The sequence below is a fragment of the Thermobia domestica genome, chromosome 18, assembly GCF_964235325.1.
Source record: "Thermobia domestica chromosome 18, izTheDome1.hap1.1, whole genome shotgun sequence".
In the NCBI taxonomy this organism is placed as follows: Eukaryota; Metazoa; Arthropoda; class Insecta; order Zygentoma; family Lepismatidae; genus Thermobia; species Thermobia domestica.
The window spans coordinates 142,878,099-143,107,752 of record NC_137471.1 but is presented as its reverse complement, the minus strand read 5'-3'; the positions used below and the strand labels follow the sequence as shown (position 1 = coordinate 143,107,752).

At 36.0% G+C, this 229,654-nt stretch overlaps 2 protein-coding genes across 6 annotated transcripts; both read left to right on the top strand.

Moving 5' to 3' along the window:
- Positions 1-34,648: 34,648 nt before the first annotated feature.
- Positions 34,649-55,593, top strand: LOC145675919 (uncharacterized). The gene is made up of 3 exons (XM_081746719.1): positions 34,649-35,184; positions 46,197-47,711; positions 49,898-55,593. Exons 2-3 carry the CDS (start codon positions 46,369-46,371, stop codon positions 51,723-51,725), a joined length of 3,171 nt encoding a protein of 1,056 aa, XP_081602845.1. The 5' UTR covers positions 34,649-35,184; positions 46,197-46,368; the 3' UTR covers positions 51,726-55,593.
- A 46,351-nt stretch (positions 55,594-101,944) lies between these two features.
- Positions 101,945-222,405, top strand: LOC145674891 (uncharacterized). Of its 5 annotated transcripts, XM_081745144.1 has the most exons (7): positions 101,945-102,052; positions 164,766-165,949; positions 171,234-171,403; positions 183,527-183,737; positions 195,038-196,753; positions 213,892-213,945; positions 216,616-222,405. In XM_081745144.1, exons 2-6 carry the CDS (start codon positions 164,791-164,793, stop codon positions 213,924-213,926), a joined length of 3,291 nt encoding a protein of 1,096 aa, XP_081601270.1. In that variant the 5' UTR covers positions 101,945-102,052; positions 164,766-164,790; the 3' UTR covers positions 213,927-213,945; positions 216,616-222,405. The 5 variants fall into 5 exon arrangements, with proteins under 5 accessions (XP_081601270.1, XP_081601272.1, XP_081601269.1 ...); XM_081745146.1 differs by lacking the exon at positions 213,892-213,945; XM_081745143.1 differs by having other exon boundaries at positions 213,892-222,405.
- Positions 222,406-229,654: the final 7,249 nt, after the last annotated feature.

The window sequence follows — 229,654 nt, the reverse complement described above, 5'->3', positions numbered from 1 at the left end:
TAGCCTTCTTCCTCACGGAGCACCACCAGACACGGGACACCCACTACAACAGCCACTGCCGAACTCCCCTAATAAGGTGTCGATAACACGTACAACATCAGAATCATACAAGTTTTTCAGGTATGCTACTATAGCCATATCAGCATTGTAAACTATTATATACATATAAATTCATGTGCGCACATTTTCTTTTCTTCTTCTCCAAAAACTTACAGTTAAACAAATAAGTGGCTCAGAGAAACATCCTGTAGGTAACTAGTACACAATTGTTTTATGTATATCTCAAAGGAGAATTTTTGAAATTAAAACCAAATTTTTGTTTGATTGTTTGTAGAAGCGACACATGTTATAGAGACGCAAAAGAACGGTGCCACTGTCTTGAGAAAGACTTATCGGCAATTTACAAAGGTAATTAAACGTCTAAAATGTAATGATATGGCTAGTGAAAAATGAAAAAAAGTAATAAGATGAGTACAAAGGTATATGACATGCATGGGCAGTGATTAGAGGGGCAAGGGGGCAGTTGCCCCCACGTTTTTGAAATTACCCATTAATGTATATAGTTCCATTTGGAAATATAAAGTTTTGTAGGTATTATTGCTTCATAGAATCAAAATGATGCAACATAATATTAGTCGTTCCATGAGTACGTATTGGTTGTCTTCCCGTGGAATTAAGAAAGCTACAGGAATTGCGTTTGAACTGCCACTAAAAATGGCCCAAAAATTAACCTACTGGAGCACCTCGATTCGAGCGTACTTTAATTTCTTCTTGCAAGGACTCGATATGTTAGCCGCTCTGGAACTAATTGAGATAACATTTCGCAAGAAAAGAAGTCCTTCACAAGTTATTCTTTAATTCTACAAAAATCAACAGTTCCTAAAATGTATTTTCTTCTTTCTCATAATAAGGAATATTTTGATTTGATTTTTTTCAGTTTAACATCCTGTTCAGCAGCGTAGTTATATCAGACGTGGACTTAATGATCGACGTGGAGTCCAAACCACGTGAGCTTCCCCCGGGAATCGAGCCCGGGTCTCCCAGGTCAAAGGCGTGTACGCTAACCTCTTAGCCACAAAGGAGCTCAGTAATGAATATTAATTTTGCAGTGTAATATAAAAGTTTAGGGGTGTACATATACAGTTTTGTATATACAATTAAATTTAGTAAATTTAGAATAATTCTAGGATTTAGGATTATTTTGTATAACTGAAATGTGGAGTGGCTCTAAGTATTGCTGAGTTTTGATATATTCCAAGAAAGTGAAAACTGTACTTAATGGCAGCGAACATGTTTCGGAAACCTGCAAAAGTATTTCTTTAAATGTCGTAGCATATGCTTGTAGTATTCACTGTCATTCTAAGAGTAATAGCACATATAACAGCATGCGTGGAATTAAAAGTTCATTAATTCCCAGTTATTCATTAATTCCCAGTTTCAATATAACTTCTGCAAAACAAGCCTCATTATTCATTACTATGATTATTTGATTAATATTATCCTTTCTGATTATTTGTTTTTCAAATTTGTTATTAAATAGGCCCCTAATCTGATCACACAATTTTCGAGACAGGTATTCATGAGCAAGAAATCAAATCTCTTCTTACACCTTCGTTGTTTAAGAGTACAAGGTAGGGTATCTACTTGAGTTGCTCTTGTCAATTTACTTAATAGAATATGAAACAAGATATACGGTATTTTAACTGAAAAAGACAGTATCCTAATAGTTATACAACCTCTCGTCAAACAAAGTGTTATAAGCAATCAGTAAAACTACCATTTATATCAAATATTCAGATCATGTCTTGTCCCCCCACTTTTAACGTCCAACCACCGCCACTGATGACATGTATAAAGTAATAAGCGTGATAAAGTAAAAAATACGTGAAAAAAAAATAATGTCACAATCGGGAAAAAGACAAATCAGGAGAGAAGTATGACACAATAGGGTAATGGTCAAAATCGCGATTGAAGTTCGAACAGTTAAAGAAGGCTGAAGGCCAAGATGGACAGGGCAAAAGGTAGAGAAAAGTGGGAGTGTAAAATGAATGGAAAAAAGTGTTGAAAAAAGAAGGAAATGTATGAACGTGTAAATAGAAAAAAAAGTGAAAGTGTAATGTATATGTGTAGAAAGGCTCACTCAACTCTCGTCCTTACAGAGCACACAAAACACGATGCACCCGCCGTAACGACCACTGACGAACTCCAACCAAATTCTTCAATTCGAACAATGTTCTTCACAAACAATCTCTGAGGAAACGGGGTCCAGCGTTGCAGACACACCTCGGAATTATTCCAAACCCTGATCGAAATTATGCTAGATTCGGTGAAATTATGCTAGATCCTCATAATTACTAATTCAGGAGTTTTTTAAAAAAGCAAATCTCTAAAATTAAAAATAGCAACTCAAAATGTAGAAAAGCCTTTCTATTTTCCCCGTTCTTGTTAACTGCTAAGAAAAATAAAGAAGGAAAAATTAATGAATGCAAAATGTTTGTTTACATGTTTTTTAATAAAAAATGACCTCCCAGTCAAAGCTTTAGAAAACCCTGGGTGGAGATTTAAAAAATGCATCTCTTGGGTTGACTGGGTTAAACACGTGGCGAAAGGCCTTTGGTTCACCTGCATTTGCGTGCTATATCTGCCAAAAACTCATTTTCTAATTCGGGGTGCATGGTGGCTCACTGGTAGAGCGATCATCTCCGGTGATTGGGGTCTCAGGTTCGATCCCAGCTCGCTCCGTATGGATTTTGTGGTGGAAAAACACCGTTCTCGTGGGTTTTTCTCGGGGTTTTCCCGTTCCTCCCACTTCTTCATTCCACCATTTTCACCCATATCTCATCATCACCGTCTCCTTTAGCCTAACCGGCATAACCATGGGACGTAAAACTTAAAACATTTCATTTCATTTTTTTTTTATCATTTTCAGAAACACTAAATTGTTTTTACTCTCCGCCCTTCTCTAAATGCATCGGTAAAGGGATGACCTCCAACCGCTTCAAACTTGCTTCGAACAATAAGACTCCCTGTATGGTTTACCGATTGTACCGTATAAATCAGTGGGAGAGGATACATTTCTGCCGTTCTTTTTCTTCCCGCAACCAACTTCTCTCTCATCTCCAGGTTTTGCGACTTTTTGATAAACTTGCTGAAATTATGCTAGATTTGAGCAGGATGCTAAAAGCAAGATGCTATATGCTAAAGAATGCAAGTTATGCTAGATCTAGCATCATTATGATAGATCTGGCACCGCCGACGGGGTCCTAAACAGTCATACTAGGACATTGTTAAAATTTCCCAAAGGAATGCTCACAAATTCCCTTTTTACGACTAAATTTCCCTAATTTTCGTTCAATATAAATCATTGTTTACATAGAGAATTTTTGTGTATCTATGGATTATTATACTGTGCTCATAACTCCACAATATACATACGTTTTATTTGCTCTTCTGTTATTACTTCAATGTTATCTTGTATGATGACATTCTCAAGCCAAGCCACGTAAGGCTTGTTGGAAGAAAAAGGTTTGTTACTTTGTGTGTGGAATTCTTCAAAGAATGCCGCCGTCCTTCCTCATATTGCCGCAGTATTTACTAACACAACAATAATTGTTGGAAAGATAAATTTCCCTACATTTTATCTCATATTCGTAAAATCTCAGTTTTTCACTCCTTAAATAATTTTCGCTAAATTTCCCTAAGTCGCGTGAAATTTTACTCAAACTAGCATTGGCCCTACACCATACAAATGCTTGGTTCTCAATAGAATATTCTCTCAAATGACAGCGGGGACGGTTAGAGTGAACACTCTTACCATAATCAGCATAGTAGTTATAATCACATTTTTCTTTCAGTGTGTGTGTGTGTGTGTGTGTAGTGATGGGCAAATTCCTTCGGATATATTTTACGGGAATGTTCCATGGAAATCTGCCCGGGAATATTCCCTGGAAATCTCCCCGGTAAGATTCCCAAAAATGGGAATTACGTTCTATTACTATATTATGATTACAAAATAAAATTCGCTTTTTATCAGAGTATACTTATTACTGTTGTCTCCAGAAGATTCTTTAAAATGTATATTTTGAACGGTATTATGTAATTTTATTATATTTAAAGAGTACGCATATCCTAAATATATATTTATTTATAATGTTATATGGGAGTAAATATGTTGGAAAAACATTTAGTATAAAAGTCCACATATTTTTATACCGCTAAACACTTTGGGCCTTTTGCAGAGTCGTTCTCAAGCGTGATTAATGCCTTACTACTGAGTTTGACCAACATATGTTTCATACAGTTGTAGGTCCTTTAATATGACTGTAATTATAGATCAAAACGACTGCGTGATGCGGTTGAAATTGATATGTTAGTGAATTTTCTAAACTTGACCCTAGTACTGATATCATAAACCTATAAATTATTTAAATGTAATAAAGAAATTAGGTTAGATAAATGCCAGAAAATAAAACGTGGGAGAACTTATCAATAAGGTCACTAGGAAAGGCTCTGAGACGCAGAGTGACAGTACGCTTTCAATTAATTGGTCTCGATAGGAGATACTGTGGAATGACAGTGGGGACATTCAATAATCATTTGCATGAAGTCAACGCTAATCTTCCGATAATGAGCACAACAGTTATAATAACATTTACGTCGCCTAAAATAAAAACATGTTTTCATAAATACCATGCTCTATTTAAACTTTAATTTCTCCGTATAAATTTTTCGTTGTCACTAGAAGATTTTTCCAAAGACAGAAGGCACGTTCAGTAACGGTTTGTGTAAAAGCAAAGATTATGTTGCGATAATCAGAATAGTATTTACAATGACATTTGTGTGAATGTGTGTTGCGTTACTGTACGCAGAATTTTTGAAGACTGGTACGGAATGAGTCCAAGCATGAATTAGTATCACACGATTAGCTTTTTCACCTGATTATGTCGTATGCAGAGTAGTTTTGACGTATGATTAGAGTCATACTAACGATCTGACTACTGCAGGGAACATATGTTAGTCGAACGCTTTTATATTGCACTAATCACGCCACAGAACGACTCTGTATAATGCCCATGGTTTTTAATTGTCATGAATATTTCTTATTACTATCGCGAAACCCCCAATGGCATAAGCGTCGGTGGACCACTGATGGACAACTAGCAATATCTCGCCAAATATTGGCGGCCCCGCAGCGACGATCCGCGGTGACCCCTCTTCCGTTCCGAACATTATACAACCAGCCCACCTGCAGCCGAGACGGGAAAAAACGCCAATGAACCATAAAGTTACTCCACAAAAATATGTTAAATCGCCTATATGTATGATTTGTTTACATTAAGGTGAATCTAAAAACACATTAGAAAAGTACCAAAAAAAGCTGCCCGTAGGAGGCTCGAACCAGTAACCTTATGAATATTATGCGGGTGTTTTCCGACTTCGCCTCGGAGGCGATAAAAGAAACGTCGTTTGTAAAGATATAAATCTTTGAGATCTTTTTAATTGGTAAATCAGAGTGTTATTTAACCATGTATATTAAACTATAATTGTTTGGAATAAGATAAAATGCATTCGATATGTAATTTTATAACAAACTGACGCGTGTCTATTTACTTTATTTCATAGTTCTCCCATACTCACTTTCTAATGATCGACGACAGTTGCCATCTAAATTCATACAATTATCCCACTTATCTCAAGATTTTTCACTTCAAGATGTTGAGACAGAAGTTATTCTTGTTCCCCGGAGCTCACTTTAGGAAAAAATTAAATATAATAATAACCGCATGCACATCACTCGCGATAGTTCGTGTTGGTCACTTCGCGATTCTTCGCGACGAATCGAAGTTGGCTGGGAAAAAACGAAGTCCTCGTTGCTACGCTGTTGTGACTTCAACACTCCGATTCGAGATATCTGATTCGACTCAACGAAACCCTGCCGCCAGTGGGACGCTAGCGGCAATCCTTCGACACGTCGCTATATCGATGATCGACGTTTACCCGTAAGTAGGCCACTATACAAAAGTTCAGGTTAGGAACAGAACGGAAGTGACGACAGTTAGCAGGTTTGCCAGTACGTCACATAGAAAATGTTGTTTATTCTAGTGTGTGAGCGTATATATATTTCTGTACAGTAGTATGATTTTACATTAGTTCCACATAACATCCATTTAGGTTTTCTTTTTCAATTTCGTCACAATGATCTTTAGATGTGTCAAAGTATGCGTAAATATTTGAAAGAAAAATAAACAAAACAACTGCAACGGTAGTTTTCTTTGTATGATCTGTCAGGAAAGTAAATGTACACCTATTTTTCGAGTCTGGCATTCCTGCGCTCCATCCGTGGAGAGTATGAGAATTAAATCAATCAAATGTTTACTGAGGGGCAAAAAGAAAGTTCTAATCTGAATAAGACATTGCAGAGGGACACAAGCTGTGAATACGAATAGTACATAGTGTAAATAAAGGACGACAACGAAAGAGAAAGCCAGAAACAGCTGATAGACGGAGAAAAAAAGACTAAAAATTGTCGAAGTGGGAACAAAAAACACAAATACAACAAATACGCCGACAATAGGGTGGAGTGAAAAGAGGCCAAAATTTTTTTTTTCCGAAATTCGATTTTGGATAGGGGGCAAAAGTTGCATCATATCGTAGTACTTTACCATGCAAAATTTCAATCTTCTAAAATAATTTTTAGCCGGGGCGCAATGGGCCTTAAGTTTGATAAATTTTATAAATGAGTGAAAAGAGCCCAACATTTATTTTTTTTTAATTTGTATTCAAGTATAGGGCAAAAGTTGCATCATATTGTAGTACTTTACCACCGGAAATTTCAATTCTCTAAAATATTCTTTAGCAGGGGCGCAATGGGTAGAAGTTTGGTAGGTTTTGATAATAAATACGTTTATTATTCATTTATGTAATTATTAGGTAGCTCTTCGCTTGAAGGAGACTGTAATTTGAAGGTGTTAAGATTCGTTGTCGTGTCCAGGTGGATTTCATATTCTCTTACAGGCTACATCAACACAGAAGTCACCACATGGAGGTGGCTACCATCGAGTTCCATCCCACTTACCCACCATTATTAGATTGAATGTTTCATAAATTTCATTCGCGTCTTCAAGCAAAATACTGCTACTTTATCTGAAAAGTAGTCATGTATTTTCTTAAGTCAAATTTGGAACGAATAAAGAAATCTCTCGTGGCAAACATACTGACGAAGAACCTTCACTAAGTATTATCACTAATCTTCCACTGCTTGCGTATAACATGTAAACTCAGGGATATCAACACTTGTACTTTCTCAAGAACAAATTTCTTGCAATTTATCGTCTATGATATGACTCAGTATTGGCGGTTCTGTTGTTACACCCATTTTAATTTATCATTTCTGTATAATTACTAGCCTCGAATTTTAACACTGGCACTTGGAAGGAACGAGTTTCACAACGTTTACATTGTTTTCTGGATTTGAGGACTTTATCGGCAGCAAGGAGTCGCGTAGCTGATCTGTAGTCACCGATCATAGCAATATTTTCAGAAATCGCATAGAATGCATTTCTGGAAATTACTCTGTTGACAAAAGTCTTGTATGGTTCTTGCAAACATCTCGAAAGTATTAAGGCGGATTTTCATGCCCGCGTTAGAACGGAAGCATCACATGTAGCGTATTCACCGTAAATTATTTTCGTTTTCATACATCCGTGCGTGTATTGCGCCAAATTACTACTCCCTAGCTAATGCGCATGCGTAAAATAGAAAGTTTGCGACTTTCGCCATGTTAGTCAGTGAATACCATAGTGTACGCGCGCTACTTCCGTCAGAATTGAACAAATTTCTACTCTGACGCGAGTGTAGCGCGCCATCTCCGATGCGTGATTTCATTGGCTGTTTAGCACAATCGCTCGCAACTCACGGAGGTAAAGGACACATGAAGATCCGCCTTTATGGTCAAGAACAAATGTTTAGCTCCGTATTTGGCAAGAGGTTTCAGTTTTATGCCGAACCACACTGGTGCATATACTTTTACTACGAATTTTACGAGAGTTTAGAGCTGCTCTCAAGAATTTGGCGTATATAGATATATATAGATGCAAAAGTCTGCAAGCCATTGTTAACCAGCGAGTATGCGCAAGTTTCCTAGGTTTCTTATCTGCTACGTTTTTATCACAGCCTACTCTTATGACAGATTGACATATTTCATACAAATATCTTTGATCATAACTGAGATGACGCACGTTTAGGTATGTAGGGAATTCTGAATAAAACTTTCCGAAGCTGCACACTGGATTCGTCTCATTCACCAATGATATATCAATAAGACCAGACAAAGTACCAGTAGTTACATCATCGATCTCTTTCAATAAATGTTGTGGGGGACAAACACGGTGCTCGTGGGTTTTCTCGGGGTACTCCCGTTTCCTCCCACTTTCATCATTCCACCATTTCACTCATCTCTCATTATCACCGTCTCCTTTAGCCTAACTGGCATAACCGTGGGACGTAAAACTCAAAGATTTCATTTCATTTCATTTTCTTTCAGTAAATGATGATGTAGTAGTTCAATGATGTGCAATAAACGTATGCATTACTGCAAGGGCCTCTCTAAATGGTTTTTGAGCACTCTAATCATCCTCCTTTTGACCCAACATTAGTATTAGTAAAATCGCAGTCGATAGCTACCATATCTCATAGGTCCACCATTATTTTCTAGTAATTCCCAGCAGATGGAACTAGCAGTATTCTTTGCAATGCTGACACGGTCAAAGAAGCATGGCTGAGAAATTTATTACCCGGTTCTTCAAGGGCACTCCATATCTCTTTCTCTTCTTTCCTCTTCATATCTCTATGACTTCCGGAGCCGGACATTATGAATGTTTGGTCTTTCTTCTTATGAAAATAGATAGTACGAGGTTTCTCTTTATTAACAATCACTTTAGTTCTTACACTTTTACGATTTTTCGCAATCTCTCTTTGTATTTTACTTCTATCAATTATGTTTTGCAGCTGCTCTGGGCTCACAATATTAAAATCTTCCAAAACTTCAGTAGCAACAGCTGCAATTTTTCTTCCAGTCATGCCGGTTTTCTCCTTCACTTTTGCTAATGTCGAGAGGAATTTTCTCATTTCCGTGCATCTAATCTGTGATTGCTTTCTTGTCTTTAAAGGATACTTCGAACTAAAATAAGAATCTCCTCCAGCTTTAGCGTGTTCTTTATTGCCTTCGTTTCTTGTTTCCAAAGATGACGAGGAGTGTAAAGATTCAATAATGTAACTGGTACTGTTTTGGTTGAAAGTTTGACCGCAAGTTGCTTTTTGGCTTTCCTTTCTTCTCTTTTCTTTGTCCAAGTAACATCAATACCACCGATTACCATATTTCTACTTATCCTTTGGTCTTTAAAAAAAAGACACTGCGATTCAGGCATTTTGAGTGTTCTGTACAACGACACACTGTGAAATCTAAACACTTGCAAGCTGCTATATCAAATTGTCTGCTTCTTCAATTCTTGTAATTTATTTCTTCTTTCATGCTCCCTCTTACTGTCAATTTTAAAAAAATTCAGTTTCCTGTGGTAACTGTTGTTCACTATTGATACACGGCCGAGCGAAACAGGAATTGAAACACGTTACCAAATGTCTTCCACCTTTTCTGCTACCTTCTTGGAAACCAAATTCTCTGCTGGTTCTTTACTTTCGCCCCTTTCAGCTGCTGACGGGTAAATAAATAACATGCCATAACGTCTTCATAAGTTGGAAGCGTTCTCCAGTCGCGACCTTTGGCACTACGAAACATCTCTTATGCTCTTGACATATTCTACCTGGTTGATTTTGCAATCTTCCTTCTTTATAGCACAAAACAAAAACACCAGATGTTAGGTTGTAATACAGTGGTAGATAATAAACCCATCACTAACTATTATACTAGTGACTTAATACTGCTAACAAGTTCATTATACCAGAAAAAACCTGTTACTAAATAGCAAAAAAAAAAGCTTCTTTATGGCAAACTAGCAAATTGCTTATAGTTGATCACTTTTCGTCAATTATTCCCAAATTTCAGGGCCACTGCGCCCCGGCTGAAAATAATTTTACTGAATTAAAAGTTCTTGTTGTTATGTACTGATACAGGATACATCTTTTGTACTCTATCTACACTAAAACTTACAGTCTGCTTCCAGTGAAGATCTGCCAAATAGTTACGTAGTAAATGGAAATTTATTTACAAAATCTCAAACTTAAGGCCCTTTGCGCCCCGGCTAAAAATTATTTCAGAGAGCTGAAATTTTCTATGGTAAAGTATTATGATATGATGCAACTTTTGCCCCCTATCCAAATTCGCATTTCGAAAAAAAATTTTTTCGCTCCACCCTAATGTATATTGTTATATAATTCAATCCGTATTTGTTGGAGATACAGTAGCGCCATCATTATGTATCATAAATAAATATGAATCCTGTGAATCATACATATGGAAGTAGTGCTATAGAAATTTTTATCCTCCATATTAAGTGCCTATAAAAAAGATGCATTTTGAACACATCAAAATAGAGATAGAGATAAGAGATAGTACAGGCTCTCCACTGGAATTCACTTTCGGAACTGTATGCGTTACACTACATTTTCAACCAGTGCGCCATCATCAACAAAAATTAATAATTTAGATTTAAAATGTTATAGAAAAGAACCTCTTTCTGGTACTAGACATGTTTATGTTGGATCACCTTATCAAGTTGGACATGGTATTGGAAGTTTCCTTGGAGGATTATTTCGTTCTGTCATGCCATTAGTAAAACAATGATATAAACAATAGGAAAGAAATTATTAAAATCTGGAGCAAACGTTATTAATGATGTCATCATCGATAAACAACCTATTAACGAATCCTTTCATCAACGAATGGGTGAAGCGGGATCCAATTTACAAGAAAAAGTTAAAATAAACTGAAACCTGTGCTAGGATCTGGATATCAGCCAAGGAAAAAAAAAAGAATTACACATCATTCCATCTTTAATCCTTCATCATTACACATCATCAAGCTGAAGAAGAAGAGAAAGGGCAAGAGGAAACGTACATAGAAAACAAGGAAAAATCAGTCTTATAAAGAGAGAAAATTATCAGACGATATCTTTGATTAAATCCTCATCATCATGGCTTTCTTTCATTATCAATCCTACGAGTGTATAAAAAGTGAACTAGATATTTTTCTGCAAAACAAACGCAAACCAGCATATTAGTTAATCATGTTGTTACATATAAACCAATCAGTTCACTAGCTGATAATGCACCTATAGAATTTGTCATCCCAGGAACAAGTGGTGAATTCTTAGACCTACCACATACTCTTGAAGCTCAAATCGTTAAGCCTTATGGATCAGCATTTGGTGAAAGTGATAAACCTGTGGCTCCTATTAATAACTTTTTAAATTCTATTTTCATTGAAATGGAAGTGTATTTAAATATCAAATTTCATTTCCATCTAATAATCATACATATCAATCATACACCGAAAAACTGATAACTTATGATTATTCTGCTAAAATCACTCATCTTCACTCTGCATTATGGTTTCTAGATACTGTTGGAGATATGGGTGCAGCATCTAGGGTAATAGGGGATTTCAACAACGTTATGAATTAACAAATAACAGTGCAAACTTCGACATACTTGGACATCTTCATTGTGATATTTTTAATCAGGATAAATTTTTAATCCAAGAAGTAAAATTACGTATCAAGTTATTTCCTGCAAAACCAAACTCTTGTCTCATTGCTAGTGATTCGTCTGTTGACACTAAAGTGAATATTTTAGATGGTGCTTTACAAAATTAAAAAGGTTTATGTTAGTCCTACAATAAAACTAGCACATAACAAACTTCTACCATCAACAATCGCCAAATATCCTCTTACAAGAGTGCAAATTAAATTATTCGTTATTCCAAAGGATCTTCAATCAAAAACAAATTATAATTTATTTATGGAAGTATTACGAACTCGAGTGATTGTGGCGTCATATGGTGGTACATTTGCAAAAGATTGTAACGTGAAAGTATTTCGTTTTGTGTTCTGAGGTCCACAAGAAAAAAGTCATAAAAGCAAACGTGTGAAGATTTCAGCCTTTTTTAAGTTTTGTCCAGTAGATTGATTTATCTTATATTTAGTCATTGGAACAGAATATTGTGTTCATTACTCCTCATGACATATAAACATTCATTATCAAAGGACATAATGAATCAATAGTGGAGTGCTCACCTCTAATGTGAGGGGTACAAGGTACGAATTCAAGCCATATGAATTTGTGGGGGTCCACATCGTGTCCGTGGGTTTTCTTGCGATTCAGAAGTTTCCTCCCACATGACCATTCCACCGATTATTTTATAATCATTCACTCATTAATCATCCCTCTCCTTTTACCTATAGGACATATTCGTGGAACATAAAGGTAGAAATTTCATTTTATTTTATTCAGTCATAAGCCACTGTAGCTAATTTTTATCATTACTGTAAGACCTCATCTGTTTATTTGTTGGTTTAAATGTTAACTCATGTCCTCAAAAAAACTTCAGCCAATGTTCACATGGACTAACATAAATAATCTACGGGTATGTTTCATGGGCTAAAGAAAACGGCAGTAAGTGCGAAGATATTATGATGGGATAATATTGCCAATGTGTAAAGTAGTTCGATAATAGCACTTGTAAATTATCAGAATGCTCATGAATCGTAAGTTTGTGTGTCCTTGTGTTGAACACAATAAAGAATTTAGATTATTTTTGCTTGGAGAAAAGCTTTTTCGTATATTAATTTCCTTCGGCTTCCCCCTCAGCGCATAACTATCGAATCCACGATGAACTTGCATATAAGAAATTAGAACTCTACTATCAAATAACCACGCTTTTATATTGTTGATTTTTCTTAAGAATGAATAAAATTTGCTTCGTAATGTCGGTCGGTGACCGAAACATTGCGATATGAATTAGTTTCTTACCTCGGGCAGCAATGTCAATAATACAGTAAATTAGTACACTTCAAATTTGTCCTAAGGTATTCAAATAATTGGTAATAGATAAATAAATAAATATCTTGCTTTTTAAATAAACCTTAAATTCCGTTATTTTTCTTATTCTTTGTGTTATTAGCAGCGTCGTACACATTTGAGAAACATGCATCGTATCTCTCGATAAGTTGCTTCCGTAGTGAGCGGCTCAGAGCTTTTTCCCTGTACCGGCCTGTGACGTACAAACATGGTGGTCGCTGTTTTAAGTGCACGAGTAGCAGACCGAAATTCAATCGCAAATCGTCGCATGAGCGAATCAGCTAGCTCTGAAAATTTTTAAAGCAATAAGCAAAATCAGTGCAAATGTCCATTGTGCTAAATTTAGAGTGCATTTTATACGTTTTGTTACTTATTATTTTCCCGGTAAAAATTGTTTAGAATTAAAAATTTTCAATTTTGTGCAATTTTGCATGCAAGGCTCGCACCCCCATGCCGTAAACGTCGCCAACACCTTGTGGCTCTATTACCGGTAAATGTCGACCGTCGCTATAGCGACTCGTCGAAGGACTTTCGGTAGCATGCTACTGGCGGCATAGTTTCGTCGAGTCAAAAGAGATATCTAGAGTCGGAGTATTGAACTACCACCGCGTAGCAGTGAGGACTTTATTTTGTTCCGCGCTTCTTCGATTCGTCGCCTAGAATCGCGAAGGGACAAACACGAACTATCGCCAGTCATGTGCATGCGGTTATTGTTATTTATTATTTTTCCTGACGAATTGTTCCTAAAGTGAGCTACGGGGGTCAAGAATATCCCCTTGCTTCTACATCATGAAGTGAAAAATCTTGAGATGAGTTTAAATGATTGTATAATTGATAATTGTATGAATTTAGGTGATAACTGCAGCCGATCATTTGAAACTGAATATGGGAGAACCATGAAGTAAAATAAATAGACACTCGTCATTTTGTTATAAAATTACATGGACAACGGATTTTATCTAATCTCAAGCGGTTATCGTCGAATATACACGGTTACAGGAGCACTCTCATTAGCTAAATTAGAAATATCTCAACGATTTCTGCCTCTACAAGGGATGTTCTCTCCATTGTCTCCATGGCTAAGTCAGAAGAGAACTCGCCTAGTAATCCAAAGGTCGGGGTTCGCGCTTCCCTAGGGCACGTATTTTTTTAATTACTTTTTGAATGTATTTTTAGACTCTCCTTAATGTAACAAATTACACATAAAAGCTATTTAACATTCTTTAAAGGAGTAATTTTGTTTTTCGTTGGCGTTTCATCGCGTCTCTGCCGCCGGTGGGCCGTTTGGTGGTATAATTTTCAAGACGGAAGTGGGGCCACCGTGGATCGTCGCTGCGGGGCCGCCAATTTTTGGCGAAATATCTCTACTTGCACATCGGTGGTCCTCCAACGCCTACGGTATGGGGACATTACCTAGATATGCAATTTATTGTTCTGTATTCTGAGCCTGTAGTGTGTCTGTTTGTGAATCTCAAATGAAACAATATTTTTATTACTCAAGAATTGTGAATTTTCAAATATTTAGTTTCATTATTTTCCTAACGCTTAGAAGTTTTGGAGATTGTATCTCCGCATTTTTCTCTCCAGCTGTCTTCTCGTTCATTTCATTCCGTTTAGCCCTAATCCAAATATTATACTTAGTCAAGTTCTGTGTGTTATTAACAATAATAATATCATTTTTATGAAGGGTAACAGGATTAGTGGTACTCACATCGATATTTGTGGTGATACTGGTCTCGACTTGTAACGTCTAATTGTTGTGTACGTTTATTATCAGATCAGTTTCTTTACATGTCACCAGAAAAGTGTGGGACTTCCGTTGTGGTAACACACTTAGACCCAGAGATAGCACGAAACTTCCCATGTTTTAGGTATAGAAATTCATAATCAACAGTGAGCGCGCAATTGAGGGAGAAAAAAGCTTTTCCTTATTGGTCAGACAGGACATTTAATGCAAACATGTAATGACTTTTCATCCTATATTCTATAAAGAGCTTTGCCTTATGATATATGACCTAGGTTGTGGCATTGCATGCGACAATTGTAGTTGAACTCTACAGTAACAAGAGAAAATAATTTGATGCATCTACGAGTAAAACCTGCAACCTTTTTTGCGAAGTTTGACCAAAATTTATATAAAGAATGTACGAACCAATCCAACGCTAAAATGCGTAAAAGTTCATCAGTAATTTGCATTATGTCAACAATGAAGAAAAAGTCAATTGAATGTATGATTGAATGCAGGATAATAGACGTCTTCTAAATCTATCTTCCATTACTGTTTCATTTGTTATATACTACCTGGATTCCACGGTTTTAGTGGGAGTAATTACGCATCATCTTTCACACGAAAGGAACGAGTATATCATTGAAAAGCTAAGACTAAAGAATTTTAACATTTCAGGAGGGGCGGATCAAGGACGGACTTCTGGGGGGGCGGGTTGTAATACTGGTACTTAGAGCTACTTTTAAGAGCGACGAACTCAGGGATGGGTTTTATTTATATATAAAATATAAAAGTTTCCTATTTTGGGGAGCGATCGCTCTGATCGCCACCCCTCTGGATCCGCCCCTGCATTTCAGAAGCATTTCTTTAGAAAATTATTTCCGAGAAGGTCAGAAATGGTTTCTAGGTAATCCTATGTTTAATTTGTGAACAAAATAAATGTGATTCTGTCGCCAATCACGTTACAACACTCCTTGAGTATACGTGCCTGGATTTCCATACTGCTTTTAGTCCCATTCTCCTATATCTTTTCCGACATTAGGCAGAACCTCAAGCTCCTTACTACTCACAGAGAAATAAATGGAGTCTGTTAATTTATATTACTTAGCGACATTGGTTTCTGTTAAATAAAATTAGTACAAAAATGTATGAAAAGAATGCTACAAATTGTTAAGTAATCTTCTGTTTCTTGATTTTGGATACCACGAACACAACTGTTAAAGAAGGCAATTTGAATTTACGTGATAAAAGTGGTATAAAGTTACGTTCTTTGTAGCTATATACTATAACTAGTATATGTATCTGATAAAAATGACTATATATTAATTTTCCTTTCAGTTCCTTGTAACAACTATATTAATAAATTAGCAAAGTGAGTGTATTATCCTAATTCCGTATGCCCATAATTCCTAATAACATCTTTGCATTAGCAATAACCATTTTCTTTACTGTTACTGGTTACGGATGAATGTATTATTTATATATGCTTAAGAATAGCAAACATCAGCGTTCCTGTCAAACACCAAAAAAATGTATTTTAAACATATATGTATTTTAAATATATTTTAAATGCATTTTATACAGCTCTTTATCTTCTGCTAACTGTAAACTGAGGAGATACATTCATGAATTTTTAATACAGTAGGATACTAATTTATTGTTGTATGCTAATGCAAATTTTCGGAGTAAATTATTTTCAAATATGTTGATGGAACTCGTTTACGTTATTTTTTCTACGTTCCTAATTAGCACCTTTCGATGTATTTTGTCTTATTAAAAACAATATTTTCATAAATGACTTAAACCAAAAATAGAAATCACTGAGCAAAGCAACGTTTATTTATAAAATATTAAATGTGTTACAATTTCGCCAACTAACTGAACATATTAGCTTCATCAAAAACTGGCATCCTGGTTGTATGGCATCTAACATATATTTAAATATATATTTAAAAATTGTAATTAGTTTAAATTTAGTAAAACATTCTGAGGGTAGAAAGACCACTAGTATAGAGATGGGCATATCGTTTAAAATGACGTATTGCGAAATTTTAAAAATTATTAAGCCTTTCTTTATACTTTCATGATTATAGTAACAATTTCTCTTAGTTGTAATTCTAATAAATTCTCGTAATTACTAAACAGTTTGCCAGACAAAATATGCTATAATGCACAAACGTCATCCATGACTCCCATTTTCAGCTAAAATAAGAAATGTTTATTTCGTGGTGTAAAATACGTAGCTGGTAAATACTTGAGTTAAGTCTGGTAGCGCATATATATATAAAAATTAAATGAGAACCTCTTGACAGTTCTCTGCTCCATATTTCTATAAATTCTCATGTAATAGCACAATAGGATGTCACTTCAGTTGTACAAGAAATATATTGTATAATTACTTGGGAAAACCTCACATTTAGGAACCATTAACAAATAAATAGAAAAAGGTATCTCCCATTTTTGCTTTATTTCCATGCAAGAGTTTACATTGGTGTGTTGTTTCGTATTACTTTCCTCGATTTCGCTCTCCTTTTTTATTGAATTTTTCACTGATTCCCTGAACATATGGTTTCCAGAGAAAAGTATACATTTTCCACATGGGAGGAAATAATTTCTCGTTCAAATCATACATCTCATAGTTACAGGGAGAGCTACAAAGGATTTAGTCGATCATATTTGGAAACACAGAAGTTAATACATAAAAATGGAAGACATCATACATGTCGACAGTGTGGAAGGGAATTTAATAAAGTTCAAAATTGGTAAGACGTATGTTAATTCATACCGGTGAAAAACGTCTTACTTGTCACAACTGTGGAAAGCGATTTAGGAATAAATCAAGTTTAGCAAGAAATCAAGTTTAGCAAGACGCATATTAATACATAAAAGCCACAAACCTTAAAGCTGCAAAGTTTGTGGGGAGAGATCTAGTTTACGTTCTAGTTTGACAAGACAAGTGTTTATACATACAGGTGAAAAACATCACACTTCTCAGCACTGTGGTAAGGGATTTAATGAGAAAAGGTATTTGGCAATACACATGTTTACACACATTGGCGAAAAATCTCGCACGCTCCAAAAGTGTGGAAAAGGATACTATGATAAATCAAGTTTGGTGAAACATGTTAATTCATTCAGCTGAGAAATATTGTTTATGCCAAGTGTGTGGAAAAGGATATAGTACAAATTCAAGTCTTAAACAACATGTTAATACATGGAGGTGAAATATGTTACACGTATCAATACTGCGAAAAGAGATTTAGTCATAAATCATATTTGGAAACACACATGTAAAAACATACAGGTGAAAAGTGAAACCTGTGTCATCACTGCGGAATTGGATTTATTCAGAAATACGTTTTAGCGAGGCACATGTTAAGCCATACAGGAGAAATACAAAATGTGCGTCAAGACTGAGGTAAGGAATTTATTTGTAAATCACATTTGGAAGCTCACATGTTAATTCATAACGGCGGGAAACTCATATATGCCAAGAGTGCGGAAAGGCATTTTCTCGCAATTCACATTTGACAACACATATATTACTACAGACAAGTAAAAGACTTACCTGTGCCAAAAATGTTCGAAAAGATTTTGTCGTAGCTGAAAGTCGGCAAGACAGATGTTAAAAAATTCAAGTGAGAAATCTCAAAAACGTAAAATGAGACTTAGCTCAATTTCACATTTTCCAAGCGAACATTTTAGTACATATACAAGAAATGCGTTACATTAACGAAGAATGTGCGAAAAAATTTAGTCGAATTTTAAGAGCGCTAAAACATTCTAATAACTAAGGTTGAATAACATCATAGCTACCAAACATGTGTAAAGCAATATAACCGAAGTTCACATTTTACAAACAAAGACACTTTTTGAAACATGCTGAGGAGTATAACAACAGATTTATTTAAAGATTACGTTTAAGAGCACACTTGTTAATACATACAGGTGAAAAGTCGTGTGTGCCAACCGTGTGAGTATAGATTTACCGAAGTTCTGGCTTTGGCAAAGCACATGTTTACATATACATCTGAGAAACAACGTAGGCATCAAGAGAGTACAAATTGATGTATTCGAGCTTCAAATGTAGCAATATAGTGATGAATTATATCTCTCAAGAATGTGAGAAAGGATATACTCACAAATAAACTTTCCAATATATATTGTTGAATCACGTTGAAAATATCGTACTTGCCAACACCTGAGGAAAGGAAATTCACCAAAAATGAAATTTGGCTGCATAGTGTTAAAACGCAGAGTTGTCCAACTTTGCATATGCGAAGATTGTGAAAAAGGATTTACTGCAAAAATAAATTTGACAATACATGGGTTAAGAAATGCACCTAATACACAAAGCTTATGTCAAGAGTGTAGGAACAAAATTATCGTATGCTCACGAGTGAGAACACACATCCCATACAGGTAGAAGTTCTTTTAGTGTGAAGAATGAGGAGAGAGACTTATTGAAAAATCAGATGGTCAAGATCCATGTTAACAAATACTGGTGAGGATACTGGGAAGCAATATGTATATATAAATCAAAATAAGAGACCACGTGCTTACATTTATAGGCGAAACCTCTTAGCGTCCTACATATGTGAAGAAATTTAGTTGAAAGTAATATTTCACAGAAATAAGCGTAGCTCACCTTGTGTCTCCATTTATATGCCTACTTTATTTTTATTTACCATTTTCTGGATGTCAGTGAAATTTAGTGTATACGATACATTTAAAAGGTCTTTGCGCATGGTTAGCCCCAGCTCTGTTTATATATGATATTTTACTCCAGGGTAACTACTAGCGGGATCTCAACGAAATTCAGTGGAAAACAAGCCTATTGTCTGGGGGATGGAGTTCACTTTATTTGGTGTCCGACCCAGTATCAGGCTCCGTTCTCAAACAAAAGTTGTGTACCACAGCTTTATATACTAGGAGCTTCTGAGTTCGATTCACTGGCTATGTTCCACTTGTAATTTATCACACACATATCTACTAGAAACGATGCATAATCATGCTAAATTAAAACTTTACTGAACATCTATATTTAACTATATGCTGTATACTTCGTTTTTTATTTCTTTCGATGTGTCATTATCTATCTATCTATACATACATATATATATATATATATACATATACATATGACAATTTCCTAGCTGCATTGTGCACACACAAGGTAGCAAGCAAGAATATGTAAGTAAACTGTATAATACTAGTTCTTGCTTAACAGAATTCTTAATGTGCACTTACTGTCATTGGGACCACTTAATTGGTGCTGATTCTCCATCATGAGGCATGGTGGACAAACACCGTGCTTGTGAGTTTTTTCGGGGTTCTCCCGTCTCCTCCCGCTTTCTTCATTCCACCATTTCACTCATCTCTCATCACCACCGTCTCCTTTAGCCTAACCGGCATATCCTTGGGACGTAAAGCTTAAAGATTTCATTTCATTTTCCATCATGAGGCAATTTAGGAGCTATCTGAATTAAGAGATATTGCACTACAACGTAGAAAGCCAGACATACTAGCACCTGATGGGCGATAGATTAACAACACATCTCCCAGGTTAACGAACGTTAATTTACCGATCATCTGCATGAACAGCGAAAAAGCATTTAGTACTTATTTATATCTGTTAGCAAATTCCATCATTGCTTCATACATATTATACAGGAACAGGGCGTCTGGCGAAGTGTAGAAGGCAATTGCCTCCTGAATCTCAGGCACGCAAAAATTAAGTTTTGTACATAAATAGGCCTACTAACGAAGAACGTGAGACATCAGTGAACAATCGTGCTGTCTTTGGCAAAACTTGAAATTATGCTACTGTTCTGTACCCTAAGGCAACACAATTAAATGGGCTATTTAGATATTACAGAATAAGTTGATACAGTGTGCTTCAATCTACTATAGGGGCGTATCTGTATTATATATTTACAATTTTCTCTTTGCAGGTGATCGTACTTATTAACGGGCATTCGGCAATGATATTTAGTGTAGTCGTGGTTGAATACCGAATCCAATGTCGACTAAAATTTGATCATTGTAATTTATATTTTCTTTGAGAGATTAGGGACCTGGAGTATAGGTTTTGGCGCCAGAGTATGTCGAGTTGGAATATGCATGGTCAACTTATAGTTCCAGACGTTATACTTCTGATTTTCCTAGGCTATATGTGTAAAAATTTCCATATAATTCTTTGCTATATATTATGGAAAAAACTAGCGATTTTAGATCTGAGCCAGTAGCCAGATCACAGAGCTTGATAGCCATTATATCTCGCAGTTGTCATTTACACAAAAGCTTTTCACCAAACTAGATTATTAAATTAATATTGGCAATAGAGAAGTTCCGATCTCCGACCAATTCCATAAATAGTACATGTTTCAGGCTTAAATGAACTACGTACCAGACTCGTATTTCCAGTCGTTAATTATCGAGCCCTGTACATATAATGTTATATATTATATATACTTGCGCATGTAAACCCTTTGATAATAAGGTTTTGTATACACCACTAATAGCAGATATTCTACTCTTGCACTTTACATCAATGTGCAGTGCTCTTTCTAATTTAGAATGAAACTATATCTACAATACAAGCTATTGTCTGCTTTGTGATGAAAATGGAGGATGAGCCACCGCTTCAACGCTCTGATGTTATTAACAATTTAAGTATCCTATCATTTAATTACAATTATACGTTTATATCGCCTTACTGTTTCCTGTTACCATTTCAACAACCAAAAGTAATAGTGTAACATACGTTTTACTTTGTGAAACGGGGTGTTATAACCTTATCAGCAAGGCATTTGCATAGTAACTGTACAACACATGTTTGATACTTGCTGCGGGTAGTTTTTTTTCTTTTTTTTTTTTTTTTGTAATTCCAGGTTCGCTTCATTGTACCTGTGAGGCTCACCCAGCTGCTTTAAAAGGAATACGTTAGATAATCTATGGAAGTAAAGATGACCGGAAGAGTTTGACTACATAAGTCAATGCAGATTCGGGAATTTTGTAAATTCTAATATTCGCAATGCTTGTCAAGAGCAAATTTTGCATTATACCAACTGAATTCCTTGGTCAGTGAAAATCCAAAGAAATTCTTAGCACAAAGTTTTGGTGGTTCTTCGGTTATGAATGGATGCACAAATAGGGTACAAAAATAAAAATAAAAAATAAATATTCCAATGCAAACTACATCCACTATTATGTTCATCATTTTAATCTCGTAATGTCTCAAATAGCATCCATAACGCGACCTCTTCGTATCTCCTTCACACATTTGCCTGGGATATGAGCATTTTTCGCAGTCAACCAAAAGAACAAAAGTCCTCGGTTCTGTTGTAAGGAAAAGATTGCCTCGTGCATCACAAATCAAATGGAACTTTCATTGGCGTACAAGAAATGTAGTTTGTGAGTACAGAAAGGAACTGATTGAGGTAATTTAAACAACTGAAAACAGTGAAGATATTAAGTTACACAGTACCATTGAAGAAGCTAGAGCATATAAACTGAGGGTTAACGATCGTACATTTGTATTCTGGCTAACATTTTTAAATAGAATAATGCCTCATGCTGAGATTATTTTTTCCTATGCAGAAGGAAATCACAGATGAAGTTAAGTCAGGGAACAAATTCACCATTTCGAAATAGGCATTCAGAAAATAGGAGGGAAATTGATCTTATAAACGAGGACGTTCAGAGTGAGTTCGAATTTGATAACATTTCTCAAAAATGCCATCTACTAATAATAAAGAGCAAATAACATGTAAAGAGATGCGATGGAAGTGTGTGGCACAATAGTAGTAGAATTAAAATTAGATTTCAACTCTCTGGTCATCTCATGGGTACTAACCTATTCATGGTTGAAGGATTTGACAAATATCACATAAGACTCTATGCGGAAAACCGTAGTGAAATGCTAAGCAAGTATAATACCTTAGTAAAGAATAGACTCAAGAGTGAATCTACAGTGCTGTATGAAAAAGAAGATCTCAAAACTGCTTCTGGGGCTCTTCAAGTTTTGTCACTACTCATTGAAGATGGTTTCTGTAAATCATTTGGTGAAACCATAAAGCTGTTAAAATTGCCAGTCACAACGCCAACGTCTACGTCTGAGGTTGAAACGTGTTTATCGGCCTTGAAAAGTATAAAGACTTTCCTCAGGCACAGTATGGAAGAGGAAAGACTCAGTGCTGTAGGAACATTATTGAATGAGATAAGTTTTGTGAACAATATAAGTGATTTCAATGGGAAGGTCATTGACCTATTTGCCAAAAAGAAGAATCGTCGGATGGACTTTATTTACTGCTCCCATTAGGACTCTCCCATCTTCTATTTAGAAGAGATAACCACATGCTATGTAAGTTAAAAACTATTTTTTATGTTTATGTTTAGGTAGGTAGAACAACTTCATTCTAAGTATATATATATATATATATATATATATATATATATATATATATATTACTGTGTTATCAAATTATTCTAAAATGATATTATTTGTGCATATGCATGCATTTACTTCTTTTAACGGATATGCACTCTTTTATAATGTACGTTTTGGCACTACCGTATCATATACTCACAAGTCGCCACAGTAAAAGCCCAACAAAACATGTGTAAAAATCATGACATCTCCAGTAACTTAAAATATCCATAACCAAACAATGATAACAATTTGAAGCTTTCTAGAAAATGAAACTCGAAGTTTGGGTGTCATATGTTCTCTCTGAAAAATATTTAATAGATCGAATCTATATTTATGAATGTCTACTTGAACAAATTGCACTAAAATGCACACTGAATCTACTGTGCTCAAACACAGTAGTATCTGAAATCGTTATTCGGAAGTGATCCCAGGTTAAAATTCTTGCTAGAACCAGCAAGAATATCTCGCTGGAACTAGCTGCATATTGGAAACCACTCGTTATCTTGAAGAAATCTGTGGACCAATAGCAGATGCTGGTTTTAGCCGGACAGAATCCAAAGTATATTGCTGGTTTCTAGCATATGATGCTGGTCTGCTCGAAAACCATCTCCGTTAAAATATGCTAAAGCCTTTCTAGTATTTCAACTGTGCCCCTTCTGGTGGTGCTGTCGATATGTGATTTCCCGTACCTCCCTCGAAAGAGGACGGATAAGTTGCTATGACCGACATCTTTCAATTGTTAGATGCGGAAGCGTTGCCCCCAGGGCCGGATTTAGCATTTTGGCGCCCCTAGGCCCAATAATTTTTTCCGCCCTCTAGTCTGGTTAAAGTTACTTTCCTAAAATCCTTTATTAACAAATTATATCAGGCCTATATGTTAATTGCTTAAACACCACTCCACGATGCAATTTTATGATTGCAAGTTTTTTTAGGAATTTACTTGGTTCTGGGCTTAACAAAATACCGTTAATGTATTAACAAAAGATTGGTGAACTTTACCAACAATTATTTGTTCCAATGAACTTCAAAATCAGAATGCTTTATTAGCCTGATTTATTAATCAATTCAAAAAATATGTTAAGTTATGGCTAATTATTTTTATGGCTGTTATGTCTAAGACGCCAGATTAAAAATCCAAAGGACGTAAGTTCGAATCCACTCCATGTAGAATGATTTTTTTTAATAATGCATACAGCACGTGAAAGGTGGTAAAAGAGAGCGTATTATCTGTTTGAGATGTTAAGTGAAAACGAAGTAAAAGTTCCAGTGACATTTATTAGAGAAGTGAAACAATGAAAACGAGGAGGCAGATATATCTAATCAGGGGTATGCATCAGAGGGCGGTGATCGAAAAAACGATTTTTTTTTCGAATTTCATACATGTGAGTCTCTACAATAGGCAAACTTCTTCAGAAATGTGCCTATTGCACAGACCAACATACTCCACCGATTGCACCAGCCAAAGTTTGTTTAACATATCGTGTAGTGTTTTTTTTTCTTTGAACGATCAATTAAAAAGTGTATACTGCAGATGAACGAAGTGTTTCGAATGTTGAGGTAATTCCCTTGCCCATTCGCAATTAACATGCGTAATTTCGTAAATATATTGATATCACTACCTATATTATGGTTACCATAGTCGTTAAGTAAAAATATTCTTGACGCTTCGTGTCTATATATGTGGACAGTGTGCGAATTGCAAGGGGGATAATTCAGAAATCCCCTTTGGCTACAGCATACATTCAGTATTACCAAACGAATTTCCCCCTCATCCCCCTTGCAATTCGCACATTGTCCACAGATATAGACACGAAATGTCAGACATAACGACTGTGGTAACCGTAATATAGCTAGTGATATCAATATATTAACGAAATAGGTTACATTTATTATATAGGGTATATTTTGTATCTAGTTCACATGAAACATTGAGAAGTTTTACAACTGATTTGAAAATTCCTATTGTTTAGAATATTTGAACATATGGTGAATACATTTTTTACTTGTAGTTATAAATGACTACTTTATTGGTAAAAAGATACCAGTTGACTCAAGCGGGAATAGAACCCGGGACCCTTTACGCGTGAGTCGTGAATGCTCCTCACTGTCCCAAATGGTCAGTTGATAACCTTGGGCGGTGTATCATGTATACGGCGAGTCGAAACTTTAAGACGCTTTTTCTAGGCTACTTCTGGCTATTGCGCTCTCCCAGTTTGTAATATTAACACTTTAAATGTGCACTACTACCTCGTGAAAGTTGCCCCGAAGTTCATTTACCACAGTGGCAGTGCGTTCAGCTCTGCAGCATGGGTTTATTGGTTCAATTCCAGCTAACGTCAAGTGAGCTTTGTGGTGGACAAATACCGTGTACGTGGGTTCTCCCGTTTGCTCCACTTTGTTCATTCCGTAATTTCATTCACTTCTTATCTCACCGTTTCCTTTAGCCTAGCAGGCATAGTGATGGGCAGTGGGAATATTCCCGGTGGGAAGGAATTTAAAAATGGGAATATTCCCGGGTTTTTTCCCTGGCCTATAAATTCCCGGGAAGGAATTTATTTCCATTTCTTTACTTTATCTTCCAAATTATAAGAACCATATGTCTAGTTACTTTATTTTAATATATTATGACTTACTTCTAGGTTTTAAAGAATTTTGAGGTTAAAAATTTAAAATTATTTGACGGTACTTTATATAACTAATAATATGATTTTTTAAGTTACATTTCAATTTGATTTAAAAAGTAAGGCAATTGTTTAGAATTAGGGAGCCAAAACTAGCAAAAAGTAGGATGATTTACGGAAGAAATAAATTGATAGTGATGTTCAAGTAGTCAAGAAAGTATTTAACACATTTATTTTAATGCAGTAGGGGATTTATACAAAACGGAAAGGTAAGTGGAAGTGATATATGTGAGAAAGGAAAGTGAATTGTTGGTAATGAAGATAGAAAGCAACGTGCCATGCGGGGCTCTAACCCGCCTTCATTCGCTAACGCTCGCTCTGCAACGCTGTCTGAATTTAATGTTGGTAACGTAATTTAACGTATGAAACCATAAAACAACTGCATCAGAATAGAATATCGCAAATAAAGTAGGTGCAAAAGCTGGCCGCCAAAGCTAAAAAACAGCCAAAATTAGCAAAGTACTAATTTACAAATGACGAAAAGGAACCATTTTGTAAAGTAATTTAGAATTATGTAGAAATAGAGATGAAATACTATTAATAAACCCTGAACCACCATTAGTAATAGACTTCAGTCTGTCTCCTCTCTCTGACTCGAATTTCTGAAGAAGTACTCGGACTTCTTTTACGTTTGAATTAACGTATAAAATTTCGAGAAATAGGTAGAATGAAAGGTCGTGTATAGCAATGTTACGTGCTAAAATATAAAGATAAGTAAGTATGTTGCAAATTTTGTGAACATAAATATGTAGACGCAAATGTTGATAAATTGGTGAGACATGTATCTTCTAGCATTTACCCAATCTAATTGGTTTATAACATTTATAAATTTAATGCGTTTATTGGTTTATAACATACGTCGTGGAATTCATTTATTGACCAAGCCAGAAATTCTGATAAAGATAACGACTATGATTTTATTATTAATAAAATAAATCCACACGAATATTCGAGTTTTAACCCGACTAGAGATCGATAATTAACACGATAATATTTACTTCATTACTTCTATAATTCTTTATTCGTGTACATATTATAATTCTCTATAAGTTACGATTTTGCCATTTTAAACGTGGAACGAGAAGTGAATGTAATATTCTACTTGTTAAGAAAACCTTTAAACAGTGATGATTTCAGGGAGTGACCTGAGGGAGAATTTGAGACACTGTCGACATAAAAAAAATTACCCCCTTCGAAGCCATATCTTCGATCATGCTCAAAATGGACGAATAGATATTTGAGATGTTTTCCATCCTACATTTATTGACAATTCCCCGGGAAGAATCTTCTGAAATCATCAATGCTTATAAATAGCTTTTCATTACAAAGCAAAGGATAATAATGAAATATTGAACATACTTAATATTTTGTTTTCAGTCATGGATTTTATATTTGCAATTCATATTATGTTCCGTTCTAATCGAATTTGAAAGAGAAGTAGTTGCCAAAGACTTATTCAAAGAAATGTTCTCAGTCCTCTGATGAAAATAGGAACACACTTTAAAAAAAAGACGAATTCTACTTACAGGGGTTGAACACATAAACTTCTGATTGACAGATTATTTATTCAACCCGCTCGACCATTTCACATGCCTTCACAGTGTCTCTTTTGACTTTTGTATGAAGTGCTTTTCTGCTCCACACTCGCTTTTGTTTACGTCGGCACGACTACGAGTTTGTGAAGCATATTTTGACGTTACAGGTCTTGCAATGTATAAAAGTCTTTTACGTATAAATTACATTCGACTTTACGTCCTAATAACTTATATACAACAGGTTGAATCTGTGAAATGATTGGTGTTGGAGTGACATTAAATGTTTTAATAGTTATGAGTCTGGATATGCAAACCCACTTAACGTTGGGACTTACTTATATGAAATTTGGTACGAGTATCACAGACCGTATTTAATACAAAATAAAGGAGTTCTATATTTTGTTGTTAAAAAATCTGTAATGTTGATAATTTAGTGAATACCCTCTGAGTTCTCAATGGACATTTCAACTGATTTGTTTTATTGCCCTAAACACAACGTCAGAGCTAGTTGAGAACGTGGAACATTTCCTTTCGTTCATGCGATTATTCTAACTAGTCGAAATTTGCATTTGAAATCCGCCCGTTATCCTTTGCAGACACTGCTAAATTTCCTCCTCCAATTTTTACTCTTGGTTCTACTTTTCCTGACACAACCCGAAAGAAATGATCTTTTGCTCACGTCTCTACCCATTCTTCTAAGGATCAGCTTCAATCTGTTTAACGGCCTTCGTCGCCCACCATTGGCGTCTCTGGCATGTAAAATTTGGGGGGGACATCAAAGGAAATGATCTAACTGCTAGTATCTCAGTGGAATTTTAGATTGTGTCACTTCAAAATATTGGGGGGGACGCGTCCCCCCGTCCCCCCCCCGCCAGACACGCCCATGTCGCCCACGCACACTTCTCTTAACTAAGATTCTACTTTTCATTCACCTTTTCTTTCTCCTTCTCTTCTACTACCAAACTGCTTGGAATTCAAAACCATTTCTGCAGTACTCTTGAAACAATCCTTCAAGTTCTGGAAACACGTCCGACACAGTTTACCTCTCAAGAATTGAATACCTGTTTACAAGTACTGAAATCCTTACCTTACCTTCCATTATGCAACTGTCAACCATATCCCTTCCATCCATACTCCAATGGAACATGCGCAGTCACACCCACAAGGTAACTGCCACGTCCACCCAGGAACATGAGCAGTTACACCCTCTCTTCAATAACTTTGTACCTACTTTCATCCCGATATTATATTCTTACAGGAAACTTGGCTCAAAACTCCTCCTCCCCGTTTCCTTTCTACATATAATTGGCGTCATGAATTTCGTGCTTATGGCTACGGTGGTAGTTCCGTCGGACTCGTCGTAAATCTCTTACGTATTTTCTTCCTCCCATCACCTTGCCCATGCCAAGATACATTGTCAGGCCATTCCAGTTGGAAATGAAATTAAATATTTGAGTTTTACGTCCCACGATTATGCCGGTTAGGCTAAAGCAGACGTTGATTATTAGTAATGAATGAAATGGTGGAATGAAGAAAGTGGGAGGAAACGGGAGAACCCCGAGAAAACCCACGCACACTGTGTTTGTCCACCACAAAGTTCACTTGGCGGAGGCTGGGATCGAATCCGGGACTCCAAGCACCAGAGGTGAACGCTCTACCACTGAGCCACTGCGGTCCCCGCCATTCAAGTTGGATCTGTTATCTTCATTAATATGCATGTACCTCCTCATCTTCATCTGCTAGCCTCTGACTGGATCTCTCTTTCCCAAACTTTACCCTCTCCGTGGTTTCTTCCACGCTTATGCCGGTTAGGCTAAAGCAGACGTTGATGATGAGTAATGAATGAAATGGTGGAATGAAGAAAGTGGGAGGAAACGGGAGAACCCCGAGAAAACCTACGCACACTGTGTTTGTCCACCACAAAGTTCACTTGGCGGAGGCTGGGATCGAATCCGGGACCCCAAGCACCAGAGGTGAACGCTCTACCACTGAGCCACTGCGGTCCCCGCCATTCAAGTTATCTTCATTAGTATGCATGTACCTCCTCATCTTCATCTGCTAGCCTCTGACTGGATCTCTCTTTTCCAAACTTTACCCTCTCCGTGGTTTCTTGGTGGTGACCTTAATTGCAATCATCCTTTCTGGAGAAGTGCTTTCTCTAATACGGTCGGTAATGAATTCTATCATGCCTAACTTCATTACTCTTGTTATGTTCTAAATGATGGCACCCCCACTCGAATTCCCTGTCCTTCGGAGTATCCTTCTGCTCCGGATCTCAGTCGACCCCAACGTTGGGAAGTCTTCGCTAATGCTTTTCGCTGTGATCATTTCCCACTTGTTATCCACGCCTCCTCCCGTCACCCTCTTTCTCGGTCCTAGTCCTCGGCTTTACCTCCCTCTCTTCCCTCACGTACTCGCCTTTCTGCCTCCTTAGTCTGGGCTTACTATCGCACTATCCTCCAACATTTAACTTCAGCTCCGTCTTCGAACTCTTCCCACGACCAAGCAATTCATTTTCACCATAAAATTGCAATCAGTACCCGTCAATCACGCTTACAAACTTCTGTTTCTTCTTTTACTACTCGCCGTCCTGCTCCTCCATGGTGGACCTCTGAATGTCAAAAATGGATAAATTGACGTTTCCATGCCCAGCAAACCTATGTCCGAATCCGCTCCACAGCTAATTTTCTTCTTTATCAACGAGCACAAGCTCTTGCAAAACGCCATATCCGCTTCCCTCGTCGTTTAACCTGGGGACGATTCAGTTCTACTCTTTCTTCCGGTACTAAACCTTTCAAACTTTGGCCCTTTTACCGCTCCCTCAATCGTCCGGTTCGTTCCCTTACTCCTGGGATACATATTTCTTTCTCATGGGTTTAACAATTTCATGCTCAACTAGCCCCGGCTACAACTATGTTATCCCCATTTGGTTGTCCCCTTTCTTTCAACATCCTACTCTTACTCCACTGGATCTCCATTTTCTCTCCGTGAATTAACCATAGCCCTTTTTAAACCCAAACCTACAACTCCCAGTAAAGACAGCGTCTCGTTTACCTACCTTCAACACCTACCTCCTTCCCTTATATCGGAACTTTTACACATATATAACATCGCCTGGACCACTGAATATATTCCTCTAGTTTCGAAGAGTATGTTTTTCTTTTTGTCGTTAAACCTAACTAACCCCCCGAGGTAGACAACCATTAGCGACCTATTGCTCTTTCTTCCTGTTTTTTTTTTTTTTTAATCTTTGGGCATCTTCTCAAAAACCGATGGTTTGTGGAACATCATAATCTTTTGTCTCAATATCAATTTGGATTTCGTGTGGGGCGATAAACTTATGATTGTCTTACTACTTTGGTTTCTGATGTCTGGTTAACCTTCACTCAACGTAAATCTCTGTACGCAGTGTTTTTGGATCTCGAACGAGCCTATGACACTGTTTCTTTCTATTGTATCTTAGACGAACTCTGGCAACTTGGTCTTCCTCTCAAATTTATTCATGTCAATCCAAATTTACTCATTAATCGTAACGTCTACATCCACATTGGTCACCAGTATACTTACCAAAGACTTACTTCCCAAGGACTTCCCTAAGGTTCTGTTTTAGAAAAACCTTTCACTCAATTTGTATCTTTCTCGCCAAATCTGTCATCTTGGTAATACTGTTCGTGTTTTATGTTTTGCAGATGATATTGTCGTGCATACTCCTGACTCTTCCCCTTCCCTAGCATCAAATCTTCTTACTATGGCTCTCACACCCTTTGCCCTTTGGTGTGGTAAATATAATTTTTCAGTTAACTGGAATAAAACACATCTTGTGGAATTTACCCAGAAACGTTCTCCTTCTCCTCTACAATTAGTCATCCGTGGTGTTTCCATACCTCAAGTCTCACCTGTTAAATATTTAGGCATGTAGTTATATTCCTCTGCGTTGGACGCCTCACTTTCGATTTCTTCCAAATAAAACTGACCGCTATCTCCATCTTCTCCGTACAATCAGTAACCTATGTTGGAGTGTTGACATTTGTAACCTCCTTACCCTATTCCGTCAAGTTTACCTCCTTATGATTACCTATGGCCTTTTCGCCCTTTCCTCGAAACCTGTCAAAAATACCATCCAATCTCTTCAATACCGCACCCTTTGTCGTACACTCTTACTCCCTTCCACTACTGCCGCCACTACGCTATTTACGGAAGCACCTGTTCCTCCCCTGAAAATTTATGTTCAATTCCTCAGTGATACCTTTTGCCTTTCCCGCTTCACCAGTACCTTCACTGTTTTCCTACCCGAACTTCAATTGTTATCATGCCTACATAAATCATCTCGTCATCGTCCCTATCATTCCTCCCTTCTCCTCCCTTCAGCATGGCCGAGAAATAACAAATAAACAACATATTGCAAACCTACTTAATGATTTTTTTGCCAACGTTGCGAAAAAATACTCAAATTCTGAGTCTGAAAAGACTAACAACATAAAATTATCTAGTAATTCTGTATCTATATACTTAATACCTACCACAGAGTTAGAAATAAGATCGATTATTAAAAAAATGAAGACGAAAAAATCTTCTGGGCCCGACGATATTCCTTATTACTTGCTTAAAATGTGTGCCGAATATTTTCTTATACCGTTGACTGATATATGCAATTCCTCTCTTGAAACGGGAACATTTCCAGAAGATCTTAAACTTGCAAAAATAAGACCTATACACAAAAAAGGATCAACTACTGACCCAGGAAATTATCGTCCTATCTCTATTCTATCTGTTTTCTCCAAAATTTTAGAAAAAGTTATGTATAACAGATTGGTGCCCTTTTTGGAAAAGAATAATATCTTCACGAAGAGCCAATTCGGGTTTAGAAAGTGCAAATCAATTAACAATGCTGTAGTTGCTTTTCTAAGTGATATATATAAAGCGAGAGAGAGAAGAAATAAAATATATGGAATTTTTCTGGATCTCACAAAAGCCTTTGACCTTGTTAATCACAAAATTTTATTGAATAAATTGCGTAATTATGGTATTAGAGGTCATGCTAATTTATGGTTCCACTCCTATTTGACTAACCGCATGCAATATGTAGAAATAGGTCCAACCAAGTCAGAGGTAAGACACATTAGGCACGGAGTTCCACAAGGATCAATATTAGGTCCTATACTTTTCCTTATCTACATTAACGATCTTCCTGATTATATAGTTCCAAACAAAAGCGTACTTTTTGCGGATGATACAAATATTTTAGTTGAAATTCCAAATAACATTTGCTCCGAGGAAATCATATTTAAGAACACGACAGATAAAATTACAGAATGGATAAAAGCAAACCAACTTAACTTAAATGCAGCGAAAACAACTATAATGAGTTTTAATGAAGGAAAACTGAACTCTCTAAATATACATCAAATACGTATAGACGGGGAACTCATACAGGTATCTGACTCTTGTAAATTTTTAGGGATAAAATTGGACTCTAAGTTAACATGGGACGATCACGTGAATGATTTGTTGAGGAAACTAAGCGCGAAAATATATCTTATACGTAAAGTTAGTAAGATTCTAACTACAGAAACATTGAAAACAATTTATTTCGGATTGATTCAGTCAATTCTATCGTATGGAATCATTTTTTGGGGTAATACCTGTTATGCAAAGAAAGTGTTTACTATGCAGAAGAAAATGTTACGAATAATGTTATCAGTCCCGTTTCATACACCAAGTAGACCACTGTTTCAGAAACTTAAAATATTACCATTGCCGTGTATATACATTCTAGAAACAACATCATTTATACATATGAATAAAAGAAACTTTCAACTCAACTCGGACCTACACGAATACAACACAAGAACAACCAATCATATTCATATCCAAAATTTCCGTCTAACAAGAACTCAAAATTCGTTACACCACATAGGAATAAAACTTTATAATAAATTACCAGATCGTGTCAAACGAATGCCAAAATTGCAGTTTAAAAGACACCTCAAGTTACTGTTACTCAAACATCTTTTCTATGGTTTAGATGAATATCTTCACTGTGATCTTTCTTTATAATGTAAATATCAAAATTTATTTGAATTTTAAAATATATAAAACAAGGTAAATTTATATTTTCTCTAAAAGTACACTTAGTTTGTTTTATTGTTACGTATATATTTTATATTATTACTTTATATATTGTATTATTATATATTATTTTTTAATAATTGTAATACTAATTGTAGCGTATCTCTTGCAATTATTATTATTATAACTTGTAATAGTAACTGTATCTCTTGACGAAGCCATGAACGCTAAGTTCTTACGGCGGAAAATGAAATAAATAAATAAATAAATAAATAAATATCTATTACAGTAATACCACCTTTTCCCCTTCCCTTCCCCTCCTTTCTCGATCTCGGCCTCCTTTGCCTTATTTATATGATTATTTTCTTTCACCATTAGATCTCAATATCGAACTTTCCGTTACCCTCCCTCCTCGATCGGTCTCCATTATCCCAGCATCTATGTTTCGTTTTTCCACTTCTGGCTTTCCTCCTTCCCTTCCACCACGCGCTATTTATATACAGATGGATCTAAATCACGTGACTGTCGGTTAGGGTTTCTACGATTCCTTTCTCAATCAATATTTCAGTTACAAATTGCCCTTTTCTACTACTATCTTTCAAGCAGAACCTTACTCTGTAGTTGCTGGCGTCCGTCACTCTCTTCAACATTCATATGTTATAGTATGTGTTGTTACAGATTCCAAATCCCTCCTTTCAGCATTACAATCATACCCTTGGACTTCTACTACTGACCGTACTATTATAGTGATTAAATAGTTGGTAGCACAACGTACCACTCGTTGCTTTTCTACTTTTTTTATTAGTGTAAAGTCACGTGGGTATCTTGGACAATGACTCAGCAGACCGCGCTGCACGTGTTGGCAGTTTGTATAGTCACCCGATTTCTTTCAAACTCGCTCCCTCCTCTTACCGCTCTCATTCCCCCTCTCGTCATCTACATCGTTGGGAACACTATAACTGTCAAAGTCGTACTGCTAATTTGCACTGGCATCACCCTTCCCTTCTCCCCAACCCTCCTTGCTTTCTTTCCACCTCCCTTTCAAATTCATATCTTACTCCTATTCCACCTTCATGTCGCACCTACTCCAGTTCCCCTTTATCGCCTCCGTCAACGTCCCTCTACACGCTACGATTTTGATGCGGATCTCACTACAGGTAATCATTTTTTTTTCAGTCCCCTCTACTCCCTCTATCATTCACAGTTCTACTCTCTCCTGTATGCAACTTATAGCTCTGTACCTTTCAACTTGAATTCCATTCTTTTCACGGCACCGATTTCTTTCCTTATTTTTTTCTCTTTTATCTTTCTAAAATTCACATGTTTTCCTGCAGTTCACAGTGCTCTATCTTCTCTGACGCTTTTCTCTTAATTTACAAAGAGTTTATTTCCTACCCGACTTGATCTTTCTTACATTTTTGTTGTTACCTCTGTAAATTGCCGATACGTCTGGTTCAAGACAGTGGAACATTCCTGTTGTTTTAGGCGCAACAGAAGTGAAGTGAAGTGATATTGAGGGAAATGTTATGAGGAAATGTGCATTCTTGCGATTCTACGGTCAACTGGAGCTTTGAAGGGAAATTAATACATTGCTTCCTCAACGTTTTTCTTTCTCGTTCCAGCTGTCAAGACTCATTTAATTCAATAACTAAACACTTTAATTGACCATTGTGATTCTGTAGTATTGTGGAGAGCAAACAATATAAGGTAAGAGAACAAAAACACATAAGATTGTATTACTATTAATAGTACAATTCGTGCATGCTAACTTTAAATACACTCCTGGAAAAAAATTTAAAAAAATATTTATTTGTGCTTCTTCAAGGAAGGTTCTAGGATGCTGGTCCATACATATATGTAAGTGTGGTTTAATAGCTAGGTGGGATCTTTTCTTCAAAGCCCAATACTCAGTTTACATAGTAATGCTGAGCGAGCGGTAGCGAGTAAAAATGGAATAGTAGGCAGCGTGATGCTTTGGTACAGATTTACTGTACGGATCCACATATTTCTAAAATTTACAGGACAAATTTGTAATAATATTTTAATACACCAGTATGTAAATAAACCAAATATGTTGTGTTCTTACTTGTAATGTGTATATCTACATAGATATACATCAATGAAATTCTAACCTGTTAATCACGGATCCGCTCATAATGAATTAATCACTATTACGAAGTAAAGTATCGGAAGTTAATGTGCTAACCTATGACGTGTACCATAGAAGCATCCGGGAGTTCAGGGATCCACATACATGTGAAATTTTCGTTCGTAATGTTTTTTTTTTTTAACCCACATGTGGAAGCAATAAAAAAAACATATCCGAATATTACGTATAACGTCCTTAGTAATGCACAATGAGATAAGGTAAGTGTTCGCTATTTGGAGTGTTTTCCTCTATCCTCGTTTATATCCACCGTCGCTAACGCGTTTACTCCCTACACTCGCATCCCCATACTGTCTTTCGGACCATATTGCGCTTCTCCCCGACTCGGTTAGATAGCAATCGTGCTTTTTTAGTAAGCACCTACCGCAAGTTGATTAATGTTTTTCCACAATAGTTCTTATCATGTATGTACGCTGAATAGTTCTAATGTGAATCTCCACAGAGGAATGCATGTCCTCATCCCAAAAGTGATTGTTTATGACAGAAAATCCATTTGCTTTACAAGAAGGAACGGTATTTAGTGTCTCCTCCACGGCTCCGGAGCTGATACCGCGACTTATAGGGAGCCATTGTAATCAGCTTCGTTTATGCATATACCCCCATCGTTAACGTGCCTGGTCCATACAGACAAACTTCCTCCCTGCCGTTCGGGCACACCTGCTACGGCCATTTTTTTATTAGGTTAGATAGCATTCGTGCTTTTTAGAGGCCACCTAGCACAATTTGATTCGTGTTTTATGCACTGTCGTTTTTATGGCATATGTCCACTCTATATTTACACACATCACAGTAATAAGTAATGAACCGTAATCGCTACTGAGCCGGAGTCACTACCAAACCCAAGCGAAATACATACGCAATAAGAAGCAGTTTTCTAGAACCTTGTCCTCCAAAATGTTGCTCTTCATTATATAGCTCTACCCTACTTGGCACAGACAAAGTTTAGGGGGAACCATAAATTGGCTAATTGTTGACGAATTAGAAATCTTTCACGAAAAATCTACTTACGTTTCTGCAAAATGTTTGCTGTAAACTAGAAGAAAATATCCCACTTGGTACTGGTGAAGTTGGGAGATAAAGCTGGCAATGATGGCATTCGCGAAAAACTAAGAAGTGCGGGTATCACGCGCCAATATATGCTAGTTGGTCACTACATACTATTTTCGAATATACTAAAAATTGTTTAATTTTTAATGCAAAGCAAGGCTTGGAGGCCTTCGTTGAAAAAGGCGCGTTAGCAACAGTAGTATAGTGTCATAGGTTGTCCCGCTCGATTTACGTGCTAAGTTTGATTTTGTTTTTCCAATATAGTATTGAGTATGTAAATTTGGAAAATTATAGGTGCCATTTTCAGGGCTCATAGCGAGTCACTTCCTAAACTATAAGTTACTTATTTTCAAGCTGGTCACTAAAAGTTACTTTTAGAAGTTTGTCACTAATAGTTACTTTTTTGAGGGTAAAGTAATTTTTTCATGTGATTTAAGTCTTGCATTTGTAGGGTTCTAAGGAAAATATTATACAAATAAATGGAAAAATGCAGAAACCTTTTACTTATTACTCTTCTGAAAACTTTAATACTTGCTGCCAGTTTCATTTTCACTTCAGCCTTTATTCTTTCTAAAGAAAAGTAGGAGATTGGTGGACTTGAGAGCTCTTCTTTGTCTACTCTTTCTTCTATCGTAATAGTCTTTTAGTTTTCTCTCTAATACCTAACACTCCGCTCCACGTTGTGTTTGTGTAGTTCATCGCGTTCGTCTTGTATTATGCTTCTTGTATGATGATGAATTTGAATATTCCAAAACATTCTGTTATGCATTTCCGCGGTTCTACTTTAACTACTGATCTCTGTTTGACTACTTATGATTGCAGAAAATGACGGATAAGAAAACTTCTCCTTAATAACTCACTTCTTTATAAAGAAGGATTAAATTATGTTAAAATATAAAAATCTGTTAGCATACGTTCTTGTTCCTACTCTATATTTCATTTTGTATGTAACCGCATTTTTAGCTAATATTGGAATTGTATTTTAAAGTTCTTAATGAGGGTAAACATAATGCACATTATCTGGTTTCATCTTATTGTGTTCAAGGAGAATGACATATTACCTGTTTACAGTTTACTTTTCATTGTATGCGGAATGTTAGAAGCCACATCTATGTTTACCAATCATATAATACCAAGACAAAATTTGCAACAAGCCAATTGTACATGATAAAATTTCATTACCAGTTAGTGGTAATCTAGATGCTATGTATTAATTAACTAACTCTAACTAACTAACCCGCAGGTTCAATGCCGAGTTCGCAAAAGCTCCCCATTGACTTCTATTCTTAGCCAACTGGATCCAGTTTCTACTTTGTATTCCTATCTCTGCAAGATTCATCCTAATATTGTAATCTCTCTCCGCCTAGGTCTTGCTAATGGTCGTCTTTCCCATTCGTCTTCCAGTCAAGACTTTCAAGTTTGCACTTTCTTCCATTCTAGCTGCATGACCTGCTCACCTAAGCCTCTTAGACTTGATGACCTTAAGAATGTTCGGTAAACCGTATAAATTATGGATTTCCTCGTTGTGAAGTTTCTGCCATTCCCCTTTCCCGTTTCTCTTGGGTCTGAATATTAGTCTCACGATCTTGTTCTCGAGTACTTTCAGTCTATGTTCTTCCCTCAAAGTGAGCGACCATGTTTCGCAACTATACAGAACAACAGGCATGAATATCGATTTATATAGTTTATTTTAAGCTTCAAATTCCTCGACAGAATTCGTGACGACAAGAGATTTTGAACTAAATAATAACACGAATTCCGTACTTTTAGTCGATATTTAATTTCTTCGTGAATATGATTTTCGTCTGAATACGATATTAATCTTGATCCTAGATATTTGAAAGTATCCACTTTATCAAAAGTATTATTTAATATTTTAACACATCCATAATTTGACGTATTACGGACCCGACGCACTTCCATGTATTTACTTTTCTCTGCATTTACTTCTAGACCCATGTCCCTGCAAGCGTTTAATAACATCTCTGCATTTCTATTTTTCTGCTATTGTCCCTTATTAAATTTACATCATCAGCATATGGCATAACCTGGTGAATATCATAATATTCTAGGCCCTGGTTGGTATCTGATTTTCCTTATAGCGTATTCCAGAACAAAGTTGAATAATAACGGAGACAACCTGGCCATTTCCTTGTTCCTGGCCATTTTCGTCATGAAAGCTTGAGGACAAAAATTTTCCTATCCGGACTTTACTTTAGGATTCATTTAAACATATATTAATTAATCTGATTAGCTTTCTCGGCATTCCAAGTTCTGTAAGAACGTTGTATAATGTTTCTCTCCTAACCGAGTCGTAAGCCTTTCTAAAAATCAATAAATAGTTGATGTACCGAGATATTGTATTCCCACTACTTTTCGAGTATTTGGCAAAAATATTTGGTCGATAGTTGATCGATTTCATCTAAATCCGTACTGGTAATCTCCAATAATTTCATTTGCGTATGTAGTCAATCTTGCTAATCGAATATTTGTAAGGATTTTATAGGATGTTGACAGAAGAGAAATGCCTCGATAATTATTAGTCAGTTTTGTCACCTTTCTTGTGACTTCGAACAATGATTGATTCTTTCCACTCTTGTGGCAATTCTTCCTTGTTCCAGATAAGGAGGAGGAGTTTGTGTATCTTGTTCCACAATTTCTCGGCTTCAGCTAAATATAACTCAGCCGGAATCTCGTCTACACCCGAAGATTTGTGTTTCTTTAATTTCTGTATAGCTGTTTCTACTTCTATTCGTTTGGGTTCTATTGGGAATATACGGTTCTGCAGTGCGTATCTTCTTTTCTCCACGCAGATTAGTTTTTGGCTGCGCGTTCAGCAAATCTTCAAGAAAAAATATTTCCATCTATTTAAGATGGTATCCGTATCAGTGAGTAATGTTCTATTAGCTTTCTTTAATAAGCACAAGCTTGATAGCCTTTCTTAAATTCGTTGATCCCCTCATACATATCCCGAATGTTTTTATTTTTACTATTATCTTCAAGTTTGTAACAGCTTTCCGGGGTCTGCCCTCCGTTGTCCTGCCAATGAGAATTTCAGGAGACCTGGACTTACCTCGGTAAGACGTTGAAGGACATCTCTAAAATGGGATTAGAGAATCTTCCGCATATTGCCCGCCAGTCTCAATAACGAGATGAATATTAGGCACCGAGAGGTCCAGATGTCTCGTCTCGGAAACCTCATGGACGCTCAGACAGTCACTCAGACCACAACGCACACAAACATTATCCATACATACAATAAAAACTAACTAGACAAAACGACACTATGCTTACTTATTAAAATACAAAAAGAAAAATTACGTAGTAGAAAAACAATCACAACACTCAACACTGAATATATAGACCTTTATATTTATTTTCATTAATAAAATCACACTTCGCTTTTTCACTACACTATAGCCCTTTATCACTTTTATATATCTGTATGGAAGATTATGATTAGGATTCCACTATAGATACTTTTCTCAAACCGTTAATGCGCATGGGGAATTAGCACTGTGGGAATAATATTGGGATGATTCCACGAAGTAATATGATTGCTGCTTCCAAAATTCTTGAAGGTCGACGTTAGTCTTCAACAAAAGTATATAGACAGTCACCAAAATGGATTGAGAATGTTGGAATGCGCGTTTATAACAAATACGCACTAGGTATGTGAACCTGCGGTCTCACTGATTGGGGCTAGCCATAACTAATAACGTATACCCCTTAGCATAACATTATACTTGATGCCCGATGCAACGTACGTGGTTGCTGCCTGGATGTACGGAGTAACATCCCTCGAACTCAGAGGTTCGAGATACGAGCTGCACTGATCGCCTGACCAATGTTGGCAGTTCATTCTCAAAAGCACTCAGGTTAAATCACTTGTATGTACATGCAATTCGAATATAAAAAAGAATTAACCTTAATTTTAGTCCACTGCCACGACGTACAAGACATTGTGATAACTTGGATGAATGAACGTTAGATAACAAACTGGTTAAGTGATGTGGCTGTCGTCGTTCAGGCGCTCAGATACCTGCTGTGCTCTAAGTTGCAGTATTTCCATAAATGATTGAAAGATACACTTAATTCAGTTCCAAATAACCATACAACATACTCTACGATGAAAGACGACTTTGTCCTATTGCCTCGGAGAAAAACAGTTCCCAGCGAAGAAAGAAGTTATTGCGTGGCAGAATATAGTATAAATCAAAAAAATAATTACTGTCTTTACGAAATATACAGAGCGTCCACAAAAATTTCTTCTATAACCTGGTGACTGTTATAAGCTCCTTAATTTTAGCTTTCAAAAATCGCGTTTCTTTGTTCTAAAAGTTTTGGAAGTTTCCTGTCTGATGTCTAAGAAATTTAGTGTAGCTATTTAATTCGGATTTTGTAGCCAAAGTAATTTTGTCTGTTTTCTCTTCTCTGTTAGTTTAATGCATTCCTGGTCGAACCATGGTTTGTTCCTACGTATTTCCGCGTGTCCCAGTTTTTTTAACTGAAATTTTAATACTTAATTTCAATCCAAGTTTCCTCAACACTAGTGCACTCCGAATCTTCTAAAGCCGAGAATCTATTTGAAACTTCAATCTAGTATTCCTCTCTTACCTGGCTCTCTTATAATTTCTTTAAATTAAATCTCTCCGTTTTCGGACATTGAATATTTCCTTTATACATCGATAATATCTCTCTTCCCCATCAGGAAGTCACGGTCGCCAAGAGGGATTGCCGCCGTCGACGGTGGCAGGCCGCCGGTAGGCAGGCGGCGCCCGTCCGCGGCGGCACGACGATCTACTTGTTCAAAGTTGCTGACCTTTTACCGAAGCGGCAAGCGCTCGAAAATTGTTAAAAAAAAATGCCCTTTGCCGAAAGTTGCCGACCGTCAGAGTAGGCAAAACAGTCGGAAAGGCCTCTTTCCGATCCTCTGCCGACCCCTTATACCCCTTACGCCGTCCTATTTTCGACGGCGGCGCCGGCGCATTTACTGAGCCTTTACGCGTGTTTGCCGACTGCTCAGCAAGGCATCTATCCGACGACGGCGCATTTAATGCTTATTTCCGGCTATTTGTCGACTGCTCGGAAAGGCTACTTTCCAGCGGCGGAGCCGGCGTATTTGATGCGCCTTTCCGGATGTTTCCCGACTGTCTCTTTTCGATGTCGGTTTCCCAGTTTTCCCCTAGGCGGCATCCGACCTCTTGCCGCCGTCGATAAGTGGCCCTTTGCCGACTGGAAATCAACCCTTCAGGTAGGCAAAATTTTCATCACCTTTTACATTAGTCTTGCCTAAGTCTTCCCCCATGCTGTGATTTCTCGACAAGGAGCACCCTTCCAAGTTCTCGAAGTATAATACTTGCGTTTTGTGTGTGTGTCCAAGTATAAAATTTCTTCCTTTTTGCTTTTTTGCAGCACTTTAAGCCAAAAAAGAAGAAATTGAATGGGATATGCAAGTATTATATACTTTCAGAACTAGCAATTGTGCCCTTGCCGATAAATCATAGAACGGAGGCGGACTTAGGCAAAGCTACTGTAAAAGGTTGAAACTTTTTGCCTTTCTGAAGGGTTGATTTCCAGTCGGCGAAGGGCCACTCTTCGATGGCGGCAAAAGGTCGGATGCCTCCTGTGAGAGAATCGGGAAGCTGACATTGAAAAGATGTTCTTTCGAGCAGTCGGAAAACAGCCGAAAAGGCACATACAATTCGCAGGCGGTGGCGCTGGAAACTAGCCTTTCCGAGCAGTCGGCAAACAGCACAAAAGGAGCGTAGCAATGCAATAAAAATCATGGCGGATTCCCACCAGTAATGTTTCACTCGGTACATACGCAGTACATTTCTACAATTCTCAGTACGATTTAAGTGCCATATAGAGTGAAAATATCTTGGAATGACTTACAAATGCTTGAAAGCGACTAAAAATAAGAGGTCAACAGCTAATAATGCAAGTTAACAATAATTCTATTAAAACGTTTGTGGGCCTAATGTGAAAATCTTGTAACAGTCAGTGCATTTTTCCCCTGAAAGCACATCTTTCACTATTAGGACCAGTAGGAATACCACTGTTCTATGCATTCAAAATTTGCTCGTTGCAAACGCTTTCTCCGGAGAAAGAACCGCAGCAATCCGTCGGAATACGACAACCAAGCATCGCTTCACGCAAACCTTACCACTTTCAGAGCTGCTTTTTACAACATATTTAACTTTATAAGAATACATATTAAAAAGTGTTGTTTTACTATCTTCGAAAACAAAAAAGATGACATTTTCTTGGCATTTTTCAACGTCCATTTAAATGCAATTTAACTATCTTTATTTTCTTTCACGTTATTTTTCATTTCGTTTCTTTCGATTACATTAAGACAGTAACATTCCTGTGTTTCATTTTCCTTTTAAAAAAAATTGGAACGTGTACATGTCTCAAACAGCCAAACGTTCAAAAATATAAAAATTCACAAAAAATATTCTATATTACCTTTCTTTAAATTCTTTTAGAAAGAAGTTTCCAAACCATATATAGATGTTATTGGCCGCAGCTCTATTCTATTTAAATCATCTCAATTTCTCCTTGATTACAACAGCGTTATCCATTACATAACAGCTTCTTACTCAGTTTTTCAAGTTGATCAATTTTCAGAAAAGATAAACCCCTAGTGGAACCTGAATTATACAAGAACTATCACATCTTATATAAGAAAACTTTTTCCTGAAGTGAGGAGTCCAATTTTGATTTTTCCATTGCATAATTGAATTTCAGGATTCCTTACAACAAAACGATAATGTTACAATCACGATAAAATGAACATGATAATTAAGCTTAAAATTTAACCTACCTTAACCTATTAGTAACTAATTCTAATTCTAAACTAAATCTTGCATTCATCTACTCTTTAATTATATGGATTTGGAGAATTCAAATTTAGATTCACATTAAGATTGGATACATTGAATTTTAACGACTTACACATTACTATGCTACCAATATTTCTAAATGTCTATTACATTAGCTCTTTTTCACATTTCGCTCATTTCCTCCCTTCTCCGAAAGAAGTGAATTATACGTTAGAAATTTAATTACAGTGAATGGTCCTATCCACGTTCAACAAACCTTCACTTATTTTAAATGATGATTTTTCGTGATATTTAACCAAGATCTTATCTCTTTGTAAATTTACTCCCATTTCAAGTATTTTTTCTTTTCTCACAATAGCCTTTTATCTTAAACATAGCTCTTTTCCACAACTCTTCACATTTTCCTTTTAGTAAATTGGCATTACAAATCTGCCACTTAATTTCCAAATGACTATTTAAAGATATACTTAAATATAATTCTAATGGAAGTTCTCGTACCCTCATATTGGCATAGATTCAAATTAATTTGCAACACACATAACTGAACTCTACTTACTTTGCTTTCTCCAAATTAAGATTTAAGCGCATGTTTGAAAGTTTAAATATATCTTTCAGCCACATTGACTTCAAGAAGGAATGTTCTTAATTTAGTATGCTTAGCCACAACAGTAAACAAAAATTTCTTGAAATGGTGTGAGGAGAATACAGAAACGTTGTCACTCGACAAACTTTCAAGAAATCGAAATTTAGTAAACAGATCATATAATTCATCACAAACATTCTTATAAGACAAGCGTCTCTGCTTGTCGAGAATACGGAAACAAGTTACATTATCTACAACTATTAATACATATGACAAACCATCACTTTCAGGCATGAACCCTATGATATCAATAATTTCAGTTAGCATTAAATCTTTCCGCCACCTGAAACCCTACTCATTTTTCTCTCGTTTAATCACGCCTTTTGTCACTCGAAACAACTTTGAACATATTCTTCCACGTAGTCAGTATTATTTTCTCAAGTGAACATACCTGAAAGAGAAAATTTGTTTCAATGTAAGCGTCAACCTACTCACATCGAATTGCGCTTATAATACAAGTAAACTCAGTTTTCTATCGTGAAAGTAAAACCTTTCAGTTTATCGTCTCACGATTATACCTTTTAGGCTAATAGATACGGATGGTTAAGACAAGTGAATAGGTTTGGAAGATTCAGTGGAATGAGATGGTGTGTGAAAACGAGTACCCGAGAAAATTTACGGACCCGATATTCTAACACAAAATTATTGTCAAGGGTTCGAACCACGGGCCGTGAGCAGCTGAAGTAAGCGCTCTACCGCTGAGCCACGGTTCCCCAGTTTTCTATCATGTTCCATTTCATTATGTTCTAAGTTTTCAAAGGGAGTCAATGACTGAAATTAAACAAAATTCAGATATGTAAATAAAATGTAAACTCGAATTGTTATTAAAATATTGGGCCATTTGCAATGCTTCTATTCCTTCCAGTTTAAATCACAAACATTAAAAGATCCAATTCTCAGGCGATATAAGTCATTCTTCATTTATATAAACGAGAATTAGCTGGGGGAAGCTCAAATTTTATTTTAAATACATATTTCATTCTTTCGTCGTTTGATGTAAAATGAATGAAAATATTCAATAAAAAGTAATAATGAAGACATTTTCTTATTAATTTGTCAAAAGTTCAAACTCAGCGAGCTGGATAACCCATCAATACTTTTATTGTTAAAAAGTCATATCAAATCTGCCAGTTTGTTTTCAAGAGGTAACATAAGATTTGAAATAATCCACCTCGAAAACTTCTAAAACAATTTTTTGAAATCAAATTATTTTCATTACTATTCCACCACATACGTTCCACTTTTATATGAAATCGGTATATATCAGGTTCGACACCAGCAAAAGTCCTATGCACTGAGTTTTAGAGAAAGAATTAATACGTTTTCGACTTCCGGCCACGTTTCTAGGAATTGGGACCATTGTGTGCCGATAAAACGACAAAAACTACCGCCCCACTGAGAATGAAACCCGAGCAGCCCAAGGTACATGGATGCCTTATTGATCGTACTTTCGAGGTTCTTCTAAAACAATACCTAACGAAACACAAGTAATTTTTGTAAATTTCGAATTTCCAGTTAAATTGAATATAAGATACTCGGGCAAAATGTAAAGTTGTTCCCCAACTTTTCTTGGAGAATATTTATTTGATCCTTCACTCTGGCTCACTAGAGAATAGGAGCTGTAGCTTCTGGGATCGGTGTCTACGGTTGAAAAATAACACCAGAGAAATGGAATAGAAAATGCAACTTTTCTTGGGCTATGCAGTCGTGAAGCATACTAAAAGTAAACTTCTGTATTATTAATCACAATCCCTTGCCTCCACTAGATCAATCATGTACAGATTCAAGGGAATTGGTAAGATGTGGTGACCAGCTGAAATCTGTAATGAAATATGACATATTTACTCGAAATATTCCCGTCTGTTTTAATTTCATTCCAATAACTGCGTTTTAACAATTTCCTAATATACAAATTCTCGGTGTACTTTCGCATCTCTACATTAATGTCAGGATTGCAACTAACATATCTATCATCGTTTTAAAATATAGATTAATTGATTTTTTCTTTCAGAAACATACACGTCATGCAGGAATACAGTACTCTTCTTGGGTTACTACAAACACTGGATCAGAAAATAAAGAAAAAACATCAGAGGGACTTCTTCAACTTGCTAAATGATAGTTAAACGAACTAAACAAAACATTAAACAATAGATGATGGTATTGTACTTTGCGATATCGATATGTCACTTAAATGGGATACTTTAAAATACTTCGAAGGAGAAGCGCCAGTAGTACAGGGAGAGAATACATCCTGTAACCATACATTATCCATAAGCAATTCAAAATGCACTGCGTTTGAAACTGAAATGTCAAAGAAACAGTGTAACCATAATTCTTGTAATAGTAATGAGGATAGCAGTTGTCCCAAAAACAAAAACCACGAAGTGTTTAGTAAATCTATTTTACAACCGGAACAACGTGAAAATTATGATTTACCTACGGAGAAATTTACTTTGAAATTACGTGAAGAAGAAATACAAAGCTCAGAATATCAACCGTACGATGAAATGACCGTAGATCGAACCAGTGAAGAACAATTTCCGTTGCCTTTTCAAAAAGATGAATTACTTGGACGTAACCGAAAGGATATAAGGAAAGCAAGTTCTTCCAAAAAATATTTGAAACGTAAGAAAGATTGTACAAAATCTGCTAATGAAAAAGAAACATTACATTTAAAAGAAGTACCATTTTCTCAGAGATACACAAATATACAAAGAGATCCTTTACCTACAGTTAATAATATTAAAATGGAAGTTGAAAGTACTTTAGTTAAACATTATTCTTTCAATACCTCAGAACAAATGAATAAATGTGGTAACGATAATGGATTTTTTAACTTCAATGGAAAAGAGGAAAATGAACGTGGATTTGACATTTTAGACGATAAAAAATGCCATGTTAAGAATGACACGGATCAAATTTCAACACCAGACTTCAAAGAAATTAATAATGTATGTTCTAAAATTGAACTATATACTGCATTATTTGTTCAGAACAAAACGCATAACAATGTCAAACACCAAAATGCCGAAGCTAAGCACGACTCGCAAGAGTGTGATTTGATACCAACTAATAATTTTCGTGATAATAAGATTGGAAATAATATTAAAACTGGGAACTGCGTTAGAGTGGTTATTGAAAAGCTAAAATTGCCTACAGAGTATCTGAAGGAAACTGCTGATTACTATTATTATTCAAATAAGTTTCATAACAGTCGTCATAATGCCTCTAAAATTAACAGATCAAAAAGTTGTAATAAGACAGTCTATGGTAAATGTTATACTGCTTCAAACGATGGGGAATTAAAAAATATGCAAAAGTTTATTGGTATCAATTTGAATGCCCATGTACTAGTAGAAGATTGTTTAGAAAATAGAGACTTTAAGATGAAATACCAAGTTTCAAGAATAAAACATCACATCGAAACTAAACAATCTAGCTTAATGCGTTCTGTGAAAACTCTTAATGAACCAGAGGCAAGCGCAAGTTCGGATGTTAACTCGAGCACTTTGGAGGATAATGGGTAAGTGTCTTGAAAAATCATTATTTCTAATCATTAAGACTTTTGTTACATCCTCATGTTTTTCACTAAGTGAAGAAAGAAAAGTAACGTTAGGTTTACATTACAAAGTATTTTTAAAAATTTAAAAAAAAAAGGCTTTTTGGCTAGGAAATTAGCACTTTTGTGAAATTAACGTACTTTGTTTGTTATGAAATATGCATTCACTTTCTGGGGTTGCGACATGCTTATTCCAACTTGTTGAGGGTATTAAGAATTCAGCACTTAACACAAAACTCCATGTGGACGCATTCTGAGGTTATGCACTTATTGTACTCGTCATGAAATAGTAGATGCATGTACCTACGCATGTAGCCTTTTCCCATTATGTTTATCAGTGCATGAACTTACACTATTACTTTTGTAGGGTAGTTGGCATTGATACGTGTAAACGAATTCAATGAGAATTATATAGCAGTTTTTTTTTACAGGTAAAGGATTCATAAGTTAATTACAATTTAGTTTTCAAATATCCTCTCACTGTTCTTTGTAAGTCTTATGAAGAGTAATGAACTACAAATACACTCACGTGCTGAAGTGTAATAAATTAGTTTAACGTAGTCCATGACTATATTCCAGAAAAAACCTGCGAAACATTCGTTACGCTCATTAGTTAATCAGGATACGAAGACCTGCAACGCCAAACTTTGCAGGTATATCGTTGCCATCTCATCAAGGTGCTCATTAGAGAGATATGCATATTAATTCCGTGAGTGTACAAGGACATATTCTATTCTATTGGAGCAAAATTAGATTGTTTTGGTCCCGAATGACCTGTTTCTACTCTAAAATACAAAAGAGCAAAAGGAAAACGCCGTGACTTCCATTATTTCTCTTTTTATAAATAACGTACAATAAATATATTTAATTAAAAGTCTGCACCTTTTGAAAAACATGCTCACTTGCTTTGTTTAAGCTTCACGAAATAGCATCAGGTGGCAGATAAATCGAGAGGGTAGCCAATACTTCTAGTTCCGTTTGCTGTAACGAAAAGCTCCGTAACGTTTACATTAATTTGCGATGGAAAAACTGGTTCTAAGACAGAATAAGTACATTGATAAATATTGGGGAATGATCACATTATTATTATAAAGTACTTCTTTAATTCCGTTCAGATAGAAATCTTTTGGCTAAAACGAAAAGAGTTCGAGGTCCTCTACGTGTTGGACCGTTTCCTGTTTCGCAGTCGGTGTTTGGAGGCCTATGTCACTAAATGCGGCTTCGTCTTCACCATACACTCCCATGGGATTCCTGTAATAATACTCGTACATAGAAATTGCCAACCATTACTACCAAATTTTGTTTGATTCCGACAAACTAGTTTCTAGTTCTATGTGATTTGCACAGTATGCTTCACCTTATGTCTGCCAGTTTCTTTTTCTTTTTTCATTATTAGATTTGCTGACGATTGGAGAAATATAGCACACCCATCATCATTGCATAGCCATCTCAGTTTTATATACATAAGGGATAAAGTTTCTTGAGCATTACTTTCACAGTAGCGCTATAACTACTAATAGTGTCGTGTACTGTAGGAGGGAACTAAATATGTTTAAATTCAGATTTAACACTTTGCCTTTAAAACTTTTATAACAAACCAATTAACTAATGGCATAGGGATTATTCTTCAGCATAAATTTAGAGGAATAAGAAGAGTATTTTTAATGATCTGTTTCAGTTTGTTTCTTGCTTGCGAGAATATGAGTTCTGTTTCCTAACCACACACACATTATATATATATATATATATATATATATATATATATAATTTCGATGTTTGTCCTACATTATTCAGTTTATAAGAACATGCCTAAATGGCCTGAATCACTGACATCCTCAAAGAGGATGCAATATTAAAATTGATGAATGACTAAAACTATCAATAAGAAAATTTAATATTAACTTACTATACGATTTACTGAGCAGTTCTAATAAAGTTAATGTCTTTTTTTAGTTCACTTTTATGCTTGTCCTGCTGCGTGACATTAGTTTTTGTTTCCACGCTTATTTACATACATAACATTTGCTCTTCTTATCATTCATCATTGACGATTCTGACACAAACCCACTTGGAATTAGCCAATATATCTTAAAAGCATACTGTCCTGCTCTAATTAATATACAAATACAGTATTTTTTCTTCTTTTAAAGGTTCAGTTTCTCATTGGAAGATGGAACAACCATGCAAGTTAATGATCGTTTGTGCCATGGAGAGAATGATTCTGAAAATAGTAACAAAGACCAGAAAAATGTGATGATGACCGCCATCGTCGAGTACAATAGTGTGAAGACAACTTCAAAATCATTCCGCGCTGAAAGTAAAAACAATGTTTTTTGTTGTGACGTATGCTCCTACTCTTTCAGTTGTGAGGATGACCTCATGCGTCACTTGAGAACACACACAGAATGCAAATACAAATGTACTCAATGTCTAAAATCATACAAGGTAAAAGGTTCGCTTATGACTCATAAACGTTACCATAACCTTCGCTTCTTATGTAGTGTGTGTGGAAAGTCATTTCCAACCAATTCAGCCCTAGAGGGTCACACTAGAGTGCACACTGGAGAAAAACCATTTCGGTGTATACTATGCAAAATTTGTTATTCATCAAAAAATTCTTTACGGAGGCATGAGTTACGTCATACTGAAAAACAATACCCTTGCCCATATTGTAAAATTCGATTTTGGGATGAAACTACTCTTAAACTCCATGTAAGAAAGCATTCTCAAGACAAAATAATATGCTCAATATGCAAAGAAATTTTCTATGACAAGTTACGGTTTGATAGACACTTCCGACAACATAAAGAATGCACCTTCTTATGTAATGAATGCGGAAAATCGTTTAGATATAAGGGAGGTCTGACATCACACAAACGTGTACACGATTTCAGTATCACATGTTCAATTTGTAACAAGCCATTCACAAATAAGCAAGATCTTGAGCTTCACAGTAATACACATACTGGTAACAAACCATTTAGTTGTGAGAAGTGTGGGAAAAGTTTTACTCAAAAATCTAATCTTAAAACTCACATGAAAGGTAAACACAATGAAATAAACGTATTCAATTGCACTTTCTGTCCACAATCCTTTAAACTAAAACAAAGTTATAAAAATCACATTAAATCTGTTCATTTGAAAGCAACAGTAGTCAAATGTTTGTTATGTGATAAAATTTTCTCCTCTAAAGGTGTTTTACATTCACATATGAAGAACTTACACATGGGGATAAAATACGTTCCATGTAAAATCTGTGGGAAATCCATGAAAGAAAGAAATTTGAAAGATCATGAAGACATTCATTCCCAGAATAGGATAAAATATAGTTGTGATAAGTGTGGTAAAGGTTTCGTGAGTAAGCAATATTTAGAAACTCATTTAAATTTACATGCTGGTTTGAGACCCTTTGTTTGTAAAATTTGTAATGCTAAATTCACTCAGAGGGCACATCTGCGTCGTCACATAAAAGGAATCCATTCTGATAAGAGCGAGTTCTCTTGCAACGAATGTGGAAAGAAGTTTAAATTTAAATCATATATAGCTGAACATTACATGCAGCACCATTTTAAGGAAAACTTATTCGTTTGTCACATATGTGGGAAAAAATATAATATTCGTAGTTGTCTGAGAGCACATATGCTATCAGCTCATACTGATAAGGAAACTTGGTCCCATACTTGTAAATATTGTGGAAAAAAATTTTGCTTTCGCTTTGAACTGAAAAGACATATAGATACGGTACATACAAAAATCGAGAAACCTAGAGTTTCCTGTGAAATTTGTGGTAAGACAGTAACCAAGAAACACTCCAAACTGCATATGGCTACACACTTTCCCCAGGATAGGAAGAAATTCAGTTGCGATATTTGTGGAAATAATTTTACAACTAAACAACATCTACTTAAGCATACTCGACTACATTTCCAGAAGAAATCTGAAGAATTTGAAATTTCTGACAACGTTAATATTAAGTAAATATCATGCATGGAGTGAAGAATATTATATATTTAATTGGGTGTTATATTTGGGATATAGAACCTTACAATTTAGTTTTGTTCTGTGATAGCAGTATTCATATATTTACTTTAATGAGGAACTTTAAATTTTAGTATTTTGTTTCATCTGAATGATAATAATAAAATTTATAACTTCGTCTTTATTATATTAATAATTGACTGATTTACTATTATGTTGAGATGTAGTTCTAAAAAGTAACAAGAAAGCTTTAAAGCACTCTAACAAGTAAAGGGTCCAAATGGATGAATCGAGTTGCAGGATGAGACATAGTGCGTCTTATAGAGGATGTAAAAATATGCAAAGTTATAGCAGCTGAACGCCATAAGAAACGGTAGGGGAGGGGGTCAAAATTGGTGGGAGAAGACCTATGTTATGTTATAGAAATACATCAAATAAAGTGTTTAGACGTAAAAATAGTGAAAAATGAACGACGCAAACAGTAGTAGTTGCACATATTGGCAAAAGAAGAATGGGCAGAGTAGATCATGAACCTGCGAGTCATCTTGAAATCTGTTATTTTTTGAAATGGAAAGGTAGTCATGTGATATATCAATTAGGGCCAGCATGTTCTCAAAAAGTCAATTATGAACTCTAGTGGTCGTTATCTGTACTTATTTGGAAGATTTTGTATCATCTTTACAGTTATTTACGAAAATTTAGGAGATTGATACTCGTATGTTGAAACTTTGGATTATTACGAAAATACATCCAGATATCACATGCTACTTTTCATCCAGATATCACATGCTACGCTCGTCCCAAGTTACTTTCGCTTACGAAGCTGGACAAAGAAAGTTGAGTGAAAATATAGCAAGTTGTGAATAAAATGGTGGTCTACATATAGTACGTTATAATTGCCTTTCAATCTATCAGATTTTATTGCGTTATGGTCTATACTAGTAAGTATATCATTTAACAAAAGTAGCTTTATAAACTCCACATTGCTTTCAACCAAAAGCGAAAAACAAAGCAGAAACGGTTCTTCCAGACCGGAACAGTTCTCTTCGGCACTATATGAAGCAAATCAGAAGTAATGTCATAAATAATAATGTTTCAATATACACCTTGGATATCAAATTTCACTGTTAGTATTCTTGGCTTGTAGATATGTTTAACTTAAATGTGTTTTCGTGATAATGCAAACTTTCATCATACTAGTATCAGGCTCCTAGATTTTCGTAAATAGGCATAACTATAATATGGATCCTAAATTTTCAAAATAAGTATACATAATGATCACTAAAGTTCATAATTGACTTTTTGAGAACCTGCTAGCCCTAATTGATATATCACATGACTACCTTTCCATTTCAAAAAATACCACAGACTTCAAAAAAGCGGATTTCAAGGTGGTGCCGGAGGTTCATGATCTATTCTGCGCATTCCTCTTTTGCCAATATGTGAAACTATTACTGTTTGTGTTGTCTATCTTTCACTATTTTTACGTCTCAATACTTGATTTGATGCATTTCTATAACATAGCATAGACCTTCCCCACCAACTTTGACCCCCTCCGTTTCTTATGGCGCTCAGCCGCTACAACTTTGCATACACACATATTTTCACATCCTCTATCAAACGCACTATGTCTCATCCCGCAACTCGATTCATCCATTTGGACCCTTTACTTGTAAGAAACGTGGAAGTCTTAACGGTAATTTACACCTAGCTTTGTTAATAACTTACGCGTGCTGATAAATGAAGATTTAATTTTGAAATTTGGCAAAGCCCAGCGACGATTAAGACACTACAGCGATTTTATTTTATTCTTTAGATAAAAAGTGAAAATGTGTTATTTTTTCTTAGAGTTAAAATCAGAAAACTGCTTGCGAATAGATAATTACAGTAGAAGATTTATGGTATTTGAAAACAGCTGAGTGAACTAAATCAAAACTAGGATTATGTTTGTAATTATGTCACTGGAGCAGCTACCATTATCTGGATGAAGAATGTTTTATTGCGTTCTACATTCCTCATATTTAGTGTTCATCGTACAATCATACCACGAAGGAGTGCTGAAAATATGTACTATGCTCAAAATAAAGGGTACTTTATTTGGAAAATAATTTGTTGTAAAGTTTCAACATAGCAATTTTCTTACTCATGTTCGTTTTGATATTTACCTTATATACACTGCTTATCAGTTGCTCGGGAAGAAACTCATATTAGCCCATAATTTTTGGGATTGTGATCTGGGTACATCAAGTGTCCAATATATGAATACCGGTATTAATCTTAGTTTGTTGTCAAAAGGTCGTAGGTCTCCTAGCCATTAAAGGAAAGAGGTCATGATAAACCATTCTTCTCTCCTCTCCTGAAAAAATGCAGGTGCACAGCAATGTGGAGCGAGGGCAAGTTACCATGATTACAGAGAATTCTGATAACAGTAAGGTCACTTCATTGGCGCAGGAGACCCTTGTTCAAATCCCTGTTGGGCCTTTTGTGGATCGGAATGTAGTTAAGCTGTAGGCCCATGTCTTGTATTGCCTCGTTTCAGAAATGGGCGCTAAACTTCAACCACTGTAAAAGTAAGACCATCTTGAGCATCAGCATCCTGCATATGGTTGGAACTCTCTAGATAAGTGTTAACGAGAGCCTAGGATATAGTATCCCATTTTTCCTTATGCCCGCCTATACCTTAACTCCATGGTCCTTTTACTATCATATTTCCATATGTCATATAAATTATATCATTCTCCAAATTATGTGGTGCCTAGAATCATGTGTCACACAGAAATCGTAATTCATCTAAGAACCTTACATTATACCTTCCGGGATTCCAGCCACAATGTTCCCTACACCACTGTAATATGACGTGACGCCGGGCAGGGAATAGTCCAGTACACTTTGTTGGCATCTGGACATAAACTCAGCAATATTCAGTCATCGTGAAATGAATTTTGGGAACACGTACAGACCAGAAGCAACGGAAAACACTTGAGCAATTTGAACTGTAGTGACAGATAGATTCATTTTTGCCCACTGGCCTATGTACCGATCCTGTCAAACTGTTCTACACATTTCGCAACCTCCACTATACACACGCAGTTATTCCTCATATAATATTGTCTTCCTGCAATCGAGAAGAGACACTCATTGATACGACCATTACTGTTTAATCTCTGTGATACTTTGATCTACCTCAAGCCGACCAACTGTTTTGCCATTATCGGAATCACTCAAATAAATCCTTCCCACTACCTTCCAATGGATTATTCACATTGCAGAACTGCGTTGCACTGATAACAACCATTACTATATTTGACTTATTTTGTGGATACCGCTTTATCACTCAGTCTTGCATTGTTTTCGTAATACTGAAGTTCACAAAGCACACTTGCTTCTATTAATGGGCACAGTGATTCACTAGTGCCCTCTACTGGAATATTAATAACTGGTATATTAATACAAGTCATGTAAACAAAAGTTTTTTTCAATATGTGTTTTTCCCGTAGTAGTTGCGAAGCAGTGCATAATATCCATTCTCATAATTGTAGCATAATTGCTTAGGAAAAAACTACATTTCTTGTATACAGGAGTATCGTTATTTTTATATTAAAACTACATTAAGAAGACTCCTTTTTTTTCAATAGTAGGCTATTGAAATTAGTTGAAAGACAGAAAGTGTTGTAATTTCAGTGTTTGACAAAGACCCTAATTTCGTAGTTAAGATACTTTTATCTTAAAATTATGTTTTGTGATATTCATTACTCAGTGTATTCATTAAATTCGCAATGTAACCATATATTCCATGAATCTTATTTCTTTTTTATAATTTTTATTTTATTATCTTTTGTTGTATGAAATTTGAAATAAATCAATTTAATTCTTGTTATTTATTCTGTTATTTGGCTGAAAACTTATTAACAATTTGAGTTCATAGAATAGCTGGTGTGTGTTATTAACAACGCTGTTGATCAGTTGGTGTGAATTATCCTTCTTGGTGCAAAGTAAGAAGAATAATTCGATTCTTTATACTTGTACCACATCAAGTTTCAGTTTTGGATGAGACGTACATTTTTTTTTTTTTTTTTTTTAATCTCCAGTTGCTCTTCTATTTCAGATGGTCTTATTAAATGACAGACGCTTCTGCCTCTTATTTGTAAATCTCTCTCTACCATTTTTCAGAAAAGTTTGTACGATTTTATCATATTGTTTTAAAATTGGTCTCAGCTAGGGAGAGAAAAGGCGTACTCTTTTTTTTTCTAATGTTATCGGGGTTTTTAATGGGAGAGGAGTATCTAATTCGAGATTTCAACTGATTTATATATTTCATGGCTCTTAAAAACCTCCTACTCGAGCGATTTTCTTTGTATTTTGTAAATCAATGTTTCATTAATAACATCAATATATGTCATTTGTCATAAGTTCAAACGCTTTTCCGTGATACTGAAGGGAGATAACATTGATATCGTTTCTATATACTAAGAAAAAAAAATAGAAATTGTCCTCTCTCTGTTGGAAGTGGAATTTTTTGAAACACTCGGTACCTGTATTTATATAAGGACTTTGTGTTTCAAGATTTTTTAAGTTTCAAATCTCTTGTTCTGTAAGTCTTGTAAAGTACTGTCAAATATCACGACGTACAATTATTAGTTTTAGTTAAGTGAAATGAGATGAGAAGAAAAGTTTGCTGTCGGAAGATTAATTATAAAGTTTACGCATTTTATACCTTTTTAAAGTAATAAATGCTGATATTGATTTCAAGTCACGTAGCTGTTTCTAAGCGAATATTTTCTTGGAAGTAATTTTAAAATTATCCAAAGATTTTTGAGACGTCTAATTGTGAAACCAAAAATATATTGAATGTCCTCTGAAAACTTAGAAAACAATAATTCATTTATAGTAATTTCAGTGTGTCATTAAGTTTGAATATTATAAGTAAAGTAATCTCAATGACGACCTTATATCAGGACGCACATATATTGCAGCCTTCAATTTAAGAATGAAAGGGGAGGGAATTTGGAAAACCCTATTCCGAACAATGTATTAGCATATAAATCGTTACCTACCAATGTTACAAAAATTGAACTTAGAAAAGGAAAAAGACCGAGCAAATCACGATGTAAATTAAAGCCGAGAAAATCATCCTCAGTATTTAACAGCCCTACTATAACTCACAAATGCGTAAACTTTTAGATTTTTCAGAAAGATATAGAGTATCCATTTAAAGAAAATAAAAGAATTGAAAAGGAAAAAAGAAGAAAATCTCAGTTTCAAATTACATAGATCACCCTTAAATGACAAAAAACGAAAGTTTCGAAGATAGCTGACTCAACTGATATATTTCGAACATGAAGGAATATTTCTTTCCTTTAGCTACATAATAAAAAATAAAAATGCTTAAAAAATGGAAAATTGACATGCAAAAGATTTACTTCTAAATATCTTTCGAGGGAGATTTTGTCACTACCTTTGCTCATGAATGGCGGTAGACTGAATAGTTCGAAGAAGAGTGTGCCACATGGAAAACAAAGAGAAAACCGAGTAGCGTATTGTTCAAACGAAATCCAAGCAATCTACGTATTTGAATATTTACCCGTATAATGTAATAGTGGAATGTTGTTTATGCTGTGTGTGTTGTTTTATTGTTGAAATGAAAGAAATTTTTAAGTTTTACGTCCCACGCTAATGCCGATTAGGCTAAAGGAGACGGTGATGAGAGATAAATGAAATGGTGACGTGAAGAAAGTGGGAGGAAACGGGAAAATTCCGAGAAAGCCTACGAGAACTGTGTTTGTCCACCACAAAGTCCACACGGCGCGAGCTAGGATCGAACCAGGGACCCCAAGCACCGAAGGTGAACGCTCTACCACTGAGCCACCGCGCCCCCGTATTGTTTCCTGTTCCTGTATAATCTTGATATTGTTGTAGTTAGACAATGTGTGCATTGTTTGTTGGTGTTTCAGCTAAATTACAACGTATGTTAGCATGTAGGCTACATTTCCAAGTTTGTTCTGCTTTGTAAGTATCTAACCTGTAGCTTGCATTGCGGTTTGATGTACAACGAATAACTTCTGTTTTGGAACCCTGACTCGTGGACAAGAGCAAGAAAGTCAAGAATTTGGATATATTACCTTCATAAAACCGTTATGTTCCAGAATTCGTGCTAATGGCAAAGGGCCAAAGTCGACTTGCGAAATTCTTGCTTTTTGCAGTGCCATCCATGTTAACACCTGGTTGCGTTAGAAGGACAGCGTTTTACTACTATGATGTAATACAGAGACGTCGCGGCGAAGTGTGCCCACAGCGATACGGGACGCCTTCAAACGGTACAGGGCGAATATTAACGAAATATTCAATAAAGAATTCGCTAACTTCATGAATAAGTTTGCTTTTCCAGATTTTGTTTGGTCGTTTTATAAACAAAAAATTGTTCAGAATTCAAGGAAAAGAGACTTTTAAGCAGGGCCGGATTTAGCATTTTGGCGCCCCTAGGCCCAATAATTTTTTCCGCCCCCTAGTCTGGTTAAAATTACTTTCCTAAAAACCTTTATTAAAAAATTATATCAGGCCTATATGTTAATTGCTTAAACACCACTCTACGATGCAATTTTATCATTGCAAGTTTTTTGAGGAATTTACTTGGTTCTGGGCTTAACAAAATACCGTTAATGTATTAACAAAAGATTGGTGAATAACTTTGGTTTTGTTCAGTTTAGGCATTTGGGCAAATAAATAAGTAAAAAAACAGCCAGTTCTCCCGTGTTTGAGATCAATGTTGTAACGAAGTTGATGCATAATGTTGAAAAATAGTTTAACTTTACCAATAATTATTTGTCCCAATGAACTTCAAAATCAGAATGCTTTATTAGCCTGATTTTTTAAAATCAATTCAAAAAATATTTTAAGTTATGGCTATTTATTTTTATTTCTAGATATTTTTTCTAAAAAATTCTCTCGGCCGTGCGCCCCCTGGGAGCTTGCGCCCATAGGCCCGGGCCTACTGGGAAATCCGGCTTTGCTTTTAAGGATAATTGTAAACACATCATGAGAAATTTTAATTGCTGATCATCACAGACACTCCCAACCAAAAACCAAAATATTAGTTGACAATTTAAAAAATCGACTAGAAATTCACAATTGTTGTTGTCTGATAAATGTATTTGTTTGCTGAGCCTCCCTGGAACTTTCAATCCTTTGTTCGTAAGCGTGTAAATTAAACTCAAGTTAGCTCCCCTTGAAAATGTTTTTAATGTTCTGTCTATGGGCTTCTTTTTCGATGTAAATAAATATGAAGAAAAAATATTTTTTTAAAGGCAGTAACTCCGATTATGTGGTTAATTTCAATCAAACTACCTGACATCGTTAAGGGAGTTAACATCTAATTGGAAGAGATTAGAAGAATCATGGCTTATTGATATTATTGATAAAACATCAGATTTTAATGCCTAAACTTTACCTCTGGTTTTCCTAAGTTATATAAATAAGGGGTGCTACTAAGATCCAGGCCCGTAGCCAGCCCAAAAATTTAGGGGGGGTGGCGGTAGAAGTTAGGGGGCCCGACCCAATAATATTATACTTCATCACCATATTATAGTTCATTTCCAAGCCTACCGTGAAACTTTTAGGCGGCCCGCCCCCTTGCCCCCCGTGGATACGGGCCTACTAAGATCTATAGTGTCAGGCAAATACCACCCAACTTATCTCTTTACTAAATGATTAACCAAATATAAATAATACAAGTTTAAATATACAATCGACAGTACCAAAATTTACATACACATGCATAGTCCTCAGTGAATAATTATGTAGTAAAATTAGCATCCATTGGTGAAGTCGAAATGATCGGTTCGATCTCTTACACAGGGTCTTCGCGGGATGCCAATGGACTACTGACAATTAGCTCGTTGGTATCATACTGATTATCACATCCAAAAAGTTAAACATTTTATACGCACATTTTTCAGAAAATTAATTTTAAGTTTCGGGGAAGAATTGGTATAATGCCTAATCTCACAACGCAGAAAAATGTCGCTGTTGGATCAAGGATTGCACAGAAAATCCTGTCTGGTAAATTCAATGGCATGCAGAATGTAGTAGAATAGTAGCCGCCCAATGGGGAGCCCCAAACGTAAAAAAGATACCAGGCACGAAAGAAACAAGAAAAGGCGACACAACGCGTGGCGAGATCCAGGAATAGCGACGAAGTAGACACACAAAGAGGGATTCCCTGAGCCAACTGTCACTGAGGCAGAAAGAGGGGTCGGTAATGTTACCATGACACAACGTTTACCTTCCATGAACAATCAAAATATCATACGGATAATACAAATGTGTCATATCACGAGGAACGTTTAGTCAATACTGGCAACAGCACAGCCAAGTACATAACTCCCATGCGAGGTACCCTAACACATGCACGTAACGAACAATAAAATAATACTTTGTATCGTCAACTGAATGATAGGAACGTTGGATGCTGTGGCTCTAAATTGAGGACGACCACCTGTAGCACCAACACCTGCAATCACGGAAGGTATTTTCCAAGATGTTCAAACGATCGGCCCTTCTAGGAAGATTCTAGGCAAGATTGCAATAAGTTTTAACAGGTATTGTCTCCATTCTCTCTACACCATTGCGATCAGTGTAGTGCTGACTTGAGGGCCTTGTGGTCTTTCACCCGGCATTCAATTCATCTTAGAGATAGTCAACAGTATAGGCGATGAGTTGAGTTGAATTTAGTTTAGCGTCCCTTTCAGCAGCAAAGCTATATGAGACGTGGACCGACTGATTAACGTGGAATCCGAACCACATGAGCTTCCGCCGGGAATCAAACTCGGGTCTCCCACGACAACAAAATAGGCGTTGGGACATTGGGCGGCCAGCACAGCCCTTGCACCTCGTTTTCCTCAAAGCACTCTGTGATGGATGTTTTATGGAGCCAGACATTTTCATGTCAAGACACAAAGGATCCAATATCGAGCTATGGTTAAAGAGTACGTAGTAGAAAATTGTCTAGGATTCCTTGATGCAAGCATCGTTCCGGCACTAATACTAGATATCGCAGCGCTTCTAAGAGAAACAAGCCCCTTTATTAAGACAAATACTAATGGCACTTCCTGCGCTGAAAATTGTATCACTTGGGCTGCATATAACGCTCTGCTCGCACGAGTTCGGAGGAATAATCCCAATATGTTGAGACTATTCATATATGCAACGTTTCGCAGTTCGTTCTTTTGGATACACTCCAATTCATTTATACTTGCCCGAAAGTTTGCATTCGGATACAATGGTGAGGCGACCTTTCTGTAAATGTACTGCAACCAAAGCACAGGTAGGCAGAAACACAAGTCGGGTGCATTTTAGCGGTAGTATTCGCAGCTTAGAAATTTTAAAATTTCGTTACAAAATTTAAATCCAAATTAATAACCAACTCTGTCTCTGTTTGCTTATAAATTCAGAAACACACGTATCGACCAACTGCTTGCTTCTAGTATTCATTCCAACTCACCACCATCCTCCCCCTCTCTTTGTCTAAACCAGTGTGTGACATAATATACTCTTTCCATTCAGAGAAAAACAGGAACAAAGTTTACAAGGTTTATGGTTCTAAAACCATCCCTTCCATTCGTCTGTCCTAAAATGCCTTTTTAGAGCCTGAATAAAAAATGTCCCCAAATATTCCAATAACTTCATAAACGCCTTTATTTGTATTCATGCCCTTCTTCAAAGACTGAAAAGTAGGAAGATGCTTCTTGTAAAATCTATGGTAATCGTGAATCACGGCAGTAGATTTTGTGCTTCCCAGCCTGTAATGTGGGCGCAGAGCACTCAAATTTACTGATAGAAATGAATATTATTCAATGATTAATTTTATTTCTTGTTAGTAATTGCAAGGCAATGTTCTAGGAGAGTCATTTGGGTAGGATAGAAATGTACAGTTCCCCCTCTCTTGAGCTTGATAAATACATATAGTTTAATCATATGTGTAGTAATGCACTATTAAAAAATAAGGGAAACTCGTATGTCGGCGGAGAATCTTTAGCAAAATCTAAAATGACACTGCTTTTAATAACAAACGTATATAGTTAACCATAGCACATTGATAGAGCCGCTTCCATTTTGTTTCAAGAGCCGAAGGTTTGTTCCCAAGCCATATGAATTAATGGACGACATTGAGAGGGATATATTCAAATGTGAAAACAGAGAGGGGTGATTTACATATTCAAGTTTAGAATTGGAGAAGAAAATGATCGGATGGCATCCGTATTATGACGAAAATTGATTTTGTGAAGCAGAAGAATGAAAGGTTCCGAACTGCAAGGATTATAGTCGAATTAAGACGGAGAACTCTTTTTAGAGTATCAGATGATTGCGAAGGAAGAAAAAGATCTTAAAATCTGAGGAATTAAGAATTTAAATAGTCTTCAGCTTCAGAGACGGGTTTCGAATCACGGAACTTTAAGCTATCGAAGCATGGCTATTCACTCAGCCACAAAGAACTCTATTCAGTGATGCACATACTTTTCTTTTAGTTACGCTGAAAGCTAATAAAATGGGATATTTCAAAAGTTGACTTGGTTGATGCGCCGTTCAGACGGGACGTAGACCTCTTGTAGCTTAGATACAGGGGGCGCAATGAACTTCCTCTTGTTCAGGAACACCTTTAAGACAGTAAATCATATCTCATAGATAAGGATGCGATACCAGTATTTGTGCGTTACAACTTTTCACTCTCAGTGTGTTACAACTTTTCACTCATGTGAAAAGAACTCTTAGGAAATCTTTACTACTCCCCTCTGATCCCAATGGCAAAAAGAACCGACCTTGGATATATATCACATCTGGAATATCACAATTTAAGTCAGTGATCTCGAAAACTGCATTCGACATAAATATAGGATGTCTTCGATTCCTTTTCCCTGTTACTCTCCCACTCTGACCTCCATGCCAACCGAGGCTTAACTTGGACTGAAGCAGCATCGACAGTGTCAGTATTCATCTTTGCAACCCCGAAAACCACAAATTAGACATTAATGTCGTTCATATTTGACTACTTTTACATGACAGATGGAAGCACAAAATCTACTACCGTGATGGTTTTAGGGATGGTTTTAGTGTCTCGTTCCTACAACTATGGAGGAATTTCAATATATATCTGCCATCTGAGAAACAACTGTGTCGGTTGTCTTTTTCGGAGAGGAATTCGTTAACTACTTTTTCAATATCAATGTGGTGGCTCTTTTCGCTTTCCATGCTAGAGATTGCCAAAGAGCTCAACTTCATTTGCACCATTGTGCTTTGATTATAGGTTTTTTATGGCATTTAGTTCACTGAATACTTGCTTAGGTGTTGCTCACGTCACATGAAAACTGAGAGACAGTTATAAACGAGTAGTAATCTAAACAAATACGAAATACTACTAGCGATAATAGTTATATGAGATTAGCTAATTCATTCTAAGTTGAAATTTCATTCAATCTTTTTCTTCATTACTGCCCGTTAAAGTTGTTGCAGCAAAGAGGTAATGATAGACTTGCTAGTCTATAGCTCCTTCACAACTTCCTTTTCATCTAAGGCTAAAGTAGTGTACATTTTAGACATTGACGAAAAAGTGTGAAATTATGTAAAAACCTGCAAACTGGAATAACGAAACTTAAATGGCCCTCTTTCGCCGTGAATCTCCCTCACCGCACTCCCGTTAATTATGCCACCGTTCAGGGTGCATGAAAAGAGTTCTCCATCTTGATTCGACAACTGCCTAATGTGATCATCCCAGTTCGGAACCTTCTGCTATTTCACAAAACCACAATTTCTGATATATTTAAAATGCTGTCCGATCATTTTTCTCCAATACTGAACTTGAATATGTAAATTATCAATCTCTGTCTCCATTTTCAAATATCTCTGTCAATGACGTCCATGAACTCATATGGCTTGGGAACAAACCTTTCACTCTTAAAACAAAATGTAAGCGTCTCTATCAATGTGCTATCGTAACTGTATACGTTTGTTGTTGGAAGCATCGTCATTTAAATTTTGCCCGGGGGAGGCGGAGGTTCTCCGCCAACATAAGAGTTTCACTTTTTTATTAGTGTATTAGTATATATTTGATTAAACAATATGTATTTATCAAGCTCAAGAAAGGGGAAATAACACCCTTCTGTCCTGCCCAAATGACTCCCCTAGAACATTTCTTTGCAATTACTAACAAGAAATGAAATTAACCATTGAATAACACTCATTTCTTTAGTAGTTTTGAGAGCTCCGTGCCCGCATTGTAGACTTCGGGATGCAAAAAACATACTGCCGTGATTCACAATTTCCATAGATTTCACAAGGAAAATCTTTCTATCTTGCATTCTTTCCTGAAGGGAAAGAGTGCAAATAAAGGTGTTTATGAAGCTATGGGAATATTTGATGACATTTTTTATTCAGGCTCTAAAAAGGCATTTCAGAACAAACGAATGGAAGAGACGGTTTTAGAGACATAAAACTTGTAAACTTCGTTCGTGTTTTTTCCTCTGAATGGAAAGAGTATATTACGTCACACACTGCTTTAGACAAGGAGAGGTAGAGCAAGGTGGTGAGTTGGATTGTATACCAGAAGCAAGTAGTCGGTCGATACGTGTGTTTCTGAATGTATAAGCAAACGGAGCAAGAGTTGGTTATTAATTTGGACCTAAATTTTGTAACGAAATTTTAAAATTTCAAAGTTGCGAATAGTACCGCTGAAATATACCCTACTTGTGTTTCCGCCTACCTGTGCTTTGGTTACAGTACACTTACAGATTTGTAAGATTTGTAAAATTTTGTAACATTTTCGAAGCCGCAAATAGTACCGGCCATTTGTATGACAAGAGTTCGGACTTTGTGTTCGAGTGAAGCAGCAGTGGTTAGAAGCCATTTGATCTCAAGTTTACCAGATTCCACTGAAATTTGGCATGTTTCTTTCTCGTTTCACGAACATTTTATTCCATGCTTACAATCAGTAGGCCATAAAAGGAAACATTAATATGCTATCTACATTTTTTGCTCATCTTCAAACGAAAAGTGTAATGAGCGAGTGCATAGCTACCATGCGAAAATGCAACAGAATATTAAAGAATTCTAGATCTAGAATGAAATACATGGGTAGGGTAGTAGGTATAACTGCAAGTAGATTCTAGAAAAATAATATAGCAATTTTCATACTTATAATTTTTCATGAATGGCGCCAATTCTTTTATCGTCTTTGATTACTATTTATTTCCTGTCTTATTTAGTTTAAAGCGCATAACTTAAACACTTAACTAAAATTTAATTTAATTTACAAGGAGCCAAAGATCTCAACAAAACGTTCAAACGATCCATTGGCCTGTTTATGACGCAATAGAACTGAAATTAGCACTTGTTCTTTGTAATTTGAAAGTAAAATTTTAGAAAACTGTCATTTGAAATAAAAAAAAAACACTACTACAAAGCCTTCACTAATTATTAAATATTTTTTGTTTTTTTTAGAAATAGGCCCCTGGGGTCCAAGTGTAAAAATGCCTAACAAGGGAGGGTCACCCAGTGACTCCGCTGATATCCGAACAAGGCAATTGAGTTTGTATTTGAAATGTTTATAACTAGACGAATCCCAAAGTTATACGTGCCACCGGGCAGAATATCGTGAGTTACAACATATTTTGTCATGTAAAAGCTACAAAGTTCGCAGAATAGTTTAAACCGAGTCATTTGTTCCGAAACGGGTAAATGGAAAACTCGGTCAGTACGTATTCCGTCATTTTCAAGGACACACTTTTTCGGATAAAAATGTTTGCCCCAGGGTTTCCCGCAATGTCCCAGACGGGGTCCAACTCAAAATTTTCAAATGTCAATTGAGGTTAAGTAGCACATTGTTGGAAGTTCTTGTAAAATGAAAGAAAATGGAGCACCAACCCTGTGCAAAATGGCGACGGGTCAAAATATATGCAAAAACTTAATTGCAAAGTCCATGGTCACCTCTATAAATCGGAAACGGTGAGACAAATGTGAAAATACAAAAGGGAGTGTTTCATTATTCTCAAAGTACAACAATTTAAGTTAAAACGTCTTGTCCCAGAGTCTCCACAGGTTCCCACTTGGGGTCCAACTAAAAAGTTTCAAATGGCAACAGGGGTTAAGTGGCACATTGTTTGAAATCTCTTGTTAAATGAAAGTAGATGGAGCAAGTCTCTAGTTTCTACGACAACCCTGTCCAAAATCGCGGCGGGTCAAAATGTAATCAAAAGCTTAATTGAAAATCTATGGCCACCTTGAATCCAAGAAAGCCGCTTAAAACCTATGTCATTCATAACAGTACAAATCTAAATCTCTATTTTTCTCTATTATGTATTTAGAAACAATAGGAAGACTAAAGATCAATTGAATTTCTATTCACTTGAACTATTTTTAAAGATCACATATATGTTTTGTTCTTAATGCACGTTCGTCAAGGTTCACTCGGCATCATTTACGTGAATGTAGCGAATATGTTATGAACACAGAACTCTGACTTCCTTCTCATACTGCTAAACAAAAGTTGAATACCTTCGGGTATTTTTCTAATTTTGTCATACGTATTTCATAAATAAAGGACTTGCTGCACCAGTAAGGTTGGGGGCTTTATTGTAACATATTCGTGATGGTAACATTTGTATGGCATTCGTTGGTTTGATCGCAATATTTCAAGCAATACCAAATATACAAAAAAATAAATAAATAAAACATTCATTTGCAATATTGGCAAGCATTACCAGGCCACGTGTAAGTCATTTCAGTACATCGAGCTGCGTCAAGCTTTGTTGGTTTGGTCAGAGTATTCCAAGAAATAACATATTTATATACAAACTCATTTTTCACGCTGGTAGCCATATTCGATTACAGATGATACTCTGATAGTTTCTGGATATCTACTATAAACCATAAACATAAATATCACAATTCGCTTCTCCAACACCAGTGGTTTGAGTGAACATGCCTTCGATACATAGTGCTTCATTTAAAACTCAGTTGTCGCGTTTGTGAATATTTCGCATATTTTAGGGAACCGGTCAAAACCCCCACAGCCAAAACCCCCACACTCAAGAAATGTCAAAACGCCCACACAAACGGTCATAACCCCCACACAAATGGACAAATCTCCCAAACGCACGAACGGTCAAAACCCCCACAGCCAAAACCCCCACACTGGTAGTCGGTCATAACCTCCAACGGTCATAACTCCCACACAAATGGACAAAACAGCCACACATAGCAACGGTCACAATCCCCACATAAATGGACAAAACCCCCACACAAATGGACAAAACTCCCACATGCAGAAATAGTCACAACTGCCACACAAATTGACAAAACCCCCATACTCATGTATTGCCCTTGTACTTTTTAATAACATTTTTTATTCCACTTAAACTGATTTTGCAACTATTCTTCTTGGGCGTCATAAAGAGCCGCAACAAAGACGTGAAATGACGATCATTTCAGAGTGTGGGGGATTTGTCCGATTTTGTGGGAGTTTTGTCCATTTATGTGGGGATTATGACCGTTGCTATGTGTGGCTGTTTTGTCCATTTGTGTGGGGGTTTTGACATTTCTTGAGTGTGGGGGTTTGGGCTGTGGGGGCTTTGACCGTTCGTGCATTTGGGAGATTTGTACATTTGTGTGGGGGTTATGACCGATCGTGTGGGCGTTTTGACATTTCTTGAGTGTGGGGGTTTTGGCTGTGGGGGTTTTGACTGTTCGTGCATTTGGGAGATTTGTCCATTTGTGCGGGGGTTATGACCGTTTGTGTGGGTGTTTTGACATTTCTTGAGTGTGGGGGTTTTGACCTAGACCCATTACGGGACACCTGGGTCATATTTGCTTAAAAACGAGATATTTAGGCGTCCCGTTTGAGAATCAGAAAAAAATGGGACAACGGTTGAAAATAAGGGACTGTCCCGGCTAAAACGAGACGTCTGGTCACCTTGTACTAGTGCAAATTCAGTAATTTCGTGTAAAATCTTATTTGTATTTGTTTTGGACAGTCAGACCAAGGGTAATACAAATAATGTTTGACGGAGTATTAGCACTGTGTATTGAAATGTATTGTTATTTCTTCTTCTCCGTAGTAGTATTCGAGGTCTTCTCACGTAGTTGCTTTTGATTGGTATAGACAGTGGCGTATTTAGGGGGGGCTTCCGGGCTTAAGCCCCTTCCCCCCGAAATCTTACTTACTATAGTAAAGTATATGAAATATCTTGCAGAATTTTCATATTTTCAGGCAAAGCCCCCCCCCCCCCCCCGAAAGTTAGCAAAGCCCCTCCCGAAACAAAATCGTAAATATGCCACTGGGTATAGAGTAAATATTTCCTCATTCATACGACTATTGCAAGTTGAAACTGTAACCACCGAAATATTAAAGTACGTATTTCGGAGTCTTCTCTTCCACCTTAAATTTATAATATTTATCTTACTCAAGTATTGCTTTACCTTTTTATATAACTTCTGGCTTCATAAGCAATTATCATTTTAAAGAAAAAAGTACTTACCTTGCATTATGAACATAAAACTTGATAATTGAGTGTTTGGTGTGTGTATGTCTGTATGTGTGTATGTGTGTATGTTTCAAACGAGATAGATAAAATTAGTTTCATGGACCAAACCTTACCATTTGGTGTTACTGTTGTTTCAAGTCCCTGAAACACAGTAGGGAAAGACAGTAGGGAAAGACACAACAAGAAAGAGTACAACAAATTAACTCGGCCAGAAGTTGTGAATCTGTACAATAGAAATAACAGGGGGAGTTGACAAGATTGATCAGCTTATGTCCTATTACAAAACATTTGAAATTTAAAAAATGGTACCTAAGTGTCATTTTCCTTTTTATTAGAGGTAGAAAATAGTTCCAACATCGATATTAGGAAACAATTTTTGAATAAAGTGTACAGAAACTACAGAAATGTGTTTATTTACTTACGAATATGCAACTCTAAAGATACTATCAAAAAAAAAATGCAATGAAAAGAATTTTCTTAGATGTAATAGACATTTGTGTACTGTAAGTGGCTACCCTCAGAAATGTGAGGGCATGGTTCAGTGGCGTATTTACGATTTTGTTTCGGGGGGCTTTGCTAACTTTCGGGGGGCTTTGCCTGACAATGCGAAAATACTGCAAGATATTTCATATACTTTACTATAATAAATAATATTTCGGGGGGCTTAAGCCCAGAAGCTCCCCTAAATACGCCACTGGTATGGTTTCTTACGCAAAATGTAAATTTTTTTAGGATTTTTTCCACTTTATGTTAATATGATTAACACACTCCAGAAACAGCAATAATTTTTTTTGTCCCAAAAACAGGTTTAGCAGTGAAAGGGTTAAGGCAGAATAAAGAGATCAACGTCGTTTCACCTTCTCTTGTAAATAATTTTATATTTCCAAGGTGCGCTGTATCAGTGATCCGAACTCGTGGGAAAAAAGTGTATGTTTAGCAGAACAGGTCCAGCTCTTTTTTCTAACAAAAAAAAAAAAAAGTGTTACAATTTTGGTAATTTCTGTTCACATTAGGTTAGTTTAGGTAAGTTGAGGTTAGCTAGGTTAGTTTATGTTATATTATGTTAGTGTAGGAGTCCAGCATAATTTTCCAATAAACTACTAATATTAAGTTAGTTTAGGTTAGGTTAGGTTAGATTTGATCACGTTATGTTACGTCTAAGTACTTGCATCATCCATTTCTCCTGTAAATTTTCTGATTTTTACATGCTTCTGGACCCCTTCTGCTAAACATACTCCGGGAAAAATTCCATTTTGTGGGATTTGTTAACATTAATTTCTCGAAAAGTGATTAACTCTTGTGTACTACCAAGAAAATTGTGACACAGGAATTACCATGGGGTCTTCAAAGACCCCATATAAATTATGTTCTTTATGCAGATTCATCAAACAGACAACTGAAATTTTTAGTAGGCATCTTTAGCATACACTCGAGATAGAATGCAAGAAAAGACTGAATAGTAATCTCACTTGTTTAAAAGATATATCATGATAAACACCTCTGGGCATAGAGTAATAATATAGTATATAGCCTCTGGGCAATATAGCCTCTCATGGTAGTAGACAAGGGTTAATGGAATTTGCATTGCAATTGGGACCAAATATGGAATTTTTCATCCATAGTAACATTCTCTATGTACAGGAAGTAGACAAATAACTCCTTAATAATCTTGAAGTCAATGTTGTTACATTTTGTTACCGGAAAATGTATGCTACTGCAGAAGTAACTCGTGATTCTCAAAACGACAAGCTCCGAGAAATGTAAACTGTGCTCTGGTATTATTTAAATAATAATAAAAAAAAATATAATTAATGGAAAATAGTAAAATGAACAAGCAATTTCGAAAATGTTCTACACAAAACAAGTGGAAAATAAAATTGATCTAGTATCTATACGTTCATTACATTATGATGGCACAAAGATAGGGTTGCCATATTACCCGATTTTAGCGGGTACCACCCGATTCTCGAGTTCTATATTCGTCCCCTGCTTAATCATCTCTTAATCACGAGAAACCACCCTCCCTTTTGGATTGGAGAACAGTGGCGGCGTAAGGCAAACTGGGGCCCGGGGCCAGTGAAGTAGATCGGGGCCCCTTTTCGAACAATCATGATTTATACACTTCTATTTTTGACATTCATTTACATAATCATTCTTTCTGTTTACTACTCCCCCCTTTCCCGTTGGTTTGTGTCTGTTTAAACCAGCGTTTCCCAATCTTTTTCAACTTGCGGAACACTACGGGTGTTATTTGGATTCTCGCGGCACACTTAAAGATATTATTTGTAAATATAAAACACGGTGGAATTTTTTCTGTGATTATTTATCTCCTGCTCACAAAGAAGAAAGCTCGAATACTGTTTTTTCCCCGTGGTAAATCATTATGCTTATTTTTCATTTTAATTTAAAAATAGAAAACAATCGCAATGAAATATTGTACAAGTTTTTTTTAAAAAATACGTTTTCTTTTTAAAAACTGTATCCAACCAGTGCTTAAAGTGAGCCGGTATGAGCCGGTTATGCATCCGAAAGTTGTAAAATTGGCCGGTATGGCATACCAGTAAAAATAACTGATTTAAATTGTAATTTGTGTGTAGAGAAAAACAGATTTTACACATAGAAATAACTACGACGTTAGTATTGAGTCAACAAATATGTTTGTATTATCAAAGATTTCGTTGCTGCTGTTTCGAAAGAAATAATAGTTCCCTATCATCCCATTCAATGGCAGAATTTATGCTCTTGATTTTTTTTTCAACATTTGTGCAAGCAATTCCACCCCCATCCCCTCAAAAAATTTTAACTACTGTATCGCCTGCCTAAGATGTTTAACCTGGATCCGCCCGTGGCATTGACAAGATTTTTTTAAAAATTCGCAATTATTCTTTTCACATTGTCTGGGCTTATGTGTCTACAATATTAGAAAATTAATGTTGACCACGAGACGAGAGGAGACCAGAATAAGCTTTTGAAAATGGAAATGAGATTGGAAAGAATCGTTAAATACTAGATACTAGAGACGAGACGAGAGTATGCCTACAAAGCCTTGAGAACGAGACGAAAAAGCATATGGGCATTGTGTTTTCTTGTTTTAATCCACTTGAAGGCCGTTGGATCCTGTTATTGCAAATAGGATGTTTAAGTAAACGTACCATCTGTGTTCTTCCATATTTATTTCGCCGATAGCCTTAAGTAAAATCTTAGGAAAGCAAAATCATTTTATAAATATTTATTTCTGATGGTAGTGGGGAGTAAAACTTCTACTATGTTAGTCCTTACATACTATAGATTTTTCACTCTTTCTATAGATTTTTCACGTCAAAAATGGTGCAGAAATGTCAGGATTAGAGATTCTCTTTAGGGTTCTGTCAAAATTACTGCTCTAAGTAGTCATATTTGTTCCATACCGTCACCTTACCTGATGTCACTTTAAGCACTGTATCCAACCTTTTACTAAGAAGAAAAATCACTAAATAACGAACGAACAAACAAACCTCATTTACTTTTAGAACACAAATGTAGGTAATTTGTCGAAAGGATTGAATGATATTTTAAATTTTCAAGCTACGAAATAGTCTGCAACAACAAAGAAGCAATAATGGTCATAACAATGACAACAAATACTTTTCTCAACATTAGAAATGTACAGAACAGTAACACGGTATGAAACTTAAAATTGTAGATTCATAGTAGAGGTTCATAGTAATGTGAAATACAAATATACATTTTCCCCTACTTTTTACAATTTGATTGCTATAAAATTAATAATTTTGTTTCAATTCCTTGCGGCACACCAGCGGCCCATTCACGGCATACCGGTTGGGAAACGCTGGTTTAAACCATCTTAGTTTGGGATATATTAAATAAATTTGGGTGACATTCAGCATCCCTGTTTATTTTATTAACGCTAAGAACCGCCTTCAGGCTAGTATCTAAAAATGAAACCGGATCAAGCTATCGTTGCATATATTTTTTATTCATTTTTAAACAAGGAACACGATAGAAAAAGGGTCAGAGATACAAGTTTAATGGAAGCTACAAAAAATCCAAAATTTATCCTACATCTAAGTTATCCTAGTTTAAACGTATACTGTAATTAGATAGAATAGTAGAAGTAATGCTCCTAATAATACATTTAGAGACAAATTTATGTGCAAAATGTAACAATGAGCTGATATAGAAAAAATCGACGCGATTTTTAAATGTAAGCTCTATATTTTCCAGAATTTTATTGTTCGGTTCTCGCCTTTGTGTTTTTCCTGTACAATTTCTCATATGGTTAAGTTTATTCATGGTTTCTCGCCTGTCTGCGTTTACACTACATGGGTTTTGTTTGATTAGATTTTTTCCCCTACAATTAGTCCCATTCACTTTAACATTCGGTTTCTCTCCAGTGATCATACACGATACTCAAACATTTTTTTTTTTTTTTTTTTACCGAAGTGTCAGTAAATAATGACTAGAATAGATATGTCTCCTGCCTGTCTTCTTCATTTATCTTTTACTAAGTTTCTCTTCAGTGATAATATACGATCTACTTAGTCTCACTGCTTTTGCCGAAATATCAGTGAATAGTGAAGCACTAGTGTTTCTCTCGTGCTTGTCTTTTTTACTATTGTTTCCATATTTCACACTTGTATTATGATTACATCATTTTGTGTATAATAATTCACTCATATATATATTCTGTCACTTATGACTTTCCATTACCATTTACTAACATCCTTAGTATTAGAATATATTATAACAAAAAATCCTGAATATATTGAATAATTTGGAATATACCATAGATTAAATATGTGAACACAGAATTCTACTATGGGTTGTACCACCCTACTTTTCATTACCACCCATCACCAGTCAATTGATAGAACTTTACTGCTTTTTATTATTATTCTTCTGGTACTGTCTATTGTCTTAAGTTGAAACATGAAACTCCTTTCAATGCTATTTCCATTACCTTAGTAGCCTGTGTTCCACCAGCATTCAGAATGTTACCTTTCTTGCTTTGGTTGCTGCAGAAATCTCAATTATGTTATCAAAATCCAAAGTAGATGTTATTTCATTTTCAATAGAAAGAATGGCCAGATTCGTGAGTCTTTCTTCACATATTGTGAAGTGCAAGTATGAGTTTATCAGCTTAATTTGGTGAAAGACCGTTCACATGATGCGACAGATACGGGCAGTGTTATCAAAATCTGAAGAGCGGTTTCCAAACTTTTGTAGCTTCAATCCCCATTGAAGATACATATTTCAGTATGCCTTGTGGGGAAAAGTCAAGTTGTTCTTTAGCTTTCTGAGCACACCTTAGAGAACGGATTATATCCTTACAACCCTGAAATAATTCTACGTCATCCAGGTCATTCGGGTAGAACAAAGCCAAGCCAGAGTAACATGCTTTTAGCCTTTCCTCGCTCTCATCATCTAGCTCTGCACAAAATTGGCAAAGTGAAAAAAAAAAGTTCTATTTTATTTCCATTTAAATATAGAAGGACGTAATATAACATATAATTCACATATTTTTTATTCTGAATATTTGAACAATTTTTTTCTTGAACATTTCCTTCATTCTATATTTGTGGAGTGAAGTGTAAATTCATATGTCATAAAACAAGGGCAAGAAATGGGAAACTAGCTAAGCAAAAGGGTTCCGTTCTCTGAAAATTCGACTTGTAAAGGATAAAAGTAAAAAGACAAAAGGAAAACAAGTGAATCAGCGACTATAACGACTGCATCAAAGAGCTTTTAGTTAGCAACAGAATGCTAGTACCCTAATAAAGCATTATGCGTGTTGATCCCTTCTTTGTGCCCTTCCCTTGAACTGATAAATAAATAAATGAACAGTGGTATTTTAGGAAGCAGGCTAGCAGACAGGGCCCCATTACTTGCATCATAAGACCTTAGAATGTAAACAACACAATATACTTCGACTTTTATTATATTTTAATCTACACTGGCTTTTTCCCTTTTTAATCTACATTTTCCTTTATTTTATTCATATTTTAATCCACATACATTTTTCCCTTTAAGTTCCTTTGGGGCCCCAAGAGAGTAAAACGCTTGTATTATATTTTTTCACCTACATTCAGCCTCTTACTTTAAATTTCTTTGCCCCCCCCCCTCCCCAAAAGCGTGGAACGTTTATTTTATTTACTTTTAATCTACATTCAGTTTTTTCTTTAACTTTATTTCCAGGTTCCCAAGAGAGTGAGGCCCTAAGCTATAGCTTGTTTAGCTTACACGTAATCCGGCACTGATTAGTTTTATTAGACAGACATTTCTGTTGTTTCATCAGTTATTTGGTGTAATATCGATCGACAATTAATTGCGTTTACTTTTAGGGAAGGTGTGGATTATAAACCTTGACGGCCTTTGTACGGCTCATACTAACAAGGTTCTTTAGTAATTTTTTTACCTACCGTCCGGGGCACCGCTCGCCCCGCCCTTACGCCGTCACTGTTGGAGAAAAATTTAAGACGACTTTCTTAATAAAGTGTTGTTTATTCAACGCAAACTGTTACATCTCTGTGTCAATCTCTATTGCGATTAAGTTAAATTTGGACTCAAGCTCAGGCTGAACAAGACTGTGTTTTTACCTAGTCTATGTGTTCACCTAGTCTTTATATATTGAGAAATGATTCCAAATTGAATTACGGTACCCTTTGTTTAGATTAGATTCATTATTAATACTTTTTCATTTAAAATGTTCAAGCTGTATTTCATATATTGTGAAGCCGTGTTAATGTTGTATGTTAGTACGATTTCAAGTAGCAATCTTCAAAACTGATTAGAAATTTTATCAGAGATGGACGAAGACTCCTAAATATACTTTACCTTTCTTATGAAAAAAATTTATAAATTATTTTGTGTTTCTTAGAGAGAAAACCGTATGAATAATATCTGTCATATATCTTTTTTTTTTTTTTGAAAACTTGCCTAACAGATATCTTACTGTAATATTTACTTTACAATTCTAGACTCACATTTGTTGAACTTTATAAAACATTAAAGGCAAAATCTAAATTTATTTTACTTTAGTTTCGTTAGAAAAGTACATCGGAAGTGTCACTTAACAAAAAAAAAAAAAATCATTAAAAAAATGGTCCGAAGGATCCCAGGTCAGTATTTCTAATACACAAGTTCACACCAGTACTTATGGTTTAGAACCCCCCGCTTTTCTAATTTTAAAATATGGCAACCCTTCACAAAGAAATTATGTAAATATTAAATTCAAAATGTGTTTGTTTTCGCCAGTATTTTCAGCTGTCTCTTTCAACTAGAAAAGAAGTTGTTTATCAACTACTTGATAATAGCAGATAGAAATTTACGGGTAGTTTACTTATGTGTTGAAGAAAATGTCCGAAATTTATTATATTTTTTTTTTTTTTTTTAAATGTTGATTTTGTAATTAGCATAACGTGGGAACTTCAGGAGCAAAATGGGAATTTCTGGCTCTCGAGATGAGGTTTTATGAAGTTTCAGGTGGCATCATTGTGCTATATATGTCGAAAGTCATAGATCGGCTTTGCTCGTACATGTATCGACAGGTGTCAGAGTGAAAACGGAAAGAAATATCGGGAATAGGGTTGCGCACGAGACGAGTCGAGACAGGATTTTCCTGACAAAATTCGATTCGAGACACAGCTCTTCAAATAGAGAAATATACATTTTTCGAGTCGAGACTTTTACAGCACATTTTCGAGTCGAGACAGCCTCAAATCTTGTCTCGTGTGCATCCCTAATGCATTTTTGCCGATCCCAAACGTTTCAGCATTCTTGCCAATTTGATGTCGAGAACAGAACCCAAACAACACCTGCGGGGCTTCTAACCCGTTCCTACTACTACTACATTAGCTGTGGATCTATATAGTACAAGGGCAACATACTACTACTACATTTGCTGTGGATCTATATAGTACAAGGGCAAACTTATTTTAATGAAAGAAGTTTAATGAAAATTAAAAAAAAAAAAAGATCGTTAAATCACTTTTTGAATATTATTTTTAATCTTATTTTAACGAAAGAAGTGTTATAAAAATTTTTAAAAGTAGTAAAAAAAACTCCGTAGGCAGGATTTGAACCCACCCCAAAAACATCTTCTTTACTAGCAAGTTGCGCTAGCCCACTCGGCTACCAGAGCCGACACCGTTTACCGTTTACTTTGTCCTATATGTAGATTATGTCTTGTGATATCTTATCTGTATCGACCAACCAGATCAGAGGATATCTGAAACGTTTGGGATCCGCAAATATGCATCCCTAATTGGGAATTTCTTTTTTCTTTTCTTTTCTTTTCTTTCTTTTTTGTAATAGACCTAGCGTTTGGAGAATAGGATCTATCTCCTCCGTTAACCCTCTTCTCAACTTATTCCCGGAACAGGCTCAAATTATCCATTTTCGCCGTAGAACAAAACAGTAATAGATAGTGAGGAGTGATTTCTTGTAAAGGATTCAACGTCTCAAGGCAACACACTAGGAACATCTCCAACACTCTACTTAAACAGGAAATGGTTCAAATTTACGATTATTTCCGGTTTCAGTACTGATTTTCACACCGCATTAAACGGTAAGAGATATCGAGGTGCGTTTTTTTTATCCATTCATTGTCCCAATAATAGATTCTATCTTAGCTATTGAAGCTCTCTGGAAGTTGTTAAATTAACCATTTCTGGTTTAAACGTTTATCACCATACAACAAAAACGATAACAGATTACGAGAAGACCTTTTCTGGAAACGATTCAGCGTCTCAAGGAAAATATATCAGAACTATCTAAAACCCTACTAAAACCGGAAGTGGTACGTATTTACTATTACTCCTGGTTTCAACACTGATTTTCACAGAACAAGAGGGTAAGATATATCAATATGTATCTTTTAGCAATCGCGTCATTGCCTCAAGAATATGTTCCACCTTCTACGTTAACTTCTATTCAAACCGGAAGTGTTTCAAACGAAGAATTTCCGGTTTCAATACTTATGGTCATAGAACGAAATGATAATAGATAGTCACAAGCTATTTCAATCGACGCAAGTCTCAAAAGAGAATATAATCACAACTCGCAACAATCTACTGAAACCAGAAGTGGTTGAAATTTAATTGTACTTCTGGTTTCAATAATCATTTCTACAGATCACAAACGGTAAGATATATCGAGATGCGGTTTTCCGCAATCGATTAATTGCCCCAATAATAGGTTCCATCTTCGTTATTCAAATTGAAAGTGGTTAAACTTAGCAATTTCTAGTTTCAAAATTTGTCGTCAGTGAACGAAAACAGTAACAGCAACAAGTGTTTTTCTCCAAACGATTTAGAGTCTCAAGACAACATATCATGGCTATTCGCAACACTCTACTAAAACCGACGCGGTTCAAATTTACTATTACTTCCTGTTTCAGTGCTGATTTCCGTAAAGCAAAACCGATAAATGCTATGAAGATGCTGTTTTCTGAAATCGATTGAATGTTCCAAGAAATGTTTCCATATCCTTTATTGAAGCTCTATTAAAAAATTAGCTATTTCCAATTTCAACGAGAATTAAAACGGTCAGATATATCGAGAGGCGATTGTGCAATCGATTCAACTTGCCAAGAATAGATCCATCCTTTCTGTTAACGTTCTTTCCAAACCGGAAGAGTTTCAAATTAACCATTTACGGTTTCAGAATTTATCATCATAGAACATAAATGGTAATAGATAGCGACAAAAGGTTCTTGTAATCTCCAGCGTCTCAAATACAGTGAAACCTGTCTTTAGCGGAATCGAGCGGGACTTGCAAAAATTTCCGTTAAAGTCAGGTTTCCGCTTAGTGGAGGTAGACCTTACTTTCTTTTTTTTTTAAAAAAAATACATGCTTAAAAGGGGCATACTGAGAAAATATATTGCTGTACGTACATTGTTCGATTACAATACTTCTTTCTTCTACGAATAAATACACAAAAAAATTAAAATGAATACAAAATATGCTATGCACACGTTTTCTTTATTTTTCTAATAGCCAAGCAGGGTCTTTTGTGTATATTGCTGCTTAGCTGCTTGACTTTCCGCATACACTTTAGCCTGAAAAATTAAACTAAGTGAATCAGAATCATTTTTTCGTAAGGCAAATTTTTGCAGTTCCTTTAAACTTCTGAGAGAATCTTGATATGTATTTATTCTACACTCTTCTTGGAACTCGGTATCGTATTCCTCTTCTTCCTCTATCTCGTTTTCTTCTTTCCGACATTCCGTTTGATTCTTGATGTAGTTGCGGGAATTAAGGACAATTTGTGCGGTTGAATATGAGTAGTGGTTGGGGAAGGTCAACACTGTCCAGAAATATTTAACAAAAGAACGAACATTTTATCGCAGATAGTGTAATGTATATGTCTCACAGAATGTCTAAACATCTTCTAAACGCTGTAGTCCGAAACTCAGAATTTTCCGTTAAATGTTTATTTTTCTTTCCGTTGTCCGCGTAACAGTTTCCGCTTAATGAAGGGAGTTTTACATGTTTTGTTCTCCAAAATTCATGGGACCGTGAAACATTTCCGTTTAAGACAGTTTTCCGTTTAATAAAGGGTCCGTTGAAGACAGGTTTTACTGTATATCGAAAATTTAAATGGTTGAAAATCTTTAAGTTTTATGCCCCACGGTTATGCCGGCTAGGCTAAAGCAGACGCTGATGATGAGAAATGAACAAAATGATGGGAATGAAGAAAGTGGGAGGAAACGGGACAAGCCCGACCCCCCCACGGTGTTTGTCCACCACAAAGCTCACTTGGCGCGAGCACCAGAGGTGAACGCTGTACCACTGAGCCACCGCGGCCCCTGGAAATGGTTGAGTTTACTAGTATTTCTGTTTTTTAGATATTCATGGAGCAAAAAATGTAAGAGATATCGAGAATCAGCGTCCTAAAGTGCTTTCAAAACTAGAAACAAATTGACAGCTCAAAACCACGTGTAGATTTGTTTTGAAGAAGGGAATCTACGTCACATAGTTATTGCGGTTACTCAGTGAGGGTCGCCATTTTAGCAACAGTAGGTGGAGGGTTTCTTTGGCAACAAACCTCGACATTCCAATGCCGCTAAATATTAAACACGTATTTTCAGAATGAAAGAAGCGTCTTTCGTATCTTTGTATGCGGAAGTGATTTTGAAGGAAAAGCATCCCCTCCTTCCCAACATGCACAAACTGGGAATCCTTTCATCCATTCCAAATAAACCAATATTTAGAAAGTTTCTTTTCCGTTAAGACTCACAGGACAATTCCAACTGATGAATCACGATGCGCACGAAGTGGCAGCAGCGTACCACGTGCTTCTCCAAACGTCAATTTGTTTTGCAGTTTTGAAAACACTTTGAGAATTGGTTCTATCTTCTCCCATAACCCTCTATTTAAATTGGAAGTGGTTCAAATAAACGATTTTTGGTTCCAATCTTTGGTTCCAATATATATATATATATATATATATGGATTCAGCATACGATGAGCAGGTTCTATCTTTCATCTTATTAAGCTGCATAGATGCACTGCTTCAATTTTGTGTATTGAATTCACATAGTTTGAAAATCTTAGTTTCACACTATGGCAGGGTTGGACTGACCAGGGCAGAAGGGCAGGTATTCCTGCCTAATGAATGGAAACATGGAAAGTAAGATAAAACATGTCTGCTGAGTTGGAGCATAGTTACTCGTTCTAGTTCGTTCTGTTCCCAGAGTTCGGTGGCCCCATGCATTGGATGTAGTCTTGTGATACTATTATTGGGATGAAATTAACAGTATTGTAAACTCCTGTTTGGGACCCTTTGTTTGTGGTCTAGTAAGAATTTTGGTCCTCATGTTGTTCAACTCTACCACTTCTTTCCTCTTCATCCTTGTAAGTGTTAACTTTTGGTGTAGATTAAGAATATGGAGACACTATTTTGAAGGTTTACGGGTAAAATCTACAGATTCATAAAGGAAGACTACATATAAGGAACTTCAACATTAGTACAATATGGTAGAAATAGCCTAATCAGTATGTATGTAACTGAAGCAATACAGTAGAACGACGACAATTATAGTGTCATTGTTATGTATCTACCGTACATAAAGAAATTATATTCAATATGAACTCTCTTCCAGAGTAGTTTTGAGCCACATTATTGTAAATATACAGAACTCGGTACCTTCGGTGTCCTAAAACTCTTGCAAATTGCCTACTTTCACCTGCAATAAAATTCCTAATCTACTTCGCAACAGTGTCATCAGCTTCCTAACCACCAGTGCTACTTTTCTTCTGGGGGATTAATAAATATTCCCTCGTGCAAGCATGCCGAATAAAATAGAACATTGCCAATAGTTTAGTGGTTTTTATGCTGATAAATATTTGCAGATACGGCAAAGCTGAAGCTCTTGGCATACACGAAAGAAACTCTTAAGTCATTTTATGGTTACCCCATATTGTCAATCTGTACGATATATTTATCTTTAATATAACTGGAGAGTCATTTATCTAAAAAAAAAAGAAGAAGAAGAAGAAGAAGAAAAAGCATGTTAATTTTTTCTAGTAGTCGAAATTCTCCCTTCTTTTGTTATTAATGTCCCATATTCCACCACGATGAGGCTAGGGATGGTATCGAGACGAGACTTTGTACAGTCTCGGTCTCGTCTCGGTTGATAAGTAGAGGCCTTGGTCTCGATCTCGTCTCGAGTCAAAAATCTCGGTCTCGGTCTCGTCTCGGTCAACAGATGCTTGTCTCGATCTCGGTCTCGAAGGCCAAGTCTCGGTCTCGTCTCGGGTCTCGTCTCGAAAGTCTCGAAATAAATAGCATGAAATTTAAATTGTGAAAGTATTATTATCGTACAGCCTAGTCTGTCGCATCCGGTTCTTACTTTTTGCCTTCATTCTTGACATAATTATGGTATGATGTACTTCTTCGTAGCTAATTTGCTAGCGCTAATGCTTTCCATGCGTGTGTTCCGAGTTCAATCATCAGTGGGTATAACATACCTGGGATAAAACCCTAATACTAACCCATATTTCACTTTCAGCAATAGACTGTCTCAAATAACCTCAGTACTGCCTATACAATTAAACTCTATCAAATTAACCCTCCTTTATAACACTTCATAAATTGTCACGTAAATATAACACTGGGGTCTGAGGAACCCCATTACTATTTTTATTCTCATGAGCATGTTTATACATATTTATGTAATCGAAAAATTTTATATATATAATTGTTTCATTGTAAATGTATATTAATGACATTACTCGAAAATGTGAACTATCTTTGAGCAAGAAATTTGATTATATGTAGATAATGCTATTCTACTGTTTTAAAAGCCCAAAATCTAAAACTATTTCTGTTACATTCAGAATTCTTTATAAAATTACAGCACACGACACAAAAATGAAAGGGTAATACATTAACTTTCTTCCAAATATGTCCCAACCCAAAACTCTTGAGCTACATAACTTGTGCTAAACCTTGCTATGCGCTTCGCATTTTGCATTCTCTACTCTTATAAGCAAAGAATACTTATAAACTTTTTAAACAAATCTAATAAACGCAAGGCAAATCAAACCGAAACTAGAAGTTCCTTTTTTAGGGGGGGTTGAGAGTCATCTGTTCTTACTGAGAACAATCAATACACAACACACTACGGTGCTCATCACAGATAGGAGTAAGGCAACTGGTACATTGCATTTTTGTCTTGCGGCTCTTCGAACGTGGGCACAGACCACATCTCTGCTTCCTTTGGAGTGTTCCTTGATTCACTACTGGCAAAGGTAGATTTAGAATATCTTGTATTGCTAAGCGAATATTTCTTCGAAGTGTAGACGTCTCCAGTCTTTTGTGTAGCCAAGGTTTGATCAAAGCCATAGCCAAGTCCTCAAGGTACTTCCTACGTGACAGTCGCGGATTCTGCATGTTCAAACTATATAAGACCATAGAGTTTATACCACATTGATCCACCATTGCAAACAAAATTCTCATTGGCCACCTGTTTGTCTTACGCGAAACACTAAATGTCTTACAAAGCTCATCAAATTTGTCTGTTCCTCCCTTTGTGGCGTTATAGTAAAGAACAATGTCTGGCTTTCCAGTAGTTTCGTCAATATCTGCAGAATAGTGCATGGATGACAGCAAAAGAACATTTTTCTTCTCTCTTGGGCTGTAAGATACCAGTGTCTTATTTTGGTCAAATGCAAAAAGACATTCCCCTTGCCGCTTTTTAGCTAAGAACTTAGGTGGGATTTCTGGTTTGTTGTGTCTCAGTGTGCCTACCATTGTCAATTTATGTTCAGTTAGCATTTCTTGGAAGAGAGGAACAGATCCGAACCAATTGTCAACAGTTAGGTTTCTGTTTGTTCCATGAATAGGCTCAGAAAGCTTTTTGGTATAGAATGACGGTACACTTTCCCCCTTTTCAGTATGAACACGACCAACATAAGGGATAGCATTTAGCATGTAATAAGTCTTTGAGTCATTTATCATTACAATCTTGATACCATATTTGTCCGGTTTTGATCGCATATATACTTTAAACGGACATCTTCCTCTGAAACTAACAAGTTGTTCATCTACAGTACAGTTCTCATAAGGCGTGTACAAACTCTTACAATTGTCAATAAATTGCTCCCAAATGTTTCTAATAGGCGCAAATTTGTCAGTTTCTTTCCTTTGCTCTCGGGTAGATTTATCATCAAATCTCAAACACACACTCAACCATCTAAATCGTGGTAAAGACATAGTAGTAGGGACCCCCGTATGGCCGAATGACTCATCCTCACTCTCTTTTACGACCGGGGTGAAAGGTCAATGACCTTGGCCCGGGGTCAATGACCTAGGGGTACCTAGGACCACCCCCTCTAAAATTTGACAGGGGTACCTTGGCCCACCCCTAAATTTTGGCAGGGGTACATAGGACCACCCCCCTTAAATTTTGGAAATTGCCAAATCTAAAAATTTGGTATGGTAGCCTAGGACCACAGTATGTACCCCTATTAGTATTGGGTGTCTATATCGTTCCCTTTCATGGGTAAAAAATTGCCAAAAATTCAAATTTCGGGGGTTTTTGACCTAATTTATCCCCTTTGATGAGGTATTATTACCTTATATAGTTATATGGGCGTATACAGGGGTCCATTACCTTTCATAAGACATGGGTATATTGGTGCACCCCTTGAAAAATTTGGGAGGGGTACCTTGGCCCACCCCTTCAATTTTGGAAATTGCCCAATTTAAACATTGGGTATTATAGTACAGGACCCTAATATGCATTAGGTTAAATTTGGGCGGTCCACCTCGTTTCCTTCTAGGGGTACAAAATTGCCAAAAATATAAACGTAAGCAATACGTAGTACCACGTGCTTGGTTTTTGGTCGATTTTATCCCCTTTGATGACGTGTTATTATCCTATATAGTTATATGGTCATGTATAGGGGTCCATTACCTTTCACAAGATATGGGTATATTTGTGCACTCCTTTAAAAATTTGGGAGGGGGTACTTTGGCCCACCCCTTAAATTTTGGAAATTGCCCAATTTCAACATTTGGCATTATAGTACCGGACCCTAACATGTATTATGATAAATTTGGGTGGTCCACCTTATTCCCTTTTAGGGGTACAAAATTGTCAAAATATAAACGTAAGCAATACGTTATACCACGTGTTTGGTCTTTTGGCCCAATTTATCCTCTTGGATGAGGTTCTATTACCTTATATGGTTATATGGTTATGTATAGGGGTCTATTCCCTATCATAAGACATAGGTACATTTGTGCACTCCTTTAAAAATTTGGGAGGGGTACTTTGGCTCACCCCTTAAATTTTAGAAATTGCTCATTTTATATATTTGGTATTATAGTACTGGACCCTAACATGTATTATGATAAATTTGGGTGGTCCACCTCGTTCCCTTTTAGGGGTACAAAATTGCCAAAAATATAAATGTAAGCAATACGTTATACCACGTGTTTGGTTTTTGGTCGATTTTATTCCATTTGATGAGGTGTTATTACCTTATATGTTTACATGAGCGTATACAGGAGTCTATTACCTTTCATAGGACATGGGTATATTGATGCACCCCAGGAGGGGTACCTTGGCCCAACCCTTTAATTTTGGAAATTGCTTAATTTCAACATGTGATGTCATAGTACTGGATCCTAATATGTATCATGATAAATTTGGGTGGTCCACCTCGTTCCCTTTTAGGGGTACAAAATTGCCAAAATATAAACGTAAGCAATACGTTATACCACGTGTTTGATTTTGACCTAATTTATTTCCTTGATCAGGTCCTATTACATCATATAGTTATATGGTCACGTATGGGGATTCATTTCCTATCATAAGACATAGGTACATTTGTGCACCCCTTTAATTTTGGAAATTGTCCCTTTTATATGTTTGGTATTATAGTATAGGACCCTAATATAAATTACTATAAATTTTGGTGGTTCACCTCGTTTCCTTTCATGGGTACGAAATTGCCAAATTTTAGTACAACCACGTGTTTGGTTTTGGCTCAATTTATCCCCTTGGATGAGGTCCTATTACCTTATATGGTTATATGGTCATGTATATATTGGTCCATTTCCTATTATAAGACATGGGTACATTGATGCACCCTTTAAATTTTTGGAAGGGGTACCATGGCCAACCCCCTTAAATTTTGGAAATTTTCCAATTTGAGCATTTGGTATCATAGTACATGCCTCAACATGTATCATGATAAATTTGGGTGGTCCATCTTGTTCCCTTTCATGGATAAAAATTGCCAAAATATAAACGTAAGCAATATGTTGTACCATGTGTTTGGTTTTTGGCCCAATTTCTTCCCTTTGATGAGGTTCTATTACCTTATATGATTATATGGTAATGTATATGGGTTCATTTCCTATCATAAGACATGGGTACATTGACACACCCTTTAAAAATTTGGGAGGGGTATCTTGGCTCATCCACTCGGTTTTAGAAATTGTTTAATATAAGCATTTGGTATTATAGTACAGGACTCCAATATGTACCACTATAAATTTGGATGGTCCACATCGTTACCTTTTCATAGGTAAAGAACTACCAAAAAAAAAAATCAAATTTCGGAGGTTATTGACCCTATTTAGCACGTTATATGGTTTATTACCTCTATATGTTTATGTTCCCTTTTAAATTTGGGAATTATCAAATAACAAAATTCGGTAAACGTTTTCTAGGACCCATTGGTGTTCCTCTTATGGCCAAATATTCAAAATTTAAAGGTTATTGACCGGCTTTATTATTGAATAAGTACAGGATTTATTACTTTTTCATAAGACACATGTGTATTTGTGTACCAATCTTAAATTTTGGAAGGGGTACATTTCTTATTGTCATATCAATAATTGGTAATTGTTCTTTGGGTAAATCATTAGGATCACGTGATCAGTTATTAACCTATGATGGGATTAGGAGTCCAGGACATTGGTACATTGAAACTTTGTAGGATAATTTGAGAATGTGTCATTGGTTTTGATTATTCCCGCCAAATATAAACGTAAGCAAGACGTTGTACCACGTGATTGTCCTTGATGAGGTAGTGTACAGGGATTCATTTCCTTTGTTGTGGTACTTCTTAAGTTTGAGTACACACTTAAACAGTTGGTTCTACTCAGGTAAACAATTGACGGACCTTATTGACCTTATTGAACATATAATGATATGATTAACTCTAAGACTTAGGTATATCAAGAGAAGTATTCTTTCAATTTGGGAATGGTGATAAACAGAATTTTAACATAAGGTGCGAAATTTGAAACAATACATTGAACTTTAGTCACAGCTCATAGTCTAAGATCATTGGTGGTGATTGATTTGAAATCTGATAGCTAACCTTATTGAATCTTATGACTCATAGACGAAAGGCAATACATGCTACAACAGTTTGAAATTTAATCATAAGGTGATGTAATCTGACACTAGCAAAGTTATTGTTAATGCAATTTGATTGGATGATCACTATCTTTCCTGCAATCTGATTGGTTGATCACTATCTTTCGTGCAATCTGATTGGTTGATGATTTTCAAATCTTTGCTGTATTCAGTTTTAAGTTTTGTTTAACATTTAAAAATCTTGGTTTCGTTCAACATTTTGCACTCACTGAAACCGTTTATTTGTTAATCGAATAGTTAAAAACCGGATAAAGTTTGACGGTTAACCGTGAAACGTAAAATTTTTTTAGTTTGAAATTTTTTTGTTTGAAACTTTTTGTTTCGAAATTTTGTTTGAAATTTTTTTTGGACAACTTTTGTTTCAAAATTTTTTTGTTTAAAAATTTTTCGTTTCAAAATTTTGTTTAAAATTTTTGTTTGAAATTTTTCGTTTCCAAATTTTTTTGTTTGAAATTTTTTTGTTTCAAAATTTTGTTTGAATTTTTTTTCGTTTCAAAATTTTGTTTGAATTTTTTCGTTTGAAATTTTTTGTTTGAATTTTTTTCGTTTCAAAATTTTGTTTCAAAGATTTTTGTTTGAAATGTTTGTTTCAAAATTTTGGTTTGACATTTTTAAAAGTTTGTGCACTCATTGGTAAAGAACCGAAACTGTTTAGAAGTAAAACCTCTGGCAACATTGTGGTGCAATAGTACACGTCAGAGCATGATAATGCAACGTCATCAGTTTTGCATCATATATAAGTATCGTTCGAGTTAGTATTCATGATAACATCATCATGGCTACTTGTCTGCAGTTTCTAAACACACGTGATGTGATGAAATCATTTACCAAGATTACTGATTTACAACAGAATGTACCTTATAGAATCTTAGCTAGCCAAATGATCCCTACAAAGTTTGGATTAAGAATCGTAGTGAAGCTTGAAAATGATAAGAATATAATTTTACCAGCAAGATATTTACCCATGGAAGCATCAAAACAAGAAGAACTACTGTGTTTCTTAAATACTGGATCTGTATCTTTATGTTACAAAGGATTCTTGGGTCGAAGTCATCAACTTGAATTTAGTACACAGCAATTGTGATGAAATCATGAATCAGCACATTTCTTTCCAATGACGTCAGCCGTAGTTGTATGAATTTGGTTGGTCGACATGACGTCAGCAACTGTGATGAAATCATGAATTCAAACGTCAGCACATTCCTTTCCAATGACGTCAGCAATAACTATAAACCAGCAAATACAGTGTCATCCCACGAAATCATTTGAGCAAGTGCTTTTCAGGAGGAAAGATGTGTACTTCTAACGATAAAGAGTTCATCTTCGCAAGCTATTATCCAATAAATATATTTCAAACAAAACATGTGATGATTGGTATCAGTGGTAGAACATTTGAACCTGTGATTCGATTGGGCAAAGCAGAACAATTTGGTGTACAACTGACCTGTGAAGAATGGCAAATATTATGTTCACGAATCGACCAAATGAACGATTATTTTCATGATGAGCTAAATGTGACCATAGTCAAATCATTAGGCTCAAATCATGAAGTGGTGATGCGTACAGTCCTCGAAGAGAAGATGGTGCTGTTACGTAAAAAGAGTACATTTCATGTCCCTCGCAATATGGTGTATCTAACACAAACAGAATGGAACAAATTTATCAGCGTATTCCAGTGTGTGAAACATGCAGTGGAAGTGTGCAACAAAACTAGTATATTCCTGAAAAAGTACTATTTTGAAAAATGTGTTATGCATATTGTACAACATGTATCTAGATATTGTGATGGTTGTCAACATCGTTCGTGGGTGCATACCTGTATTGATAAACAGTTTATTTGTGATCAAATGGACATTGAGTTTCCACCAATTGATATCGCAATAGATCTTAAAAGACTTCAACTGGAATTAAAATTATATGCTAAAGACAAACTAGTGCAAGAAGTTCAAAATACATTGTATCGACAATATCCAGAACCACTATCTGGTATGGATGTATGTGGAGTGTAATAAAATGATCCATTTCAATGATTTGTGTTTTTTCATTTCAAGTACAACCCCATGCTCTGACGTGTACTATTGCACCACAATGTTGCCAGAGGTTTTACTTCTAAACAGTTTCGGTTCTTTACCAATGAGTGCACAAACTTTTAAAAATGTCAAACCAAAATTTTGAAACAAACATTTCAAACAAAAATCTTTGAAACAAAATTTTGAAACGAAAAAAATTCAAACAAAAAATTTCAAACGAAAAAATTCAAACAAAATTTTGAAACGAAAAAAAATTCAAACAAAATTTTGAAACAAAAAAATTTCAAACAAAAAAATTTGGAAACGAAAAATTTCAAACAAAAATTTTAAACAAAATTTTGAAACGAAAAATTTTTAAACAAAAAAATTTTGAAACAAAAGTTGTCCAAAAAAAATTTCAAACAAAATTTCGAAACAAAAAGTTTCAAACAAAAAAATTTCAAACTAAAAAAATTTTACGTTTCACGGTTAACCGTCAAACTTTATCCGGTTTTTAACTATTCGATTAACAAATAAACGGTTTCAGTGAGTGCAAAATGTTGAACGAAACCAAGATTTTTAAATGTTAAACAAAACTTAAAACTGAATACAGCAAAGATTTGAAAATCATCAACCAATCAGATTGCACGAAAGATAGTGATCAACCAATCAGATTGCAGGAAAGATAGTGATCATCCAATCAAATTGCATTAACAATAACTTTGCTAGTGTCAGATTACATCACCTTATGATTAAATTTCAAACTGTTGTAGCATGTATTGCCTTTCGTCTATGAGTCATAAGATTCAATAAGGTTAGCTATCAGATTTCAAATCAATCACCACCAATGATCTTAGACTATGAGCTGTGACTAAAGTTCAATGTATTGTTTCAAATTTCGCACCTTATGTTAAAATTCTGTTTATCACCATTCCCAAATTGAAAGAATACTTCTCTTGATATACCTAAGTCTTAGAGTTAATCATATCATTATATGTTCAATAAGGTCAATAAGGTCCGTCAATTGTTTACCTGAGTAGAACCAACTGTTTAAGTGTGTACTTAAACTTAAGAAGTACCACAACAAAGGAAATGAATCCCTGTACACTACCTCATCAAGGACAATCACGTGGTACAACGTCTTGCTTACGTTTATATTTGGCGGGAATAATCAAAACCAATGACACATTCTCAAATTATCCTACAAAGTTTCAATGTACCAATGTCCTGGACTCCTAATCCCATCATAGGTTAATAACTGATCACGTGATCCTAATGATTTACCCAAAGAACAATTACCAATTATTGATATGACAATAAGAAATGTACCCCTTCCAAAATTTAAGATTGGTACACAAATACACATGTGTCTTATGAAAAAGTAATAAATCCTGTACTTATTCAATAATAAAGCCGGTCAATAACCTTTAAATTTTGAATATTTGGCCATAAGAGGAACACCAATGGGTCCTAGAAAACGTTTACCGAATTTTGTTATTTGATAATTCCCAAATTTAAAAGGGAACATAAACATATAGAGGTAATAAACCATATAACGTGCTAAATAGGGTCAATAACCTCCGAAATTTGATTTTTTTTTTTTGGTAGTTCTTTACCTATGAAAAGGTAACGATGTGGACCATCCAAATTTATAGTGGTACATATTGGAGTCCTGTACTATAATACCAAATGCTTATATTAAACAATTTCTAAAACCGAGTGGATGAGCCAAGATACCCCTCCCAAATTTTTAAAGGGTGTGTCAATGTACCCATGTCTTATGATAGGAAATGAACCCATATACATTACCATATAATCATATAAGGTAATAGAACCTCATCAAAGGGAAGAAATTGGGCCAAAAACCAAACACATGGTACAACATATTGCTTATGTTTATATTTTGGCAATTTTTATCCATGAAAGGGAACAAGATGGACCACCCAAATTTATCATGATACATGTTGAGGCATGTACTATGATACCAAATGCTCAAATTGGAAAATTTCCAAAATTTTAGGGGGTTGGCCATGGTACCCCTTCCAAAAATTTAAAGGGTGCATCAATGTACCCATGTCTTATAATAGGAAATGGACCAATATATACATGACCATATAACCATATAAGGTAATAGGACCTCATCCAAGGGGATAAATTGAGCCAAAACCAAACACGTGGTTGTACTAAAATTTGGCAATTTCGTACCCATGAAAGGAAACGAGGTGAACCACCAAAATTTATAGTAATTTATATTAGGGTCCTATACTATAATACCAAACATATAAAAGGGACAATTTCCAAAATTAAAGGGGTGCACAAATGTACCTATGTCTTATGATAGGAAATGAATCCCCATACGTGACCATATAACTATATGATGTAATAGGACCTGATCAAGGAAATAAATTAGGTCAAAATCAAACACGTGGTATAACGTATTGCTTACGTTTATATTTTGGCAATTTTGTACCCCTAAAAGGGAACGAGGTGGACCACCCAAATTTATCATGATACATATTAGGATCCAGTACTATGACATCACATGTTGAAATTAAGCAATTTCCAAAATTAAAGGGTTGGGCCAAGGTACCCCTCCTGGGGTGCATCAATATACCCATGTCCTATGAAAGGTAATAGACTCCTGTATACGCTCATGTAAACATATAAGGTAATAACACCTCATCAAATGGAATAAAATCGACCAAAAACCAAACACGTGGTATAACGTATTGCTTACATTTATATTTTTGGCAATTTTGTACCCCTAAAAGGGAACGAGGTGGACCACCCAAATTTATCATAATACATGTTAGGGTCCAGTACTATAATACCAAATATATAAAATGAGCAATTTCTAAAATTTAAGGGGTGGGCCAAAGTACCCCTCCCAAATTTTTAAAGGAGTGCACAAATGTACCTATGTCTTATGATAGGGAATAGACCCCTATACATAACCATATAACCATATAAGGTAATAGAACCTCATCCAAGAGGATAAATTGGGCCAAAAGACCAAACACGTGGTATAACGTATTGCTTACGTTTATATTTTGACAATTTTGTACCCCTAAAAGGGAATAAGGTGGACCACCCAAATTTATCATAATACATGTTAGGGTCCGGTACTATAATGCCAAATGTTGAAATTGGGCAATTTCCAAAATTTAAGGGGTGGGCCAAAGTACCCCTCCCAAATTTTTAAAGGAGTGCACAAATATACCCATATCTTGTGAAAGGTAATGGACCCCTATACATGACCATATAACTATATAGGATAATAACACGTCATCAAAGGGGATAAAATCGACCAAAAACCAAGCACGTGGTACTACGTATTGCTTACGTTTATATTTTTGGCAATTTTGTACCCCTAGAAGGAAACGAGGTGGACCGCCCAAATTTAACCTAATGCATATTAGGGTCCTGTACTATAATACCCAATGTTTAAATTGGGCAATTTCCAAAATTGAAGGGGTGGGCCAAGGTACCCCTCCCAAATTTTTCAAGGGGTGCACCAATATACCCATGTCTTATGAAAGGTAATGGACCCCTGTATACGCCCATATAACTATATAAGGTAATAATACCTCATCAAAGGGGATAAATTAGGTCAAAAACCCCCGAAATTTGAATTTTTGGCAATTTTTTACCCATGAAAGGGAACGATATAGACACCCAATACTAATAGGGGTACATACTGTGGTCCTAGGCTACCATACCAAATTTTTAGATTTGGCAATTTCCAAAATTTAAGGGGGGTGGTCCTATGTACCCCTGCCAAAATTTAGGGGTGGGCCAAGGTACCCCTGTCAAATTTTAGAGGGGGTGGTCCTAGGTACCCCTAGGTCATTGACCCCGGGCCAAGGTCATTGACCTTTCACCCCGGTCGTAAAAGAGAGTGAGGATGAGTCATTCGGCCATACGGGGGTCCCTACTACTGACATAGTCACTCTGTAAAGGGAAACTCCAAATTTTGTATCCCACAAATCTGCCAAATGCCTTCGACTGTTTTTCTCTACACCAGAGAAATAAAGAAGACCAAAAAAGGCCAAAATCTCAGTTTCATTTGTATTGTTGTGGTATGACTGCCTTTCTAACTTCTGCCGCTTTCTTTCCATTTCTTCATTAGTTCTCAAAGTAATTTCTTTCATGATGTTTTCGTCAAACAACAATCGCCAAGCTTCAGCTGGAGTACTTACGGTTTTTGCAGGACCCTTTGCACCTGGAAAATGAGAAAGCAAATTTCTTTGAAGTCGCCGACCTCTGCGACCCGGTTCCTGGCATGACCAACGGTAACCATTCTTTCCTTTCAACGAAGCACTTTGTTCTTGCGAAGCACTCGACACAACGTTATCTTCGTCTTGTGCACTTGATTCATCATCTTGTTCACTTTCTTCTAAAACATAGTCAGAATCCAAGTCTGAATCATCATTACCAAAAACACTTTCATTGCCGGATGAACTGACATCAGATTCTTCTATTAGCTGTCTTATGGCATCAACGTTATTTGCAATATTTTTTTTTCATTTTTGAGGAAAAACTAAAATCACACTCAACGAAACTAGTTCAGTAAACGCAACCGCAAATATAACACTGGGGTAAGGGAGACCCCAAACACACTTCCGCTGTTCACTGCAAGTTTCTCGGCGCAAACTCAAATGAGTTTTGCCATGCATTGATAACCTAGTGTTGCCAAGTAAATTTACGTGGAAAAAGGAACTAAATAATAAATAAAGAAGTTACTAAAATAAGTGATTCTTGGTGGGGTCCTGTGGACCCCAGTGTTATAATTAGGGGTTAACTGCATTACTATACAGTAGTTTATTTACTTTCTTTGAATCAGAATTGTTCAATACCTCCTAACGGATAACGCAACACATAGAACACATAGCTGCACGAATGTATTTAATCGTACCGAAATTGAAATTTTACTATTTCTCAGTTATATCCAAAACACTCTGCTTTGATTGTCATTTTAAAAACAGAATATAACGTAACAAATAGAGTAAATTATTACTACCATATATTTTGTTTCAAATTGATCAATTGCTTTATTACCGTTTCACATCTCAGTGTTTAATTGACACTTTAAAACAGGCACTTCCTTAACCTTATGGTGGGAGCTACGGCACTCATCTTTGCTATCTGTGGTCTCGGGTTGGATCACCAAACAAGTTAGATTCAAAGTCTTATGTTTCGTATATTTCGCGTCTCACTTTAAGCACATTCTGTTTCTTATACAAGTTTATAATGTAATGTATTGTCGTATAAGCATATACCCAGTGCCGTAACATAGATTAAGCTTATTCCTGAGTTCTCAGCGGTGGATGGGGCTACGTTGGCCCAGTGGTAGAGCGTTCACCTCTGGTGCTTGGGGTCACGGGTTCTATCCCAATCGCCTCCAAGTGAACTTTGTGGTGGATAAACACCATGTGCGTGGGTTTCCTTGGAGTTCTCCCGTTTCCTCCCACTTTCTTCATTCCACCATTTCATTCATAACTCATCATCACCGTCTCCTTTAGCCTAACCGGCATTACCGTGGAACGTAAAACTCAAAGATTTCATTTCATTTTTCTCAGCGGTGCATGTGATCTTTATTCGAGAAAACTAATCATGCGTTCATTACGCTGAAATTTTACGCTTGAAAATTACTTGCGAAACATGGATATACATATTATGTAAGTATATAGGTAATTCGAGCTGAGCTATATGTATCTATTTTCTCTGTCCCGGCAAAACAAGTGATTCTTAACTTTCTAGTTTCCTTTAGTATTAATTTTCGTAGTTTTGCTGCAATATGAAGGATCAAATTTGTTTTTCGCTGTACGAATTTCGTTAAATTTTGGATCTGTTTTTACCCTACCTTGCTTAGTAAAAGTTATATATATACATTAGGGTGGTCCTTAATTACATGGCGAAATTTTTTTCCCGAATTTCTTTCCTCCCAACCTCTAAATTGGTTCCATGTCGGACCCAATTTATCCATGAAAAAAAATGGACTCAATCGAAGAATATTTAACCGACCCCCAAGCGACCTAAAGTTTGAATGCATATCCAATATGTTAATATACAGGAAAAGTCTGGAATAAATCCTTCTTTCTTTAAAGCGGCTGAAGGGAAAGGGACCAAATCTTGGATACAGGGATTGGAAGTAATCCACATTTTACCCTGAGAAATAGCATGATAGCGGCCATTTTGAAGTCCGCAATTTTGTATTCAGACCCAAAATTTTAAATGATGTTTTGTGACATCGTTTTTGGGTAATTTTTCATTGTAAAAACATTTCTTCCTATATTTTCAACTTATCTCTGGTCATTTAATTCTTTTTAGCTTTGAAATAATAGTTTATTATCTTTCAATATTGTTTTTTTTATAGGTTACTGAAATATTAATAAACTATTACATACATGTAACAAGAAAATAATTATATATGTTGTTATATAATTACATCCCGTCGAAATACACACCAGCCTATATTAAAATTATTTATATGAAATGAAATTACATAAATAATATAATGAATGTTTAAAATGATAATAAAAGAAAGCTGAAGGCTGTGGATAACTAGCCAAATTCTACTGCATCATTAAGCCAATTTTTGTAGTATCTGGATACTTTTTTCTGTGTTCACTGACTATCTGCAATATGTATTGTTTCTCTTTTTCGTCCTTTGCTAAAATGTTCCCGTATTCTTGTATCAGTTTCACACCTTTCTCTGCAACATCATTCACCACCACAATGTTTTTCAATATATTCAACCCACGTTGAAAGTTCACATCTTCTTTCCAAGTAGATGGGCATGTGCATTTCTTTCTTTACTTTATGGTTTAATTCAAATCAGGGAAACTATTCAACAATCTTATAAATCTGCAGCCCGTATAGAGATATAAACTCACAGAATATCAAGTTTTAGTACTTCGGAGCTTTTATTTTCCGTAGTTGATAATTATTACATGTTCAGAGATAAGTGGAAAATAAAGGCAGACGTCTGTTCGTCGTCAAAACTACCTCAAAATGATATATCATACGAGGTCGTTTCTATTTAAAATTTTGTGCCCGAATCCAAGGTGGTAGACGTAAAGATATGCCTCATCTCGGTCACTACTCAGTATCAAGTATGGATCTACTTCTACAACCTCTATACGAGATATGATTCCTTTCCCTTAGCCATTTTTAAGTTACAAGAGTTTATTACAAACTTTTGCCATATATTAGTTATACATTGTAAATGCATTCAGATGTTTAGGTCGTTTGGGGGTCGGTTAAATATTCTTCGATTGAGCCCATTTTTTTCACAGATTAATTTGGTCCGACATGGAACCAATTTAGGGGTTGGGAGCAAAGAAATTCGGAAATCGAAAATTAAGGACCACCCTAATATACATGAACTTTAGAGATAGACTATGCTAAGTCATTTTTTGGTCGAAATTAAGTTAAGAATACTTTTTTTAATAGACTATGTTCTTTCTAAATAGTGGTGTAACAATGTAAGCATCCAATTATTTTGTAACTACTTAGTACAGTTTGAAAACAGTACTATAGATCTTACTTAAGGAACTGGTTTTTCGCTTCTCTTGCAAAATTACGAAATTATGACGGTTTAGTTTACCTCTGAGATTAGATATAATAAAATCATAGCCATGATTATAATCAACCATTGTCAATCCACTGCTGGATGAAGGTCTTTTCAAGTCTTCTCCACAACTATCTGTCTTGAGCAATTCTTTTTCAGGTTGCTCCCCAGTTGTTCTTGATTTCGTCAAACCTTCTTGTATAAGGACGTTTCCTAGGCGGTTTTTATCTCGTGATACCCTGTCTAGAATTGTTTTGTTCATCGATCATAATTTCTTGCAATATGTCCAGCACATTTTCCAGCCCATGTTAAAAATTATTCAATTAGTACCAGTCATTAGTTGCCAAATAATTCATTTCTACTGTACATATTTGGCCTACAAATAGTTCAAATCCGCTACTTTTGGAGCACAGACACGCTACTTTTTGATCTTCGAATCTGGTAACACTGACTCAATGATTTAAATCAACACAATGTGAGGACTTCCATTTGGTCTAGCGACTAGCACGCTTGACTTCGGTTCGCGTGGTCCCGAATTCGATTTCCGGTGGGGGTACAGTTGAACGACCGAAGTGGTTCAGTTTCCATTATAATCATTAGCTCCATGTATCCTTTAGACGCCTTAGCATAATCATGGGACGTTAAACTAAAACAAACCAAACCAAAAATCAACACAATGTGTATTACTAACTGTAAGTCATTGAATAATTGCATATAGCTAATAGTATGGATCGAGTTTGAGGTGGTCGGTGGTCAAACTAAAACAAGTAAAATGTAACTAAGATGTATTTAGAACTTTTAATTAAGCATTGTTTGTGTATATCAGGCCTAAGGCTTAGGGGAACAACTAATGTTACTGAAAAGTTATCAGTTACAATTTGCATTTACATTTATTGCTGGAACGAAAGCTCTGACATTAACATTATAAATAGCCCAAACACTATGAAGAACGTCGTCTTCTGAAACCATTCTTGCAGCATAAAACAAATTACGAGTTATTAAAATATTTTGCAATGTAGTTACGTTGTTTGCTCTATATTTAGAATAATATTTAGCAATTTAAGTTGGCAACACTGCTTAAAGTAATGGAACTGCAACTTGTTTTAATTAAAACAGATAAAAGCTATTGTTGTTATGTAATAGAAGCAAACTAAAACAACAATCATTATAAAAACAATACAAATGCGTTATTTTAAGCAATAAAACAATCACTATCCATGTGTTTGGTATCACTGAAACGGTTTGAAATAACAATTCTTGTAAATGACATAATGATCACTTAAGTCTTTTGGAAGCATCTACATGATGAGACGTGATATGTCAGCACGTTTTCGAAGTAAAGTCTTTAGGAAAATTAAATTTTTCATTTCTTGTAACTCTGTTCCTTCCTTCATCCGAAATACAATATATTATACCATGATTATAGTACAGTAGAGCGTCGTACAGTAGTAATTGGGGGACATGGGTGTTCGGAAAACTGGTTTGTTCGGATAATCGAACTGTACATGTTTATTTGCCAAAAAGAAGTACTGTACAGTAAATTTATTCATAAAAACATGCATCTCTATAAGTATTACAAAGTAACGTACAAAGGCAACTTTAGTAGGAATATATAGTATGTGGTACAGTTTATTAGACAAAAATATGTACATATTACATACGCATTTTGCATGAACATATGTACATATAACATACGCATTTTGATGAACCGACAGAAGTGTACTGATTGTTGAAACACAGCGACTGGCGGCTTGGCCGGTCAGCAGCGCCTTATGAAGGCCCCATTAGAAGCAATGTTCCGCCAGCGGTGGCTCAGTGCGGCGACTACTGTGGGAAACTTGGTTTGGGAGGGAGGAGGATGATGGACGGTAGGGTGGGAGAGTAACAGGTGCGAGCGAGTACACAGTTCGGTTAAGCGGTCGTTCGGTTGACCGACGTTCGGATAATCGACGCTCTAGTGTATTTGACGCTAAGATACCAATGATGCGCATTGCACCGTCTATGCTATTTGAGTTATTAGAGACCTCCAAAATGTTGATGTTAGTGATACTGCATTGTCCTTTATTACACTGAATAATGTATGTGGTATTGTGGTTTTATTTAATATCTAAATTAGAAATAGGTAATACCTTACATAGTGCAATTTGAGAGAATATAACTTTATTTTGTGTTGGTAACACTGCTTGTTTATATATAGGCGCGGATCCAAGGGAAGTGCTTACGGTTCAAAGTATGGTTTAGCCCCTCCCTTGATCATATCGTGGATCCGCGCCTGTATATATATATATATATATATATATATATATACAGGGTGGGCCATTTTAATCTTTCCACGGAAATATCTCGTAAACGATTGAACATAAATAAACTGAACAAAAACTCAAATAGGATATACTATGGGACAAATCGAATGGTGATGTCATGGTGTCCCCCAGGGCCGCTCTTCAAGGGCGCCCGGGACCCAACTTTAAAATTTTAAATGGAAACATGGGGCGAGTGACACCTCGTTCGATAGATCTTTAAAAACTGAAAAGGAATGTGGCAAAAGATTTTTTTCATATCGGTCACCGTTTTCAAAATGGCAGCCAAGATAATTATGTTACCTGTATCAGTTAATTGTCCAGTAGCACTAATATGAAAACGGTTGAGCATAAATGAACCAAACAAAAGTTCAAATAGGAAAGCCATGGGGGAATATCGAATGGTGTTGTCTCTGTATCCCCAAGGGTCGCCCTTCATGGGGGCCCAAGGGCCAACTTTAAAATTTTAAATGGAAACATGGGGCAAGTGATACCTCGTTCGATAGACCTTCAAACACTAAACAGAGTTGTGGCAATTAACAGAACAAAAAGTGAAACAGGAAAATGACATAAAGCACGTCAGATGATGTCGTGGTGACCCCCAGTGCCGCCTTTCATGGGAACCCAGGACCCAACTTCAAAATTGTCAATGGAAAAAACATAGGTCAAGTGATATCTCGGTCGATAGATCTTTAAAAACTGAAAAGCATTGTGGTAAAAGATTTTTCATATCGGTTACCGTATTCAAAATCTTAGCCAATACATAGTGCCTGTATTAGATAAAACGTCCAGTACCACTAATATAAAAACTGTTGGAGATAAATGAACAGGATAAAACTCGTAAAGGAAATCGCAAAAGGTATTTATTATTCCAACGGAGAAAAGATTATTAAAGTATAAGTGAGATGATGCTAAAGAGGAAATCTAATTCTTAGAAAATTATCTTTCCGATCTCCCTCCGTATGTGGGTGAAGCGGAAATGAATGGTAAAATCTCAAATGAGAACCCCACTTTTACTTGCAATAGGTATGGTTTGTCTGAAACACTTGGGTTTACAAGTGACTGGTACTGTAATGAAGTAATGAACCAATATTATGCAGATGACTTTTGAGCAAAACCAACATTTGTACACGCTGTTCTAAAATTGCACTGTTCGACAAATTGGTTTCGCATTTCAGTTGATTCATTTTTGCACAAATCATTACCTGCAATCAAAATGGAAAGTAATATTTAACAAGAATTTTACCTACCTTTTTTTAAAAGACACCTATCTGTTATAAAATAACATTTAAGATAATTTTATTGTGTAGATACAATTTGCAAAAACTAAGGTTCTTATTTGCAATTTCACCGTTTCTTCCCGTCCCGCTTCACCCACTTACGGAGTACGTTGGAACGATGATTTTCTAGGAACGATTTCCTCCTTTTCATTATGGCACTTTTACTCTAGGCGGCATCTCCTCTGTTGCAACATTTTCGGGTCCTGGAATGATAAATACCCTCTGTGATTTCCTATAGGAGTTTTATTGTGTTCATCCGTCATTATCTTCAACCGTTTTCATATTAGTGGTACTGGACGTTTTATCTGATACAGGCACCATGGCATTGCCATTCGATTTGCCCCATGGTATTTCTTATTTTAGTTTTTGTTCAGTTCATTTATGCTCAATCGTTTTCGAGATATTTCCGTGGAAAAGTTAAAATGGGCCACCCTATATATATATATATATATATATATATATATATATATATATGATCAGAAAAATGGAAACACCTGAACGAAATAGCAACTTACCAGATTAATATGGTGTCGGGCCACCTTTCGCCTTCAGAACAGCCTTGATGCGACGTGGGATGGAGGCATAGAGGTCGTGAATGGTAGCAAGTGGAATTTTACACCATTCCTCGTGCAGGGCATCGGCCAGTTCTGTGAGAGAGGATGGAGGTGGAAATCGTCGCCGGAGTCGTGTTTCCAAGACGGACCACAGATGTTCAATTACGTTGAGATCTGGGGATTGGGCAGGCCAGGGGAGGTGTTGAACTTCATCCCGATGTTCCTCAAACCACGCTGCAAAAACGCCAGCTGTGTGAATGGGTGCATTATTGTCCTGGAAGATGGCGTCATTGTCCGGGAACAACATCCGCACCATAGGATGCAAGTGGTCTCCTAAAATTGCGACTTAATCGTTGGCAGTGATTCGTCCGCTAAGTGTGACCACAGGACCCAATGAAAGCTATGATATGGCGGCCCACAGTATCACCGAGCCGCCGCCATGTTTCACAGTTGGGCGGAGACACTGCAGATCATAAGCTTCTTTGGGCGTTCTCCACACATAAACACGGCCCGTGGTTGGGAATAGGGTGAAGGATGACTCATCCGACTGGCGTGACCTGTCACTCATGATTTTCTTCCGCCCACTGTTCCGCTTCCCCGATGTGGTTTTCCCGTGTGTTGTGTAGGCCGTCATTACCTTCGACACTGTCCCACGCGACACACCTAACACAGTAGCCAATGCCGTCACACTCACTCTACATAACCGCGCACCAACAATTTGCCCTCTTTGAAAATCTGAGAGGTCTCCCATTTTGCACTACCTTCGTCTGCTGCAGCCACTGGACACTGCTGCTCCACTGCGCCTGACGTAGTATGGAGACCGACCTAACACACCACCACCAGCGGTCCAGCGCTGCGGGCGCCACGACACCACTGCCAACCCAAACATCTGACGTGTTGCCAACTACAGGTGTTTCCATTTTTCTGATCACCATCTGTATATATATATATATATATATATATATATATATATATATATATATATATATATATATATATATATAGGTAGATAGATAGATAGATAGATAGATAGAGAGAGAGAGAGAGAGAGAGAAGATTGTATACAACAGCAGTGATTTTGTTTCGGGAGAGACTTGAGGAACGGGTAACAAACATTTGTGTTGTACTTGCAATGCAAAAAATGATTACAAATTTATTTCGGGATGGGCTTGAGCCCGATACCTACCCCCTAAATACGCCACTGTGCAGGTACATCAGTCAACCGTTCCCATATTATCTCATACAGCAATGAAACAAATTTTGAGTAAAGACAAAATTACTATCAATATTCGAGACGAGACCGAGACTTTGGAGACTGACCATGGTCTCGTCTCGATTTATAGAGGTCTGTCTCGGTCTCAGTCTCGTCTTGGTATGTAAAAGTCCGTCTCGGTTTCGGTCTCGTCTCGGTATATAAAAGTCCGTCTCGGTATCGGTCTCGGTACCATCCCTAGATGAGGTGCTGTAAACAATTGTGGATCAAAAGCTAATTTGACGAAGTGTACACTATTTAGCACAGATAAAGGATATAAAGGATATATATATATATATATATATATATATATATATATATATATATATATATATATATATATATATATATATATATATCCTTTGTCTGTGCTATTTAGTGTGCACTCCATTTGTAGACTTCGAGTGTACATTCTCGAAGTGTGCACTCTGCACTTTTGGACACGGCCTAAATTTCAACACTGTGAAGAATGGGACCCCAGCATCATATTGTCTAAATGTGTATTGAGGTCCCATGAATGCCAAAATGAGACTAACTTTTATAAAGTCTTGCTAGGGCCCTTTGTTAGTCGTATAGTTTAAGTCAATTTTCTGAAGGTTGAAGGGTAAGAATTCATCGAGAGCAGACACACAACATTTCCAAAGGAATTCCTCATTCACATCACAGATGCCTAAAGGCATTTAAAAATCTCAAATTTAATTCAAATGTACTTGTAGTTATTGGTGCACACCTCAGAGAACCCTGGATCCGGCCCTGGCTACCACTTTATATGTCTACTGCTTTCTCCTGTTTTTTTTTTTTTTTTTTTTTTATGTTCACTGCTTTTCCAACTGATCGATCTGGCAACATTGACACAACGTTCGAAACGGGAAATTCCGGAGGTTCCAAACGGGATGGGTACTGGATAGGTAATCAGTAGTTTAATAAAAGGTAATTAATTTCTTAAGTTTTTAGTGTTAGATAACCATGTATCATGTATGTTACGAGTCAAATTCACAACAGTGGATAATGACATCAGCAGTTGTTAAAACTTTTTACTGATGAGAGAATCGTATTTGCGATATATCTAATGATAAAAGATTTTTTTTTTTTTTAATTTTCGTATTCTAATATTTAAACTTAAACCATGTAAACGATGTATGAAAATACAAAATATTCAGATAAATATTCTTTGCTCCCTCGTATTTTGGCGCCGGCGCAGGACACTCAATTCGAATATGACATAATATTGTTAGTAAAGTATCCCATATGAAACCGCGTGACAAGTTCAGTAACTAAGGATTCAATTCGCCCTTGCACTAACTTGACTTTTTTTTTTTTTTTAATTTTTGCCCTCTGAGAATTAAAAATTTTACGCAATTTCATTCATGATGATAATATATTAACACATGTATTGAATGGGAAGTAATGATAAAGAACGATAGAAATTAAAGTAATTCCAAATAGGCTGGTACCGGAAAAGTACGCAAGCTTGTGTCGCAAGCCGTGTGCCGGAAAACATTTTCTTTTTTGCTACATTAATTAACACTAACGACTGTGTAGGAGATGAGGGAATGGATCTACTTCCGTAATAGGTATAGGTGGTTTAAATGTTTGTAAGTTACTGTCATCATTTTATTGGCGTTAGTTTCCGATAAGCTCTACCGTGCCAAACCATATAAGGTAGCGAACCAAACCTAACCCATACAGTAATCATTATTGTCATGTTTAAAAGCTAGTGGGGATTAACTGAATAAGTGTCCTTTGTTGAGAGAAGTTCATGATTTTGAGGGTTTTTTTTTTTTCGTTCACTCGAGCAGATAGTTTTTCCAAGTAGAAAGTTTATAGATAGTATACGATGTGAAACATTTTTCGGAAAGAAATGGGTGTGCGAATATAAATACTGTCAGTGCACAACATATTAAAATCAATGTTGAGTGCTAGTGAAAATATTGTATGTGTAAGTATGCTCTTTCACTATCCTCATTTATGCATATAGGGCTACCCCCGTGATTGACTCGCCAGTTACCTACGGACGCACCTCTCGGTTCAGCCTGGTCTCCCTGCTGCGCTTGTGCTCTGACTCGGTTAGATAGCAGTCGTGTTTTTATGGGACACCTACACAAGTTGGTTCGTATATTATGCATTGTGCTTACACGTTCACACTGTATTTATACTGAGCCCTTGTGAAGTCAATCTGCAAGTAGTAATTAGGCTCCACATTTAGTCCATGCTCTGCTAAAAAATGAAATACAAAGATCTAACGTATCCTGAAAATTTAAGAAATTTCAAAATTTGGTAGAAGTGCCTGCTCGAGTAACGCCGTCCCATTTTTTGTGAAAAAATGAGAGTGTGAATATAAGTAATTACTGTCAGTACACAGCATATTGAAATGAATTTTGGGTGATAGTGAAAGTATTGTATGGGTGTGTTCTTCGACTATCCTTGTTTATATTTAGTGTGCGTGGGTTTCCTCGGGGTTCTCCCGTTTCTTCCCACTTTCTTCATTCCATCATTTCATTCATTTCTCATCATCACCGTCTCCTTTAGCTACCCGGCATAAATGTGGGACGTAAAACTAAAATATTTTATTTATTTTTTTCGTTTATACTTAGTTATACCTCCCGATGTTGACGCGCCTGACACGTGCTGCGTTCCTGCCATGACTCGCTTAGTTAGCATTCGTGCTTTTTAGTGGCCACTTAACACAAGTCGATTCGTTTTATGCACTGTAGATTTTATACCATACGTCCACACTTTTATACTAAGTCGTCCTGAAGCAAATAGTAATGGAGCTCCTCATTTAGTGCATCCTCTGTTTAAAGAAATTTAAAGCTAACCTAACCTGAAAATGTAATAAATATGTCAATGGTAGAATCATCTACTCGAGTAATATTGCTCTTTTTATTGTTGTCTATCAAAAACAGCTGAACAAATTATTAAATTAAAGAGCAGCATGGTGGATCAGTGGCAGAGCGCCCACATCAGTGACCCTTGTTGGGTATTCCGCCTGGCGAGTTCGTAGTGAACATCATTGTGACCGTGGGTTTTTCCGTGATCCTTCCATATTATCCTTGTACAATTATTTCGTAGTAACTCGTTTTCTCGTAAAAGATCCAAGCGTGAGATATAAAGCCAGAAATTTCACTTCACTTTATGTATTTATATTGTGATTAAGTTTCGAAAAAAAAAAAAAAAAGAACAGGCGGTGCCCACAGTTACTTATATAAATTACTGAATTTGAAATTATTTAAGTTTATGTGTGAGGTTAAGAAGTGTGCACTCATCAATTATCCAAATTAACAGGTTTACGTTATATGCTTCAGTTCGACTTTGTGTACGTCGAAAACCAGATTGGCGGTAGAAATATTTTGCGACAAGTGCTGATGCAATTTGGTCTAAATACAATTAAAATAAGCTAAGCACCAACTTCTAATAGTGATCGAGTTCCATCGTGAGTAAGCAGCTAGCATACGGTGCCTTCCATTTCAACTCAGGCAATAATAATAAATAAAATTATATCATCACCATCTCAGGTATTGTTGAAACTTTTTTTTTACAGCAACTAGACATGTTTTTAAGAGACCCCTAATTTTTGTTTTATCGAGAAAAAAATCCCGCCAAGTAATGGGGCATCAAAGACGCCGACTACAATTTCTGAATAGTAGAAAACCTGGAAAATGGTCAATTTGGGAGCCCCACCATTCAGCTATGGAGACAGGTAGAGTTACAATTCTTGTTGTGGTATCTAGATAGTGATATAAATAAACTATATTTTATTATAGTTTGGTTTGTGCATGCGTATCTTTTTGTACATAAATTAACAAATGAACGTGTTTATCTGAAAAGTCGAAGTTTGCGATTTTGTCGAGCACTTCCGGTTCGAATTTAAAATTCTGTTTTTACGGAAAGATCTAGTTACCTGCTTTCTCAAAAAAAAAAAAAAAATCGAGAAATTGTCAAATTTTCAAAAATTGCCGTTTTTGGGCAACATTTTCTTGAAATCACCATATTTTGAAATTCTGAGATTTTGTCAGATGGTTCGACTTTACATGAATAATAAACACACCAAATACCATTCTCGATCAATGCTTCATGATTTAACTACAGCCTTATGAAGTTAGCGAAGTTTCGTTAACTTTCATGTCACAGTTGGCAACATTGGAAACAATAAAAGTGTAACAATTTGATGATGTTTGTGGTTGACATTCATTAAATATCGAACAAAAGATTTTTCTTGGCTGTTTTTTTATCATTTTGATAAAGAAAAAGCCCCTCTAAAATAGTCAAATGATCCTCCGTTTTCTTAAACCGAAGTAATCAGAGATGGAAATTACGATTACGAATCACACAAATTTTAAGTTCACTTACTTAAAAATGGTCTTCGGAAACAAAATTTCATTTTTTTTTTTTCCTCACATGAAGCAATCATTTCCTTCCTTTGTCTTCTTCGCTAACAGCATGTAACCGTGCAGATGCTCCAATAGGCGTTGGTGCATTCACAACTCGTAGCACGTTGTCGATAGTCACAAAACACTTATCTTCACTTCTCTTATGCTCTTCTGCAAATCTGTACCCTGCTGAAAGTCCATGTGGAAGCGTAAACAGCACTTCAACTTCACGTAATTCATGATTTATTCATAATGTTTCTGCTACCCACCACTGGTTATCATGCATGTAACAAAAGTTCCTTTTTGCAGACTCCTTAAAACTCACTTTGAATTGTAGAAGCTCGATTTTGGGGGAAGCGTGAAGTTAGTTCATGGTGACGTTACTGCCCAGGGTTAAAAACCGCTTCTCGAGTTACATCCGAGAGAAATTGCCCTCCATTTGGAATCTGAACCAGGACTAATTGGCAACAAATGCGATACGTCTGCCGACTCACTCACGAAAAACTCCTGATAAAAATACGTTGAACTAATCTTTACATACTTGTTAATAAAATTGTCAAGAGTCATTTCAGAAGGACAAAAAGATAAACAGTTGCACAAGTGAAACCATTATACAGAATTACATATGGACATTTTCAAAGTACTACGGAGTACAGGAGAACTAATTTAGTTCAAGTTAGTTAACAACGACTTTTATTGGTCCAAATTAAAGGAATACAACGACTTAATTTGCATATCAGTAAGAAAAGTGAATAAAGATACGAATTATTTGAGTCCACTTTGGCTCAGACTCATTTATACATAAATAGATACCAAAGATACTTCTCATTTTACTAAATGCTTTTCGTGGGGTTTGTATGACCCCCTACCCCACACAAAAAGTACGGCGTTTCGATGTATTTTATCAATAGTAAACATTATTGAAACGAAATAATATTTAGAATGTTTTTGATTGCAATTACATGACAATAATAACTACAAAAAATCACAAAACAAACATTTATAAACTTATAAAAAAACAAAAGTTGCCTTTGTAGTATAATCTTTTTGAGTAATGAATGGGGAATTTAGGTCTGAATATAATACGAATAATATACGGGAGTGAAACGTGATAACCCACAAATGTGTGTTCATCAATATTTTACAAACACTTACACTTTTACGAACATTTTCCGTTTTTTGGTTTAAACCAGCCAACCCTGTTACTGCCATAAAAACTTCACCATTTTCCGAAAGTCAAAGGTGACTTCGTTAAATACCAGTTACCGGTCGCATACTTTCCCATTCTTGCATATATATATATATATATATATATATTCCTCGAAAATTGTCGAATTCAGTTCCTGGCAACAAAACGAGTAATACTCGGAGTTTGTACTTACACTATACACAGGAATTTTTCTACAGTTTTAGTACTGTGTATCTGTTTTTGCCTAAGGTTATGCCTCGTTGTCACATCCTTTACAACCCCCCTTCAATAACGTCGCAGAGACCTTTGCAAGGCCGGTTTCACTGAAAACCACTGCTTTATCGGACCTGTCTACATCTCGGACATCTGAAAGCGATTTTTACAGTGGGATGCAGTATCATCAGAAATCACTGACACGGTTTGGGACATTGTAGACACTTACTTTCACGTATTCGAACCTTTTTCTATAAAATATATTTTCGCTTTTCTTGGAGAATTTCTAGAATGTTTATGGCTATGAGTACATGAGCCGAATCGTGTGTTTGTCGTCATTTATTACAACGAAACTGTCAATTGTTTCATAATAATATACCACTGCTGTAAATATGGAATTTTTCTCGTTTTTCCGGTGATAAATCTAAATTTCACTTTGCAGAATAACAGTCCAGTGTTCAGCGAAGTCCACATGAAGTAAAATAGAATTTGTATCTTGAAATTTTATACGATTCTTTTCGGTAGCAATTAATTGTCTTCGGATTTTCTGGATGTGGTCATGAATTACAATTCTTACAGTTAAACCAGCAACGTACAATAAGGAAACAGAAAGTGCCACAGTTTTTTTTTTTTTTTTTTTAACGAGATCATTGTTTTCTCATATGGCATACGTAACACTTTCATTTTCATCAGGATCAATAATTAAAGACTCAACACTTACTCCTTCCACTCCATGACATTCGCTATATTCTTGAAGAAGACGGCTGTCATTTTCTACGAATCATATTACAGAAGAAAATAGGTCACTCATGACAGCTTCAATACAGGCTGCATCTTTGATTTGTTGCAACGCAGTGGCAGCTAACTTAAAATTTGCACGATGCACACACATACTTCTCTCGCAGGTTGCACTTCGGTCGAATACTATAAAATTTCGAGTGACCCATTCTTATGCTGGAATTGTTCTGCCTAAAAAGTCAGTAAATTTCTTTGATTGAACGCGTAAGAAAACGTTTTGATTTTTTTAACTTTTTGTCCATTTTCGATCATGTAATCACATCGCATTTATTGAGACTTTGTCTGGAGCATTCCAAATCATCACTGAGGTAATAGTTCAGGCTTTTTATAGATCATCAGGATTTACTGGTTGCCCGTTTCAAGAAAACTTAAAATTTGTGTGTCTCGTAATTGTAATTTCCATCTCAGATTACTTCGGTTTAAGAAAACGGAGGAATAGGGAGGAGGCTCATTTTACTATTCAGAGAGCCTTTTTAATCAAAATAATAAAAGCAGTGAGGAGAAACTTCTATTCTTCACTTAATGAATGTGAGCCAAAAACATCATAAAATCGTTGCACTTTCATTGTTTCCAGTGTTGCCAACTGTGACATCAAAGTTAACGAAACTTCGCTAACTTCAAAAGGCTGTAGTTAATTCATGAAGCATTCGTCGAAAATGGTATTTGTTGTGTTTATTATTCATGTAAAGTTGAACCATCTGACAAAATTCCAGAATTTAAAAAAAATTGTGTTTCCGAGAAAAGGGCAATTTTTGAAAATTTGAGAATTTCTCGAATTTTTTGCGGCGAAACGGTTGCACACAGAAGCGATAGATTTTTGAGAAACCGGGTAACTAGGTCTTATCAACCGTAAAAACAGAATTTTGAAATTCGAACCGGAAGTGCTCGAAAAAATTCACAAACTTCTACTTTTCACATAAACCGAGCGAAGTAGCTCAAGTGGTAGAGCGTTGGCTTCGCATTCGGGAGGTCGCGGATTCGATTCCCGCTGCCGACCATCCTGACTGAGGTTTTCCAGGGTTTTCCTCAGTCCTACCAGGTAAATGTCAGGATGGTATCTACTAAACAGGCCGTGGCCGATACCTCCCCAAATTTTTTCCATTGTTAAATATCCTGTATAAAATGGCCTTTGAGCAGTATCTGGTGATTGTTAAATAAATTGGCGTTCATTTGGTATTTTATGTACAAAAAGATACGCATGCGCAAACCAAACTATAATAAAATACCGGTATAGTTTATTCATATCCTTTATATCCTCACCTACATACCACATCAAGAATTACAGCTCTGTTTCCATAGCTAAATGGTGGGGCTGCGAAGTTGACCATTTTCCATGTCTTTTACAATTCATAAATTGTACTCCCCGTCTTTGATGACCCATTACTTGGCGGAAAAATTTTTTTCGACGAAACAATAAAGTATGGTTCCTTTAAAAACATGTCTAGTTGCTATAAAAAAAAAAAAAAAAAGTTTCAATAATATTTGAGATGGTGATGGTATATGCTCTGCCTGAATTGAAATGGAAGACACCGTACACACCTTTGGTGTGGGTCTCCCGGGTTCAATTCCCGGCGGGATCTCATTATTCAGATTCCCCATTAAGCTATAGGTCCACGTCTCATATAGCCTTGCTGCTGAAAGAAGCGCTAAACTAAAAATGTAATCAAGCTAGTATTGCATATATCTATGCCAGATCAGGGCAGAGCAAGAATCCCGTACAAGGATGCATTCAAAATGAGCAGGCGCGTTACCGAGGTTGGGTGTAGGACTAAAGGAAAAGTGTTTCTTGGGTCATTTCTCAATATGACTATTCTCATGGTTGAAAGTAGGAGTATTTTTTTAGTTTTTCATCTAAATCACTTGGTATTGACTGTGGCTCATTTCTTTAATGATTACGGTTCGTTATTTGTAACTGTCATGAGTATGAATATAGTGTGGACATACGGCATAAAAACTGCAGTACATGAAAAACGAACTAACTTGAACTAGGTGGAGTCAAAGTAGGAGCATAGCGAGGGGCGTGAGTGGTAACGAGGTGGGTGTCCGTAGGTAGCAGGCGCATTAACGACTGTGGGTATACTCTTAAACGAGGTCGTTTACAACGACTCACTATAAGTCAAAGTACCGCCTCCGGAGTCGTCGATGGATTTGGAGGAGATACTAAATGCCATCCGAAATAGTATCATTGTCCGTGTCTGTTTAAGAACACCAACTGGAGAGGGCAAATTGATTTCATTACTGTATATATTAGTTTAAGGTATATATAGTTTTGGTGTTCATAAAGGTCAACTACGATATAATAAAAAAAAAAAAAATCACGGTCAGTTGCTTCTGCGAAAGATAATTGTGTATAAACGAGAACTGCTCGTTTAATTCTCGTACTAATGCTGTAAAAAAAAAACGTAGGGATGACTTAACGACGTATTGATGTTTATTCCTTTCCAAGTACTTTTCTGTTGAATGAGCACATATTCCAGCATTGTTAATAAAGTTGAGGAAGCCCTAGATGGTGTCAGATGGTCTACCTTCTAAGGTGCATTTCAGTGTAGGAAACGGGAAAAAGTCACACGGAGTTAGATCTGGTGCATAAGGAGCATGATGTACGATTTAAATATTTGATCGTCGGACACCATACCTGACGTGTGTCCAGCCGTTTTCTATGATCAAAATTGAATAAAGCAGGGGTTTTCAATCTGTGCGGCGCGCCACCCTGGGGAGGCGCCAAATGTAAGGGGTGGCGCGAGGAGTTTTAGAAAAAGAGCATATTTATAATGGTTCACGCATACTTGAGTCTGCACCCTTCTTCTTTAGTAATACATAGTAGACTAAGCCTTTGTATCACCTCTGTTCCACATACGATCAGGGATGACCCTTCCACCTTTGGCTTAAACCTATATAACGCTTGTTAGATGGCCACTATTTATCTGTCTGAAATAATATGTCTTCTTAACACAACTTTATGTCCAATTTGAGAAGTACTTTCCAGAGAACACACAGCACAACTGGGTCGTGAACCCACTCAACGCAGAGAATCCACGAAATTTCATCACCAGAGAAAAAGAACAGCTCATTGATCTCTCTTCAGAGAGCACATTGAAGACCAAATTTCTCTCTACATAGCTGCGTGAATTTCGGAGATCAGTGAGGAATGAGTATCCGGAATTGCAAGAAGGCCTTATGAGTGCTCCTTCCTTGTGTAACTTCCTATCTCTACGAAAGCGGATTTTCAGTTATGGCGGTGATCAAATCCAAATATCTCCAGATAACCAAAAGTAAATCTCCAGAAATATTGAAATATCCAAAACTAAATCTCCAGAAAGAGATGCGTCTTGTCATTTGAAAATATCTGCCGAGATTTAATAAATTGTGACTGAAAACAAGGTCATACATTCCATTGACTTTGATCAACATTTAAATGTGTCGGTTTCTATGATGTAAATTCCCTATCTGCTCGTGTTTTCCAATTTTAACATAAGTATCCGACTTACCACAATTTATAATTAATAACACCGACTAATAACATTAAAAAGTGTGTAGTCAGTGTGTACAATGTAGATCACCTGCCATTAGTGATTAATAAGTGAAACAAAGTTTATCATAGTGGTAGTCTTTCTTTTAAGGACACATGTCATTTTTGAGAGGGGAGGCGCGTTCAGACTTCGGTGGTTGAGGGGAGCCTCAACTGCAAAAAGTTTGAAAACTCCTGGCATAAGCAGTTGTGAAACAGTTGTGAACGTTTCTATTGGCAGTTTGCGCACGTGAAACAAATTCCGAACATATTGAAACTCAAACCAAGCCACTTGGCGTGACAGCCCTTTTGTGGGCCTGAGCCGCTCCAACGCCATCTGTTAGCAACCGACTGAACTACGCCCAGCCTAGGCACGATCACGTGGTCAATGTCTTTAACAGGCGTATAAGGAACTTTCTAGACCTAGAGGCCTATCACTCTCCAGTTTGCCTCACGACGCCGGAAATTTTAGAGCACCAGCCGGGAATCAAACCCAGGACCACACGGACGTGAGTCCTATGCACTAACCACTAGACGACGATTGTCCGGAAATGTCGGATTGTTTGAGAGTATTCCTGTTGGTTCTGACATGAATGCCATATTGCTGGGTGAGAATCATCTACAGGAATTCCGCTAATAAACACCGTATCTTTTGGTCTTCGTGTAAAATTTGCTGACATGAGCCGATGGAATTATTAAGGAATTTCTGTACTCAGTCAATCGATGATCTAAACTCAAAAGAACACTGACCTGAGCGGCTTTTTTCCTCATTTCCACTCAGATGTCGGATCAGCATGGAGTTCATCCCTCACGAACAGTCTACCAGCTTGGAAACCACTGAAAGGTCATTGTAGAACTCGTTGGTGTATTATCGAATGTTACTTGCAACATTCATAGAACTCTGTAGCTAATTTTGCAAGTGTGAAACAAAATGTAATACAGATTGCCTGTTCCCTTCGATCACCGACTTCCCAACTGAACTCTGATGAGACAACACAGCGCACGGAATTACGTTTTACTAAGCATTGTTTGGGCTCAGGTGAGGGATAACGCTGTGACGTCATAATGAGACGTTGCCACACGTACGTGCGATGAGGTTTCTGAGCTATAAGTAATATACTTTTTGAGAAGAAAAAAGTGGGAGAATTGAATGGACCAGCCGTGCCAGAGTTGATAGATTTAAATTAAAGTGATGTAAATCGATTTATAAATCTATGAGTCAAATCCATTTTTTAAAATCAGATTTATTTTTGGTTGTTGAGCGTATGCAATACATTATGATATTAGTTATTAATTCACCGTAATAATGTGCCTTTTATGTGTTTTATGGCCGATATTTCAGGTGCTTCCTATGGACAATTATCTTCAGGGCTTACGTGTAGAATTTCGTATATGCGTATCTTTATGTAGTGTCTGTAACGACAGCAGTGTGTGTATATAAAATGTATTTTAGATGGCATTTAACATCTTTCACAAGTCCATCGACGGCTCCGGAGCCGGTTTTGCGACTTAGAGTGAGCTGCTGTAAACGACCTCATTCATGTGTATGCTCACCATCGCTGACGCGCCTGCTCCCTACGGACGCACCCTCGCTACTCCTCAGACCTCCCTTCTGCGCTTCTGTTCTGAATCAGTTAGATAGTGTTAGTGCTTTTTAGTGGCTATCTAGCACAACTTGATTCGTGTTTTATGCACTGTAATTATTACGTATGTCCACATTGTACTTAAAGTGATGACCACATCACAGTTACTACGAAGGGCTCAGTGGTAGAGCGTGCACCACTTCTGCATGGAGTCCTTGGTTCGATCTCAGATCACGCCGAGTGAGCTTTGTGCTGGGAAATCAGCGTGTTCGTTGGTTTTCTTGGGGTTCTCCCGTTTCCTCCCACTTTTTTCATTCCTCCATTTCATTCATTCCTCATCATCGCCGTCTCCTTTAGCTTAGCCAGCATATTCGTGGAACGTAAAACTTAGAGATGTCATTTCATTTCACAGTTACCACGAACCATAATCACTACCAAGTAATCTGGTGGAGATACTAAATAATGTCCAGTATTTTTGTAAAATATTATGCCGTAATTTAATTAGTGCACTAAACAAAATTATAGTATTCTATATTGTAAACATTATACGTATAGCACTGTTGTTACGGAGACTATATGTAAACCAGCATATAAGAAATTCTAACACCTGAAGATAAGAATCGGCGGAAATCACTTAAAGTATCGGCTATAAAGCACAAAGTAGGAACATGATTTAGGTGAGTTATTTGCAAATTTATTTTGCTTAAAACAAATAAAATGCAAATTTCTGACTATTCTGGCACAGTAATCGAATGTAAATCTAAAACTCGTATCTTAATCCGCATGATGATAGGATCTTAACAATGCAAGGTTAAACAAAGTATATCGATTTTAGACTAGAGATTCAGTCATTTCAGATTGCAAAGGAGACTTGAGGAAGAAAGCTTGGGTGCATTTGACAGTCAATGGTAATTTTAGTTCAAAATTGTACGTATCTTGATAATACATATAACTTTTTTTTTTTTTCTTTTTATCATTTCGTTTATATACCTAAAATAGGCTGAACTGTTTGAAATGAATTTTTGAACATAGTAAGTACCTACCTCAATCTGATTTTTATCATGTCATTTTGATTGAAACGCGTATCCTAAAAAATAGAAGAGAAGTCAAAATTTATCAGAGCCAAAAATCGTCTCTGTGTGTGGAGCAACTCAAGTTAGGAATATGAAATTTGGGACATTAATTTCTCATTAAAAGAAATTGAGCATATGTCCCAGTATTCCAAAAATTCCACTTCTAAGGGAAATAGACAGATTATTATAATTTTTCGTTTCTTATTCAGAGGGTCTACAGTAGCTCAGTGGTAGAGCGCCTGCCTCTAGTGCATGGGGTTCCTGATTCGATCCTCGACCAAGTAAGTTTGTGTTGGACAACATCGTCTCCATGGGTTTTCTCAAAGTACTCCCGTTTCCTCCTACTTAACTCATTCCAACAATTCTTTCATCAACATTTACTTGTCTTGATCATCTGTCTCCTTTTAACCCAAAGGGCATAAACGTGGGACGTTAAACTGAAATATTTCATTTCATTTTCCCTCCATGTTCAAATCGACGTTGTCTGTCTCATCACGAGAAAATGGCATCACCATTTGAAATGAGTTTTTGAACGTAATTAGCAGGATTGGCAAAAACCATTGTTTTTATTTTTTAAAAAAAAAAGTTTTTTTTGGTTTCAACCTTCTTTTAGGTTTAAACCATGTTTTTTGATCTAAATAATTTGCTCTCTGTATTTATATCACAAATGGACAGAAATAAGTTTGTTTCGCCTTGGTGTTATTATGCAACACCCGGGTTATGCTGAAAGGGGTCACATAAGCTTAAGGCGGAATCCAAACCGCTTCTCAGCTTATATTCGAGAGAAATTGTCCTCTATTTGAACTCGAAACCAGGACTGATTGGCCACAAATGCGATACGTCTGCCGATTCACTCACCAAGAACTCCTGATAAAAATACGTTGTACTGATCTTTACATACTTGTTAATATAATTGTCAAGTTATTTTAGAAGGACGAAAAGATAAACAGTTGCACAAGTGAAACCATTATACAGAATTACATATGGACAATTTCAAAATACTGCATAGTACAGAAGAACTTATACTTTTAGTCCAAGTTAGCTTACTAAGACTTTTATTAGTCCAAGTTAAAGAAATACGACGACTTAATTTGCATAAAGTGAATAAAGATACGAATTATTTGAGTCCACTTTGGCTCTGACCCATTTATACGTAAATAGATAACGAAGATACTTCTCATTTTAATAAGTGCCTCTCGTGGGGTTTGTATGACCCCTCCAAAAGTATGGCATTCCGATGTATTTTATCAATAGTAAACATTATTCAAACGACACAATATTTAGAATTTTTCTTTGATTGCAATTACATAACAATAATAATAAATTATAAAAAAAAATCACAGCAGAAACATTCGTAAACTTATATGTAAAAAGAGTTGCTTTTGTAGTATAATCTCTTTGAGTAAAGAATGAAGAATTTAGGTCTGAATATAACACGAATAATATACGGGAGTAAAACGTGATGACCCACAACTGTGTGTTTATCAAAAGTTTACGAACACTTACACTTTTCGGAACATTTTTTGTTTTTTGGTTTAAACCACCTTCGTTTAAACCAGCCAACCCTGATAATTAGTACTTACATGCATCCAATTTTCGTCCACTTTCAACAAAATATGTATCCTAAAGGAGGTGGAAGAAGAGATTTAAAATGTATTCTCAAAATCAAGTATCTAAAGGGCCGCTCATATTCGGAAGATGAAACTTAGAATATAATATTCTCATTATAAGGGCATATCCTAAAATACAGAGTGTGTAGGGGGCGGGGTGGGGGGTGTGTTCAAGATCTGTGACAAAAGTAGGTATATCTCAACTCCTCCTATTCAAGGAGATGAGACTTTGAATCCTTATTGAAAGTAATTGAGATATGTACCAGGGTTTTCTAAACTTTCTCGCACAAAGGGGAAGCATTTCTATAATATTTTAATTTCCCATTTTGCGTTCATAAAATGGTGAAAGTGGGAACACGTTTAAAATGAATTTTTAATTTGAATACGTATTTTAAGGAACGTTGGTTTTTGTAAACAGCAAGAGTCTCGCCGTTTGAAAGGATGTTTTTAAAACATATCTGGCACTTGGGCATAAAGGAAAATTGTTTCTATCTTCTGATTTTGATTTAACATGAATTTTAAGCAGGGTTTGAAAAATACAACTCACCCGGGCGGGGGGTATCTTAAGTAAGTATCTTTGGAGCAGAATTGTTCAGTGTGAATAATATATAAAAATAACGTTATTGTCATAATTTAGAACAATTTTCTGTTCATTGATAGATAAAAGACTCCTTCAGAATTTTTTAATTTCTCTATTCTACCGGTTGAATTTCGTGCTTCTCTTGCGTGCAGCATTTGCTTGGTTATTGAAGTTCAGTGTTCCTTTTCAGCACCAAGCTATACGACACGCGGACCTACAGTTTAAGGTGGAATCCTAACCATTGCAATGCGTTCAGATTTCAGTGCGTTTCAACCGGAAATCGATCCCATGACTACGTGCTCGGCCAATATGTAACCTATAAATAATATTGGGAGGCGGTATAAATCGTAATGCTCCAGATGCCGTTTAAGTCCAAATTCATCTCTCAATAGCATGGGAGGTGAGCGGTGGGAAGGGGTTTTCATGTAAAAATAAAAGAAAAACTAGTTATATTATTGTCCAGTCCGTACTTTTTGGTGTCGCTGAGATGAATTGTGATACTCGTAATGCCGTTTAAATCCAAATTTATACTTCATCGGCATGGAAAGGCATCATGTGTAAAAATGATGGAAAGCGGTCGATACTTGTGTCCAGTCCATAGTTTTCTGGCTCGCTGAGATAAATAGTGACGTTTACGATGCGTTGAAGTGCAAGTTTAGGGATGGTTGAGAGGCTGGAGGGTCATAAAAGTGCAGTGAAAAGTTGGGGGGGGGGGATCAGTGGAGAGGGGTGACCTGTTAAAATTATTTTAAAAAATGACCGATATTATTATCCATTATTATTATTCATGGTTTTCGGGATCGCTAAGATGAATAGTGGCATTCCCAGTGCTGTTTATATCCAAATTCATTCCCCATACATATCCTAAGGGGGAACGGATTCATATACTTTCCATACGCCTGTTCTTGTTCGAAAAACGGGCATTTCAGCTAGTAGCCTTATATGTATATTTTGTACGTTCTTACCCTGAGCCAAACTCTATATACCAATAAACTTAAAACTTCCATAGGTAAAGACCAGACTGCGTTCTGAAACGATAAAATGAGCTGTTTTCATTTGATAATGTACTAAACTGTCGATATTGGTCATAATCGATTCCATTGAAAAGTAACTAACTTACAGAAAATAGATGTATCTGGGTACTACGAAGCAATAACTATGTATTGTACATCATAATATACACATTTATTATGCAATATGTATTTATTACCTAGGTATCAGTTTATAAACATTATGTCAGAGCTTCCTTCGAGCTATATGATTAACGTACGCAATCTCGGCGCGGGAGATCTGAGTTCGATCGCTGGTGACACCTCATATGGTTCTGATTCCATATTAAGCTATAGGTACGTGTCTCATACTATAGCCTAGGTTCTGTAAGAGGTGCACCGAATCAGCTTATCAATTAATATGTAGTAAAAATTATTTCTGCTATACAAAAACGTTACATTTATTAAATATCTAAGTTTGCCATTCACACTTGATGATTTAAGTATTGTAATTTCAACATGCTAATTGCAAGTATCCCCAGTTATACGCGATCACTTTACGGATTTTCATTAGAACGCAAGAAGAGAGTGAGAAAATTAAACAGTAATTTTGCAGCTACTTGTACGATTCACTTTAAACGTTTTCGTTTCGTGCAATAAAATCTGGGAATGAGTTAATCGCGTAATACAAGAGAGAAGTGTACGTACAGAATGCTGCGGCACATTCTTTATTCTTTCCACGTATGACAATAGATGCAGGTAAGCTTCTCGGTTCCAGATGAAAATCAAGGATCCTTGCTGTCTCATCCATATTGGCACGCAGTTCTAGATTCCCAGATTCATCCTGGGCTTTGATCATCAAGAAATGGGAACAAGTTCTTAGTCATTCCTTACCCTTTTGAGACAAGAAAGTGCCAAATACCACAGTTCCCACTTATTTGGCGAGAACGAATTACCTGACTTTTCCAATTGTTGCAATTCACGATTTACAAATTTCCAGATCTAGAATGTAAGAAATGTAAGAAAGCAACATATTTTCCGTCACCAGGATGATCCTGATCTTCTATGCATGGACATATATATAGTGTATGTGTAAGTAAAGAAGTTTTACAAAACAAACAGATTTATTTTATAAAATATCCCCTACCAAGTATATGGGTAAGGCAAAAAGAGAAGTGGGTTCTGAGAAGTAAAAAGTCGAATTTAAAATTCCGTGACGTTTTCAGGTCGGTGGGAACCGTGTTAGACTGTTATTCCTCGGTGCTAAGTTCGAATTTCGCCATCCGCCTTTTTCATCGCGCCAAAATAAGTACATATAAAGGAATATTTCCAGATCTAGCCTTGTACCAAGAATGTTCAAACCCATAATTCCTACATTGCAAGACATGTTTCCAGAATCTTATTATTACCTTTTGCTTTATTTATTATTATTATTTTCAATGTAAAATTTGAAACGCACTTGTTCTTTAATGATGTTGAGCTAAGGTAGATAAGCCAGAATTCACTCTCTCCTCTAGTCTAATGGCTAGCGCTTGCGCCTTTGGTGCAGTAGGTCCTTGGTTCGATTCCCGGTGAAAAAGTATTCGAAAATGACTTTCACAATCATTTACTTCCATGAGTCGTTAGTCTTCGTTAGCCTAAAGGGCGGAACGTGGGATATTAAAGAAAGTTAAAAAATAAAAGATAGCATTCATTCAGAATTTCAGTTATATATATATATATATATATATATATATATATATATATATATATATATATCACTGAAATCCGAAGTAGTTTGTTTCAATAACCCAAGTTGGAATATTAAGAGAGAAATGTTATATATAGACAGGGTGGATTGATTTAGATCAGTCTGATTTAAATCACGATTTAAATCAAGATTTAAATCACTTGATTTTTTTTAATAAAAATCGTTGTTTAAATCAAATTCCGAAATAATTTAAAGTGAAAATAAGTCCCGTTTCTGTCTTGTTATTTCGATTATGGAAGATGATAATCATAATACTGTACAATGAGATTCAAATGTACAGTATGTACAGCATAGTATGAAAACAAGTGTCATGCAGAGGATGGTTAGGGAAAATTCCGCTTTGAACGGGTAACAGGGCAATCCTATTTTCTTCTGTTCGTAACACAGGGCTTATATTGTAAATCGTTAACTATTCCAACGGGGAAATCATCATCGACATTTAAGACTAAGATTCTTTTGTGTGCGCGTCTATATATTTGTTCCCTGATAATAGGGCGTATTTAGAAATGTCCTATCCCCTCTCCGAATTTTTTTTAGATTTTATAACTTTAGGCAAAATTTATGTATTTCGTGCCTCAAGCTAGTTACAATTTCCTTAAAAATATGCCTCTGCCAAATATCAGTAACTTTTGTGGAAAAAAAAGTGTCACTTTGATAAGCGTTGCTGTACTTTTTCCTTACCGCTTAACCTTTTAATTAAAAAATATATATATATATATATATATATATTTTCAGGTGATAGGATAAAATCTTATAAAGCTTTTTTACTTCGTTTTTTCAGGACTGAAGGCATTGTAGAACACGTTACATATGCTTTCACGCCTCTCTGCGTCGAGACAGGATGTGATGATGTCATAAATTTAAAAAATATTTTTTTTTTGTTGTGCCTATTTTTATTTTTTGGCGGGCCTACATTTTGCGTTCAGAAGAATGAAATTCTGCACACTCGTTCAGTGCACCTTTAATATTTTTCAAATGATTTCAGATCTCTGCGTGAAAACAGGGGGGTCCAGAGGGGCAAAAATGTAAAAAAAAAAAAAAAAAAAAATGGATATTCTTTAACAAAAAATAGCTTTCTTCGCGACTTTTCCGCCTACGATGGAGACGTATGAATGGTACAACCTGAAAGACTGTTCTATTCTGAAGAGAATGATGTACGAACCATGATCTTAGGATAAATAGGGATGCCTCAGGAAACTGTTACCTCCTGTTGTATACGGGAATCTGGGATATTTGGGGATATTATTTTTCGCGGGCTTACTTTTGCATCAAGAAGTGTGAAATTTTGGACACTCATTCACTGCACCCCGTAGTATTTTTCAGATTTGTTTCAGATCTTTGCCTTTAAACAGAGGCGATACAGAGGGGTAAAAAGTAAAAAAGGGGATATTTCTTAACAGAAAATCCCTTTTTTCGTGATTTTCCAGCCCCATATAACCTACACGATGGAGACATTTGAATGGTACCGTTTGAAACTGTTTTATTCTGAAGAGAATAATGTACAGATCATGATTCTAGGATTAATAGGGATGTCTGAGGAAATTTTTATATTACATCCGGGTCATCTGGGGTATTCTGGGGATGTTCTTAGCTCATTGTTAAATATTTTTCCCGCCCTTACTATTCAAGATAGAAGATTGAAATTTTGTACACACATTTAGTACACCCTTAGTGTTTCCCACTTGATTTTCAGATCTGTGCGTTAACACAGGGGAGTCCAGAGGAGCTCAAAATTTGAAAAAAATATCAGAAAAAAATCCCGACTTCTCTCAAAATTTTCCACTTCAGGGACATGATAGGGAAAATGTGAATGTTACCGTTTTAAAAGCTGTTCTATTCTGAAGAGAATGAGGTATGAATCATGATCCTAGGATAAATAGGTGTGATGCTTGACTGAAAATTAAAAAAAAAAGCCATAATTTAAAATTGTTCAGAAACATTGTTTGGGATTGCTATAGGTTAACGATTGGGGATTAATTCAAAATTCAACCCCAATACTTGCACTTAAATGACATAATTGGCATTTAATACTAATTCGTAATGCTTTTTCTTCAATTCGCGACTTGTATTATGCGAGGGAAAGATTTGATTTAAATCAAAAAAATCGATTTAAATCAAAAAATTCATCAAAAATGATTTTTTTAAAACAAATCATGATTTTTTCCCACCCTGTATATAGATATATATAATATGTATAATGAGTTTCTTGTTCGAAGAATAGTTTCAGGCTCGGCTCTGCTCCCCCTTTTGTAACTGAAGTGGAAGAATTCTTCCATCATTTTCGTCTCAGTATTGAGGAACACAGGTGAAGATTGATAAGAAATAGCAACTAGATATAACTTTTCTTTTTTTAGTATATGAACCAAGTATTCCAAGAACAGTTACTGTCTCCGCCCATATTTCGCTGCTTGAATGATAGAAATTTACTATAGCGTCCGATTCCAACATTTATCCACAAAAGAGAAAAGTTTGTAATTGAAAGCCTTTTTTTTTTTTTTTTTTTTTTTTTTTAATATTGTGATCTAAGAATTGGTTTCATTTCAGCTTTAATCCTTCTGTTGATACCGGAAGCAGTGAAACTCATCTTCAGCTTTTCGTTTGGATTTGTTCGCCGTAGAGCGAAAATAATCATAGAGAGTGAAAAGGGGTTTCTGAGATTGACATAGTGCCCTACAAATATGCCGATCTGTATCTTAATCTCCCTTTTAGCTTAAGTTGTAGAAATATATCGCTGCCTGTTCTAATATTGTATTTTTATGCAGCAAAATGGCACGAAATAGCGAAAAATCAATTTTTCAATATCTAGGTAGATCAGTGTTATAAGAGTAGTTCTATCGCCCCATTATCAGAAAGTAGAACTGATAAAATATGATTTCTGTTTAGAATATTCGACCCTTACTGTTTGAAAATCTAATAAAGTTTCATAGTATAAAGTGAAGTTGACCTGTTTATTTTATTATGGGAAATATAACAATGCATGAAAACTCTTCATTTTTAAAACGTTTATATGAACCATGGAAATTCTGCTCCGCAATTAAACAACGTTTCATACGTCATTCAGTAGGATTTTTTTTAAAAAATAGATACAGGATAGAATTCAGATAGGATTTCTTTCCTAAATTGCGACGGAGACCCGCGTTCGATTCCCGGCGAGAGTTCATGTGCTACGGATTCTACATTCAGCTGTTTGTCCAGGTCTTATATAGCCTCGCTGCTGGAAGACACATTAAACAAAATCAAATCAAATCAATCTAATTATCTGTAGATCTTTGATTTTTTTTTCTACAAGAGGAAAATTATACACGAACATTTTGAGATTTTTATTTTTCATAGAGGTCACCACCTAATTAGTCCGTTGCGAATAAAAGAAGACGCTTCAAGAACTGAGAGCTCCAGTCCTATCGCTATTGTTTCCTCTTTTTCACACAACTATTTCCGAAAGAGATGATTCAAGAATGGTAAATGACTTAAGTAGAAAAAAAGTGTTCAGTTCGTTTCGTTTTGTTTCTATTCGTATGGTCGTATGCGCTTGGTGATAAGCTCATGCTAAAACAAGATAAACGTGGTTTCGGTGACAATAGATGGAGGCTCAATTAAACCTAAAATTCACCCTCTCGTGTATTAGTATAAAAAAAAAATAAAAAAAAAAGAAAAGAAAAGAAATAAAGAATGAAAACGAAACGTATAGCAGTCATTCTTCAGTATGACACTACCAAACACTGATTCACTTGTCATCATCATTATCATCATAGGTATTTTGTCCTTATTGGCAGGGCACTTGCCATAGCTGAGAAGCGTCCATGCACTACGGTCCTCCGCTAACCTCTTCGTCTTCACGTATGATGTTTCTGTTTTTATATCATCCATTAATTGTAGTCTCCTTTGACCCTCCCTCTCTTTCCTGCCACCACACCCTCTAGCATGTCCCCTATGATACAATTTCTTCTTAGCCAATGTCCCAACCAGTTTCTCTTCCTCTTCTCAATAGTACGGTATCTAAAAGTGTTCTTTTCTCCCCCACCATTTCTAACACCATCTTACTTGTTTTCCGCTCGAGTCAGCTAATTCTTTCCATTCTTCTCCACTTCCACATTTCGAAAGCTTACGGTTGTTTTTCATCACTTTTGCATAATGTCCATGTTTCCGTCCCATACAATACTACACAACACACTACACGAAGCATTTTATGAGTCTTTTTCTCTTTATTCAAGGTCCCACAAAACAGACTTTCCTTTTTTCTAAAGGCTTCTTTTGCCATTCGTATCCTTGCTTTTATTTCACGATCGCACTTCATGTCATTACTAAGAATACTTCAGGTATCGAAAACTATCGTATACGCTCACGTAATGTCCGTACTTGTTTTTCAAAACTAAAATCGCGGTGTTAAAATGCAGGTGCGGACATTACGCGGGTCGTTCAAAAAAACGCGCAATTTTCCGTCACATTTTTTTCGAAGTAAATTTCATTTTGAACTTCCTATATAATATCGGTAAATAATTAAATGAAAAGCAAATGAGGACCACTAGTTGAAACAAATTATTTTGTACAATTTATTCTAAATTTTTAAATAGTGTGTCTGGTGCCAGAAATACGAAAATTGGTACCGTATTAGAAATACCACAAGACGTAACGTAGATTTTCAAGCTGTGATTTTTAGGGTGCGGACATTACGTGAGCGTATACGGTATTCACTTGTTCTATTTTCTCCCCTCCCATTTTTATATTAGACACGGACTGCTTCGTTCCAATCGTCATGGCTTTTGTCTTTCTTACATTTATTTTCATTCCATATTCTTCAAAGCCCTTCCTCAAGTTTTCTAACATCTTATTCATTTTCTCTTCAGATTCTACAACAAGCGCCATATCATCTGCAAATCTTATACATCTAATCATTCTACCTCCTACTCGGGGGCGCGGTGGCTCAGTGGTAGAGCGTTCACCTCCGGTGCTTGGGGTCCGTGGTTTGATCCCACCTCGCGCCGTGTGGACTTTGTGGTCTACAAACACCGTGCTAGTGGGTTTCCTCGGGGTTTTCCCGTTTCCTCCCACTTTCTTCATTCCACCATTTCGCTTGTCTCTCATCATCACCGTCTCCTTTAGCCTAACCGGCATAACCTTGGGACGTAAAACTTATTCATTTTCTATCTCCTACTGAAATTCCGTCTTCATCATGTAGGCTCTTTTTCGCTCTCTCTTCTAGATAGATATTAGATAATAATGGTCAAGAACAAAATATTATCCATCAAACAGTTCACTTGCCGAGAACTGAGATCGAACCAGGATTCCCTCGCACCAGAGGTGAACATTCTACACTGAATTACCACGGTTCCTATACCAAGTTCTATGTCCGGAATTTGAAAGTTTCTTGAGATACTGTGTTTGACGTACTTTTAACCCACTCTCGCCCTTAGAATATGCATTTTAATAAAAGTAACATTAACCTTTAGTTTACCATTGACAGTACAATGTCAAAAGTGTACATCCGTTCGTCCCGCTGCCACTGTACTGACAGAGGCGAAAGGTCTACTTTTACCAGCGACACACCGGTTGAGAACCAACCTTTTTGGTTTCTTTCAGTATGGACTATCTCTTCATACAATAAGGCACATCATTTTAAAAAATAAGTATGCTGTTCCTACTTTTTTCTAGCTTTTAACAGCAATAAAAATTTAGGTTTGTGATTTTTAAAAAGAATGGCTTTTAAATTTTAAAAACTCTACGTTTCACAGGATTTTATAAATGTTTCGCAGGGAATGTCATGGTGATTCAACGTATAGTACAGTCCGCATTGGAAGAAGGCGAAGAAAACTCTTCTTTTTTTTTTTTACCACAGCTAGGAGTGCGGGGGGGAAGAGTGAAATTGAGAAATCGTGTTTTCCTCCCTGTGTAGACTAAACATATCTCGACGGAAATAATTTATGAGCCACGAGCAGGAAGCTATGTTATCTCCAATTCGTTTTAACAAGTGGGCTATATACACAATTTGCCCTCTAACCCCCCACCCCTCACACCCACGAGCTCAAACTGCGCTGTTTGTTCCTCGTGTACAAATCCATGTGGTTCATTTTCCGGTGTGTGTGTGTGGATGGAATTCTTTTACGCAGAAGAGAGTAGAATCAAGAGTAGTAGGTTCGCTTACATTTCGAGATGGCAGCAACAAGCCTTTCCAAAGAAGAAATTCAAGAAGCCCTCTGGGAGGAGACCGACACAGAAGATGTAGATGATTTGGACGTTAGTGACAATGACGAACCAGACATCGAACCCGAGACATTGAGTGAAGACGATTCCGACAGCGACGACGAAACACGTCCAGACTACAGGCAGTGGATTCGACGGGACAGATCTAAACCTTCCCCTACACCTTTCCCTTTCACTTTGCAAGCTGGACCAAAGACCGACAGACTGACTGCATCCTCAAACCCCATTGACGCTTTTTGTCTATTTTGTGATGGTGATTTCTTCAACATGTTGTTGACAGAATCGAATAGGTATTATCAACAACATGTTGCAAGACACAAGCCATCCAAAATAGAGCCACCCATTACGCTGGAGGAACTGTATCGTTTTTTTGCTATCCACCTTAGTATGGGACACAACAGACGAGACAGGTACTCAGACTATTGGAATCGGTCCGGCATCATGTTCTCTCCTTGGTACGGCGAAAATCTTTCCAGAAATCGTTTCTTTCACATTTTACGCTTTCTTCACTTCTCTGACAATAGCAGACCACCTAACGTGAACGACCAGTCCTATGACCGCTTCTGGAAACTGAGGGACGTTTTCGAATATCTACGTGACAAATATGATAAACTGTACCAACCGACAGAAAACTTATCGCTTGACGAAGCCATGATTCTGTACAAAGGTAAAGTGATTTTCAAGCAATATATCCCGAAGAAACGCAAACGATTTGGGGTGAAACTCTACATGCTTTGTGATTCTAAGGGGTATGTTGTCGATCAGATCGTTTACCTTGGCAAAGATAAGACCAGACAGACAACAGAAATGACTTCAACACACGCATTGGTCATTGAACTGACACAGAAAGTTCAAGGAGTTGGCCATAAAATTTTTATGGACAACTTCTTTTCCTCTCCTGATCTTTTTGACGATCTTGCAACAAAGCGTACGCAATGTTGCGGGACCGTCAACAAGAACAGACGTTCGATGCCTGACGACTTCAAAGACCGCTTTTTCAAAACAACACGAGGGGACATACATGTACGGACCAGGGATGACTTATGTGCGGTTTGTTGGAGAGATAAACGAGACGTTTTTCTTCTGACAAACTTTCACAACTTTCCTGTCGACGGTAACTTCCTTGACGAACATAAAAACGCGATCAAGCCGCACATTGTTCTGGAATACAATAAACACATGGGTTACGTTGACAATGCTGACAAGATGACGAACACGTATAACGTGCGAAGACGGACAATGAAATGGACAAAGAAGGTTTTCTTCTACCTTCTTGACCAAACTATTTTAAACTCTTTCATTCTGTTACGTTTCTTTCGACCTTCCCCTGCCTTACGAGACTATAGACTACAACTGATTTACGAACTGGTGGCTCTGGGGACACCACCAGTTCCAGGACCGTCGCACATAATAAGTCGACCTCCACCTCTAAAAATACAAAGGTTGGAAGCTGCCAATTCTAAACATTGGCCCAAGAAAGTTCACGAATGCAAGGACTGTGTGGTGTGCTCCAATAGTAAAAAAAGGAAGAGATCAAATTATGTGTGCTCGGAGTGTAAGGTTCACCTGTGCGTTGATCCATGCTTCGGGGTGTACCACACGCGACAGTGACCCACGTGACCCTGACTAAGGGACCTGAGTGCATTGTACACAAGCTGTGACCAGGCTGTTGGTAAGTACAAGTACTAACTTTCATTTATATTGCATAATTTTACTTCTTTGTCAATGTCTATAATAAAAAAAAGGCATTGGATTGTTACTGGAGATATGTGCAATGTTTCAGAAGAAATATTTATAGTGAAAATACTATTTGATTTTAAGACCTAAACCAAAAAGATTTCGCATTCGGAAGGATGTACGTACATTTTCAATACAATTCTTTACAAACAATATTGAAAAGAAGGGGGTTGGGGGTGTTTTCACCCCCAAATTTAGCATTTTTTTAAGATTTTTTTATCTTTGGCGCCCCGTGGCGCCCCCTGAGTTTCTACCAAGTATGTCAAAGGACTCAAACATTATACGAGGGACCTTCCTTAAGAATACAAAAGTGATTTCATAACTTAGTCGCATTTCGTAACGTCAGAAAAAAATGTTTTCTGGTACACTGCAATGACATAAATTTTACACATTTTTTTCGCATTTGCAAGGTGTCAGAAAATAATTTATAGAAACATTACTATTTCATTCTAAGACCTCAACCAAAAAGATTTCGCATTCGGAAGGATGTACGTACATTTTCAATGCAATTCTTTACAAACAAAATTGAAAAGAAGGGGGTTGGGGGTGTTTTCACCCCCAAATTTAGCATTTTTTTAAGATTTTTTTATCTTTGGCGCCCCGTGGCGCCCCCTGAGTTTCTACCAAGTATGTCAAAGGACTCAAACATTATACCAGGGACCTTCCTTAAGAATACAAAAGTGATTTCATAACTTAGTCGCATTTCGTAACGTCAGAAAAAAATGTTTTCTGGTACACTGCAATGACATAAATTTTACACATTTTTTTCGCATTTGCAAGGTGTCAGAAAATAATTTATAGAAACATTACTATTTCATTCTAAGACCTCAACCAAAAAGATTTCGCATTCGGAAGGATGTACGTACATTTTCAATGCAATTCTTTACAAACAAAATTGAAAAGAAGGGGGTTGGGGGTGTTTTCACCCCCAAATTTAGCATTTTTTTTAGATTTTTTTATCTTTGGCGCCCCGTGGCGCCCCCTGAGTTTCTACCAAGTATGTCAAAGGACTCAAACATTATACCAGGGACCTTCCTTAAGAATACAAAAGTGATTTCATAACTTAGTCGCATTTCGTAACGTCAGAAAAAAATGTTTTCTGGTACACTGCAATGACATAAATTTTACACATTTTTTTCGCATTTGCAAGGTGTCAGAAAATAATTTATAGAAACATTACTATTTCATTCTAAGACCTCAACCAAAAAGATTTCGCATTCGGAAGGATGTACGTACATTTTCAATGCAATTCGTTACAAACAAAATTGAAAAGAAGGGGGTTGGGGGTGTTTTCACCCCCAAATTTAGCATTTTTTCTAGATTTTTTTATCTTTGGCGCCCCGTGGCGCCCCCTGAGTCTCTACCAAGTATGTCAAAGGACTCAAACATTATACCAGGGACCTTCCTTATGAATACAAAAGTGATTTCATAACTTAGTCGCATTTCGTAACGTCAGAAAAAAATGTTTTCTGGTACACTGCAATGACATAAATTTTACACATTTTTTTCGCATTTGCAAGGTGTCAGAAAATAATTTATAGAAACATTACTATTTCATTCTAAGACCTCAACCAAAAAGATTTCGCATTCGGAAGGATGTACGTACATTTTCAATACAATTCTTTACAAACAAAATTGAAACGAAGGGAGTTGGGGGTGTTTTCACCCCAAATTTAGCATTTTTTCTAGATTTTTTGATCTTTGGCGCCCCGTGGCGCTGCTCGGTTTGTACCAAGTATCTCAAATGACCCCCAAAATTATAGCAGAGACCTTTGGCAACAAAATGCTTTTTACTTTATGTCTCTATACGCAATAGTAGTTATTTTAGAAGCTTTTCTTTCATACACTACAAACTGTTAAAAATCATTTAAATTTCCCGCGGTACGGAGAAGCGTACACCCTGCTGGCCGGCGGTAAAGTAAAGGTTAAACTTGGCCCGAGCCAACTGCTAGCTATATTTAACAATTAATTTCAAACAATTCAGCTTTTTTTTCCGTGATGATAAATCAGACACCTGGAAAATATTCACTACATATCATTGCGTATCTGAAAATTATTTATTTATTTATTTCAGAAGCATTAATTACACATGGGACGTTAGTGGAGTTTTAACTGAAAAAGAGTATTACGTTTGCTTCAACCCAATTTCTTCATTTAGTTCTACTTGCCTTTCTGCCAACAGGCTTATTGGGTGAATAAAAAATTTAAACGAAAGTAATCGTCATTTCATATATGTAATTAAAATTCTTAGAATTATATGTAGTACTATGTACCAAAGTGATTAGGTGAGCTGTCATCGTTCTAATTGAATTCATAATTAAAATGACGGTGGATGGAATTACGTATTAGATCATACTGACGTATTTTCTTTGAGTTTCTCCTCAGCAGAGAAAGACGCGAACGATAGTATAGACCCTGTTTGTCTATGCATTTCTCGTTTTTATTTATTTATTTATTTTTAATATTTTTTATTCTTTAATGCAATATATGTATTTCATTCTTTTCTCGTGACGGAGAAGTGGTTACAGAAATAGATAAACCATTCTTCTTTTTTCTACTGCATGAAAACATGTCGTATAATAGAGAAGAAGTATTTAAAATCCACACCCCTCTTTTGAGGATTAAACCATCCATCATAACTTGATTTGCGAAATGTATTCGATTCAGTTCGTTTTGTATTCCAACAGATTTTAACAGCTGAGCGTGGCATTTCTGATCTTCTAGGGTCATCTTTTAGACACGCTTCGCCTGGCAGCTCTATGACTCATATACAAATATATGAGTATTAAGCATCACCAAACAGAGGAATTATTCTATCCGGACTTTTTTTTTCTTTCTTCGAAATTCACAATTAGGTTAAACATTTTGTTTGTAATATTTTTTAGCACTGTCATTGAATTAGAATTCTTGTAGGAAGCCGCAGGGATGCAGTAGGATAGGCGTATATTTACTAAAGGACGTATCCTGCACAAGAGTGATACATAATAGCAGTTTTTTTTTTTTTGTTGTTGTTGTTGTTGTTGTTGTTCAGTTGAGAAACAATAACAGTTTTTTTTAGCAGTTTTTTTTTCTGAACTGTGCTATGCTTAAGTGTCAGAAATCTTATAGAACAGTCTGTCCGTCCGTTAGAGGTCTGCACAGACCGGAATTTTTAGCCCAAACCCGGCCCGTGAATTTATAATGTGAGGCATGACCTAAGTCCGAAATATGTTTTAGCAATTAGGCTCAGGCTCATGATAATCAAATGAGCCCGAATCACAGAAATGTAATAATTAACGCAAAATTGTATTTTTATTTACAGCAATTAGAGGTTTAATTTTGCAGTTGTGCTTTAAAAGTTCTCCAAAAAGAACAGTCCAATAAATATCGTTATACAGTGCCGATACAGGCCCGAAGAGGCACAAGAAATATTGTTGTATATTTGAAAATTTACGTCCCGAGTCCGGCCCGGACCCGAGTGATGTGTATTTTGTATGTCCGAGTCTGTACCGCGGGCTGGGTCGGGCTTAGGCCCGCGGGCTCGGCCCGAGCTCGTGCAGGCCTCTACCGTCCGTCTATTGACAGGTACCAGAGCAGAAACGGTAATAGATATAGAGATGAGATTTCCTGCAGTCGGTTCAGCATACCAATAATATGTTTCATGTCCTCCGTTAACACTTTATTCAAATTGCAAGTGGTTCAAATTAATCATTTCCGGTTCCAACGTTTATATCGGCATAGAACGTAAACAGTGCCAGACAGCGAGAAGTAGTTTGTTGCGAACGATTCAACGTCTCAAGGCAATCATGACTATTCGGTACACTCTACCAAAATCGGAAGTGGTTTCAACAGAGCAAATCGGTAGGAGATATCGAGATGCGTTTTTTCTGCCCCAAGAATAGGTTTCATTTTCTTGACTTACCTTATATTAAAGCCGGAAGTTGTTCAAATTAGACATTTCCGCCATAGAACAAAAATGATAATAGATAGTGGCAAGCGGTAACGGAGGAGATGGAATCTATTTGAACACTGAACAGATTGCGAAAAAAAAAAAGAAAGAAAAAAGTTTATTTCCTACCGTTTTTGGTTTGATACCAGTCGACAGACGGACGGACGAACATTGCCGTCCTACAAGACTTCCGACACTTGCATAGCATAATTTGGAAGTTTAAAAAGTCATTTTTTAAAAACAAATCAAGCTTACTGTATTTGGAATACAATAAAGCATTACTACCACACAATGTTTGCGCAAGAACGACATCTTTCATATTTCGACATTCTAAATGCACTTATAAACGTAACAAGTAAACATGTATCCTAATTTGATTATCTATTACCATCAAACCTAACTTACTTTCTTCTTCTGTAGCATTTGATTTTATTATTATTTAATTTCGTTTTCTTTCAAAGTTTTAAGTTTTACCACATTTTGGAGTTCCTTTATTTCTAGAGGTAAATACCTTCTTTCAACCTTGTCCTTAATTTATTTTTGATCTGTCTTCATACTTTAGTGTTCTTCATCTCTTCTGTGTGCAGCTAAAAAAAATTCCGGACTCTTCTTTGAGATGTACCAATTTACTTGACTACCGGCATATTTTGAGGCATTTCTAAGACGTTCCCTAAATGACAGACTCCATTTCAAATCGTCCAGGCAAAGGAAAATTGGTCCTCATCATAGTCTCAGATTTAATTCATTTTTTAAATATGGAATATACATGATATATTATTAGACCTGTATTTTTTCTTTTTGCAGAAAAAAAATTCTTCTTAGATATACAGCCTTCCAAAATGGCTACCCTCCTCTCGGATTGCCCGTAAAACTGAAAAGTATGTAAAATTAAAAACTTTATTGTAGAGAAACGAGTGTATTTAATAACATAATCACAATAGTAAGAAGAATATAAGGTAGTGTGTTTCGGTGGAGGGGCAAAATTAATCTGTTGATTCAATAGGAATCGCGCAATTCACTCGCAATGTTGCCAACTTTGGTGAAAATTTTGTTAATTCACACTTGTTTGTTTCTGTACTTACGAGCCACATCAACCATCTTCTTCTAGCATCGAAATCTACTTGAAAAAGTAAAGGACTTACGTTTCTGATTATTACATCTCACGTTATACTATGATGAAAAGCTGGAAATTTCATTAAGACGCCATGTTTGGGTGCCATTTTCTCAAAAACCCCACCATTTAAAAATCTGAATTTTTTACAACTATTGGAGAAATACCTAGGTATTTAATAGCCGTTAACTGTTCGTGCGGCTATAGCCCTTAACGTTTGCAATTAATTACTGAAATTTCGATTTTTGTACTTGGAATGTAAATATTTCTTATGGGCATTTAGGTCCTGTACACTAGGCGATTTGAAAGTCAGTATGAAAATTTTAAGAGATGAATCCTGACATCAAATCAAGTAGAGAAGTTTCTATAAACATGGGTCGAGTTCCGCTTCGCTTTCAAGTTACAGGGTTTCCAACTCGGGACCTAAAATCGGCTCGCGACAATGGAAAATAAAATATATATATTTCGCGTTAAATCGGAAACTATGCGTTAAAGTTACGATGAAGTTCAGAAAGTTGATTTGTATCAATATGATGATTTTTACGTGGGTTAAGGCGATGCAGTTCGGTTAGCAGTGTTACCAATTTGATAGACCTCTTGTTACCAAATGATAGTACATGATTTTTATTTGATATTTGGTATTCATTAATGATTGTAAACATCGCATGAAGCACAATTTCCGTCACATCACCACAGTTTCCGAAAACTTACATGTATTTCATTAAAAGGTTTTATCTGGTGCGTTATTGATAGTTTGCAACATTAAATGTAAATTTCACTGGATGTTTAACACCATTAGTACAATCAAAATGTCGAATTAAAAGTATGTCTGTGTAAGTTGTAATAATAATAAGAAAAAGGAAAAAATTCTTTTTTTTTTTATCATTGCAGCATATCTCGTAACTCTACGCATCAAGTTTGAACTTGTTCGAAAAGCGAAGTGATATCTCTATGGCAAGTTGAAACGTGTTCGAGAAGTTCTACTGCAAACACGAAACAGTTTGTTACGTAAGGTCGGTGTCCTGAACATCGTCCTAGTGTGCTGTGGAAGCATGATAACTATTATCACTGATAACATGGCATTGTAGCGCACTAATTACAGTGTTCGGGTGAATAACAATGGAGAAGTCACATTACAGTAAGGACCGTATTAAATGTGTTGATTATAGTAAAAGACATGAGAGGATTGTATACAGAAAGAATTCTCGACAAAAATTTTATCTTGCAGTAAAATATATGTATTATGAACAGTGTGTGTACCGAAACGCAGTATTAGGGGAGGATGATTATTTGTGTAAAGGATGCTTTGAATATTTTACCGTGAAAAACTTTAATACGTTTAATATTGATAACTACGGAAGAAAGTTTAAAGAAAGTTAAATTGTGCACGTGCAAGATGAATGAAGATTTAGAAACCCTTAACCAGACAGTTAACATGTTAAACGTGAATGTATCGCCATTAAAACGACGTCATCGGTGAAACCTCGACTACGGCGAAGCTACGAGAGAGGCAATTAAAAAAAAAAAAAAAAATCATTATTATTACAACTTACACAGACGTAGTTTTAATTCGACATTTTCATTATACTAATGACAGGATTGGCTGGTTTAAACCAGAAGTTTTTTTTTTTTTCAAAAAAAACAAATGGCTTAAACAAAAAAAAAAAAAAGAAAGAAAGAAAAAAAAAGCTTTAAATCGTATGAGCTTAATGGTAACGTTTCCAAATATCAAAGCATCTGCATTAGTTTTATCTCCTTTTCACGTTTTCATCAAGGCTCCCATGTTCAATTCTCGGTCGAACCACAACCCTTTTTCAAGCGATCTGCGATGCGATTGCAGAAAATTTGCCACGCCTGTGCAGAAGAATTGCCAGAAGAAAAAAAATAGCCAACATAAAAGTATAAAAAGATGCCTGCTATGTATAGATGTCTTAAATGCACGGACGACTCGCATAAATATAGTTTGAACTGTTTTTTTAGGTCGCGTAAAGCATATTTTTGCACAAGTATTTCTTCTGCAGAAACTGACGATTGATGTTATTTTCCCATGTTTGTTCCTACCATTTCTGCATTCAACAAGTGAGGTAGCATCATTTATTACAACTGCTGCAGCATCATTTGCCAGTTGGGATCGTAGCTTGTAAGATTACTGTGAATCGTAGAAGTCGGCACGTGGTAGGCCTACGAGTTCCCATTTTTGACATTAAATGCTAGAATCTTTATCACTGTATTTATTTAGAACATAATTTTGTGGAAGATTTCACCGCAAAGAGTATTTTGGCTGCGTGTAACAAATTTGGATTTGACCATCAGTACTTAAGAACTGTGTTGGGTTAGCTGTAGATGGACAATAAAGCTTGGTGTATCAGGACATATCAGTAAGGAGCTAACTGTACCAAGAACATCTGTTTCTTGGGATTGTATGCATCGCATAAATCTCATAAGTGAAGTAATAAATGAATTTTCTTCTGGCAAGAAATATGAGCTTCTAGAAATATCAAGAGAGTCGGGTAAATGCTTTTATAGGCCTAAAGTTCTCAAAACAATGAAGTTTGCTGCTTATTTTGACACTGTTTTTAAAACATTTTTAACAGATTACGCAGCTTTTGTCATTGCTTGTGAAAAAAGACCTGATCACTTTGCTCTAAGAGATTGACTTTTCCCAAAATCCAATATCTGTGCCTTTCTATTAAGTGATGCTTATTCATTGTTGAGTAAAGTATCAAAATTTGTACAGAATACCGATAATTTACCTTGGGACACTTACTATTTTATGGACTTGAGTTTAATTTAAAGCTTAAAATGAACAAACTTTCAGAAATTAGTACGATTGTGAGTATAGAAGATATGGCTCACAACATAAAGATGCTACCAGATCAGTGTTCTTTTTAAGAACACAAAAATGATCGCTTCTATATGTGAAACTGGTCATTTTTATGGAATACCACTAATGGACCATCCCATCAGTTCAAAAATTCTGAGATCTGAAAAAAAAAGAAAGAAAAAAAAGGTAAACCAGAGGAAAAAGAGACTGATATTGCTTTAATAACACACGTTTTCGAAGAATATCCAGTTTTTAAATTCTCTTCGGGAGCAACTGGAAGTATATACATATGAGTCTGATGCTGACGGAAGCTTCTTGAAACAGATAGTATCTAGGTCAGAATTCTTGTTTAAGTTGGATTTTTTTAACTTTTCCAAGAAGTAACGTTTCTGTTGAGCAAGCAGATAAGAAGTTCCGTCTTCTTCAAACTTCTTTGAGCTTGTGAGTATATTCCCATTTCAGTTTTTGATAGATATAGATCAGGATAGATTATTTTTTGAATAAAACTTTTCAGGGATATCGCTGGAAACTGTTTACCATGCTTCATGTAACGCTGTAACAAAAAGATGATACTATCATCTTGATTTTTTTTTTTTTTTTTTTTTTTTTTAATTTTGAAATTTCTGCAAAAAATGTTTGACTTACAAAAGCTCATCGCAGAAAGACAAAGAAAGTCTGCCATCGGGCTCTCTTATGTAAACCGAGAAGCGATTTGAATTCCGCTTTAAGCTTACGTGATCCCTTCCAGCATAATTCCGTTGTTGCATAATAACACCACTGCGAAATAAACTTATTTCTGTAATATAAATATATGTAGCAAATAATTTAAATAAGAAAACCCTGGTTTAAACAAAAAAAGTTTTTTGTTCTGTTTTTTTTTTTTTCGATAAAAACCATGGTTTTTGCCAACCCTGACAAATGATGATAAATCCAGTGAAATTCACCTTCAATGTTGCAAGCTATCAATAACGCACGAGTTAAAACCTTTTAATGAAATACATGTAAGTTTTCGAAAACTGTAGTGATGTAGTGGAAATTATGCTTCATGCGATGTTTACAATCAGTAATGAATACCAAATATCAAATAAAATTCACGTAGTGCCATTTGAAAACAGTCCTACCTAGTTGGCAACACTGCTAACCAAAGTGCATCGCCCTTACCCACGTAAAAATCATATTGATACAAATCAACTTTCTGAACTTCATCATAACTTTAACGCATAGTTTCTGATTTAACGCGAAATATATATTTTATTTTCCATTATCGCTAGCCGATTTTGAGTCTCGAGTTGGAAACCCTGTAACACGCCTCATGTTTATACGAACTTTTCTACTTGATTTGATGTCAGGATTCATTTCTCAAAATTTTCATACTGCCCTTCAAATCGCCTTGTGTACAGGACCTAATGCCCATAGGAAATATTTACATTCCAAGTACAAAAATCGAAATTTCAGTAATTAATTGTGAACATTAGGGCCTGCAGCCGCACAAACAGTTAACGGATATTAAATACCTAGGTACTTCTCCAATAGTTGTATAAAAAATAAATAAATAAATAAATGGTGGGTTTTTTGAGAAAATGTCGGTTAAACATGGTGTCTTAATGAAATGTTCAGCCTTTCATCATAGTATAACGTGGGATGTAATAATCAGAAACGCAAGTCCTTTACCTTTTTAAGAGACGTTTCGAGTAGACTTCAATGCTAGAAGTAGATGGTTGATATGGCTCGTAAGTACAGAAACAAACGGTTTTGAAGTTAGCAAAATTTTCACCAAAGTTGACAACATTGCGTGTGAATTGCGCAATTCCTATTGGACCAACAGTGCGCGATTCCTATTGGACCAACAGACGAATTTTTCCCTTCCATCGAAACACACTACTTTATATTCTTCCTACTGTTGCGATTATAGCCATTTTGGAAAGCTGTATATCGAAGGAGAATTTTTTCCAGTAAAAAGAAAAAAAAAAAAAAAATACGGGTCTAATAATTTTGTATGTAGTTTCTGATTTTAAAAAATAAACTAAATCTAAGACAGTCGTGTGGACCACCTTGGACGATTTGAAATGGAATAACTCATATCATTTTAAATTCCCTGATCTTGCCTGGGTTTAACCTCTTCGATCCTGGCTTTTGGAAAGCGCAACAAAAATTTTTTTATTGTGCTTTTCTTGAAGGTCTATGGGGTGCTGAAATTAACAAGAATACGAATTTTTGCATTTGGTAACGTCATAGGGACGTAGCTGATAGTCCATTAATAGTGTTAAAATCCGCTTATGTGATTCTGTGCTTAATTTATTACGTTTCCATTTAACACGATAAGTACATTCTGTTGAATGTAATGAAAACTAGCCCATGCGTATGCAAGTTGGCCTGTATCCGTGGAAAGCCAAGGGTGGCCGGGACCCCTTAAATTTTTACTGCACTCTCTAAAATTTTCACTGTAGGCTTGCGAATGAACTATAATATGGTGATGAACTGTAATATGGTTGGATCGGCTTTCCTAACTTCTATCCCCCCCCCCCTACATTTTTACGCCTGCAAGTTGGTTTTGTTATTTGCAAAAAAAAAAAAAATGTTATTCCAGTAAAATAAAAGTACATCGGGGTTCTCAAACTATGGTTATCTATTACTTGGGGCTCAGAACAATAGTGTGGTTTTAAATTGAATACTGTACATACATGAAGAAGGATTATCTTTAGTACAGAAAAAAACTTTTGCATTTGACATTAAAGCGATTAGGTCACTGTTTTTACTCTCAGAAGGTTCTGTATTTCACGATAATCGAGCGGCTTCACAACTGAAATAAGAAATAAGAGAATTTATTCATATAATTGCAACAATGACCACCAGTAGCAAATTTACGGAGCAGGGAGTGTTCGGGCTGAAGTAATCAAATTTCCGGTATTTCTTAAATATATATATATGGGTGATTCGACGAAAAAGGGAAATTTTCACTTGGGAAATTTTTGTTCCGTTGATGGTCGCCTATTTCGAAAAAAATATCAGATGCACTTACTACTACTAAGTACATGTTAATTAGGTATTCAGCAGAGCTGAATCGTTATTGGTCTAGTAAATAAAAAATAATAAACTTTTCAGCACCCACGGAGTTGAGACCATAGGTCACGGAGTTGAGATTAGTTAACACGGAGTTGAAAACTGCTGTGGAGCTGAGAAACGTGATACATCTGGGTGATAAGTTTTGGTTTATAAGTGATTAAGCTTATAATTTACATAAAAATTGAAATAATTTTCCAATAGTTTTTGTAAGTTAGAATTATTCTCCTTATGTTGAATAAAATTCTAACAAAGTAGATGACACGTAATTTGTTATACAAAAATACTCCAGAAAATACTGCAAACATATGAAAATATATCTAATGAAGGTTCAAAAATTGAGTATATATATATATATATATATATATATATATATATATATATATATATATATATATATATATATATATATATATATATATATATATATATGTATATATGTGTGTGTGTGTGTGCGACGCAAATAAGAAAAAAGAAATACACATACACTTATCGAATATTAAAAAATTATTGCCCTTTCAATATGTTGACTATCATCACATCAGCTTACGAAACTGACGAAGTAGTCACTAAACCTGTCTATTGTCTACTTCATTTGTTTTCTGAGCTTATGTAAACCGTCCGTCTTCTCTGTGCGATCAAGTCAACACGTCGAAAGTGCAATACTTTTTCAACATTTGGTAAGTGTATTTGTATATTTGGTATATATACAAGGTGTTTCAAAACAATTCACACTCGTTTGGGAGCTGATTCCTGACACCAAGATAAGACGAAAAGTATAGACAACTGGGTGCACAAATGCTTCCTTTCGGAGTTATAAGCTGCCAAAAACATGAAAAAATGAACTTTAAAGGTCCATAGTTCCAAAACTATGAGACCTGCCGTAGTCGGGTCACGACTTCACTTAGGAACTAATATGTGCACTATCCAAAAATATGTTTCAGAATCCTGAGGTACTCACGAAGCAATTTTGATAGAGGGAGTTTGGCTACGGGCGTATAATCTGAAGTACTCACCAACTACTTCTATAAAAGTTATTGTGGAAGTACCGCAAGATTCTGAAACATGGATATTTGGATAGCGCACATACTAATTCCTAAGTGAAGTCTGACCCGACTGCGGTAGGTCCCATAGTTTTATGTTATGGACCTTCACCTTCAAAGTTATTTTTTTTTTTTTTCATGTTTTCGGCAGCCTATAGCTGCGAAAGGAAGCATTTGTGCACCCAGATTGGTCTATACTTTTTATCTTATCTTGGTGTTAGGAATCACCTCCTAAACATTGTCGGTATTGTTTTGAAACGCCCTGTATAATGCACACTAAATGACAGTGTAAGGCACTCATTTCTGTTTTCTTTGGATAATTCGATGTTATTTGTTAAGTAGCCCTCATTTTCCACTCCAATGAAGGAAATGTCTTGAGGAAACAGGGAAGGGCTGTTCTAGTCTACACAGAATGACAACTGCCAACGCTTTTTAAACGTCAGGTTTAGTAGGCCAGGAGAAATTTCTCCCGATCCGCGCCATAAAATTGACTGTCCGTACAATGCCCTCAGACTCTTTGACAATCCCTAAAAAGAAAACAATTAGCTGATCATAAGATTGAGACGCCAATAGGTTAAAAACAGATACCATCCATCTTGACTTGACTGAAGTTTTACCTCCGGCTACCTGACAGCCCCAAATCTCAACTTCCGCGAAACACTCCTTAAATGGGCTAGGACCCACCAGCCGACCTTTGAGTGTGAATGACACGTGGTCAGCGTGTTGGCTTCTACGACCGTTGTCTGCGCGATCAGGTTTCAGTACATCTCTACTCAAATGAGTTTTTCAATTGCCTCACTGTGCGAAGTAAACACCATTAATTTTTGAGCTTCCACCGGGAAACAAACCCAGAACCACGCACGAAAGGCGAGCATACTAGTCACTAGACCATAAACGAGCTTTATTTCTATCAATATTGAAAGAACAAATATTTGGAAGAGCATGAGCATAACAAACACTATAGGATTCTCAACTCCGTGAACTTGTCTCAACACCGTGGATTCCTTAGTTTTCAGATGGACATGGAGTTGAGAACCATGGAGTTGAGAAAATCGAATATAATTTATCTTTACCGGCCCACTTTTTAACCAATACATGTGAGTAATTGTGTACGAATTTTCTACGTTAAGGCTTAGGTTCCTCAAGGAAAAGAAGGTATATACCATACAAATACATTCAGTAATAAATGCCATGGTGTTGAGTATCAATTAATATACGCACCTGCTTTCCACACACAAAAATATTTTTCCTATAGCTTTTAACACATGCACACAACTTTTTCTGTTCTTCAGTCAAACATGTCTGCCTTGTCTTCTTGTGGGTGTTGCCAATGTGGACGACCATGCTATCTGTTGAGAGCAATGATCATTTTTTCTATTGCCATGGAGTTGAGACGAAATAGAGGTGACAGAAACGAAGCATAGTCAAGCTTTCGAAAATAATCGTTATAAAGGTTTACTTTCCACAAAACTGAAACATTGAAGTGTTCTCTTCCATTTAATTACCATTAAATGATGTTTGATTGGCGACTTCAGTTGTCATTTATTGATTAAAATCAGTCAACTGTAGTCTGTGACAGCCCACGGTGTTGAGAAATTGGGTAATAATTAATTTTTTACATATGTTTCGTGTTACATTTGCAAACTGTTATACATGGCATACCTACTTTGTGACGGTTACTACCAAACAAAATAAAAATGAGGTGATTCTTTCTAATAGTAGTTTGAAGAAATCCCCGTGACAGAAAATTTCCCTTTTTCGTGGAATCACACACATATATATATATATATATATATATATATATAGTCATGCCTTTGATGATAAATCCGAAGATTTCCGTTTCAAAAATTCCGGAATTTCTGAGAAAAAGGAAGTATCTCTAAGCAAAGACCCTTCCGAAATATTTTCTACATCTGTCACTGTTAGAAATTACACACAACTCAGAAATTCAGGCTGCTATCTTGTTTACATAATATCAACTGTCATGGTGATTTTTCTGGCGAAGAGAAAAAATAAGATAAAAGTTCCATGATTTTGTCTAAAGCAACATGTTTAAGTGGTAGCATTATAAAAAATATAAATTGAAATATATCACATTATGAACCCAATGATCAGTTTTTGGGTACCTTCCCCTCCTGTCCCAAGTTAAATTCACACAAGTATTAGATATTAATTAGGCAAAATGAATTAACACTTATATAGGTGTACATAGCATCAAAAAATAATAGTTCAGTACCTGGCGTGCTAATTTTTCAAAATTAGGAAAATACCTTTGGTCACTCCCCCCCCTCTCGTTCCCCTAATTTCCCAACTTTGAATACTCAACTTGACTTCAGAAGTAATGTAAACATTCAATAATGTGGGTACCAGAGACATAAGTTTGGAAAATTTAAATAATTAACTGTTACACGTACAATAAAAAATATTTACCTATTAACATTTGAAGTTGGGGGGGGGTTGGGCTGTACCCCCATGCCCAACCATATAACTGCCCAAATGAAAAACATCTGGACCTATATGCGATAATAAAATATTTATGTCATATATGCTTTTAATTTGTTTTGTATAACTTAATACCTATTATTAGCATTTTTATTTTATTATATCATGACACGGACGATAGTTCCCTAAGAATTTGTATTGTAAACATGAGGTGCACGTTTGTGGACCTACACTAAGCACATGTGTAGCCGAAATACTACTACGCAGATCAAGAAATATAAAATTGCTACTACTTCTAGAAGTACTAGGCACGTCTCTAAAAAAGTGTTGCGTTCAAAATATTGAAAATAATAGAAAAAATGTTTGACTACTTGCTTTCCGCTCCACCGAAGCCATCTTGGCTCAGAATTCATAGAGGGGGCCGCGGTGGCTCAGTGGTAGAGCGTTCACCTCTGGTGTTTGGGGTCCCGGGTTCGACCCAGCCCCCGCCAAGTGAACTTTGTGGTGGACAAACACCGTGTGCGTGGGTTTTCTCGGGGTTCTCCCGTTTCCTCCCCTCTTCATTCCACCATTTCACTCATTTCTCATTATCACCGTCTCCTTTAGCCTAACCGGCATAACCGTGGGACGTTAAAGATTTCATTTCATTTTTTTTTTTTTCAGAATTCATAGAAGCAAAATATGTGAAAAACCAATCAACAAATGTGCAACCATATGACTTTTTTTTTTTAAACTAGAGAATTCAGTAATGCGATTTTTGCGCACAGATACAGAAGAATTACTAACGTGTGTGAGCAGAACGTTTCAGAACTCAGGTCCACATATGTGAACCTGGGGAACGAAAAGATTAAAGTTAGTGTTAACTTTAGCAAATTGTGACTGCTAATGATAAAATAAAGTATTTTCGAAATGCTGATTTTTGTCTCCAAAATTTTGAAACGAAAGGAATTTAAGGTACACAACAGCTCTATAATTAATATTTTTTTTTTTTAGTTAAAAGTGATCGATAAACTAGTAACTATAGGGAAAAAAAGTAACTTGGAATTTGAATGTTCGAGAGGAAACCATCCAAAAGTGATATGACACTCGATTCCCTTCTGATTTAACATTCTAAAACTAAATACATGGTGGCTGCCATAATATTCACACACCCCTATCACTTAGCACTCCTCCCTCCTTACCCATGTCCACAATTTAATCTCAACTATTTCCTCAAAAATTCTCTAATTATAAGTGTGTGTGTCCATTTTTTTTCGCCCTGAAACTGTTTTTGAGCAGATCTTTAACAATGCAACTAATTATAAGCTTCTAGGCATTGAAAATCCCATTATTTTTATTCATAGGATTTTCTAGTGTACCTTCATGTTTATTATGAAATAAACTCTTCTTCCTTTTGGTGATAAAAAAAAAAGAAAAAAACTAATTTTTGTGACTCCATGTTGCACGTTGCACAATCAATTATTATTATTATTATTATTATTATTATTATTATTATTATTATTATTATTAGTAGTAGTAGTAGTAGTAGTAGTAGTAGTAGTAGTAGTAGAAGAAGAAGAAGAAGAAGAAGAAGACCGAGATGCGCCAGGTCTGAAAGAGTTTTCTCTTAAAACCGATATGTTTTGGTTGATATTGGGTGAAAATTTGAAGCGGATCAACTCATTAATCAGTGAGTCATAACGTTTTCCCCTAGCACTGGACTCACAAGCAATTCGTAGAAAGTTATTCGTGAGTAATTTTTTTCAAACTTTCAGAGTCTGTATCTCCGAAACAGTGAGAGCCAGAGATGAAAAATTTTACACCGGTTACTAACAACTGTTCCAAGTATTTCATGAAAATCTGAATCAGTAGGTTTCATGGCGTGGATGAATTGATATGTATCCCCATGGTACTCAGATAATTATTTTATGGCTATGAACAGTTGAAATAAACGTTTAGTTGTTGCTTCTTCAAATAGTTTTAAACAGAAAGTGATCCGTAATAGTTTTTATTCACTTCATAAGAATTTTCATACAGTCATCGACAACAAGAAACAAGTAGTACAGATGCAGGCTGTATATAAAACGATTTCCTTTACTGAAGACTGTGCAAATATATCTGTAGAATAAGTTTTTTTTTTTTTTTTTTTTTAAGCAATAACTTGAATATTGGAGAAAAATTATTCTTACCGTGCATCGTCGATATGAGAATCACAATATGTGGTTTCAAGACTTTGGTCCCTTTATCAATGTAAATTGTATGGCTACGGGAGGTGAAGGGGGGGGGACACGGTGGCTCAGTGGTCGAGCGCTTACCTCTGTTGCGTGGGGTCCTTGGTTCGATCCCTGGCCAAGTAGGTTTGTGGTGGACAACATTGTGTCGGTAGGTTTTCTCGGGGTACTCCCGTTTCCTCCCACTTTATCATTCCATCAATTCTTCCATTATCATTCACTTGCATTAATAATCGTCTTCCTTAGCCTAAAAGGCATAATTGTGAGACGTTGAACTTGGATTTCGTTTCATTTCATTTGTATCCTACATTGTCTACTAATATATGTTAAAACAAAATATTTGTAAAAGGAGAAAACAAAAGCTGCAGAATAGTACTTGAAGATGTGAAAGATATTATAATTACCTTCTGTATTATAATTATTATTATAATTATAATAATATAAACATATTATATGTTTATTATAATAATATAAATATAATAATAATTATAATAATATAAACATATAAACATAATTATAAACATATTATAATTATTATTATTATAATAATTATAATTACCATGTGATCCAGTTTTTACAACTATAACGATAACTTTTCACAACTAAAGATAAAAAAAAATAGTGCTTTTTTGGAAAAAAATGAAAATTTTCACATTTTTAGCTTGACATTTTTTTTTTTTACTTGAGTGCCACTTTTGTTTCCATGCAGTGGATTCTGCAATTAAAAAAGTGCGTTTCCAACATTAAATAATTGTTATTTCTGTATTCAGTCCAAAGCTGACTGACATTCCATTGTTGCCAGCAAGTGGAAGTTATGCAACCTACCATATCATAACTGTCGAATTGATTAACTAACCATCTTACCTACTGCTTAGAAGTTTTTTTGTTTGTATCTTGTCATACGTATTTTTCTGGCTGGCCAAATTCAAATCGACAGGCTAGAAAAGTGTACCATAAACCAAGAAAGTGATACAAATTATTTTTGTTTTGGGTACGAAATGGTCCTGATATTCTGTTCATCGTTCGGAAAACACTTTATTTTGAGCTTCTGATATTCTGTTAGAACGTAATGTGAGTTACTTTAAAAATATAAACTATTTTGGTAATGGTGATATAAGAGGATAAATTTGTTGTAAGACAAATTACTCAGAAGATTTCTTTATTTTGTATTGACGAACTCTTGTGGAAGATTTCAACCGAAGGGAACGCTCTTGTTTCATGGAATTTCATCTCTCCTAAATATCTAGCCTTGTTTGGCAGAAAATTCTTTCCCTATGTTGTCATCGCCAGTCACCCACACATTGCATCATCACGCATCATCTTCCTGTGACGCGGACTGTCAGTGTAGCTATAATTTGCGTACTATTTCAAGAATACGGTATTTCTGGAAACGTAATCAGTGTGTTCAAAATGATGCTTTTGCAGTGGTGAAACAAACAAATGCATTCTAGTGAAAAGTGAAATAAAATCAACATCTCTACTAATAACATTCTTATGGAACTATATGTTCGGTCATGGAGTAGTATTACTCCGCGTGGGTACAAGGTGAGGAGCTGTGTTGCCAATTTGGGGAAAAAGTCACTAAATCTAGGGCATTCGCCTTCGAAGATAGCGACAAAAAACTTTTTTCAGATTGTTGATTTTTTGGGGGGGAGGGGGTAAATGACGATTTAGCGACTTGCTTACAATTCTAACGACTTTTGTGTTGCGAATAATCTATTCTTTTTTGATGAAGCATTGTTACATCGAAGTATTTTCCATATAATCCAATGTTCTCGGGATTGCTGCCAGAGTAGGTGTTGCTGTGCTGAGCTTTCGTTACCATACAGCGGCGGCTGTATGGTAACGAAAGCTCAGCACAGCAACACCTACTCTGGCAGCAATCCCGAGAACATTGGATTAATAGTAGACGCCAGCAAAGCTTCAAGATCATATTTTCCATATATTTTTTCTTTCTTTCTTTCAATCTGCGTAAGACAGAACGAATTTTTAAATGGTACCCAAAACCGCAATCCCGCTTTGTTTTCTGGTACTCTTTGCCTTTTAACGGAGAACAATTGAGACGTTCTGAATAGTAAAGGCGAATTCAAGATTAGGTCTTATTTTATTATATACCCAAAGTAGTAATAGAAAGTTTAAAAACAATAATAATAACTAATTAATAGAGGAAAGGTTTGTTAATTTTTACCTTTTGAACAAAGTTTAAAATGCATTTTTCCAAAAAACAAATCTTCGTTGAGTTCGCCCTTCCAACTTTCAATCTCTAGTTTCCAGAGCTTCCATTATAAGGCACAAGTAAAGTAACATTAGATATAGTAAGAAGAGCAGCTTTAGAAGCGTGAGTTAAAGTAAAAGTGAGTGTTACATTGTTTTTAATCTTTGTGGATTTAGGTAATGTGTATGCATTTTTTAAAAGTCGTATTACGTAAGTAGACTACTTTATAGTGTTAATTTTGTTGAAACATTATGGCTCCAATTTTTAGCGACTTTTTGCGTCAACAATTTGGCAACAGTGATGAGAAGAAATGAAGAATAGTGGTTCGTCGCAAAGAGACCAAACAGGGAGAAGGAGGCTTTTGGTTCTATCTCTAATAACAAAAATGTAATTAATTACACAGGGCCGCATAGGTTCTGTTGTTTTTATAATTTTGGGTGTTTTATATGTATTTAAACATGCTAAAACCGAAACTGGCACTAGTTTTTTCATATCACGTAAGAATTTCTTACAATTCACGATTTATATATGTTGATTGCGGTATGCATGTTTTAGCGTAATTCAACTGATTGACGCTAGATGTCAGAGTATGTGGTGAAATTATCCAGGCGGTAATAAAAATGAATTTGTTTTAAATGTAAGGAAGTTTAATTTAATGAAATTAACTAAAATTTTGCCTTCACGAATATTTAAAATATTTCTATATCGAACCTTGTTATCTCATTTCAAATAAATTTCATATTTAACTATCGCAAATCTTAGATGTGATTCAATAGTATGAAATGTTAATATCTTACGTTAGTTCACTTTTGTAGTTCGTTGAATATTGTGTTGCCATGGTATCTAGTGGTTGTAAGAATAGACCAGATTTATTTTGTTACATCTGTGGTGAATTTGTTCCACACAAACAGAAACAGAAAATTACAGATTTTGTAAGAAGGGCATATTTCACATACTTCCGTATGGAACTTGGAGATCAAGATAAATCGTGGAATCTACACAATCTGTGTAGATCTTGTGTGGAATCGTTACGAAAGTGGAGCACTGGAAAGCGGTCATCTATGCCATTCGCAGTACAAATGCTGTGGAGAGAGCCCAAAAACCACAGCGACGATTGCTACTTCTGTTCCTGTGAAATTGTAGGACACAATACTCGAAACAAGACAGTGTATCCCAATATTCCTTCTGCAATGAGACCTGTGCTGCACGGCCTAGACTTGCCTGTTCCGACACCTCCATCAAGTCTTGAGTCTGTAAGTGATCCTAGTTCGTACAGTGATTCAGTGGAAAATAGTGAAATAGAAGATGAAATTTACAACCTCCCTAGCGGATCTCGTGACCCTACCACTCACTCCGCCAGCTCAATGATCTAGTTAGAGACATAAATCTGTCTAAAGAATCTGCTGAACTTCTTGGTTCCAGACTTAATGAAAATAACTTGCTGGCCTGTGGAACATTTTCCTGGTACAGATATCGGGAAAAAGAATTTGTGCAGAATTTCTCAAAAGAAGGTTCTGTAGTGTTTATTTTGATGTGTCAGGTTTGTTGATCAAGTTAAATTTCCCTTGCCTTTCTAGTGATTGGAGATTATTCATTGACTCGAATAAAACAAGTTTAAAATTTGTTCTGTTATATAATGGAAATAAGTTCCCCTCAGTTCCTATTGCTCATTCTGTGTCACTGAAAGAAACATACGAAAATGTGCAATTTATTCTTAATAAAATTAAATACGAGGTACATGGTTGGGTGGTGTGTGGAGATTTGAAGATTTTGAGCATTGTACTTGGGCAACAAGGTGGGTATACAAAAATACCATGTTACATTTGCGAGTGGGATAGTAGGGCACGAAATGACCACTGGGGAAGGAAACAGTGGCCATTACGGAAAACACTGAACGCGGGATCAAAAAACATCATTCAACAAAATTTAGTCAGTCCTGAGAAAGTTATACTTAATCCCCTTCACATAAAATTAGAATTGATGAAACAATTTGTTAAGGCACTCCACAAGGAAGGCGAATATTTCAAGTTCATATGCAACAAATTTCCTTCACTTTCATGTGCCAAAGTGAAAGAAGGTGTCTTCGTTGGCCCAGACATTAGGAAGTTAATGAAGGATAAAAACTTCAAGGCAACAATGACTAATGCTGAAAGGGATGCTTGGATAGCATTTAAAAGCGTGGTAGTGAACTTCCTGGGGAACCACAAAAGTGCTGATTACAGAGAAGTTGTTGAGAATATGTTAGTTAAATTTCAAGAACTGGGTTGCAACATGAATCTCAAGTTGCATTTCTTGCATTCTCATCTTGATTACTTTCCACCAAATCTCGAAGAATTAAGTGAGGAACAAGGCGAACGGTTCCACCAAGACATGAAGGATATGAAGAAAAGGTATCAGACACTTTGGAGTTTTAGCATGATGGCTCACTACTGTTGCACATTGCACAGAGAAACTTCAGAAGAAAATCACAAGAAAATTAGGAAAGCTTATAAGAGAAAGCGTGCTAAAAAGATGTAAAAAATAAGTATGTTATATGACTGTGTTGATTTCCATTGTATATATAACGTATATATTTATGTATATATTTCCATGTTATATGTATATATGTAGTAATCTGTATGTGCAGAGAATCTTATATTCTTTTCTTTGTCTGCATTCACATTAAACAAAACATGTTCAGATATTTTGCATTATAAGCTCTTTAGTCTGATAGAAGATAAGAAATAAGGTATAATAAAACAGTATTGAATACAGAAGAAGGCCCAAATTTTGACATTAATTTGTAAGAAAACCTTACGTGACAGGGAAAAACGAATTCATTATTCGTAATCAGCTAGGAACAAAGAATTAAGTTCACCTATTAATCAAAAAACAACATGAACTTTTTTTCAATTTGCAGCCCTGTGTTATTAAATAGTGATTTAAGCATCGTGCAAAGTTCAGACACTATTATAGAATAATTCTCTTACAGTGAAATGTAGTTATTCTATGAAATTGATATCAATGCCGAGATAAAGCAAGTGAATATTTCCGTGCGTCTCGAATCGTGATTCGAAAATTTGCCGCGTCAAACTCGGTTCGTGCTTCGATAATCTTGAGCCAGACAACGTAGTTATCACAATGTAAGATGTATTACTTTTTTTCTTTTCGTGGAGTTTCAAATAATTATAGGTGCTTACAGGTGTTGTTGAAGAGTGTTAAAGTGAAATTTAACGTTAGTAAGCACCAAAAATGTTCGTTTGTAATTGTTGAATTTTAATGCAATATTCATTTCTATTTCTTTAGCATAACGTTAGTGCATTTTAGTTTCAGGTCGGAAATCTAGTGTAGTTTGCTTCATATCGTATATCAAAGTCATTTAAAGACGTAAGAAGGAAACGAACCCAGTACGTACCAGTATTGTGTCTTATCCCCCACCCCTTGTTCCTTTCATATAATTTGTCATTTTGTAATTTACACTTACCAGAAATTGTCGATATATAATTTCTTAAGACTTGAATGGTGTTTACCTTATTTTAATTATGTTCGAATCTCGGATACACTGTAAGTGAATAAATTCTCTCACAAAATGGCTTCCCGAATTGGTACAAGCAGAAATTGAAATTTCTTACCTAAAAAAGAGAGAAAAACAAAATGAATTTAATATAGTTTAATATGTATATATATTCCATAATGTAATGTTAGTGAATATACATAGTGTTGTGTAAAAGTATATTCTATGAGCAACATTTGTTTTGTATTTCATTTGGGTAAGTTTTAGTTTTAAGTTTTCTTTGACATGTTGTCTTTTTTTCGTATACAGTGCAGTGAAGACTTATTTTTCTGACTAACATTAGTGCATTGTAGTTTTTGTAATATGTAATCAGATTTTCTAAAACTTACGGTTATTTTGAGACGTTTCAAAGAATTGAACCCGACTTATTGAGGTTAATTTGTATCTTTAATTTTTCTTTTTGCTTGATGTTAGTTAATTGTTATATTGGTAAACTTTGTCGGTAAGATGATAAAGGATTTCATATGCCAATTTGGTGTACCGAACCCGGGGCGACAGATTGAATTAGTTTCCGTATGTAGGTTCAAGTCCCGGAACGTACTGTAGGTAATGATAAATCTGTTATAAAATATCTTCTTAAACAAGGACATAAGGCATCAAATCCAGGACCTAATGTAAAATGGTTCCCAAACAGAGGCGTACGGAATCGAACCTCGGAATGTTAAATAAAATGGCTCCTCTATTGAGCTGGGTCTACTAGGGATCGAACTCAGGTCTGTCTCAAAATATCTTTTCGAACAGAGAAATACTAGTTCATTCCCAGAATCTGTCAGAATCAGGGTTGGCTGGTTTAAAAAATAAATAAAACGAAAAATGCTTTAAATCGTATGAACCTCATGGTGACGTTTCCATATATCAAACCATCTTCATTAGTTTTATCTCCTTTTCACCTTTTAATCAAGGCTTTCCATGTTCAATTCTCGGTTGAACCACAACCCTTCTTTCAAATGTAAACCAAGTAGCGGTTCGGATGTCACTTTTAGCGAAAGTCTTCTTCTTGATAATCTCGGTATTACGCAAGGATGTTAAGCCTAAACTTACGAAACGAAACCAAACTGTATATTTCTTCTTACCTGAATTCCTGTTATTTTATAAAGAAGCCAAGGTTGCTTAAATATATTGATAGAAATTGGCAAAATTTATCGACTGCCTACGTAGCTTTCAACATTAGCTTCGATTGGACTTTGTTTTAATTTTATTGGATGATATCTAGATACTAAATTTGTAATTTAATAGATCAGTTTTAGCGTACTGATTATGATAAGTTGACCTTAAAATTTTACATGCAAAGCAATAACTGGATTTTCCCAATGGCTAAGGCAGGAGTTTCCCAGTTTATATATAATTCTCTATAATGGTTTCACTTGTGCAGCTGTTCATCTTTACAGTATGTGCTTCTGGAGTAACTTGTAATTATATTAACAAGTATGTAAAGATCAGTATAACGTATTTTTATTAGGAGTCCTTCGTGAGTCAGTCGGCAGACTCATCGCATTGTGACCAATTAGTCCCAGTTTCGAGTCCAAATGAAAGACAATTTCTCTCTCAGATGTAAGCCGAGAAACTGTTTGGATTACGCTTTAAGCTTATATGATCCGTCCCAGCATAACCCCATTGGTGCATTATAACATCAAGGAAAAAAAAAATATTTCTGTCCATATGTAATATAAATACATAGAACAAATTATTTAAAGAAAAGAAAAACATAGTTTTTGCCAACCCTGGTCAGAACCTTCATAGTGTTTGCTTAACACGATAGTAAAACTTCACTAATCACGGAATTCGTATTTTCTTTACTGTTGTATGGTGTCAAAATGTTTGAAATAAGAAACTTTCGATTGGCGTCTTTTTTAAATTTTCTTCTGTAAATTTTAACGCCCTCAATAAATGTTAAGGTTTTAGTTTATTTATAAATACAGTAGACCCACAGCTATCTGGCGTAATATGACAGAAGGGCAGGCTGGACGACAAAAGACCCGTATTGACCGGAGTTCTGTAAGTACTTACTTCTTGCCACACCCATTAAAAACACTCGTTATACCTAAAACCACTCTTATTAATATTTTTTTTACGTCTTAGTATAGGCCATTACTTTATAAGTGTTCGTTACGGACTGTCCTCTACATTTTAAAACGTTTTAAGAAAAAGAAATTCCAAGAGTAAAATTATTGTATATATTGTAAGATATTTTTTAATGCATAATTTAATTGCAGGAGACGTTAAATGATTACTGTATATGCATACAATTTTAAACTAACCAAATATTAACGCAATATTGAATTGAATTGAAAAAGGCTTTGTTCAAGCGGGCGAGGTTCAGCATATTGCTGCTCTACCACCTAACCCTTGTCAAAGAAGTACATAAGTTATATATTTAAAAAAAATGAGTCAAAAGATATGGTTATATACAACAAGAATACAGGTATACATTAAGATGATAAAAAAAGAAAAGAAAAAAGTGGTACTTTTAACAAAACACACATACACGCACAAGTACTACAAGTGAAGAAAGAAAAAAAAAGCATACAAACATGAAAACAAACACAAACCGATCAATAAAATAGAGAGAAAATAAGTTATGCTTGTGATTCACAATGCAGGGGGGAGGGTGATGAAATATTTTTACAATGCATAACTATTTAATAAAGAATATGTACTAAGTCTACTCTGATTTCATTTAGGTGGTTCAAGTGATAGAATATGTAGGCCTGATTCGTAATAGAATATGTAGGCCTGATTCGTAAATAAAGGATTTAAACGTGTTGTACTGTTCATCGATCAAAATGATTAAACAAATGTGGTAAGGTAAGCCTAAAAGAGGCACAACTTAAAGTTTTTGATAGGCAGTTGCTTTTCCTTAGCGACTACGCGATTTCATGAAGGCGTTAAAAGTCGAGTAGACCGTTCAAAGAAAATATTCCTCAGTGAATTCATTACGGAATTTTTCCCCTCTTTTTAATGTTTAATATCTTATCTAGAAGAGAGAGTGAAAAAAAGCCTACAAAATGAAGACGGAATTTCAGTAGGAAGTAAAATGATTAGGTGTATACAGTTTGCAGATAATATCGCGATTGTTGCAGTCTGAAGAGAGAAAACCTAAGGAAGGGCTCTGAAGAATATGGAATGAAAATAAATGTTAAGACAAAAGCCATAGGGGTCGGTGTCAAATATAGAAATCGGAGGGGAGAAAATAGAACAGACGAGACTAGTTTTTGATACCTGTGTAGTATTATTAGTGATGATCTGAAATGTGAACGTGAAATAAAAGCGAGGATAGGAATGACAAAAGAAGCCTTTAGGAGAAAGATAACACTATTTTATGGGACCTTGAATAAAGTGTTGAGAAAAATACTTAAAAAATGCTTCGTGTACAGTATTGTACTGTACCTAGGTATGGGTCAGAAACATGGACATTATACGCAAAAGTGATGAGAAACGACTGGAAGCTTTCGAAATGTGGATGTCGAAAAGATTGGAGAGAATTGGTTGGGTAGAGCGGAAAACGAATGAGAAGGTGTTAGAAATGGTGGTGGAAAAAAAGAACAATTTTAGATACGTGTTATTAAGAAGAGGAAGAGAAACTGGTTGGGACATTGACTAAGAAGTTACTAACAGTAAGAAGAAAATGTATCATGAGAGGCTTTAGAGGGTATGGTGACAGGAAAGAGAGGGAGGGGCGAAGGAGACTACAATTGATGTATGATATCAAAACAGACAAATCGTATGTGAAAACGAAGAGGTTAGCGGAAGACCGTGGGGCATGGAAGCATCTCAGTTGCAGCAAATGACCTGCCATTAAATGCAGAATACCTATCATGATGATTTTCTTTTTTAGAAAAAGTCGGGTAGTCGAGACAGTGCTGTAATAATGAAGTCTTTATTCATAAGTTTTAAATGATAATTTTGTTTCACTTCTTGTCTTTTTAAATGGAGTAACGTCTTATGATTATCCACAGAGGCCAAGGATTTTTTTTTCATGTTTTTTACTTTCCAGCGACGAAAGGAGAGAGGAAGTATGGCCATCGTGAAGTATGGTCATCGTATGGTCAACTGATTTGCGTTTCATATATATATATATATATATATATATATATATATATATCTGTCTTTCGTCCGTTCATTCTGATATACAGTTCCCTAGATTCCGTACCGTTAAGTGTATCAAGATCAAATTTTGAACTTTAAGGTTTTTATGTAATTCTCCAGGAGGAGGGAGGGGGAGTTAGAATTTTCTTCCTACGCTTAAAAATAAAGATAGTTGTTTACTGAAGGATGAAAATCAAAATTTTCGATTTTCTCAAAAACAAATGTAACGATTTCGTTGATATTTCATAAATATTTTACAATAAGAACCCCATACAGTGCTATGACTCATTTCTCTGGAAAAAATCGACAAGGGGTAGTTTACACTTGGTTAGCTTCTTCCGGATGATTTTCTCAAAAATGACTCCTTTGATTTTGTTCATATTTTCATAAATAAATATTTCATAAGCAATCTGACAGCATGTTATAACTCATTTAACCTGAAGAAATGTACGAGGAGTACTCAGGGAAATTTTCCGAAAATGCCATAATTTTATTCGTATTTCTCAAGAAAATGTTTCGTTAATAACTGCAGCATAACATGATTTAGTTTTAGAAATTGGAGTAAGGAAGTTCAGTGCGATGGCTCGTACCGTTTTTTTTTTTTTTTTCTTTCTTTCTTTTCTTCAGAATTCAGCAATTAAATGTTTTCATGTTATAATGGGAAAAGAAAGGTTGGTTGTTATTTCTTCATTAAAACTGAAATATTAAAAAAAAAAAAAAAAAAAAAAAAAAAAAAAAAAAAAAAAAAAAAAAAGCCCAAGTTTTTTAGGCGAAACAGCTGTGCTTTTTTCCCGAACCGTTGTATTCCTTTTTTCCTATTTACAAAGATTTCATATTAAAGCATGGGCTTTATGAATAAACAGAACTTACAACCCTATTTTAAAGGATGGTGTAGCGGTCAAAGATATGTTGACAAATAGACCAAAGAAGACCTGAAACCGTATGTTATGAGTCACATATCCACAATTCAAGATAAGATTATTTTCTCAATGTTATTTATGCAACGAATAGCCCCAACAAGTAAATAAATTCGAATACTGTAGGTTTAAATACTCATAGTATTAACAAACATTTCATATAATAATTTCAAGCACAAACGTATGCATTCAGTTTGTAATATACAGGGATGTAATTAGGGGACAGTTTTCATGGGAAAGAAACTGAAAAAATGTTAAAATAAAGCGGAAAAGCTTTTTTTTTTTCTTTCATCTTTAGAATATATTCAGTAATTACTTAACTATATAGGATGGGCGATATTGTTGTGACACCTTAAAAGGTGCATTTGTCAAGCATGCTGAACACAACATTTTTTTTTAACCATCTATATGAACACATTGCCAAAGGACGGGAGTTTTTCACTGTATTCAGTATTTGAAGATTACATCCCTTAGATAGACACCACTTTGACGAGAACATTCTTTGGCCCTGATAATCATGTTCAGCATAGTTTGGCGAGGGTTTCGGCAGGGATGGCTGCTATCCTCTTTGCACGCTGTTCTTCAGTTCATTGATAGTAGTGGGCTTTGTGGCGTACACTTTATCGTGTAGATAACCCTACAGGAAATAATCCAGTGCAGGTACGGTCGGGGAATCTAGGTGGCCAATCGATATAACAGAATCTAGAGATAAGGCGTCCCGGAAGGTTTCGTCGAACGATTATCATTGACGCTACTGCAGTATGACTGCTGGCACCAACCTGTGGGGTTAAAGAAACAGGTGTACACACAAAGCCCACTATCATCAATAAACTGAAGGACAGCGTCCGAAGGGATATAACAGCCATCCCTGATAAAACCATGCGCCAAACTATGCTGAACGTAATTGTTAGGGACAAAAAAGTTCTCGTCAAGGTGGTTCCCATCAAAGATATATAATCTTCAAACACTGAACACAGTGCAGAACTTCAATCCTTTGGCAATGTTCCACCTAGTTGGTAATAAATGTTACGTTCAGCATGCTCCACAAATGCATTTTAATTGTCCCATCAATATGGCCCGTGCTGTGCTAGAAAGGAAAAATATATAGAGCTGTTATGCCTAACAACATTAAGCATCTGTAAGTTGTTAAATAAGTGTAAGTGCGTTTGTATTGAAAAATAAAATGTCTTTGTAGATGCCAAAGCTGCTTTCCTCATCCAGAGACCAGCAGGACAAACTTTCCATTCGCTCAGAGTGGGAATTCTGTAGCTGTTATGAATTCGACAACATTTGGATTCTTCTAAACACTTCCTCTAATGTTCTTTGGCAAAACTATTTAACTGTTTCCCCACAAAAATAGATAGCTCATTGTTGTTTTTCTAAGCTTTGTTTCAAGTTTTTAATGGTAACTGCCACACATAACTAAAAAATGTCTGCAAATCGTAAACTTTATCTGACTAAAAGTGTTAGTGCGCCTTAAAATTGCACGTGCATTGTTTAAACCCAGAAAAAAAATTATGATCTTGTCAAAATTCTTGCAGAAGAAACCATATTCAATCCACAATGACTGAGAAATTTATAGTAAAATCTTAAAATGTAGCAGTGAAAGAAAAAAAAGGGGATTGGGGTTAGATTAAGGAAATGCAGGAGTAAGGGTCCCGAAATAAACGAGAAAATTGTGCTGGGAAATTATCTGTTCCCAACTGGGAACCACACTTCACACTTCGGGTACTCTTGGAGAGCTTGTTTTCACTTGAATAATGTAATAATACAATTTCTGACTAAAGATGTTAGTGCGCCTTGTAGAAATTGCATGTGCATCGTTCGTATCCAGACAGAAGAACAAACATCATGATCTTGTCAAAATTCTTGCAGAAGAAACCATATTCAATCCATTATTGGTCTAGTGATAACCTCGAAGGTGGAGCCAGGCTTCTTGCTGTCAAATCCCTGAAAACGGAGCATGGCTTCAAGCATTATCTTCACCTTCTATGGGTTTACATGTATCTAACGTGAGTCTTCGAACAGCTACTGCCCTACGCTTAGGAGCAGACATCTGCAAGCCACATCGTTGCTTCACATGATGTAACATTTATGTAGATAGTAGAGGACTGCATGACGTATGATGTAAAAAATAGTGCTGGCAGACCTTCACGACATACGAGTGCAAGTGATATTACTCTGAGAGCTCTTATTTCATCAGGCGTTCCATAAGTGAGAGAACCAAATGGTTCCAACCGCAATAACGAAAAAGGCCTGACGGAATGACGTTATTGCCATGGAATAAAGGGAAGGCAGTTGCTTGGGATTTCACCTGTGCAGACACTAATGCTCCCTCAAATGTACCAGATACATCGACTCGAGTAGGACTCGTAGCAGCTCGAAGAGAGGTCGAGAATAGAAATAGATATATCAATCTATTGGACAAATATTGGTTTGTTACAAAAGCAATTGAATTAAGTGGTTAATGGGACCAAGAGGAGTTTAAGTTTATCAATGAAGTTAGCCAACGAATATCGCTAAAATCGGGAGATACCCGAGCTAAAGCATTTCTCATATAACGTATTAGTATAGCCATTCAACGAGGAAATGTGTCAGGTATTTTTGGAACTGTGTCAAGCTGAAAAGAATTAAAAGAAATATTTCTGTTGTAGGCAGTTTATGAACTGTTCGGGATAAGATTTTCGTCAATTAACATTAATCATAATAATAATGAGATTGAATCATATAATAATAATAAATCAGATAAAATTTTCAAAGAAAGACAAACACGATACGTATTAAAACATTGTTTTTATTCTCTCTCTGAATACTTTGAACATAACAAAAGAAACTTGTAAAGCCACAATTAAATTGAAAAGCTAGTAACTACAAAGTTATCATAATAAAGTTGACAACTGTAAGTAATACAGCAAGTAGATATGTAAGTAAGAATATGTATTAGTAATATGTAAGTTAACTGTGTATATTTATTTTTGTACTGTGTATTAAACCTTCTGGTTGTTTTACAAAAACACCAAAAAATTAAATAAATAAATAAATAAATAAATAAATAAAAAGATATATATGGTGTACTAGTAATACGATCTATATGAAGTATCTTTGTTATTAATGTAGAAATATTGACATTTTCTATACCACATGTACAAATGTACAACACTGTGGTCGCTTGAACGCAAAATAAGTAAATAAACAATCAGAACTTGAAAAATCCACTCGCCAGTAGCGAGTACCTTTTTTACATTTGGCAAGTAAAGTCCGAGCAATCAAAAGCGTGTTTTATTCCACAGAACAAATAAAAATAATAATAACAATAATAAAAATATTATTGCAATGCACCACCATCGTGAACAATCTTTTTCATTCGACTCTCAGCTTCTGTACACTGCTAGTTTTTTTTGTCAAATTTGTTATTGTTTCCCGCCAAAAAGTGGCGCTAGTGCTACGCAGCAGTTTAGTTCCACCTGTTCCATATTTGGAATGAAAATCTTACCGGCAGATGAATACTCGCCCGTATGCCATTGCGTTTTTAAAACTGCCTATGCTGTCCCGTTTGAATGAAACGAAATAAGAAAATAGACATCGTGAAGTGTAAAAATTGTAATCTGCAATATATTTCGTTCAAAGTGCTACTTTGCATTGGTGTAAGAGACATGCCAATAAACAAAATAAAAATGCATTGATATGTTTACTGTGTCGCAGATTAATTTTTGTTTATTTGTATAAACACTGTGACTGCAAAATGTACTGGCTAGTACTTGCAAGCAAGATTTTTCAAGCCCTGATAATAATACAAAGATGAATAAAAAGAAAACTGTTAATCAATATAAATTTGAATGAAACCGTAAGTTACAGCAATATTTAATTGTTAAATTTGAAATGTAAAGTCTTATAGTGCTATATATGCAGTAGGGATGGAAAAACCGTTTTTTCTAAAAACCGGAAACCGGTTTCTAGAAAAACCGAAATCCGAGAAACCAACAGTTCTGTTTTCTACGGTTCGGTTTTTTCGTTGAAACCGGTTTCGGTTTTCTCCAAAACCTGTTCGGCTTTCACCGAAACCAGTTTCGGTGAAAATTTTTGGAAAGCACATAAAACTATTTCTGTGGAAATGGAATCCGATTCCGGAGAACAACGAAACACTATTTTGGTCAGAAATAGAACCCATTTTGGAAAAAAGCGGAACCGGTGTTGAAGAAAACCGAAACCGGATCCGGTGAAAAACCGATACCTGGTTTTGGAGAAAACCGAGTTTTTGAAAATTTTCAAAAAAAAACTTGCGGTTTTCTTATAATCCGAAAACCGGTTTCTGTGCCCACCTCTAGTATGTATAGATGAATATGAGTGATTCCATTTCAAATCGTCCAGGGTGGTACACACGACTGTCTCAAATTTAGCTTATATTTTATAATAAGAAACTACATACAAAATTATTAGACCCATATTTTTTCTTTTTGCTGAAAAAAATTTTTTCTTCGATATACAGCCTTCCAAAATGGCCGCCCTCCTCTCGGATTGCCCGAAAAACTGAAAAACATGTCAAATTAAAACTTTTATTGTAGAGAAACGAGTGTACTTAGCAACATAATCGCAATACCAGGAAGAGTATAAAGTTGTATGTTTCAGTGGAGGGCCAAAATTCGTCTATTGGTCCAATAGGAATCGCGCAATTCACTCGCAATGTTGCCAACTTCGATGAAATTTTTGCTAACTTCAAACATTTTTTTTCTGTCCTCACGAGCAATATCAACCATCTGCTTCTAGCATCGAAATCTACTCCATAAGGTCTCTTGAAAATGTAAAGGACTTACGTTTCTAATTATTACATCCCACGTTATAGCATGATGAAAAGCTGAAAATTTCATTAAGACGCCATGTTTGGACGCCATTTTCTCAAAAACCCCACCTTTTAAAAATCTGAATTTTTTATATGTATTGGAGAAGTACCTAAGTATTTAATATCCGCTAACCGTTCATGCGGCTGCAGCCCCTAACATTCGCAATTAATTATTGAAATTTCGATTTTTGTACTTGCAATGTAAATATTTCCTATGGGTACTTACAAGTAACACTTCACATCGTTGCTGCCGGTCTGACGCTAAACTATACATTTTCGGAAAGCACTAGTCCTAAATAGGATAACTACACAGTGCGACGGTCAGACGTTGCCGCGTTCAGGACTTATGGAGCGTCAAACATTAACATGGGGTTTATGAGAGTAACCATAGCAGTCGTATTATTTCATGCTAATTCGTCTTGCATTTGAACTCTGTGCTAACATTTGTGTTGTAGCAGTCGTATTATTTCATGCTAATTCGTCTTGCATTTGTACTCTGTGCTAACATTTGTGTTGTTTTTGTGTTTTTTAGGTATGCGTTGTAAGATGGATCCGAAAGTGGTCGTTTGGGCTCTGGTGGCCGAGATCGGGACAAATGAGCGCAATCCAAATTTGGAAGAGCAAAGGATGGTGGCACACATCAAGTCTCTTTTGACCAGCGGGATGGAAGTCGTTGAAGAGATTCGTACGCTCGGCTTCGGTGACAGTGATGGTGACCAGGGGGACGGAGACATGGATTTTGGAGACGAGGAAGACCAAGAGCAGGAGGATGCAGAGATGCCTTCGTCATCGCAGCAGTCTCATACGTCTTCCGCATCTGGCTCATCAGCGTCAGAATACCTGCCCTCTCCTGTGAAGAAGCCGAAGTTCCAGGATCAGCCTCCAGAAGACTCCAAAATGACACCAGAGCAGTGGCGCGAGTACAAGGCAAAAGCCTATGCCTACTGGACGGTAAATCCAAAAACAGGTAGGCCTTGGAACACAAAGACCGGTCGTGCTACCCACTCGACTCTGCAGAATCAGTTCAGGTATATTCGGAACATTGGCGTGCTACGTCACTTTGGGGCAACACAAGGCAAAGATGACAAGAAGACGCTGATGGCAGAGATCAATGAGGCAGTTCGGGGCATGTTCGCGGAGAAACAGCACACTGCTATCATTCACGATCGAACGTTGCGAATTTGGGCTAGGCAAACAGCTAATGAACTGGACCCTAACAAGAGTCTCAAGTTCAAGGCATCACCGTCGTGGGTGTACAGATTCAAGAAGCGCAACAACATCGTGGACCGTGCAATCACCCACAGGGTCGGCAGGACCTGGCAACTGAAAGAGTTGGACTTGCAGCAGCAGGCTGATGCTTTCGTATTAGCGACTCGCGAGCTCATTGCAAGCGAAAGCATCCCACCAACGCAGGTTGCCAATGCAGATCAGAGTAGCTTCAAGAAGTTGTTGCAGAGTACTCGCACTCTCCGTACCAAAGGAACAACAGTCGTGCGAGCGGTTGTGGGATCCATGAGCGCAACAACCCACAGCTACATGATCATGCCCGTGATCACCATGGCCGGAGAGATTCTGCGGCCGATGTATGTACTGGTGTCGGAACCAAGTGGAAAGTTTCCGGGAAACAAGCCTGCAGATCCACCGAACATCAAATCATTTGCTGGCAAAACGTCCAACATGAACAGGGACGACTTTAAGGACTTCTACGAGCAAGTGTTCTGGCCAAGCATGCCTGATGATCGGAAGAAGATCGTTTTGCTATTGGACTCGTGGACTCTGAACAAGGACGACAATCTATCGAACGCACTGAAGCCTGCCGACGTTGCGTTGCACAAGAGACTGATTCCTGGTGGTTGCACTGGAAAGATTCAGCCTTTAGATGTGCATTTCTTCCGTCAGTACAAGTCCTTTGTACGCTTTGTGACCGACACACTGGCCATGGACAGTGTCATGGATATCTGGCATCGCGATCGATTCCTGGCACTACAGTCGTTTTCACTCTACCAGTTCAGCGCACCCCGATTCAAGAACCTGATCCGGCACGCTTTCCACAAGGCTGGCTATCTGGACGAGGAGCCGGGAATGTGGATCTCTCCGCACGAGTACTGCTTTGACTCCCTCGACGAAGGTGACGTGTGCTTCACGTGCGGCGAACTACCGTTCGTCAAGTGTGCACACTGTGAGCGCACTCTTTGCATCTCTCATGCTCTGTTCGACGATTTGCACATTGATTGTACCCTTTAACTTACGCAAACAAGTGCTCAATCAGACAACGTCGATTCAAACGTCACAAACCTTGTGTTCTTCTTCGTTTCCTGTAACTCTCATAAACCCCATGTTAATGTTTGACGCTCCATAAGTCCTGAACGCGGCAACGTCTGACCGTCGCACTGTGTAGTTATCCTATTTAGGACTAGTGCTTTCCGAAAATGTATAGTTTAGCGTCAGACCGGCAGCAACGATGTGAAGTGTTACTTGTTAGGTCCTATACACAAGGCGATTTGAAAGGGAGTATGAAAATTTTGAGAGATGAATCCTGACATCAAATCCAGTAGAAAAGTTCCTATAAACATTAGTCGAATTCCGCTTCGTTTTCGAGTTACAGGGTTTCCAACTCGGGAACAAAATCGGCTCGCGACAATGGAAAATAAAATATAAATTTCGTGTTAAATCAGAAACTGTGTGCTAAAGTTATGATGAAGTTCAGATAGTTGATTTGTATGAATATGATAATTTTTACGTGCGTTGCAATTCGGTTGTCAGTGTTGCCAACTTGCTAGAACTTTTATTTGTTTCCAAATAACACTACGTGGTTTTTATTTGATATTTGGTATTTATTAATGATTGTAAACATCACATGAAGCACAATTTTCCCTCATATCATCACAGTTTTCGAAAACATATGTATTTCATTAAAAGGTTTTATCTCGTGCGTTATTGATAGTTTGTGTGATTCGGTGTCGTGAACATCGTCCTAGTGTTCTCTGGAACCATGAAAATTGTTTACACTGATAGCATGACATTGTAGTGCACTAGTTAAGCGTTTGTGTGAATAAGAATGGGGAAGTCCTATTACAGTAAGGACCGTATTAAATGTGTTGATTATGCTAAAAGCTGTAAGATGATTATGCACAGAAAGAATTCTAGACAAAAAAAAAAAAAAAATCTTGCTGTAAAATATATGGATTGCGTACAGCGTGTCTGCCCAAACGTACTATTAGGGGAGGATGATTATTTGTGTCCTGTACACAAGGCGATTTGAAAGGCAGTATGAAAAATTTTGAGATGTGAATCCTTCACCGTAGTCTAGGTTTCACCGATAACGGCCGTTGTAATGGGAGCACATTCATGTTTAGCATGTTAAATGTCTGGTTAATTGTTTCCAAATCTACATTCAGAGGAACAAATTCTTTATCTTGCTGGTGCATAATTTCATATTTACATCTTTCGTGATCACCAATATCACACACATTCACGTTATTCACAGTAAATATTCAAACCACCCTTTACACGAATAATCATCCTCTCCTAATACTATGTTTTGGCAGACGCGCTGTACGCAATACATATATTTTACCGCAAGATAAAATGTTTGTCAAGAATTCTTTCTGTACACAATTATCTTATGCCTTTTAGAGTCATCAACACATTTAATACGGTCCTTACTGTAATACACTGAGAAAAAAATTGTAGGTGGCGCACTTAAAAAGATAGGTTATATGCGTAATTCATGTAATTTTTGGACAACGTACAGCAGACGTATAACTGAAAATGCATGTTTTATAATACTTTCTGTATGAGTATTCCATCTATACGTACTTTCTGTATGAAACAATGTAGGCGGTCAGGATCTCACATACAAATAGACGTATATAACATATAGCTGACGAAGGTAACATAAGTATATGCATGTGATATACGGAAAACGGTTAGATGTCAGATATCCTGCAACGGCATGATGTGACACCTAAGGGCAGTGCCTATGTAACATCCGGATAACGTATGTTCCGTACTGATTTCTATAGTAAGCCAGAGGATACCGTATATTTGTACAATATACCGCTGTACGGAGAACGGGTTTTTCTCTGTGTAGGACTTCCCCATTGTTATTCACACAAACACTGTAACTAGTGCATTACAATGTCATGTTATCAGTGAAAACATTTCCATGGTTCCAGAGAACACTAGGACGATGTTCACGACACCGAATCTCGTAATAAACTGCTTCGTGGTTGCAGCAGAACTTCTTGATTAAGTTCGAACTTGATGCGTGGAGTTACAAGAGGTTTTGCAATAATAAAAAAAATATTTCTTCTTTTCTTCTTCTTCTTCTTCTTATTATTATTATTATTACAACTTACACAGACGTACTTTTTATTCGACATTTTGGTTTTGCTAATGATGGCAAACATCAAGTGAAATTCACTCGTAATGTTGCAAACTATCAATAACGCACGAGATAAACCTTTTAATGAAATACATGTAAGTTTTCGAAAACTGAGGTGATGTGTGGAAAATTGTGCTTCATGTGATGTTTACAATCATTAATAAATACCAAATATCAAATAAAAACCACGTAGTGTCATTTGGAAACAAATAAAAGTTCTAGCAAGTTGGCAACACTGACAACCGAATTGCAACGCACGTAAAAATTATCATATTCATACAAATCAACTTTCTGAACTTCATCATAACTTTAGCACATAGTTTCTGATTTAACACGAAATTTATATTTTATTTTCCATTGTCGCGAGCCGATTTTGTTCCCGAGTTGGAAACCCTGTAACTCGAAAACGAAGCGGATTTCGACTAATGTTTATAGGAGCTTTTCTACTGGATTTGATGTCAGGATTCATCTCTCAAAATTTTCATACTCCCTTTCAAATCGCCTTGTGTATAGGACCTAAGTGCCCATAGGAAATATTTACATTGTAAGTACAAAAATCGAAATTTCAATAATTAATTGCGAATGTTAGGGGCTGCAACCGCATGAACGGTTAACGGATATTAAATACTTAGGTACTTCTCCAATACATATAAAAAATTCAGATTTTTAAAAGGTGGGGTTTTTGAGAAAATGGCGTCCAAACATGGAGTCTTAATGAAATTTTCAGCTTTTCATCATGCTATAACGTGGGATGTAATAATCAGAAACGTAAGTCCTGTACATTTTCAAGAGACCTTATGGAGTAGATTTCGATGCTAGAAGCAGATGGTTGATATTGCTCGTGAGGACAGAAAAAAAATGTTTGAAGTTAGCAAAAATTTCATCAAAGTTGGCAACATTGCGAGTGAATTGCGCGATTCCTATTGGACCAATAGACGAATTTTGGCCCTCCAACGAAACATACAACTTTATACTCTTCCTGGTATTGCGATTACGTTACTAAGTACACTCGTTTCTGTACAACAAAACTTTTAATTTGACATGTTTTTCAGTTTTTCGAGCAATCCGAGAGGAGGGCAGCCATTTTGGAAGGCTGTATATCGAAGAAAAAATTTTTTTCAGCAAAAAGAAAAAATATGGGTCTAATAATATTGCATGTAGATCCCATATAAAAAAAATAAATGAAATCTGAGACTATGATCGGGACCAATTGTGGTTTGCCTGGACGATTTGAAATGGAATTGGTCATATAAAAATTAAGCTATGAAAAATATATTATAAACCTATAAGAAAATATATATATAATATTGTAAGTAATAAACATTTCTTAATAATTTCCATACGGATGGCATGATGTTTATTATGTTTTGTTGTAAGTTGAAAAGAACACAGTTTAAAATTATTTATTTATGTGTGTAATTATTTCTTCCAGTTTTCTCCGTTGGTGCTGTAGCATAATGGCTGAAAGTGTGCCCCGATATTACAAAGACATAAGTGGTGTTATTAAGGAAATGACCAAAGATGAAGTACAAATAAACTTTACGGTTGATGAGGACACATACACTGGGAGCTTCAAACCTGGAAAATATTATTCAAAGATAAGTAAAGATGCGCTGGCGTTGTCGCGCAGAGGCGAGAGTGTTCGTTTCACAGCATGGAGGGTTCCTTCGATTAGTGGCTGTCCTGGGTGGCATATCACAAGCGTATTCCCCAAGTCCTCTTCCATTGTGCTTCCAGAACCAGTAATTGAAGTGACTGGTCAAATAACAACCATCGAAAGTACATTAGCTTTCATTAAGTTAACGAAGTTTAACGAGATAGTAGCATTTAGTTTTCAGCATTTGGAATATGAATGGAAAGCAGATTGTCAGTTTCCACCAAAGGTTGGTGATTTTGTAACGGTATTGGCATTATTGGTTCATGGTGAAAATCAGAAAATTGTTCCCTTGAAAGTATCTTGGAACCCTCTTTATTGCAAGACAGAAGAACTGACAAGCTTTAACAAGCGCAGTGATTTAACAAAAAATATTCAGACTCACATTAGTCATTGGGTGAAAAATCACAAAAATAGCTTGTTAGTGCGTTACGTAATCGGAAACATTATCCAGATATACAAGAAAAGTGTCACTGTGTATTTGCGAGCATTTGACTGTACTCTACCAGTAAAGCTGTCGAATATATTTGTGGATGATATCCCGTGGAATAAAGATATGGAGTGGAGTCCGAATACTGATTCCTGGTTGATGTTGTGGTTAACCAATGACGTTTCAGCGTCTCCCCGAAGTGAAATGTCCAAGTGGTCTTGTGTAGCGTGTTTCTATGTTTCATCTGTTAGACAATTCGAAGATAAAAGAGTATATGCATTTATCAGGACAGACTCTCCTCAGCCAGAACCATGTCCTACAAACAAAGGCGACGCAACTTCGTGTGATATTAAGAAATTTCCAGAAGTTGAAGGAGCAGACGACAGGAAGAAAGTGGCAACTATCGTATCAGTGGAGCCAACCAAAGGTACTCTTAAGTGGGAATCCAAAACATACAATTTCAACCAAAAGCATCTAACACTATGTGGAGAACCTATTGAAGACTTAGATTTGGATGTTCTATTGAAAGAAGGTAAGATATGTTCTATGATTTATATCAAATAATAATGAAAGTTCAGTACTCGTCAAAGAATCCGAACAGTAACGCAGACGTTTCAGGAATAATAATAATAATAATAGAACACTATTTTCTAGACTCAAATAATATGGTTTTCTCGCCTCTAAGCATTTTTTTTTTTTTTTTGACTGTCCGTAAATCGGAGTATCTTTGACACACAAAATATTTGGTTTTCTTATTAATTAATGATTTTAGTTCCTTGTTCACCCAGGGGTCTTTGTATTTAGGTCTATGGCTAATTGGTTTCTTAGGTATACAATTATCTATTACAGGGTTCCTACTGGTCAGGAAAAATGGTGCAAGTCAGGTAAAGACTGGAAATCAGGGAAAGTCAGGGTAATCTTATAAAATATATTTTTCTAACATTAATTGTGCACCTATTTCAGCTTACTAGGGAAGTACTAGAAGTGGTACGCGGAGATCTGCATGTGTTATATATCGTTGGAAAAGCCACACCGAGTACACCTCACATGTAAAATATCTCGCTTGAATAGGGCCTGTAGGGGGCGTGGCGAACATTTCAAGATCAGAACAAGGCACGCTCCGCAATTCCAGAAAACATAGAAGTTATGACGAAATTGTTGTGAGACGTTGTGTATATATAGGTTTAAAAGGCAGCTGAATACGAATCTAATATCAAATGTTTACAAATCAACATGGCGGACACAAATTACAAAAAAAAGAAGCTATGGATTTGAAATTGAGTATATAGAGATATTCGACGTCACTACGTATAAATCGGATACCAAAAGTGTAAAATTCAAAATGGCAGATCTAGTATGGCGGACAAAAAGTGCAACAGTACAGAATGGGCGTATGTGTATCGAGACGAGCGTGGACTCCTCGATCTCGTCTCGATTTGGGAAAGCACATCTCTGTCTCGAATTAGAGACGAGATCGAGACTCTCTCGATGTCGGTACCATCCCTACACATGAGAGTGGATATTTGTCACATATGGCTTACAAGTGTACACGGCACAATGTGAAACCAGAAAGACAGTTATGGAAGCTTAACGATGTTTCAAACTTCAGCGCACACTTTTCACTGTCATTGTTCAGATGATATATGCAAAATCGCAACGTACCCTCCAGGCGCCATTCAAGCAAGATGTTTCAGATGTAAAGTGTACTCGGTGCGAGCTTTTCAACGATATATAACATACCTACCCCCGCGTATCTCTTCGGAGGCGGGGGAGGGAGTTGGTAGTAAAATAATTATTATCTATGATTGCAATTTGTTCGTAATTGTAATTTATTGTAAAACATCACCTGTCCCTATTTGCCTCATTATGTACTATAGGTATTTTTCTACTACATGTGTAAGAATAACATATTTCCGTTCTGTACATATTTTTTTGCACTTTTCGTCCGCCATATTGGATCGGTCATATTACATTATGCACTTTTAACACAGAATTCCTACTCTGCGACCAAGAAAACGTCTACCTACCTGCTTTCAGTTCCATAGCGGTGTTCTGTAGTTTGTTCGCCATATTGGATCCATCATTTTGAATTTTACACTTTTGGATATCCGATTCATACACAGCGACGTCGAATATCTCTATATACACAATTTCAGATCTTTTTTTTTTTTTTTTTTTTTTTTTGTAATTTGTGTCCGCCATGTTGGATCTGCCATTTTGATTTGTAAACATTTGATGTCAGATTCGTATTCAGCTACCTTTTAAACCTATATATACACACAACGTCTCAAAACAATTACGTCATAGCTTCCTATTTTGTCCACATTTTAGGTATTTCGGAGCGTGCCTTGTTTTGATCTTGAAATGTTCGCCAAGCCCCCTACAGGTCCTATTCAAGCGAGATATTTCACATGTGAGTTGTACTTAGTGTGACCTTTCCAACGATATATAGCACATATAGATCCCCGCGTATCACTTCTAGTACTTCCCTAGTTAGCCAACCATTATGGAACGTTGCTCAGATTTTTATGAGTGGTAAGTGGAATGTAGGTATTAGCAATTTATTATTATTTGTCTATTATTCCTTATTTATGTGTCATCGTCATCAACACCTATCATGAGAGGCAGGAAAGGTCAGGGAGAAGTCAGAGAAATAGATTTCTCCAGATCAATGTACATCATATATATTGTTATGCATTGTGTTGGTCAATTCATTAATATCACTACTCTTTGTATTTATCCGGTCCATTTCTTTAATTCCATTATATACACCTACAAAATCAGCATTTTAAAAATCATAAATTCTGGTTTGATTTGAGATGTTACCAAAGTTATTATCATCATTTTTTTGTTATTTTACATTTAAATAGGAAAGGTGGATGGAAATGATTTTTTTTTTTAACGGTGGAATTTCAAATATTATTGAATTATTTTTCGTATAGGTTAACAGTAGGTCTAATACTCTATCTTTCTTAAAGGGGTCATCTGGTCTATTCAATTGATTTAACTGGAAAATATTACTTAGTTCAACTATTTTTTCCGCTTTTTTCGTAATATGATAATCACTTATATTTATATTTCCGGTAACCCAATATTTATATTTCCGGTAACCCAACCTATTCCACCGACGTTAAAATCACTTCAAATTATAAAATTAGTCTTTTGTGAGTAAAAGCGTACATAACTAGTCACAATAATTAGTAAAATTCGTCAACGATAAATCTAGTGGGAAGTAGTGCAAGCACAGTAATAATGATTTATTTCCAGGGATTAAAACTTTAATTATAATAACATCTAGTATTTCATCTGGAGGATTCATTACTTCATACGAATATTCATTTTTTATTATGACTATACAGCCTTCCACCCTTTGTTTTGTTCACTAAAGTCAAGTTTCTATCTTTTCATACGACATTATAATTTTTTTAAAGCTGGACAAAATGTTGGTGTGTGCCTTTTAACCACGTTTCACTTATGCAATAAAAATCATAGTTACAGCAGTTTATTTCATCTATAAATAGCTTTTCTTTTCTATTCAAACCGTTCACATTTTGATAGAATAGCTGTAAGTACGCCATCTTTATTGTGTACTAATTTATTCTAATTTATTTACCTGAATTATTCTTGGGGGGCGCGGTGGTTCAGTGGTAGAGCGTTCACCTCCGGTGCTTGGAGTCCCTAGTTCGATCCCAGCTCGCGCTATGTGGACTTTGTGGTGGACGAACACCGTGCTCGTAGGTTTCCTCGGGATTCTCCCGTTTCCTCCCACTTTCTTCATTCCACCATTTCATTCATTTCTCATAATCACCGTCTCCTTTAGCCTAACCGGCATAACCGTGGGACGTAAAACTTAAAGATTTCACTTTTTTAACTGAATTATTCTTTCCAGCCGGTTCAGTTTCAGCCTCATGACATACAATTTCGTCTTTCAATTGTCCCACAAATCTTCTAGTAAATAGCACACCATCAGGCCATATATTTCGGTTACAAATAACATTAAACGTATTTTGTTTTACATTAACATAAAACGAAGAATAACTGCTGTTTAAAACGAAGAATAACTGCTATGTTTAGCTGTTAATTGAACATACTCTTTAACACTGTCTTTCACAAATGCCGTAAAATCCTCACAAGAAACACAAGAGTTAATCAGGAATTTTCCCAGGATTTTGATTACAGGGGGGGTAGACTTTTTCCTGAGGGGGTGTCCCGACTTCTGTATATTAGACTTCTACTGTATATATTTTTACCATATACACACTTAATGTTTATACATATTTAATGTTAAAATGCATTAAAGAGCTAATATATCAAGTTAAATGAATGTAATCTAAAACCTGGTCGTTACTTGCCTAGCCTATTACTCGACTCACATTAATAATATGTTTACTCACCGTTAACTTTAAACTGTTGCAACTATTAAAAAAAAAAAAAAAAAAAAATAGCACTTACGACTCCTGGAAGCAGAATTAGATTTTCAACCAGCCCTCATATGCACATATAAGTCCAAAAAACGTAGATTAATACCAAATATACAGGAGCTTCCCTCGCAAAAGGCAGCTAGCAAACCAAACACTAATCACCATTGTCCGCTTGCAGTTCAATCATACATAATTTCAGGTTGAAAGAAACGACTTTTCACTTCACATAAGATACCACACTTGTAGTATGTGTCACCATGCACACTTAGTGGTTTCTCCTTGGTTTCTTAAACCAGCAATTGTGAGCTCTCTCAATGAAATCGTTGAATAGGTTTCTCAACGGCACACCTAGAAGGAGGCACTCGCTGTATTAATATGTATACCTTATAATTTTCTTTAGTAATACAAATTGTGTATAGTACAACTGTCTAGAGCAATGAATTATCTTTGACAGTCGTCATAGTTTGGGAGGGGGGGGGGGTGTTAACTGAAATTATCTGGGGCGGTGTTCCTCGTAATCTGGGGGGTGTAGGAAAATATATGGGGTCAAGTCTCGTTACAAACAGTGCTGCTGTACGAGGGGCCATTTTGTTTACCTTTAGTTTGTCCGTGGTGTTCACCCCTTGCATAAGTGTATTACGGTTTCTGGAAACGAAGACTGATTCACTCTTTTGTTTCACTCCTGTCTGTACTTCAGCGTTATTTGGCCTTGGGCGTTTGGTTATTAACTTCCACTCACTGCCACTTGTTTCCTGCTGTAATGTGAAAGATGGCACTTCCCTGAGCTTGACATCCACGTTTTCGGAATCGCCTTGTACCTTGTTTTGAACATCGGGTGTTGAGCTGTTTATCACTTCAGCAAATGTTTTGGGTTTATTGTTAGTTGATAGTAATTCATTCAACTTAATATTCTTCTAATTAACAAAAAATTGGCTACTTACCAATGAATCCTTCCTTAAAAAATTTAAAGATTTTGATGTTTCGGAACTCTCAGCTGGTTCCTTCCTCAGTGGCAATGTAAAAAGGATTAAAATGGAAAGGAGATAAAAGGAGTAAAACCAGAAATACATACCACTATATAAAAGTAACTTACAAAAAAGATCCTGATGAACAGAGCAGAGTGAAAACACCGCGTTCTTTTTATTCAGTTCATTCCTCTTTTTTTTAACTCTGCTCTGTTCATCTCAGGATCTTTTTTGTACGTTACTCTCTCTCTCTCTCTCTAATATATATATATATATATATATATATATATATATATAAATCTCCCCTTGGTGTTAATCTTTCCTTGTTTGAGAACCCACGTTTGTTGACATGGCGAAATGATACGATGTGAAACTGAAAAATTCATGTATTCTCATCTTGTATTAATGTGTATGTCCTTCGATTTTACAGGAGATGAGGTATGCGTTGAGCTGAACAAGGAACAGTCGGAAGTAGAGAAAGTAAATATAAGTCAGAAGCAGTGGAATAATAAACCAGAATGCGATAGGATAAGAAGTCTAGCAAAATTTGAAACGTGGCATAAGAACAAGGGAATTCATCTAGAGGAGTTAAATAAATTGGTAGGTATTATTGGAGCGAACTTCTGTTATTTCACTCAACATGTATATTTGTGTGTCTGTCATGTTTGTCTGACCCATAATAGCGTTTCTAAATTTATCCGATTTACACTTGATGTGTTTGGTTGTAAGCTTAGGAGACAAACTTACTTTCCTTTGTTCCAATCCGCCAAGAGAAATGGAGTGGTACAAGGTGTATACCAAAAGTATGGGAGATGGACAAAAATATGGAAACACCTGGTATAAAAGAGTTAGCCATTTCGAACACGATTTGCGTCTGAATGGTAGGGTTGCTGAGGTCACCGGCATATCATGTGAGGTATACAACCGGGCCAATCGAAAAGATGGGCCAGTTACAGCTCAGTGACCGGTCTGCACTGGTTGTCGTGAATTATGTCTGAGCTGACAGTGTTTGAAAGAGGGCAAATTGTGGGTGCGCGTATAGTGGGAGCTTCCGTGACGGAAGCAGAAATGTTTCGTGTATCAAGAGGCACAATCTCATGACAAGATCATGACTTCCTACGAGTGTTCCGGAAAAAACGCATCAGCGAAGCACCAGTGTGCACGCAAGCGTATGTTGCATGACAGAAACAGACACACATTGGGTAGGATTGTGAACAAACAGAAGATCACCACGGCACCAAAAGTCACACCTGGGCTGAATGCAGTGCTTACAAACGCTGTTAGCGTCAAAACAGTAAGAAGAGAAGCCCATAAGCAGGGTATTTATGGCAGATCTGCAACTCTCAAACCACATGTGACTGTTGACCATACTGCCATACAGAGACAGTGTTGCAGCGCCCATAAAACTGGACAATGGAGCAGTGGAAGACTTGTCATCTGGTCGGATGAGTCTTCCTTTACATTGTTTCCAATTGCTGACCGAATTTAGTGTGGAGAACGCTAGCACTAGCGTACGATACAAACTGTCTGTTATCAAGAGTGAAGCATGGCGGTGGTTCAGTGATGATTAGGGCAGCTATATCCTGGCATTCTGCCGAACCCATCATCACCCTGCATGGACATGTTACTGCAAGGACTACGTATCTTACGGATTTGAGTGACCAGCTGCATCCCGTGGTGCAAACTTTGTTCCCAGATGGTAATGCCGTGTTTCAAGATAACAAGAGCCCCTGTTCATACAGCTCACATCGTCCAGGTCTGGTTTGATGAGCACAAAGATGAGTGTCACATCTGCAATGGCCTCCATAATCTCTAGACCTCATATCATTGAGTCCTTGTGGTTAGTTTTAGAGACCAAGATTCGAGCCCGCTACCCACCACCGTCATCTGTACAATAACTTAGAGCTGCTTTGACGGAAGGGTGGTACAGTCCGCAGCAAAAAACCTGCAACATGAGCATGTAAGTTTATTGTGAAACTACACCTAATAGCGCAGGGAATCAACATAACGCTAAGTGGCACGAATCACGCCAGGAAAAACCTCGACGTCCTCAACTGCACACTTATTTTGGAGCAAAAGACTTCGTCGTTTCACAATCAACTTACATGGTCATGTTGCAGGTTTTTTTGTTCCGGACTGTACAACATCCCTTTGACAACCATACGCGACTTATATTTATCCATTCCCGTCGACTGCAGGCCGTTCTGCATGTCAAAGGTGGCCCAACTCGCTGTTAATGAAGGTAATGTGCAATTTTTCAAGTGTTTCCATATTTTGGTCCATTCTCTATATGTTTCGTTTCGGTCTCATTTCCAAAACGTGGAAATAACTAATCTGTCTCTAGTTTTCAACAACTCTTCCTCTTTGTTGATACACAGTTGCCATCGCTACTTTTTTGTAGCAGTGGCATAGTCATTTCTGGGCGTATGTTTCAGATACTGGAAAATAGCATATCCTAGGGATGATCTGCTAAAATGGCACCCACCAAGTGAATATTTGACGTTTGGGAACAACCAGAAGTCACTCTAGGCTAAATCTGGTGAATAGGGTGGGTGTGCCAGAAGTTCAATGTCGTTATCAGTCAAGAATGAGGTTACAACATTAGTACAGGCATCCATGTGGAGGATGAAATTGCTATCTACCATTTTTGGTCGTTTCTCAGTCAGTTTTGGTAAAAATTCTGTATCCAAAAGTGTACGAAAATACTCGTCCCTAATCGTATGCCCTTTCAAACAAGGCGGGACAAAAGCTTCCTTGTGGCTAAGCGGTTAGCGTACGCGTCTTTGGCGTAGGAGACCCGGGTTCGATTCCCGGCGGGAGCTCATATGATTCGGATTCCACGTAAATCAATAGGCCCACGTCTCACATAGCTTCGTAAAATCAAACCAGTCAATCAACAAGGTGGAACAGTATCACTCCTTAGGAAAACCAGAAGATAGGGTATAGCACACTTTCTCATTGGGTGCCATTTGACGAAATTTACGGAAGGGGTCTCTTTTTCCACTGCATTAACCACCTTTTTGTTTCTGGAATAATGGAATCTGGTTCATCCGTTGTCACAACACTTTCCAAGAAATTATGACCCTCTCTTCTGAAACATGTCAAATTTGCAACACTTGATCGATCGAATCCTTGTCTTTTTCTGATCGTCATTAAGCATTCGTGGAACCCATCGAGAAGAAACTTTTGTTACACTCATTTCGTTTCTAATTATTTGTTCTGTTGTTCCCATTGTTAGTCCCGATGTATCACAAATCTCCTGCGTTGTGACACGCCTATCTTCCATGATGAAACTTTCAACACGGGCAATGTTAATATTAGTTGACGCTGTTTTTGGACATTCAAGACATCTGCCCACCTTTCACATTCGTTCGCTTTTCTGTAAACTCACGCAACCTACTTCCTAACAATGTTTTCTGCAAGAACACTTATCACCGCACACACCCTCCACATCCGTCTCCAATGTTGTACATATACTACAAATAAATAAAGACATTATTTTCGGATTGACCCTCGTATTTGTTACGAATAATATACTTCCAAATAAAAACTCGTAATGATGTGGTCCGAACTTCAGTTTTGTATATGTTGTTGATGGTACATATACTAATAAAAACACAGCGGCCCAGTGTAGTCATTAACGTTTGGACCTTCGCAACGGGGCCAGGTTCTATTCCCAGTGAAGACACTGTTGAAAACTGTATAGAAACTTTTCCAGAGCAGCCACTCTCAGTGAGATTTCTCTTAAGTTTTCACTATCTACATCAGGTAAGTGTTGACCTAACATGTTGGTCCTAGGCTGCGTCTTGTCTTTCTTCCCCAAGTAGCCAGGTAGTGTGATTGCCGAAGGATATGCGTGACTCCTCATACGTGACAGGCGTAGATAAATCAAAGGTGCCTGAAATATAATTCCTAATATAACCTAACATGCGAAAACGAATTTGATAACATACAGTAGACATCGTCTGATTTATAGGAAGTTGGCACCACTGAATAGTGCTTGTAGAGGGTTTTCGTTAGAAGGTTCCAGAACAGCTGCCACAGTAGAGGACGGACTGCTAGTAGTTTGAAGGTCGTCGGACAACATGAATTAGTTGCATATACGAATCTCTTATGAATAAATCGCAGTCTGTATATGCAATAGAAATGGACAAAACCGGTTCGGTCAAAACCGAATTTTGATAGAAATTCGAGCTAGTTTTCAGAAACTGATTTCGATTTTTCTAAAAACTGAAAAACCAGTTTTTGTGGTTATTACTAATACTTGTATGGAGTGTCAGGACTGTGCCAGGAATGCCTAATGTCATTAGGTGATTTCGAACGTTGGCGTATAGAATGGCGCTGGGAGAGACCGGATGGTCGTTCTTCGGAAGCGCTGCTTGCGTGGGTCGTCACTTCCGATGGTGTATGCGATTTAAAGGAGATAGTTCTCAGAACAGAAAAACCAGAAAACACCTAGCCAGAAGGATCATTAGGGCCACCCCAACTTACAGAATGGCGACTTCCAATGCATTAGTGCCTCCATGGCGCTTCTTAAATGCATAACACGCATTCATATATCCCCTGAAATGAGGCAGTGACGGAGCATACAACGCGACAATTTGGATCTAGATACATGTGTTGACCATTTCGAATACCTTCTAGTGGAAGAATTCATAACTAATCTTTAAGGGTTAGGAGGTCCCAGATTAAAAGCACCTCAAAATGGAGCAGTATGTGAAACGGAACGTATGTTATTTAGACCAAGAGATAATACACTTTTATTTACCCCAAGTTTACCATAAGCTTTGTTATGTGCTCAAGGTTACCCATAACCTACAGACTTCAGAAAGGCTTTTCTTAATGGTGGTGAGTGGTGGAGGTCAGAGTAATAAAGTCATCAACATGGCTGCCGCTGGAATTCATAGCACATTTTTTTTTTTTTTTTTTTTTTTTTTTTTTTTTTTTTTAATGAGGATAACTTTCCACTCAATGAAGTGGAAACTTCGTTCATGTTTCAAATTGAAGGTAATAAACGTGTCTAAAATTTGATACCATTGCTGTTCATTTTCATTGCCGCCATCTTTAAATATGACGCATGATTTGCTCAAAATTTAGTTTCATTCGTGTTATTGTAAACATTTATTGATAAGTAACTATGAAACCATTATAGATATGAATAAACGATGTGAAACAAACGTGATAGAGCATAATTTGAGCTTTCCAACGATATCCATTTTATTACTATATCTTAAAAATTAAATGAGTAATTTGATTCTATGTAGGGGCCGCGGTGGCTCAGTGGTAGAGCGTTCACCTCTGGTGCTTGGGGTCCCGGGTTCGATCCCAGTCCCCGCCAAGTGAAATTTGTGGTGGACAAACACCGTGTGCGTGGGTTTTCTCGGGGTTCTCCCGTTTCCTCCCACTCCCTTCATTCCACCATTTCATTCATCCCTCATCATCACCGTCTCCTTTAGCCTAACCGGCATAATCGTGGAACGTAAAACTCAAAGATTTCATTTCATTTCATTGATTCTATGTATCATATGGTGGTGTATTCTTGACCTCTTAATATTATGCAAAACAAAACGCGTAAACCAGTTTTATTTCTTCTAAGTTTACCATAAGTTTGTGTAGTGTTTAGAGCAGTTAAGTGTTTAAGATTTCACATAGTCTATAGTCTTGAGAAAGGTTTCTCTCAAGGTTGGTGAGTGTGGGGATCTTGAATGAAAATAAACGGCAATGGTATCAAATTTTAGACATGTTTATTACCTTCAATTTGATACATGAACGAAGTTTCTACCTTCATTGAGTGGAAAGTTATGAATTCCAGTGGCAGCCATGTTGATGACGTCATTATTCTAATCCCCACCACTCACCAACATTAAGAAAATTCTTTCTGAAGGCTAGGTTATGGGTAATCTTAAGTACACAACTAAGTTTATGGTGAACAGGGGTAAATAAAATGTGTTCTATCTCTTGGTCTAATTTCTTCACTTGGTCAATTATTATCTCATTTGCATTGTGTGCTGCGTAATGTGCTTATTATACATCGTCATAGTGGATCGTACCTACTTACATAAAAAAATAAATGAAGCAACATATGATATCCACTTGAATAATTTGTAGAACAAGGTTTGTTGAAGTGAATAAATTTTTAGTAATGGTTATCTTCTTTGGTGATGTCTCTGTGTTTAAATCTACTCAAAACGAAAATAATAATAACATGTAGTGAAGTCATGCTGTTAATATAGGATCATAGGCAAGTTGTAAATACTGTAGTTGGCTCTTCTGGCTATATTGAAACATTGTGTACTAGTTCTTTGAGGCAATTAGAGGTAATTATCAGACCAGTTTCCATGAACATTATGTTTTTGACCATAAACATTTGATTAATTTAAACCCATTTATCATGTGTGCCATATTTTGAAACTTTTTTTTTCAATACTGTTTAAACTAAATCCTATAAGGTTGGTTGTGTAATAGAGTTAATGTAGTTTTCCCTAATTTGTTAACTGATGCAAACAGGTCCTCTCGGGTTAGCAGGCAGGTAAATACTGTTGTATCTTGCAACGTTTCGAGAGCTGACATAGTTCTCATCTTCAGGCAAATATGATGGGGCAATAGAGTGTATGGAATATATACTTCATATATGTGTGATTGGACTCTTCAGATTGGTGGTTGAAATGACGGAATATGATTGGTATCCATGTTTAACTCAGCCGAAATCCTGTCTCTCTGTTAAGGTTCGTTTTTTCTTCGGTGATTGCAACAGCTTCTTTCATCCTTCTATCCCAAACTCTTGAGCATTTTGCTATTATTTTAGCATCTGTGAATAAAATTTTACGTTTCTGATTGATGTTATGCGCGGCCAGCCTGAAATTTTCTGAGTGGTTTAATTTGATGTAACTGTTGTGTTCTTTGCATCTGACTTCAATGGCCCGCCCTGTTTGTCAAATGTACACCGTGCCACATTCACATGTGATACGATAAACCCCAGGTGTTCGAAGGCCCAGATCGTCTTTGGCTGGTCGCAGTAACTTAGTTTTACTGGAGGTTTATGTATCGTTCTGATGTTGAACCAGGCGAATAGTCTGCTAAGCTTTTCAGAAGTGTTGCCGGTGTATGGGAGACAGATTATGTTATTCTGTTCTTCATTTGTAGATTTTTCTGTACTTTTTCCTTGTTGTTAATTCCCTTTGCTCTGGCTCTTTTCAGGGCCATATTTATATCTTTCATTGAGTATCCATTCTACCGTATGGTGGTACGAAGGTGATCAATCCTTGTCGGAAATGGAGAATGCTCTATGTGCTAAGGCGTTAAGAACTCCTAGCCGTTGAGCTTTATGATGGAAACTGTTGGCGTTCAGATATAAATCTGTATGTGTTGGTTTCGTATATACACTATGGCCTAGGCTGCCATCCGGTCTTCTGCATACCATGATGTCAAGAAATGGGAGACGACCTTCTTGTTCAACTTCCATCATAAATTTAATATTCGGATGCTGGTTGTTGAGAACCTGCAGGAATTCCTGTAAGGCGCTGCATCCATGTGTTCAGATAGTGAAGATATCATCAACATATCTATAGAAATATGTGGGTACAAGTGGTGCTTTCTTCAGGGCTTCATGTTCAAAGTGCTTCATTTTAAAATTGTCTATTGCGGGTGAGAGTGGAGAACCCATGGCGACGCCGTCTGTTTATTCAAAGTACCGTACTGACCACGATATAGAAAGAAAGTTAAAGTGAGAACATGCGGAAAGAGATCCAATATCAAGTAATTCACAAGGAGGAGTATTGTGTCCTTGATCGGAATTCTGGTAAACAATGAAACCACGTCGAAGCTAACCATAATGTGTTTGCTAATCTGTCCCAGAATCTTCCGACTGTGATTCCATGTTAAGTATGTATTGTAATGAAACTATGACATGAGTTGAGAAAAAAAAAGTTAGCTCAACATATTGCAAAAAGGAATATATCAAAAAGTTTTTTTGTCAAATGACTAACATTGTTTTCTAGTAATTATATGTAAAAAAAAAATGTATGTGTACTTAAATTTTGGATAAACAGTCACACTTATCGTGGACTAATGAGGTTCTCCGACAGTCACGTAGCGTAAAAAGTAATTAAGTGAACAAACAAGGCTGTTATGGAGAACCTCAGGGTCTGAATGACGAAATTTATACCATATAAAAAGATAAGGGAGAGGTCCAAGTTTCATCTCAGCAACCAACCAGCATCTGCACAACATGGGTGGAAAATTAACATTTATACCGTAGGTTGTATTTTTCATTAGTACCAAAAACGCTGTCATTTATATAAGGCTCCAAGCTTGTCGAATTGGTCTCCTGCGAAAGAGCATAAATTGAATTTGTATTTTGGTCTTTAATTCATGTAAAATAAAGTCTTGCTTGTTGTAGAAGAAAATTATTAATCTATTAATTGACATCTGACAGGCAAGAGATCCCTATCTACCTTAATATTTAAACAGTATAGAAGGTCACACTTCTATATGAGTGCACAACGATCAGTTGTTGAAGGAAAGTCTATATTCTGCGTACATTTGGAACGATACCTTCTTATTGATGATAGTGTTGGAAAAGACAGGAGTATGTCGAAGCGAATGAGGGCGGTAGCATTTAGCAATCGGGAACAATGACGGATATGTGTATGTATCTAGGCTTAAAAAGTCCAGCTCAATGTTTGCACTCACCGTACAGCACCCATATCTAACAAAGCTCACTAAATCCATTCTAATAGGGGATCATTAAGCTACAATCCTGCTCCCCTTTAATCTTCATTCAGGCGAGTGCATCGCACATCCGTGACATCGTATTATGTTCTTCGACCATGTGGACACTTTGTGAAACCTTACAGGCTGGACGTAAAGTCTCTTCGTGATAATAAACATTAATAATAAGAAAACAAAGAATGATAGAAGATGCAGTTTGAAAACATCGCTTGTAAGATACTTCAAGAATTTGCCACAGCCTGTGCTGCCATTTACTGCAGGTGACCGCAGCGCGGCAGTCATTTGTTTCAAAATGGCGTCAGCACATCAGAGAGTATGGACAGCAGCTACCAGATGTCAAGAGCATAAAGAATAGTATGGACGGACATCCTCCACCCTGGAATACTGATATTCGTTCATTTCTCGATTAAACTTTCCTGGCCGATGTCCGGGAGAAATGGCGCAATACCATGGCCCTCACGATCCCCAGACATAACCTCCCCTTGACTTCTTCATGTGGAGTTATGTGAAAGAGAGAGTTGACGCAACATCTATCCGTGATATTGTAACACTCAAAAACAGGATAATAGTCGCAATAGACACAGTGACTCTAGAAGAGTTGAGTAATACATAGATGGAAGTTGAGTAATGCATGGATATTTTGAGGGCAACTAATGAGCACATGTGGAACTTCTCTAAATCAGATTTAAAAAAAAAAAAAAAAAAACTTTTCGAGTTTTCCCATTATTTGCCGCAAACCGCATGCTTCTATCATTCTTAGTTTTCGTGTTATTAATGTTTGTTATTAGGGAGAGACTTTATGCCCACCCTGTACTTCAACGGGGTCATTCGCGTACTGGTACCGATACTGCTAGGGCAACTCAGTATGCTTTACTTGGTGTAGATCTTCTACCTCTTGGGGAGAAAAATGACATATTAGTTTCAAGAAACTAAAGATGATGTCAAAGGGTAGAACAAGAATTTTAGGAATGATTCAAAAAATGGATCAAAAGATTCCGATCTTGGCCAAAAATTTTAGTAATGATCCAAAAATGCATCAAGAGATTGCGATCTTGGCCAATAATTATTTTTTGGATCAGAGGCTACAAAAGTTTGGAACGGCAACTAAATCGAGCTTTCGTATTTTTTACGGAATAAGCACATCATACTGAGTAAATTGTTGGGTTTGGTTTGGCTACACTATATGTAGTTCTCAAAATATGGGGGGTACAAGAATATGTTTGATTGTATGAAAGATATTGAATTTTGTGGATCAGAGGCCACAAAATTTTTGAACGGCACCTAAATAAAGTTTTCGTATTTTTTACGGAATAAGCACATCATACTGAGTAAATTGTTAGTTTTGTTTTGACAGGATGTCTATCGGTCACGAAAAAATCACGAAATCAGAAAACGGTCATAAAAGTAAAGAAAAAGTCACTAAATTTAGCTTTTGGGTCACGATTTTTGTTTGTTTGTTTGTTCAAATATAAGTACAGACTAGAAAATTTGGTTCTATAAAACGTCAAAATTCACCACCAAAAATGTCTGTGGTCGGTTTTAGACGCTTCCAAAGCATGCTTCTATCGCAAGTATGAAAATTCGGCCCAATTCGCACCCAAATTTGCTCTTGAGAATGTTACAAAATTTTATGGTTTGGTAAAGAAAAGGTCACGAAATTTCATTTTAGAATGTTAGTAGACACCCTGTTTGACTACACTATATGTAGTTCTCCAGATATAAGGCGTACAAGAAAATGTTCGATTGTATGAAATATATTGAATTTTAAGGTTCAGGGGCCACAAAATTTTTGAATGGTCCGTAAACCGAGTTTTCGTACTTTTTGCGGAATCAGCACATCATACTGAGTAAATTGTTGGTTTTGGTTTGGCTACACTATATGTAGTTTTCGAGATATAAGGCCTACAAGAAAATTTTTGCCTAAAATATATTAGATCTTTTGATCCAAAAAGAGGAAGAAGGCAAAAAGATACAGATTTTGTCAGATAACTCGAGAAGGATGTTAGGTAGTGCGGAAAGTGCTGTGTTGTTTATGGCATACATTAAGAGGCCCCATCACGGCGAAATTAAAATACAGCTAATTTTACAGTAATTATGTGATATTTTCAAATAGATAAAAGATAATCGAAAAGTGAAACAAGAGTTCGCTAGACAATATTATTTTTCATGAGGTATCGTTATCACGAGTAACCTACTAGCTTTCAGTTTGCAGCCATTTATAAACGAGAAAATAAATGCCGATTTTCTAAATGGTTGGAAATCGAAAACAGATAAGTGAGTCGTGATAATGGTATCTCATGTAAAATAATGTTGTCTAGCGAACTATTGTTCCACATTTCGATTTATCTTTTATCTATTTGAAGATACAACATAATTATTGTAAAATTAGTTGTATTTTAATTTCGCAGTGATTACGCCTCTGAAGTTGTCAGGTGAATAGTCGGTTCATGAATAGTAAAATGGATTTCTTATAAATGAATTAAAGAAGATACTGCACATGTGTTGAAAATAATTACTTTCGGACAGGAAAATAGAACATCTGTTTGCAAGTAGTTTCGGGTGACAGAAATAAAATTTTAGTGTATGGGCTGGTTATTAAATATGTGAGGGAATAGGTAATATTTTAATTTAACACTATCTTGGCCTGCTAGGTCTGTGAATCTGATGCTTATCTATCGAGACAGTTATAGCAAAATCTACAGTGAGCATGGACTATGAGACATACATTCAGCATCTACGCGACAAGGTGTCCCAACAGCTTGTTTCTTCGTTCAAAATAGCAACGTATGCTATTAAGGTAAATATGTATCATGTATTTTTGAACACCTTTATAAAATGTGTTCCATGAGCGCTACGTAACCAGGCTCGTAGGTATCACTAGCATCACCTTCTACGAATATGTCAAGAGCCAAGTTTGTGGTTTTTCACAAGGTGTTTTTAAACAGAAACTTCTCTAAATGTCATAGCTATTTAACAGAACATGTTTATTTAGAAATACATACACAACATTACTTCGAATTACATTTAGATGCCTTCTGCGCTGAAGACCCGTGCTTGGTTGTCAGTTGCAGTTCATATAATTTGCATTCCATGGTAAGCGGTAGGGGCACGTCTCGTACAGCATAATCGTTGAAAAGGAGTTTTGAAAGCCCTCCCCGCTGGTCCTGTGGCTAGCAGTCCTGGGTTTGATTCCAGATGGGAGAGACTTGAAAAAATTAAACCTTGTACGGTGGGTTAGATTCCATATGAAATTGTAGATCCACGTCTCATATAGCCACGGTGCTGATAGAGACGCTAAACTCGAAGGAACCACCCAAATAAGGGGTGTTAAACTTCATATCAGCAACGTGTAGACCCTTAATCCCAATAAATGTGTTGTAATCACCGCATGGTTTTACGATAGTGTACTACGTACCACGTGAATTTACTACAAACAGCAGACGACGGACCTCTGGCTCCTCATACGAAGCACATGATGGCATCAGAGCAGCAGGGCCATCACCATCCTGGAGGCCTATAAATTCGGCAGCAACCAGCGGACCAGTACCAGTTCTCTGGTGTCCTTCCTAGTGCTTGCTTCGGAGCATTGGGATAACCCCAAAGCCTCTAATTTGGCACGTGACTCTGGGCTACTCCTTTCTTCCTGCCCTAGCCTGCTACGGGGTCTGTTGGGAATCCTATCACAGTTACTTAGTCTGCTTCGGGACTCCGTGTCTACTACCCCCCATCACTGCTTCCCACGAAGCATTGAGGATTCCCACACCACTCAGCTTAGCCTGCTACAGAACTCTGTAGAGATCCTCTCCTTGGCCTCACGGTCAAGGACTAATTTAGAGGGAAAACAGCTTTGTAGTATTTTGTGTAAATACTGTCATATAGTGATTTTTATAAGTAAAACCGGTAGTGGGAGTCGATTCAAGACCTTGTTTTATTACCAGCTCTTCCTACCAGAAAGTTTTACAGCATAAGTATTTATTTCATTTTATTTTTCAGGCGAATAGGACTTTTGCACGTGACGTGCATGAGGTGTTTCAGTCCATAGAAGACGAGATCTCTGTTAATTCGACCGAAAACGGGGACGAAACCACGGATTGCACTTATCAGTCTAGCTCAGATTCCGATGATGAATGGAGTTACCTGAAACCACGATTTAATAAAGCTAAAACAGGAAACAAGGAAGAATCCGAATTAAGTTTTTCTGAAGGTTAGTTACTTCTCTCAATTTTTTTTATACTGAAGAGTAACTGTTTATTAGTAATTGTGTTGATTATATTTTTGATCATATAAGTGAGTATGATCAAGACCAGTGGTCGCCAAACTTAAGAAGCTTCTAAACTACCAAACTGTTTTTAAATCCTACCAATCACACACACACACACACACACACACACACACACACACACACACACACACACACAAAAATACAACTTTAAAAAAAGAACTTACATTTGTTTATTGTCTATAAACTTACATTTGTAGAAAATAGAAACCAGAGAGTTAACGCGATCTACCGAAAATGTTCCCACCAGTTACTAGTAGCTCGCGATCGACGGTTTGGCGATCACTGATTAAGATTATCACTTGATTATAAGGGAAATGTAACAGTACTCACAGTCAAAAAAAAAAAAAAAAAAAAGAAAAAAAAAAGAAAAAGAAAAGAAAAAAAAAAGCAATTATTGTGGTTGATATACAAATACATACCTTGGCTATTTTTCGACGTAGTCAGCATGAACCTCCAGATATTTCTAGTAGTGTGACACAAACTTCTGTATTCCCTCTTGGTAAAAAATCTTCCGTCTGAGAGTGCACCCTGTCCAGAACTGGTGTCCTGAACACTTCATTGTGTTATGCCCCACTATTGGATCTAACATTTATCAACTTTAATTTAGTTTATTGATTATTTTGAGATAATTAATAGATTCATATGTTCTTAAACAGTGATTCATAACGATTAGTGTTTATTCAATTTCTAAAGTTAGAATTTTATTATTAATTTAATTGGATGTTTTATTATTTATCCGTGCCCAACTTCTATATATTATATTACTTATTTAAACTTCTAATTAATGAAATTATTAAATTGTTCGAAGAAGAAGAAGAAAATGTCAATTTTAAAAGAAAAGAAGGAAAAATGAAATGATTCAAAATTTAAAATAGGATTAATATATGAAAAATGAATGCTCGGAAAATACAGTTGAAATATTGGGAGTTAAGTTAAAATCAGAACTTTTATATCATAACGTAATTATTATTAATACTAGATCTATTCTTAAAGTTTGATATTTAATTTTGATGTAAATAAAGCAAATAATCAATATGTCGAATTAGAAAGTTGTTTCTAGAGGCTTAGATCCTTCTTTTTATTGTAAGTCACCAAACATGACATAATTAAACCTTTACATGTAAATTCCCGTGCAGGTGTAGTTTTGGCGCACTACTAGAAGTAATTGTTGAAAAATTATAATTCTTTCACTAATTTGCTTCCTATTGTCTCCTAAAAGATTTGCGCTGGGCGACATGAAAATATGTCACTTGGCATAGATAAAATTCAAGGGGGCCACCAGAGATAATTGTTGAAAAATTACAATTCTTTTTCGATTTGTGTATAAATACGGTTTCCGGATGTACGGCACAAGAACTACAGTGCAAAAGCACAAACCAACCTGTGCTCGGTGGCCACTAAAAAAAGCACAAATGCTATCTAACCGAGTCACAGTAGGGCGAAACTGGTGGGCCCGCGTGGCAGCTGAGGGGTGTATCCGAAGGAAGCAGGCGTGTCAGCGATGGTGGGTATACGCGTAGGCGAGGGCAGTGAAAAAGAAGTGGATTTTGGCAATATGCGAGTTTCAATAACACTTGTCATAGCTTTACACAAGTAACGTTCCACTTGTAAACATAAAATGCAGCTTCTGTATACTGTGCAGAAATACACTACCGGCGTAAAATAACATCAAATAGAGTCATCTTTCATATGCACTCACTTATTTTATCCACGTAAAGCACTTGTAATGATTTTACACTAGTAACCCTACAGATGTAAACCTGAAATACAGCTGTATTACTTTGTATAAAATTTTGTCGCTTGCAGAAATATGTTTCTTATGAATATATCTTTTCAAACAAAGCATTCAATTTCATCTGTAAGTCTTCCAAAATGTGGTGCGCCAAAACTACATCAGCACCTATATTCCTGTGCTGTACAAATATATGTATGTGCTGGTTTACTTTTGGCGCACCACATTCTGCAAGATTTACTTGTAAAATTCAGTATTTTGCATGAAAAGACACACTGCATGAAGAACAAATTTCTGCAAGCGATAGAATTAAATAGGAAGTAGAATACCTGTATTTTATGTTTACAAGTGTAGGATTACTAGTGTAAAATCCTTACAGGTGCTTTACTACGGATAAAATAACTGAATGCATATGAAAGACGACTGTATTAGAAAATAGTTTCTACCAGCGGTGTATTTCTGCACACTGTACAGCAGTTGTATTTTATGTTTACAAGTGGAGCACTACGAGTATGAAACCATGACATGTGCTATTGAAATCTACACCATTGAAAAAACCCAGAATTCTAATTATTGAACAATTATTTCGAGTGGTACGCCAAAAGTAAACCTGCACATGTTTAAGTACTTCGTAGATGGGATCAGCTTTTCATGGCTTCCTTTTGTAACAGTTACCAATAGCAAGGACCTACTTTCCGGTATATCATCTTCTCTACCTGAGATACGTAATTTGGTCTTGTTATCATATTCCACTACTTAATGAAGGTACCAAATGTTATTATTGAACACTGTGATGTTAATATATGAAATATAATCAATGCTATGTTTAATGAAAATAATTATTATTAATATTAATGAAAATAAGTATGTACACTCATGTCCAAAATTATTATCGTATATCTATAACTGTCTTCTTGTAAGAATATAATTTAAGAATGATTTTGCAGGGTACTTTAAATACTGATACTATATGTATAATCGGAAAATGTATATTTGTGGTAAATTTCATAGGAAAAGAATTATAAATACGAAAATTATAATGAGTAAAATAAAATGTTGCTAAATGGACAAGCAAGTTTTATTTTCGTTTTATTGTTCTTATTTACTGCTCTTTTGACATGAAATTTACCACATACATGTCTTTGCTGATTATACAAATACTAACATTATAAGAAATACCGGGTGAATTCGTTATCAAATTATATTCTTAGAACAACATATTTATAGACATGCGACAATAATTTTGAACATGAGTGTACACTGCGCAGTGGGACATTAATGAAAGAAATATGTATATATAATAAGGTTTGACCTTGGGTAAAGTTTAAAGCAAATAATGATAATGAAATGTATGGTGCCCAGTTAGTATATTCCTCGATAATGACAGGATATCTTCGGAAAACCTTCAAATATTCGTTAACTAACTGAATAGAGATGGTGGATGCTTGTGTGCCGATAAAGCAATTATGTTAATAATGTTCCAAACGAAAATCCTCATATTCATAATGTTAAGGAATGCGTATGTGAATTAAATATTCTGAATTGAAAATTTTGTTCTAAATAAATACAGTAAAATTCCATGACATCCTATGTAAAACATAACGTCAGAATATTGAAGAATTATAAATGTGTATTTATTGTTCTATAATCTTGTAATGGTAATTGCACATAAATGGGTATAATGATTATCTAATATTAAATTTTATTTCGACAGCTTATTAGTACAATTATTTAGTCATAATGTTATGCACGAACAATAAGAAGTCACTGTTGTTCGACCTCCCGTGCTATGTAATGGTTACAAAGCTATATTTGTACTTATTATCTCGACACGTACTTGAATTTTCTGATGTGGTGTTTTCCACGTTTATATAACAACGTGGTGGTTGCCCAGAAATAATTACAAATTTTAGTTAATGGACAAATTCGTTTAGATATTAAAATGAACATTTAAGTGCATGACTCCTAAATATAGAATAACCCAACTGACTTTTCTAGGAGTTCAAGGTTGATTAAGTTTAGCGATTACAAGTTTTTGCGACTTCCAGTCAGGATTGGAAGTGAAAAGCACGAGCAGTTCAAGTGTCGTTGAAATGCTTCGTTGCAAGCCACATTTTGAGGTGAAGAGAAAGAAAAAATCGCTGGGGACAAGGTCGAGACTATAAAGAGAATGATTGAATAGTTCCCAACGAAATCTTTAAATTGTCGTAATAGTAGCGGCAGCTTGTTGCGCGCGGGCGTTGTCATGGATAAGAAGAAGTCGAGAGCGTGGCATTTGTCTCCGCTGGTTTTGAATAGCACTTGCAGATTATTCAGTATTTGGCAATACACGTCTGTTGTAATTGTTTGTCCTGGTTTGCATAAGTATTTCATCCTTTTGGTCCCAAAACACGGTTGTCATGATTTTATGAACTAATGGTGTTTGTTTGAATTTCTTCGCTTTAGAACAGTGTCGCCGTATCATTATCTGTTACTTCGACTTCCTAGTGGCGGACGATATCCAGGTTTCATTCCTCCTCACTATGTGAGAAAAGAGGTCATCACCATCCTTCCTTCAGCGGGCCAAAAAATTACACGCAGCTGTCATTCTTTGCTTTTTGTGAGCATCTGTCAGCATTTTTGGTACCCATCTCCCACACAGTTTGTTATAAGCCAGCTTGTCAGTCACAATTCGATGCATTGTTTCCGCAGACACTTCTGAGAACTCTTTGCCGAGCTCAGTTATTGTGAACCGTTGATTGAATCGCACTTCGTTCGTCCATTTGAACACTAGGCCTTCCGCCACGCTCATCGTCATGGACATTTGAACGCCCTTCTTGGAACTCTTCGCACCATTACCAGATCTTCCATTCACTCATAAGTGTTGGTCATTCGCAGTGAATGTCAGCTGCATTGTCCTTTGGTGCTCAAAAATCATGACAAATCTCACTTCACATTTGGCAGGATTTTGTATTACGGCAGCCATTAAACCTTACTGCTGATGCTACCCATACCGCTACGCCCGGCGCTCCGATCTCTGGTGCATGGGGTCCTTGGTTCAATCTCAGATCGCGCTGGATGAGCTTTGTGGTGGTCAAACACTGTCTGATGGGTTTTGTCGGGACTCTCCCGTTTTCTCCTACTTTCTTCATTCCACCATTTCATTAATTCCCCACCATCACCGTCTCCTTTAGCCTAGCCGGCATAATTGTGGGACGTAAAACTTAAGGATTTCATATAATTTTACTGCTACTCGCATCTACTACAACTGAGCTCGGACGATTCTATCTTTGATGCAAGCACAAAATACTAGACATGCTCCTGCGCATGTTGAACTTCATCAAGGTTGCCAACCCCGCGCAAATAAATTATCGGCACTTTCTTCTGACATGCACCTCGCATATTTAATAGTAGGATGATAAAAGACTCGAAATAAACCATCGTAATAGACCTGTCTTACTACAAGTTTCACCTCGATGTTCTCCATTTCTTTCTGTCCTGTTTTTTTTTCATATGCCTGTGTGTTCTTCCGTTTCTCACAAACCAAGCATTCTGATCTTTCTTCCCCTTTTCCTTTCTGTTATTGCTCTTGAGTAAAATTCCAACGCAGTGTATCCCCCAACCACGTTGTGTTCCTCATTTTTATTGCATCCATTATTATTTTCTCTTTCGCCAGTCTCTTGAATATTTCACCATGTTATTTTCTCGGTCCTTCTCCATAACCATATTTCAAAACACCCTAGATCTTTTACTTCTTTGTGATTACCCATGACTGATAACCATATAAAGTTAAATTTAAAAAATGAAAATCTGTAATATTTTTCCAAGTTTGTTGGTTGTAGGAGGCGGTTTTTGCTGATACAAAGATGAACGAATCCTGTGCCTTCTTGAAGACAGTGAAAAGTATATCTTCAGTGGTTAACAAAAATATACAGGAAACGGGTATTGAAACAGTCTTAGTCTTAGTAATCGATGTGGGACAATGTTATACAAATAACAAAAACTTTCTATTCAGATGTGTTGGATTCTGGTGAAGTGTATCAATCATGGCAGTTGTACAGAAAATTACATAGGAATTACAAAAAGTAACAAACTTGTTACAGTAAAAAGCACGTAACAGACGCGGAATATAGTGATTGTCCAGAAGTTTATCCTAGTATTTAATGGTGATATCATCTACCATAAATTTATTAATGGGTTTAAAAAATCGACTTTGAAAGTTTTTGCATGAAACAGAATAAACAAAAATCAAAGTTGAACATGGGTATTATGAAGTTCCTCGGAAAGTGAGTTCCGATCATTAGATCGTGTTCCGTGAATGCAGTAAATTAAAAAGTATCAATTCCGCAGAGCAAGACATGAGTCACTTTACACAATTAAATGAATGTCAAAACTTGAATTATGAAAACAGCTCCCTCGTGGCTAAGCGGTTAGCGTACGCGCCTTTGGCGTGGGAGACCCGAGTTTGATTCCTGGCGGGAGCTCATGTAGTTCGGATTCCACATTAAACAGTAAGTCCCGTCTCATATAGCCTCGCGGCCGAAAGGGGCGTTAAACTCAAAATCAACCCAACTCAAATTGCGAACACGTGTTTCATTTTCTTTTAAGTGGTAGTTTCTTTGTATTTTAATTTTTACTATTTGACTTGAAAAGTAGCCGTTGATTTTACATTCGTTTTGTTAAATTACTATTGAAAATTATAACAGTGCAGTTTTAAAAAATCCTCGTATAGCGTAATTTTATTATGGAGGGAAAGAGAGTCGTGGCTTAAGATACGTGTATATTTAATATTTTACTTAATAAGAAATGGCATTGTACGGGGGCTGTGGTGCCTCAGTGGTTAACCTCTGGTGCATAGGGTCCTTAGTTCGATCCCAGATCGCGCCAAGTGAACTTTGTAGTGGACAAACACCGTGTGCGTGATTTTTCTCGGGGCTCTCCTGTTTCTCCCCACTTTCTTCATTCAACCATTTCCTTCTTTTCCCATTAACAATCGTCTCCTTTATCCTAACCGGCATAAACGTTGGACGTAAAACTCAAAGATTTCATTTCGTTTGTATTGTACTGGACATGATGTTAAGGTAGAACGCTTACCTCTGCTTCAGTTCCATGCTTTGTAAGCATGAGGTGGACAACATCTTGTTCGTGGTTTTCTCTAGGTTCCCCGTTTCACTCCCATTCTCTTTCCATTAATTCTTTAATCATGTACGTTAAATTGAAGAACATTAATGAATTTATTTTATTTTAGACATGTTGTACTAGTAAAATGATACTATTTTCCCTTAAATTCCTTGTTCTATTTTTCTTTGGGATCATTTTATTCCATTCCTGTATTTCATTCGCTGGGACTGCTGCGAACTTCTGAGTGAATGTAGTTTCACGTAGCAGGCACTTGTGAAATACTTCAAATCCACAGTAAACACTGTAAAAACAAAGATGATTTTTCACACTGCAATAGTAAAATGTGCTTGTCGTTTGTTTTGAATTGTTAGTATTGTACCCAAATAAGTTAAATCAGACTTCAAACAACAGGCACATTTTACTATTCCAGTATTAACAAATAATCTCAATTTTCACAGTGTTTAGTATATATATATCTGAAATATTAAAAAAAAAAAAAAAAAAATAGCAAGGGGATTAAACAAGATGTAAAACTTCCACATGTGCATACCCAAAAGTACTTACCAGCATTCCTAGCAAATGAAATATTAAAAAAAGAGAAAAAAGAAGAAAGGAAAAAAAGAACAAAGAAGAACAGAACATGAAACTTAGGTTAAAATGTTTTCGTTAAATTAAAGATTTCATTTCATTTTGCAATGTAAAGTACGTGGAAAGAAAATTGTAGTTGATAGGCAGTATAAAAGAGGATAAGTTCTGCTGAAGCGTAGACTGTTATACATAAAACTTTCTAATTTTGTAGGATAAATGACAGTACATACAATGATAAAGACGTAATCATTACAAGGGTTGGAATTTGAATAGTGACAAATATTTATTTACAACTAATACAAGATATATATACATGTTACAAAAGTTCACAATCTTTGAATGTAGTCCTTCCGTTGCCAGTGATATGGAAGTTGTTGGATACCTGTAGTAGATGCTGTTGTGTTTATAGTTCTAATGGACCGGTCAACCTGAAGAATCTCTTTAAAAGTTCTAAAGCAAATGCCACGATGTTTCTTCATCTTATGAGTCAAGTTAGTCACAAAGACTTAAGTCTGCGGAATAGGGTGGATGATACAGAACTTCCTACCCTCCATCGATCAAACAAATCAGTCTCACCTTGTGCTGTATGCACCCGAGCTTTGTCCAGCAAAATGGTGGGTGCGTTCTGCAAAAAGTGTCGCCCCTTATTTTCGAAAGACTGGTCGCAAGCTGTGTTCCAGAAAGAAACAAAAATACTTCACATTGATATTTTCATTTGAGGAAACGATATGCATTAGGATTACACCATCCCAATCATGCACGAGAATCACCGTAACATTCACATTGCTTGGGTTTTGACGAATTTTGGATTTCAGTGTTGACCCATAATGACACCATTCATTTGATTGACTTACAATTTAGCCCGTGTTTGATCCAGCATAATGATACGGCGTAAGAAAGCTTCTCCTTCTGGTCGTAGCATTCCAAGTGGGCACAAACAGCGTCGTATCCTAGCTATTTCCGTCAACTTATGCGAAATCCATCGCGATGCAGTTTTCCTCATGTCCAAGCGTAGAACAGTCGTGTGCGCTAATTCTGTCTCTCGGGTCAGCTTACGAATAGTATGGCGTCGATCAGTGTCTTGTGACGTGGTAACAGTATTCACATCATCTTTATTGACACGGGGACGACCAGGCCGTTGCATGTCTTCCACATTTTGGGGACCGTCCTGAAAGACTCTTGCTCACCCTGCCACTGTTCTGTAAGGCAATGCAGATTCCTTGTACTCCTCTTGAAGACCTTGATGACTCTCTCGTGCTGTACGGCCTCCGGCACACTCAATTTTTATCCAGCTCCGTTGTTCTTGTTTCGAAAACATCGTGACAACAATGCCCTTGTCGTACACCGCCTGCGTAGGTATATATATGTGTGTAACATAGACCACCTGCTACACAAAGCTCTGTTAATCTGGCCTACTGCCCTTACCAGTGATATCGGAATGGAGAGTCCATTTGCGCTAGAGCAAGTTAGGTATGTAACTAACAACGTAATACGAGGGACATTATTAGATTTCGTTGCGTAGTGCTTCTAAAGCAGTGTTGCCCTGTTAAATTTCCAACCTTCGTATGTTGCAGTTATATCACCACCTCCTTGAGTATGCAAAGTATTTCATGAGTCTTTAAAACTAAATGAGCAAAAACTCACCTCGCATTTCACAATATTTTGATTCTGAATAATATACTCTATAGCAAGCATTAATAACTATAGTTTTTCATTTAATTATGGACAATTTTGAATCTCGTAGATTGTAGATTGTAGGTTGTATTTTGTGGTTAGACAATAAGATGTTAACGTTACATGGGGATTTACTCACGTGAAGTTACAAGGTAAGCGTTTGGTAACATGCTTTCAATTTGGTACCCATCCCGCTCAATGTATTTATGGAGTCTGTCCATTGTTAATCGTATGGCCATTTGAACAGGAATAGCAGCAATGACCTGAGTCATGCGGTGCTTCAGGTCGTCCAAATTGCTAGATTTACTGGCATACACACCATGCCTTATCGCTGATATGGAATGTTGTTCGTCAGAAAACATGACAAGAATGTCCGGCTTCATGCGCACCATTTCCAAGATAATTTGTGCAGCATTCACACGTGCTTGTTTGTTCGCGTTTGTGAGATGCTGCACAATCTGCAATTGGCACACCTTCATTCCTAAATCACAGTGTAAAATTCTAATCACTGACCTTTGAGAAATGTTAGTCTGTAGAGAACGTCTGCGAAAGACTTTGTTGGACTGGCTACCATCGCTCGCTGGACGATAATGATATTCTCTTCACTTCGACAGAGCTCCTCCGTGGCTAAGCGGTTAGCGTACGCGCCTTTGGCGTGGGAGACCCGGGTTCGATTCCCGGCGGGAGCTCATGTGGTTCGGATTCCACTTTAATCAGTAGGTCCACGTCTCATATAGCCTCGCTGCTGAAAGGGACGCTAAACTAAAATCAACTCAACTCAACTCTTCACTTCGACAGATCTCTTTCTACCACTGTTTCCGTTGCAATCGTCTTGAACGGATCCCATCCTTACAAACTTCTCATAGATCCTACCAATGGTAAGGCGTGAAGGTGTATCCCGTCCAGTCCAGGCCGTGATGAATTTTTCTTGTATAATGCTTGGGGACTGCAAACTCTATCCAGGCAGCTATTTTCCTTCGTTCCTCAATGGAATATCAGCACGCCATTGTTTAATCTGCAAAACAGAAACAAAAAGAACGCCCATTTAATGTTATCACTTTTGTGCTTTATTCAGTATATTGTTTGCGTTTGCCGTCGGCCGTAGCTCCAACTGTACGTGTTCTCTGTATTGAAAGTGGAAAGTGGTGTATCGATAAGAGTCGAATATTGTTTCTCCTTGTACGAAAGTGTCCGTGAAGGGTGACGAATCATTTGAAGCGGAACTTCCCATACCCTCCCACTTCCCCGATCGTGCTCCTCCTGATACCTACGTATGGGAAATGTTGTTCTAAAAATAGCACTCAGAGAGCCCTATTCTACAGGCCAAAATAAAGCGGAAATATTATATGATGGTATGCCCTCCGAGACCTCCTTCAGCCGCTATAGGGAATCATAATTTCACTGTATGGCAACATCGCATATTAACTTGAAACCATTAGCATTGCTCTACAGATCCTTCGAACAGTTCCATCGATTGTTAAGGTAATAAGTGGTGCTAATAACAATATCTATTCCCTTTAACTGTCATCTGTCTGGCAAGAATCGATGTAATTATTTGATGGATTGGTAAATCTAATCTATGGTTCTTTATCTACATAGTGCAATTCGCGTCTCCAGACGAGGACCCGAAATGCATACAAATATATATATATATATATATATATATATATTTAGTTTATTTTGACTTGTAGAATAGTGCTTTGTGGTTCGTGGGCCCATTTTTAGAACACCCATATATATATATATATTGTCGTTACACCTCAATGATGATTTCATACTTCATGTACCACCTCAAGACCGCCTTAATTGCTTCAAATGTTAGCCTTGTAGCGTGCTTCACTCACACCATTTATACAAAAGAAATTGAAACCATTATCGGATTGCAATGTAATAATAGAACATTAATCTGCAATGCTACGAGAAACAATTTGTTTCCGTCTATTTGAAAGTTATTCACAATTATGCAGTGTATATACTTTTTCAGCCTCTTGGTGTATATATATGGAATTGTTGCACAAACTAGGATCATGATAGACCTAAGCTACGATTACATTGTTGGTTAATAAGTACATGTACTGCATGTACTTAGTTATAATCTATTTTATGCAGTTATTTTTTCTTTTAACAGGCAGAACAACATCCGACAGTGAGGAAAGTAAGCCACTTCAGCAAACGATAGAAACAAGCAGTACTTGTGCATATTCAACAGCCGAGACTTTGATTCCAACATGTGAAAAAGGAGGAACTCAAACATTTGCAGAAGTTGCTGCTAAGAAGAAAGGTCCCGAAACAACACCTTCCTCAGATACCAGTAAGAAAGGAGAAGCACAGCCTCCAAGAGCCCAGTCCACGCCACCAACTGTCACCGCTATGAATTCCTCTTCAGTAGTGCTCCCTGCTGTTGATATACTACCTAAACATCAAAATATATCGATTGGAAAACCAGTTCAGCCGATAGTTCCTGTTCCAGTTTCTGTTCCATATATATCACCGCCATATAGATACATGCCTTCTTACCCTGTAGGTGTTCCACAGACTCCTCTTGTTAGCCAGCAATACTATAACCCTACATTTGGATATACTGTGTACAATAATATGTTTATTCCTCCAGTTTTTTCGGGATATGCATCACCATCTGTGCCAAGTTCCCTTATACCAGCATTAGCATTTCCAATTGCTGAAAAACCGGTTCATTCTCAGATCATTGGAAACACACAAACGTCCTCACGAAATACTCATGTAGACTCTGATGAATTACGAGTTACGTTGCCATCTGTAACCACTGTAGCACAAAAATCAGTGCTTGTGACTAATAATGTAGAACCGTCTTCATCCGATTCACTTTCACTAACACCATTAGCAGCTGATGAAGGACCAGAATTCATTAGAAAAGGCAGTAAACTGATAAAGGTACGATCGAGTTCGCCTAGCGCTAATAGCTTCTTAAAGAAGGCAGCTAACAGTACCGACAATAGTAATCAAGCTACATGTGCGGCTAAAATGGGAAAGGATTTGAAGAAAGAGGACAGTCCAGTGCAGGAACTGAAATATTTAGAAAAGAAGATAATTAAACATTCTAATCAAAATAGTGTGATGAACAGTGTTAGCAGAACAAACAACAATACAGAGTCTGTAGCTGATATATCTAATACAGAAAGCTCCATAAGAAACGTTGAAATAGATGCTAGTCAACTGGGGCAACTGGTTCTGAATAAATCAAAACCAGTAGCGAATTCTGACAGAGATAGCCAGTCAACATGTCTGTATAAATCAAAAAGTACAATCTTATACAGCCACGACATTGAGAGTGTGAACATCAAAAACACGTTCAAACGTTCTAATAGCCTTGGAAGCAGCGAACCAATTGCTCGGGAATTTCTTCTAAGATCAAATTTACCTTGTCAAAGACCGTTGTCAGATGCTATGACAAATACAGATGTATCTGGCATAGAATCAAAATATAAGGACGTCATACCGTTGTCAGATACTGTGACAAATATAAATTCATCTGACAGAGAACCAAACTGTGAGGCAACGAAGACTGATGAAAACAATTCCTCAAATGTACTTAAGCAACATATCATGTCCTTCCTACAAACGCACAAACTGGTTGAAAATTCCAATGAAGCAGAAAGACTATCTGAAGCATTCATGACTGAGTTTGAAAACCTTAAAGACAGGTCACTGTTCCAAAATGGAAGTATTACACATTCGCCTACCCAGACAATGATAACAGGTCCAATTTATTCAGAATGTATATTGTTTCTAGAATCGTGTGAAAATAAGATGATAGTGCCCAGTATGTATGCTGAATCTTCCGTAGAAACCCTACAAAATAACGAAGGTATGTGTCATTTATGATTATTATTATTATTTCTGCACCTTCCTTTGCTTTATCATTTTTCAAATTTCTTTAGCACTAAGTACTTACTAGAGTTCGTGTGACTTCAAATATATGAATATTTCTTACATTAAATTACATCCTTAGGTATAGATGTGAAAAGAACAAACGATGTAAGTAGAGTTGTTTACGTCCTTTGAGGCCTTCAGAGATCCAAGTGTATACCAAGGTCGAAAGAATCGTGATTTCTTAAAAATCATTTTTGTTGATTTTTTAATTTAAATCGATATTTTATTTCTGGATAAAAACAGTGAGAATTAGTATTAAATGTTAATGATGCCGTTTAAATGAAAGTATTGGGGGTGGGGTTTGAATTAATCCCCAATCGTTAACCTTCAGCCCCGAACAATGTTTCTTCAGCATTAAAGAAAAAGCACAGCATTGGCAGGGACATACTTTAAAAATCGAGCAGTCCAGAACTTGCTTGCGGCACGAAATACATATATTATATCTATCTTATCTATCTATATCTATATCTATCTATCTATCTATCTATCTATCTATATATATATATATATATATATATATATATATATATATATATATATATATATATATAATATACAGTATATCGCCGAAAGTTATGTACAAAATTTTAAGTTTTAGAGAGGAGATTGGACTTCCCTAAATACGTTCCTATTGTCTGGAACAAACAAAACAAACAAATAGACACGCACACAAAAGAAGTTTCGTCTTAAAGGTCGCATGGTCATTTCACCGTTGGAATAGTTAACGATTTACAAACCCTGTTACGAAGAGAAGAAAGCAGGATTGCCACGTTTTCCGTTCAAAACGGGATTTTTTTCTCTAATCGTTCTCTGCGTGAAACACTCGTTTTCATATTGTACTGTATATACATGTGCGTCTCATTGCATTTTTTTTTTATTTATATCTTCCAAAATCGAAATAACAGACGGGGTTGTACTTATTTTTACTTCAAATTAATTTATTTCGGAATTTGATTTAAATCAACGATTTTTGTTTAAAAAATCATGTGACTTAAATCGTAATTTAAATCAATCCACCGTGGTGTATACGTGGAAGTATATTTTCCAAAGAGTGCTGCTTGTTTCAGCTTCGAGACAAAAACTAAATGTGCGCAAAAGAAACATGGATTATTACTTATCTGTCTTATAGTTTCGGCAATATATTTGCCTTCATCAAATACATTGTCAAAATGCAATCTAAGTTTACAAGGTTAACGAGAAAATCGCTTCCAAATAAACTGTAAAAAATGAATGTTATTCATTATTGGTTATTAGAAGTGACTTTCTCATATTTTCTGAATTTTCTAAAGTGTAGCTTTAGATCTGTCATTTCCAGCTGGATGATCTGTGACGTCATATTTTCCTACTCGTATTCTCAGTAAATCTCACGGAAAGGGAAAGAAGACAGCAAAGCTATCGTTGATAGAAGGCAGTAGTGACAGGAAAACACGGCTAGTTGATGGTTTTTCACATACATTACTGATGGATTTATAGCTAATCGAATACTGCCAGCACTTGTTTTATTACAGCTCTTGTTCTCTGAACATCTTTGCTTAAACTGGTCTCCCTGTCTTGTAAACCACAGAGAGAGAGAAAGAGAGTAAGAAGATACGAGACCTAGCGTTAATGGAAGAGAGTAGTGACAAGTAAACAAGGCGTAACCGATGGTTTTACAGATACACTACTCGCTAATTTGTAATTGATGGAACACTGCCAACCTTGTTTTATTCCATTCCACCTACTTCGTTCCTTCCCTTTCTTTGCTCAGTCCGTTTTCTTTCTTCTGCTTCTGATCGTCAAACCCATCTCCTACTTAATATTGTATATTCGAAAATAATTGAAAATCACTGCTTTTATTTTCTATTTTCGTAATATGTCTGATGATGATGATCATCATCATCACAGGTATTCTGCCATTATTGGCAGGTCACTTGATGCAACTGAAAAGCTTCCATGCTTTACGGTCTTCCGCTAACCTCTTCGTCTTCACCTACCAGTTTTCTTTTTTTGATATCGTCCATTAATTGTAATCGTCTTCGCTTTCTCCCTCTCTTCCTCTCACCATACCCTCTAGCACGTCCCTCACAATACAGTTCCTTCTTAGTCAATGTCCCAAGCAGTTTCTCTTCCTCTTCTTAATAATATCTAAAATTGTTCTTTTCTCTCTCACCGTTTCTAACACCCTCTCACTCGTTTATTCCGCTCGACCCAGCTAAATCCTCTCCATTCTTCTCCACACCCACATTTCGAAAGCTTCCAATCGTTTTTCATCATTTTTGCGCAGTGTTCGTGTTTCTAACCCATACAACACAATACTCCTTACAAAGCACTTTGTGAATCTTTTTCCCGACTCTTATTCAAGGCCCCACAAAGTAGACTTTTCTTCCTCTTAAAGGCTTCTTTGGCCCTTCCTATCCTTGCTTTTATTTCACCATCACACTTCATATTTGATGAAAGCAATGATATTTTGCTGAAACTGTAACACAACTTAGTGAAATTAACTTTTTGGTTTGGGAATATTTTATTTTTATTTCAGTAAAAGAAATCTGAATGGTATAGTTGTAGCTTATTTACTAGAATGTAACATATCATACTTTTTAATGCAAGTACAGTGCGCTACTTACAATACTCCGAAGTAATTATTTCATTTCTGGAATTACCTATTAATATAACTGTATAAAATAGTAAAAACCAAAACTATATAGTATGTGTGAACCAGAAACAATGAGTAAACTAAATAAAGACAGATTTCAAGAAGAAAAGTCCCGTCATCAGGTTGTTTAAGAATTATAAAAGAAAGCGAGAGAGAAACAGTACAGTCCATCGTGTGTCACTGTCTGCCATATTGAATATTCCAAAAGAACTGATGCCCAGATGTTCCATAGTCGAAAGATAAAGTTTTGAGAGTTTTAAAGCCATTTTATAGTTGTGGCTGGCGCGAGCTGAGGCCCATTATTCTTAGTGTGTCCCGCGCTTAGTAAAGTCACGGTACTTGTTTCAGCTCGGATCGTGCTCATTAATCTCACTAGATTCCAGTTCATTATCCTCATTGAGGCTAGTGCTCGCTTGGATCAGGATTCTGACTATTTATCTATTTAGAGGATTCGATCTCACTGTCGTGGCCCCGCGTAGCGTAGTCGCTAACGCTCTCGCCTCCGGTGCGAGCGGTCCCGAGTCCGATTCCCGGTGGGGGCACTCGGTCGAAGAAGTGTAAAACGCTTTTTCAGGCCAGTCACCTTGAATGAGATTTTCCTGGGTTTTCCTCATTCCCACCAGGCAAATGCCGCGGCTTTACCTAACTTATAGGTCCCAGGCCGCTTCCTTCCTTCCCTTTCCCCGGATTGTGTGCTCGCCGAGGGATGTCATCCCTCAAAACGTGAATTGCTAAATGGCCTTTAGATGCCGAAAGCCCAGAAATCTAAATCCCATCCCCCATCGATCTCACTGTTTTCAATTAGATTCGCTTGAGCTCGAACTAAGCCTTGACTAGCAATCCATTCATAGGATTTAGACTCACTGTCCTCATTTAGGGCTTGCCATGACTCGGACTAGGACTCTGACTTGCTATCCCCTCACATGTTTTGGGCTCACTATTCGCGTTCGCTTTGATTCACTATCTAGTCCAGTGAATAAAAGAAAAAAATAAGTTTTTGTCGGGACTAATTAGTAAAAAGCTGAAAATTTGCCAGTTACTATGTCATAAGGGGAGTATTTTGTCAAATGTCCCGAAGTCTTCGTCTCTTGCTTTTCCTTCCACATTTATGCATGCGTGCCGTAAACATGCACGGCAAATTTGCATAGCTATATTGAAGTGTCAATAACTCGATTAAGCCAGGTGGTATCAATATGATTTTTTAGTGTCCTCACATTACGTTCTTTAAATTATGTTCTTATGTGTTTTTAGTTAAAATAAGTATATATGACACTATTGAAATAAATTGCTGAAAAAGTAATTTTTAGTATAATGTTGAACATCTTTGTTATTTTACTAAAAACTTGTTAACGCTGCAACAAATATTTAGCTTGTTTTATTAGCTTTAAAATGATACTCACATTGATAGGTTTATAGGAATGGTAACGGTGTCTAGAGAGTTCTTACCAGATGAATGAAGGTGAGGGTGAATCGCTGCTGGGCCGGCCAGCCACACTCCGTCTTGAGTACTCAGACATATTTATGGTCTAGTTGCCTTCATCACAACTTTGACGCTATCTATCTTAATGCATCAGTTTCAGTGGGAGATGTATGAAGTTCGAATATGCTAAGCGATTTTGTGCAGTAGAAGTGAGAAGTACTTAATGAGTATCTAGTAGGCCATTATATTTATTTATTTTTTTTCTGTAAGGTTTTTGGCTACAAGTGAAATGTAGGCACATATTAGTGTGGCGTTATTAGTATTCTGATTTCTTACCTTTAAGGAGAATGTAAAATTTGGTTTACATTGTCATGAACTTGTCTTTAAAAAGAAAAACACTAGACCAAAAAAAGAAAAACTACAAAGAGACTTACGGTAGGTTTAAATGCAAAGTAGGAGTTCTCGAGTGCAAGGCAAGCATTGAAAGGTTCAATCAATACATAATTATTCACAGTCAATTTAAAAATAGTACAAAATGTTATGTAATATCGCTGGATAAAAATTGAGATTATACAATGTATAATCATTTCGGAACTGCCAATATTAGAATTTCTTTTTGGAACTTCACGTACCGTAGTTAACAACAGCAAGTAGGAAGTAATGTTCCTAATTTTAAACTTAAATTTCCATATCATTTTGATTAATGAAACTTAACTCAGTGTAATGTACTATATTGACAAAAGTGTAGTAATTTCATATTGTTCCGAGCTACCTTAGCAATATTAGTATAAAAAAAAGAAAGAATAATTTTGATTTCATTTTTGTAATTTGTGGAATTGAACTTAACGAAAACATTCTAGTTGAAAAAAAAAATGTGTACATTCTATTCTTGAAGCTACAGTAGTGTACAAAGAAAAGATGATGTGCATGAAAAGTTATGAGAAAAAAAATATTATTAAAGTGCACAATCTTAAGAAAGAATAACAGTCTCAAATGTATCTTGGAGAAAGATGTATTGTGTCTGTGAGACAATGTTCATAAATTTGTAGACTAATGGTATAAGAATAAAGTTGTTGATCATAATGCCGAATGAAGGAGAATAGTTTTAGCTGTGGTTTCTATCATAAAGGATATCATATATATATCATATATATAACCCGCTATGACTGTTGTAGCTACTCTGACTTAAATACATTTAAATGAAGTTGCAAAAATCGTATTTCAGAAAGACTTGAAATTTTTACTTAAAAAAAAAATCTGAATCCCAGAAAGTTGAAAAGAAGTACGTTGTTATAAATCATGCTCGTATATCTGCCGTAACACCTTGATCGTTTCTGTCACCCATACAGAACGCCGGCTCCCCAGATATTCATCCAGATGGGTTTGTTCAGTGTGTTTCTGATAAAGCTGATGTAAATATGCGAACTGTTGATGACAGAAACATTTTTCATGCTATGGGAGGAATTCAGTGTGTCTCGCGAGGTACCTATCGAAACTCAGATAACAGTTAGCAGCATTCTAATTAGGTCTTTTATTAACACTACAGTTATTAAGAAGTATACGTATCTAAGCGAAAAGAGAAATGGCCATTGAAAACTTAAGTGAACTTCAACAAGTAAGATCTCTTACGGCCGAATCTTCACAGTATCTGTTTTCCCCTCAATCTTGTATAGCTTATAGATTCAAGTCGTGGCCAGGATGGATGGATTTATGACTATCATAATAAAAAATTCGGGAAGGTATCCAACCATATATGGGTCATTCCATGTAAACTCACCTAGAGCAATGTGTTTCAGTGTCTCAGATTCTCTTCAAAATTTTTCCATACATAAATATCAATTAAATTATGATAAATTAATTTTTTCCGATTTTTTAGATGAGAAATCGGAAACTTCTTTCCGACACTCAGCATCATGGAACTAAAATTATCATAACTTCCTTATTTTTCAAGTTATTGGGCTCATCCAGGTGTCAAATGAAAGCTTAATATTTGATCCTTCAGTAGATCGTAAGAAACTTTGCAAAAGGATACACCGTCAATCATTAATGGACATACAAAGCAAATTTTAGGGTTTCGTACAAATTGTGCCATTGCTCAAAAGTTACAACTATGAAACTTTTGAAACTTTTGAAACTTTTTTTTTTTTTTTTTTTTTTTTTTGTACATTCATCTTAACACGTACATGCTATGGTTAGAAAAATAAAAAGGGTGCTTTTGGTATTTTTGTAATTATTATTTTTGTACGTCAGACTGCAATTCATGAATCGCTCTGGGCCTTCCATATTCTACAGGCTAGAAAATGAAGACTTTTGTTGGGTACTTTTTGAAAATATCATCTGGGAAGTTTCTGTTCGATAGCAAAATTACAAAAAATTTCGTATCATCAGTGAAAACAGTGAGCTGTGAAATATAGGACAGAACATTTTCTATGTAAATCTGTGTAATTCTGAGAAGTATTACCGGTATGTATGTTTGTTTTCATCTATGTACATCAGTCTTTTTATATATATATATAGGTTTCGTAATAATTAGTCAACCCCTTACATTGCTAGGCCTATATTTTCCATTCAAGAAACCACAAAATTATTACAAAAATACCTGACTTTTTGTTATTTAACAATAACAAGTAAAAGCAAACCTAATCCTATAAAAATTTACAAATGTTTGATCGTTTTAAGCAATGGGACAATTGAAAAAAAAAAAAATGAAGGAAAATTAAAGTACAAATAATAATATTATGATGATACCAAAACTACACAGTACACCAGTTGTATTTTTAAGCACACCTAATATTTACTAAGATGATTATTTGAAAAACTTCTAAAGTATTACATTTGTCACTTCAGAGTGGGGATGGCCAAAATTTCCGGATTCAGGAAAAGAAAAAATTCCAGAATTTGCCATCCCTACTTCAGAGGAATGGCATAATCTGTCAGCAACGCTAAAAGTGTATATTTCTGTACATTTATAATACAAATAATATAAATAATAATAATAAAAAGATACCAAAAGCACCTTTCTTTAATTTTTAACCATATCACGTATGAGCTAAAATGATTCTATAGAAAAAGCTTCAAAAGTTTCATAGTTGTAACTTACGAGCAATAACAATTTGTAACAAAACCTAAAACTATATTTTCGTACATGTAAAGACAAAAAAATAATAATTACAAAAATACAAAAAACATCCGGTGAGTAATAGCCTTTCCGCTTTTTATAAAAAGAAAAAACATCCGTTTTATTTTTTAACCATACCATGTACATGTTAAAATGAATGAAAAAAAAAAACAGGTTTCGACACTTTCATAGTTACTCTTAAGCAGTGGCATAATTTGTAAAAAAAAAAAAAAAAAAAAAAAAAAGTGTAAAATTTGCTTTGTATGTCCATTAATGTTTGAAAGTGTAATCTTTTGCAAGGTTTTTTTTTTTTTTTTTTTTTTTTTTTTTTTTTTTTTTTTTATCTACTGAAGGAGCAAAAATTAAGCTTTCATTTGATACCTGGAGGGGCCCAATTTGAAAAATAAGGAAGAAACGGTAATTTTAGTTCCATGATGCTGAGTACCGGAAAGTGAAATTGGCGCCAAAATCATACAATTGTATTTTTAAAAAAATTCTCCCCGGCCTATTTCTGATCCAAAAAAAAAAATCGGAAAAAAATTAGCATAATTTAATTGGTATTTATGTATAGAAGAATTTTGAAGAGAATCAGAGACATTGAAACACGGTCATGTTTTAAAATTAGGTGAATTAACATGGAATGACCCATATATTATGGCCGTAACATTCATCAATCTCTACCGTAATAATATGTCAACAATCTACACAGCATTGAATTTTGCAGCTGATCAAAGTAAAAAACTAAACCAGTTGTAGTGATTGATGGAGGATTTCTTATTCATGTTCCCTGGCTAAAAGATTTTACTTATGAAAATGTTATTAAGAACTACAGTAAATACATTGTAAACACATACTGAAGAAGTGACACTGTCGTTTTTGACGGTTATCCTGAAGGCCCTACAACTAAACAAGAACAACAAAATAGAAGATCAGCAAAAAGTCCTCATATGATGTTATCTTTTTTTTAAATGAAAGCAATATGTACGACTGCAAAAGAAGATATTTTAGGCCACTAAAGAAACAAGAAGAAAGTCGTATTTTTTAGTTTCTTCAGAATTAAAAAAAAAAAAAAATGAACTGAAACACTAATTGAAGAAGGTATTGGTGTTCTCATTATGAAAATGGATATTGAAAACTGAAAATCAAATGTAATAGTTGTTGGCAGGGACTCTGACCTATTGGTGTTTTGGTAGTTCTTGCACCAGATAACCATAATTTCTGCAAACAGAAAGCTGGAGAACTCATGAGTAAAGTTTACTACGGCATTGCCAAATTGGTTCATAATCTAGATGATAAAAAGACACTCTAGTTTGTTTATGCCATAACAGGTTGTGACACAACACCGCGTTACTTCGGTCTTCAAAGAAATAAAGCCATGAACATGACACAGTCCTCAAAAGAAGTCCAGTCATAAGCTTTGGTGTTTCCAAAGATCGACGAATCAACGGAGAATATTTTATCCTAACTTTGTATGAAATTCAATGATACTCCAACTTAGCGAAGCTCACTACTTCATGTTTACTAGATTGATCACAAAATCTAAATTAAGATCAAATTTTGACTTCCGATATTTGAGGCTGCGCATGAGCATTTGTGTCGAGTATATTTACAAATACAGACAAGACTTGGAAACAACAATGAGGCTGAAAGATGGAACATACGAAGAGAAAATTTTGACACCAGTACAAGCTCTAAACCTTTTTCACCTGATAATCATCCTCGTTTCGTTTCTTTTCTTTTCTTGCAGCTGCAAAAGAATGTTGTGCTAACTATTATGGATGTAGAAAAGTAAGGCTAGATTGTTCCGCCATGTTATATATGATATATTTTCCTGCAACAATTCTTTGCCTACGACGATGTTACAGACCTTAATTATGACGCGTGTGAACAGTGTAGAATTTTGTTTTAACCAGATTGGACTAGCAGCTGAAGTGACTTTTATCTGTCAATAAGTAAATACCGATTGTATATGTAATATTTAGTAATATTGCAGAAGGTAGAGCAGTTGATGTACATTCTGTATTTTGGATGGATGGTCTGTGGTGGTGATAAAAAAATTATAAAGTACATTATTTTGCCCTGTTGAAAAATGAAATGAAATCTTACAGTTTAACGTCCCAGAATTATCCCCTTTAGGATAAGGAAGACGGAATTTTGCACCGTTAAGCACCTATTGATTGTTGCTGATCTAGGACGCAGTGGGTTCATAAGTTGTGGGTAATGGAACGGCCCTGATTTAAGAGTTAGGAATAATCCCCAGAATCAAAACTGGCCGTATTAGTTAACTATAATAATATAAATAAGTAATAAACATTTTAATAAAATATAAAACCAAAAATTAATGCTAATTATAAGTTGTCCGATTTTGATTCTGATACATATTTTCCCATAGTGGTACTGTATGCGTATTCAAAAGTTTTACCTTACTTCTTGTTTCTACTTGGTGCTCGAATTGGTGTCTGTGCCTTGAAAAACTCGTTCCTATCATAATCTCTATCATTTTAGTGCGGAAAGTGGTAGAAGAATGTGTTCATTCAAAAAATAAAAATTACATATGGTGCCTTCAGTAGGATTTTCCTTGTAATATCAATGCTGTCAAACTTATCAATGTCTTTACAGATGATCTCCACCAGGGCCATCTCTGATATACCCAAAAATACCTCTATATTCTCTATGTTGCTTTATAACATATAAAGAACTTTTTCTACATATGTAATGGATGAATGAAGGAATTGGATCATTTGCGGTGATAACGAAAGTCCAAGGTTTAAGAAATTGCATTTACCATTCTAAACAATATGTCTGTTCGAAGAAAGAAAAAAAAAAAAAAAACGGGCCAAGGAACTAAATATACTGCCTTAAATATTAAACTGCTTGTAATTAATTATGTGCTTATTTGTTGCCATTTATTAGGTAATTATCTAATCCTATGGTACACGGAATCCGAAGGTTCAATACCGCATTCACAAAAGTTCTCGATTTTCTCTTCTTTGCCAATTGGGTCCAGCTTCTACTTTGTATTCTTATTTCTGCGAGATCCATCTTAATATTGCCCTCTCATCTGCACCTGCGTTCTTCGTGATCTTTTTCCGATACGGTTTCCAGTTAAAATTTTGAAAGCGTTTCTATTTCCTTGCATTCTAGCTGCACGACCTGCTCACCTGAACCTTCTAGAGTTAATGCCTAACATTGTTAGGTAAACCGTATAAATTATACAGTTGTTCGGTATGAAGTTTTCGCCATTCCCCGTTCCTAATCCCTCTTTGGACCGAATTGGATTAGTTATGAACAAAAATTCTATTTTTATTGTAAGAAAAGGCTGGGGATACAAAATATATTTATATATATATATAGTCTCACTGTTGGGCTTGTATTATCTCCCATCACCAACACTGTTTTCATATAATGAAACTTAAAATTAATTTCGATCGAAATGCACTGTACACTGAGTTCTCTGGTTTGAGGTCTATAATATTGAGACTTGATAGGTTGGATGTTGTGAATTATGAAGTTTTTTGAGAAATCAAATGCACTAGACTTGATCAAAATAATGCAGTAAAATCTTCCTATATCAGTCAGTAATGCATATGTCGAACGAGAGTTTATCCTAATGTAAGTTAATTTTGATCAGATGATAGAAACAACGTAGAACTAGTAATGGACGAAATGAGTGTTCAGAAAATTTGAAAATGAGCTGTCAAATTTTCTACTAAAAGGTTTTTCAGCAGCGAAGAGCTCCAAAATACATAAATAAGTAGTCTGTTAATCAGTAGTGTTTTATTATTTTCATTTAGTTTGGTGTACGAGGCGCATCCAGAATGTAACTTTCCCACGCATTCCATAGCTAGGAAACCGTATATTGCGGAAAGCGACTGCGTGCACATGAGAGGGTAAGGTCCTAGCTTGGCGCAAACGCCAGCACAACTTCCCTAGTGATCTCAGTAGTGTCGTAGTAGTGGTTAAAGATGGACGTTTCTGTTCCAACTCCCACCGCGTGTAAAGAGTTATTAGTGATAAAAGTTTTTGAATGCACAGGGCATAGCGCCGATTGAAATCCGTTGTCAGCTGTACCATTGCAAAAAAAAAAAAAAAAACCTTCTTGAACAACAGGTGCTCCGTGACAGTGGTCTTCAATAAGGAGCGGGAAGTCTGCGGAAACAGATCTATGAGTTCCTTTATTATGAAGCGACGATTCTGCATAATGCGTTCCCAAACAAGATCCACAGAGTCGTCTGTGATGACAGTTGGCCTCCCACTGCGCACCTCATCATGCACATTTTAGCATCCTGCTGCATATTGTCTACAGCAGTAACGCATCATCAGCTTGCCCATAGACCTGACGCAGCTGACGATGGATTTCAATCGGCGCTATGCCCTGTGCATTCAAAAACTTCATCATTGCTCGCACTTCTCACGCGGCGGGAGCTGAAATAGGAACGTTCATCTTCAACCACTGCCACAACGCTACTAAGACCACTAAGGAATTTCCACTGGCGCATGCGCCATGCTAAGACCTTACTTTCTCACGTGCATGTAGTCGCTTCGCGCAACATACGATTTCCTAGCTATGGGACGCGTGGGAAAGTTACTTTCTGGGTGTGCTTCGAGGTATACGTTTAGTTTAATAGTAATTAACGGAGAGTGGTTTATCACAGTGTGAAAATACCAAATATTTTAAGTCTTTAAAAGGATACTCTCAGTAATTAGTAACAGTGGTTACAAGTATTAGAAGTAGCGGTGGTAAAAGCTCCAGTTTCTAATTTGTGTCACCAGTTCACAAATGCCATTCGCCTCCGGATTTGCTTTCAGTGTAATCTGGGAGCAAATGATTCACATTAGTTCATTTAATACATCGTTGGGCTGCAGTGGCTCAATGGTAGAGCGTTCATCTTTGGTTCGATCCCAGCTCGTGCCAAGTGGATTTTGTGGTGGACAAACTCCGTGTACCTGGGTTTTCTCAGGGTTCTCCCGTTTCCTCCCACATTCTTCATTTCATTCATTTCTCATCATCACCGTCTCCTTTAGCCTAGCCGGCATAAGCATGGGACTTTAAAGATATCATTTCATTTTTTACATTTAATACATTTTCTCATCTTCCTTCTTTAAAGTTCCTTGTTTCTTAAATTTAGACAAAACTAATATTTATTTCTCATTATAATCTTTCATAGGTCAGCACAAAACATAAGCATGGTAATATCCATATGTGGCATTAATTTAAATTCAACGAAAACAAGTGAAGACGGGAATATATCAGTCCTAACACCAGGGCCACCTATCGACCCTTAAACAAATTTTCTGCGAATATCACTCAAACAATGAGCCCTACCTGTGATGCTCAGGGTTCCTACTGATCTGGAGAAATCTATTTCACTGACCTTTGGTAGGAAATTCCCTGACTTTAATTACACGTGTTGGATAACGTTGACATATACATAAGACACAAATATATATGAATATTTTATGTATGAGAACATTTATTCTAGCATGTAGAAGACAAAATAAATAGCAATAAAAACAAAATTGCGTGTAGAATAAAAAAAAACAAATAGGTATTATAATGGTTGACTAAGCTGAAATTGGTGTACAATTAATGTTAGAAAAATATATTTTATAAAATTTCGCTGACTTTCTCTGATTTCCAGTGTTTTTCGGTGATATTGCTTGTCCTGCACCATATTCCCTGATTTCCCTAATCAGTAGAAACCCTGATGCTGTCCACAGCTAAAGATCGTATCTGCTGAAAACTGGTTTTAGATCACTGTTTTCTCTTTACCCAAGAATTGTGAACTTACGGAGACGGTAAGGCTTTTACCTAGGCACCTATGATATCAGTGTCAATATTATAGTTAACGGTTTGTGCTTTTGTCAGTTAATGCCCCATAGTCATAGGATATGCTTGCTGTTAATAATTCAGTTTCGGCCAAATCTGGAGATACGGTCTTCTGCCTATGGACTGCAGATGCGATCGTTAGCACTGTTGTCAATTCCGTTTTTATGAAAATCCATAATTAGCAATAGTTATTGGGTTAAAGTATCTTCGTTTTCTTTGATTTATTTTCCGTTACTTTAATTATAAAAGCAACAGCTTGTGTGGAAAAGTATCGCCAGTAGAGTTGGCCGTACTTATGACCGAACGCCACAGGTAGTTCGGCGTGAATTTCAAACTTGAGAAAATGAGTTAAACTAAAATAAAGTTTTTACCCCCCCCCCCTCCTGACATTTGTTTCCCTTCCTTGATTGTGGGTGGCCCTGTTATCGCGTCCAATTCCAGATTTTTTTTCCGTCAATTTAAATCGCTAGATATATTATTGATTTTTTAAACGAATTTTTCCACTTCAAAATAGACAACATGTCTAAGACATGAATAGAATATTTTGAAGAACGATCAGGTATTTATTTATTTATTGAATAAATTCCTAAGTACAGCATAATTTTGCCATTTTAAACAGGGAGATGTTAACAAGCAAGAAAAAAAGAGAAAAAATATCAACTACAATAACACCAATAGTGTCAACAAAGAGTACAAAAGTAATATTATTTGGCCAGCATGCGTTTAATTGCTCTGTCAAACACAGGTGGCTCGAAAAAATGTCCATATCAGTTGTTAGATTATTATAATAGTTCGATATTCTGTGAAAAAGAGATCTCTATATAATCACTGACTTACAGCCGAGACCTGTTTTCATGTGGTTTTCTGCCTATCGTCAAAGAAAGAGTTTGGCATCTCAGAAGAAGGTATTGAAGCTTATCTGGAATAAGTTCTAGATACACTGGAAGAGGACTGGCAAAGGTTCTTGAGGGCGTTCTTCCTATATTGAGAGATGTGCATCGACGTTGACGGAAATTATTTTGAAAAGATATAATTGTTATTGGTAATTTTTTAATCTTGCTTTACCCCTGTTTGGAAATTTAATCAGTGACATTAAAAAGAAAGAAAAATGAATCTGTACAGAGTGTTATAAAAATTTGTCACTATTTTGAGAATAGATTTCTCACATCAAAATAAGAAAAAAAATCATATGAACTTTGGGTCGGAAGCGAATAGTTTCGTAGTTTTAGGGTGCCGAAAACGTGAAAAAAAATGAACTTCGAAGATCCAAAGTTCCACTACTGTACGGCCAATCGTAGTCGGGTCAAGACATCACTGAGGAACTAGTATGTAAACTGTCCAAATATCCATCTTTCAGAACCTCTTGATATTTCTACATTCATTTTTAGAGAGGCTGTTTGGAAGTACTTGATAACTCTCCACCTACGTCTCTAAAAAATTGGTCTACAAGTACTGGAGCATTCTTAAACATGGATATTTGGATAGTTCATATACCAGTTTCTCCCAGATGTCTTGACTGGACTACGGTAGGTCCCATAGTAGTGGAGCTCTGAACTTTTAAAGTTCACTTGTTTCACGTATAACGTTTACTCCATAGGATGGTAATCCAAATAGACCAAACATTACATTAGATAGTCGTAGATAGTATGTTTGCTCGAGCGTTGACGATGAAACAAGTTATTAGTAATAGCTCCTTTCAACGCCAACTACACATAAGCAAAAATTCTAAATACAACCTTTAAAAACACCAAAGATTCAGCATCATATTTCCGAAAAATAATAAACATTGCAAACAATAAGTAAAGAGTATATTCCGTACCATGCACCTAAATGAATGGCCACAAGGCACGAAGATGCGACACACAAATCAAAATCAACACTCATAAATGGACTTAAGAATTTTAATATTGGTTTATACTTACATTACTGTTATTAGGTATTAATATTACTACAGTATACTGTATGGATGCTTTATATATATCGAAAAATACGTGGATATAGTTTTTAAATTACATATTTTAAGAATATAGGATGCATTAAGGTTTATGGAGTCCTAGTCCTCTCGTTGTTTGGCGCCGAACAGAGCTGCTTATCACCGAATCTCTTCAGCTCTCGCTGTTCGCGTGGGTTTCACGTGTTAAATGACGTAAGAGCGGACAGAGCTGTGATTGGCTAGGGAAGCCCTAGCCAAGGTCACACCAGCCGCCTGTATCCTCTGAGTGAGAGAACGCACACATAGAAACGTCGTCTAGTAAGTGACAGTCCTTTTAAATAAAAAGAGAATTAAACTGCTTGAACTGCATAGTCAAAATAATGAATAAATGAGTTTATGACACACGTCTTCGGCACCCTGTAATTCCAGATTTTGAGCACAGGTCCGAATGAACGTTTATTTTTTTTTTTTTTTTTATTTTTTTTTTTTTTGTGAAGAATCTGTTCTCAAATATTGTAACATATTTTTGAAACACCCTGTATGCATTCTTCGTTAACGCTTTATTTAGGAACATAAATAAATTATATTTTTAATTCACTAAAATTGCCACATACGAAGTTTCAAATACTTCCCATAGTGAGTAATGGCAGCACAATCCTCCACATAGTTGGTAGGTTAATATTACTTAATGCAGATAATATTATTACTGATTACAAATATTTTGCCGTGGTTCTGTTTCAGAAAGGCTTCCTGTTCTAGATGTAAAGAAAAATACGACCGAACTTGATGATGTTAATATTTGCGAAGATTCAAGTTCCATTTCGGAGCAATCGAAAAGAGAAACCGAATTGTGCTTGGTTGAGAAGGACGATGTGTTTTTTGGAATTGGATGTTACATCGCCTTGTTTGCATTCGTCCGTTTCATTTTATACTGCCTTGATATGTGTACTTATATTTTTGAGTGTATAATCTAGAGAAAACAGACTTGTCGAGTAGTTGCAAAATAGTACATGCATTTAAACAATTTAGAGCTAGGAGTTTTTCAAGTACTACAGTGGCAGCTAGGGGCGGGGCATTTTTTTTTTTTTTTTAATCTAATGTGTTTTTATACAAAAATACTTGAAATATTATGGCTTTGTACTAAGATCCTTACAGTTTGTTTCTACTTTTAAAGAATACCACGAAGACAGTATTGAACTTTAGGAAGGTTTTAGAAATGCTTTTAAATAAATAATATTGTTCCCAAGTGTTGTTTTAAACATCATTTGGAGCGCGCTTTGTGACGTCATAATGCCTAAGCACCGAAATTGTTAAGCACTGTTACTTTTAAAAAATTAGAAGGAGTAATGAATGGGATGCGATTGGAATTGTAAGTTAAGTCTGACATGCTAAAAAATAATACAACATTTACCATTTTTCTTTTGATTGTTTTTCATAAGTGAAAGGACATAATGAAATGCAACTTACCACAATCATAGATAATGTTATTCTACAACAGAAAATATTAACTGAAGAATTTTCAATATTGCTATCCACAGAAATTACAGTGTTGCCAGAATAACAATTCCCCCAAAATCTAAGTTAAGGCAGCGACTAGGAAAACGAATTCAACTCCATTTGATTACGCATCTTGTTGTGTTGAAATCCTGTGAACTATTATTTAAATAACATTATTATTTAATTTTAATAATTGTATGTTAAAACTATTTTGTTTATTACAAACTAAATGCAACTATTATTTAACAAGTAGTTCAAAGGATACCACAACAACATGATATGTAATATCAAATGCAATTGGATTTGTTCCTCTAGTCGCTACCTTAACTTAGGATTTGGGGGGAAATGTTATTCTGGGAACACTGTAATTTGTATGGATCGCAACACTGAAAATCTTGAGGTTCATATTTTCTGTTGATGAATAACATTATCTATGATTGTGGTAAGTTGCATTTCATTATCTCCTTTCACTTATGGAAAACAAACAAAAGAAAAAATAGAAACTTTTTGTTTTAGTTTTAGTAAGCTAGGCTCTTAACGTGATACTTTTATCATGGTAATGGTTAATTTCGATGCATTATTTTGCTTTAGAAAGAATTAGTTTGCTTTGCTAGTTAAACATGATTATTTCTTTTTTTCACAGAAAATTACAGTAGAAAAGAAGAGTGGCCGTCTTAGACACTTTTCTAAAAAGAAAGTAAGCATCATATTGTTGCATTTTTGATGAATTAACTTTCTGTATGTATTTTCTTGCACCGCACAGTGTGTTTAATTGTGTCACTGCTCTCTGAAAAATCTATTTTCGTTTCTTTCTACTTGTATATATGCACAACTGTGTGATGGCTTGTGAAATCACATCGGTAACGATTATAATGTTACTGTTTTAAACAAAGGGAAGAAAATTTAATGTCTGAATCCTTTCATACAAGAATAAGTACATTAGATACAAGAATTTTAGTTTGAAACAATATAAATTTAATTTTGAATGACGCGATTTCCCGCATCAGCCGCCACTAAAGTACAATCACCAGCTAAAGTAAGTGGCGATTTATGTACAATTTTCTTCCTCAGTAACTGAGCCGTATGTGAACCTATTTGAGTCATTGTTTTAAGTTGTAGAACATAGTCCTTACAGAAGTTGACGTATAATACACGCAGATTTGCTTTCAATTCTTAGTTATAGTAATTAAAAAAAAAAAAAAAAAAAAGGAAGAACGTATTATTAAAAATGTTATATGAAAAGGAGGTTGTGTTGTGTTGACTTCTGAGTGAAATACAATACCACCTCTTTTTCGTTAAAAGTAAATAAATAATAATAATAATGTCCCAGCCTTCTTGTATAAGGAAATAATACTACATTAGTACCTTTTATAAGATAAGCTACAATATTGTAATACACAATGTAATTTAAATATATAATGTACAATATTTCTCTAGTCTTTTGCATATTAGTTCACCAATGAAAAGACTAAACGTTGATAATCTTTCGTTACATTAGTTTTGTTAAAAAAGATTACACAAAACTTTCTTTAAAACTTGTGTTTGTTGTTCTTACGTAGTTGATACATGATGTTTTTAATACTGGTGTACATAATAGATTCTGGTTTTAGTTTAGCTTATAGTATTTTAGTATTATGATGGAGAGATTAAAACCAAAGCTATTTTAGTATTGTAACGTTGTATACATGGAGATGAATACCAAAGCTCTTAAAATGACTGAAGTGAAAAAGTATTTTGATTAAAAGAGTATGTGTCTTGCATCCTTTTATTGTTATTATTCTTAATAACAGTAATAGCAAGAAATATTGGCACATTACAGTATGTTAGTGCCATGTTACTTTGAAGTTCCGAACGAAAATGTTTCGTTACCTAAAATATGAAAAGCAATTTCTGCAGAGTCAAAAATGTACGTTGAATATACGCACATTCCAAAGAGTTACGTATTAGTATGATAAAATTTCTCTTTTCATTTTTCCATGTATTTTCTTAATTTGTATTGTAACTAAAGCATGTAAATAGCTTTTGTCAATATAAATTCTATGTAGTATTTTAGTAGAGTAATACATTTAAAGTGCTATTTTTATATTTTAGTTTAATGTATTCTGTACGATAACACAACCACCCACAAAAAGTAAAAGTTCTGCGCACCGGACCCCAAAGTATTGATTCAATGTATATTATTACGCAGAATCCAAATTTCGGAACCCCAAGACAATCGACTTTTTTTTTTAAAGCGATTTTGCATACACGTAAGACAGCCATACAAAAAAAAAAAAAAAAGTTCTGTGCAGTGGGCCCCAGGGTATGGATTTAATGTATTTTAGTACACAGAATCCAAACTTCAAAACCCCAGGACGATTTTTTTTTTTTTTTTTTTTTTTTTTTTTTAATGGGCGAAAAGTTTCAACGAATTTTGGTACGTAAGACAGCACGTAAGTTTTTTGCCCTTAAAACAAACTTGACACGATGAGTCGTTCTGGATTTCGAAATTTGAATTCTGTGTAACAAAGTGCATCGAATTTATACCCTGATGCCAAAACTTCTACCTTTTTTGTGTGGCTGTGTAATTATAGTACAGTGTTCTACATTTTTTATTATTATTATTATTATTATTATTATTAGTATTAGTATTAGTATTATTGTTATGACGGATGGTAAATGAAGATTTATTTGTAGATATAATCTTCTATTTTGAGACTGATGTTCTAAGTAAGTCTGTCTCAACACGTGTTGTTGAAGAGCAGTTAAGCGTATAGTAAGATAGTAGTGTGTTTTAGTTTCAGAGTGATCTTATTAAGTAATTCTATTTCAGTGCTTAAAGTAGTGTTCAGCATGTGTTATTGAATAGTAATTAAGCGTATGGTAAGATAATAGTCCCTTCAAAATTACTTAGAGGTACTTATAACATAGTTTTAATAATGCATGTTGCTTCCAAAAGGAATTATTTTAAAGTAAGTTGTTGTATGTGATCTACTTTAATACCAACCGTATATTTATGTGTTCAAATTTTAGAAAGTTAGTTTCTCCATAATCAGGGATTACAATTCAAGCAAAATAATTTTATATCACAATATTGCGAGTGGTGATGATATTGAATGAGAAAAAAGCAAAAAGGCTAATACTCACCGCATAAAGAAATATAGCTGTTTTTTCTTCTACATGTAAGAAACGCTTTGAGAAGAACCTTCCTTCATCATCAACTTAAAGTTCAAAGAGGATTTAAAAACATGAAGGAAAATATGGAAAGATGAAAAAATGATTAAAAGGATTAAAAAATGTAAAACACAAATCACCTGTCAAAAATTAAACACATGCAAATAGGTAGTCACTGTCATTGTTCACTGTTTTCTCTTTTCTTGCTTTCCAGATGGCGAAAGTATGTAGTGAAAAGATTGCTCCAAATCGTATTTATTTCCCCCCTATCCAAATTAAGTATGGGTTTCTCTTTATGGATGTAATATGATTCTTTGATGTTTCGTGCCGTTGCTGTTTTTTGATTTTTCAATTAAACATGGCTCTGCGATGTTATGGTTATAATCTCTAAGATGCGTTGCTAGACCACACAGCTGTTGCGGGCTTCAAGACTTCGAAGTACGAACATGTTCAGTTATTCTAGTGCAAATATTCCTTTTTGTTTGACCTTTATACACTTTTTGTCACACTGACATTTCAGCCGATAGACGCCACTGCTTTGTAGATGGTCAGTAAAAATGTCTTAAAATGTGTTATGTGTTTGTCTATGGATTTAGGAGAAACTTCTGAGATTTTGATGGTGTGTTTATGTTACATGTAGGGGGGAAAAAATGCTATATTTTTTGCTTGCTATGTTTTTCATAAAATAATTTTATCTATTTTCAATACTTATTAAATGAGCATACTTGACACTTAATTTCAAGTTTGAAGTTTAAAATATATAAATATTTACACAACAATGCATTTAAACTTTTCATTAATTATACAAATAAACTTAATAGATGATCGTTGAGTTTGCTGTTTTCATATGCTTTCACTATGAAGATAACTGTATGGAGCTTACAATGTAGGATTTACGAACAGTACCCTATAAAATGATCTATCGAGAGCAATTTTCCTTAAGTTGTAATCCTCAACAATCTTTTGTTACAGACTTCAATGCAAGGTTGGTAGTAAACTAGATTTTTTAAATGCTTATTGCGTATAAATGGAAATTGTTATGTGTTAGAATACAAGTTAATATGCACACCACGTGTGATAATTATGTTGCATTTATGTGTGATGAACACTTTGTTATAGCTTGAAGAATAGTAATTTAGTTTATATTTTTAATGTTAAATCTACTTTATTTTTAAATTTTTGCGTTTGGATTGTAGGAAGAAGTGAATTCTGGTAGCATTTAAATGTCCTGCATACGATGGCTGTGGACTCTGTGATTATAAAATATATCTGTCTAGTGCACAATGGCCTGTTCCTATGAAATTTCTTGGAAATAATTTTAATGGAGTAACACGAGGAATTCATTCAGTGGTTTTATTTACGAAGCATGTGCTAGAAATGTTCAGTAAGATTTTACCCTGACTGTTGTACGGAAGTCCTAAGAAATTCATATTGGGTAGAAACGTTAAAGATTGTGCACTAAAGATGCCATTCGTTTAAAACGTCTCAGAATTCTTCATTGCATGAATAGCCTTGCATTTATCATTTTGAATGGTCCTTCACAATTACTATTATTTTTAACCCGATAAAATCATTAAATCCTAATCTCCAAAAATTATAGGAAATTAGCTTGTAGTTTAATGACTTTTTCTTTATCTAGCATGTAAAAGTATCTAATAAACTTTACTACATATTTACCAGCTTGCATCAGGAAGCGTTCTTTCCCAGGGTGTGGTGCGAACCAAAAATATCTAAAAGTGTCTTCCTTATTTGTCCTACATCTGACGTAAACCTATTCATGAGCAACCCGTCACAAAGTACACACCAAAAGGATTCTAGCTAATCAATTATTACAATGGTTCTAGAGGTTGAATCAGGACTCCAAACGAGAAGTCGAAAGATCTGAGAATTGAGTAAAACTAAAAGTTCCATGCCTCGCGGAACCAAATAGTCAAAATCTATCGACCAGGTCCTAGGTGACGTGACAGGACTCGAACCAGGAACCCTTTAAATAATACTCAAAAATACTAGTCAGTGGTCTTGTCGAGAAGACCAGAATCTATTAAAATAGTGAAAATAATGTTATAGAAAAACAATCCATAAATTTCCTAACTAAATCTTGAAACATTAACGCAAAATCTACAAATTCACTCGATTTATATCCCCGCCATCAAAACAATAGTGAACAATCCGATGTCCAATCCTATCACTAATATCACTGGATAATGCCATTTTGAAGCATTTTGAAAAAAAGAACTTCATTCTGCCTTTTGTGATAATGAATACATTCGATACCACGAAAAAGTTTTTAAAAATCGCTGGAGTTTACTGTTATCAGTGCTTTCTGTTTTGGGTCACTTCATTATGTTCTTGCTTGGAGAAAAATCGCGTGGTTGTCTAAGGAAAACTTTCTCTAGCTCGCATATTTCCAGTTAAGAGTATTCAAAACATTCGTTCACATCTGCAATTCCAATTAACTCCTCCATATGGAACAGGCCAGGTCTTTAAACGAAAACCTGACTCACCATTATACTGAATGCAACTGTTCAACCATCCCGAAAAGTTCAAGTAATTATTTTGATACCAGATGAACAATCTAGCCAGCGTACTCATATGTTTATTAAATAGAACAACCTCCAAACATTCTAGAATTAAAGCATAATAGGGGTAAAATTAAAATCAAGCAACCCGTCAGAATCACCAGTTCTCTCTCATGTGGTACGTCCCCATATTTGGGAAGAATATTCACTCCATCATACAAATGGTTTTCTAATTCAATGCAAGATGTCGTCTGATGATTAATCCATTCTGATACTTGATGCGGAAACTATGTCAAATTGTTCTAAAGAACAGCATCCCAGTCGATAGTCTGCTTCTCTCGCGGTACTATAGACTGTATTTCTCATTCGTTGAGTATTTGATAATAGAATCTTTGCAACCAAACAGTAATAAGCTTCCAATTCCATATTCTCTTGAGTGTCATCAAAACGCATTCATAGCATAACCTGTTGTAACATAACCCCGTAAAAAGGTACGCTGCCTTATTCGTCGTAGTCTGAACAAATGAATTAAACGGTTCTGTAACTTCATCGCTTACAGTGAAATACGGCAGTTTTTCTGAAGAGCATAATACATCGGTAAAATACTCTGCCCATATACTATCATTTCCCCAAATAAAATCCCAACTTATTTAATTGATACGAACCGTTCTATCCATTCCTGTACTAGTAGTCCTGGTTCACGAGCTAACAACCATTCCTGTGACGCAGCGAAAAAATCACGCAAAACTAGAACCCTCGAAACATTTACTCCTCATAAGAACCAGTGGCTCTTTCCGAAATAACCATATCTGCTCAAATATAAAATTCCGCATAATACCACTCTTTGTATACGAAAGTATCATGGTGGGAAAGCTTAGGTGAAATTATAGAAAGGAGTGCAACATATAGTATAGGATTATGTGGTGTGATGAATATGCTATACCAGTTTAAGATTGTTTTGATTTCACCTTGCGTTTCTTTTTTACAATTTTACCTAAACTTTTACTATCTTTAAAAGAAAACCAATGATTTCTCAAATACAAGTGTTAGAAAATGGCGTGCTTTATGGTAGAGTCTAATTGTATGTACAACATCACTATGTGAAATGCGTGTTCTTTGTTTCGGGATCTAATAAGTACAAAATATCGGTTACCCCCTTTCAGTATATATACCCATTCTAATGACCATGTAGTTTATAGTTTAACATGTTTCTTAGAGTGCTTTACTTGAGAATATTTGATACCTTAAATGGATAATAGATCATACTATTAAAAGATAGCATGCCATCTGTTGATTTTCCTTTATGATATTCCGAAATAAAGAAATATTTTTCTTAACGATTAAAATGAAAGCAGGTTTGAAAGGGTTAAGTGACATGCGCGTACCGGGCATTACAGAGGCCATATGATATTGTTAGTTTTCAATTAGTCATTCAGATTCTGCGAGACAATATATATTTTTTAGGAGTATTTTTAATCAATGTTTGTCTTAACATTTGATAAATAATCTGTAACATAAGATTGAATGCGGGACCATCGACGCTTGTTTGCACTTGGCGTCACAACACTGACAATAATGAATATACAATAAGTCACTCTACAGAATATGGTTACTAGATTTAGAAATAGAAAGTATGTTAGTAGATGTAAGCAAGAAGCATTTATGTGTTGAATTGTGAGCATGTGAGCATTCACTTGATATTACGTATTAAATGCATGAAAAATATTATGCAGGTACCATATTTTATGGGACAGAAGATGCGTTTTCATTTCAATTTATATATATATACCTTAGAAATTAACAATAGGACAAAATTAAATTTCCATTATAAAACCAAACCATCTATAGAAAATAATCATGTGAGTCTCCTTCTGTCATCATTTTTTTCAATGTTTGTAGCACATACAAGATGTTCTTCACTTTTTTCTTGGAATTACTCTACACTTATTGAATGATTTCACAATTTCTGCGGGAGCGTGTTAGGCTGTGCCAACGAGAAATTAGGCCATTGTTTCTCTGAGAGGTGGCAAACGCCATAAACGATAATGTGTACCATCGACAAGTTTCTGAAATAGTATACTCTGATTTACATACCAGCGACCTCTTTCTATAACCACCAAAAATTGGCATGTGCTAAAAATTCGAATACATGATCCAATATTCTTCTTCAGTAGTAGAGAATCAGTCAAAAATTAAGTTGCTTCCACGGCACTGGAGTTATAAAATTTAAAATGATTTTAAACTACAGAAGACTGCGTATATTTGGTATTGAAATTCTTTAAGTAAAAGTTATTTGAGCTTACTAAAATAAGACAAAACAGTTTCAATAAATTAATGTTATCTTCATCAGATGCTAACTGGAAGATTTATCTTCATAACATTAATTATAATTGTTATATAATTTTAATTCTATATTATATATATATTCTGAATTAAAATTATATTACAATAATAATATAATGTTATGAAGATATCTCTTCCAGTTAACATCTGACGAAGATAACGTTAAGTTATTGAAACTATTTTGCCTTTCAATAAATAAGTATCTACTCTGATCAGAAAAGTATTAATTATTTAAGTAGTAGTTCCAGAGTGAAACTGGATTGAAGTTACAGCAATTCTAAATTATTTTATGCGACACAGCAGCCCATTATGAAACTGTGACACGTTCCTGGTGGTCTGGCTTCACGCAATGGAGGGAAATCGTGTGTAGATTGCATTCGACAATTCAGATAACACGTACATTTGGTTCACCTCCCACAAAATAACACGGTCAAACGAAACTATAAATTTAGGCTTGCTATGTGTACGGCCTACTTGACATCTCGCATACTTGTTTGATTGTGGACTGTTAAACAGTGATTTCCCAATCAGATTCATAGAACATCATGTAACTCAGGTATACGTCAATCCAACTGTGGTAAATAAGTTTCATTTGTCAGACACATCTGGATCTTTGAGACTTAAATTGCATATTGTGTTCCGTAAAATGTGGTACTTAATGCATACGTTTTTAGTACATGTGTAGTGTATTTTTATTTCATTCTTGTATTCACGCTCAAAGTACGTGTAAATGTATACAAGGGAGAAATATTTCTTTTAATATGTATTAACCTAGTATTCCAGTTTAAAGTTTGCTCAAGCAAAAAATAGTACCTTTATTATTGTTTCAGAAAATAGTGTACTTATTCATGATATTTTATGTACATTTTTAGAGAAAATTTCTGTGCACATTCATAGAAATTTTAAAAAAAAGACATTATTTACTTTTATTATGTTTCTTTAACAGTTAATTATGATGTATAACTATGTGAAACTAATGTTTCTTTATTGCATCTCAAGGTATCTTTTAATTTGTTTTGGCCACAATATTTACATAATTTTGGTTTTAAAATACTTAGAAAGTACTGTAACTTTGTCCTAAGTGCATTGTAAATTTTCTGTTAAGTGGCTTTAATAAAGTACAATGTGCTTGTGTGTGTTTATATATGTGAGTTGTTGTTGACGATTGTTATTGGGGTTCCTGTAAACCTGTTTTATGAAGAAGCTAAACAAATATTACAGAACACTTGCACATGGAAGATTTGCAAGGTGCCAGGAAACTTTCTGTACTCTTAGGTTTGAGTATCACAGACAAGAATGCCAGTGTAATTTTAAGATTTGATTTGATTTGACTTTCAGTTTAGCGTCCCTTTCAGCAGCGAAGCTATATGAGACGTGGGCCTACAGCTGAACGTGAAATTCGAACCACATGAGCTTCCACCGGGAATTGAACGCGGGCCTGAGTGTAATTTTAGTTGTGGTATTGGTAACACTGGTCAGAGACAGCACTCTCTAGTCCCTTTCTCCTCTGCTTTTGCACAATGTATGGTATTCCTGGGCTCAAGATCACTTGGAGCATTTCATGTATGAAGTTATAATTGATATGAATGGGTGCAGTTAAATAATTGAGGAATGGTTAGTAATGGTCTGTGTGTGTAGATTCACGAACGGCCACACGCAGAGCAAACAGTGACACAAATCATGACTGCGCTTAGAGGTCGCCTTTGTAAGGACCCACCTCTAAAACAACCATGCAAATGATTGGTGAGGAACGTGCTTTAGAATACGCCAAAGAGAGGATGCGTAACCCTTATAAGATCCTAGCTTTTTGGAGTAAATTTTTAGACTTTCAGTCAAGCAGCTACTGCTTCATTGCTATTAATCGTAGGATCATGATTCATACCTCGTTTTTTCACAATGAAGCAACCTTTCCAACGGTACCACTCGCTTTTCCGTATCATACACCAGAAACGGGAAATTTTCGAAAATTTGAGCCCCTCGGACTCGGGCCTGGGTTGACGTAGGAGTCTCAAAATCATTGGAAAAATACGTAGTTAGATACACAATACGTGTGCAAAATTTCAATGTGAAATCGTGAAAACTAAGGATGGAAATTTTTTTTGTAAAAATCTCAAGGTGATTTTATATATATATGTGAGGGTCATTGCAAAAGTCATGGCAACTTATTCTTTTCTCTCGAAAATGGTAACGAATAAAAAAAAATCTGGAATATGCAAAGGGAAGGCTAGTTCATATGAAAATATTAATGGAGGGAAATGGATGAACACATACACCAGCATAAAGATATAGCACGAGAAAAAAGACGAAAAATATTTTGTCGTTGCAAACGTGTTTTACTGTCAATTGCAACAATACACAATAGTATAAACTATGCGCATTCCATGGCATCAGGCGTCTCCCCAAGAATCCACAAGATGGCAGGTCATCATGATGTCACAGATACTTGTTCCTCCCCAGTACTATTTTTTTTTATTCTTTACCATTTTCTAAGAAAAAAATAGTTGCCATGACTTATGCAATGACCTTCGTATATGTACACTCATGTCCAAAATTATTGTCGCATGCCTATAAATATGTTGTTCTAGGGATACAATTTGATAACGAATTCGTCCGGTATTTCTTATAATGTTAGTATGTGTATAATCGGCAAAGACATCTATGTGGTAAATTTCATGTCAAAAGAACAGTAAATAAGAAAAATAAAACGAAAATAAAACTTTCTTGTCAATTTAGCAACATTTTGTTTTACTCATTCTAACTTTCGTATTTATAATTCTTTTCCTATGAAATTTAGCACAAATATACATTTCCCGATTATACATATAGTATCAGTATTAAAATTACCCCGCAAAATCATTATCAAATTATATTCTTACAAGAAGACAGTTATAGATATGCGACAATAAATTTGGACATGAGTGTACAACGTGATGTAAAAATTTCCTAAAACAAGACTATCATGGTTCATATCTCAGTCTCTTCAAAATAGGGCAACCTTTCAAAGGGTACCACTCAAATGCCCATTTCATACAGCGGAAACGAAAAATTAAGGAAAAGCGGGAAATTTTCCGAAAAAAATCCCTTTTTGAAAACTTTGGGTCCGGGTTGACGTGGAGATTGCAAAACAGATAAATAGAGGCATACACAGTGTATAGAAAATTTCATTCTCATATTCGAAAGCTAAAGGCTGTAAAAAGTTTTGAAAATTGAAAGAAAGAAAAAAAATGATGTCAACGTCCCCTCCCCCCTCCTCCGCCCCATTTAGCACTATCAAGTTGAAATCTGGTTCAAAAGGCATGTGGAGTGTACTTTGGTCCATGTCTGAATTGACCAATAAAAAACTCCTTAAATGTCTTATTGGATCTAAATGAGCGGTTAAAGACACTGCATTATGGTACGAAAACGCCCCATGGATCGTATAAAGGGGTAATAGACATAAGAAGACATGTGCTGTCGTCTCTCGGTGAATTGCAATGTCTACAACTTAGTCGCTTCGCAAAAGAAGTCAATAATGAAGTCAAATGTGTTTTATCGTCAGTACAGGACAGATGAAAATTTGTGTGAAAATGTGGGGGGAAACGTTTCGAAGGATAACTCCAATGTTCCGTAACATGCCAAAGAGGCATACATCTGTTGTGTACAACACGATGGAGCACATGCAAATCCAGTGAATACATAGTTCGTACATGCAGTTAGACAGCCAATGTATATAGTGTTGCATCACCGTACATAGAGTAGGAATGCACTGAAGGCAACCTAATACAGTAAGAAAATGGTTGCCCAACAGATTGGGGATGTTGACTCCACCACCAGCTTTTATGAAAAGCTGGGAACATGAATAATTAAATTGTATAATTCTTTTATGTAATGCAAAAGATACTAAATTTTGGATGTAGCTTTAACAGGGTTAATGTTGTAATAATAAATGAAATACACAAAATACATATTTCAAAAGATGCAGCAGAATTTGGGTAGGTAGACTAGAATGTTAGGTCTTGAAGAATTGCAGTGGTTTTAAATGTAAAGTTCCTTCAATATGTCAGCTAATTACAATACCTTCAAGTATCGAAGTGTCTCCATGACGTGTCGTTTAACGATGTTTTCTCCGTCAAAATCTTACTCCCACTTCCTCGATAAACTCGGTGTTCGTGGTTTTATTCAAAGGCTGGTTTTACAAAACCCAACCCCTTTTCTTCTTCTCTCCATAAAAGGCAACAAAACTTAAATGTTCGGGAACACCCACAATCACGTTGTCTTGACGTAAAATAGAAAGTTCTAGAAGGTTTAGGACAAAAACCTCCAAAGTTCAGTACCACAAACATTACCCTCAATCAACCTCACAGGAGGTGACATCGTCCAATGTGAACTCACCAATATAGCTGATAACGTAGAAAATAAGTATTTCCACAATAAATAATGTTTATGTTTGCGGATATAAATCACTTCACTCAGTAAAAAGAGCATTACCTGGCATGTTAGTCAATTTCAGAATATTGACTCAACAAAGTGACAAAACAAAATATAGCTGACATATGACTCGAAGTGAAATGTGAAAAGTAGCAAGTAAGGGGAAAAAAGGCAGGACAAGGAATAAGGTGTAGACATGTGCAGGGTAAAGGACTTCTGCCATTGCATCTAGTTTAATGAACCAGAAAAGTATTACAAATTGCTTCAAAGAAGCTTGAGGCTACATTTCAAATATTCTTGAAGGAAGGAAAAAAAAAATTAATGTGACATCCACAAGAATCGAACGACGGACTTCCGGGACCATATCTCTCATCATGTAACATGGCCGCCCCCAAAATAATGTTTTTAGTCCATGAATCGAGAAAATCGCAGAGTCTGGACGAAAAACATGGAATCTGAAAAAAACTAAACGAATATTTAAATAACTGATATCCAAAATAAACACAAGATGAGATCGTAATACCAAAATAACCTGTAAATGGCATCTAAATACAGGTAATCACGATAAGTGTACACACCCAGAAACAATGGCGCTGGTATCTTGTAGAAGGAATCGGTCGTTCGATAATGTAATCTTCCGACTCCAAAGGAACTGGTTAGTATGAATCAGTAACGAATCGAAGACTCGCAGAGTCAAGCGTGATGATTCACAACTCGCTGGCAGTAAACTTGGCATCAGCATGGCAGAAGAAAAGAAAGAAATAAAATAATAATAGTGAGTAAAATATCGGTTATAGGAGAGTTTGTGCAAATGGCGGCGGATGGATAGCAACTTATGTCGCTTAATAATACATTTATTAAATAATCATTGTGTTCAAGATATTATAAACTCAATCTTATATCGAGTGTAATAACTAGTGCTGAAAATCATAAACAGTGATAAAATAACAGAAGAAAAACCATCGAAACTAACTCACAGACAATTAAAACATTACGTGTTTAGTGAGGTCGGTGGATTTCTCTAGACTGTTCCAGATCAATCCAGTATTGGTGAGAACGTTCTTATATTTTATGTAATAAGTGTTTGAATTAATTAACATTAATAATTTTTATTTGTGTATATAGGTTTTTTATCTTAAAGTGATTACATTATGTTATGTTGTATATATAAAACTTAAAACAGAAATAGAAAATGATTAATGAAACGGAAGTTGAATGCGAAGAAACTACAATACAATCAGATAATAATATTATGGACATGGAACAAAGTTCCAATACAGAAACAAATACTAACATTGAACAAACGAAAAGTTTGATGTCATCTTCCGTACATGGCATCCAAACTATAGGTAGCAAAGTAGAAAAACCTATAAAAACTCAAAATAATTTTACGGAAATTAGTAAGACAAAATATAAACCGCATCACCTTGCGCCATATTTTGTTTTCGTGAAGTCAACCATTGAGGAACTAGGCAAAAAACACATCATGTCTATAAGTAGAAAACTATTCCTTGCGGAAATTCCAGGAATCGAAACAGTAGATAAAATAGGTAGAAACCTATTAAAAATTAAGTTCAGGTCAGGTGAGGAAGCTAATAAATTCCTAGAGCATCCCATTCTTGATCAAAATAAATGGGAAGCATATATACCCCACCATTTAATATACACCACTGGTGTAGTACATGGAATAGAAACGGAAATAGAAATGAACGATCTACTAAATGATATTAAAAGTGACTTTCCTGTCACTTCTGCCAGAAGAATATATAAAAAAATCGCAAAAAGTGAAATTCAACCAACCGCTACTGTTATATTAACGTTTGACTCACAACAATTACCAACAGATATTAAGTTATATTACATTAAACGCACTGTACATACATATATACCAGTTGTAAGACAATGCATCATGGGATGCAATAAATATGGTCATCGAAAAAACAATTGCCGCTTAAATAAAGTGCTATGCATTAAATGTGGATTACCACATTCAGCTGATCAATGTACTAACCCCCTTCATTGTATAAATTGCGGAGGAAAACACGCAGCTGACTATTCACAATGTCCAGAACGAATTAGACAAAATAAATTGATGGAACTCATGGCTAGGGAGAAGATATCATTTAATGAAGCTAATGCTCTTCTGAAAAATTCTAATAACGTGACAAGTAATTCAAGTCAAGATAGCGACAAACATAATAACAATTATAGGCCGACATCTGAAAATAATTCAGTGTTTCAACAAAAAACGTTCGCGTCAGCCCTCAATTATGATAATATTCCACCTTTAGTAACTCCCCTATCTCCTCCAATAAATCGTATGTCTACTTGGGTTCAATCCATGAAAGATATTTCAGGCTCACCACCTGAAAAACGACGCAGAGGACATGTGGAAAGTAATGCATGGAAAACACACAATACAGCTACATACCGAGAATATACAAAAATTGGTAACAAAAATAACAAACATGCCCAAGCTTCTACATCTTTTGACTTTAATAATAAAATCCTACAATCACAAAGGGAAACTGGATTAGTTAAAAACATTAGTGAAAAACAAAATACAGAAAACACATGTCCAGTTAAAAATAAATCCTTATTATTGCAACAAAATACTCAGAATAAAAAGGAATTACAAAACGCATACGTAAAGGGACCAATTAACAACGACAATTCAACTTTCACTAATCAGTCAGGATGGAATCACTCATCACAGAATCAGGATCAATGGATGGGTATAAATTCATCATCAAACGTGACCTTAAATATTCAAGACCAACAAAAAATACGAGAAGGCATTAAAAAAATTTTATATACGTATGCCATATCTAGAGAGGATACTTTTTCGCAAAATCAATTTGATGCAGCTTTAAATAATGTATTTACATTATTAAAATTGTAGAGTAGCATCTTATATGGCCATTTACAAAAAAGAAAGACTAACCATAATACAATGGAATGCACAGAGTATATATGGCAAGTTACAATATTTAAAAATATTAGTATCTATTTTTTTTCCTGATATTATTTTATTACAAGAAACTTGGTGCACACCAAGAATTCCTCTAAAACTCAAAGGATATCAATGTATTAATCAGATTCGGCATGATGCTCACGGAGGAATTGCTATTTGTGTTAAAAATCATTTAAGTTTTAAAAATTTAAATTTTAGTTTACAAAATATACATTCACATATTCAACTGCTTGGTATAATGATTGAGAACCTAAAAATAATTAATATTTATATACCTCCAAAAATAATCGTGGATCATAACTTTTGGAAACAATTATTCGCTAACAATGATATTGATTATATAGGTGGAGATTTTAACATTCATTCTGAATTATGGGGATCAAATAGAACTGATTCAGGTGGTAGGAGTTTTCTTAAAGAATTGTTAAATTCATCTTATATATATCTCAATAATGGATCTTCTACTAGAATACAAAATAATATATTAAGTGCTCCAGATTTAACACTAACGAAGAGCTCACATTATATAGAAACAGAATGGCAAACGTATTTTCATACTTTCTCCAGCGATCATTTTCCAATTATTTTTAAAACCCACTTTATTTCAACAGGACTTAATCATAATGACAGGAAAAATATTACCTTTAAATCAAAATTACAACATGTGACCACGAATATATCATGGACAGACTATCAACATATAATTCAAAATCAAATCAATCAAGACCAGAATACTTCAGAAATATTTAAATTGATAAAAACTACAATTTCTATTTTGAATAAAGAACAAAAAATTCAGAACGAAAATTTAGACAATCATCTGAGAAGAAACATCAAAAACCCATCTGGTGGAATACACTATGTCAAAAACATGTGAATCAAACTATCCAAACCTTCAAAATTTTCATATCGACACGCACACCAAAAGCTTTCTTCAAATATCAACAACAAAGAGCTCAAACAAAAAGAATCATTAATCAAACTAAACGCTCAAAATGGCAAGAATTCTG

Excerpts from the sequence above, each read along its gene's own strand:
- LOC145675919 (XM_081746719.1), top strand. The coding sequence starts at position 46,369 with ATGTCACTTAAATGGGATACTTTAAAATACTTCGAAGGAGAAGCGCCA. Across the intron at positions 47,712-49,897 it reads AGCACTTTGGAGGATAATGG|GTTCAGTTTCTCATTGGAAG; the intron begins GTAAGTGTCTTG and ends CTTCTTTTAAAG.
- LOC145674891 (XM_081745142.1), top strand. The coding sequence starts at position 164,791 with ATGGCTGAAAGTGTGCCCCGATATTACAAAGACATAAGTGGTGTTATT. Across the intron at positions 165,950-171,233 it reads GGATGTTCTATTGAAAGAAG|GAGATGAGGTATGCGTTGAG; the intron begins GTAAGATATGTT and ends TCGATTTTACAG. Across the intron at positions 171,404-183,526 it reads TAGAGGAGTTAAATAAATTG|GCGAATAGGACTTTTGCACG; the intron begins GTAGGTATTATT and ends TTTATTTTTCAG.